The sequence below is a fragment of the Ailuropoda melanoleuca genome, chromosome 1, assembly GCF_002007445.2.
Source record: "Ailuropoda melanoleuca isolate Jingjing chromosome 1, ASM200744v2, whole genome shotgun sequence".
Taxonomy (NCBI): domain Eukaryota; kingdom Metazoa; phylum Chordata; class Mammalia; order Carnivora; family Ursidae; genus Ailuropoda; species Ailuropoda melanoleuca.
In genome coordinates, this window is record NC_048218.1 from 180,755,460 (window position 1) to 181,001,017 (window position 245,558).

Here is a 245,558-nt window from a genome sequence, read left to right on the forward strand (position 1 = left end):
TATCACCTCTCTTATTTTCTTAGCCTGGCTAAAAGCTTATTAATTTTATTGATCTTTTCTAAGAACCAGCTTTTGTTGATTTCCTCTACTGATTTCTTATTTTCAGTTAGGTGATTCTACTCTAATTTTTATTATTTCTCTTCTGCTTTCTTTCAATTTAATTTACTCTTCTCTTTCTAATTTCCTATGGTAGAAACTTAGACTATTGATTTTAGATCTGTCTTCTTTTCTAATATGTGCATTTAATGCTATAAATTTCCCTCTGTACCACTTTCACTGCATGCCATAGGATGGTTAGTGTGAGCTGGAGTTGGGTATTTTCATTCCCTAGATCAATTGGATTCTAATAAAAACCCTAGTAGGTTACAGTCTCATAACATAGTTTCTCTTGTGGGAGGACTTGTGAAGAGCAGATTTCTTTAATGCTCAGGAATATTGCAAAAATTGTTGCTTTCTCCTCCTCCTGCTGGACGCACCAAGAAATTTTTCTATGTTCTTCACTGTGAGAAGGTAAACCTAGTTGGGCTCCTGGAGGTAATGCTCACAGAGTGTGGGGCCCTTCTACAAATGGCCTCCACTGGACTCTTTTACTCTCAGACTTGTCCACACTGAGCCTCCAGTAATTTGTCAGTTACAGTTTAGGGTTTTTTACCCTGATTCTCGTTTCTGCAGAGGTTTTTGATCATGGTTTCTTCTCTAGTAAATTGTGATTCTCTATATCTGTCTGTCTGTCTCTTCATTTATGGTGGCTGTGGTTTGTTCTTTATCTTCACTCTCTAACAGATGTTAGAAGACTTTTGATTTTTCGGTTTACTCAGCTTTTTACTTGTTCGGACAGAGTGCTAACATTCAAGTTCCTTATATTTTGGACCAGAAACCAGAAGTCCTGTTTTTCATCTTTTCATCCCTTTGCCTAACACATTGCCTAGCTTACTATATGTTAAATATGAATGAATGAATAACTTATACCTACTTCTAGGTCATATAATTGATTAAGATAGGAATTATGTGTTAAAATGTTATTCCGAGCAGCTCTCTTAAGATTGCTATTTCTACTGCCTTGCCCTTAGAACAGCATCTTGCAATCTATAACAAAATGCCCCAAACATACTTCTTGCATGCTGAATTAAGAAGAAGACTCAAATTTGGGGCACCTGGGTAGCTCAGTCATTAGAGTCTGTCTTTGGCCCAGAGTGTGATCCCAGGGTCCTGAGATCGAGCCCCACATCGGGCTCCCTGTTCCTCTGGGAAGCCTGCTTCTTCCTCTCCCACTCCTCCTGCTTGTGTTCCCTCTCTCACTGGCTGTCTCTCTCTGTCAAATAAATAAAAAATCTTAAAAAAAAAAAGAAGAAGAAGAAGACTTAAATTCAGTATATTATTTTGATTATCCAAAATCCTGCAAGATCAGCTATGGTCTAATTCATCTTCTTGGAAAAAAAGAAAACATTTGGAAAGGACTTAAGTGGGCATTTCTTGTTTAATTTTTAATGGATTTCAGCATTCTTGGTGAGATGGCGTGCTTGAGTTCATTTGGGCTGCTGTAACATGATATCATAGGCTGGGTGGCTTATAAACGACAGAAATTTATTTCTCACAATTCTGGAGTCTGGGAAGTCCAGGATCATGGTGCCAGCAGATTCATTGTGTAGTAAGTACCCACTTCCTCATAGATGTTTGTCTTGTCACTGTAACCTCACACGGTGAAAGAGGTGAGGGAGCTTTCTGGGGTTTCTGTATGAGGCCATTAATCTCATTCATGATGGTTCCACCCTCGTGACCTAATCACCTCCCAAAGGCCAACATACGAACATGGGGGGGACACAAATATTCAGCTCATAGCATGGTGAAAGATTTTAAAAATTAGTATTTTGTGCAAGAAAGTTATTCAGTCTTCATATTAAAACACTTTGTCCATAACAATTATTTTCGGGAAGAGATGTCTCATTATCTTCTTTGCTCTTAATTTAGGCCTTTAATTCATAGAATCTGTATTTTAAATTTTATTTTCAGTTCATGAGAAATAGAGCAATATTTTTACAACGAACTTTAAAAAAAACTATTTTTTCTTTTTAATCTCAAATAGTTGTTTCCTTAAAAGCTTTTGATTTCTTTTTTTGCCTGAATTTTAACATCCAGATTACCTTCCCACAATAGAATATCTCTTCCTTTTTCCCTTTTCTTTTCCTCTCAAAATGCAGACTGGGATTCTAATTTGGAGCCAGGTCCTTCGTGATAAATGTAGACTTATCAAAATGCCTTAAGTGGTAAATTGTGTCTATCACAGTACTGGACAGTCCTCTGATTAAATAGATATTTAGTAGTACTTCAAAGTCTATTCTTTTGGGTGAGCTTACCTGCGTTCTTTATTTGTAGTCTCTTCAAAATCCTGAGATGCCAGAAGCAATTCCAACAGTATCAAGGGTTCAGATCACAGCAGCATAAGCACTTATAGGTCTATTTGATTTGTGAAACATATGGCATCCTGTCTTGATAAAAATTGGTGTTTAGTAGCTGAATCATTCAGCAATTTATCTTGGAGTTATAAGGAGCATATTCTCAATAACTTATTATGTTAAGAATTATGTTTCATTAATGATAAGTATATAAAAGTTACCATTATTATCACCTTGGTGATCTAAATTTCATTTTATTTGTGAGACCACAGAAGTTGAAAAATAATTATAGCAGGTTTCAGTCTGTTGCAATACTAAAATAGTGAATCAGGCACTCTGAAAAGAATGTACTGAGACTGTTCTATTCATGGTACAATGCAATTACAGCTAGCACCAAATTCAACACTGCTTAGCTGTCCACATAATATTTTGATTTATCTTGATCCAAAATTCTCAGAAAGGAAGTTCACTGAAGTTACTAGAAATCACTGACTTGGAATTAGGATATACCTTAAAAGCTCATTTGCGGGAAGTACTCTGGCCTTATTCAACAGATCACTGAGAAGCCTGGAAAAACAAATCCCGGAAAAGAATTATTATGTGCCAATTACATAAACAAGAAGACTTTGTTAGGTATGAACCAATAAGATTCCTTGCTGTTAAAAACATGTCAGACACAAGGCAATATCAGCAGTTCAATAATATAAAAGAACGAGAGAATAGCTACAAAACTTTAAAGCTAAGCAAAAGATCTACCAATTGCCTCTCAATTTAGTCTTAAACCAACATAAAAACTGAGTTCTCTAAAACTGTCAGTATTTGCTTCTTGAAAGGGAACATGGTCATTTATCCTAGTTATTAGGACCCCGGCTAAAAATGTAGAGGTCTGGACCTCAAGGTACTTTTTATAAAAAATTTGTGACATGACTTTATTATTATTTAATCTATGTATTTTTAAGTTTTTATTTAAATTCCAGTTAGTTAACATAGTGTGATATTAGTTTCAGGTGCACATATAGTGATTCAGTACTTCCATACAATACCCAGTGCTCATCACAATAAGCGCCTTCCTTAATCCCCATCACCTTAATTTTACCCATCCCTCCACCCACCTCCCCTCTGGTAACCATCAGTCTGTTCTTTACAGTTAAGAGTCTGTTTCTTGGTTTGCCCCTCTCTCTCTTTCTTTCCCCTTTACTCATTTGTTTTGTTTCTTAAATACCACATATGAGTGAAATCATATGGTATTTGCCCTTCTCTGACTGATTTATTTCACTAAGCATATTACTCTTTAGCTCCAAGGGCACCTGAGTGGCTTGGTCAGTTAAGTGTCCAACTCTTGATTTTGGTTCAGGTCTTGATCTCAGGGTTGTGAGATAAAGCCCTGAGTTGGGCTCCACACTCAGTGAGATTCTCTCTCTTAAGATTCTCTTTCTTTCCCTTTCCCTCTGTTCTTCCTTTGATCATGCTCTCTCTTTCTCTCTCTAAAAAAAAAAAAAAAAAGTGAGAGAGAATTCAATACTCTCTAGCTCCATTCATATTGATGAAAATAACAAGATTTCATTCTTTTTTATGACTGAGTAATAGTCCATTGTATATATACCACATCTTTATCCATTCATCAGTCAATGGACATTTGGGCTGTTTCTATAATTTGGCTATTGTAGATATGCTGCTATAACATCAGGGTGCATATATCCCTTTGCTTTAGTATTTTTGTATTCTTTGGGTAAATACCTAGTAGTGCAATTGCTGGATCATAGGGTAGTTCTATTTTTAACTTTCTGAGGAACTTCCATACTGTTTTCCACAGTGGCTGCACCAGTTTGCATTCCCACCAATAGTGCAGGAGGGTTCCTTTTTCTCCACATTCTTGCCAATACCTTTTGGTTCTTGTGTTGTTGATTTTAACCATTCTCACAGGTGTGAGGTGACATCTCATTGTAGTTTTGATTTGTATTTCCCTGATGACCAGTGATATGGAGCATCTTTTCATGTGTCTATTGGCCATCTGGATGTTTTCTTTGGAGAAATGTCTATTCTTCTCTTCTGCCAATTTTTAAATTGGATTATTCATTTTGGGGTATTGAGTTTTGTAAGTTCTTTATAGATTTTGGATATTAACCCTTTATCAGATACATCCTTTACAAATATCTTCTCCCATTCTGTAGGTTGCCTTTTAGTTTTATTGATTTTTATTGATTTTTATTTTGATGTAGTCCCAATAGTTTATTTTTGCTTTTGTTTCCCTTGCCTCAGGAGACATATCTAGAAAGAAGTTGCTATGGCTGATGTCAAAGAGTTTACTGCCTATGCTCTCTTCTAGGATTGTTATGGTTTCACGTCTCACATTTAGGTCTTTAATCCATTTTGAATTTATTTTTGTGTATGGTGTAAAAAAGTGGTCCAGTTTCATTCTTCTGCATGTCCAGTTGCTGTCCAGTTTTCCCAGCACCATTTGTTGAAGAGACTGTTTTTTTTTCCATTGGATATTCTTTCCTTCTTTGTTGAAGATTAACTGACCACATAGTTGTGGGTTCATTTTTGAGTTTTCTGTTCTGTTGCATTGATCTCTGTGTCTGTTTCTGTGCCGGGAGTGTACTGTCTTGATTACTACAGCTTTGTAATATAACTGGAAGTCTGGAATTGTGATGCCTCCAGCTTCGCTTTTCTTTTTCAAGGTTGCTTTGGCTATTCAAGGTTTTTGTGGTTCCATACAAATTTTAGGATTGTTTGTTTTAGCTCTGTTAAAAAAATGCTGTTGGTATTTTGATAGGGATTGCATTAAAAGTGTAGATTTCTCTGAGTAGTATGGACATTTTAACAGTATTTGTTCTTCTAATCCATGAGCAGGGAGTCTTTCGATTTCTTTGTGTCATCTTCCATTTCTTTCATCATTGTTTTATAGTTTTCAGAGTAGAGGTCTTTCACCTCTTTGGTTAGGTTTATTCCTAAGTATCTTATTATTTTGGGGACAGTTGTAAATGGGATTGATTCCTTAATCTCTCTTTCTGCTATTTCATTATTGGTGTACAGAAATACAACAGATTTCTTTACACTGGCTTTGTATCCTGTAACTGAACTGAATTCATGTATCAGTTCTAGCAATTTAGCAAATAGTCTTTTAGGTTTTCTATATAGAGTATTATGTCATCTGCAAATAGTGAAAGTTTTACTGCTTCCTTACCAATCTGGATGCCTTTTATTTCTTTTTGTTGTCTGATTAAATTTGTGATATGACTTTAAAGCAAATGACTTCCTCTTATTGAACTTTCCTTCCCCATACCTCATCTACACGAGGCATATTCAGATTGCTTATAAAAGCTTTACTGTTGTGGTTGAAAAATCAAGGCATATGATGAATATATTTGTACAGCATGGGCTGACTCAGAAGTGGAAGTGTGCATATTAAATTTCACAAGATTTTTAAATAAAACTTGACTTGGTATTTGACCAAAATTAACTAAATTCATTTGTTTGTTAGATCAGCTAAATATATTTGTTCTTTCATCTGCCTTCTCTCTCTCTCCCTCCCTCTCCCTTTTACTCTCCCCTTCCTTCCTTCCTTCTATCCATCCATCCATCCATCCATCCATCCATCCATCCATATAATCCATATGTCCATTTGTCCATTCATTCATCCTTCTGTCTACCTGACCCTCAGTCAATCCAAAAAAATCATTTATTGAGCATTTTATGCGCACCCACCACTATGGCAGGTGCTGAGAATTCAGTGGAAAACAACAGAGATCACCCTGTCCTTGTTGAACTTAAATTCTTGGGGTTAACACAAGGAATAATCAAGAAAAAATAAATACAGTAATTACTGCTTCTGAATAGTAGTATGAAGAATGTCAAAGGGTATTGTGTATAACTTTTGGCTTGATTTTCTCAGTTGTCTCAGAGAACAAGCATTCATGAAAGTCTCATTACAGAGCTCTTACAAACAAAAGACGTGGTGTCATTATTGTTTACCAACTTATCCCAAAGGCCTGGTTTATTACCAGTTTCCTAATAAGTATTTAATAAGTTATTATCATCACCGGTTGTTAGAAGCTCTAAAGCATGCATTGTGGTCCATGCACTGGTTCTGGTTTATAAGCTGTTAGTGGTTTCTGATAAGTATAAGAACTGAGAGGAAGCATATAGAAACTCATTTTTATTATCTTTTATTTTAAAGTACCGATATGCAGTGGATTGGAAACTAAAAACAACAACAACAACAACAAAGCAAAACAAAACTGTTCTTTGCCACAGATAATACAAAAACCATTACTCTAAAAGACCACTGGCTCAGCTCTCCTGTAAAAAACAAACAAATAAACAAACAAGCAAGCAAACAAAAACTAAGTGATAAAAGAGAAACAGGAGTCATGTAAGGGGAAGGAAGTAAACATTTATTCAGTGCTACTAAATGTTGAGCTGTATTTCAGTGTTCAGTTAATGACTGCAGGAATGTTCTACCCACTCAAAGCATCTTCCTCCAAGTGTTGGATGTAAGCCCACATGGAACACAGAGGTGGGGCCCCTGTGGGCTACCTGTAGCACCTGATCTCCCCTTGCAATGCATGGCATTGTCCCTTCCATCCTATGCTCTTAACAGTCTTTTGGTAACAAGAATAGTTTTTTTTTAAATTTATTTTCCTTAATATCCTTTTTGCTTCTCCAAGTTCTCTTCCTGCCAGTCAGGGTAGATGTAAGAATTTGATTTGACAACTGTCCAAGTGCTTATCCACCAAGTGGCAAGGCTTGGCCTGCCTTCTCTGGGAACACAGAGCTCACTGAACTTTTTCTTGTTTATTGTCAGGCCCAAACTGGTGCTTAATTTATTATGGACAGTGTCTGAACGTTAGAACTGTTTCAGATCCATTAATTTTCAGGTTCATATTTATGTTAGGAACTAGATCAAGCTATATAGGTCCCTGCTTTTGGCTTAAGGCCCTCCTTAGAAATGGTATGCATTAAGACACTGTTATCTTTGTTTTCCTTGATGTGAAATGGGCATTTTTAACCTATATGCCATTAGTAAAGGTCAGTGATAAATGAAGTGTCCAGAATTAAAAGTCCAGCTCCTTATGGTCAGTTTCTATATTCTTTTCCAGGGTTGCTCTGCCTCAGATCACTACTGGTCAGAATTGGGAGTGTTATAGAAAGGTTTGAATGAATAAGATGAAATCTTCCCCTGGTGATATTAAAAAAAAAAAACAAACCCAGTTCCAATGTTTTTTAGTGAAGTATAATACCAGATTACATTACTTGTATGGTGTCTGTTTGTCACAGGAGTAATTCTGTCACTCTCGTTTTCTAGGTGGGCCTCTTGGGAAGAACTGGATCAGGGAAGAGTACTTTGTTATCAGCTTTTTTGAGACTGCTGAACACAGAGGGAGAAATCCAAATAGATGGTGTGTCTTGGGATTCAATAACTTTGCAAGAGTGGAGGAAAGCCTTTGGAGTGATCCCACAGGTAAGTCAGAAAGACTTCCTAAAAAAAAAAAGTGACTAACTATATATATATTTTTTTACCATTATTTGACACTTAAACACAAGCAAATCACATTTCCCTGTAAAATGTATTTGTTATTTATTGCTGTCTTTTTTTCTGCAATGCAGTGTTTTCACAGGGAAAAAGAACTATCTCTAAAAGTTTGGAACTCTCTGCCATACAGTGATTGAACTATTAATAGTTTTGACAGCATTTCCCAGAAGATCCAATACACCTGGGAACATGGGACTTTCATTTTTAATCAGCGTTTTCTCCCCTCCTTCAGTGGCCTGAGCTCCAGTTAGCAATCCCAGCAGGTTGAGAAATGCTTTGCAAGATGTAAATGATGCTGCTGAAATAAGAAATGCTTGGAAGCATGAAGTTGTGGAATTGAAAATAGAAAGTATAATGATTGTTTTTTGTTCTTTGGATAAAATGAACCATGTCAGATTAATCGGTAGCTTTTTTTTTTTTTTTAATGTCAGTCTTTGATTTGGGGTCGCAAAGGATCTCTAGCTTCCCTGGCTTAGTAGTTTTTTCTCTGTGTCATTGTAGAGGAGGATTTCTTCTATATGAGACAAATAGCAGGAGTTCTAGTTCAAAATGCTCTTACTGGAAGCCAGGGAATGTCTTTACCAGAGCCAAATCTGGAAGGCACGTGCTGCATTTCTACTGGCATTTACTTTCTTCTCTGTGGGCATATTCACTGCTTTAGTTACCACATTGCTCCCTTTGTGCCAGTGGGCTGAGTCCATTCCACCAGCACATTCTAAACAATTCTCTGCATTTAACACAAAATTAAAATGCCAGGAGCGTCTCCAGATAGATGGACTATAAATCTAGCCTGAGAAAATAGCTTCTGTTTCTTGATAGATTACCTTTAGTGGAACATTTGCTTTTTTTCCCACCTAATGAAGCACTAAATATTGTAGCTGCTGGATTGATGCTTTTAATTTTTTTGTCTAGACTTTGCCATATTGCCAGAAGTTTAATCCTGGTCGAGCTTTTGAAAAACAGTATTGTTTTTCAGAAAGAGAAAAAAGATTGTCAGATGGTCTAAAGATAAAGAAACACTGGGAATACGAGTATCCCGAGGTGATAGCCTTAGGCAAGATAACAATGTTGAAGAAGACGGAATAGAATCGGGTTGTCTGGTTTTCCAAGACGCATTGCTGTTCATTTGACTCTAAGTCTCCCGGTCCCATTTTTAACTGCAGTAGTGAAGGTTTTTGTTTGTTTGTTTTGGGTTTTTTTGTCGTTCTTATTCACACAAATCTATGCATTAACATAAGTACAGCTCTAAAAAATAATTTCAGTTTCACTGAGGATCCTTTAGTTTATCTGTCTTGTGATAGATTTTTTAAAAATTATGTGTTCTATTTAATGGACCTAAATATGCAAGACCTGGAGGAAAACTGAATGAACCACTTATGAAAATACTTTATCTTCTCTTTCTGCTGAAGTAAATCTTCCAAACTTGCCTTTATTTCATTTTCCCTCTTCGGTGGCTTCAAGCTTTATAAAATTATGTCAACTAAACAAGAAATACTTTGAGATATGCCTTCAAAAATGTATGATCATGCTAATACAAATGCATCTCATTCTGCATTTTTATGACCCCGTTTCCGGGACTGTCTCCTAGTATCACAGGGATATCTGTAGACAGAATGTACAACTTCTTCTACAGTGACGTCTTGAGAACATTAAGTGAATGACCGAGAAAGAGAGGGCAAACTCCTCATACATTTGTAATATCCTAACTAGGAGATGCTTTTATTTTCCTAACTTTCCTTTAGGAGTTCAAATTTAGTGATTTTCTCTTCTTTGCCTGGAGTTTGATCTTTAAAAAAAAAAAAAAAAACAAGGAAGAAACGGTAAAAAATCCAAACAGAACTGTTTTTATTTGTGTTTCCATCTTTCTTCCTTCCATCTTTCTGACCTTGCAAGGGAATCTCTGACAGGGAAACATCAAATATTTCTGGGTAAATTAGTCACTTGTTTTGAGACACATGAAACGGGGACAAATATTGAACAAAAACCTTTTTCTCTCCCTCATAGTGATCCTGAGACATCAGCTGTGGAATCACAAGGTGTCATTAGTTTTGGCAAATTCTTGCTCTGTGTGTGTGTGCGTACGTTCTCTCATGTAGCTAGAAAGCAATCTTGGAGAATGCACCAGCCTAGAAGAAAGGGTACTGTGTACATTTCAAGGTGAAGCCTTCTTTAATTTGTCCCACTTTACCTGTGAGGTCATGTCTGAGGGCATGGGGAGGGGGCAGTGTGTCCGCCAGTCAGAGCCCCATTGCCTTAGGCAATTCGAACATCAAGACTTGAAATTGCTTAGTAGTCTTGAACTTTATTCTTGAAAGACAGAAAACAATTTTTAAACGTATTTGTAAAACTTCAGTTATGACTTTGAAGGGCTGCAAGCTGTTTCAAGTAAATAATCAGGTCTATACTTGCAGTGAGACCTTATGCCCTGAAAATAATGCGTGCCCACATGTGACTGTCCACCACAGAGTTGGAATGTCTTTTGCTATGAAGGGTATCCGATAGGGCCAAATCATGTATCTCTAGAGTCGAGCAATGGAATTGGGAGTGCAGCAGTTCTCATTCAGTGTAATAATAATTAATTAAATAATTAGTTGTGAAACTCTTATATGTTTAAAATTATAACATACTATAATTCTATATGCTATAGATTCTATAGTTATGTGAAAGGTATTGAGGTCCCAGTCCCGCCTATGAGCTTCCAATGAGAAGTTCAAAATTGAAGTCAGAGATCAAAAGAAGAAACCAAAAAGATAAACCAAAGATAATTAATTAGATACAGTTATGAGTCAAGGCACGGGCCTGTTCAGGGGGTGCTGTGGGTACTTATGGGGGTGAGTACAGCCGGAAGCCCTGTTGCTGCTTCCACCAGATCACCGTAGCTGTATCCTTCCTTCTCTTCTCCTCCCACTGCTATGAACAAATGAGTATGGGCAGTTTCACAGAGAAGGTGGTAATTAAGGTGGGTCATAATGGGCCATAATGTTTGTAGATTTTAGAAAGGTTGGGGGCAGGGTGTGGTGGATTACAGACAGATAGGGATATTATAAACACGTACAGAGAAGGGGATTAGAAAGAGTTGGGGCGCAAAGGGCAGGGGAGGCCGCATGTTAGGGAGTATTAGGAGAAAGAGGGAAAGACTTGGTAAGTACTGTCATGGCTCAGGGAAGAAGGAGTTTACTCTTCCTGGGCCAGGAAGAGCAGGGTGAAGGTTGCTGAAGAGCCTGCTGCCAACAGCAGCATGTGAAGGATGGACTTCTGGGAGGGAGTGTGAGAGGCAGGAAGATGGGATGAGAAACTCTCCAGCTGTGATGTGGTAAGATCCTGGACTATAGCAAAGACCACAGGGGGGGCGGGGTGCCAAATTCAAGGGAAAAGGGAAAGGGTGCCTGGCTGGCTCAGTGGGTAGAGCGTGGGTAGAACGTGGGTGATCTCAGGGTCATGAATTTGAGCCCCACGTAGAAGGGTAGAGTTTGCTTAGGAAAAATTAAAAAAGGGAGAAGAGAAAATTAACTAGTATGGATATTAGTATGACACAACTTTACTATTTCTGAGCCAAAAAATTAGAAAATTTTAACAATTTTGTCAGATCTGGAAATCATTTTTAAAAATGCTATCTCTATGGGGTGCCTGGGTGGCTCAATCGTTAAGCATCTGCCTTCTGCTCAGGGCATGATCCCAGGGTCCTGGGATCGAGCCCTGCATTGGGCTCCCTGCTCCGCTGGGAGCCTGGTTCTTCCTTTCCCACTCCCCCTGCTTGTGTTGCCTCTCTTGCTGGCTGTCTCTCTCTCTGTCAAATAAATAAATAAAATCTTTAAAAAAATAAAATAAAAAATAATAATAAAAATAAAAATGCTATCTCTAGAAAGTATATACTGGAAAGTGTAGTGTAAAAGGTTGTGAAACATTAAATGACTTTACAGAAACCAAATATTTGAATGTCTTACGTGCAGTCATTTACATGTAAATAAATAATATATACATTAACATTATAAAATTATTCTCTATTCTAAATCTTAAACATTTTTGACTAATACTTTATTCACCTTGTTCTTATTAATGGATATTCTTAAAGCCAAACAACACTTAGACATTCTATAATGCAACCTTAGAATCTTGATTTGTTTGAATTGGATGGATTTTTATTGTACAGATTCAAGTTATAATAAAATTTTGCAGACATTGCCAGAAGGTGAGATCATGGCCACTGTGATGCTTATAAGCACTGGGGCCACATTTTAATAGAACTTTACATGATATATGTGTATATATATATATTCCCCTTCTGGCCAAAACAAAACAGCACTATAAACATAAGGATAAGGAGTCATTCCTCCTGCTTATTTAATTTATGCTGCATTCAATCACCATGGAAGCCAGATTGCTTTTTTGTTTCATTTGACATCCAAGGTTAAAGCTACTGCCTGCTGTTCTGGGATGTGAGCAGCTCTGAGCACCCCACGTAGGCTCAGCAGTCTCCACTGAGGAGGAGTTAAGGAATCAGCTTCAGGAAAGAGATTAGTCAGCTGGTGAACAATGGTGCTCTCTTTATTCTTCCTGGAGTCCCAAGAATTGCTCTTTGTGCCATACATCCATGACATTAAATAAATATCAAATATTTGCACATCCTCATTTTCCTATTGACGAATAGTTTCTTAAAAGAGAGGATCATTGTGATTTTTAGTTTCAGCTGTATTTTTTGCTGTATAACCCATCTGACTGTGTCACCTTGGCCAAGCCACATATCTTCTTGGGGCCTTGGCTGTTTCATTTGTAAACCTGGGGAAAGGACATAGGTGACCTGCAAGGACCTCTCGGCTTTAGAGATACCTTTGTGGAAACTTCAAACAGTTCAGAAAACAGAACTAAGACACTGGCTGGCACCTCCAAAAGGAAGAGATGCTATTTATGATGAATGAAATGCGTAGTTAATTGTATGAAATTTAATTCTAACTCAACCGGTCCATTCAGTTAATTTTTTAAAAATTAAAATGAAAGCATTACTTTAATACTAGACAACAAACTCTAAACAAAAGACCTACAGAATTTCTGAGTGGTCTCAAATCCACTACATCTAAGGCTTTTGGATGTCAAATTTCCACAGCTTTCTTCCTTCACAATTTTTAACATGTATCTATTTTAAATAAAATGAACATATAACATATTGCCAAACACTTGATAAGTACTGTGTATAAATGATGAAGCTATTATGAGATAAAGTTAGGCATACCATTCCTCAACAATGACATAGAAGATCAAAGTTTAATGGATAGTTAGTATTATTCTTTTAACGACCGGCCATGGCAAGAATGGACAGGCTGAGATTCTTAGGCGGGAAGAAAGAATGTATAAAGAAACTGAGGAAGTGAAATCAAACCATGTGGTTGGGGTGAAAAACCGAGGGCGTAGAGCAGGGCGCTAAATGAGCCAGAAGAAGTAGAAGGGAGTAAACCCTGTAGGGTCTGCAGGCCGTCTTAAGGATTTTACATGTTGCCTTGAGTGCAGTGGAAAGTGAAAGGTTTCTTAAAAGGTTAATGATAATCCAATTTAGAGGTGTAGCAATTGCTTTGGTTGCTAAATAAAAATAGACTGGAAGGGAGGCAAGAGTGAGAAGAAAGAAGTCAATTAGAAGGTTCTTGCAGTATTCCAGAGAGCGATATTGGTGTTTTGAACTATTTAGTGGCCGTAGGGATGGAGAAATAACTGGATTTGAGATATATTTGAGGGGAAAATCCACAGGACTGATGATTGATTCTATTTGGGAGGATCAGGGAGAAAGAAGTCATGGATGACTCTAAAGTTTCTGGATTGAGGAAGTGAAGTGGCCATACACTTATCAAACTGGGGAAGCCTATAGGTAGAGTAGGTTTGAGAGGAAAGATGGCATTTCCCCATTTGACAGTGAGAACACTGAGGCTCAAAGAGCATGGGTTCCTGTTTATGGGTATACCTACTGGGCCAGAGCTGCATTGTTACAGCATCTTTGCAAGCCACGTTACCTTTAATCACTTCCATGGTTGCTTTGTTGTCATGATACCTTTGGCCTCTACCCATGGTCCTCCCGAATAACGATATTATTCCGTTTGGCCAAATAAAAATTTCCTATTGTTCTGTTCACTAAATACCCTTGAAGGTTACAAAGACAGTGTAACCTGTATAAAAACGCTTCAACTCGGGTTCTGCCTAGGAAGAGGAAGCAAGCCTCTCCCTTCATGGTGTAGGAACTGAGTCTATAGCCAGGGGATGGCCAGTGATGCTGACACAAAGGCTATGCTGCTGAGCACTGACTGGCTCTTTATAGACCCATTGGGCTGCTTCAGCCCAACCTTTAATCATTCCTAAGCCCCAGATCAGGAATAAAAACTGAACTGTGTAGGACTTGAGACATTTCGCTCTGGTGATAAGGAACACATATTTGGAAATAAACACCCTTGGGTTTGAATTCTAGTCCACGATCTACTAGCTAAGTGATGTTGGAATAGTCACTTAAGTTCTCCCAGCTGCGATTTCTTCCTGTGCCATAATAGGATTTATTTCGTTAGGCTGATTGGAAGATAAAAAGAGATAATGCATGTAAAGAGTCTTACCTGGAATATGGTGAACCTGTCATAAAATGAAGCTCTGTGTTCCCGCTGCTTGGTTCCTGGCAGAGATAACTTCTCCAAAGCATGTCATGATTGTCTGATATGTGGTAAACCTCACAGTGGTTATTTCCCGTCTTTCTCAGTAATGCGAGGAACCTTTTATATAAAGAACCACAATATTTTTTAAAAATGTAAAAAACAGTAAAGAGCAAAATTCCCTTAGTAAGCCTTTGGACTTTAGGTACGAAATAAACCCAATTGCTTAAATAATGAATTGACTCAAGTTTTCAGAGCTACTTCTTATTTGATTCTTCGTTTATCAGAATTCCCCGGTTATGCTGTTTGGTCTGCCTGCTCTCTTTAGCTTATTGGGACATTACTTTGATTTCCTGGGAAGCTTGGAGGAAGATGCACAAATATATCCATTGTCTTTTCAGTTACGTATTCATCCCTTATATCCACCTCCGTAAAGCAACATAAGTGCCCCTAAGGAAGATGATTTTTTTTTTTTTTTTTTTTAATGAGAGAGAGGAAGTACGGGAGCACAAGCAAGTGGGGGGGAGGGGCAGAGGGAGTTGGAGAGAGAGAATCTTACGCAGGCTCCATGCTCATGACCCTGAGATCATGACCTGAGCCAAAACCAAGAGTCAGACACTTAACCAACTGAGCCACCCACGTGCCCCAGGAAGATGATTTTGATGCAGGTTAAGAAATACCAGCATAAGTCTTCTTGTTCCCTCTCTGGATGGTTCCTGAGTTATTTGGTACAGTGTTGTTCTTTAAGCCATCAACTGTTCCCTGGGGAATGAGGTCTTTAATGTGACCCTCTTTGAACCTGACTGCATGGTGAGGACGCTCTTGTTCTGCCCAAGAGCCGCAGATACTGTTCATCCGGGGCCGGCCTGTGTTGTGCGGTTCTTTACAGAACAGATGGACACTGAGCTTTCTCTCTCAGTGTAAGCCAATTGGTGAAAACTAAGACTTCAAAAAGTGTAGTTCTTAATTCTCTTTACTGGATATTAATCAAAGGCAAAAGAAAAAAGGCAAAGAAAATATTATTCTGAGTGTTAACATCAAAAGTATTTTTCAGTTTACCCGTAGGCACAAAGAGAGGACTAAATATTAGTATTGTGACATCAGCACTTCTCAGCAAGACAGTGATTTTCTTTAAAGCATTTTTTTTTAGCACCCCAGGCAGACCTGAGTAGATAGTGATGCGGCAAGGAGAGCGTCTCAGGGTGATCATCGTGCCCTTCTCCGCAGGGCATTAGTTGGTCATTTTGTCAGCTCAGCGGGACCCACCTCATCCGGCATTCACTTAGACAAATATTTGATTTCCATTTTTTCACTGATTTCTAAGTTGTGGCTTTCTCCTGCTTGTACAAGTCGAGGTGTGCCTTGGTTTATAGACCAGATGAACCTGTGTATTTAAATAAAGTGTCTGTACTTTCAAACAATCTCAAAATCCTTTAGGAAGCTAGACTTATCAAAGGAATCCAAGGAAAGTACATGAACAAAATAGGAATTTGTTCCAACAAGTTAATTATAACTCACAAACATAATTTTTTTAACTGTTCGATTTTCTGTTGTAGTTGCTCTTAATAAGGAAAAGTGCTAGGAATAAAACCAAATTTTAATTTTTCACAACTTACAATGATCTGTTTCCTTATCCTAAGGACATTGGGATTAGATAAGTGTTCGTTAGGTGCTTCTAACGTAGCTGTAATGTTTTATTTCTTTAAAAAAGACACAAATCAACTATGATAAAATTTTAAAATTTAAGAAAACCAGGGGTGCCTAGGTGGCGCAGTTGGTTAAGCATCAACCGCAGTTGGTTAACCACCGACTCTTGGTTTTGGCTCAGGTCATGATCTCAGGGTCCCGAGACCAAGCACCACGTTGGACTTTGTGCTCAGTGTGGAGTCTGCTTAAGACTCTGTCCCTCTCCCTCTGCCCCTCCTCCCTGTGCTCTCTCTCTCTCTCAGGCAAATAAATAAATCTTAAAAATAAAATAAAATTTAAGAAAACTAGTTGGTAAGTACATGGACATTTGTTGTTATTTTAACGTATTTATTTCTGCTTCAAGTATTTTGCAATAAAATAATGGAAACATACAAAGATGTTTAGGTTATTCATACTTTCCTCTTTTTTTTCTTTATTGCTCTAGAAAGTATTTATATTCTCTGGAACATTTAGAAAAAACTTGGATCCCTATGGGCAGTGGAATGATCAAGAACTATGGAAAGTTGCAGATGAGGTAAGAATGCCAACTGAAATAATTTTGAAAGAGGTAGTTCATACACACACAGGAGTGGTTGTCATAGCCGAGATGGTTTTACACACTTACCTTTATTCCTGTATAAATATGTGCAACTTTAGAGTAGAGAATGCTAACATACCTGGAGCCCCCAGTACTTTGGACTAGGCCTCCGCCTTCCCCTGTGATGAGTCTCCAACTCTCAGAGACAGCACTGTGCTAGCCTTCTTCCCTACCAGTGTGCATCAATGAGACACAGGCTGGGAGAGACCCAGGCACCTTACAGGGCACCAGGATTATTTGTGATTCTATGGATCATCTCTCCACACCTTCTCATCTGCCCTCTGCCTGGGTTCTGAAGCATTCCCAGCACTAGGAGAGGCCTTGGCGTAGCATGATATACTTCTCTAGGAAGCATGGGTTTAGCACAGAGAAATGATGATCCTCCTGGAGCCCCTGCGAATGGCCGCAGTCTTCTCTGGAAGTCACCAGGAGTCAGTTGCTTTCAGGGTATGTGGCTGTGAGCCTTTCTAGGCAAAAAGTCACATGACCTAGTTGTGGCGTGCACCATCCCTTGAGGTCAGTAGGGCCATATTAGAAATATATGGATTATGGGGCGCCTGGGTGGCACAGCGGTTAGGCGTCTGCCTTCGGCTCAGGGCGTGATCCCGGCGTCATGGGATCGAGTCCCACATCGGGCTCCTCTGCTGTGAGCCTGCTTCTTCCTCTCCCACTCCCCCTGCTTGTGTTCCCTCTCTCACTGGCTGTCTCTATCTCTGTCGAATAAATAAATAAAATCTTTAAAAAAAAAAAAAGAAATATATGGATTAAAATGGAATCAAAATTCCTAAATCATACCCTGTATTTACCCAATAGGTGGTTATAGTTGAAGGCATCATATGGAAGAATTTAGAGTGCGGAGAGCAAAATTCTTGGTTTCCTTAACAGAATACCCCAGCTGTAAACTGATCATTCTTAGGCATAGAGGCATTATATGAAAGAAAAAAGGGAACATCAACTGTTCTATTTCATTAAATTTGAGGTTTACATCCAAAGCCCTGGTTGGTGGCAGACTGTAATTATGGAACCTAAAAACATTGAGATTCAAAGGTCTTCTTAGAGAACAACTTTATTTCACTGTCTCCTATAGTTTTGGTCTTTATTGTAGCCTGGTTCTGTTTATCCTGAATGTTCTTCCCTTTTGTGCCTCCCTCTGGACTGGATCTTGCCAGGAGTTTTGACAGCCTTGTGAGTGTTAAACACTTACTTACCCACTGAGTGCCCCACCTTAATATGCCCCTCATAAAATACACTTAGATTAACTATTTTTATTATCAAAGTTTCCTTATTACCCAACAAACAGGGGTTTTAAAGAAAACATTAACTAAGTTGCAAGTGGCATATTTGAAGATCTTTGATGTGACTTAGAGAATGAGCTATAGGAACACGTGGTGGTGGGATAGAAACTGGGGAAGAAGACATTAGACTTTATAAAACCTGCAGCTGTTGCCAAGTCACAATAAAATATACAGAAATCAGGATCATACTAATCTAAAATTTTAGAAGACATGGTTAAAATTTTGAACGTTGACATAATACATAAATTTTACCTGTCTAGATTTTCATTTGATCAACTCATATTTAGCTCTTTTTTACTGATTTTAAAAAATACGTTGCTATTCATAAACCAGATGATGCTGTTCTTACATTTATGTCATGTGCTTTTGAGTAGTCATGATAACTTTCTGTTGAGGAGGCCCAAAGATAGCGTACAAATAAGCAACAACCCAGAGGAGCAGCGAAGCAGAAAATCATTGGTTTAAAAGTTACAAGTCCTGGGCTTTTGTCCACATGGTTGATCATATAATTTATCCAAACAGGAACATTTTGGGGTGTGTCAGTTTCTAAACTGGACAGGATACTGGGACAAAAGGCATAAACCAGTACTGTCTGGGGCAAACCCAGACACATGGCGTCTCATCTAGTCCTTGCTGTGACCTTGGTGTGACTTGTGTCAATACAGGGAAATGAACTGAGTAACAATGGCTTAGCCAAACACCTGAATCTTATCTCAACAGCACCTCCTTCATAATTCCGCTTTCCACCAACTGAAAATCAGAAGTACACACGATGACGACACCAGGCCAAGAAACACTTTATTCCTACCTTACATTTAGCCCCATACTCCCTCATGAAGTGTGAAACTTTATTCTTGCTGATCTGAACTAGACTTTGTGAAGCCATGAGAATGGTGCCTAGTTACTAGTTCTAAGGCTTAGAAGCAAAGTTAGCATAAATAGCTTCCTTTCCCTTTGTGCCAGAGGCCCATACCGGCATCTTGGCACACTGAGCCTCATCATTCCATGGATGAATTTAAAGCAAGTCAAAAGGAGGGAAAGAGGGATTCTATCTAAGACCTTGGACCAAGATGGTCCAATTTTCCCATCCCTAAATGACTCAGAGCCAGATGGTTTCTCCCCAGGAGCACTGACTTTATCAGCTGTGTAGAATAAAGAGAATTTCAAGAGACTGAATCCCAAGAGAGAAAAAAAAAATAGGCCCCTAACATTGTGGCTCAATGAATTGGTAGATTGTTGTAAGTTTTCAGGCTTACACATATATAATGGGCAAGCACAGTGCCTGGCAAATAATAGGTGTTAAGTGACTGTTAGCTATTCTGATCCTATTTCCATCTGATCTTCGCCTGGCCCTCTCTTAAATGTTGGTGTTTGCCCTTACAATAAGTCCTATTTTACTACTACTTCCTGGGAAATTTCATGCAACCTCTTGGCTCTAACTAACACCACGATGCTGTGACTTCCAAATCTGCCTGTCAGCTCCCTGCCTGACATCTCAGCATGGATGAGCACCTTTTTCCATAGTCACTTTCTCTGCCCCAATGCACACAGCTGTCCTGTGTTCCTAATTCCAGCAAATGCCATCAGCACCTTCTAGGTGCCCAGTGCCAAGACCTGGGACTTATCCTTCACTCCTGATTTCTTCACCTCTCTCCACCTACCAAGTCCCGTTAATGCCATCTCCTGCAAGTATCTAGAATGCTTCCATCCCCATCTGCTACTAACTGATACTAACTCTCATGTGGATGTTTGAAACAGGCTTCTACCTGGTTTCCTTCTCATTGGCCTCCTATAATTCAGTCTGCTCTTTGTAGCTCTGGTGATCGTTCTTAACCCTCTCTGATCACTTGTTTCTTCCCTTCCCAGAGTTCTTTGTCATCCTTAAAACTAAGTCCACCCTGCTCAAGGTGGCTTCCAAGGTCCTTCATGGTTTGATTTTTGCTTGCCTCTCTAAACTCATGTCCCAGCCTCCCCCTGCTTACCATGATCCAATTCCTCTAAAGCACCATGTGCTCTCTGACCTCCAGAGGCTTCTTCTCATGCTGCTCTCTGTACCTTCACTTCCTGCTCCTCCTCATCATTCACGTCTCTTCTTACATATCCCTTCTTCTGGCAACCTCCCCTGATGCTCCAGCCCTGAGGAGGAGCCCCTCCTCGCTGTGCCCTGTACCCTCAGCCCTTCCGTAGCTTTCTTCACATGGGGTAGACTCACCTCGTAACTCGCCCACGTTCCCCATCCCCTCAAGGCAGGGTTGCTGTCCCATTCGCTGCGGTATTTCCAGTGCTTACAGTACTGTTGGGATGTGGATGGTGGTCAGTAAATACTGGTTGATTGAACGAATACGTAAATGGCTTAATTCATTTGTTTAAATGAATAAATCAGTGATTCACGTGTGATATATCATGAAGATAACCTTGTGATTGGTACACAACAGGTGTTGCCATTAGTAGTGAGCACGCTGAGCCTTGAGAAGTCTCAGGGGCTTGGTGGAGGCTGGAACAGCTGCTCCTTGGACTTCTGGTTCACAGGCTTTTACTGCAGTGAGCTTTCTTAGTTGTCCCTGGTCTAAGCAGTGCATCTGTTGGTTTTAGAATGAAGGCTTTTTTGGTAATTGTTTGCTTTTTCGATAACTTATAACATAGTTCTCTTCCTAACACATTGATAGTCAGGTAAGTTGTTTTAAAGAGCAAGCTAAATAGGAGACACTGTGGCCTTTTAAGTTGAAAATCTGCCCTGGAAAACCTGCAGAGCAACAAAAGGAGTGCCTAGAGGGGTTGAGAGTGTCTATTTTTATAACTGCCTGCTAATGGACTGTTCGGTCCAACCACAATTCACTTTTCTGGTTTCCACCCCCCCCCCATGTTTTTATGTCACAAGAGCAAACTCTTGCTTCATAATGACATTCCAGAGTGTGGCAATAGCAGAGTCAACATTTTGAAGAAAATGTCTGGTTCCTTACAGACTGTAGTACATTTTTTTTTAGTTTGATGTGTCACGAAACAAAATTTTTTCCTTGTAAATATAGGACTTATCAGCTCCACTGCATAAAAATGGCAAATTCTTTTGTTGTAAAGTTTTTTATATCCGCAAACTGTTGATGCTTTTATTTATTTTTCAGGCCAAGTTGGAATAAAACTAATTTGAAATGTTTGGATTCTAGTAAATTTTAATTTACTTCGCTTGGACAGAGATAAGCTAAAATTTGTATTTATTTTAAATCTACTGAAAAATAATTTGTGATATATATCAATCCTATGTATATATATTAATATATAAAGAATTCTGCTACTAAATTACTAAATTAGATTATCTCTGTGGTAATTACCTTTTAAATCTTTTTTTTTTTCCTCACAGCACTTTGAACAGTAATTTGTCACTTATTATTTTTCTCCCCACCTGGTCCATGAATTTCTGCAAGGCAGGGCCTAGTGTTATTCATCTTTGAATCCCTGGTCTGCCATAGTACCTAGAATTTAATAAACCCTCATTAAGAGCCTATTAAAGAATGCCTGACTGAGCTGTCATTTACATTCAAATAATCTTTAAGCTAATGTAAACCATTCTTTCAACACATAAAGTTGGTTACACCTGGAGTTATGGTAATAACTTTGTATCTTTTCGAAAACAATTATTAGTCTGTCTTGCTTCCTATTTTCTCTCCAAAACCTACCACAGTATCTGATGGAAAATAGGTAATTGATAAACTTGTCAAATGTTCACTTACTTCAAAACTTACAGTTTTACTAACTCCTGTTGATCTCTCTCTAGTGAGTGTGATTTTATTTTATTTTTTTACTATACTTGATAGTGAGTAAAACAGTGAGATAGGAATGTTGCTGAATAGACTCTAGATTGGTCTAGTCTCACTGTCATTTATTTTTAGTAATTTTGTTCTCCAAATATTGACAGTGATAAATATTTAAGTACTTAATTATTTACTTAAGATGTAGCTTCGTTTGGGAAAGCACACAAACAAAATATAATATAGTAAGATGGCTTGGGAAAGGAATGTATGATTGGTGTGGAGATTGAGGAAGACTACTGTATATGCCACTACATTTTCACCAATTTCTCAACCTCGTTTTTAAAGGTGTGATGTAAATTAATAATGTTGCAGTACTTCTTGCTAATGTATTCCCAAGGCAACTTGTGAACGCAAAATCTTACAAATCTTGTCATACCAGGGTAGTGTCAGGACCCGGCCCCTGCCCTTGGGATTTCCCAAGTTCTACTAGTAGTTAGGATGGATTAGGTACTTACCTTGCCTCGCTGTGTGGCAACCTCTTTCCAGAAATTATCTCACTTAATCTGTGGTACAGTCCTTTGAAGTACATACTATTAATTTTCCCCATTTTTTTCAAGTGTGGTAAATGAGACTTACAGTAACACACCTGATACCATCAGCAAATGAGTGGAGAAGTGCAGATGCGAAGCCACTTCTGTTTGACTTCAGAACTCCAATCTTTAACCAGTACTTTTATTTTTTTAACTGATGTATAACTGACGTATAACACTGTATTAGTTTCAAGCGTACAACGTAATGATTCGATAATTGTATACAATGTGAAACGATCACCGTGATAAGCCTTGTTAACATCCATCTAATCTGTACTTTTCCTGATGGTTACTTTGACTTTAAATTTTTTTAAAAAAAACCTTACCAGTGTTAAGGAACTTCTAATTTTATACTTCTATTTTTAAGGGATTTTATAAAGTCTTAAAGATGAGAAAAAGAAAGCACATGGACAGGGGAAGTGGATTGTCTTAGATTGCACTCTATATTGGCAGAACAAAATCAGCACTTGTTCACTTATCATTTGTCATTCTTTTTTTTTTTAAAGATTTATTTATTTATTTATTTATTTGAAAGAGAGAGAGACAGAGATAGTGAGAGAGGGCACAGGTAGGGAGAAGAGGGAGAAGCAGGCTCCCCGCTGAGCAGGGAGCCTGATGCGGGACTCCATCCCAGGACCCCGGGATCATGACCCGAACTGAAGGTGGATGCTTAACCACCTGAGCCATCCAGGTGCCGTGTCATTCTTAAGTTTAGATTCATTTTTGTGTTCATCAAAACCATGTTTGATTTTTTTTGTTTTTTTTTTCTTTTGGCCAGTATTCTAGGGACTCAGTACATACTTGAACAAATGAAGGAATGTGGAGGCTGATAGCACACGGTATTGTCACTAGGGGCATAGAGCTAAAGAGCATATGTTTTTACCCTCAAGAAGTAGTCTAACAGGGGAAACTTACACAAATACTACCATGGCTAGGTGCCTGACTAGGATGATCCGGAATATTCAGAAGGGTACGTCACGGTGTATAAGGAACTGTAATCTGTTTGGTGCTGCTGGAATGAAGGGTGGAGAAGACTCGATTCTGGATGCCTTTTATGTCACGTGAGAGAGCTCAGTTTTATTCTGTCAGGAAGAGATTTCAAACAGAGAAATGAGGTGGTGAAACCTGTATTTTAGAAGGATCCCTGGGGTGTTTGTGTGGTCAATTGACAAATCGACCACTTGGGATTTACAGTGTGAAGCTTAAGGGATAATGATGGCCGCCTCAATGGGGCTAGCTCGGAGAAGAATTTAAGAAGTATTTGGAATATGGCCAGGGCTAGACATAAAGATTTGAAAAATCATTAGCTTATTAATGGTCATCGATACCCTAAGAATGAATGAGTTCTCAGAAGGAGAATTTGGAGAGTTAAGGGTGAGGAGGACTAATATTCAAGGGACAGGAAAAGGGAGAGCTGCCCATGCATGATAATACATGGTCATAGAGTATGCAGCTTCTCATAAGTCAAGGAATAGACGTTCAGAGAAGGAAAAAATGTTCCCTGTTGTGAGGCAATGGAGGCAACAGACACACACTAATTTTTCTGAGATTTCTACAAAGGGGGTAGATACAGATTAATAGCTAAAGGACAGCCCAGAGGTAAGTGATGGGAGAGACTGTAGCAGGTTCACAGGCTGAAACCAAGAAAAAACAAAAAGATGAAGATGGAAAGAAAGAACATAGGTCCTCTGACTCCTACACAGCGTCTTTATTCATATTCTCAGATCCTTGGGTATGAAAGTAGTTTTACAGTTGAGTTTTCCAGGATACACCAGAGTAATCCCCCTTGTCTAATTAATATGTTTGCATTCCCTACCATCTCAGAAACTCTTTTCAAAAGTAATGAATTTTTACAAAGTGAGATTATTTTAATGAGAGCCCAGTCAAGGAAAGAAGTATCACCTGCTATACTGTCACGGGCACACAGTTAGAATTTGCTGATCAAACATGGTGATATGGGCCATCTGTAAATTCATCACTGAAGTCAGGAGTCTTTCCTAAAGCCAGTATCCCATTCTGCCTGTGTTACAATTAGTATTATATCTTCCTTCCTAATACTAAATCCCAGATTCTCCAGGAGCAGGGACAGCAGTTATCCATGTATCTCTTTGGCCCTCAAACACTCAGGAATATTTGGCAAAAAATAATTTATGCACACTTATCTGAATAAGTGATAAGAGCCAAGCTTTCATCATTTTTGTCTTATTTTGAAACAATTTGTTTCTATATCTTGTTCACATTTTCACCTTACCATTTCCTATCTAGCTTAAAAAAATAAGCCTTAACATAACTCTCATATTCCACCTCAAGATCTAAGCACCTTTAAATCTCCTAATTATATACCACTATTTTAACTCTTTCTTTTTACCTCATAGTTTCATCAATTTCTTTTAAAAAAAGTTTTTATGAATTGAAGCAGCTCCCCCATTGATTCTATTCTGCTACCTTTCATGTTCTATTATGACAGAGTAGGGAATGGAAGGTAGAATATAGGAATCTGTTGTGATATAGCAAATAACTGCATTTTATATATATTATCTTTTCTAGCATGTGTTCAATTGTGTTGTGATTATTAGTGTATGTCTTTATAAGTCCTGAGAATTGCAGGGGTCATGTACCATTTATCATTTTTTCGATCCCTGTGAGGAAAACCTGGCACAGAAAAGCACTCACTGAAAACTTCCTGAGTGAAGGACAGAGCTGAAACAAGGCTTAGGCATATTCTTTAGAGTTGCCGAGATTATACGTAGACTTTTGTTAAATCAAACCCAAATGGCAAGAGTGGTGGGTTGTTGATGTGAAATCTAAACTTTCAGCCTCTCGAGTGTCTTTAACCTTGTGGTATCTAAATTGCCCTTCTAAGCACCATGTTTCCCCCTCTTTCTTTTCTGCAGGTTGGACTCAAATCTGTGATAGAGCAGTTTCCTGGGAAGCTCGATTTTGTCCTGGTGGATGGGGGTTACGTCCTAAGCCACGGCCACAAGCAGTTGATGTGCTTGGCCAGATCTGTTCTCAGTAAAGCAAAGATCTTGCTGCTTGATGAACCCAGTGCTCATTTGGACCCAATGTGAGTTTCAGAATTCCTACTATTATTAACACAATGGGAGCAGAACTTTGACGCCTACTTCATATTGACACAAATTCCCATTAGGCATGTCTGCAAGTGGAGGAGTGCCCCCCCGCCCCCAGATATGAAATGATTGCCCAGTGGAAAAGTTACTATTTGACATGAGCACAAGTGCTTATTTCTAGTATAAGAGCCCTGCATGCTCTTCTGAGTGTAATTTTGGAATTTCATACAAACTCTTCCCCTTGTCAACACATGATGAAATATTTAGTTACATAGGCATAACCTGATTCTTATGATTTTCCTTTCTATGCCATTTATACGATAAGAAATTTTTATAGCACAAAAGAACCATTCGTGACTCCACGTGAGAATAAAATGTACTCGTGAAATTTTCTTCAACATATCTGTCCTGTTCATTTATGGAAACTTAGAATCTACCCCATGGTTGGAAAGCTGATTGTGGCCAACTCTGTATCAACACTATGGTAATAAAAGTATTTAAAAAAAGATAAGTAATTTAAAGAACTAAATTGATAGGACAGTAGGTATGTCATCAAGGTTAAAGGCAGATTATTGACATTCTGTGATGTTACATGTGGTATTTTCTTTCTTTTCTAGAACATACCAAATCATTCGAAGAACCCTAAAACAAGCATTTGCAGATTGCACAGTTATCCTCTCTGAACACAGGATAGAAGCTATGTTGGAATGTCAGCGATTTTTGGTGAGCTTATAATTTGCCTAAGATCTCATTTCTCCTTTAAATCTTGTTAACCATATCTTATACAGGAGTTCCTGCAAGTCACAACACAACAATGTGCAAGTTCTTCCTTAAAATAAGTGTCACACAGCCATCCAGCTGTGCTCAAAATAGCTGCACAAATTTGAGCTCTTAGGTGAGGTCGGAATCCAGTAAATCTCAAATAGCAGCATATTATTAAGTTACATTAATAAATTGAAACATCTATACATTTGAATCCTTTATTTGGGGATCAAGTCATAATAAAGTCTAAGTCCTGATGCTTTTAATAACTAAATCTCCCTTGGATGGGGTCCAGCACAGGCCTGCATTGTCTTGCAATCCAATGTGTGGTTTTAATGCAATAGTTTGAAAGACTCATTTCATTCTTCTAGTTATTATTTGGAGCTCAGGTAAGTGCCTTTCCCATCCACCTTCTTATTGTGCTTTCAAAACTGTCACAGATTCTTTCAAGTGATGTTTACAAATTCCCTGGGGTTTAGTCACAAGGAAGTCCTGGGGATGATGTAGTGCGTCATTTCTGTCAAGGCCTTTGAGGCTCCTGGAAGTAAATGCCCTTCTTACTGATGGATTGTTATTACCAATAAGCTTCAAGTGACAAATTAGGGGGCCAGCCCAGAGCCCCTTGCCCTGCTGTGGCCAGGTTCAGGAGATTGGGGAAAGCCCTTCTATCGTCTGGCCTCGGGTTTGCTCCACTCGAACAAGTGAGGGAGGCATATTCAACTCAGGCACGTCCTGACCCGTGTGGAGTTGTTGAGCTTCAAGCCTCCTTTTGAAGAGGCTCAAGTCTTTGTCATGCTGTGAATTTACGTTCATTTTTAAGGTCGTACGTGAGGATCTATCAAAGATCTTTCTGGCTTACCAAGCAATGTTAGTTCCTTTAAAGTTCTCTGAAGAAGCATATTGCTCAGTACTATACCAATTAAAACAAACAAACAAACAAACAAACAAAACTCTTCCAGCTGCTAAGTAGAAAATTATAGCTAATTTCCCAAATGGCGAAGCTCCGTAAACAAGAGGACTCCGCAGTGAAATGAGATATCTGACTGTTCAGACCACCAGCCTCTGGACACCTTGTTTTCTTTTTGGCTTTTCTCTTCCTCTGAGCCTCTGCCAGTTTCTGTCCTTGCTCTGGTCCACCCTTCTGTCCGAGACCTCACTAACGGCCACTTCCCTAGGTCATAGAGGAGAGCAAGGTGCGGCAGTACGATTCCATCCAGAAGCTGCTGAGCGAGAAGAGCCTCTTCCGGCAGGCCATCAGCCCCTCGGACCGGCTGCGGTTCCTCCCACACCGGAGCTCCAGCAAGCACAAGTCTCTATCCAAGATCGCTGCTCTGAAGGAGGAGACGGAGGAAGAGGTGCAAGAAACAAGGCTCTAGAGGGCGCTACAAATACTGGCGCCGGATGGTCGCTTATGAAATTGGAGGAGAACACAGTTTCTGCTTCAGAAAACAAGGATGAGTAATGTTTATTTTTAAAAGGGAAAATTTTGATAAGAGGAAAGAAGGACGCTCGGATGGGTCTGGATACATGGCTTCCTGGCAGTGGTCAAATTGTGTGAAAGGTACTTCACATCCTTGAAGATTTACCACTTGTGTTTGCAAGCCAGATCTTCCTGAAAACTTTTTCCTTTTGGTAGTAATTGGAAAGGTGGCTGTCCACGTCAGCCAGCGTAATCATTCAACTTACTGTGTAGTGAGGCTTGCTAATGTGTATTGTTGGAGGAGAACTGTAATCCTACTAGTTAGAGATATGATTAAGTAAAGATAGTTGGAAACTTTAGTGGTTTATGTAAGTTTATATCCCTTTGCCTCTACTCTCCCCAAGATATTTAAAAACACAACTCTTTCGTCTATTACGCAGACTGTTCTGATTCGAAGCAAGTATTAGCATGCTGCAAAAGTCACAAGTCAGCTCATCTAAATACATACCATATAACATCTAGGTATCAAGAGAGAGAACTTCCTGATCTGGGAAATCCGTGTTAATACCACTCACTGCTTTACCAAAAATCCAAACAATTCAGACAATTAGGATACATCCCATACCCAGGAAGAGGGCTGTTACAGTCCCACGTGGGGGAAAGGATAATTCCCTTGATGCAGAAGTTGCCATGACTTTCCCCAGCTTCCAGAAAGTAACAGGCTTATAAGACCTTTGAACAGAAGGATGGCTAGAAAAAAAATGCTTAATGCAAATTGGCGCAAGAAATCCTTCTTACCCCCAGAAACTCTGGGAAAAGAGTATGTAAGCAGATAGGCTGTGGGCGCTGCAGGTAGATGTACATGAAATCCAAAGATATAGGTATACATAGGGTAATGTGCAGTTTCAGGCTCGCTCTAGGCATTTCCTACTGTGTAGACTGAGCAGGGACAGATAATCAGTTAATGGGAGACACAGGAAAGAATCAATTCATTTTATATGCTTCTATTTAAAAGTTTGTGATGCAAATAAAATTTTCTCTAGGAAATATTTATTTTAATAATATTTCAAACACATATAAATGGCTGTATTTTAAGATGATTATATTACGAATTATATTTGTATTAAAAGAATTTTATATTTGAAATGTTGGCTTTTTATGGCACTAGCTATTTTTATGGTATGTTAAAACTGAAGGAAAAAGGACTGGGGGGCTGTTGACCAGGGGTTATGAATTACCTTGATGGTGTAGAGAGAAGCATTGGGGCTCACAAAGATTTGCACGTCTGTATGATTCCCTGCCAGCGCACAGGCTCCCTCTTAGAAAATCGTACCACAAAATCTGACCGCTCCTGTCAAAGACACATGCCTTCCCAACTCCAAACTAACTGTTGAGATTGCATTCTATTTATTACTGTAAGAAAATATCATGTGCCAATAAAATCCATATATTTGTGTGAAACTTCGCTGTCTTCAGATGTGTTCATTAATCATGTCTCTTTGATCTCTTACTTCAGTCTTTAAGGGTCATGGAACACAAAACACGAATCATTTCTTTAAATACAGCTTCTTGAGAATTCCACATAAATTAAGATGCTCTTAGGGGCACCTGGGTGGCTCAGTTGGTTAAGTGTCTGCCTTCAGCTCAAGTCATGATCCCAGGGTCCTGGGATCAAGCCCCGCATCGGGCTCCCTGCTCAGCGGGAAGTCTGCCTCTCCCTCTGCCCCTCACTCATGCTCTCTCTCTCTCAAATAAATAAATTAAAAAGTCTTTAAAAAATTAAGATGCTCTTAAAAAATAATTTCTTTTTAAAAATTGTGGTAAAAGATACATTACCTAAAATTTAGCATTTTTGAGTGTACCATTCTGTGGCTTTCCGTACATTCCCATTGTGGTACAGTCATCCTCACCATCCCTCCACAGAATTTTTTTCATCTTGCAAAACTGAAACGGAAGCCATTCAACAAAAACTTTCCCTTTTTCCCTCCTCCCAATCCTAGGCAACCTTGCTCCATTCCACCTTTTGTCTCTATGAATGTGACGACAATGTGACGACTGTAAGTATCTCATGTGAGTGAAATCATAGAATGTTTGTTCTTTTGCAACTGGCTTTCCTCACTTATCATGTCTTCACAGTTCATCATCTTGCAGCATATGTCAGTTTCCTTACTTTCTAAAGCTGAGTATTCCACTGCATGTATGGACCACATTGTGTTTATTCACTTGTCAACTTCGGTTGCTTTCACCTTTTGACTATGTTGAATAACGCTTTTATGAACAGGGGTGTACAAATACCTTTTTGTGTTCCCCGCTTTCATGCCTTCGGACACGCTTGAGGTTATTTTGTTTTAAAGTTGAGACTAACAGAATACAAAAGATGTATATTCTGCAAGGGTCCATTTATGTATTTGAAAGCCTTTTCAAATAGTGGTAGCTATCTGATAGCTCTTCGATGAGCAAATCTCATCAAGGGAAGTAGTATTCCTAGAAGCTGAGTGGTTTCTCTTTGTTTAAATCCGTGTGTTTAGCTGATGAGTCTTCCTTGGTCCCCCTTTCTTCCTTGCAGAGTTTCTTCATGTGAGATGCAGGGGCCAGGGTGTGGTAGATAGAAAATAGACCCCTACCAAGTCCTCCAACCCTGTCTTTCCTTATTTGGAGAGGTTTGTTTTCACACATGACCCCAAGAGGGCAGTCTCAGAGCATGCTCTATTCTAATCATTCTAATTTTTTTTTTTTTTAATTAGTATACCTTATATTTTAGGGCAGTTTTTAGCTCACAGCAAAATAGAGCAAAAGGTACAGAGTCCGAATAAACTCCTTGCACCCCCATACATACAACCTCCCCCCATCAACATTCCACACTAGAGGGGTACATTTTTTACAGTCAATATATCGTTATCACCCAAACTCCTTGGTTTACATTAATGTTCACTTTTGGCAAACCCCTATTCATCGGCTCCTTCTCCCTACCCCCAGGTAACAACTGACCTTTTTACTGTTTCTGTAGTTTTGCCTTTTCTAGAATGCCATATAGTTGGAATCATACAGTATCTTCAGATGGGCTTCTCTTAGTAATATGCATTTAAATTTCCTCTTTAAGACATGGAGCTGTGTCTTTTCATGGCTTGATATCTCATTTCATTTTAGTGCAGAATAATATTCCATTACCTGGATGTGCCTACTGAAGGATGTCTTGGTTGCTTCCAAGTTTTGGCAATTATGAATAAAGCTGCTGTAAACATCCTTGTGCAGGTTTTTGTGTGGACGTAAGTTTTCGACTCCTTTGGGTAAATACCAGGAGTCTTATGGTAAGAGTATGTTTAGTTTTGTTAAGAAACCATTAAACTGTCTTCCAGAGTGGCTGTCCTATTTTGCATTTTCACCAGCAGTGAAGGAGAGTTCCTATTTCATGCAACCTCCCAGGCACTTGGCATTGTCAGTGTTTGGGAATTTGACCATGCTAGTGTAGATGTGTAGTGGTATCTCATTGTTGCTTTAGTCTGCATTTCCCCTATGACACATGCTGTCAAATGTCTTTTCATATGCTAATTTCCCACTTATATAGCTTCTGTGGTGGGGTTTCTGTTCTGGTCTTCTGTGCATCTTTCAGTTGGGTTGTTTGTTTTGTTATTGGTGAGTTTGAAGAGTTCTTTGTGTATTTTGGATAATAGTCCCTCCTTGGATGTGTCTTTTGCAAATGTTTTCTCCTAGTCTGTGGCTTGTCTTTTTATTCTCTTGACATTGTCTTTTGCAGAACAGGAGTTTTAAATTTAAATGAAGTCCAGCTTATCAATTTTTCTTTCACTGATTGTACCTTAGGTGTTGTATCTAAAAAGTCATCATCATACCCAAGGTCATCTAGGTTTTTTACTGTGTTGTCTTCTACAAGTTTTATAGTTCTGCATTTTAATTTAGGTCTGCGATCCATTTTGAATTAATTTTTGTGAAGAGTGTAAGTTCTGTGTCTAGATTTATTTCTTAGCATGAAGATGTCTAGGTGTTCCAGCACCATTGGTGAAAACACTTTTCTCTATTGTATTGCCTTCCCTCATAGTCACAGGTAAGTTGATCATATTTATCTGGGTCTAGTTCTGGGCTCACTGCTCTGTTCCACAGAACTACTTGTGTGTTCTTTTGCCAGTACTATATTCTTGATTATTGTAGCTTTGATAGAATATCTTGAAATTGGGTAGTGTCAGTTCTTGGACTTCATTCTTCTTCATTATTGGTTAGGTATTCTAGGTCTTTATTTTTTCTCTATAAACTTTAGAATCAGTTTGTTGATATCCACAAAATAACTTGCTGGGATTTTGATTGGGATTGTGTTGAAACTATAAATCAATTTGGGAATAACAACATCTTGACAATATGACAATATGGAGTCTTCCTACCTATGAACATGGATCCCTCCTTATTTAGTTCTTTTTAGATATTATTCATCAAAATTTTCATCAAAGTTTATTATAGTTTTTCTCATATATAGATTTTATGTATATTTTGGTAGATTTGTAACTATTTCATTTTTGGAGGGCTGCTAATATAACTGGCAATGTGATTTTAATTTCTAATTCCACTTGTTTATTGCTAGAAATAGGAAAGTGATTGAATTTTGTATACTAACCTTGTGTCCTGCATCTTTGCTATATAATCACTTAATAGTTTCAAGAGGGTTTTTTCAATTCTTTTGAATTTTCTACATATATGATCATGTCTTCTGTGAGGAAAGACAGTTTTATTTCTTCCTTTCCAATCTGTATATATTTTTTAATTTTTATTTTTTTAGATTTATGTATTTGAAGAGAATGTGAGCCAGCATGGAGTGGGGAGAGGCAAAAGGAGAGAGGGAATCCCAAGCAGACTTCCCCCTGAGTGTGGAGCCCAACGTGGAGCTCTGATCTCAAGAACCTGAGATCATGACCTGAGCTGAAATCAAGAGTCAGACACTTAACCAACTGAGCCACTCAGGGGCCCCAATCTGTGTACCTTGTATTTCCTTTTTTTGTCTTGTTCCATAGCTAGGACTTCCAGTAGGATGCTGAAAGCAATGGTGAGAGGGGACATCTTTGACTTGTTCTTGATCTTACTGGGAAAGCTGTTTCTTACCATTAAGTATGTTGGCTGTAGGGTTTTTGTGGATGTTCTTTATCAAGTTGAGGACATTCCCCTCTATTCTTACATTGCTGAGGGTTTTTATCAGGAATTGGTGTTGGATTTTGTCAAATGCTTCTTCTGTGTCTATGGATATAATCACGTGGTTTTTTTCTTATTTAGCCTGTAATTTTGATAGATTACATTAATTTATTTTCTTAAAAAGAAGATTATTTATATTAGAGAAAGAGTGCAGGGGGTGGGGAGTACAGAGGGAAAGGGCGAGACAGTCTCAAGCAGACTCCACACTGAGCATGGAGCCTAATGGGGGGCTCAATCTCATAACCCCAAGATCACAACCTGAGCTGAAACCAAAAGTTGGATGCTTAACTAACTATGCCACTCAGGCGCCCTGATTACATTAATTGATTGTCAAATGCTGAACCAGCCTTGAATACCTAGGATAAGTCCCACTTGGTCATGGATTAGACTTGCTAATATTTTGTTGAACATTTTGCATCTATGTTTATGAGAGATAATGATGTATAGTTTTCTTTGTTCATTTAAGGATTAGGGCAATGATGGTTTCAAAGAATGACTTAGAAATTATCCCCTCTGCTTCTATCTCCTGAAAGAAATTGTAGAGAACTGAAAGAATTTCATCCTTAAATTATTTGGTAGAATTCACCAGTGAACTCATCTGGGCCTGGTGCTTTTTGTTTCAGAAAGTAATTAATTATTGGGGCACCTGGGTGGCTCAGTCGGCTGAGCGTCCGACTCTTGATTTCAGCTCAGGTCATGATCTCAAGGTCCTGGGATCAAGCCCTATGTCAGGCTCTGCAATCAGTGGAGAGTCTGCTTGAGGATTCTTTCTCTGTCCCTCTGCTCCTCCCCCCATTCACAACTCTCCTCTCTCTCTCTCTCAAACAAATAAACGTTAATAAAAGAAAGTTATTAATTATTTTAATATCTTTAATAGACTTATTCAGATTGATTATTCTTTTTTTAAGGTTTTATTTATTTATTTGACAGAGAGAGACAGCCAGTGAGAGAGGGAACACAAGCAGGGGGAGTGGGAGAGGAAGAAGCAGGCTCCTAGTGGAGAAGCCTGATGTGGGGCTTGATCCCAGAACGCCGGGATCACGCCCTGAGCCACAGGCAGACGCCTAACGACTGCGCCACCCAGGTGCCCCCCAGATCCCCAGATTGATTATTATTTTCATGTTTTAGCAGATTATATCTTTCAAGGAATTGGTCCATTTCATCTAGGTTATCAAATGTATGGGCATAGAGTTTTCCATAATATTCTTTCATTATCCTTTTAATGTCCATGGGATCAGTAGTGATTCCCCTCTTTCATTTCTGATATTAGTGATTTATGTCCTTTCTGTTATTTTTGTAGTTAGCCTGGCTAGAGGCTTATCTACTTAATTGATCTTTACAAAGAATCAGTTTTTTGTTTTGTTGATTTACTTTATTGATCTCCTATTTTCAATTTCATTAATCTGTTTTAATTTTAATTATTTTCTTCTTCCACCTAATTTATATTTAATATGCTCTCTTTTTTTAGTTTTCTAAGGTGGAAGCTTAGATAATTTAAGTTTAGATCTTTCTTCTTCTCTAATATATTCATTCAATGCTGTAAATTTCCACCTAAGCACTACTTTTGCTTCATGCCACAAATTTTGATAAGTTTTATGTTATGTTTATACAGTTCAAGATATTATTCATCTATGAGGGCGCCTGGGTGGCGCGGTCGTTAAGCGTCTGCCTTTGGCACGGCGTGATCCTGGCGTTATGGGATCGAGCCCCACATCAGGCACCTCTGCTATGAGCCTGCTTCTTCCTCTCCCATTCCCCCTGTTTGTGTTCTCTCTCTTGCTGGCTGTCTATCTCTGTCAAATAAATAAAATCTTTAAAAAAAAAGTTTAAAAAAAAAGATATTATTCATCTATGTTGAGGTTTCTTCTTTGACTCATATGTTATTTAGAAATGTAATGTTTAATCTCAAAGTATTCTGGGATTTTCCAGCTTTTTTCGTTGTTGTTGATTTCCAGTTTAATTCCATTGTGGTCTGACAACATGTAATTTCTTTTCTTTCAAATTTGTTAAGGTGTTTTATGGTTCACAATGGGATCTAAGTGAATTTTCCATGTGAGGTTGAGAAGAGTTTGTATTTTGTTGTTGTTGGATGAAGTATTCTATAGATGTCAATTGTATCCAGTTGATTAATGGTACTATTAAGTTCTACCATGCCATACTGATTTTCTGTCTGTGGAGGGGTAGTAAAGTCTCCATCTGTAATAGTAGATTCATCTATTTCAGTTTCTCTTTAAGTTCCATCAGTTTTTGCTTTGTGTATTTTTATGTGCTGCCATTGTTGGGCACACGTGCATTAATGAGTATGTTACCCTGCTATAACTTTCTTCATGCTTTTATTTTTAATCCATGTTTCTTTATATTAAAAGTAGGTTTCTTGTAGATAACATACAATTGGGTCTTATTTTTTTATTCCCTCTGACAACCTCTATCTTTTAGTCAGTGTTTCTAGAACATTAAAATGTGTAATGATTATTGATATAGTTCAGTTAATAGCTACTGTATTTTTTACTATTTTCTATTGGCTATTTTTGACATTCTCACTTTTTCTTCCCTTTGTGGCTTTGAGGATTTTGTATGATTCCATTTTTTCTTTCTTAGCATATCAATCGTACTTTTTTTTTAAAGTGGTCATCTTGAAATTTGTAATATATGTTTACAACTAATCCGAGTCCCCTTTAATAACACTATACTACTGCATTGGTAATACAAACACCTCAGGATAACAAAATATTACTAATTCCTCTTTCTTGTTCTGTGTATCATTGCTATCATTAATTTCATCTCATTTATACATAAGCATGTTTATATACGTAGTATATGTAATCAAATACATTGTTGTTACTACTTGTTGAACACCCTATAATTTTTTTGAGAGAGAGAGACCACGAGCAGGGTGGAGGGGCAGAGGGAGAGGAAGAGAAAGAATCCTAAGCAGGCTCCAATGGCCAGCATGGGGCCCAAAGTGAGCTCAATCTCAGGACCCTGAGATCATGACCTGAGCTAAAATCAAGTCAGATGCTTAACTGACTGAGCCACCCAGGCACTCCCAGGCTGTAATTTTTTGATCAATTAAGAACAAAAAAAATAAGCTGTCCTTTTCTCCACCATTGTGACGTGCAGTTGACTGTTCCTCACCGTGCCTTCTCCCAAGATTTTCAGGATCAAGTGATTCCTGTCCAAGAAACAAAAGCAGAATTGTCCCATTCCCCCAGTGGATTTGGATGAAAACTGGTAATAAAATCAGGTACAACTCCAACAAGAGACATTGGAGAAGAACCAAAGCCTTGGTCTATGAGGAATCACACATGAGACGGTATAAGTATTTATGCTGCATGAAGGTCACTTGCTTGTATCATATCACTCTGTAAATATCACTGTACTTGAACAATAGACATGTTTTATCAGGAAAATGATTTTTCTGTTACTTTGTTTCTGCACCAGGTAGGTCAATTCAGTAATAAATATGTGAGATCTTTCATTTGGAAAATAAAGAATAAGAAAAGTAAAAGTTTTTATTTTACCTTTACTTATTCATTCTCTGATGTTCTTCATTTTTTAATGTAGATCTGAGTTTCTGGCCTAAATAATTTTCCTTCTCTCTGAAGAACTTCTTTTAACATTTCTTTCAAGGTAGGTGTACTGGCTACAAATTCTCCCAATTTTTGTTTGTGTGACTGTCTTTATTTCTGCTTTACTTGTGTAGGATAGTTTTACAGAATTCTAGGTTGATGGTTTTGTTTTTTTTTTCTCTCAATAAGTATTTCACTCCACTCTTCTTGCCTGCATGGTTTCTGAGGAGTAATTCTTATTTTTTTCTCCTCACAGGTTAAGTGTTTTCTCCTCTGGCATTTTTCAAGTTGTTTTTTTTTTTAATTGATTTTCTGCACTTTGAATATGCCTAGGTGTGGGGTAGGGTTTTTTGGCATTTATCCTGTTTGGTGTTCACTGAGCTTCCTGGACCTGCGGTTTAGGTTTTGACATTAATTTAGGGAAGTTCTCAGTCATTATTGCCTCAAATATTTCTTTTGTTTCTTTCTTTCTTTCTTCTTCTGTATTGCAGTTCCAGGGGTATTACACTTGTAATTATCCACAGTTCTTGGATATTCCCGCTTATATTTTTCCAGTCTATTTTTTCTATGCTTTTCAGTTTGGAGGTTTCTATTATCATGTCCTCAAACTCAGGGATTCAGCCGTGTTCCGCCTACTAATGAGCTCATCAAAGACGTTCTTCGTTTCTGTTACAGTGTTTTTGATCTTCAGCAATTCTTTTTGATTCTTTATTAGAATTTCCACTTACCTGCTTACATTATCTACCTTTTCTTCTATCTTGTGTTCTTTTTTTTATTAGCGCCTTTAGGATATTTATCACAGTTTTTATGCATTCCTGGTCTGATAATTTCAACGTTTCTGTCATATCTGCCTGTAGTCCTGATGCTTATTTAATCTCTTCAAAGTATGTTGTTTTGCCTTTTAGTATGCTTTGTAATATTTACTCAAAGTCATACATGATGTAGTAGGAAAAAGGAGCTTTGGTAAGTAGATCTTTAGTTATGTAGTAATAATGTCTGGGAGGAGGAGAACATTCTGTAGTCCTCTAATTAGGTCTCAGTCTTCTGGTAAGCCTGTGTTTCTAGACTGCGAACTTCACTAGTGCTTCTAAGCTTTTTCTCCTCTTTTAAGTGGAGTAGGACAGCTAGAATAGACCGGTATTGGATATTTCTTTTCCTCACGTAGGTTGGGCTCTGATAAAATAGTTTCTCCATAGGTAGGCCTTGGTAAGAAGAACAATGCTCTGGGGTGTGTGTGTGTGTGTGTGTGTGTGTGTGTGTGTGTGTGTGTGTTTTCCAGATGGTTAGTTTAAACCTCATTCTGCTAGGAGCAAGAGGGAACTTTTACCCATTTTTACTGTGAGTACCTGTTTGAGCTCCTGAAGGTAAAACTCATGGAAGTGTATGTCTCTCTCCTCTGAAGACTGAGTCTCCTTACAATTTTCATCTCTCAGGCTTATCCACACTGAGCCTCTAACAATTCATTAGTTATAGTTTAGGTTTTCCTAACCCAGTATTGGTTTCTACTCAGGTAAGTTGTGATTCTCTGTATCCACCTGTCTGTTTCTCCAACTATGGGGTCAGCAGTTTGCCCAGTGATCGCACTTCTCTGACATATCTAAGAAGAGCTATTGTTTTTTCAGTTTCCTCAACTTTTTACTTGTTGTTAGGTTGTTTGGAGTCATGACTACTAAGCTTTGTACATATGCCAAAGCAGGAGTCTTTGAAGCTCATTTTGAGTTAAAGAAGAATACAGCTTTGCAGATAGTAGGAGTCAAATGCAAACGATATGTGACAAAAGAATCCCTAGTTCTGAAAGACCACTTTAAGAAGAAAAGTACTGAAACAAGATGGAAAGTCAATGTTGGTCACCCAAGCTCCATTGCTCAGCCTAACGGTTGGCTATTCTTTACATCAGAATTTTTTCCCCTTCTCTTTAACATTTAAAAAAATAAGCTATTTTGGCCACAGAATTCCTACTTTTACATAATTGTTCCTATATTCAGGTTGTGAGTTGGGTTTTCCCTGTCTCAGTCTTTGCCCACTCCCATCTGACACACCCTTTTTTCATTTATTTCTTAGCCCTTTTACTTTGTTCTTCCTCTTTATGAGAAAAAAAAAACCTAAATTAAAATAAATACATTTCCTTCCAGTAACCAGGGATCTTCTAGGGCCAGGAAATTATTATGTATTAGAGTGAAAGGCTAATAAAAGCCCCAATGTAAATATTTTAGTAGTTTGCTAAATAAAGAACCTCAAATACTATGTGGAAGACAATTTAGAATGAGGTTTAAAGAGCTCAATATAAAAACCTGTTTGGCCTGTTAAAACAGGTGTGGACAATCAATTCCTTATTATAAAAACTCCTTTCAGCCCTTATAAATTCAAGACAAATACATTAGGGCATGAGAACTCCAAATCAATAGGTTGGAAATTATAAGCTGTCTCCAGTGTGTAGACCCGAAGAGGCCCAAGTCATTATTTGTCAGTTGAAAGGGAATTGGGGGAATTAGTATCTGTGTATTTTCTCAGAGAAGGGAGAATTCTTGGCAGAACTTTAAGGTTTATCCTTAATTCATTATGGTAAGAACACTCGTTTTTTAATAACTCAGTTTCTCTAGTTGTAAAATGATATAGTGCATTGGAAAAGGTGGTCAAAATTTTTGTTTAAGTGAATATGCTAATGCTGGCCTTTAATTTCATGTAGCAAAATGAATTAATGCAACAATAATGCTGAATAGTAACTTGGATAAAAAGTTAAGACACAATTTACATCTTCCATTCATCTAAGTATAGAATCTTCCAAAAATTTGGAATCTTCCAAACTTCCAAAATCAAAGTACAGAATGACTTTTAAGAACTGCCCCCTTGTGGATATTTGGTTCTATTTTTAGGATAACTGATTTCCCCAAAAAACACATATGCCGACTACTAAATTGAGCACAGAGAGTCACACACCAACTTAAATGAACCTCCGAGACGTTTTCTCCTTAAACCATTATGAATATTGGAAATTAGAAGTTTTGGTGTATAAACAACTCTTTAGCTATAGTCTCTCCCATTCACCTGGACTTTGATGGAATAATAGCAATTTTCTTTAATTATCAGGAATGACAGATATGCTGGTAAATGGAACTCAAACTGAATTGTATTTTGATTGGCAAGTATTGGCACAAATGCTTAAAAAAATACAGAACGGTATCTTGCAATTAACTCCTATGAAATGAAAGTTGTAATTTACCAAAAACTTTAATATAAAAGAAATAAGCTTTTCCTGTTTTCTTTAAAAAAGAAAGGTTAATACACAGAGTAGAATGGTGGTTACCAGGGGCTGGTATATAATCCCAGACATTATATAATTTTAACTGTATATATCTTTAAAAGACAAGGACTTTCTCTCTTATACAACCCCCCCTTTTTTGTGACATACCCACAGTGCCATTGCCACAACTAAAAAAAGTCCTTAATATCCTTAAATACCCACTCAACATATAAATATCAGTATCTCATTTTTTTTTTCAAATATAGTCGGTCTTTGTTTTGCACCGTAGGGTGGAACTATACAAGTGACCATGCCAAGATAACATAAATAATTTAGGGGGAAAATTATAACTGTTCCATGACCTTTAAAAATATGAAACAATCAAACATTAAAAACTCCCTTACTGTTGGATGCACATATGTAAGAAAATAAAATATCTAGTAAAACTAATATTTATTTAGTACACTGTAATTTAAAACATTAGGAACATTGAGAATTAAAGTGTTTTATTTCTTGGTAAAATACTTACCAAGAAGAGCTTCAGCAGCACTTGTCTTCTTCTGGTCGAGAGACTTACAATATGAAGACGGCATCTCTTCTATGTCTTGGCAACTCCTTCCTAAGTTTGGATCAGCCTCCAACGTTAAGAAGTATCTCCAAGATGTCACTTTCTTTGGGACATCTTTGTCTTTTTGTCACAACCCCTTTCCTCATTTATGTTCCTAAGTTTGCCTTCACTAAGTTCTTCTGGCTGCGTATCTGCAGCCTCTTGAATGGCTGCAGTGTCAACATGTCCTCTGTCGGCTCTTTCGTCTATAACTCAATTGAATCTCATTTCCGGCATTATAGCTTTTTGCTTCTGCTGCATTTTCATCTTTGTTGGCCAATTGTCTCTTTTGATTCTCCAGTTTTGTAAAGTATCATGTAGGTTTATCACTGAGAGACAAGGAGGCAACAGAAGCACACCGTCCGCACTTTGTTGTTTGTGAGTGTACTGAGTAACAGTTGGACAGTGACCAATCACCCACAGACTGTGAAAAAAAATGATATAATTGGTTGCTGAGCATGGTGCAAATCTGTTATTTATGTAGTGATTTGTGGACTGAAAAGCTAGTGGTGACGTTTGCACTTTATGCAGTAATTCACTGTTGATAATACTGTGGTAACTGAAATTTGAACCAACAGTACAAAACATAGACTGCCTATAGTTTGTTTGAATCAAGATCCAATTAAGATTTACATATTGTGATTGGTTCATATCTCTCTTAAGTCCCTTATAGAGTATCCCTCCCTACATTTTCTTTTTTTCTTTTTTCCATGCAACTTACTGGTTGAAGAACGAGATTGTTTATCCTTTGCCATTTTCCACAGTCTGGAGTTCGCTATTTTCATCTCTTTAGTCTTATTTAACAATTTACTATCCTCCATATTTCCTATAAACTGGCAGTTAGATCCAAAGGCTTCTTCTTGGGTTCTGAATCTTTTTTGACACACCCTAATAGGTTTTGATAGTTGCCTTGCATTTTGGTATGAGAAGATATTCTAAGCTGATGTATATAATCTAAGTTTACTTGCAAACATGGAATTAACCATTCCTTCAAGGAGCCCTTGCTCCTTTCAGTGGGAAATGGTGTTCGAAGACCAAAATTTGGTCATAGAGTTGCTAAGTTAGATGGGTCCTTGGATTAGTCTTTCCAATGGATTGACCTAAGAAATAAATAAAAAAATATTACAGATTCGAAGTGAGCCAAGAAATACATCTCTAGATATGTCATTTTCACATTTATATCTTTACCTCTTTTTGTATTTACTATTCTGAAAATATGTCATAAGTCTATACTATTACTTCCAATTCAAATTCTGTACTTCAGGGTTTTTGCTTACCCTCTTCTATCTTATGTCTGTATTTTCTTTCTTCCATGCCAAGAATCTCAGGTCTCAACAATACCCACAATAATGAGAATTAGGATATTATATAATTTTTCATTTGTCCTATCCCATTCCAGTTTCAAAATAACAGTACAACACCAACACTATGATTACTGAAGAATATTTAATTTCCTTTTTCTTACTCTCCCTCAAGTTCTTTTCATCTTTAAGGTATATTCCGCCAGAGAGATGCAGGCATATTACTATGCTTTAAAATCATTTGGAAGAATCCCTCTCTGTGTGATTATGCTACCAACTGGAGACATATTTAGGTTTATTTGTTTTGTTTGTTTTTCTTAGCTCTTTCTCCCTGATTCTTTCTGATAAATTTACTGACCCAATGGTTTAGCTTATTGTGTTTCTTGTTCTGATGTTGTTACCAGCCTACTCTCAATTGCTTTCCATCTAAATCTCCATTGTTTCTGAGAGTGTCTTCAGGCTTGAGCTTCCCCCACTCTGTCCCAAATAAGGTCAGTTTTGGCAGGGGAGCGTTCTCCATCCTTATGGTGTGGCTTTCCACCTGGACAGAATCTGGGACCCACTGCTCCAGAGCTGGGGGAAAATATAGTTTCTATTTCTCTTGGAGCTACACCCTAGCTTTATACAAAGTGTTGGGTAGGGGTGGTAGACTCTGGTCTTCTAAGCTTGCATCTCCTGGCATAGAACTTCCATGCTATGAATGAGCTGGAGTGAGGACAGTATTCTTGGCCTGCTGTACCTGGGATGATCCTCTGCCCTACATTGGGGACTCGGTGGAGGAAGGGAGCCCCTGACCTCCGCGTTGCACTCATCTGGAGGTAGCCTTTGCAACACAGGGCTGTGGGATGGGGGAATGAGAAATGTTGTTGGCCTGTACCCCTAGGAAGACACTATGGTCTGTGACCTTTGGGGAGAGGGAACCCCACCTTCTTGGCCACAACAGCTGGAGTAGAGCTTCTGTCACAGCTAGAGGAGGGAAGAGGGAGTAGATTATGGCTAACGTGCCATAGACTATGTTGTTCTACCAAGAGTTAAGTATTTTCTTGAATAAATGCTTCTTCATTTGCCGTGTGCCATTAGGACAACTTCCAGAGAGTTTAAATGGCTGTTTGATAATTTTTACCAGTAATGGTTTTTTTTTCACTGGGGAGCAGGTCCACAGAGCTCCTCACTTTTGTATGCTGGAAGTTGTCCTCCAGCTTAATACTGATCCCTGTGGTTTTCAATTTTTTCTGATCTTTCACCTCCTGGGTAACTCTTTGAATCAGCTTTTTTTTTTTTTTTTTTAAACTATGTGCTAGTTACATTTCATATATAGTTCTCCTTTTGTTTCCCATAAAATCTAAGAAGGTTCTTTTATTGTGAGGCTCAGAGAGGTTGTAGGTCTTTCCAGAAATCACATCTCACTCCTGAATTTTGAGCCACTGGAAAATTTAGATTCATTTCTAATCAGAGGAAAGTCATCTGAGTTTGCCACACAGAGAGTCAGAGAATCATTTCCTAGTTATAGTTATGCTTTCATCTTTAGAGAGCTTACTAGCTCTTCTCTGCCCTCCCCCAGTCTTAAACTGCAGAAAATCTCAGAAAAACAGAATCTCACAGCACACTCAAGCTCATGTTTTCCAGCACTACCAAGATTCAGGATTGTGGCTCTGTCACCGATTTTTGAAAGTCTTTGCTAATGTCTGAGTGCTTCCTTTTAACATATTCCAAAGTCTATAAAGATGTAATAACAAGGGATTAACCTGTATCAGTAGTTTCTCAGTCTGTTTAGTGGGCTGTTATAGGTTACTACTTGTAGTAACCTCAGAACCTATATGCAAAGGTGCATGTTTGACTTTGTAAGAGTGACATATCATATGCAATGTTTCCTGGTATATTTGGGCTTATTTCCATGTGCTACTTACGCTCTGTGTTTTGGGGAAGGTTGGCCTAGAACATTTATTCAGCAAGGAAAGGAGATGAGGAATCCTTACCACCAGCTGGAAAATATTTTCATATCAACAGTGTTTCCATCTGCTATCTTTTAGGATCTGTTTAGGGAAGATAGTTCCTATTTTTTGTCTCTTAAAGATAGAGTTCTTGGACAAACTGTTACTAGCTGCTAGGGTCTGTGAGGGCACACCCAGCTTCCCACAGAAGCCTCATCTGCATTCCCACCAGGAGAACTCTGGAATAACCCCATAGGCTAACTGCCAATCTTTGGAAGGAATTCAGAAAAACACCTTGGGACAGGCAGTTAACTTTGCTATGGCAACACACTTGAATTCCCCAGTGCCCAGCAGGGTGCCTTGTGCATCATAGGCGTTTAATAAATACTTGTATAAATACTTTAAATACTAAATCAACACAATGCAGAGTCAGGCTTTCCAAAAAAGGAAAATCAGCTGTGTCCTCACTGCTGGGGAGGAGACTTATTTTGAGGAAAGGGAGAGTGAAAGAGCCTCAGCTGCGGGAGCTCTAGGAGGAGGTTCAGGAAATGCTGTCCCACTAAGAACTCCTCAACTCAGTCCTTGGAAAGGTAGTGAAGATACTCCACAGAAATATTAAGCAATCTGAAAGAACTAGACAAGTGGTTCCGGGGCTTGCAGCATCTTAACATTCCCTACGAGCTTCGAAATAGAAACTCATGCCTCCCTCCCCCAACCTACTGAGTTAGAATCATTCGGATTTGCCCAGGAAACTCTTTAAACAAACCCTCCAGGTGATTACTATTCACATTCAAGTTTTAAAAAGCCACTGACCTAGACTATCCTTTTGAAGTCAAAGTGATTCCTATGCACTGAACATTTGTGTTTCCCCCACCCCAAATTCATATGTTAAAGCCCTAATACCAATGCGAGGCTATCAGGAGGTGGAGCCTGTAGGAGGAAATTAGGTCATGAGGGTGGAGCCTTCTCAATGAAATTAGCGCCCTTATAAGAGATCCCAGAATGCTCCCTGGTCCCTTTTCCGTGAAGATGCTCTGGGTCGAAGGTTGGCGTGAACCAGCAAGCAAGCTCTCTCCAGACACCGGAACCGCTGGCACCTTGACCTTAGATTTGACCTTAGATTTCCACCCTCCAGAAATGTGAGAAGTAATTCTGTTGTTTCGGCCGCCCAGTGGTGGTATTTTGTTATGCAACCTGAACTAAGGTAGTGATAATCAAAAGAGCAGTCCTTGTGAAAACCGCGAGAGCTTGAGAAAGCATGGAGACGAGGCCCCAGGTCAAATCAATTAAAGTGAATCTTAGGAGATGACGTTAGGTTATTGATAGCTTAAAATGCTCTCCAGGTAATTCTAATGTGCAGGCAGCTAAGAATCATTGACCATGTAGGTTGGGCTTTCCAAGTGGCCCAGAGTTGTGATGTTCAGGAAACCAGTGGAGCACAGCAGCAGTTTGGCCAGAGAGACTGAGGCTTATCAACCAAGGGTAAGAACAGTAGAGTGGTGCCTGGCACCTGCGGGTAATTTTTTAAAAAATTTATTTATTTATTTATTTATTGAGAGAGAAAGGTGGGGGTGGGGAGGGGAGAGGGAGAGAGAGAATCTTAAGCAGGCTCCATGTCCAGCAATTACATTGGGAAGAGAGAAAGGGTGAGGGAGTTGAGAATACAAAGGGGAAAAATTACATTTTGGAATCAGGTAATTAGGTGAAGGAGAGAAATTAGGACACAGAGTGGGTGAGGTATATTGAAAAGGTAGGTGGTTCAAAGGATTGTGAATTTTGTGGTGTCTCAATGTTTTTGTAGTTCGGATACCACGTGTGGCTCAATCTCGTGACCCTGAGATCATGACCTGAGCCAAAATCAAGAGTCAGACAAGTAAGTGACTGAACCGCCCACCTACCCCACCTGAGGGTATGTTAGAGGCATTTATTAAAAAATTGTTGGTGACATCAGTTGAAAATTCTTAACCAGATACTGAACAGATTGAGCACTGTCTTATGTGTTCTAGGTAATAACGATACAGCAGCAAACAAAAAGGCAAAGTTTTCAGTCTCATGGGGCTTACATTCTAGTGGGCAGACACAGAAAATACATGATTGAACTTTGTAATATAGCAGATGGTAATTAAGGAGAAAAATAAAGCAGAAATTTAGAGGGATAATTTTACATTCCGTAGTCAGAAAAGCCCTCATCAGTAAGGTGACAATTTTTTTTTTTTTTAAGATTTATTTACTTGACAGAGAGAAGGAAAGCACAAGCGGAAAGAGCAGCAGAGGCAGAGGGAGAAGCAGGTTCCCTGCTAAGCGGGGAGCCCAATGGACCCTGGGATCGTGACCTGAGCTGAAGGCAGACGCTTAATGACTGAACCAGCCAGGCCTCCCCAGTAAGGTGACAATTAAGCAGAGACCTGAATGAAGTGAAGAAGTAAGTTATGTGGGTAGCTGAAGGAGAATATTTGCTGTAGTTGGAAGAACAAAAGCAAAGGGAGAATCACGGTCAGTACATTGGAGGTACAGGCAGAGGCACGGTGTCCAGATTAGAGAGGAAAACAGAATCCTAGGGATAAAGAGAAGTGGAGGGTTGGGGGCAGGTGATATGGGTGGCTTCTATAGGAACACTGGCTTTTACTCCAAGTGATAAGGGAAATCATTGGAATGTTTTGAAGTGATTGGAGTTATATTCTACGGGGTCACTCTGCCGCTATGGTGAGACTAAGCTGAAAGACATAGAAGGTAAATGCAGAGACCAGTTAGGAATATCTTGCAATAGTCCTAGTGAGAGACCAGCTTCTCAGACCAAAGTGGAAACCATGGCGTAGCTGAGAAGTGGTTGGATTCTGCACATGTGTATCTTGAGATAGAAGCAACAGAATTGGATGATAAACAAGATACAGGATGAGAAGACTCAAGGATGGTGCTAAGGTTTTTGGTCTGAGAAGCTTTAAGGATGAAATTGTTATTTACTGAGATTAAGACTGAAGGAGAAGCTGGTTGAGAGAGCTTGTGTTCCCTCTCTCGCTGTCTCTCTCTGTCAAATAAAATCTTCAAAACAAAACAGGACAAGAGCCTGAGACACATTTTTTTAAAAAAGATAAAATATTTGGGTGGCACACTTGGGGAATTGGAAGGGCATTTGGAGGCCTGGGCAAGTTTATTGGGTCAGGGGGCCACTGGCTTAGAGGTTCTGGTTGCCACAGGTCCTGCCCAGAAGAAAGTAGTACCTTCTAATATCTTGGTTCTGTTTGGTACATGGCTTTGGAGTAAGATGTGGGAATGGATGGACTAGAGAAAAGAATAAAGATAGCCAGTTATCATAAAGGATCCATTTACAGTGGCGTTCATGAATTTTAAGGGAGACTGGTAAAGATGATTCTGTGTTTTTTAACCATCTTCAGCTACACATATGTAGTCATGCAATAGGTGGAGAACTAGATTTAACTAGTTATATGGGAAGCAGTTATATTGGGAAGAGAGAAAGCATGAGGGAGTTGAGGAGAATACAAAGTGAAAAATTACATTTTGGAATCAGGTAATGCAAATTAAGTGAGGAAGAGAAATTAGGACACAGAGGGGCAAGGTATATTGAAAAGGTAGGCAGATCAAAGGACTGTGAACTTTGTGGGGTCTCAATGTTGTTGTAGTTGGGATACCACAGAGAAGGAGTTGGTTGGAGAACAGAATGCTTGAAATATGGGTGAGATGCAGAGATTGGTAATGGTAAAGCCGAGGCACTGCATGGGAGTATGTAGCAGAGGTAAGGTGGAGGAAGAGGTTGCTAGACAGAGATATCAGGGTATCAGGAATAATTTACCTTGATATTAAAGTCACCAAAAATGATACCAGATGAGGGTAATGGTAAACCTGGAGATAAAATTTTCAACAAATGAGGGAGAGTAACCCAAAAGAAATATATACCATAGAATGATGTGGTGGTAAGTCTGATGTTGGAACTCCAGTGAAGGGCATATGCGGAGGAGGGAGGTACAATGTGTGGATGGGACGATGAGTGTCAAAGAGGACCTCATCCTCTACCTCCAGGTCTGGTGGTACAAGATGTGTGGAAAAGAAAACATTCCACTTGGATGGGCCCCAGAAAAAAAAGTATGCTCAGAAGGAGCAAGGTTTTCGTTAAAACAATGTGATGAAAGAAACAGTTGGCCAAGATGTGAGGGATGTGACTCCAAAGGGTAACAATAGGAGGATTTGAGGGAGTTTGGGAGATCTGAGAGATGGGATCAGATTGGCGGGGGGTGGTTTGTGGAGTCCCAGGGAATGAGAGCTCGGGGGATGAAGTGGTGGGCTTGTTACTGTTACCGCTGCTTTTGTGGGTATTGGTGAACAAAAACTCCAGATAATTCCGTTTTCTACCTGTGTAGCTATACATTATCCAACATCGCTTTTCAGAGAACCTATTTAAAAAAATAGAAAATATTTTTCATAATCTAGCTAATAAAACTGCTTTGCCTTTCCTTAACCCTTTCTTGAAATTTTCTTCAAGATTATCAATTCCAGAAATGAAAAATGAGCGAATCTTGTCTAATCCCCAGCCTTCAAATAATTCATTCTAGAGAAGTTATTATCCATTTTCTTCAAGACTTTCTCTTTAAAGACTCTTTGAGTCTCCTTTTTGGTTTGAACATCGATCTAAATCTTAAGTAAAACTGGTTCCATCTTAATCTTACATATCCGGTTATGAGCCTGTGCAATGGAAGTGAGGGTGTGTATGAATACACGTGTGTGTTGTTGGAATGGAAGTGGTGGTGTCCTGAGTGCTCTTTAGACCTGATCTTTATGAATCTCTGTGGTGCTTCTATTTCCTGTGACCTGTGAAACTTTGGTTGTGACTCATCTTGGCTAATTCTCTTCTCAAAAACACTGTGTACTGAAGGACAGTTAGAAAATTCTAGGAATCTGTCCAAGTTCTAATTCAGATTCAATTCCCCACCCTCACAGCCTTTTATTAGGCAACCTTTATGAGCACTTGTTTTCCAAGTTACCAGATTACTCATTTCAGAGTTCAAGTACCCAGAAACTACCTACTTCCATGCCCACAATAAGAGGCAAACAACAGATGTCTGCAATAAAGTCAATCAGTAGCTAGGATAAGGGCTGGCATGTGGGGTGGTCCCTTCTTTGTTGTGAACTTACAGGGAAGAGGGGAGGAGAGAAGCCAGCTTTCTAGCAGGCTTTTGAGTAACCCCAGTGGGACATCCCATCTCATAACTTGGCAGTTATATTAGTTTGGCTCTTGAAGGTCACAAGAAGTTCTATACACATCACCTTAGTGATGGGATTTTATTGTCAAGATATGTGAGAACGTGGGGTAGGATAGGAAATGTCTCAACAGCTTTACAGTCCCTCTTGGTCTTAGGGTGTCAGAGCTGAGACGACAACGATGCACAGCTTACTTTCACCTACAATCAAAGGGCAGGGAAGTAATGTGTTTTCTCTTTGCTTCACACAACAGAGTGATGGAGTCAGCTTTCAGCTTCTGACTGTGGGGCTACCCAACTAGAAATGGGTCCCAACAATTCACTGCTTTGATGGTCAGCTTCTCTAGCATAAGGGATTTTTAATCTGTGTGGCCTTGGGGATCCATGAACCTCCCCACCCCCTGGAATTATATGCCTGAATGTGGGTCTGTCCATATGTGCATTTTCTTAGGAGTGGATACGATCCCATTTCCAAAGGGGCCTTAATCCTTCAATTAACTGGGACTAGTATAAGAGATTTGGATGTTTCTCATGGCCCATGACAGTAGGCAGAAATGAGTTTGCTCGAATCACTACCCTTCAAGGGGTTCCTGTCCTGGCAGCAGCTGGAGGCTTCAGAGACTCTTCTATAGCTGGTCACATGTTAGTGTATTATGTGAGGCAGTGTTCTCAGTTCCTCAAACTGATTTCTGATGCCTCCTTCTGGTCCGTCCATGAGTCCCAGATTTTCCCATCTGCCTACGAGTGCTCACATACAGCCCCCTGACTTAATGACAGAATGCAGAAAGTTTTTCCTGTATGGTTCTAAGGCTAAATAAATTCCGTTACAGCTGTTCAAATAGACTCTGCTTTATAACTTTACCCCTGGGTTCCAGAGTTCCACTTGGTTCTGTTTATATCTCCTAAGTGATTGAAGTTGACTAAGTGAAAGGTATTCCAGGATTTTCACTTCTTAGAATTGTAGACAGTTTAAATATCAGTTGCCCACACTCTAGTCATGAAGATTCTACAACTGCACATACAAAAGAATTCCAGGCAACCCCAAAGGTTTTTCTGGCTCGTGCCTTTGTGCAGAGGTAAATTTTTAACTCCCTCCAACAGGGTCTTCAGTATTTTGAGTGTTGACTCAGACCCAATCAATTTTTTAAATTCTATCAAAAAAAAACCCCACAAAAAACACAAAGTCTAAGAAGGAAGTCTAAATGGTGTTCTTCAATCACAAAGGTGAATGAATGGGTGACATGAACTTGTGTTTTTTTAGTCATTCTAAGTCAAATCCACCTCCCTTTTAATGTAATCAATCACTTTCATGATTGTAGGTCTGCCCGGGTTTTTGACTGAAGAATTAGAGAAAATGGAAAGGACCTTTGAATGCTCTTTGGCTTTGGATCAATGCAACATGTGGTTGAAATTCAACCTGATACCATTAACTCTGTAAGTCAATTAACCAGTAGCACCTACCAAAGCTAACCAAAGCTAGGAAAGAAAATTCATTTCAAAGAGTTTTCAGTTCACTGACAGTGAAATGGTTTAGAGACTTGATAATATAAATATGTCATAAGCATCTTATAATTTTTAGAGACAAATCTGTTGAGAACAGACTTGATTGCTATTCTATTAAATTCCATTGGCATCAAGGGTTATTTCTGAACCTTTCTCATGTTAAGATCAATGTAATTTATAAGAAATACATTTATCCTTTGGGAAAGCTAAACTCTTTAAAAAGGGAATGAGAACTCATTTCAATCAAAAGGACATTTAGGGCTTTCATTTGTATTTTCATTTGTTTTTGGAGAATTGTTTATAAATACCAAGACTTTTATTACAGTATTCTATCCTTTAGGGTGAAAAAGGCCAGTATGTCATTAACATGCTCTATACAAATCTTGAATACAGTTCCCATATGAATATGTAGTAGCCTCCGGGAAAGGCATATAAAGCGTGCTGGTTACATTTTACTTTGCTCTTTAGAATTGGAAAGGGCTGGAACAATATTTTAATTGGAACAAATAGAGACACCGCCCTTATGAAAGAAGACAGATCAACACAACTGTCTGGTGTTATGTTTATCTTCTCAGCGTTTTTTGGGGTTTTTTTTTTTTTTTTATGTTTTTGGCTATCTTCTAACCTTGCCTTTAACACTATTGTTCATTTGGTCTTCAGAGGGCTTGGTTCTTTTCATTTCATTTGAACAGACATCCTGTTTGTTGGAAGAAGTTCCATTAAATTATCTTGTCAGCTCCCACCAAACTTTCTTTTCATGGCTCTTGCTGTCTAGGTTATAAAAACCCATGGCAAACACAAGAGGCCCCAAAGGAATGTGTGTTGGATCTTCTGGAAACATTCTTACTCCGGATCCTGTGAGATCTTTGCCTCTGGAACAGTAGCAGAGAGAAGGTAGGTCGGCCTGCGTAAAATCTCTCCTAATGGGAGGGATTTTGTTGAGAGTAGTCCTGTAAAGTAGTGGTGCCTCAGGCACTGACTGATACCACGCTGAGGGGTTGGTCGAATGTTATTAATAAATGTGAAATAAATCTCCTGTAGGTATTTCTTGGATGATTTCCATCTAGTGCTGTTGAGAGTATATTCTTCCAGAGTCCAGAAAGTTGCCTCCTTTCTCCCTCAAAGACAAATGAGTTATTGATTTCAAGATTTTTGCTATGAAGACAAAAATAATAAAAACAGCTATGCCAACTATATCTTACTTCAGTGACCAGTTTTATCTCCCCTGATGAACAGTTGTGATCAGTGTGACTGCATTAGGTTAGCATGGCTAACAGCATGCCTGAGAGGATCAGTTCTCCCTAGGCAGGCTGCTATCTTTGGAATGCAGCCCCTGCTGGGCAGAGACCTCTTCAGGCTTGCCTTAGGCTGGAAAAGACATGAAAGAAAATAATCTCTTTTCTTGTGCTTTTAAAACCAAAGGGTCATTTTAATTAATACAGTAGCAGACAATTTATATTTAAAACAAAGTGATATGGAAGTTAGATTTTAAAAATATAAAGAAATACCATCTAGGTTTGAGTGATTTATTTTTTGGTTTATTTTTAATTGAAGTATAGTTGACACACTATAAAGTAACATAATTATTACATTGTTACATTAGATTCAGGGGTACAACATAGTGGTTCAACAACTCCATACATAATGCTTTGCTTACTTCCAGTGTAGCTACCCTCTGTCACTCTGCAATGCTAGTACAATACCATTGACTTCCCTACACCTTTTATACCCATGACTTATTCGTTCCACAATTGAAAGCCTGCATCTGCCACTCCCTTCACCCATTGTGCCGGGTCCCTCCCCTCTAGCAAACATCAGTTCTCTGTATTTACGTGTCTCTTTCTCTTCAGTTTGTTCGTTGGTTTTGTTTCTTAGATTCCACGTAGAAGTGAAATCATATGGTATTTGTTTTTCTCTGATGTATTTCACTCAGCTTAATAACCTGTAGGCACATCCATGTTCTCTCGAATGACAAGATGGCATTCTTTTTAATGGTTGAAAAATAGTCCTATTCAGGTGTCCCAAATTCACTGATTTTTTGAATACAGGCTTTAGGCCAGAGCCAAGATTAGTGTTCGTGTTAGGGCCCAGGAGCTTGAGGGTCTTATCTGCCCCCAGTGTGGGACCTCCCTTCAGGGCTGAGTTGAAGGTGAGGGTCAGGGTGAGGTTCAGGCTTAGGGTTTGTGTTCAGGGAGGCACTGAATGTGTGAGTCAGTTTAGGTTTTCATTTAGATTGCTTCCGACATAACCCAATTCCAGTCTTCCAAATGGCATGATTTCCTTCTGTGTTGCTGGTTGAGTTTTCTGATGTTGGTAAGGCGTCCCAAATCCCTTGTTTTTCAGAACTAGGTTTTAGGCCTGGATGGTGCTAGAGCCATGACTAGGGTTAGGATTACCGCCCTGGATCTTGGAGGCACTGTGGAAACTCCCTGGCGGTCTCAGTTGAGGGCCAGGGATAGGGTGAGCTTCAGGCTTAGGGTTTGTGTTCAAAGCGGTGCTGATTGTGTGAGCTGCCTGAAGTTCTCATTCTGGCACCTCCATACTAGCCCCATTCTGGTCTTCTAAAGGGCACAATTTCCTTCTGTTATGTTGGTTGACTCCTGGTGTTGGCTAGGTGTGCAAAATCTCTTGGTTTTCAGACCAGTGCTTAGAGCTTTGGTAGTGCCAGAAACCAATCTAGGCTTAGTGTTAGGGTCTAGGAGCTTGGTGGGTCTTATCTGCTACCACAGTGGAGACCTCTCTGGAGGGTTGAGTTGTGGTCGTAAATCAGGGTTAGGTTTTGGAGAAACCTAACCTATATACATGTATAATGTATATATATTTATATTTAAGTGATTATTCATACACACACACACACACACACACACATTCACACACATACCACATTGTTTTTTATCCATTCATCTTATCAATAGACACTTGGTTGCCTCTTTACTCAATATCTTGACTACTGTAAACAATGCAATAAACACAGGGGTGCAACTATCTTGAAATTAGTGTTTTTGTTTTCTTTGGGTAAATACCCAGTGGTGGAATTACTAGATCATATGGTATTTCTGTTTTTAATTTTTTGTGGAAACTCCGTACTGTTTTCCACATTGGCGTACCAGTTTATGTTCCCATCAACGGTGCAATGAAGATTCCTTTTTCTCCGCATCTTTACCAACACTTGTTATTTTTTTGTCAGATTCTAGCCAATCTGACAGGTGTGAGGTACTATCTCATTGTAGTTTTGATTTGCATTTCCTTGATCATTAGTGATGTTGAACATCATTTCAAATGTCCCTTGGTCATCTCTATGTCTTATTTAGAGAAATGTCTATTTGGGTGCTCTGCCTATTTTAAATTGGGTTGTTTTGTTGGTGTCATGTTGTATGAATTTTTTATATACTTTGGATATTAACCCCTTATCAGATATATCATTTTCAAATATTTTTCCCCATTTAATGGATTGCCTCTTTGTTTTTTTGATGGTTTCCTTCACTGAATAAAAGTTTTTCATTTTGGTGTAGTCCCAGTAGTTTAATTTTGCTTTTGTTTCCCTTGACTGAGGAGACATATCTAGAAAGAAATATGTTGCTAAGGCTGATGTCAAAGAAATTACTGTCTATGTCTTCTAGGAGTTTTATGGTTTCAGGTCTCACATTTAGGTCTTTAATCCATTTTGAGTTTATTTTTTGTGTATGTGGTAACAAAGTGGTCCAGTTTTATTCTTTTGCATGTAGCTGTCCAGTTTTTCCAGCACTATTTATGAAGAGACTGTCTTTTTCTCATTGTAGATTCTTGCTTCCTTTGTTATAGATTAATTGACCAAATTAATCTAATTCACCAAATAAGCATGGGTTCATTTCTGGGCTCTCACTTCCATCAATCAGTGTGTCTGTTTTTGTGGCAATACTGTACTGTTTTGATTACTTCAGCTTTATAGTATGTCTTGGAATCTGGGATTGTGATACCTCAAACTTTGTTCTTTTTTCTCAAGATTATTTTGGCTATTCAGGGTCTTTTGTGGTTCCATAGAGATTTTTAGTATTATTTGTTCTAGTTCTGTGAAAAATGCTATTGGTATTTTGATAGGGATTGCATTGAATGTGTTGATTGCTTTGGGTAGTATGGGAATTTTAATCATATTAATTCTTCCAATCCATGTGAATGGAATAACTTTCCATTTACCTGTGTCATCTTCAGTTTCTTTCATCAGTGTTTTACAGTTTTCAGAGTATGGGTCTTTCACCTCCTTGGTTAAGTTTATTAGTAGGTATTTTATTCTTTTTGGTGCAGTTTTAAGTTAGATTTGATTTAAACGTTTTCATTTCTAAAATTAAGGATCATTGAACTTTGCTAATTTGGCGTGGAATGGTAAAAAGATTACCCCCCCCCCACACACACACACACTCTACACCAGGGGACTTATTTAATAGTGGTATAGACACTGGAAAATCCTCGCTTTGGACTCAATGTGAATGTTATTCCTCTCACCGAAAGGAGCAGAAAAGAATGTCCTCTCTCTAAAAAGTCTAGGCAGAATGCATGAAGTTGAACCTTATGAAATTGTTGATCTTGACCATTTTGCCTAATAAAAAGAGTAATTTCATATCATGAAACACAATAGAATCATCAGCTCCTTCCACAAGGTAGACTGCATGTGGCCTTTTCCATTTTTTCCTCCTTCCCATGCTTGAGTAGAAATTCCCAGTAAGGCCACTTGCTTTGCCCCTAGAATGCACAAGGAGTTGTTTTCTCTCATCCTTCTGCAGTATCACAAAATATCGTGGAGTATCCCATGAGACCTCAACATTATGCCAGCTCTTTCCTGAGACTCAGCCTTCTCCATCCCAAGTTATTAAGCCTCACATGTTTACTGGGGCAGAGGGAGGATGTGGGCAGAGGTGGGAGGGAGTGTTTTTCTCTACATGTATAAAATTATTTTTCCATGGGGTAGGTTTAGTTACTCTCAATTCTTGTTATTTCTGAATTTCTTGGGTTAAGGAACTGCTTGAGGTATTGTTAGTAATATATATGTATACAACCTCAACTGATCATTTCAGTTAGCCTTGTGTTACCCAAGAAGTGTAGGCCACATAAGCATCATACCTTACCTATGCTGTGGTTTAAAGAGTGTTTTACCTGTCTGGGTGTGTGACATGTTATGCATACGTAAATTCTGGCTTTCCTAGAGGCTGTCTCAGGATATATTCATATGAATCAGCTAATTCTATGTTCTCGGCTTCCTGTCAGTAAAGGTAATAGCAGTGTATCTTTGTTCACCTTACCTGTTGTTGAACTGAGCCCTTATTCTCTGGCATGGGAATCAGACTTCTAATGTCTTTAAACAAATGTCTAATAGGCCAGGCCAGATCATGGTTAGTTCCTCACCTTAAACAACCTTGCTGCTTATAGAATCTCTGGTATTTAAAATGGAAGAACGTTCAGAGATCACCATTGAACTCTTTTCATCATATTTTCAATATTGACACCATCGTATCTTTTGACTGACAGCATTTTAAAAAAAAATAGAGAAGTGGTATGTTATGTTTCCTCGGGATGCTGTAACAACATACCACAAACTGAGTAAATTAAATCAACAGAGAGTTCCTCTCTCACAGTTCTGAAAGTTCTAGAAATCTAAAAGCATGCTCTTGATAAGGCAGTGCTCTCTGAAGGCTCTAGGGGGGGATCCTCCTTACTTCTTCCTAGTTTTTGGTCGGTGCCAGCAATCCATGGCATTCCCTGGCTCATATATGCATCGCTCCAATCTCTGCCTCTGTTATCACATGGCATTCTCCTTTGGGTTTCTCTGTGTTGGTATTTCCTCTTATAAGGACACCAGTCACTGGCTTAGGGCCCATTTTTATTTTCAACATAATGTGATTACATCTGCAAAAACCCTATTTCCAAATAGGGTAGGATGGGATTTTGCAGCTTGGCCAGTGGTAGATAGTAAGAAGTGCTGTAAGGCAAAGAGCCTAATGGAAAGGAGGGGTGTGAAGGAAGGTAATTACATTGGGTAGCCAGTAGCCAGAGAAGGAAAGCATGCCTGAGAAAGTGACATTATAGCTCAAACACAAATGATCCGAAATGGTCAGCCTTGTTAGATCTGGGGGAAGATAGAGGGAACAGAAATTGGAAAACCCTGAATTTGATGTGTTGGAGGAAAGAAAGAAGGATAGCTGGAACCCAGAAGATTCCAGCCTAGACAGTCAGCAGGTGGCCGTAGGGAACGAGGGAAAAGAGGCAGGCGGGGCAGTTTCAGGTGAGCCTCTGTGGACCCTGTCCTGGTTTTCTGCCCTTCCTCAGAACACCAGAAGGAACAGAAGCTCCGTGGCTGCCTAAAAAGAGCAGAAAACTCCACCTGTGCCTCCAGTGTCACTGTTTGTGGTGTGGGCTTCCGCTGCATTGTAAGGTGCAGCATTCTTCAGTTAAGAGGGACTGACCGCTTTCTAAGATACCTTCCTTTCATTCAAGGATGTCCCTCCTCAAAATGTTAGAACTCATAATTTATTTTTTTTTAAGTAGGCTCCGTGTCCAATGTGGGGCTTGAATGCATGACCCTGAGATCAAGAGTTGCATGCTTTACCGAAAAAGCCACCCAGATACCCCATAGAACTCATAATTTCAAAATGTCTTTTCACACAGCAAAATAATTTCTAGGAATCTGTCACACAGAAACAAAATTACCAATACTTAAGTAAAGAGTATTAAGATTTTACTGTGGCATTGATTATAGTGGCAAAAATAACATAAAAACAAACATTCTGAATAAAACCCATTAATAGGGACATGGATGAATAGATTATGATACATATATAAGAGGGACTTTGTAGCTATTAAAAAGAATGTTGAATCTATATTTGTTCACTTAGGAAAATATCCACAATACATTTTTGAGTAGTAGATTGGCCTACAGAAATCATATGTAAATAGAAGGTGTAATAATTTTTAAAATACAAAATGATCTTTAAATACTCATTGTATGGTGATGGAAATGTTTTGTATCTTAATTGTAGTGGTAGTTTCGTGGATGTATATAACTGTCAAAACTTGTGGAATTTTACATTAAATGAATGCAGTTCATTTTACATAAATTATTTCTCAAAGCTGAAAAAAAGGTTGCATCCCTAAAAAATCAATTTATTTATCTGTCTATATTTGAATAGGTTTGTATAAGCAAAGGAAGATTCTAGGAAGAGATAACAGTGGTTATAGAGGGATGAATTTGGAGAGGATGGTAACTAATTCTACAGTGCTATAGTGTCCTCAGCCCCAAGCCCCATCTAGCCAAAATGTCTTAATGTGAACATACACGTTTGTCTACACAGCAGAGCAAGGTAAATGTTTGGGCTGGTTAAGTAAGGAAAGTAGTTTCCATGTCAGTTGCACTTTGTATGCTTATGTGAGTAGGCGAGAGGTGAAGCATTCTATCACAGTGTGGTGGTATCTAGCTAAAATTAAATCATCATCAACAAAAGGATTATTATCTTTTTACAGCCCATCTTGGAACACAGTGAAAGAGCAGAACTTTGAGGTTAGAAATACTTCGGTTATGGGGCGCCTGCGTGGCTCAGTCTCTGAGTGTCTGCCTTTGGCTCAGGGCGTGATCCCGGCAATCTGGGATCGAGCCCCGCATCAGGCTTCTCTGCTAGGAGCCTGCTTCTTCCTCTCCCACTCCCCCTGCTTGTGTTCCCTCTCTTGCTGGCTGTCTCTCTCTGTCAAATAAATAAATAAAATCTTAAAAAAAAAAAAAAGAAATCGATTATAATTCCAGCCTCGCCTGTTCCTGGTATATTAAGTTCTGTGTGGGTTTGGAAAACAAATATAAGCTACATGATCTTCATTTTCCTCAAATGCAAAAAAGTAGTACCCCCTAAGATTATGGTGTTAAGTCAGATGCAGTGTTCACAGGGCCTTTGTTGTAGAAGGTCAGAACATGATATTATCCACTGTGTAAAGAAAAGGTTGGGGGGGGCACTTGGGTGGCTCAGTCAGTTAAACGGCTGCTTCCGCTCAGGTCATGATCACAGGGTCCTGGGATCGAGCCTCCCCCTGCTAGTGCTCCCTTGTTCTCTCACTCTCTCTCAAAAATGAAATTGAAAGAAGGAAAGGAAAGGAAAAAGGAAAGAAAAAAGGTTGGAAAGTTCTTTTGCTAAGGATCAGTGAATTTAGTGTGCTTTTCTGCCTGGCTGACCAAAATGTTGTTTTTTAAAAAGTCCTAATTCTAGATTCTGCTAAGAGCCCACTCTGCAAGTGATTTGGTAGACTTTTAAAAACTGAATGTGTAATAACTTCAGCATGCTTTCCAATGCCTCAGTGAAATCATTATCATGTTTGGTCAGATAGTGTGTAATTCTCTGAGGTTTGTTGTGTCAGATTTAGGGTACCCAGATCTCCTTCCCAGTATCAGGATTTCTTTGCAGCCAATGATATTGCTTTGATGAAATGATGTCTACAGATGTTCATAGATTTTAGGAGAATGACTGCCCCAAATGGCTTCTCAGACTTGGGTTGTCATTCAGGAAGGATTTATTCCTTTCAGGTGACAAGCAGAGGAGAGTAAATTGCCCTTTGATCTCTTTTTACTGATGTCGCACTGTCTGCCAGACAGTATATGAGATTAGCCCTGTGCTCAAGAGACGCATGGAGTGAGGAGAGGGAGCTTTCTCTGAAAGATGTCTCTGTCCCATGATGGTGGGGCAGCCTTTGCTGAAAGACCTGGCCTCCCTTACATTTACTCTGTCACCGTTGAGCCATCGTCATGTAGCGTGAGGTGCTCTGCACTAATAAACCAGAATCCTGGGTCTTAGTTTCCCTTTTGTAGCAGACTTGTTAGCTGACCTTTAGTTCATCAATCTGGGTCGAAGCTATCCATCTGTAAATTGGGGATAATAATACTATTTCCGTATCTGTCTAAAGGCAGAGAAGTAAATAGGTAGTCTTTCTTAAGTCTTATTATGCCCTACTTTATTTTTCTGCTTGTCTTTTGTCCTCCTCTTTCTGGTTTTCCTATCAGAGACACTTTAGACTATCACCCAAAATTGAGATGCAGAGACGTAAGCTCAGCATTTTATGGTAGAAACCACCATCCATGCAGTTTCTACTTGGAGAGAAGAAATAAGGGTGACTGGCAGGTTTTGTCTTTACGCTTCTGACGACTGAGATAAGGAACTAAGGATACGAGCTCATGAAGGGAGAGGAGAAGGAATAGGTTGCAATGTGGACATGTCAAATTGGAGACAATTATCTGACATCCATTTCACAGTCAGCTAGGTCTAGGTATATCCAGCGCACCATACAGATACATATTTTTGGTAAACATCAGCATATATGTTGTTAAAATCATAGAAATGAATGAGATTCTCTGAGGAAAATGCATTGAGCAGAAGAGCAAGTGCGAAGAGAGGAGCATTGTGCTGGGACTTTGGAGGTGAACAGATAGAGGGGCCGGCGAAGGAGATGGAGAGGCTTCCAGCAGAGAGTAGAAAGAAAACTAAACTTGATGTCGTGGGGGCCATGGAAGGAGAAAGTCTTCATGAAGAAGGAGGGGTGAGGGAAGCATAATCAATGGTGCCACATACAGCATAGAAATGTATTCATTTCAACCTTAAAAACTGTCTGTTGGTTCTGGGAATTAGAAAATCACTGGTGATTTAGGAATAGCAGTTTCGTTAATGTGAGCACATTTTAGTTGGTTAAAGAATAAAGGAGGGAAGGAAAAGGCTGGATGAGAAGACATGGAAAGAGCTGTCATTTGCTAGAAGGTGATCCTTTTTATTTTTTAAATGGGGGTTTTTGAGCTCACATGCAGGCTTCAGGGAAAGAACTACAGTGAGGGAAGGTGCAGGGTGCCCAGTAGGTCTCTGAAGCAGGTAGGTCCTGGGATAATCACACAGGTGACGGAAAACCTCATCTGTGGTAGAAGCATCTTAGTTTGGGTTCTGCGGGAAGCAGACACCAAGATGCGTTTAGATGTGTAAGAGGTTTATTGTGGAAAGATGAGGAAGAGGGAGCAAGAGAAAGTGGGGAGACCCTTCAGACCTTAGTGGGGGTCGACAGCTATGAAGGAAAGGGACACAGGGAGGATTAGGTAGGAAGCATCTCAGCTATAAGTCAGAACTGAGTTCCAAGGAAGTTCTGATGGGGCCCATGGAATGCCAAGGTCTACAGCTGAAGAAGTCCCATGTCTCGAGGACAGGGCCTGTCAGCATCCCTTCCATGCTCAGTCACTGGCTGGGGGTAGCACAAGGGAAATCTGGCCTCAAAACAAATGCAGGGGTGGACCCAGAGGGCAGCAGCGGGAGTCATCAGCACTTATGCTCGCACATCAGGAAACCTGGGTGGTGCATTTTCATGGGAAAGCATTGCTACAATGCTTTGGATATTTGGATGTCAAGAAATAAGAATAGGAGCATAAGGGAATTCCCAGCTGGTGGCCTCATTTATCCTTGGAGTAAGAAGCATAATATTTTAGTCTGGCTAGAATGAGAAAAGAGGAAAGAATAGCATTTGGGAAGGTACTTGCACGATGAAGTTTTTGAAGTACAGAAAATGGAAGGAAATAAAAAGATTCTGTGCCTCTCGAGGTCTCGTTGAGTCTAGACACTGGACCGGACTGTGATGTGTAGTGGCGCTACCGAGGCAGGGTTTTATGTTTTTCTCCAGAGGGATATAGTAAGAATAAAGACCGTAGATTGTACAACTGATCCCTTTCCTCTTACGGGCACCCCGGCTTCCAAGGCTGCTCAGTTTTGTAATTCTTAAGTTATTAGTTAGTCCTCATTTAACTAAATGCAAAATATATATGGATTTATTGAGCACTTACTATGTATAAAGCACAGAGAGAGAGATAAATATGGGTTTCTGCCCTCAAGGAATGTGTAACTTAATAACAGCAATACCTGGGACACAAGGCAGATGATGATAGGCAGTATATGAGAGGCACAAATAAAGTCTATGGGACTTCTGAAGACGTACAGAGCACCTGCGTGGGTGATGGGGTAGGAGGGTGGAGGGGGCTTTGTAGAAGTACCTTTAGGTTGGGACTCGTGGAGTGGCTATAACTGTGACAAGTTTGTCGTCTTCAGTGTCTAATATGGTACTGGGTACCAACCCTTTTTCTCCCCTGTTCTTGGTCTTCCTATTCAGGGCCTTGATCTGGGCTGGATGGTGACCACATCTTGCCTAGATTGCTAAAAGCTGCAGAGTCCCTCTTTAAATCTACTGTTTCATATGCTCAGTTTCAAGCACAACTGGATAAATTATGTTGTTCATATACTCCAGAAGTTTTTGGGGACCTCTCCCCTATTTCTCAAGTATAACTGATGCTACTGCATTTTGCACTTTTTGTACATTTGCAAGTTTTGCACATTTGCACAAAGTCTTACTGCACTAGAGTGTGTCCCTCTACAAGACTGTGATAACCTCTGGGAGGAAATGACAGATGCTTGGTACCTAGTAGTGTTGGTATAGGGTCTTAGCTTTCTCACCTGCCAATGAGTCTGTAAATCATAGTCAAGGTCTGGCTTTGGAGAGGGAGGGAGGTAGTCCTGCTTTGTTATCTAATCTACCTTAACCAGTAAACAAGCTAATCCTCAATGTTGATTCTTGTCTTAGTTTGTTCACCAACAGGATCAGTGTCTGGTGAATGCCTGCTTCCTGGTTCATCAGCAACTTTCTTTTCCTGTGTCCTCCCATGGCAGAAGGGGCAAAGGAGTACTCTGGGGTCTCTTATAAGGGCACTAAGCCCATTCATGAGCTAAGCCCATTCATCAGCCCACTCCTGACCTAATCATTTCCCTCATTTCCTAAAGGCCCTACCTCCTAATATCATCACAGTGGGGATTAGGTTTCAACATAAAAATTTCAGGGAGAGACAAACATTCATTCTATGGCATTTCTTCACTTGGATCCTTTTAAAGGTTTCCATTAGGTTGAGACTCCCACTGTTCATAATATATGGAATTTTCTGAATGAAGTTTTCACCTCTTTGTGATAAACCTATTATGAGTTTCTCTTTTGCCTTTAAACAACTTGGGGTAAGAACTACTAGAAAATAAAAGAAGTGTGACATTGTGTACTAGGGCCTCCATCTTATGAAGAAAAAATGGCCACTCTTTCTGGGAAATGTACTTACTCTACAGTATGGAAGTTATTCAGTACTACTGCTAAGTTCTTTGGATGAAGCTTAATACAGTCCATCAACTAGACATCCCTAGACTCATTATCTTCATTGTTAATGGTACACAGTGGACTCTAGTCAAGAGAACTTTAAGATCCTTCACACTTGACTGCTTCACTCCAGACTCCAGAGTCATTCAGAGGTAGCAAGAAATAGTCATGAATGAAATAAAAATTACAGAAGCTTTGTCTAATATGGTAAGCCCCTCCAAGAGATTCTTCAGATGTTTACTCACATAACCAATGCTTTGATGTTTCATAATTAGCCGTTTTACATACTTTCTGAAGGTCAACATTTTGTTCTCCATTTAGAGGTAAATACTGAGAACAAAGATTTCAGCTCCAATTTCTGCCTGTTATATTGCTACCGTTGATTTGTCAAGACTCCTTTTCTTCAGAGGAAAAGGCCTCCTTTAGGAAACTTTGTCAAGGTCAACAGAACACAGAGTGGATTTTATTTAATAATCCCTTTGTATCAACAGTATTTACTTTTAGGATTATTGAATTATATTTTTCCTCCCAGACAGCAAGTTGGGTTGTTTCCCCTTGGGAAAAAAAAGGGGGGGTGTTGTGGGGTGGTGTTGTGTTAGTGTCCAACAAGAGGCTGGAAACTTAATATCATAAAGAAAAGGAAGATGTAAATGGGTAGTGCCTCAGGGCAGATAATGAATGGGCTCTGAGGGAGGTTTAGTCTTCTCTCTCAGGTATGGTGGAAACCTCCATGTGAGATCATTCTATAACCCATATGAAAATCTTTTTTTAATTCTCCATGTATCTAACTTGAAGCTTTTCCTTTGCACTTTATTGTATTCTCTGACAGTTGGGGAGGTGAGATGCCTTTCCTTTGATTTAAGGTTCTCACATTTTTCATGTATAACTCACTGTGTGGGTCTGCACACAGAGGCCATTCAGAGCTCCATTTCAAGAAGCGATTGCATCTTTGATCCAATAATCATTTAGAACCAGAATTTGGCAACCCTTCTCAAAATCTGTTTTCCACACAGTGTTTACAACCATCATTCTCATTAGGTAAGTGCCAGGTGGATAAACATGGCCATGTACTTTCCATGCTGCCTTGGCAAGGAAACCTCTAAGACATGGAGAATTCATTGACCCATGGTTGTTGTAAGTTTGCATAATATTCAACCACCTCTCAAGTCTGCTTGTGACTGCTAGGTCACCTGTGACTTTGGGCTGACAGCCTACCTTTAGGTTTCCTTGTTCTCACCTATAAAATGTGATGGTATTACTTGTTCAGTGTCTCAAAATGACTTGTCTATAGACCACTGAAATACATTGGCTGCCTCATGTCCATGTTCAGCCCTTAACTTCCTTACAGTGCAAGCCTTGATAGCTGGATCTTCTTCCTCTCCCCTTCCTCTCTGACCTCCCCGTAGAGACTCTGAAATTTAGATAAATGGCCAGTTCTCGGGCCTCGGCTTAGGAATCTGCCAAAAGAAATCACATACAGCTAACTAATGAAGCTTTAGCTCATGGACCTTCATTCGTACTGACCCTTTCCGAGCCTCCAGATATTCTCAGAGGTTGCAGGATAATATAGTAGCCAAGCATGTTAGAAATACAGGGCACTTCACTTGAAACCTTGATGGTCCCAGGCCAGTCCTACCTCTATGCCTCTAAAATTTGACTCTGGTAGACCTCAGTCAGCATCAAATCCTATCTTTTGCCCCAAGGAGAAGAACCTGAATGAGTCACTGTTTTGCTCTCCAATCCAGACCATTGTGACTTTCCCTACATGGCCATCTGGTCCATCCTGCCCACAGCCAGAAGTAGCACCATAGCATTACCAATAGAGCTAAAAAATTCTCGTCTATATTGTCAATAATTAGAATGAATTTTGAGTGGATCTGCTAGAATCAAGACTGAATTATCTATTTTCTTCTAAAAAAATTTCATAATATCATTGCCATATTAAAAAAACAATTGGTGTGCAGTCTATGAAAGACCATACAATCCTTAGATTGCACCTTTTTTGTTAGCTTTCTTAGAAACTAGAATGTTCTGTGGGAGGATTTGTGAAGGTTTCTTAAAATATTCTCTGGCTCAGATTTCCAACTGTTTCAATTCCTTGGTGTGGATGAACAGATGCTGGGTCCTGTTCTCTGCACTCCAATTGGCCTAGCACCTGTAACTAATCATACTGTTTCCTTCAGAATTAAGGCAGAACAAAGTACAATTTTCTAAGACTTCATATCAGTATATCAAATCATACCACGGAAAAGAAAAGATAACTGCATTATATTAGAGCATGTCTTTGACAGGTTGTAGATAGGCTTTCTTGTTAAAATATTTGATCATATACGGCACGGTGTAGAAGTTGTATGAGTTGGGATTTCTAATCACAAGAGACAGAAATTTGACTTACCCCAGTTAAAGCCAAAAGGGGAATTTATTTACTCATGTGAGCTCAGGGTTCCTTAGGTAGTGCCAAATCTAAGTGCTCAACCCTATCATTAAGGCTTACTCTTGTTCTCTCTATATGCTTTTTTTTTGGTTTGACTCCATTCTGAGGCAGGCTTGCTCCTTGAGGTAGTAAGCTAGCTGCAGCAGCTCCAGGCTTACAATCTGTTCTCTCAGCAACCGTGGTTGTGGGGTGCATTACTATTTGAACCTGAAACATAGCCCTAGAATTGAGTGTGTTTGGCCCTGATTGGCCTGAGCTAAATCACAGGCCAGCTCTTGAAGCTGGGGAGGGAGTCAGCTCTGCCAGTCCACTGGTCTGAGAAGAAAGGGAATTGTTTCCCAAGAAAAATCAGGGTGCATTACCAGAAGAAGTGGTTATGGTGATGGATTTGGAGCAGGTAAAAACAAAGGATCTTGATTAAAGAGTGCTGCAGCATGTGTCATAAAATCTGGGCTATAGTCTAATGGGCTACTAAGTAGCCTTTTTTTTTTTTCCTTAATCATTTATCTCTGTAGGCCTTGGTTCTCATTTCTGTAAAATTACAGAAAAGTCCTCAAATTTCTCTGTTAATCTCAAGTTCTAACTCAGTGATGAATTTGCTAGATATTTTGGTATTAAAAACATGACTAAACCTGATTTTCTTTGATAAATTCAATATAATGACTTTCATGGGATAGCACTATATATGTATTTTAATTTAAATTCAATTAGCCAACATAGTACATCGTTACTTTCAGATGTAGAGTTCAGCAATTCATCAGTTGTATATAACACCCAGTGCTCATCACATCACATGCCCTCCTTAATGCCCATCACCCAGTTACCTCACCCCCCCAGCCACCTTCCCTCCAGCAACCCTCAGTTTGTTTCCTACAGTTGAGAATCTCATGGTTTGTCTCCTGATTTCTTCCCATTCAGTTTCCCTCCCTTCCCCTATGATCCTCTGCCCTGTTTCTTATATTCCACATGTAAGTAAAACCATATGATAATTGTTTTTCTCTTATTGACTTATTTTGCTCAGCATAATACCCTCCAGTTCCACCCACATTGATGTAAATGGTAGGTGTTCATCCTTTCTGATGGCTGAGTGCTATTCCATTGTATATATGAACCACGTCTTCTTTATGCATTCATCTGTTGGTGGACATCTTGGCCCTTAACACAGTTTGGCTGTTGTGAACATTGCTGTTATAAACATTGGGGTGCATATGCCCCTTTGGATCATTACATTTGTATCTTTGGGGTAAATACCTAGTAGTGCAACTGCTGGGTCATAGAGTAGCTCTATTTTCAACTTCTTGAGGAACCTCCATATTGTTTTCCAGAGTGGCTGCACCAGCTTGCATTCCCACCAACAGTATAAGAGGGTTCCCCTTTCTCCACATCCTCACCAACATTTGCTATTTCCTGATTTGTTATTTTAGCCATTCTGACCGGTGTGAGGTGGTATAGCAATATATCTTACAGCAAATGTAGTTCTGTCTGGAGTCATGAGGTGGTGTGCTGTCTTTGAAACTGAGTGTTGACAAGAAATGTGCAAGGTTTCTAACTCATTTTTCAACTCTCCAGTCTGTTTAGAGAAGTACAAACCTTTATTTTTGAGAAGCAGCCATGCTGGATATTAAGTTGCTCCCAGCACTTCTTAATTTTCATATCTGCTCTTGTGGTGTTAGAGAACCAATGAAGTCTTTTTTTTTTTTTTTAATTTGACAGAGAGAGACAGCCAGCAAGAGAGGGAACACAAGCAGGGGGAGTGGGAGAGGAAGAAGCAGGCTCCTAGCAGAGGAGCCTGATGGTGGGGCTCAATCCCAGAACCCCAGATCATGTCCTGAGCCGAAGGCAGACGCCTAACGACTGCGCCACCCAGGCGCCCCAGAGAACCAATGAAATCTTGAAGGAGCAGGGATCAGTTAGAAAAAAATGAGATATAATCCAGTTGTGAGCATAATTGACCCTTCTAATAGGCTGCTTAAAAAAAGTTAGGAATTATAGAATTGAGCTGGAGAAAAGAGTGAACCCAAAAGAAAAGTCTTAAGATATTTGATTGGTGCCATGACTAGTCCTCTGTGTAGGCAGCTGGCCTAGCTCATGGCGTGATTAAGAGAAGCTGGGGAAGACCTCGATGGGGAAGGGAAAAGTTATGTATGTTTGGGTATGGCACATGAATTTTCTCAACTAGAGATCCTTGCTTTGGGTGTTGAAAGCCTTTTATTTTTACAAGCTTCCGATCTAAATACAAATATGTGAGTACCCCACAGATTGTTGAGACTTAAATATAAATTAAAGACTGAAAAAAATATGACTGTTTTAGAAGTTCCATCAAAACTTGTATTCTTCATCTGTCCGTGATATTGGCAATGCATGTACTGGCTTCTGACTTTGGTATAGATGTATTGCTTTGAAACCCCAGATGAGTGATTCCTTTTCAATTTATGGTAGGTTCTTTATCAGCTTAGACAAGAATGGAAGGCAATATGGCAGGTGGGCATTTTTCAGACTCCAAAGGTACCATTCACATGAAATTCAATATAAACAGTGTCCTCTGAAGCACAAGTCCACCTCTTTAAAGACACTGTAGTGGTTAGACTCTACAATATAGAGGTTGCCTACTCATAAGGGAGAACGTGGTTTGATTTGAAATAAAAAAGCAGGCAGTTTCAGGTCTACCCCAAAGTTAATGTATGCTTCCATGAATCTGGACCTCATCTTTGAAAAGTCTGCAGTGGTTATGAAATAGATCTGTCAAGGAAAGCATGAGAAAGAACAAAATAATAATCCATCTTGGTAATGCAGATGCTCTAATGAGTAAGAATAAGGAAGATGTGAGCCTAACAGGGTACAGGCTTAAACTGAAATACATGCACATACATATTTACATACATACATACACACATACACAAGACTTCCATGATTGACGTAACTGCCCAGTTGTGGACACTGTATAAAGCATTAGTTGGTATGGTGATCCTCTTAAAGTACATTGGGGGTGAATATTAGGTTTAAAGGTAAAGGTACTTAATGTATAAGTATTTACAGAATTAAGTGAGGTGTAAGTTCATATTCAGCATCTCAAAAGAACCGAAAGATGATGATGTTGTTATCGCTCCACAGAAGAGTTCTTATTGTAACCCTTCACCCAAAATTTAGTTCAGATATCAAAACTGATGATCTTGCATGGACGCACACACACCCCCAAGAAGGTATGAAAAAGTTTATTACTCAGATAATAAGGTTTTCTGGGAAAGCAAGCCAGGCACCCAAGCAAGTCCCAAAGTGGATTGGAAGTAGGGAGGATTTGGGATTTCATGGTGGTGAGGTAGTAGGGCTGGGGTGAGGGTTCCTTTGTGGGGCTTGCGTGACTGGAACTTATCACCAGTGAAAAAAGAGCAGCCAAGGTTTCTTAATAGCTTGTCCAGATGGGAGTAAGGGGAAAGGGAAGTTATGCAGGTCAAAAGCTGTCAGTAGTCAATTTCCATGATTAGGACTTCTTATATCCTAAGAGAACTATGCCTAATCTGAGGTGAATTCCACCCCCCATGATTTCCTTAAGAAATTATGTACTTTTAACTTTAGCTCTTACATTTAGGTCTTTAATTTATTTGAGTTGATTTTTATATATAATGTAAAGGTTGAAGTTTTTCTTTTTTATTCTTTCACATCTGAGTATATGATTGTTTCCATGCCATTTGTTGTAAAGATTAACCTTCCCCCATTTCCCCATTGTGGGTAGGTCTATTTTGGACTCGCTGTTTCCGGGGTCTGTGTATCTAACCTTATACCAGTACCACTTATTCTCAATTACTGTAGCTTTGTAGTAAGTCTTAAATTCTGTTAGTGCAAATCCTACAACTTTATTATTCTTTTCAACATTAATTTGGCTATTTCATATCCTTTATATTTCCATGTAAGTTTAAATTCAGTTTGTCAACTTCTTAAAAAAAACTACAGATATTTTGATGACTATTGCTCGGAATCTATGGGTCCTTTTGGGGAGAAAAATACTAATTCTTTATTCCCTTGTATGTATATACCACATTTTCTTCATCCATTCATCCATTAATGAACTCTTAGGTTGTTTCAGTATCTTGGTAAATAATGCTGCGGTGAACACAGAAGTGCAGATATCTTTTTGAGATGATGATTTCTTTTCCTTTGAATAAATACCTTAAAGTGGGATAACTGGATCATATAATTCTATTTTGAATTTTTTGAGGAAGCTCCATACATTTTTCCACAGTCCTGCACCAATTTATATTCTCACCGAAAGTACTCAAGGGTTCCCTTTTTCCACATCCGTGTCAATACTCATTATTTCTTACCTTTTTGATAATAGCCATTCTATTGGTTATTTATTTGCATTCCCCTGATTAGTGGTGTTGAGCATACTTTTCATGAACCTGTACATCTTCTTTGGGAAAAGCTGTGTTTGCATCCTCTACTCATTTTTAAAATCAGGTTGTTTTTTGCATGAGTTCTTTGTATATTTTAGATATTAACCCATTATTAAATACATGATTTGCAAATATTTTCTCCATTCCATAGGTTGCCTTTTCATTTTGTTGCTGGTTACCTTTGCTGTACAGAAGCTTTTTAGTTTGATATAGTCCCACTTGTTTGTTTTTACTTTTGTTGCCTTTGGTGTCAAATCAAAAAAAGTCACTGCCAAGTCCTAGATCTAGGAGCTATATTTTCTCCTAGGAGTTTTGTGGTTTCAGGTCTTACCTTTAAGTCTTTAATACAATTGAGTTAATTTTTGTGAGTGGTATGGATAGTGGTCCAGTTTCATTCTTTTGCATGTGGCTGTTCAGTTTTCCCAGCATCATCTAATGAAGAGACTACCCTTTCCCCATTGTATATTCTTGACTCTTTGTCATAAATTGACCATCTATGTACAGGTTTATTTCTGGGCACTGTTCTGTTCTATTGATATATGGGTCTGTTTTTATGCCAATACCATACTTTTTTGATTAGTATGGCTTTGTAATATAGTTTGAAATCAGGGAAAATGATGCCTCCGGTTCTGTGGGGTTTTGTTTGTTCTTTTTTTTTTTGTTTTATGGTCCTCAAGATTGCTTTGGCTATTTGGGGTCCTTTGTGGTTTCATACAAACATTAGAGTTGTTTGTTCTATTTCTGTTTATAAAAAAAAAAAAAGGCCACTAGAAATTTGATAAGGATTGCATTGAATCTGTATTGCTTTGAGTAATAGGGACATTTTAACAATAAAAGTTCTTACAACCCATGAACACAATGAGCACAGAACATCTTTTTATTTTTTGTTGTCTTTAATTTCTTTCATCAGTGTCTTACAGTTTTCAGTGTGCCAAGTGTACCAGGTCTTTCACCTCCTTGATTAAATTTATTCCTAGGTATTTTATTCTTTTTGATGAAATTATAAATGAGATTGGTTTCTTAATTGCTCTTTTTGATAGTTACTTGTGTGTAGAAACACAACTGATTTTTGTATATTTATTTTGTATCCTTCAACTTTACTGAATTTGTTGTTTAGTTCTAGCAGTTTTTTGGTGGAGTCCTTAAGGTTTTTTATATAGTATCATGTTATCTAAATGGTGACAATTTTACTTCTTCCTTTCCAATTTGAAAGCTTTTTATTTCTTTTTCTTCCCTAATTGCTCTGCCTAGAACTTCTGATACTGTGTTGAATAGAGTGGAGAAAATGGGCATCCTTGCCTTGTTTCTGATCTTAGATGAAAAGCTTTCAGCTTTTCACTTTGAGATCTTGGCTGTGGACTTGTCACTTCTGGCTTTTATTAATGTTGAGGTATGTTCCCTCTATATACAGATTGGTGTGAGGTTTTTCTCATGAATGAATGTTAAGTTTTATCAAATGCTTTTTCTGATGTACTGAGATCATCATATGGTTTTTTCCAGTTTTATTGAGAAATAATGGATGTACATCACCGTACAGGTTTGGCTTGATTCACATGTATTGTGAAATGATTACAATAGGTTCAGCTCATCTCTTATGTAGATACAGAAAATAGAAAAGAAAGAAGAAAGGGTAGAATTTTTCTTTTTGTGATGAGAACTCTTCAGACTTATTCTTGTGTATCATAGAGTAAGGCCTGCTATACTCAAAACGTTCTACGTTACATCCCTACTAGTTATTTATCTCATAACTAAAAGAGTACACCTTTTTCCCTTTACTTTGTTAATGTGGTGTATTACATTGATTTACCACATTTTGAGCCATCCTGGCATCCCTGGAATAAATCCCACTTGATCATGGTATGTGATCCTTTTAATGTAGTGTTGAATTTGATTTGCTAATATTTTGTTGAGGATTTTTGCATCTGTGTTTATGAGGAATATTGGCCTATACTTTTCTTTTCTTGTAGTGTCCTTGTCTGTTTTTGGTATTAGAGTCATACTGGCCTTGTAAAATGAGTTTGGAAATATTCCTTCCTTTTCTGTTTTTTAGGAGAGTTTGGGAAGGATTGGTATTCCTTAAAAATGTGACAGAGTTCACCAGTGAAGCTGTCTGGTCATGGACTTTGTGTTGGGAGATTTTTAGTTACTGATTCAATCTCCTTACTAGTAATTGATATGTTTAAATTTTCTTCTTCAATGATTCAATCTCGGTAGGTTTATGTTTCTAAACACTTATTTCTTCTAGATTTTCTTATTCATTAGTGCATAATTATTCATAGTAGTATCATGATTTCTTGTATTTTTGTGGTATCAGTTGTAATGTCTCCTTTTTCATTTATGATTGTATTTATTAGAGTCCTCTTTTTGGTTAGTCTAGCTAAAATTTTGTCTGTTTTGTTTATCTTTTCAAAAAACCAGCTCTTGGTTTTATTGATCTTTTCTATTGTCTTTTTAGTCTCTATTTCATTAATTTCCTCTCTGATCTTTGCTCTTTTCCTTCTATCTTTGACCTTTGCTCTTTTTCTAGTTCCTTGAGGTATAAAAGTAGATGCTTTATTTGCAATCTTTCACGTTTCTTAATGTAGGCATTTGTTGCTATGAACTTCCCTCTTAGAACTGCTTTTGCTATATCCCATATGTTTTGGTATGTTGTATTTCCATTTTCATTAGTCTCCAGATCTTTTTAGCTTCTCTTTTGTCATTGTTTTTCAGTACTGTGTTGTTTAATCTAAACATATTTGTGGATTTTCCAGTTTTCTTGTATTTGCTTTCTAGTTTCATACCATTTTGGTCAGAAAAGACGCTTGATATGATTTTAGTCTTTTCAAATTTATTCAGACTTGTTTTTTAAGTCTTAAATTTATTAAGACTGCTTAAATTTAGTAAGACTTTGTAGATCATAGATATATGATCAATCCTAGAGAATGTTCTTTGTGCACTTGAGAAGAATGTGTAGTCTCCTATATTTGGATAAAATGTCCTATAAATGTTTAAGTCCATCTGGTCTAATATGTCACTTAAGTCCAATGTTTCCTTATTGATTTTCTGTCTGGATAATCTATCCATTGATGATAGTGGTATATTAAAATCTACTATTTTTGTTTTGCTTTTTCTCCTTCTAGGTCTGTTAGTATTTGCTTTGTATCTTTAGATGCTCCTGTCTTGGGGACATAATTATTTACAAATGGTATATCCTCTTGTTGGATTGACCACTTTATCATTATACAATGACCTTCTTTGTTTCTTATTACAGTCTTTGCCTTAAAGTCTATTTTGTTTGATATAAGTATAGCCACCACTGTCTCTTAATTCCATTTGCATGGAATATCTTTTTCCATTGCTTCACTTTCAGTCTGTGTGTGTCCTTAAAGCTGAAGTGAGTCTTATATAGCCATAATGTAGTTGAGTCTTATTTTTTTTATTCATCCACTGTATGTCTTTTGATTGGAGAATTTATTTACTTTTAAAGTAATTATTGATAGGTATGGAATTACTGCCATTTGCTTTGTGTAAATCCTTTGTTCTTTTCTTATGCTCCCTTCCTTTGTGACCTGATAATTTTCTGTAGTGGTATATTTGTAGTCCTTTCTCTTTAGTCTTGAGAGAGTGGTCTTATGGGAGATAAACCTTGTCAACCATCCTGGCCTGTGCTCCTGGTTGTTTCTCAAACTTTTGTGATTGTTCAAGTTGACTTCTTTGTTGGGTAGTGGCTTCTCATAGTTGAGGGTGTGTCAAGACCCATCAGAGTCCCAAAGGGAAAAATTGTAAACAGTACCTAAATGCAGGCTAGTTGGAAGCCAGACCCTCAGGCAGTGTTTTGGAAAGTATGTAATTAGGCTGCTTCCAGGGAGAAACTGGGAGGTGACTGTTTTTGCCTGCTTCCTCTGTGGTGGGCCCAGATGTATAGCCAGGAGTGGGGATGGGCTGCTCCTGAGCAAGTCAGAACTTATAGTTTGTTTCCTATAATCCTGTGGGACTCCTGAATGAAGGCCCCGTTGGCTTTTGGAGTCAGGAGATCTGTCTTTTGGACAGCATCCATGCCCGGTTGGCTGTCGGAGTCAGGAGATCTGTCTTTTGGACAGCATCCATAGAAGCTGAGATGTAGACATATATACAAGCTCTTTCCAGGGAGATACTGGTCATTTAGAGCAGGCAGGAGGGAGATGGTGAAGAAGTGTCCACATTGAAGTCAGCCCTTACATGTGTGCTAATTTAGAAGCTTGGCCCTCAGACAACAGCTTTTTAAATATGCCAATAGATTCCTTTTAGGGAAAGGCTGAGAGATGGGCATTTTTTGCCTGCTTCCTCTGAGCTGAGACATGGGATGATAGCTGCAGTGAGTGTTCATGCTCAGGCCCATTTATAACTGCACCTTTGTTTGCTATACTCTTGGAGGTCTCATGGACACAAGTTCTGTTGGGCTTCAGAGGGAGGTGTTTTGGTAGCCTATCCCTCAGGGAGAGTCTTAAAACTTGAGGGTGCTAGATGTGGGGTCCAAACCCTTTTCTGCTCAGGGAGAAGCTGGGAGTTAGGGGTTCCCTTCTGATTGTATGGCACTGTGTTGGAGTAGGGCTTATGGCAAGAGTGTTTCAACCTTTCCTGCCCATTTCAGTGTGGGTTTTTTGTTTTTGTTTTTTTTTGTCTTAGTCACTGGATGTGTAGGAGTCACTCAGATAGTTTCTGGTTTTCTTCCAAAAGAACTTGCTCCTCGTGTAGCTGTTCATTCCATGTGTCATGGGAGGAGGGAAGTTCAGCAGTCTCTTCTGGCACCATCTTTGAAGACCTCCTCTGTGTTTTTGTGGTTTTTTGTTTTGTTTTTGTATATGTCCTTTCTTGAGTTCAATCTCTTCTTTTCCTGATCAACCGAGTTTTTATCATGAATGGATGTTGAATTTTGCCTAATATTTTTGTTTGTGTTGAATGATTTTATGGTTGTTTCTTCTGTTTTTTGCTATTTTTAGAATGTATTTTTCACCAGATATAGAAATTTAGGTTGACAGTGTTTTTTCTTTCAGCACTTTAGAGATCTACTTTGATTTTTTTTTCTGGCTTGTATCCTTTCTTAAGTTATATAAAGTCCTTATCTTTGCAATGTGTCTTTTTCTCTGACTGCTTTTAAGATTTTCTTTTTATCACTTAGTACTCCCTAGTTCAGGTTGTTAACCTAATCTGACATCCATGCCCTAGGGATGGTCAACTTGAATTCTAAAGGAGGTCAGGCAATAAAGGCAGGTACTATAAGCACTTGTCTAATTTTATCATTGATCATCATTAGAGCCTTGGTTAATTAGTGTAATAAATGTCAGAAATGAATTTTCTTGGGTGAAGTTAGTGACTTGTTAGTTGGCTTAATGAATTTTAGAAATATCTTTTTGGTTAAATAAATTGTGTCATCTGGCTAAAATATTTTGGAGACTTTTTAAAAAAGATTTATTTATTTGAGAGAGAGAACATGAGTAGGGGGAGAGGCAGAGGGAGAGGGAGAGAAAGAGAGAATCCTCAAGCATGTCCCCCGCTGAGCATGGAGCCTGATGTGGGGCTTAATCCTGGGACCCTAAGGTCATGATCTGGACCAAAATCAAAAGTTGGATATTTAACTGACTGAGCCACCCAGGTGCCTCTTGGAGACATTTTTGATGAATAATAAAGTATAAACATCTTGAGAAACCAAGCACCTCAAGGATGGTGCTTGATTTCTTAAGTGGCTTCTAATCCAGTCTTGGTTGAAAAGATTTCCAGTTGACTAAATCTGATGATAAATGATCTACCTTCAGAATATCATTATGTCTGCCTCAGGCGAACTTTCCATGAAAGTTGTTACATCATCTAATAGGTTAGAAAGCTGAGACTTCATCAAATTTGTAACACAGTTATATGAACTACTTAGTGTCTGCTTTCTAATGAATGCTTTTTAAGATAAATATGAATGTGAGACAAAATTTGACCTAAGATTCTTGCTTTTATAATAACCCAATAGTGAGTTTGAAGAAAAGTAGTTACCCTCACCCACCTCTAATCATTGATGGCTATCATTATTTATCAGTAAGAACCTAAGAGTTGTGCATGGCCAATTTATAACAGGCCCTAAATTAGTTTAAGTGTTCTCTTAAAAATGTTTATTAAAATGTACTAGATGTGTAAATAGAAAAATAGGATTAAAAAATCTAAAATCACCACAGCAGCTTTTTTTCTGTCCTCCATGTCCACCCTCAAGGACACCAAAAACCTTAAATCACAACCTTGAGTCACAGAGTCGGGTGGACCCACATTGGGAAAAACCTTCAAAATCATCTAGTTCAGCTTTTTAATTTTTCAGTACCTGCCCTAGAGACTTGATTAATTGTTCAAAGGATTAATCAAGGTCCTCCATGAAAACTCTCTCAGGTTCTCATGAATCCCTTGTTCTCTCTTGAGCTTTAAAGTTTAATAACTTAAAATTTTATTCATTTAACTAAAATTGTATCTGTTTGACCACAGGCTTTTGTTGGCTGATCTGCATTTGCTTAGAATTTAGAGACTGCGCTTTCTCATGTGTTGACCATATAAGAGGTTCTCAGTGGTACTTATATTTCATTAATTTCTTTGATCTTTGTAACAACTCTATGGAATGTAGATACTAATATTATCACCATTATTCAGGTAAGGGACTTGGAGTCAGAGACTTAAGTAATTTCCCCCAAGGTCATTCTCAGCTAGTAAATGGAGTAGCCATTACTCAAACCCAAGTCTGTTCATGAGGCCAAACTCATAACACTATATGATACTATTTATCAATATATTAAATGGGATAATTCATGAGATAACACTTAACACAGGATCTCACATAAAAATATTTTGATAAACATTATCAAATTTAGGAGATAACTAATCTTTTCTTTTTTTTCCCTCTGGTTTGATGGACACTTTAAGCTTTTGAAGTTATAATGGGCCAAGAAGTTTCTGTGAAATAAACTAAAACTTCTCTTCTACAAGGGAAAAGGACTTCGGTGGGCAGGAAATGATGCAAGTAGGAAAGGAATACCAAAGAAGGGTTTGAGGAACCCCAAAGGTCAAAAAACTAGGGGATCATTAGGGAACATAGTTCAAGAAAGAAAACATTATGTGGGTGCTGGTCAGTAGCCAGCGAGAAAGGCCATTGCAAGAGGATTTATCTGGGTGATCAGGAACCTGGATGGACAGTGTGTGTGCAAGCTCATTGTGTTCACTTTCCACAGTGCCAGTTCTTTTTCTTTGGTTTTTGTACTGATATTATCAATTCATTCCTTTCAGTGACTCCAGGAATTCTAAAATCCTAAATGAAAAAAAAAATGTAGATACCTATTATGGAGGTGGTGGTGTGGTGGTGAACGTGGGAACTTTCTACAGCTCTACTTGAGAGGAACTTGAACTGGGGTTTCTGGTTAAGCAAGGACATCATCATCATATTTTTATCAGGTTCTTGCCAAACATCTATATATCTATTATAATGCTATGTCAAAGGTTCAAAATAACCAAAGTAAAACCAATGAACCCATGAAGTAATGATTAGTAGAAATTTACCATGCATACACCAAAAAGACAATTTGCAAGCCAGGAGTATTTCAATAGAATGAGGCTTAGTGGTATACTGTTATAAATCAGCTTATATAGGGAGAAAGCAGTGACTGTTTATTCTTCACTGTGATTGGTTACAATTTTAAAATGTTCAGTGGTTACTTCATATCAGCCTTGGGAAACAGTTCAAGTTTTGCTTAGCATTTCCAGAGGCACAAGCAAGAAATTATCAAGGTCAAGCTAGTCTTACAAAAGAAGCTAAATTAAGCTTTGCCTACATGACTAAACCAGTTTTTTCTGCTCAAGGAACCTTCAAGACTGGTCTCTGTCCTTGATTTTAACAACTACTACAAGGCCATTGTAGTTGTTATTTATTTTTTTTTAAAGATTTTATTTGTCAGAGCACATGCATGCACAAGCAGGGGGAGCAGCAGGCAGAGGGAGAAGCAAGCTCCTGGCTAAGCAAGGAGCCCAGTGCGAGACCCTGAGATCATGACCTGAGCCAAAGGCAGACGCTTAACCAACTAAGCCACCCAGGCGTCGCTGTAGTAGTTGTTATCGACTAGTAGATATTGGAGGTAAGAAGAAATTAGTGAGGTATGAATGGCCTTTGCCTTCAAGTAGCTAACAGTACTGTTTGTTTGATGTTAAATATTTGGAGCAACGTGGTTTTTTCTCCTCAAAGTTCTGGACTCAGCTAGGATTATCTGGATGAAATGTCTCTTCAGCCTGTGTTTCTAAGTTGTCTTACCCAGTTTTCTAGCCTTTGGTCCCTTTTCCTCAGCTTTGTTGCTCCTTATTCGCTTCCTGTTCCAGTGTGTTGTCACTGCTCCCTACCTCACCCCGCGCACCCGGGGCATCACTTGACGCTAAGGACCCCATTTCCTTTATCCTATCTGATGACTTCTTTCTAGTTAAATGTAGGGATTCCGAATCCATCCCTCAGTGAGCAGCTGAAAATTTTAAAAAAGCTCTTCTGAGACAATTTGAGGTACTTGATGATCATAGAAGAAAAGATTTTGAAGTTAGGAGGTACTTTAATTTCAAATAAAAAACCTAGGCCTAGAAAAGTTAAGTGTCACAAGGCCAGTGACACAGGTCACTCAAGGGCAGAACAGGGAGTTTTATTTCGGTTTCTGTGCTCTATTTATTGTAGTACAAAATACCACAATATATCACATTTAATAAGACGATTCAGAAACAAGGAAGAAAAGGGCAGGAACATCCTGTCTCACCTCTCAAATTACCCCACACAGATGCAATATATTTCACTAGTTCCTATTTCATTACTAACAAGGACATTCTTGAAAATTCCAGGGTAAATTGTCGGAAATGTGTGAACAGCAAACTGGTTTGACCAAACCGACTCGTGCTGCTTTTGCTTTAAAAAAATATTTTAGTGAAAATATTATTATATTTGGACTTAAATAGCCCTTGAAGGATTTGTCAGGAAGAAAATAGAATGCTGGTTGTTTAGGCCCCTTGACGACAGAGAGGCCCAGAAATTCAATGAATTTGATCAGTCTCTTTTCTCCTCCTCAAGAGAAAAAAATGTCCCAAATCACTGGGTCGTCATCATAGAATTCAGCTGTAAGTGAGAGTTACTTGAATATCTATGGACTGTTTCCAGTTCAGAGCCAAGCAGATACACCAAAACTTTCTGGATTAAAAGGGAAGCCATGTGGTTAAGAGAGTATTTAATTTCTTTAAAAAAAAAAATAATCCTGCTGGGATTTTTGTTAGGGTTGCTTTAAATCTGTAGATTTGGCAAAAATTGACTCAGTAGTCAGTATTAAATCTTCCTGCCACTAATATGCTGTATCTCTACATTTATTTAGGTCTTGTTTAATTTGTCAGCAATATCTCGTATTATTCAGGTATTGCACTTGTTATATATATTCCTAAATAGTTCATGTATTTGATGCTATGGCAAACGACATTGTTTTCTAATTGTTTAGTGGTAGAATATAAAAATGCAATTCGTTTTGTATACCGATCTTATATCCTGGACCTTACTAAATTCACTTATTAGATGCAGTAACACATTTGTGTATTCCTTGGGATTTTTTGTGTATATCATCTGTCATCTGCAAGTAATAACAGTTTAACGTTTTCTATCCCAGTATGTAGACCTTTATTTTTTTGTGTAGGCCTATTTTTAATAAAAATGGTGAGAGTGTGTGTCCTTGCCTTCTCCTGATTTTAGGGGAATGCATAACTCTTTCCCCATTAGATATGATGCTGCTTATAGGTTTTTCCTAGCTGTCCTTTATCAGGTTGATAGTTCCCCTCTATTTGTAGTTTGCTGAGAGGATTTGTCATATATGAATATTGCGTTTTATCACTACTTTTCTGCATCTATTGAGATGATCCTGTGATTTCTTTCTATATGTGGTAAATATGCTGAATTTTATTGATTTTCTCCAGTTTTATTGAGATGTAATTGACATATAATATTGTATAAGTTTAAGGTATGCAACACAATGATTTAGGATACATGTATCACAAAATGATTACCACAGTAAGTTTAATTAACACATCCATCACCTCATATCGTAAAAAATTTTGTGTGTGTGACAAGAACTTTTAATATCTACTCTCAGCAACTTTGAAGTGTGCAATATAGTATTCTTAACTATAGTCACCATGCTATGCATTACATATCCAGAACTTACATATCTTACTGGAAGTTTGTACCCAGCCCCCAACTCCTGCTTCTGGCAACCAAAAACTTGTTCTGTGTGTATAAGCTTGATTTTTTTAGATTTCACATATTCATGAGATCACACAGTATTTCTTTCCCTGTCTGCCTTACTTCACTTAGCATAATGCCCTCAAGTTTCATCCATCTTATCTCAGATAGCAGTATTTCCTTCTTTTTATAACTTAATAAGTCCACTGTACATATACACATTTTCTTTATCCATTCATCCACTGATGAACACTTAAGTTGTTTCCATATCTTAGTTGTTGGTCTTTTTTGTTGTTGTTGTTGTTATTGTTATTGGAGCCCTGTTGCATGTGAAAGCTCCAGGCCTGGGTAGAGTGGCAAGTGTCCCACAGTTGGGCAGGCAGACAGGTCCACACCTGACCCCAGGAAGGGATGCTAGGTGGTTGGAGCTGGCCCGGCCATGCCCAGGAAGATCCAAAGGGTGGCCTAGGCAGGCAGACACCCCAGGCAACCTGTAGGCCAGCCCTGGAGAAGGTATCTAAGCTGGGTGGTGAGTACCCAGGCTGGAGCCTCGCCCAGGGAGGCAGGGTTGAGGCTGGTTGGCAGCTTTCAGAGTCTGGGGATTGGCATCACTAGGGGCCTCCCCGAACTGCTGCTAGAACACAAGGTGTGTTTACTGGTGTACTCAAGCAGCAACTAGAGGTGGGTGTGGACGTGGTTGTCCTCCTCCAGCTGGTCTAGACAGGAGCTGATCTGGTCCAATATGGAGTTGAGGGCACAGATTCTGCTTCTCTGAAGCCGACGTCCTCACTGTCATTGCCTGCCTCCACTGGCATGCCCAAGTCCCCACTGGGGCCTGACATTGCAGCCTCCCGCACCACAAGGGCCTCCCAGTGATGGAACATGGGACCCTGGTGCCCACAACCAGTGTGGGACAGAAGGTGGAGGCGATGGATCCAGATCTTAATTCTTGTAAATAATCCTGCAGTGAGCATGGAGGTACAGATAACTTTTTGAGTTAGTGTTTTTATTTTCTTTGGGTAAATCACCAGAAGCGGGATTGCTGGATTGTATGGTTATTCTATTTTGAATTTTTTCAAGGAACCTCCATACTGTTTTCTGTAGTGGCTGGACCAGTTTGCATTTTCACCAATAGTACACAAGGGTTCTCTTTTCTTTACATCTTTGCCAGTGCTTGTTATTTCTTGTCTTTTTGATACTAGCCTTTCTAACTGGTCTAAGATGATGCCTCACTGTGGTTTTAATTTGCATTTCCTTGGTGATTAGTGATGTTGAGTACCTTTTCATGTACCTGTTGGCCATCTACATGTCGTCTTTAGAAAAATGTCTATTCAGATTTTCTGCCTATTTTTTAATCAGATTGTTTTAATAAGTCCTATGAATCCTTTATATATTTTTTATCTTAATTCCCTTATCAGATATATATTTTGTAAATATTTTTCCCATTCAATAGGTTACCTTTTCATTTTGATGATGGTTACCTTTGTGCAGAAGCTTTTTAGTTGGATGCAGTCCCACCTGTTTATTTTATTTAAAGATTTATTTATTTTAGAAAGAGCCTGCACATTCATGTGCAAGCAGGGGGAGGGGCAGAGGGAGAGGGAGAGAGAGAAGCAAACTCCCCACTGAGCACAGAGACTGATGCAGGTCTTGACCTCAGGACCCTGAGATCATGACCTCAGCCAAAATCAAGAGTTGGCCCCCAGCTGATTGAGCCGCTCAGGCGCCCCCACCTGTTTATTTTTGCCTTTGTTGGTTTTGGTGTCAGATCCAAAAAATCACGAGACCAATGCCAAGGAGCTTACCACCTGTTTTCTTCTAGGAGTTTTATGGTTTCATGTCTTACATTTAAGTGCTTAATCCATCTGAGGTAAATTTTGTATATGGTATGAGATAGTGGTCCAGTTTCATTCTTTTGCTTGTGGCTGTCCAGTTTTCCCCACCATTTATTGAAGTCTATCCTTTTCCCATTGTATGTTCTTAGCTCCTTTGTCATGAAGTAATTGTTTATGTATGGGTTCATTTCTGGGCTCTGTTCTTTCTGTTGTTCTATGTTGTTTTGATTACTATAGCTTTATAATATAGTTTGAAATCAGCGAACATGATGCCTCCAGCTTTGTTGTTCTTTGTCAAGATCGCTTTGGCTATTCAGTATCTTCTGTGGCTCCGTACAAACTTTAGGGTCGTTTGTTCTATTTCTGCACAAAATGCCACAGGACTTTTGAAAGGAATTACGTTGAATCTGGATTGCTTTGGGTTGTATGGACATTTTAACAATAGCAGTTCCTCCAATCCATGAGCGTAGAATGTCTTTCCATTCATTTGTGTCGGCTTTCATTTCTTTCATCAATGTCTTATAACTACAGACAACTATATATAGCTGTAACTCCATGTACAGGTTTTTCAGGTTAAATTTATCCTTAGGTGTGTCGTTATCTTTGATGCAATTATAAATTAGATTGGTTTCATAATTGATTTCAGATAGTTTGTTATTTATGTATAGAAACAAAACAATTTATATATATATTTTGTACTCTAACTTTATTGAAATTGGTGATTAGTTCTAACAAGTTTTTGGTGGAGCCTTCAGGGTTTTTTATATAGTACCATGTCGTCTAAATAGTGACAGTTTTATTTCCTTTCCAATTTGGATACTTTTTATTTCTTTTTCTTGCCTGAGTGCTCTGGCTAGGACTTCTGATACTGTGTTGAATAAACATGGAGAAAGTGGGCATCTTTATTTTGTTTCTGATCTTAGAGGAAAAGCTTTTTACCATTGAGGATGATATTGGCGTCTGGACTTGTCATTGATGGCCCTTATTATGTGAGGTATGCTCCTTCTATACCCAAATTATTGAAAGTTTTTATCATAAATGAATGTTGAATTTTGTCAAATGCTTTTCTGTATCTATTGAGATGATTATATGATTTTTGTCCTGGATTTTATCTATGTGGTCTGTCACATTTATTGATTTGTAGATGTTGAACCATCCTTGCATCTCTGAAATAAACTCCACATGATCATGGTATATGACATTTTTAATGTATTGTTAAATTTGGTTTGCTGATATTTTGTTGAGGATTTTTGCATCTATGTCCATCAGAAATAGTGGCCTGTACTTTCTTTCCTTGTGGTGTCCTTGTCTGGTTTTGGTATCAGGGTAATGCTGACTATGTAAAATGAGTTTGGAAGTGTTCGCTGCTTGTCTATTTTTTGGAAAAATTTAAGTATTGGTATTAATTATTTATTGTTTGGTAGAATTCACCAGTGGGGCTGTCTTGTTCTAAACTTTTGTAAGTAGGGAGTTTTAAAATTATTCATTCAATCTCCTTAGCAGTAATCAGTCTGTTCAGATTTTCTGTTTTCTTTATGATTCAGTCTTGAACGGTGTGGTTCTACAAATTTAATCATTTCTTCTTTGTTGTTCAATTTGTTGGCATATAATTGTTCATAGTAATCTCTTATGATCCTTTGTATTTCTGTGGCATTAGCTGTAATGTCTGCTCTTTCATTTCTAATTTTATATGAGCCTCCCCCCTCTTTTTTAGTGTGCATCTAGCTGAAGTTTTGTCAGTTTTATCTTTTCAAAGAAGCAGCTCTTGGTTTAATGTTTTCAATTGTCTTTTTAGTCTCTCTTGCATTTATTTCTGCTCTTTATTTCCTTCCTCGTACTAATTTTGGGCTTCGTTCTTTTTTCTATAGTTTCTTGAGGTAGGCATTTATTCCTTTTTTTTTTTAAGATTTTATTTATTAATTTGACAGACAGCGAGAGAGGGAACACAAGCAGGGGGAGTGGGAGAGGAAGAAGCAGGCTTCCTGCTGAGCAGGGAGCCTGATACGGGGCTCGATCCCAGAACCCTGGAATCATGACCTGAGCCGAAGGCAGACGCTTAACGACTGAGCCACCCAGGTGCCACGGCATTTATTCTTATGAACTTCCCTCTTAGAACTGCTTTTGTTGGGACACCTGGGTGGCTCAGTCAGTTAAGCATCTGCCTTTGGCTCAGGTCATGATCCCAGGGTCCTGGGATTGAGTCCTGCATTGGGCTCCTTGCTCAGCAGGGAGCCTGCTTCTCCCTCTGCCTGCTGCTCCCCCTGCTTGTGTGTGTGCATCTCTGTCTCTCTGACAAATAAATAAATAAAATCTTAAAAAAACAAAAACTGCTTTTGCTGCACCCCACGCATTTTGGTGTGCTGTATTTCTCTTCTCATTTGCCTCAAGGTATTTTTTTATTTTGCTTTTGATTTCTTCATTGACCCATGGGTTGTTCAGACTAAACTACCCATGTTGTTTACTCTCCACATATTTGTGAATTTTTTTCAGTTTTCTCCTAGTAATTGATTTCTCGTTTCCTATCCTTGTGGTCAGAAAAGTTGCTTGATATGATCTCAATCTTCAATTTGTTAAGACTTGCTTTGTGGCCTAATACATGATCTACCCTGGAGACTGTCCAGGTGCACTTTAGAAGAATATGTGTTCTGGTACTTTTGGGTAGAATGTTCTTTATGTATTTGTTAGGTTCATCTGGTTGAAAGTGTTGTTTAAAGCCAGTGTTTCTTTATTGTCTGCCTGGATGATCTATCTAGGAATGTAAGTAGTACATTCAAGTCCCCTACTATTAATGCATTGCTCTTCTATTTTTCCCTTTAGGTCTGTTAATATTTGCTTTGTGTATTTAGGTATTCCTATCATGGGTGCATAATTATTTACAAATGTTGTATCCTCTTGTTGGATTGACCCCTTTATCAATATGTGATGCCCTTCTTTATTATTGGTCTCTGTTTTAAAGTATTTTGCCTGATACAAATATAGCTACTTTCGTTTGGCTTCATTTTCATGGGATATCTTTTTCCATTCTGTCACTTTCAGTGTGTGGCCTTATGTCTAAATCGAGTTTCTTGTGGGCAGCATATAGCTGGGTCTTTTTTTTTTTTTTTTAATCCATTCATTGTCTTTTGAGTGGGGAATGTAGTCCATTTATATTTAAAGAAATTATTGATAGGTATGTACCTATTGCCATCTTGTTAATTGTTTTCCAGCTGTTTTATAGTCCCTGTTTCTTTTTTCTTCTGTTCTTTTCCTCTCTGAATTAATGACTTTCTTTAGTGATATGTTTAGATTCATTTCTTACCATCTTTTGCACATCAACTATAGGTGTTTGCTTGGTGATTACCATGAAACTTACACAACTTATTTTAGTGACAGTCTATTTTAAGTTGATAAAAACTTCAAGTTTGAACACATTCTAATGCTCTATATTTTCAGTCTTTCACTCACATTTTGTTTCTGATGCCACACTTCATACCTTTTTATCTTGTGTATCCCAAACTAATATTATATTTAGTTATTTTTATTACTTTTATCTCTTAACCTCATATTTGTTTTATAAGTGATTAATGCACTACCTTTACTGTATAGTTTCCTTTACCAGTGAGATTTATATTTTTATGTATTTCCCTGTTGTTAATTAGCATCCTTTTGTTTCAGCTTATGGAAGACCCTTTCACATTTCTTGTAAGGCTGGTGTAATGGTGCTGGTCTCCTTCACTTTCTGAGGTGTTGTCTTATTCTTTTGAAACATATTCCTCTGTTTCTTTATCTTTACTGTGGTTTCTACGAGTTAAATGAAACAGCCACATCTCCCACTCTTGAAGAGTTGGTCTTATGTAGAAGATAAACCTTATGGTTCAACTCTCTGCCGTAGCTCTTGGTTGACTCTCACACCTTTGTGATTGTGCAAGCAGCCTGTATAATTTTTAATAGCTCCCAGTAGTTGAAAAGTGTTCGAAGACCAGTGAGTGTCCCAGAGGGGGATTTCAGTCAGCACCTGTATTTAGGCTGACTGGAGGCCAGACCTTCAGGCAACAGCTGTTAAAGTATGCAAGTCTTGGGGGATTCGTGGGATCCTGGGGGATCCTCCCCCTGTATAAAGGTCCTGTGAGACCACAAACGTAAGCCCTGCTGGTTCCCAGGGCCAGGTGATCAGGAGTCGTCCCTGGGAAGCAGTTGCTGAAAGTGGGACTTCAGAGAAGTGTACAGGTTTCTTTCTGCGAGGAACTGATGAGGTGGAGAGACAGAAGAACACAAAGGTGGTGTCCCCTGATCTGCACTCCCTGAGAGCAGCTATGTAGTCCCTAGGTATGTGCCACTCTTGAGACCTTCCCCTGAGGCTAGAGCTCTAGGACTGGTAAGTAGACTTCTCAGAAAGGCTGGGGATATGTTCTACTCTGCTCTCCATGCTGTGCCTTGGGAGTAGTAGCCTGCCAAGAACTGTCTCTTCAATTGTTACAGTCCCGGGGAACCGAGAATACCAGACTCCTGGATTCCAGAGCCTGGTGATCAAGCAGTGTCTTCTGGACTGCAGCCACAGACACCAGAGCACCAGATGCAAAATGTGTGGTGTTGGTGTTCCGGGGTGCAGTGGAGTGAGAGCGTGAAGCATGAGACCCTCCAAGGTCTCAGGAAGGGTTTACAGTCAGCCCTTGGGTGTGTTTTCAGATAGAAGCCTGCCCATAAGACTGAAGCTCTGATAAATTAAAAATCTCCTGGGTCTGTTTCCTCTTGCTGTGTCCTGGAGTGTTTTTACTTTGATTGATGGACACTATGAGGTACTGATACTTTCCATTCTACTTTTACGTATTTTTTAAATTTTTTAACTATTATATGTTAGTCACCATACAGCACATCATTAATTTTTGATGTAGTGTTCCATGATTCATTGTTTGTGTATAACACCCAGCGCTCCATGCAATACATGCCCTCCATCACCAGGCTAGCCCATCCCCCCACCCCCTCCCCTCTAAAACCCCCAGTTTGTTTCCCAGAGTCCATAGTTTTTCATGGTTCGTCTCCCCCTCTGTTCCCCCCCCCTCCTTTTTCTCTTCCTTCTCCTAACGACCTCTTTGCTGTTCCTTATGTTCCACAAATAAATGAAACCATATGATAATTGTCTTTCTCTGCTTGACTTATTTCACTTAGCATAATCTCCTCCAGTTCCATCCATGTTGATGCAAATGGTGGGTATTCATCGTTTCTGATGGCTGAGTAATAGTCTATTGTACATATGGACCACATCTTTATCCATTCGTCTGTTGAAGGGCATCTCGGCTCCTTCCACGTTTTGGCTAATGTGGACATTGCTGCTATAAACATTGGGGTGGATATGGCCCTTCTTTTCACTACATCTGTATCTTTGGGGTAAATACCCAGTACTGCAATTGCTGGGTCATAGGGTAGCTCTATTTTTAGCTTTTTGAGGAGCCTCCATACTGTTTTCCAAAGTGGCAGTACCAACTTTTCATTCCCATCAACGGTGTAAGAGGGTTCCCCTTTCTCCACATCCTCTCCAACACTTGTTTCTTGCCTTCTCAATTTTTGCCATTCTAACAGGCGTAAGGTGGTATCTCAATGTGGTTTTGATTTGAATTTCCCTGATGGTTAATGATGTTGAACATTTTTTCATGTGTCTGTTAGCCATTTGCATGTCTTCATTGGAAAAGTGTCTGTTCATATCTTCTGCTCATTTTTTGATTTGATTGTTTTTTTGGGTGCTGCATTTGAGAAGTTCTTTATGGTTCTTGGATACCAGCCCTTTATCTGTAGTGTCATTTGCAAATATCTTCTCCCATTCCATGGGTTGACTGTTTTGTTGACTGTTTCCTTTGCTGTGCAGAAGATTTTTGTCTTGATGAAGTTCCAAAAGTTCACTTTTGCTTTTGTTTCCCTTGCCTTTGGAGACATGTCATGAAAGAAGTTGCTGTGGCCAGTGTCGAAGAGGTTACTGCCTATGTTCTCCTCTACGATTTTGATGGATTCCTGTCCTGCATCGAGGTCTTTCTAGAGTTTATCTTTGTGTATGGCGTGAGAGAATGGTCAAGTTTCTTCTGTATATAGCTTTCCAATTTTCCCAGCACCATTTATTGAAGAGACTTTTTTCCATTGGATGTTTATTACTGCTTTGTCGAAGATTAGTTGACCATAGCATTGAGGGTCCCTTTCTGGAGTCTCTGTTCTGTTCCATTGATCTGTGTGTCTGTTTTTGTGCCAGTGCCATGCTGTCTTGGTGATCACAGCTTTGTAGTATAGCTTGAACTCAGGCAACGTGATGCCCCCAACCTTGTTTTTCTTTTTCAACATTTCCTTGGTGATTCGAGGACTTTTCTGGTTCCACATGAATTTTAAGATTGTTTGTTCCAGCACTTCGAAAAACGGCATTGGTATTTTGATCAGGATGGCATTGAAAGTGTAGGTTGCTCTGGGTAGCATAGACATTTTAACTATGTTTATTCTTCCGATTCATGAGCATGGAATATTTTTCCCTCTTTTTGTGTCTTCTTCAATGTTTTTCATCAGTGTTCTGTAGTTTTTAGAGTATAGATCCTTTACCTGTTTGGTTAGGTTTATTCCAAGACATCTTACAGTTTTTGGTGCTATTGTAAATGGAATGGATTCCCTGATTTCTCTTTCTTTAGTCTCATTGTTCATGTATAGAAATGCAACTGATTTCTGTGCATTGATTTTTGTATCCTGCCACATTACTGAACTGCTGTATGACTTCTAGTAATTTGGGGGTGGAGTCTTTTGGGTTTTCCACATAAAGTATCATGTGATCTGTGAAGAGAGAGAGTTTGACTTCTTTGCCAATTTGAATATCCATTCTACTTTTTAAAAATTGCTGGTGTGACTCACTAAATTGATAGAATGATCCATTGGATCTCTACTTGTATTTTGAAAGACCCCAATCTAAATGCCTTCTTTAGACATCTGGCAGTCTGCCGTCCAATTAGAAAAAGTGTACATGCTGAATGTTACAGACAAATCAAAGCTGTATGGATCAGTCACTGTAATCCATCTTAATCTGTTTCAAATTTGGTTGTTTTCTCTGGTGCTTGAGTACTCTAATGGGATCTTTAGCTTCAGAAAAGCAGCTAAAACACAATGCTTAGTAATTCAAAATGAGTATAATCTAAGCAGGTGTACGTAAACTGGAGGAAACACATCAGAGCCACCTCAATCTAGGTATATTGGCCTCTGATTTTGAGAGAACTCTTCAGTGTCTTTGTGAAAGCACTTGAGAGTAGTTATCAAATGTCACCAGGGCAGTAAGAATTTGAGTCCAGTTCAAAGGAGTTACTGTGTTGGAGCCTAAGACTAGTTCCCCTGGCCTCTTTCTTCCACCCACCCTCTCTCTGTCCCTTCCTCTAGCTCCCCATCCTCCCACCCGCTTCCCTGTGCAGAGGTCAGAGCTGAGCACCCCCAGGATTCACCTTGTCCAGATGAAGCCCAGGCAGAAGGCCGACCCGTGTTGGAATCGAGTTCTTCCCTGCTAGAAAGATCTCTGATTCATCCCTTGTGGCATAATCTTAATCACCCACTAAGATACTTGCTGATATTTTTATCAAGTTTAATATAGTTATCAGTGTACATGTGTGTACTTCAATGTAAATAACCATTCTGGCCAAGAGAGGGCTTATAATACTCTTAGACAAGTAAATAATTCTTTGTGTAAAATCATACCTTTTGGGGGGTATTTATGACAGAAAAAAGATGTTCTGTTCACTGAACACCTAATTCTTAGACCTCCACTTAAATGTTTTAAATGTTTTATTTAACACCTTCTAACAGGGATGGGCCTTTCTGTGAACAGCTAGTGAAATACCAATAGGGAGAACACATTTTATAATTGGACACAAATCTCTGTTGCATAGATGAACTACTAAGAGCGATAGATAGAAACTCCAGCAAAATTATGTCACAAATTCAATATTTTATTGATGTCAAAGCATTTTAACTTTGAGTTGTATATGTAATTTCATTAGTTTTTGAAGAAACACTTCCAGAAAATATTATCACCTTTTATCAGTTGTGCTACTAGAAGAGGGAGTTAACTCTAAATTAATTTATTGAAGCATTTGCAGTTTTATATTCACTTAGGTACAAAACTTTTGTAAGAAAGATAACACTTTTATTGCGTTATATAATTTCATATTTTGTAGGAGTTATAATGCAAACTCATAAGCATAAATATACAGAATGCAACCAATCAGCAATGTAACCATTAAAAGATTTAAATGTAAAACTAGAATTTAACAGGCAAAATACTTAATATGGCTTTTAATGGAAAGTAACTGTTTAGAAATGATTTGTTATTGCCCCATTCTAGTCATTCAAGTGAACATCAAGTTATGATCTCTATTTAAAAGCCAATGTTGTACACTTTACGCAATATGGTTCATGGACTTTCTGAAATATACATATATACATATATACAGATGTACAGTACACTGACAGTTCTAATACCCCTGAACATGTTGATTAAAACTATTACAATATTTCTATTATAAAACTACTTGAAAAGTTGGCATCACCTCCTGGTATTGAAGTTCAATCCTATAGAATTGGGGGGGAAAAAAAAAGCAACAAAATGTTGGTTATAAATACATTCTTTACAAAAAAAAAAATTGAATAGTGGTCCCGCACTCATACTTTATATTACAGTAAAAACATTGCCTTCATTTAAAGGTATTTACATCTTGTCCTTGGTTTCTGTGTTAAATATACAGAAGTTAAGAGTGAGACTGTTGTAGGCAGGCCTATTTGTTTGGTTTTTCTACTTGTTCGTTTTTTGTGGAAGTTTCAAATCTCTTCTTTTGAGTTGTTGTTTATTTCTATTTGCCTTGTATTACTGCTGCTGCTGCTTCTTTTGGTGTTCTGGGAACACTGGGTGACCTTACTTCTAGGAACAGGAAGGAAAGATTTAACTCTTGAAACACCCAACTCAATCTTTGATTGACTGTTGCTGCATTCGGTCGGTTGATGGCTGCTGAGAGGACTGACCTGTAACAGAGCAGAACAGAAGGAGCGGGTCACTTCGGACCTGGCTGCCAATAGCTCATAACAGCCCTGACTTTTCTGCTCTCTGCGCCAGCATGAAGGAGCTGCTCCCTCCACACGGTTCTCCTGCAACACCAAACAGCGGACAACAGAGAGGAGAGGCTGAATGATTAACTTCCTCCAGACCCAACGCCTGATTTTCATTTCGACCCTTCGTGGCCTCACAAGACTCCGTCCATCGAATGCCAGAGTCTGCGAGCTTCTCGACATCCTGGCCCCGAAGACAGCACCCAGCTGGGTTCGTCAGGACTGCAATGTGTGTGCGGAGCCACACCAGAAGTAGCTCCATCACCCGGGGTGAGTCACCTCACTTTTCTGCTTTCCTGGAAACTAAACATTAAATGCTCAGCCATGGTTCTAGGTGTCGACCCCAGAGCAGAGAACATCCGTGCCCTAACATCTCTAGTGAGTTAAGGCTCCCGTGCAGCCGCAGAGCTGGACAGGCGACGAGATTTGTTCCCAGTCTCAGAGTGAGGACGCAGGGCCAGACCTTGGGCTCCCAACTTGCACTCAAGGTGTTTGCCCTTAGAGTGTCTAAAATTCCACCAGTGAAAATGAAGGAAGGTCTCCTCTGTGAGCCCCCTGCCTCTCAAGCAGTAGATACTTAGTCTCTCTTTTAATGCAGCTGAACAGTAATGCAACAGATTTAAAATGTAAAACTAGAATTTAATTGGCAAATAAATAGTTAATGCAGGTTTTAAAGGAAAGTAACTGTGTGGACTCCACTGGAAGTTGAATTCTCCTTGGTATCTTCTTATATTTGTAAAATGGGACTTAGCCCTGGGCCTAGTAAAACGAATCCCAACTTGTAATTCAGTCTAAAACACCAGGAAATTCAACACATGCATCATAATGAGAAGAAATGGCATATTGTGATAAAGATAACAGCTAGATGGTAGAGAAAAGGTGATACGTGGTGTTCTTTGCTGGTCCACACCATCGTCTGCATCGGGGAGGGGGGTGTGGGTTGTATCTTTATGGGCTGAGACAGGAAATGGAGTAACAAGAAGCTTCCCCTGGAGCTAAACCTATGCTTGGGGTGTTGAGGTGTGAGGCTGGAACAGGAGGGGTGCTCTGCCTTACCGAGGACCCCAGACCGTTAAGGCTGGGAGGGTAAGAACAGGGCCAGTGACTGATGCACAGGTTTTGAGGTGTTTTCCGTAAGGCTAAGAAGTACAAGAGCCTGGGGCTAGGAGAGTTCAGGGTGTTTAATGCGTTCAGGGCTACAACCCAAAAGTTCTATTAAGTAAGATTATCAGTGTGGTACATATTAAGCTCAAAGAAAACCACGAGGTTGTATAGAAAGGTGCTGGGCCTAAAGTAATATTGTTAAACTAGAGCAATTCGTTCCTTTGACTCTACTGACTCACTGCTGGAAGCTAGGAGGCCCCTACCATCCCCGCTCTCTAGATGGGGAGTCGGGGGAGGAGGTAGAGGCTGTGGCCAGGGGAGAAAGCGTGAAGACAGGAAGGTGTGGAAACAGTGCATCACATGTACACGTAAGTTACGGAAAGGTGTATGACCCCCTCTACAGATAGATACAGTTAGAAACAAAGGGGCTGGACAGCAGGGAGGACCCCAGATCAAGCGTCTTAGAGCACCAGCTGCACATCAGCATGGCCGGGGAGTTTTTTTTTAAAAACCTCCAAGTCCAGATTGCACCTCAGACCAGCTCCATCAGAACCTCTGGGGTGGGGGCGGGGGAGCAAGATCTGGGCAGTGGGGTTTAAAAACACAATCCTCACGGGGATTTCATTATGCAAAGATAAAATCGTTTGCTTTCAGAGGAGTCATTTGGTTTTCATGAGAAAACATATCAGTGTCTGTTGTATTAGTGATTTAAATGTGTGCATTTGTTTCTAATTTATGAGGCTAACCAGCCACCCGATGAATACACCCCACTACATCCCCTTACCGTCAGAGCAGTAGAGTTCTGCTGTGACAAATGGTGATTGTTGAAAGTGATTTCAACTAAGCCAGGAGCTCTTACTTTAAAAAGAATTACTGCCTGATAACAGAAGAACCCGGGCATCTAACCAAGAAATGCTAGCTGAGCGTATATGAAGGATAGAAAAGCAATGAGCCTGCCAGGCTTTCAGCAGCCTGTCAAATGTGTTACTTCGCCCTCTGCTGGCAGTTCTGAGAAAAACACCTCCTCGCCCTTGCGGGGCAGCCCCTCCACCTGTGTTCAGTGGGCGAAGAGTGAGCGCAGGCAGCTGTCCCCATAATTCTTTTGTAAGAGCCCCGAGGGTATAAAAGGACACACGTTTTTAAACGTCTCTTTTAAAACAAAGCTGTCCTGAGCATGTCCCACTCTCAGTACTGCTACTCCCTTTGTGGACAGTACCTTATTGTGGCAACCAGTAAGATCCTGAGCCAGAGAAACAGGAGTACAAAACATTTAAACAATGGCAGCTGGTCACTAGCCGTCAACATCTTTATATAGGAAAGTGACTGGGCCCTGGAGAAATAGTGGTTCATGGTGGTTCTTCCTAGACCTTCGTGGCCTGACTGTTCTATCTACAAGGAACCCTAAAGAGTGATCCTGGAGACCCAAGGAATGTGTTCAGGAGGGATAACTCCTGACCAAATTCTCAAGAGGGACTCCACGTCCCCTCCTTAGGTCATTGTCCCTTACATGCTCTCTAAATTATGTTTTTGCTGTGCTTTCTAAGCAGTTCCCAGTTGGGGAGGGGATGGGTGAGGCAGCCTTGACGATGGCGTGAGCCAGAAAGGTCATGCTCTTCTTCACAGATCATCATGTTACGTATTTTATTTGGGACCTCAGCCTTGCCAATGCTTCCCACCTTCTTCCCCCAGAACCTACAGCTCCCGTGGAACGAATTGGGACTAGAAGCTCATGAAGCAGTGGGAGAGCAGGGGCAGTGGTGAGCAGATGATGAATAATTTATAATCCTCCCCTCTGCACCCACCTCCCCCTGCCAGGTCTTCGTAAGCCACTGAGGGAGGGGAGGAGAACAGGATGTGAACCACACTCCACGTGACTTGGTGAACAACCCCCCTCTCACTAAATGCCTCTGGGAAATCTGCACTCTCACAGAACAACTACTGGGTAAGAAGTAGTTTTATTGTTTTTGTTCACCCAGGAGTACCATTTATTAACCAATAATAGAAGTTATTTTGAGAAGTTAATGAAGTCTATTGAAATCCTGGCTCTGCCACTTGCCATTCTGACTTGTTTTTGAAGGAAAGTATCTCACTGAAACCAATGCTGTTATGGCAAGTTAAAAAAAAATCCTTTTTAGTTCAGTTTCTTTTTCTTTTTAAAGATTTTCATTTATTTGACAGAGCACAAACAGGGGGAGCAGCAGGGAGAAGCAGGCTCCCTGCTGAGCCCAATGTGGGGCTCAATCCCAGGACCCTGGAATTACGACCTGAGTTGAAGGCAGCCATTTAAACGACTGAGCTACCTAGGTGTCCCTAAAAAGGACCTTTTTTTTTTTTTTTCAGGTGTGATAGAGCTTTACATTATTTAGCCTGCTGAAATTCTAAAATGCAGGAAATCGTAAAGGTTCTCAAATGAATACATTCTAAACTAGAAGAACCGAGACAGAAGTTACACTCTATCTACTTCTGACACATAATAGCTTGAAAGAATGACATAGAAAAGCATTATCTAAACAGTGATCTCTCTAACGTTAAATTAACTACTGAACACACTTACCATTATTCCCTTTTCACAACTGTGGTTGAAAAAGAATTCTGTGATTCACACTGAAAGAAGATTCAGGAAGTCCATTCCACAGCAATCCTTTTTCGTCTCCTTTTGCAGGGAAAGGGGCACTTACCTTCGGTGACACTGGCATTCTCGGATTAACAGTTGCTGAAAAGGCAGGGTTGTTTCCTGAACTATCAAACCTCCTTAAATCATCCCTGGAATCAGCAATCTGAAAAACAGAGCACTGATCGAGTCACAGGTACACACCTTAAAGTCACTATCGAAATTGGCCGCAATGTTACCTTTTCCTCTGACCCTCAGAGCTCTGTGGACACACCCTCAAGGCTTGTACTGTGCACGACAAAGACTCAAAGCCTTTAAGTGAAACTGCCAGAAAATGCATGAGAAGTAGACCCTCTTCCCTTAAAAAAAAAAATCTGTCTTGGCAAAATTGTAAGTATTTCAGCTCATTTCCAGCAAGGTTAAATCAGACTGTCAGTCCGACTTTGGCCCAAAGACTGGGTTGTTCAGATGTAGGAGTTAGGAGCCTTTTGGTGGAACTTGCACTTATAACTACCTTCTTATCCTCCCTTTCAAGTGAAAGGCATTTAGCAAGGAAGTCTGGTTCAATTAGCGGCAGCTGACAGAGTGCCAGAACAAGTTGGACTTGATGCTGTTGACACCGCCTTTGAGATTTTGGGTCACTGATTCCTATATTTGGATCTCAATTTTCACAGCTTAAAGGCTATGACTATATGCATCACACAGGCCAAATTTTCTTGCTGTTAAGGGAGGCTGTGGCTGTTCCTCTGCCTGTAACATGAGTCTGCTGTGACGTATTGACAAGTGACTTGTATACCAACATTAGAAAAACGAAAAGGAAGAAAGCCTGGGGAAGCAGTGCTGCCTGAATGCGTTGCTATGATTTGTGCTGTGATGGAATCAACTTGCAATTTTAACCTCAGGCCTTTCAGAGGAGTTATGAAAAGCAGGCTGCCTTAATAGAACTCCTTTATTATATAAAAGATACTTCGGAAGAAAGGGCTTTTCTAAGCAAGGTAAGGAGTGTTTGGTTTGGAGCATTCACCATATATTCAATCAGGAATGTCTTTCAGGGAATGTGTGTTAGGATGTGGCTCTAAGGAAATCTCTTTCCTGGTGGGGGGAGCCCATCAATGTCCTCCCCCCTTTGTCCTGCTTACCTTGCTTATGTCAGACTCAGATTTGCTGGAGCACATACTCTGAAGTTCCCTGACAAGGTCTGCTTCGTCATCTGAACTCAGAGATAGTCTTTGTTCCAAATTCAATGTCAATGATAGATCATTCTCTAAAGACCTAAAACGAAGTTCAGAAAAGTTTTTCAACGTGGGAACTGTAATCCAGTTTTGAGGATTTGGTGTGGGGTAAGAAAAGAGTTTTTCAACATCCTTTAAAAAGAGTCTGAAATGTCATTTGATGGCACAATTCACGCATAGGATCTTGGCAACTCCCACTCAAAATTTTACTCACAGAGAAATCTACTTGGTTTAGAACATACCAGTCCCCTTTTCTTCCCTTTCTCCAAGCCTAGATGAAACTAAGACACAGAACACTGGGAAAGCAGGGGGCAGTGTGATTGATTCTCTGCAACAAATATAAATTTCAACCTTGGTTCTACTTCTTAACAACATGGCGGCCATGGGTCATATATTTTTTTTCTTTTTTTTTTTTTTTTTTTTTTTTCCTTAACACTTCAGTTTCTGGGTTATCTATATTCTAGTTACTGGGGGAATTACATAGGCTGCTGTATATAATGGATTCAGCCATGCGCATGGCAGAAAGAAGCATGTGTTGTGGTTTCCTTTATCCATCTTCTCTCTCTTTACAAACATTCCTATTCTGTGATTAACCAAATCATCCTTTGTACCTCGAAATTTGTAAGCTGAAATAATTCCCTAGGTGCAACATAAGAAAATAAAACGATCACGTTAAACATATAGCACCTAAAAGCAAGTTTCATTTTAAAACATCAGTCCTGTAAAGCCTGTTTATGATAAAATCCTGCATTTGTGAACTTTTATATCTTTGTCGGATGCATTAATGATTAAGTTTGATAAAAAATGAAGCTATTAGTATTTCTAACCTTTTCAACAAACTACAAGCAAAAAACGCTTAATGTTGTCATATTAAGCTTAAAGAACATTTTTTTTTAGATTTCATGTGAAGGGGAGAGTATGCTATCCCAAAATATGTCACTTTGGCATGTGGTTTATTTTGATCTGAAGTCAATCAAGGCCCAGCTGACTCAAGGAAAACTTACCTCACCCTTAAGTACCTAGAAGAATTTAGAAAGAGCTACCAGCAGTGCTAAGTTTTTTATCTGAAATACAGGGGTCTGGGGCTTCAAGGCCTGACAGATTGGTATCATTCCTTAGTTCGGGATGGCAGCGTAACTCTCAACTGCCTGACTTGGCCTTGAGTCTCCTATCTTTGGGGCTCCCAGACATAGGCAATTAAATTCATTTTTCTCCTGGTCATCTGTCTTATGTCCATTTGATTATTAGACCAAAGAACCTACAAGGGAAAATCTTCCTACCATTACACATTCATTCATTAGATTTCAGTTTAATACTAGCATTTGAATGACCGCTTTTTAAAATATATTAATAGCATTATAGATGTACAAACTTACTTTTGTTTTGACAGAGAAGCATTCCTGTTATAATTCAGCTGAGATATAGCTTTAATTTTGATACCTGTTTAAAGAAAAATGTAATCAATCATTGTCCCTGTGCATCTTGAACTCTGTATTTAAAAGAAACAGACTTTGGACTCTGATTTTTGATACTGTTTTTGGATTGAATCCATCTCTTGAGAAGTTTCTCCTCAGGGCAGTGGCTCTGGATGGAGCTTCCTGCATGGCCACTGCTTTTATAAACGGCCCCTCTTCTAAAATAGTGTGAATGTTGCTAGCACAAATTATCTCTAAAGAATGATTTTGAAAAGTTGAATTTAATACATCCTCATGAAGAGATCATCAGAGACAATCTCTACACTAGTTTCTTTGCCCATACTCTTGTTGTCATGGTCAGAAAGGGTGACTAGCAGATTTTCCTAATTAACATGTATGCTTGGGCTTGATCCCTGAAGCCTGTGACCTGACATCTTAGCTTTTCTATTTTAGGTCAGGAGAAAAAGAGGCTGTGTCTTTACCAAATTCATGATCGCCCATAGTTACATGTGTAGAATGCAAAGGGGTTTCTATTTTGATAAACAATGGCATCAAAAGAACCAATATCAACCCAAACATTGTAATATCCAATGGAATTGAGAAAAAAAAATTACCATTATAAAAAATGAAATATCCTGGTTATATACAATTTTATTGATCTTGAGTATGGTTTCATGTTTCTAAGAGTATAATATTTGATATATCAAATAGTTCTAAAACTAAAATTATAAATGATTTTATATTTATATTCAATAATTTAACTTTTTCATATTTTACATAATAGTTTTCTGAGTTTGAGACCAGGGGCTGGTCTTAAACCCTACAGAAATTGTAAAGAACTTGGAAATGACAGTGAAGAGCCTGGGTGGGTGTCCCATTATATGAGTGCCTATGGATTATTCCACATACCATGGGCTTAGAGTGGCACAGATGGAGGTAAACAGCATTGGACTCTCAAGAAACAAAAACATGGATTGTAGCTCCCCGTGTTTCCAGGAGAGGTGATAGGGACAGACAGCCGAAGGTTCTAAACCTCAGTTTTGTTACTTGGAAATGGAGAAGATAATCCTCATCTTAGAGCTCTTTTGCCCTACATATAGGGATAAACAAGTGGAAGGTCCAGTCCCTGCTGCAGAGGTCACTCCAGTAGTCTCTACGTCATAGAAGGGGGCTGACGTCTAATGACTTTACTCCCTGAATCAAACACTCTAACTCTGGGAAGTAATGGCAGGCTGTTAGAATATATCATAGTATACATAGCAATCACCTTAAAGTATAAGTAAACTCTGTGACTTTACATTCAATCGTTAAAAAAGTCAGTTTACAGACCCACTTGGTGGGGTAATTACAAAACTCTAGCATGTATTAATATTAAGCCTGTATTTAGTTGATTTTTAAGTATGAAAACACATTAATGAACAAAAGCAATCTTTCATGTTTCAAGATTTTAGGCATATTCTTTTTTAGCAACTCGATTGCTGTAAAGTTGGCATGAAATCATACATAACAGAATATGTTGGGGGTGGGAGGGGCTCCTAAAAATCCAAATTTATATCTATGAGAAATGCACAATGCATATGAGGTTGGAACATCGTATTTGAGTTAAGACTGAAAAGGATTTCCTTTAGGGAGACAATTCGTATAATTACTGATTACCCTATCAAACCCAAAACGAATAGGTCTAACACCAGAGATAAATGTGTTTATCTTGCTCAAATGAAAACTTATGTAACATATTCCTTTTTTTATAGAGGATGTTCCATTATATTGAATTTGTTTTATAATTTATGAGAACGTGAACCCTAAGAGGGCAGGGATTTTTCTGTTTGTTCTCTTTCAAGGGTGTAGAATAGAACCTGACACAATAAAGGAAAAAGAAATGTGTAAAACTGATTCACTCATGAAGGCTTTAAACTGGTATCACATGTATCTCTATACATACTTTAAAAAATTTAAGGTTGGCTCAGAGATGACACAGAAAAGGAGAAAACTATGCCAAAGTACAATTGTTATATTACATAGATTTAAGATGGATGCCACAAGCGATTATTTCCTAGGTACGGGGCTGGCAAATATTTTCGGAAATAGAGCTACTACCCCCTGTTCATTCTGTGAAAATACGCATTGAAAAACTCAACTTTGTTGAATGCACAGTGAAAAAAGTAAAAGTACATTTGCACTCGGAAAGCAGAGCATGAGTGCCCACAGTCCTACAGGCAGCACGGCCGCCTCACTTACCTTCCTCGCTCAGGCCGGGCTTACTCCAGGAGGGTGGAGAGAAGCGGCCGGACTTCTTGCGAGGACTGGTGCTCACTTTTCTCCAGGCACCACTCTCTCCCTTTTTTTTGTTGTAACTGGAGACTATAGATAAAGGGAAACCTCCTCCTTTGAAATCAGCTGTGTGCTGGTCCAGCTCTGAAAGAACACAAATCATGTTTTGCCAAAAAGAAGGCAGTGATCATACAGTTTCACAGTCAAGTAAAATATTAACAATTGCAATTCTCCAAGAAATACTCTTCAGAATCATGGCTGTGCTTAATACCCAAGCAGGGATGTTGTGACCCAGCAAATTTTACTTGGAGATCTGGAATTACTGAGCCAATAATTTAAAAAGAGAGTTCTCATAAGATCTAACTCCTGTGCGGAATTTAAGAAAGGAAACGGGATCATAGGAGAAGAGAGGAAAAAATGTGAAATCAGAGGAGACAAACCATCAGAGACTCTTAATCACAGGAAACTAACTGAGGGTTGCTGGAGGGCAGGGAGGAAGGGGGATGGGATGGGGTAACTGGGGGGTGGACATTAAGAAGGGCACTTGATGTACTGAGCACTGGGTGTTATATAAGACTGATGAATCACTGAGCTCTACCTCAAACTAATAATACGTTATATGTCAATTGAATTCAAATTAAAAAAATTTTAGGAAAGAAAAATTTTTTAAAAAAGAGTCCTGGGACAATGGTGTGAAATGTACATTAAGGTCGAGATAATTTCTTTACTTACGAAGAGGGAAAAAAAGAGCTCCCTTATAATGAAGTCAAACAAGTATTATGTAAGAGTGAATCTCCTCCCCTCCCTCCCCGCAACCACCCGCATTACCTGCTCTCTGGAGGGGGCAGCCATGCAGCACGGCTTTATTGAGCAAGATGCTGAGAGCAGCTTTAACCACGGCCTGCTGTCCTTGGCTGGGGTGGTTTCTAGCATTCGGCAGCCCCAGGCCCGGCTGTCTTCTCACAGATGCTCTTGACAATATTGCTTCTTGAACTCTGGGTGCAATGACAGCATTCCACAGCTTAGCCATCCACCTTGCAAGAAAAGGGCGGTTGGCAATGAGGCCCAGTCACAAATCACGCACCGCACCACAAAGGATGGGTTTGAAGAACATGGAAAAAACATTTAAGTGTTTCTGCAGATATGCTAACTTTCCTAGGTAGTTTTGAAACAAGTGAAACTGGGGTGCCTTTGGCTCGGGTCATGAGCCCAGGGTCTGGGGATCAAGCCCCGCATCGGGCTCCCTGCTCAGGGGAGGAATCTGCTTCTTCCTTTCCCTCTCCCTCTGCTGCTCCCCTTGCTTGTGACCTTTCAAATAAATAAAATCTTAAAAAAAATTACCCAATATAAAAGATGTTTGACTTCACCTCAAAAACACCATGTTTTGCAAATGAAAGTGTTTACATGTCTCTTTCCTTTTACCTTCTAAGATCATTGAGAGCAGGAATCAGTGCTTAAGGGTGTGTTGAATGAATGCATAAATAAAATACATGAAAAGAAAAGCAAATTTACAGGTGGACGTGTAGAAAAAAGATTTCCTGGAAATCGATGTCTAAATAGCTTAAACTTATTTGCCTTATGTCCTTAATAAGATACATTTTAATATTTCTGAAATTGGGGTAGATCTTGTGCTCAGTGGCAAATTAAATCTGTCCACCCCAAGGCAAAGGCTCAGTGTCTGCACGTGGGTGGGCTTAGCTCTGCAGAGCAGGGATGGGGTCACCAGCTGTCTCCCCAGATGGACTCTCTGTAGTAACAGCTGTAGCAGTGGGACCTTACCCAAGTTCGGGGCATCCAATAGCAATTAAAATTCCTTTGTTGCAACATTTAAAAAAACAACAACGCTTGTTTCAAGGTTGTAGAAGCTAAACCACATCTCCCAGTATAATGAAGTTTTCAAAGTTGTTAGATATTGGTGTAAGCCCTTCAAGACTGTTAAAACTTTTATGCAGATAGCAAGTATCTGTATTTTAAGCTTCTGTATTAATGTCTGATATGTAATTCAAGAGAAAAAAAAAGTATAATAGGGGAAGATAGACAACATCTGGTGTTCTGTACCATGAGTCAGACCTACACAGGCACTCCTAAAGGTGCTAAAGGGGTAAAGATGATAATCGTTGGTTTAAAAAAAAAAAAAGTGCTTCCTGAACATGGCTGTTGGGAGACAATCCTCCATGGCATTTCTGCACATTGAGTGTCTACTTTGGTTCTAGACTCTCTTTTCAAGGATGTTAGTATGGCAAACAGCCTCGGAAGAGAGAGACCGTGTCTCCTCCTAGAGCAGAAGGTGGATCTGTTCCCTTACTAGGGTAATAAGTGATGTTTTCCCCCAGGGCAAAGGGTGGGCAGCTTTGCTAGCATCTCCCTGTCAGAGCTGGGGGGTTCTCCAGCTCCGAGTTCGGTAGCTGGGAGGCAAAGCCAGCATCCACTGGCCACTGTCCATCCTCCCCCCCTACCCCCGCTGGGCTTGAGACGCTAGGAGAACCTCTGCGCACATGGAGCACAGGCTGGGGCTGTGTGCTCTGGGTGATGACCCAGCATCACGCACATGCGGCAGCCTAACTTGTTAGCTTGCACGTAGGGTGCACATCTCAGAGCAGAGTGTCTGTAGTTGTTGGCGTGACTGTGCTCCGGACAGGAAAGGCCCAAAGTAGCTCCTAAGAATCTTGAGACTCTGGATGTGAAAAAGGCTTAAATTTAATTGTAGTACTAATGAAAAAAAGAAGTGATTACATGAATAAATGTATTTCTGCTCTTTAGTAAGAAAATGCTGTATATGTATTTTAATATGGTAATTCTTCCTTTCCCCCTATTAGCTGTTATGAAATCGACAGTTTGTTACAATAGAGAAGATAGATTATTTGTCTGCCCTGCTTTCCAGAGTGGATTTCTGCCCAGGATGCCAGAAAGTACAGAATCGATGCTCACAGTTAATCACAGATCCTTACTAAGCTGGATTGTGACACATTTTTTCCTCTTGCTTTTCTATTTCATTAACTTTATTGTTAATATGTCAATTCCCATAAGCTGTTATGGAAACTATGTTAAGGAAAACATAGTGAGTATTTAAGTCTCATTTATAAAGGAGGAAGTTGTTTTGTTTTTTTGATAGAGGGAGGGCAGGGGGGAGAAGCAGAGGGAGAGAGAGACTTTTAAGCAGGCTCCACGCCCAGCACATGGGGCTCGATCTCATGAACCTGCGATCCTGACCTGAGCTGAAATCAAGAGTCAGATGCTTAACAACTGAGCCACCCAGGAGCCCCAAGGAGGAAGCTTTTTAATCATCAATAGAATGTAAGCTTGTGTTTTTGGTTATAGGAGCCTCGATGAATTTCTCATGTAGGCCTTTCCCATGAGACTGCACTGCACGTGGAACAGGACTTTGAGGAGAGTCTTGGAACAGATGGAAAAGGCTACTTACCAGTTCTCAGTAAAAAGTTTCCCCAGAAGCTACCCAGCAGGTGAGTCATGGTCGTCCTCTGATAGGAAGCGCGGAGCTCCTCGCTCTCACACATCCCCAGTTGGCCACGGCTAGATTTTAAATAGGTAGATAAGGAGAAATGACCCTTACCTCACTGTCGCTTGGGCATGTCCTGGGACTACAGGACAAGACAGGAAGTGCTTTGGCCCGAGAAGAGCTTCAGGTGTGCCCAAGCGGGCCAGGCAGGAGTTGAGCTGACGCCACACAGCCAGGGCCCAGTCGACGGTCTTGCACACGGGATCGCAGGGCGAGGGCAGCTGACCTCTGAACTACAGAGACAGAGAGGCCGGACGTGGGGCTTGGCTTAGAACAGTGCTGGTTTTCCTTTTAACAGTTCAAAAATGAAAACTATCAACATTTAAGGTGTAAAACAAAAACGCAGCTGAATCTGTCTGCGGCCCCTGAGGTGGCTGAAGGAGGCGTAGCCAGTACACCTGTCACGTGTCTTTATGAGACATAGATCTGCAGCTTATTACGGGAAATGAAAGCGTTCAGACACGAAAGAGCAGTAAGACTAAGAAACCTTACACAAATTCTTAAACATCAGTTCTGGTAGAAATTATTATCCACATGCATACAGAGTACTTCACATAGGTGTTAAAGGATTTTGATTTCATGAAACAAAAAATGACATTAAATACTCCAATATGTGGTTAAGTGACAAGATGGCCCATTTGGATCTGTGGTGTGTTCACCTCGTATTAATTTTAATTTCCCTAGAAGGAATATCCCAGCTAAAATGCTAGCTTCATCAAAATGTATAGAATGTTGCTGGCATAAAGAAATTTGTTTTCAAATTTTTAAACATGCAAATTCTAAATAACAGTATGTAATAAACATGGTTTGATGTTAGCATATTTTTTTGGATTATATTTTACAAAATCAAGTCCCTTTTTTGTAGTACAGAGGGTTCACAAAAGGACAAAGATTTCTTTAGTATTAGGAGAAATATCCTTCCATTATTTAGAAGTCAGATACAGCAGTTAACTCAGTATTTTACAAGAAAGGGATTCATATAACTCTCGGTTTTACCAAGTAATTATGATATTAAGACTGGGGTAGCTTATCAATATGGGTATGTCCTACTTGAAGGGGTATAATTTGGCCAAGTCAAAAATGAAAGATTGGTTCGGCAATCCTAGCAGCTCTGTTGAAATGATATTATGTTACATGAGGTTTGGGGAGCTCTTACAATTCTTCCTCTTTTGAAGAGAAGGGAAATTATATTTCTCCTTCTGATATTCTTCCAGCAAGAATGAGATCATGTACTACAATTAATAATAGTTTATAATTTTATTAATAAGAAGTAAATATTAGTTATTATTTATTAAATACTAGTAGGATGCCTGGTATTGTCCTGAAAGGCTCTTGACTTATATTCCTTTCAGGAACTGGATGAAGAAATTGTAATCAAGGGCCAGCATGTATCTAAGTGCTCCCAAAGATTTGGTTCTGTTCTGCAGTTACAAGATTTCTGAGGTTTTGCAGGAGTCATTCATCCCCGTTGTACATGTACCCAAGGAATCAGTTTTTTTTTTAAATTTTTTTTTAATGATTTTTTTATTATATTATGTTAATCACCATACAGTACATCCCCGGATTCCGATGTAAAGTTCGATGCTTCATTAGTTGCGTATAACACCCAGTGCACCATGCAATACGTGCCCTCCTTACTACCCATCACCAGTCTATCCCATTCCCCCACCCCCTCCCCTCTGAAGTCTTCAGTTTGTTTCTCATAGTCCATAGTCTCTCATGTTTCATTCCCCCTTCTGATTACCCCCCTTTTCTTTATCCCTTTCTTCCCCTACCGATCATCCTAGTTCTTATGTTCCATAGATGAGAGAAATCATATAATTGTCTTTCTCTGCTTGACTTATTTCACTTAGCATTATCTCCTCCAGTGCCGTCCATGTTGCAGCAAATGTTGAGAATTCGTTCTTTCTGACAGCTGAGTAATATTCCAAGGAATCAGTTTTATTAACCTCCTTGAAGTGACTCTTGGTAAGTGAAAGGCATTATCCCTCCCCCCTTCCTATTCTTCACAGCACATCCCACATTCCCATTCTCAAACACAGTGGAGAAGAGAGCACAGCTTAAAGCTTGCAACTTTCTTTTCAAAGTAAGTAAAACAAAGCCTTTACAAACTGTGTGTACAGTGAGGTGGGTGTGGGGGAGGTCCATTTTACCTGAAATAGTGCCACATCCAGAGAATAAAACTAGGACTTTTCAGAGATCAGCATGGCATGTGTGCAAGGATAATATGCAGACTCATGAGGACTTCCATATTTTTCCCTTAGGTAAACTGTGGACTTCGGGTGATTATGATTTATCAGTGTGGGTTCATCCTTGCACACAGGCCATGCTGGTGAGTGCTGCTGATAACACGGAAACTACGCATGTCTGGAAGCAGGGGGTACATGGGAAATCTGCATGCGTTCCTCTAATTTTTAATGTAACCTAAAATTGCTCTTTAAAAAAAATAAAGTTTTTAAGAAACTAGTATCATTTGTGATTATTTATATGAAATTAAATATTAATAACATTAATGGAAGCATCAGTAATTTGCAAAGCTACACACCTATGACTGTCATTACCTCACCTTTCTTCCTATTGGTGGACCTGATTTGATGGCCTAGCTTTGGTCAAAAGCATGTATTTATGACCAGCCATGGACTTTAACAGAGCTTGGGGTAGACGATTTCTCTGATTAGGAATTTCAGATACTAATTCACATCAGTAGTGGCAAGCATAGTTTGCTGAATTACCAAAACCATTCCCACTCTCCTCCCCGATCCTCCACCCACAAATGCACACACATTCACATACTCTAACATAACAGACACAGAATTTTGTTTAAGTACTTGGTGGAGAGCTTCCATCTTGGGAAGGTAAGTCTAGGCACAGTCTGGGACAATGGGATGGGCACAAAACCAGTTCTGATTAATGAAACACGTAGGAAAAGTTGTCTGTTTCTGGGCGTTTCAGAAAAAGATGCTTCCTCCCCGATAAGGAAATTGAGAAGGCCAAAACTCTCTTCCCCCCGTGGTAGCATTGAGGTTCCCACCTTTGAACACACTTGGGTGCAAGTTTGGTGCTTGAAGCCCCTGCTGACATCCTACAATCTTGAGGGGAACTCAAGAGACTCCCCCAGACCCAGGACCTGACATCATGGCAGTGAACAGATGTCAGCAATACCTACCACAAGGCACTGGTTATGTGAGGAAAAACAGTAGGTGGTGTGTTATTTACAGCTTAAAATATTGTGATAGAAGATACCACCCTCCAAATGTGGCCTGGGGTGCTGGATGAAGGGACAAAGTCTTACTAACTCAAGCTCTGATGTTTCCAGTCAATCTTGACACTCAGATCCTAGCTCGACTTAAGAATATTAATTAAATAACAACGTACTAAATTTGGTCAGCGCTAATTTTGTTATTTGGGAGGATACAGAATATTTTATTCCAAAATAATCACCAGGAGTTATAATGACTCTTGAAAATGTCTCAAAGCTAGAGAATTTTAATCTTGACTTTTAAATATTTACTCTAGCACAGTGTAACAGTCACACATCAAAACTAGCTTGAGTGGATGGATCATGTTTTGAAGGCTCCAAGGAAGCCGCGGCTACTCTTAAAACGAGTGGTTTTCTAAGACAGCCTTCTAGAGCGTTTAGAACTTGGAGACACTCCTTGAGAACAGTTAACAACAGGAGTAAAACCTATTTGCTTTTTTCTTTTCTTTTCTTTTTTTTTTTAATAGTTAACATCATTCAGAAACTGTTCCAGGTTTTATATACGTTATCTTATTTGACTCTTGCGTATCTAAACACTAACTGTGCCCGAGGCTGCGTGGTCGGTAAGGGGTAGGACGCCAGCGCAGGCCCCCTGACGCTACGGCCGCGTCTCGGGCAAGAGGCTGTGGCGGCAGTTGGTTACCTTATTCACGACTTTCCTTCGTAGGAACCTCTGCAGCAGGCCCTGCATGGGCTCGCCATCCCACCGCAGCTGGACCCAGCGGAAGTGCTGCTGCACCAGCAAGTCCGAGCCCTGGAGACAGGCCTTGGCAATGGTTCCCAGCAGAAAGCAGTTCTCATGAAAGTAGTAACATTCAGACGTTCCATTTCCTAAAACAAACCAAAAGCAATGGCCCAACCTCAGGAAGCCATACGATGAGACAAACACAAAATCAAACGAGTCTAAGAAAGAAGAACCGGAAGTTCAACTCCTACTCTGGGCCACAGAGGATGAGAATAAGCCCATAGAGCCTCGCTTCTGGGCATGCTCCTGCCACTCTCTTTACCTTTCTGCAGAGTCCAGGGGCTTTCGGGACTGCGATTCTCCAAAGGTGCCAGAAAGTCCCCCAGCAACTCAGACAGGGAGGATTTTTCCAAGTTCTCTAAGATGATGATGACTTTCTTGTTCATAGGAGACTGTTTCACGGGGATCAGACAAGCTGGGGTGAAAAACACAATTTAGGGATTAAAGCTTTTACAAAAACCTCTAAGAGCTGGTTAAAAATCGAAGTCTGAAGGTGGAAAGTGTTCATGAAGATGTGACATAATGAGAATGTTCTTAAATTGCTGGCGGAGTAGGAGGAGGACTCTGGAAAAGAGGTTAGCATTACTTCATACTGGCGGAAGCATACACATACAATGATCCACTACTGGTTTCACACAGATCCCGATAAGGATCAACCCCCATTCCCACTGATAGCAGAATGGATACACAGGAATATTTCAGAGACTGGAGAGGACGGTGAACCGACAACAAGCATCAACATGCAGGACTGTCACAAACAATACAGTAAGAAGCAAATCACAAAAGGATACATATAATATGGTTTCACCACGTAAAGTTCAAACATGGGCAGTACTAAATATATAATTTAGGGATTCACAAGGGAGTAAAGGTAGTAAAGGGATTTAAAGGTAGTAAAATGATAAAGAAAAGCAAAGAAATGGTTATCACAAAAGATGGACTAATGGTTACCTCTAGAAGGGTTTATGGACAGGGATGGGGCCCACGGCCACATTCTGGAAGCTGGGATAATCTGTTTCTTGGCCTGGTTGGTGCCTAAATGATTATTTTATTTAGAATTATTTCCTGATCTATAAATATCTATAAATCTATAAATATAGGTATTATGTATTTTATTGATGTATATTTCATAATACAAAAGGTCAGAAACCCTTAAATGACCTTTAAATTACACATGTGAACTATTCACAAAATTATGGAAATAGGACCTCAGGAAAGCAGATCCATCCTTTCATTTTACAGACCTCAGAGAGGTTAAAGTGGTTTGACTAGGGTTTCATGACAGTTATAAGGAAGGACTAGGACTTCCGATTTTTTTTTTTTTTAAGATTATTTGAGAGAGTGTGTGTGCAGGTTTGCGCATGCCCATGCGAGCAGTGAGGAGGGAGGGAGAGAGAATCCTCAGGCAGACTCCGTGCTGAATGCAGAGCCCCACGCAGGCCTCTACCCCAGGACCCTGAGACCCTGAGATCATGACTTGAACTGAAATCAAGAGTCAGATGCTTAATTGACTGAGCCAGCCAGGTGCCCCAGGACTTCTGAATCATCCTTAGTGGACCTCCTACTGAAGGGGGGACTAAACTGCATATCAACCCAAAATGAAAAATGGAAAGTAAATGGAAGATTATATGTAGGAAACGAACAAGTCTGTAGACAGAATGTACTTGAAACAGTGCCCAGCACCCACTAAGCACTCAAATGTTAATAATGTAGTTAACTTCTACATACCAGTGAATTAGTCAAAAATTAAAATCACTTTTTAATCTTTAAGATTCTAAGATGCCTCAGTCTTAGCCAAATTAACCTTGAGAAAAAGAGATCAATTTAAAATACTTGAGAGTAATTTTATCAAGTATTCCACTTTTCACCAATATTCATAATAATAAATTATACTCTAGTCCCCCTTGTCACTCTAGACAAATGCATTTTCACTTTCAAAAGAACTCTTTGAACACTGTAAATGAATCTCTTCTGAGACTGAAATAGCTTTTCTGCAGGCTATGAAGCTTTAAAACGAGAAAACTGGAAACACTAGCTGCCACCTCTCAATTTAGTTGTTTTGTGGGGGCTGTTACCACTAGTGTCTGCTGTGTGCCTGAGTCCTTTCAACACGGCTATTCAGTAAAAAGTGCTAAAAAGTCTGTGCTTCTCAGCATTCAAATGTTCTTTCAGAAACACATTCAGTGTGGAAGTATGCTAGATTTATAGTTCATTAAAACAACAGTGATAAACTGACCTGTTCTACCCAGTGATAAAAACCAGAGCAGGTTGAATGGTACATGCACCAGCTTTGCTATAACCAAGGACTAAAGGTCTGCAGTGTTCCCTTGATCTGTGTTGAGGGTATGGCCAGCTCCAGCGGCCTTGAAGCTGCTGCGTCCAGCCAGAATCTCTCCATAGGAACATGGATCTGCATTTCAACAAATGTTCATCCCTTGCCCCCTCGCTGTATGTCCTATGCTAAGTGCTATGGCATACCAGAGGGGACTGACTCTAACTTGGGGATGTGGCATTTTAAAATGCACCTATCTTAAGGAATAGCATCTTCAAAGGTAGACAGGTTAGGAGAAGGCTTTCTAGTTGTGAGAGATGGCATTGGCAGAGAATGGAGACTGGGCAGGGCTCAGTCCTAGAAGGGACTAAGGATCAAGTCAAGGTCAGAATAGCCGCAAGAGTGAAGGATGGTGAGCTCATAGCTGATAGAAAGCTCTGGTTGGGACTGGCTGGAAGCCTGGGGTGGAGTCACATCAACAGAACGGGATCAAGTAGCCACGGGGTGGAGGTGGGGGGGCAGCAGTCAAGCAGTGACCATGTCCTCCCCCTGGGCTACAAGGAACCATCTCCTGGGATCCACTTCCAGATGTTCTGATTTCATTGGGCTGGGCTGGGCCATTGGAATTTTGTGTGCAGCCTGGGGTGAGACTTAATGATATGCAGCCTCAGAACTCGGCCACAGATGACAAGTGGAAGACCGAGAATGTCGTGTTGGTAGGGAGAAACCACCAGATCTGGGAAGCCATGGCAGTCTCTACAGAAGGGGATAAACAGGATTGGATTCCTGCTTTGAAATCTCACTCTGGTGCAAAGAACGCCTGGAGAGAAAAGAAAAAGGAAAACACACTTACAGGCTCTGATAGCTGAGGCGAGTGCAGGAGATAACGGGAGCCTCGTCCAGGGCCAAGGTACAGAACAAAGGTGTTGAGAGCAGCAGCTGCGCGGCTGGGGAGCGGAAGGCCGAGCGCAGGTGAGCAAGAGCGGCTCAAGCACACCAGGGGCGTGGCTGGGGCTGCGGTGCCCGGTCCCCAGCTGAGGAGTGAGCATCCCATCAGAGATGTCCCGCAGGCGCTGGGCCCGGAGCAGGGGGCCGGCCACGGAGCATTCAGGCCGGAGATAAAATGAATGGGTTCACAGGGGCCCTGGAGAGCTTTTAGAAAGTGCTTAACGTTCTCTGAGGTCCACCAGCCAGGGCTGTATGGTTAATCAATGAATCGCCCATTAAATGGATAACCTGTGCCCTAGACAGAAAGGGGGCAGGGCTACCGTCTAACAGCTGGGTTGGGGTTCCACCTCGTCTTTATCTTGGTGCCCCAGGAGATACCAACCCAGGGTCAAATAGACTGGGCTTCTCTGCTGAAAAGCTTCGTCTTCACCGCCAGTCTCATGACCTCATTTTTTCCGTCACCCACTTCTCTAACTACTTAAGTTCAACATTCTTAAATAAGTTGGTCCAAAGGTAAATTCAATTGGTGAAATAGCATGTGTCTACTTCACCTTATTTAGCAGAGTTTCAGGTCTAACCAACCCCAGGAGCAGGAAGTCTCCAGTTTGAAGGATTAACCAGCCTCGATCGGGTTCTAAGACATGAGACAAGGCCACGCACCCCATGCTACAGCTGATGCCAGCAAGTCAGCCATGTAGGTCTCCTTGCCGTAGGCTACCTCAAGCTCTATTTCTGAAACAAATCTCCTCTTCTGGTCCTTCTTCTTCAGCTGTATAGGCTGTGTCAGCCCCGCTCCTCTCCTGCACATTGGTGATCTTAATCAGACAGGTACACCCTTGTATTAAAAGTTCTGGAGATTCAGTCAACACTTGTTGGTTTAAAAATAATTAGCCTATTATAGTTAAATCCAAACTCCTTTGTGTCTAAAGTGACCACGAGTCCATAATCTGCCCCTTGGGATGGAAAGCAGCCTGTCTTCTATGGTCCACTGAGAACAAGGCTCTGAGTCCAGCTGAGAAGCATGGGGCAAACCTTCCAAGAGCCTCAGGTAATGCAGGGCCAAGGAGGTGAACTCAGCTGTGTGGACTCCAATGACCATATTCTCCTACTATTAGTATGGTAATTCTATCTTTATTACTTCCAAAAAGGAAAAGTTCTCTCCAGAATTCCAAGTGTTACTTAAAAATACCAATCTAGTATTCAAAAAAATTTTTTTTTACTCCTTACTGTCACACGTAATTTTAAAAAGTATCTGTCTTGCTGACTAACTACATACTTTACACTAAGGGAAAATTTGACCTAATTCTAATACACGCTCACACCTCCTTTACCAAAGAACAGAGCCATGTGCTGTGACTATCTCTCACAAAACACAATATGAAAAGATGTTATTTTTCTTAATTTTATTTTAGGAAGATGTTATTTTAAAATAAACACAAAATAACCCTTGGTAACATTAGTGCTAGGTCTTTTTTTTTAATGTGTTCTTTTGTTCTACAGTCTTTTCTTCATGGGAACCATTTTATTTTAATCTCCATAGAAGTCTTGGCTTTTTTTTTTTTTTTTTTTTTTTGGANGAGAGAGAGAGAGTGAGCGAGCAATAGAGAGCGAGCAGGGGGCAGAGGGAGAGGGAGAGAGAATCCTAAGCAGGCTCCACGCCAGCGCACAGCCTGAGGCAGGGCTTCATTTCACAACCTTGTGATCATGACCTATGCCAAAATCACGATCCCGGGGCCCTAGGATCGAGCCCCGTGTCGGGCTCCCTGCTCAGTGGGAGAATCTGCTTCTTTCTCCCCCTCTACCCCTCCGCCTTGCTCATGCTCTCTCTCTCTCAAAATAAATAGAATCTTAAAAAAAGAAAGGTCTTAGCAGATGAACCTACCTTTGTGTCTTGTGTTATTAAAAAGAGAAGAAAGATATTTGATAATTACAAATTATTTAGGTGAATAGAGAATCAAGTCCTGTCCCATTTATGCCCTTTCCTACATAAAAGGGTAGTTAAAATGGAGATTTTTTTTGGGCTTCAGTCTGTTCAAAAACTTCATTTTTAAACTCCAAATCACTCTATATTTATGTGCTATCATCACCTACTCCCCTATCAACTCTTGCACTCTCTCATCTTACCTCTTTCTACATCCAGTCTAAGCAGGCTTTTCCACTTACAGACACCTGAAGATGACATTCCCTTTGTCCTTGCTCATGCTACTTCCTCTATCAGAGTCACCCACTCATCACCAATAATTATTAGCTATCAGTGTACAAGACAAAATAGAATAAGGTACAGTGCTAGCCTTCAAGGAGCTCACCATGTGTGCAAGGCCAAAGGTCAAATAATATCCTCACTGTCTTGACCTATAGTGATGTGGGACATGGTTATAAACAAAATCTACTGATGTTCATTAGAGGGAGAAGTCACATCTGGGGGGAATCAGAGAAGCTTTCATTTGAGGTGTCCTTAGACCATTTTAACAGGGGCTTTTTCTGTAGTTTCCAGAAAGGCAAAAACCATGTCTGTTTTAACCAGTACTGTACAACATACTATTTTGCACAGTACCTGCCATGTTGGTAGTCAGTGTGTGTGTGTGGCGGGGCGGGGGGGTTGTGTGTTTACTCTATCATTCTAGATGAGAGCTGCAGCATGAACTAAGACTCAGAGAGTAGAAAAGCAAAGGACACAGAGAAGAAACAGCATCTTCTGTTGGAGCACAGACATCCATTTGAAAGGGTCAAATATTCTAAAGATGACATACAAACGGCCAACAAGTCCATGAAAAGATACTTGACATCACTAATGATCAGGGAAATGCAAAACAAAACCACAGTGAGATCTCACCTCATACCAGGCAGAATGGCTATCATCAGAAAGGCAACAGATAACAAGTTCTGGCAAGAATGTGGAGGAAAGGGAACCCTTGAGCACTGACGGTAGGAACGTAAATTGGTACATTTCCATACTCTGGAAAACAGTATGGAAGTTCTCAAAAAATTCAAAATACCACATTGTCCAGCAATCCCACTTCTGGGTATATATCCAAAGGAAATGAAATCAGGATCTCAGGGAGTAATCTGCACTCCCATGTTCACTGCATCATTATTCCCAATAGCCAAGAAACAGAAAGAACCCAAGTGTCTGTCAACAGATGAATGGATAAAGAAAATGTGGTATATACACAGAATGGACTATTCTTCACTCACTGAGAAAGAAGAAAATCTTGCCATTTTCAACCACAGGGTGCACTTACACTAAGGGAATCAAGTCAGACGGAGAAAGACAAATACTGTATGACATCACTTACATATGGAATCTGAAAAGCCAAACCTATGCTAACAGAGTAAAATGGCGGTTGGCAGGGGTTTGGGGCCAGGGTGAGGGAAATGGGGAGATATCAAAGGATACTCAATTTCAGTTATAAGATGAGTAAGTTCTGGGGATCTAAAGTACTGCGTGGTGACTACAGTTAGCAATATTGTTTTACATACTTGAAAGTTACTAAGAAAGTCCATCTAAATGTTCCCACCACAAAAAAACACTGTAATTGTGTGAGGTAACAGAGGGACTAGCTAATGTTACAGTCATTATTTTGCAATACAGAAGTGTATCGAATCAACATGCTGTACACCTTAAATTCATATGATGGTTTATCTCAATAATATCTCAACTAAAAAAAAAATAAAGGGTCAGATAAGCAAATCACTGTCCTTGAAAGGAAGGCCTCGAATGGCACTGACTTAGTTCAGTGGGTGACAGAAGGATGTGTGGGGCAGGAATCACAGACAGCTTTTAATTAAGGGTCCGACTGCCCGTGAAGAATGTGTGAGGGGGAGAAGCAGTCGGCAGAGCAGCCATTCATAGGAAAGGAGTTGAGATACGAGAAAAGGGGGCATAAGGTAGAATGGTACCAATAGAACGGATGAAAAAGGCATGCTGGGACCCATCTGGCAGGACGTGACTATGGACTACGTGGGATGAAGACAAGGGGTCCATGAAAGAGGATCTGGAAGTTCTATCTGGTCCTCCTATGGCTTTAAAAAGTGAAATAACTGACAACACTGAAAGAAGAAAATCCTGCATTTTACATAAAACAGGATTTCTGACTTCTTAAAAGTCCCAGGAGCACTGGACACTGGACCTACACCACCTCCAGCAACTGGCTGCTGAGAGTGGCTGTCCTCCTGCAGATGGAGACGCCTCCCTGCGCCCCGCAGCCCCAGCGAGCCCACTTCACCCTTTAACATGGGCTGTTGGCACTGTGGACGTTCAGGTGGTCACGCCTGCTGATAAGACCAGAGTTTCAAATGGGAGAGGCTGAGAGATGTGCCACTCACCAAACTGCGAAATAGGAAGAGAAACTCTTAAGATGCTCACCCACCAACAGGTTTAGAGATGCTGTGCGGGCACCTCTACACCCTTTTATGACCTGACTCACTGCTAAGTTTCTTAGCTCTCTCAGCTTAGAGCAGAGAGCAGAATCCAGTCTATGATTGCTATCTGCTCTGACTGGGTGAGAACAAAGTATTTCAGCTTCTTACTCTAAGATGAAACAAGACTGAAAGTTGGAAAAAATGTAGTGGGCTTTTGTTATAAGACCAAGGGGGGAAATAGGAATGTCAGCACGGGTGGGTTTCTACCGAGCCATGGCTGGCTGTGAGGAAGGGCAGGCTCGGTAGCAGTCTGAGGCCTGCTTGGCTGTGTTCTTGCTGGGGGATCTTTGGTCAGGATCCTCCAACCTCCTGTTTCAAATGTCCTCATGTTTATAAATCAGAGTGTTTAGAATAGGGCCTACCAGAGTCAGAGCTTAATAAATGGTAGTGATTATTAGTAACAGCAGCAGAAAAAACAGCTTTCTGTAGCTAACTTTCACTAGTTTCTGAACAAAGACTAACCCACGCGCCATAGTAACATTCTGATTCCGGTAGGATTTTTCTGTCCTTAAAATGTATGTCTAGGTCTGTGGAACCCTCAATCCCTCCCCAAGCCTGCCTCTTAAACTTTAGTTCTTGACGTAAAAGCTGCTGGCACTTCCTTCTTCCAAGGCTGACCTAGCTACGTGGTCTCTCCCTTGATCACGGCTCCAAAGATGAGAAACACCTCCACACAGATTTGAATTTGTGTTTCAGCTCATCTACCACTGATCTTGCAACTGCACCCCTCCCCCAGGGCTCTCTGTGGCTCTGTGGCTCTGGGCCCTTGGGGACTGGAGTCTGGTCCATTTTGGTTCTGTGTTGGAGCTGGTGGTCATGCTGTGCTGTGCAGGGTATGCTAACACGCCCTGTGGTGAAGCTTGGAATGGTAACCTCGGGAGCCTGAGATAGAAAATTCATGAAAAAGCTATATTAATAAACATATTTAATCCTGGTTCTGCCACTCTGGAGTTGTGGCAAGATACCGAGCCTCCCCTCCCCATGCCAGCTTCCTCACATTGGAAACAGACATGACACCTACCGCATAGAGCTACAGTGGAGATTAAATGAGTTCATTAACGTGTGCAATGGGTTTAGTGGAGCGCCAGTCGGTGTGCCAAGGGTTAGGTGGAGGAAGTTTAACTCAGGTGCTTCAAGAAGGGCTGCTTTGGTTGTAGAGAATCTATGAATTATTTACTACACACCTCTCTGCTCTTTATTCTCACCAGGCAACTCTGAACAGCATCAGTGGTAGAGTACTTAGCTCTGCCAGGGTGGGCGGCACCCAACACCCCCCCGATACACCTCTGATGCCAGTTATATAGCACGCTCACTACAGATGATTCACAGACAAAAGATGGGGGGAGAAAAGAAAAACATAGGATGAGCAATAAATGCAATGACAGATACATGAAAATATTTTTTTTGCACATGTTCATCTAGGTTCCCCTTTCCATTTCAAGGCTGTTGAATAATTGAAAAGTCCCCTTAAATTCACCCCCAGAAAGAAACCTTATTTCCTTTCAATGGCATCACTGAAGATCATGCCCTTCATGACAATTCAGTTGGCTGGAACGGCCTTACCACTACTAATGAACAGGTCTACTAGCTGTTCCTTGGAGAAACCGGCATCCACTTCAGCTCTCACTATTTCACAGGTGAATCCTGCAGCCATTTGTCTGTGCTGTGATAAGACATCAGTGATTAGTTCTACACACTTTCAAATTTTCAGACAAAAAGAGAGGGTACACAAGTAATGGATACCTGCATGCAGAGTGCAAGCTGATGTGCTATGTAGTCTTGCAAGCTTCCTTCCGGGCCATGGAAAATGACATTGTGGTATTGCTCGACCTATTAATAAACCAAGAGGAAATCTTAGGTGAAAATGTGGAGGGAAAAAAAAAAAAAAGTGGTACCCAAGTAGGAAATTCCCTGATTGTCCTCAGCCTTTGAAAACATTACAAATAGTATTTTCAGGATTAACTTTATTCAGTGGGCACTTGAAGTCTTTCATTTTTATATGAAATATAGTACTTGCATACTTATATAGTATTTTATGTAGTGTTTCTGTATAGGAAGAGCTGACATTGGATTACTCTTTGGGGCACCTGGTGGCTCAGTCGGTTAAGCATCTGCCTTCGGCCTAGGTCATGATCTCAAGGTCCCGGGATTGAGTCCCGCATTGGGCTCCCTGCTCAGTGGGGAGTCTCCTTCTCCCTCTGCCCCTCACCCTGTTTGTGCTTGCTCTCTCTCTCTCAAATAAATAAATAAAAACCTTAAAAAAAAAAAAAAAGAAGCAGCAGCATACTCTTTCTTCCCTTTCTCTTCCACAGTGAGGTTCAGTACGCAGGCTGGGAACATGGTTCCTACTGTATTTTGTCCCTTGCACATGTTTTTCTTTATTATCTCTTGCAGATGCTCTCTAGTTTGAATTTTCCCAATGTTTATTTTGCTTTTGAGTGATTATTTAAAATAGCAATGAATTACATTCATTTCAATGTATCCTGGAAAATACAACAAAACATAAAGAAGTACACCACTGACAGTGTCATCGCCCACTGTAAATACTTTTATGCTTCCCTTCCCAGCCTCAGCAATCAGACAACAAAAAGAAATAAAAGGTATCCAAATCAGCAAGGAAGAAATCACACTTTCACTCTTCACAGATGACATGATACTCTATATAGAAAACCTGAAAGACTCCACCAAAAAATTGCTAAAATTGATACATGAATTCAGCAAAGTTGCAAGATATAAAACCAACGTACAAAATCTGTGGCATTTCTATACACCAATAACAAAGCAGCAGAAAGAGATATCAAGGAATCAATCCCATGTACGATTGCATCAAAAACCATAAGATACCTAAACCTAACCAAAGAGGCAAAAGATCTGTACTTTGAAAACTAGAGAACACTTATGAAAGAAATTGAAGATGACCCAAAGAAATGGAAAAACATTCCATACTCATGGATTGGAAGAACAAATACTGTTAAAATGTCTACACCACCCAAAGCAATCCACACATTCAATGTAATCTGTATCAAAATAATACGAGCATTTTCCACAGAGCTGGAACAAACAATCCTAAAATTTGTATGGAACCACAAAAGACCCTGAAGAGCCAAAGTAATGTCAAAAAACAAAAAGCTGGAGGGGCGCCTGGGTGGCACAGCGGTTAAGTGTCTGCCTTCGGCTCAGGGCGTGATCCCAGCGTTACGGGATCGAGCCCCACATCAGGCTCCTCTGCTGTGAGCCTGCTTCTTCCTCTCCCACTCCCCCTGCTTGTGTTCCCTCTCTCGCTGGCTGTCTCTATCTCTGTCAAATAAATAAATAAAATCTTTAAAAAAAAAAAAAAAACAAAAAAAAAAACAAAAAGCTGGAGACATCACAATTCCAGACTTCAAGCTCTATTACAAAACTGTAGTCATCAAGACAGTATGGTACTGGCACAACAACAGACACAGACAGATGGAACAGAATAGCGAGCCCAGAAACAGATCCTCAACTACATGGTCAACTAATCTTCAATGAAGCAGGAAAGACTATCCAAAGGAAAAAAAGGCAGTCTCTTCAACAAACTGGACAGCCACATGAAGAAGAATGAAACTAGACCACCTTCTTACACCGTACACAAAAATAGTTTCAAAATGAATGAAAGACCTAAATGTGAGACAGGAATCCATCAAAATCCTAGAGGAGAACACAGGCGGCAACCTTTTTGAATTGGGCCATAGCAACCTCTTACCAAACATGTCTCTGGAGGCAAGGGAAAAAAAAAGCAAAAATGAACTACAGCAAAGGAAACAATCAATAAAACTAAAAGGCAGCCTACGAATTGGGAGAAGATATTTGCAAATGACATATCCAATAATGGGCTAGTACCCAAAATCTATTAAAAAAAGCTTACCAAATCAACACCCAAAAAATAAATAATCCAGTTAAGAAATGCGCAGAAGACATGAACAGACATTTCTCCAAAGACGACATACAAATGGTTAACAGACACATGAAAAAACGCTCAACATCACTCATCACCAGGGAAATACAAATCAAAAGCATGATGAAATACCACCTCACACCAGTTAGAATGGGTAAAATTAACAACTCGGGAAGCAACAGATGTTGGCAAGGATGTGAAGAAAGGGGAACCCTCTTACACTGTTGGTGAGAATAGAAACTGGTGCAGCCACTCTGGAAAACAGTATGGAGGTTCCTCAAAAAGTTAAAAATAAAACTACCCTGGGGCGCCTGGGTGGCACAGCGGTTAAGCGTCTGCCTTCAGCTCAGGGCGTGATCCCAGGGTCCTGGCATCGATCCCCGCATCGGACTCCCTGCTCTGCTGGAAGCCTGCTTCTTCCTCTCCCACTCCCCCTGCTTGTGTTCCCTCTCTCACTGGCTGTCTCTCTCTGTGTCAAATAAATAAATAAATCTTAAAAAAAAAAATACTGATTGGAAGCGGCACATGCACTGATTCAAAGGGCACATGGTAAGAGCCCAAATGTCCATCGACTGATGAATGGATAAAGAAGATGTGGAATGCAGATATATATAGATAGATCGATCGATCTCTATATAGTGGACTATTACTCAGCCATCAAAAAGAATGAAATCTTGCCATTTGCAACGGTGTGGATGGGACTACAGTGTATTCTGCTAAGTGAAATAAATCAGAGAAAGACAGATACCACATGATTTCACTCATATGTGGAATTTAAGAAACAGATGAACATAGGGGAAAGGAAAGAAAAATAAGATAAAAAAAAGGGAGACAAACTATAAGAGACTCTTAACTACAGAGAACAAACTGGAGGTTGCTGGAGGGGAGGTGGATGGAGGGATGGGTCAAATGGGCGATGGGCATTAAGGAGGGCATGTGATGTAAGGAGCACTGGGTGTTCTATGTAAGTGATGAATCACTAAATTCTACCCCTGACACAAATACTACACTCTATGTTAAGTACCTTGAATATAAATAAAATCTTGGAGAAAAAAAATATTTTATGTTTCCTTCAGCTTTTTTCTTTGTATAGTTAAAATGTGTATGTATATTTATGTATTTTTTAAGAGGGCTATAGGAGTGTAATCTTTTTACAGCTGTTGCATATCAGAATATCTTTGACTTCTTACATAAAAGACATCTTCACGCCTGTAAGATTACTGGGTCAACTACCTATATTGTTCCATTCTGGAATTCAGTGTTTCAAAGAAACCTGGGTAGAGATTGATCACTTTTATTCTGTAAAAAAGAAAATCTGCCTGGATGCCTATAGGATTTTTTTTTTTTTTTTACACCTTTTCCCCTCACTTGTGAGGGTACCTTGCCTGAGACCAGGAAGAGATGCAGCCCGCCCTGGGACAGAAAGCCAGTGACCATCTCCATGGGACAAAGATAGTGATGTGTGTAGAGTGAGATGTAGAAAGGAGTCATCCCCTCCATCTGTCATCCCAGGGCTGAGCTCCCACTCCCAGCCTACATGCCTGGGAGCAGCTTTCTTCTTGGAAAGATCTTACAGAAGAGATCTGTATAGGTGAAGTGGCACCCTAACCAGTACAGGTGACATGGCTCACGTGTCAAGCCTGAGTCACCCAGACTTAGAGAAACGCTAAATGTGAAAAGGTCTGTTCATGTTTAAAGACATGTATGTTGCTCTCCTGTATTCTGATGAGCTTGTCCCTTTGAGATCCAGGGGGAAGGACACATTCTTGAGGGTGGCTGGGGTAGACCTGGTGGAAAACAGGCCACTGATCCATCGTTACAGGAAAGAAGCCAATTCTGGGATGTAAAAGGCAGACCTGAGGGAAAGCAGTTAGCATGGAAGGAAGAGGGAACTCCTACCTTGCCTGAGGCTTTTAGGGCTTGAGCTTTGGCCTCCAAAGAGACCAAGACATGCTTAGAATAGCTCCTGGAAAGTATAGGAAAACCAGGCTTGACAACTGGGTGTCAGACTATGAGCTAAAAAGGCAAGTGGTCCTTGAAGGGGACCAGTAATGTGGGACTTGGGACTGGGTTTTAGGTTCTGAAAGACAACATGCCTGCTAGCCACCACTGATTTTCTCTGAATACAAGTATTATTCCACTATTGCTAAGCCTTCACTACAAAAGGAAGCGGCTGGATTCCCCTTGGGGCTAGGGCAGCATCAGGGAGAATGATATACCTGAAAGAAACAGGACGGTGGCTACAGCTGCCCAAGGAAGACCAGCACCCCGAAGTCACAGGATGAACTCAGCAGTAGCTGGCCTGGGCTGTCGTCTATGGTTTTGGGGGCCTGTGAGACAAGCAATGGTAGAAGTGCCAGCAAGGACCAAGACTGGTACAGGGACTGTACTTACAATTTTAAAAAAGTTCCCCAGATCTGTCTGGTTGTGACCTCTTTCTCCCAATCTTAAATGGAACACAGTAAATTCTTTCAGTCCACAGTCAGACCTTTTTTTTGGCTTAGAAAATTTTTCTTCCATTATGGTTTTGGTAATTTCTCCTCTTCTAATTTTCTTTATTTTGAAGGAAGACCACTAATGCTTCAGTTCCCTCTATGTCCTCGGAGAGGGTATCCATTTCCTCATCATTATCGTAACGCTTGGCCTTTGCTTCTACTTTGGGCAGAGCTCCTTAAGCTAGTCTTTCACAGCGCGGAACAGAATAATCACCATCTCCCTTCCACTCTTTACTGTCTCAAGTACAAGTTTAAAGACGTCATTGCATTTTCAGTTCCTCTTAGAGTTCCTTACCTCACCCACCTCCTTGCCAACACTTTTGCTTTAATCTTAGCCTCTCTCTACCGTGGCTTTCTTGCCCTCCTTTCACAGTTGATCTTGCATTCTCTAGAGAAAGAACATAATTTTCTAAATTCTTTTCCATTTTATCTCACAATTTTAAGGTGCTGTCATTCTGAGTTTTCAGAACGATAACTTCATTCTGTTCTGCAATGTTCTTCCATAGGTATAATGTCCTTAACTTGTTATTAGTACTTATGTTCTGTGAAACCGCAGTCTCTGCAGCAAAACAGGATGTGTTGATGGTCATTGGCTTCATTCGCTTTCCGCTCATTATTCGGCTGAATCCTGCCTTAGGTCACAGCTGGATGGTGGGCTGCTGGAGTTACACTCTAGGACGTGGTATGGCTGCCGTGGGCTGACCCTGAGCTGTCCACCACGGCACACAAATGCGTGAGCTACACTGCAGTCCAGGGAGCAGGGCACTCCAGCATCCATCCTGCTGAAGGTGCTTACATAATACACCCCCCACAGAGCAGCCTCACTGGCGCCCACCCACCAACTTCCTGCTCAGGTATTTCTAGATTTAATCTCTGAATGAACCTGTAGAAGGACCTATCTTGACAGGAGATGGAGGAGGTCATGGTGCTGCCAAAAGCAGAGACTATGCAGTAAGGATATACCCCCAGTTTCTACCTGGTATCAACCTTGCTTTTTTGAATCATGAGTGAGACGATAAAAGAAAAATAATAAAAGCATTTTCCTACCTAATTTCAGGTAGGCCTCAAATAAGTGGGTTTAACACTCTCTTACACCTAAAGGTACTGGAAAATTTTTCCAGATTCTTGCCAAAGGGAGACCTCAGTTCTATTTTCCTCTGTTATTGTGCAGTTTTATCACTGTTCAAAAGCACTTTAGTGGGAAATTGTGTTGGGTACCGCAAGCTAAGTGCAATTTTAAACCAGAAGTCTTGTACTCTCCAAATTAATCCCAAACTGCCATGACTTACTGGGTAGAAATTCTCTCACAAGGAATGAATTGTTTCATACCAGTGAAACAGGATACAGATTTTCAAGATTTACTGAATATTCTACCCCTGAGATTTTCAACTAGGATTGCTATTTAATCTTGTCTCACTTCTGAAAACAAGAGCGCTCTATTCATTACAGCCCTCCTGTCAAACTGCCTACACTGTCTTAAGATTGATTTTGAAATCACATAACGGCAAGAGACCCGATTTCATGGATAAGCTGTCTTCAATTTCAACACCTCATTTGTTCTCAGATTGTAGGTTCTTACAAAATACAGACAGGAAACATTCTATTTGAAATTTCCCTGTAAAGGTCATTCACTATTAGTAAGCTTTTTGTCTTCACATAGTCTAATATCCTTTCTGCAATAAGGTAAAATATAAATAAGGAAAGAAATGGAGAAACAAATGTACAGACTTCCAGATCATTCATACATTCTAATACATGCATTCCATTAGGTTTTTCCTCATTTCAAATATTATCAATTTTTTGTTAATGGTATTTTGTTCTATCTCACAAATGGTGTAATTGTGTTGGTTACCATTTCAGATCTGAACAACAAAATAATTACCAGGAGCCCGTTGCTCTACTGAGACTGGTGCAAACATGCAAAGCTATGCAAAGACAACACATTTATCTGCTCTAGCTAAAAATTAACATTTCTCGGAACAGCAAAGATCTTAGGTATTATAAATACACACGCTTCATGCTGCCAGCAGAGGGCTCTAAAGATAGATAGGAAGGTAGGCAGGCAGACAAGACTTGGGGCACGGAAGGTAAAGATTTTAATTGTTTTGAAAGGAGATCTGCTCTTTAAGAAAATCAAACTCAACTTCCGAAAGGTGAATTAGAGTCACCACAATTACTCCGAAGTATGCATTCACAGTGGCACATTTCTGCTTATTACGAAAGGGACACTGGCCTTATTATCACAATCCCTACCAATCCCTTTTACTCTTGTGTCTCCACAGCCTATTCAGGAAGTTCTTATCACATGTCAATTAGTGCTTTTGTGACACAAATGAATTCTGGATTAAAGGGCAACAATGACCTCGACAAAGGCCCATCCAGCCCTAGGTTGTGCTCCCCTCCACCGTGTTCTCTGCAGGCTGGAGTGCACCAGGGGAGCTGCCAGCTTCACGGTGGCAGGGCATACATGGGGCACCTGGGATGTGTTCTCAGACTTGCCACATTATTTTAAAGCAATAAACCTCAATTTCTGTTCCGAGTTTCACTCATCAGAGTCTGAGGGAAAGCTTCTACTGTCGAGAGATGGTTTTAGGCCTGATCGGGCTAAGATGCTGAACTCAAAAAAGAATAAAAAATAAAATGTTTTTACTGAGCCAGTAAAGCTGAGATGGCTGTAGCTTAAAGTGTCATGGCTTTATAGCGAAGACTTTCATTCTGACCTCTTCTGACACCGATTTTAAAGAGGCTTCAGAGCCACAAACAACACAGTTACTGTCAACTGATTTGCATAAAATCCCTCCAAACAATCCTGGCACATCCAGCATCCGGGCTACAAAAAAGCTAGAGTCCTTCATAGTAGCAAGACGGTTTTAGCCATATGCTGAGGTCCCTCTTTATAGAATCGGTATAAAAGAATAATGGGAATGTAAGAGAAATTACGGTTCATAGAGAGACACACCACAGGTTTTTAAAAATTAGTTTACTAAAACTTGAAAAGTCAAGATTGGACTTGGTTACTAATTTCAAATAAAGACAGGCCCTCATTTAGTAACACAGGCATAATAATTTGGTATTGTAGTTATTCCCCAAAAAAACCCAAAAAACAAAAAACTCCAAAACCAAAAAACCAAACAACCATAAGATATAACTTTGGATCTAACCGTTCCCTTGTCACCCAGCCTCTAACACTCACGAGCTCTTGGTCCTCCAGACCTCCTCTGGGCTGACACTTGCTGGGCCGCCCAGGATCTTCTTCCATAATTCCTATGGAAGCCAAAAGATTCACTGGTGTTCGAGCCACCCTTTGTCATACCAGGGAACTGGCTTCTTCCTTCCACTAGAGCCTTACCCACATTTATCCTCCTGCTAAAAAGAGATTAGGGGCGCCTGGGTGGCACAGCGGTTAAGCGTCTGCCTTCGGCTCAGGGCGTGATCCCGGCGTTATGGGATCGAGCCCCACATCAGGCTCCTCCGCTATGAGCCTGCTTCTTCCTCTCCCACTCCCCCTGCTTGTGTTCCCTCTCTCGCTGGCTGTCTCTATCTCTGTCAAATAAATAAATAAAATCTTAAAAAAAAAAAAAAGAAACATTAAAAAGAGATTAGGCTAGAACTGGCCAGATACCTGCTAGATCGAGATCTGTGGCCTTAGATACATAACCGTCATCATTTACAACATTATTTTAATGGGAACATAGCAAATTCATTATGGGACTCTATGAAGAGCAGGTGGAATTTCCTAGTCCTGATTCTTTTTTTTTTTTTAAAGATTTATTTATTTATTTATTAGACAGAGAGATACAGCCAGTGAGAGAGGGAACACAAGCAGGGGCAGTGGGAGAGGAAGAAGCAGGCTCCTAGCAGAGAAGCCTGATGTGGGGCTCGATCCCCAGAACACCGGGATCATGCTCTGAGCTGAAGGCAGACGCTTAACGACTGTGCCACCCAGGCGCCCCTCTAGTCCTGATTCTTGATGGTTAGTGTGGCACAAATGGGGGTGGAGGGCTACCAGGCAGTGGAATCCCAAGAATTACGTCCTGGCAGATTCAGATCCAGCCTTTTAAAGTAGTGCTCAGATAAGGATGATCTATGCAAGTAGTTTTCTAATATAATAATTACTCATAGTCACTGTATTAAAAAAGAAGGTTGCAAATAACGTAATAAAAACTGCAACCGGCTAGGAAAAGTCTGAGTTAATACACAAAGTTCAACTATTATGATAAATTATTAGCAACTTAAAACTCAATCAAGTTAAATGTTTCCTCATTAACTGTCAGAATGGACATTTAAGATGTGTATTACTCTAACTATATAATGAAAGTATTGAAAAATAACACCATTAAAAAAACAAATCTGATTTAAAGTCTTCAATCCATGTGGCTTTCTCCATAAAGGCTTTAATATATGCATTTTATGTACTACATTTACACACACAGTTACAACTGGTTACTGTGATTCCTTCTAAACCAACAGGTTAATAAGTACACTATTATTACAAGCATGAGAAAGGAAGACAGACTAGGGGCAACTCCTTAGGCTCTAGCACCTGCTTGCTCACCTTGGACAAGTTACTTTACATCTTGGTTTAGTCACCTGTAAAATGGGAGTAACTGATATAAATGCCTACCCTCATGGAGTGATTAAATGAAACGATCTCTATATCTTACAACAGAGCCTGGCACATAATACCCAGTAAAGTCAGATATTACTAGATTTGCATGTCGCACAGATTTTCCACAATTCAAAGACCTATCGATGTGCCTATAGTTACTGTGGCACTGGGTGGATATGTCACTCTCTGGCTCAAACCCTACTGGTGGCTTTCTTGCACACCTGGAATAAAATTCAAAGTCCTTGCCATGATCCCAAGCAATCTAGCTTCCATCTGCTTCGAACACCCTTCACAAGGCTACCACCTTCACCTCATTTAGTTTTCCGTCTATACATCACTACAGAAAGGTCGTTGCTATCAACTCCATCCAGAAGTTCTTTCTGCCACCCTTCCCACTAGCTCTTTATCTCCTTATCTGCTTTATTTTCCTTTATACTTACATACTTTTCTATATACTTGCATACTTGACTGGCCATGTCATTACAGATGTATTTATTCATTTGTTTCTTACTTGTCTTCCCCCACTAGAATGTAAGCTCCATGAGGTCAGGGAACACATCTCACACATAGGTATATCCTAAGTTTCTAAAATACTGTCTGCATTTGGAAGGCTCTCAATAAATACCTGTCAAACAACTGAATTAGATAACTAAACAGGATACAAAAACGTGTTAACATATTATCTATCTCATTAGGGCGTTATAATCTCATGTGGAAGATGAAACATTCACAACCATGGTATTATCTTATTGCCTGAAGCACTTTAAATTTTGAAGTGCATGATAAATATTTACTATCTTCATCCAGGGGATAATTGTTGAATTTTAAAAAGCCTTTTGTGTACACTCATTAAACTGAGACTAGAACTAACAACTAGTTAGTGTCTGGTTTGTTGGTCATTGGTAGTTACCATGTCTTATGCATTAGGAGACACACATATAAATATACTTGGAATATTCTGGATATAATGTACTAATAGACATTTCATTTGACCTGCTGTCAAGCCTAATGTGCACTTGTAATCTGTTTCATCACCTTTCTGTTTATCATCTGAGTGAATGAAAAGCTCTGAGCCAGAACCTTGCCTGGTACAGAGAAGCTGAGAAGGGAGAAGGGAGAAAAGAAAGTGGTTCTATATGTTCATTCTACTGGGAGCCTAGACTCACATTCCTGAAAACCAACTGGTCAACTTCAACTTTCACTGAAGCACAGGAAGGAGACAGCCTTCCCTCCCACCTGTATGTAACCCTCAGGCTTACTTTGAAGCTGTAGGGAGAGAGGAACACATGACAAAGAAAACAAACGAATGCCTCAGATTTACAAGACACCATCTCTTCTAAATTGTAAAGCCTCTAAATGTTTCTATGCTACTGTGGCTACTTTTACAAAGGTCAACCCCAACTCTAGAGTTTAGCTAGAACATCAACAGAATGGTTTTGAATACTTCTTTTCATGAGGAACAAAGATATCAATTGATAGTTAATGGAAACAATTTTTGTAAAGGGCCACAGGCAAACCCATTTTTTTTTTTAAAAGCTTTCCAAATTAAGGCAGCAAACGAAATGAATATTTGCCTCAAGTTTTATACCTTCAATATCAGTTTCTTAGATTAGATGGATCTCACACAGAGACCGCTGCGTGTCGCAGGGACTGCACAGTCCTGGCTGAATCACTCACTAGCCTCGTGGCCTCCGCTTCAATTTCCTCATCCATAAGATGGATGATGTTATCTACCTCACAGGGATGTTTTGAGGAATAAATAAGACATGTATGAGCATTTGGCACACTGTCTGGCATATACTAACTACCAGACAAATGCAAAGCATTATAGTTATTCACTGTCTAGAATTTGCTTTCTCTTGATAATCATATTCTTCTTCCCTTTAATAACAGAACTAGTTTTAGCTGGGTGCACGGCTGCCCAGCAGAAGACCACATATCCTAACTAGGTGTGAACTGTGTCTCAATTCTGGTCAGTGGGTTGTGGGTAGAACTGATGTGTGCAACTCCCCAGAAAGCAAGGGGCTTGCCCTCCAGGCTCTCCTCCTGCAGGCTAGAACCTGGTGACTCTCTTTGACCAAACCCACATATGCAATACCCCAGGTCAGAGTGGCCCGGTGAGAGAGAAGGTGCTGCCACCCTGCGGGGGTCACCCTGCCCCACATCCTCTGGCTGGCTCTCTCCCTGCTGGGATTTCTCTGTTTGAGAAAAATAAACTTCTACACTGCTTAAGCTATAACTATTTGGTTTCCGTTGAAGTGGCCAAATCAATATTTTAACTAATACTAGCATTTTTAACTTAGCTTTCAATTATAAAAGTTTACAGCGAAGCATCTTGCTATTTATAGCCATTGTCTTTCATACTGATGATCGGTTTCTTGATGTCAAGTCCATGTTGGGGGAAGACAATCTCCTGCTCCGATTATAACACTTGACAGGTAACAGTCCCTGGGTCCAGGCAGTGAACACACGCACGACTGTGACAGAAACCCAGAACTAAGTGACCAGCAGCCTTCTAGGGAAAGGGCTGCTGGGGAAGGTCACAGGGTTAGGGCACAGGGTGAGTAGGGGCTCATACTCTTTCAAACATGAAAATGGGCCAACCAATATATTCCAGCGTCAGAGATGGGAGCTTAAGACTCCACTTGGCAGCAGCCACCTACCAGCCTGAGGTAGTTCTGGAGCATCTGAAGAGGGATCATTGACGTGTAAGTCACACTACTGAGGCAGCCTTCTTGAGGACCTATAAGAAAGCAATACACAGAAGGAAAATTGGTCCCCCCCCCCGCCTTTTTTTTTGGAGAGGTAGAGAGAGAGAGAGGAGGGGCAGAGGGAGAGAGAGAGAGAAATCTCAAACAGGCTCCACGACCAGCATGAGCCCACCACAGGGCTTGATCCCAAAACCCTGAGATCATGACCAGAGCCAATGGGGGAAGTTATCCTTTACATTCTTCCCCAAACTCTATCTCCCTCACTTCGCTCCCAAGTTCTGCTACTCTCTCAATTTAGTGCTTGAGCCTAAAGGAATTTTCTGGGATAGTCTCACATTTTTTTTTTTTAACTTCAGTAAGTAGTTCAAACAATAGAATACAACTTTATTAGTTGAAACTTTATTAGCTGAACTTTTAAAGACTCCATTCCCAACTATGAGAAATACATGATGAAATCCCTTTTAGAGTTAAGGGCTGAGAAACTGAGGATTCTTGTAATCCTTACTAGCTATATAACTTTAGACCAGAAAATTAATCTTTCTGAGCTTTAATTTCTTTGTACATAAAATGAGGGTAAACAGAAATACATATCTCCTTGGGTTGTTATAAGGATGAAATGAATTTATACTTGCAATGCACTGTAAACAACAGGGCCTAGCACATAATAGGAGCTCACCAAACATTACCTGGTACGATCACAATAATCATATTAATCATACACCGGACTTGACAGTAACAGAAGTCATTTCTTTTTAACATGGTCTCTTGTCACTCTCTCAGAACCTTAGGTTTAACCTCTGGTTTGTTCCTAATGAGAGAGGCGAGCAGTATCTCAGCGGGGCGCCTGGGTGGCTCAGCTGATTAAGCTTGGGCTGAGGTCTTGATCTCAGGGTCAGGGACATGAAATTCAGCCCCAGGGCAGGTTCCCCTGCTCAGTGGGGATTATGCTTGTCCCCCCCCCCCACTCCTCTCCCTCTGCTCCTCCCACCCTTCTTCCCCCCACTCGCTCTCTCTCTCAAATAAATAAATAAATGAATGAATAAAATCTTGAAAAAAAAAGAAAAAAAATCGCAGCAATCAATGATCAGGATGGATATCACCAGGGGTGTCAAAAACAGGGCTTCTTTTCTTCTCCTTAATCAAATGTTTCAAAAAACATCTAATGACTTAGCAGAGGGAGCCATACATGCATTGCTAGAGAATGCGGGACAGAAATGCTCAGATTTAAGAACCAGCCCCAGGAAACAATCATGAAGCCAAACACCGTGTCAGCATTCCCTCCGTCTGGACTATCCTTACCTGATAAAAGAACAGTGACTTGTTCTGCTTTATTTTTCTTCATAAAGTCCCACGGGGACTGGGAGAAGCTCTGACCTGCTGACCATGGCACATTTCCTAGTTCAAAAAGAATGAAATAAAATGTCAAAGAAGCTTAAAAGTAACTTTTCCTGTAGGAGGCAATCTCCTATGTGAGAACCCTAAGGAACCCAGATCTTCAACTGTCAAAGCCACGCACAGAATATGTCAAGGGCCACGGGGGTGAACTCCCAAACACAACGTCTATGGAAGGTCAAAAGGAAGGCCTTCCAACAACAGGCTTCTCCAGAGCTATTTTCCAGAGTAAGAGAGAAATCTGGGGAGCAAAAATTATTTCTAGGGTTAAGTTTTCAGGAACAAAGCTGATGACAACTTTTCACGGCTCTTGCAGTACCTGCTTTACAAAGTAAGTCCAAGCACTCTGGATGAGGTCACGGGTCCTTTATGATCTGCTCCCTTTCCAACAAAGTTTTAGATTCCAGAAAAAAACCAGTAACTTCAGGAGCTGAGAATAAAGCAAGCCTCCCACAGTCTGGGCCCTCTGCTCACTCTTGCTCAGAAAGGATCCCACGTCATAGGTTGTCTACTCTAGGGAGGGATGCATGGTAGATACTTGTCCCATTCCTTCCCTCCCACAGATCTTAAATTCTTAAATGTTCCTACCACATATGCAGGGCCTCCCTATAACTCACTGGTTATCTGTTGGCCTGGGTCCCTTTACTCTAGTTAGGATATCAATATAGTAAAGTTACTTATATACATAAATAACTTGTCATAGTTGCTAATTTTCAAGCAGCTACAGGCAGACAGTAACCTAAGCCCTCTACCCACAGAACTCAATGATCTTTCAATCTGAAACAATCAGGGTGCCCCACACGTCACTGACAAGCATGAACACTGGAACCATCAGGTCTTAGCATCCACTACTCACAGAGGTAAGTCTCTCTGATGGTGGTAAATATCCATTTGCTTATGCTCGTTTCCAGATTAGCTAGATGAGGGCTAATGATGAAAGGCCATTTTCTGCAAAACAAGTCTGTGCTGACTTATTAGACTTCTGGGCACAACCACACCTTGAATAACAGTTCATTGTGTGGGCAAAATGTGTTACTGAGAATCATGTATGACATATCGTCTTAATGCAATTACTTAACTATATAATAATTCTTCTATAACAATTATTTTAATGATCTTGCCAAAGATACATAAAATTGTCAGGAATAATCTGCCTTAAAAACTAGTAAAATATATACATATATTTTTAAAATGATTTAGCATATATAAGTTAACAGAATAAAACACTTTCTGACCTAATAAGCTGATGTATTAAAAGCATGGTGAAACTCACCCTTTTCCTCAACCTTGACCTTTCTTTTGCAACAGAGTGCTGCTGAAAATATGCAGGCTTTCCTACCAGACAGACTGGGATTTGAATCCTGTTTTACTCCTTTGCTCTGTGATCTCAGGCAAGTCATCTTGTATAGTTATTTGCAGAATGAGCCTGTTTTAAGGACTCATTGAGGTGCTGTGTATAAAGCTCCCAACACAGGTCTGAAATAAGAGCAGGTTCCGCACAGATGCTAGCTGTCCTGGCTCAAGAGGAATCAAACTAACCAGGGACATTTAGAGAGCTCTTATGCTCACCAGAAAGCAAATCTTATCTTTTTTTTTTTTTTAAGATTTTATTTATTTATTTTAGAGAGAGAGTGCAAGCGAGCAGGGGGAGGACCAGAGGGGGAGGTAGAGGGAGGGGGAAAGAATCCCAAGCAGACTCCATGCTGAGAGCAGAACCCAACATGGGGCTCGGTCTCACAACTTTGAGATCATGACCTGAGCGGAAACCAAGAGTCAGTCGCTGAACGGACTGAGCCACCCAGATGCCCCAACAAATTTTATCTTTATAAGTTCTCCGGAGTCTGTTTCATAGTGTCTATCAAACATAAATAACCAGTTATCACCCTGACTCATCCCATGTGGGAGCTTTGAGTACATCTTCAATGGAGAGTGCTTCCTCCAGCTCTAGACTACATTAGCACTCCTGTCCTGGAGGTAAGGTGTTTATATACTACAAGCATCCCTGGCACAGCCCAAGTGCAAATCTGGAGCTGTGTTCAGAACTCGTGCACCAGTAAGCAGCTGCAATGTGGTTAGTTTCTTGCATTTATCAGATAGCAAGTGCAATCACAAAGCCTCATCAAGGACTTTCTTGTTCTTTACTCGCTAAGTATTATCTGAGGCATAAAAGCATCTTTCATATTAACAGGCAACATTATGTAATGGCTGCATTGTGAATACTCAAGGTTTTCAGCACCAGCAGCTGTCACAAGTGAGCTCCGAATATATTTAATCAATGAACTAAGTATCAGGTTATGGAGCCCATAAACATAAATAAACCCAGAAATTTAACTTTCTCTTCATCACAGGACTGCCGATACCTAGCATGACGGATCGCACACTGCTGGTACTGAGGCCAATGCTGGAGTCAGTGGTGTTATTAAATGTCACATCTTCCAGACTCCGCCATCCATCAGATGAGATTGCTTGGAAATGATTTGTCAGAGCTTGACTCACTGCTTTTGAAAAATCATCCCATGATGTCTGTTTGCGGATATTTAAAGTGCATATTGTGTTTTCGCATTCAAAGTCATCTGAACCATAGTTGCCTGGTGGAATCTCACCCACTGAAATCCTTAAAGGTATTTTAAGAGCGTCTGTTGAAAGAAAAAAAGAATTAGGAAAAAAAACAAAACAAAACAAAACCTTGATAGGAAAAACCAAACATTTTAAATACAAAGCAAAGGGCAGCTATCGTATTTCTTTAGATATTATTAACTGAATGCCCTTCTACAGCAAACTTTGGTCTCCCAAACTCTTCACAGTTTCTTTGGAATCATGTTGCTTGAATTGTTTATCTTTCCTTGTATCTTCGGGCTTCTGTAGTTCATTGGCCCTTCCCTTCATCTTCCCTTCAGCAAGACTCTCAAATTCTTTAAAAACAAACAAACAAACAACAAAAAAAAAAAACCTGGGAAAACCAGAGTGCTCTCTTGACCCTGAATTCTCTATGTTGCCCTTTCTCCTCACCAACATCGATAACAGCATGAATAAGGCAGGTTACAGTTGTAGAGGTCAGTGATGGTGGCTTCAGACTCCTACAGACCTCGGTCTGAGCCTCAGGGCCAGCCTCCTACTAGCCACGTGTACTTGGTGAATTGCCGTGATCTCTCTATACCCCAGTTCCTTCCACAGAATGTTAGGAATGTGCTGTTAAATTGTTATAAAGACTAAAGGAACTCATGTTTGAAATGAATTTTACATACTGTCAGTTACATGGTAAATAATAGTGAGTATTTAATAAATAGTGAACAGTGCAGTTCAAGCTTTTTAAATGATCTTTCCAATCTGTCTGTGACACCAATTGACTGAGGCCCCACTGAAGTGGGCAGTGTCCGATGTACTTCTATTCTCATGAACTGAATTATGAGCTCACCAAGAATCATTTGTGCTTATTCACTAATCTTTTATATCTACTGAACTCATTATTATAATTAGTAAATTAAATATTCCATAAACTGATGAAATGACTTACTAATCCTATAAAAATGAAGTTGAACACTTTAGAGACACTGAACAGAGGAGGTATTAAAAAAAGGTCACCTAATGAGGTATAGATGAGACTACACAAAATTAGAAAAAAATTTAGTTTGCTTTATAAATGTGTTTAAGTCCTCATGCTTTATAAATATGTTTAAGTCCTCAAACACTAGAAATCATAGATGAAGCATTAGAGGTATGGTTTTCAAATAAGAATATGTGGAACTTCAGTCCGCAAAACCATACTAAGGTAAAGACCTTCACCTGGCAGTTGATGAAAGAAGTATTTGTATGATTAAAATGAAAATAAAATGTTAAAAAAAGCCTATGTTTATGATTCCCTTCTTAAACTGGCTTTTTCTATTAACCAACTACTAGATTATTTTTTCCATTATCATTAATTCTCAGTTCTCACCTTGTCAACAGCTTCCGACACAACTGCTCTCTCTCTGTTCTCTGATCCACTCCCACAGGATTCCCTCATGCCTCACTGGTCACTCTGTAATGATTCTTTGCTGGCCCCTCCACATCTTCCAGAGTTCTTAACCATAGAGTGTTGCAGGGCTCCTTTCTTGTACTTTTTCTGTGTTCACTTCCTTAGTGATCTCATCAAGTCCCATGACTTTAAATATCGTCTCTAAACTGCTGACTCTTAGATTTATGTATCCAGCTCATACTCATCTCCGGGATTCCTGCTGACTTGGCATCTCCACACAGACACCCTAACAGACATCTCACATTCATACCCCTAAAACGGAACTCCTGATATTCACTAGCAAAATCTGCTTCACCCACAGCCTTCCCCTTGACAGGTGATGGCCACTCCATCCTGCCAATCGCTGAGGCTGAATTCCTGGGGGTGATACACGAATCCCACCCCACCCCCATGCTTCAGATTCAGTCCATCAGGAAGTTCTGCTGGCTCTTCCTTCAGCTGTCTCCAGAATCCCACCCCTTCTCACCACCTCATCTGTGACAATCCTAGAGTGAGCTGTCAATATTTTCTCTCACGGGAAGACATCAAGGGCCTAACAAGCCTCTCTGACTTCTCCTGGGACTTCCTACAATTATTCTCAACACAGAAGCCACAGAAATTATGAAAATGTACAGTGGATCCTGTCACTGTGAAGCTCAAACATTGAAAGGGTTACCTTACAACGGCTTACAAATTCTAACCAGATCAGGCCGCCACCTCATCCCATCTCATAACTTCTCTCCCCTCGCTCATTCCAACCCAGCACTCTGCCCTCTTTACAGCTCCTCAGACACCCTCAGACACAACAGATATGCTCGTAGTTGAGGGCCTCTGTCCACTTGATGTTCTGCCTGGAAAACTCTTACCTGAGAGTCTACATAGCTGCCCTGCTCGCCTCCGTCAAGTGGTTGCTTCAACGTCTTACGAGTGAGGCTACCTTGACCATCACTTTAAAAACTGAAACCCATCCTCACACACTCCCAGTCCTCCCGAGTCTTTTCCATAGCATAAATTACTGTCTCACATACCATGTGATAATTTATTTCTTATGTTTATTTTCATTTTCTGTCTCAGTGTTAGAATATATGTTAAAGTCGAAATACTGATATAGCTGGCTGATTGGATGGATTGAGTGATAATCTTGATATAAGAAATTGTAATATTTTGTATGATCTGAAACTCCATACTCCATAAACCCACAAGTGAACCTTTTAGAACATGTGCTGAGGAGCATATACTCTTAGAATTGGAAGAGACCCAAAAGATCATCAATTATCTTCATAGGCAGGTCGGCAACCAGGCATTGAAAGATAACTTTCCTACATTTGTATGATCAGCTAATGGTAGTACCCAGCCCCAGCCATGATTCTTCATACCCTATTCATCTCCTGTCTTAGAGAGACAATCTAAGTCCAAAAGAAAAGAGGAGTAATTATTTAAATACTGTCTGAGGTCATTAAAATACAAAGAAGAGCCAGCATTATTTGAATAGCAACTAATTCTCTAAAAAGCCATTCTGCATGGAAAACACAATTACCACATTTATAATAAAATGTTTTTTGTAGTTGCTACGGTTCAAAGAAGGCTAAGAAGTGAATGAGAAAACCCTAGCTGCATGAATATCTTCCATTGTGCCAGAGGCCCTGGCAGTGTGAGGAAGGACGAACAAAGCTGCGAATGGTACTCACTCAGATTCTCCAGCAGATGCTTGCAGTCATCAGTGGCGACGTCGTGCGCGGTCCGGTTGCACTTATCTCTCCTTTCTGGCTCAAGCCCTCCATGCTTACACAAGATTTCCAGGCAGTTCTGTAAAGGCAGAGGCTCTATTACCTCACGTCCAAATGAATAAACTCAAATGAAAAATTCAAGGGAAAAGTCATTCGCCTGTAACAAGCAAATCAGAAATTCTCAGCTAGAAATCGTATTTCAATTCCAGCAACCCAAATACACACATTAATCTAAACACTGGCTCAAGATGGAAAGCAAAGAGTGCTTCATTCAAATGTGAATCACAGACCACAACATCGCTCCACAGAACAGCCTCTTAGGTTTCAAGAGAAAAAAAGCTTACTAATCACTCATGTTGCAGAGTGAAATTAAGAAAGAAATTGACTTCGGCAGACAGTCTCCTTTTATGGTAATTTGGCAATATGAAGCAAAAAGACTTTTGCTACAACCGGTGCTCCATGCTATCTTCTAGATGATGAACTATTTTCCTGGTCATGTAAGTGCAGGGCTCCAATTTTAACAATTCTGCCTCAGAGTCCCCACAAGCACTTTTGTATTTAAGATCTTACACTTCCCTATTTTTATTTGAAAAATATGAGCACCATGTTGATTGAGTTTTTAGAAAAATTTTCCCAGTAGATATTGAAGATACGCGTCCTCTCTTTTGCAGCTCTTTCTTCTTTTATGTTGCTTCAGGAGATCCCCACCAAAAAAGTATCAGTAACCTATGAACTGGAAACTCTGAGTTCTCCAAAATTTTTCATAACAACGTAGAAGTAAGACAATATACGTGTAAACATTTTCAAGTAAGTAATTGCATGGTGGATGGAACATCAGGATACTGGCCAACAACCCCTGAAATACCAACTTTAACTACTTCATGATTTGTTTACGGATATCCCACCAGAATAAGCACAAAACTGAACAGATCAGAACCATAAAAAGGAACTAGCAACAAAACAAGCAACACTCCATCTCTCCCTTACACACACACACACACACACAGGCTTTGGGTGGATTTCATTTTTTCACTTCTAACATTAGTAAACCAGGTAGTCTGAAAATCTTGCTGTAAAACATCTTTTTCTGTTTTGTAAAACACAGAAACATAATTTTTCCTCTTTTTATGTAAATATTTTTATTGACATATACTATACTCATAGGAAAGTACACAGATAAGCTTGAAGTATCACACAGTGAACATAACTATGTAAGGTGCACTCTGGAAGCCTCCTGTATGTTCCATCTCAATCACTAGCCCCTCCCCTTTATCCCACAAATAACTGCTGTGATGATTTCTAATACCAGTGATTGGTTTAACCTGTTTATCAACTTAATATAAGTGGAATCACACTGCAATTTCACTTTTATATTTGGCTTCTTTTTGTTCAACATAACGTCTATAAAATTCCATATGTTGGGAGTAATCATAGTTTATCCTTTTTTTAAAAAAAAGTACTGTGTGGTATTCCATGTGTGGTATATGTGAATACGTCATAATTATCTATTCTCTTGTTAATGGACACCAGGTTCTTCTATGGACATTCTTTTTTTTTTTGTTTTTAAAGATTTTATTTATTTAAGAGAGAGAGACAGTGAGAGAGGGAACACAAGCAAGGGGAGTGGGAGAGGGAGAAGCAGGCTTCCCGCCAAGCAGGGAGCCTGATGTGGGGCTCGATCCCAGGACCCTGGGATCATGACCTAAGCCGAAGGCAGACACTTAACGGCTGAGCCACCCAGGCGCCCCTACTATGGACATTCTAGTACGAGTCCTTTGATGGACACATGTACACATTCCTGTTGGGTGTTATGTTCAGAGCTGGCCTGCTGGGTCACAGGTTATGCGTATGTTGTTCTAGGTCAGTATACACTGCAAAGAGCTTTCAGAAGTGGCTATACCAATTTCCGCTCCCACCAGGAGTATATGTGAGTTCCAGTTGCTTCATATTGTCCCCAAAACAGACTTTAATACATGAGTTCTTAAGGAAGTACAGGAAATCCCTTAGGGTCAAAAAGAAAGCAAGCAAGATAAAACCACCAATTAAGTGAAATCTGAACAGGAAGCCAATGCTGGTGTGAGGGCCAAGTGGATGTAGGGAATCTTTTCAGATGCTGGGGGGATGGGAGACTAGGTCTTTAGAGCCCCAAAATGGAGAAGCTGAACCAGGGGTTTGCCTGCAAAGGGAAATGACTAGAGCATTGGTTTCTCACTGCCCCTGCTCAGGTTGGAGGGATCTCCTCCAACAACTGTAATCAAAGTCTGTTTTTTTTGTAGATAAGTCTGGGGTTCAAATTCAAAAACTCCCTAAGCCAAGAAATGAACTGAAAACAAAGTCAAATATATAAATAACAGTTATCAAACTGTTATGACTAATTTGTATAATATCAGTAAATGCATTAGATAGTAAATGAAAAATTCAGAAATGCTGACTTAGAAATAAACTTTAATGGGAAATTAACTAGAATGCAATCGGAGCACTAAACTTTGTGAATTCCCAGAGAGGAGATAAAAATAATATCCTTATTATGCAAGTTAATACTTGCAGCAAAAGCAAAAACAGACCTGGATCCTAATTTTGCAAATGTAAATGATTTTATCTATGACTGTTGGTAAATCATTTAACTTTTCTGTTTCAGTTTCCTTATCTTTGTTTAAATATCTGTATTTATAGGGTTGTTACGTGATTTAAATGAAAAGATGCATAAAAAGTTTACATTCTCAGCAGGTACTAAGCTCTCAATATTTATTAGGTGTTATTATTATAATCGACATAATCACTAATTAGAAAATAGCCCAAATATTCAATTAAGTGGTGAGGAATTATAACACATCAACGAATATCACTGATCTCAATATAATTCTTCTAGGTGACGTTATTCAAATCACAAACAGAAATGATAAAAGATGCAACCAAAATTTGCAAGATTCTTTTACTTCTGACCTTTGAAGTGGATTGCATATAATTTTTATTATTCTCAGGTAGGTCAGTGGGCAATAATACAAGCAATGACTTTCTCTATAAGGAAGCAAGCAATGTCGGTCCCCAGGAGGACAGCAGGGTGATGCATCTCCAAACCCTCTGCAAGTGTGAGCTCCACACCATGCTGGGCTCCATGGGGAACAGGAAGAAGTTGAAAACCTCCACCCAACTGACACTTAACAAGCACAGCTACAGTTTTTGAGTGCATACTAAGTGCCAGGCACAGTTTTAACACTTTGCAAATACTTAGTGCTCATTACCCCCGGCCACTTTAAGGAAGAGGTACCAAGCACTCTGCCAGGTCCTCTGTTAGAACTAAGGGTTGTGACGATGAGTAAGGTAATAATTCTGCTTCTCGGGGTAGAATGCAAAGTGTCGTAGAGACGTGGGCAAAATGGCACTGAAGTGATGTCCAAAGTTGTACTAGGTGGAAAAGAAAGGAAAGGTGGAGAAAAGAATCTAAGCTCTCTCCTCGATGGGTGGGATTTGTGAACAGGATAAATGCTGTGATGCCAATCACTGCCTCTGGAAATGGATTCCCAGGAGGCCTAAACCGGGCAGTGTCCTACCCAAGTGACATAGAGCAAGAGATCTGGACAAGTGGGTTTAAACCAAAGTCCTATTCATCACGATAGAGATACATCTGCTACAACAGAGACTTAAAAAGCAGAGGTTTAAGCTTAAATTTTCACTTTCACTCACATCCCACTCTCCAAAACGTAGGTAGGTGACCTTATTACCTGCAAAGGAGTCTGGAGAATGTAGTCTTTATTTTGGGTGGTCACGGGCCCCAAACTCTGCAGAATCCATTATTAGTGGAAGGGGGGAAGAGCTGTTGAAGGTCAGTGGCCCACCTCTGCCACGGTCCTTTAAGGAGAGCTGAGAAGCAAGGAAGAAGTGCCAGGGAGACTAAGAAGGAACCCCAAGTCCAAAGAGCTAGATAGAAGATCAAAGTCAGGGTAAGGAGCTGAGAGTCTGACATTGGGCAGAGGGAGGGAGAGTGAAAACAGCCTGCAAATGCACAGGGGGGATCCACTGGGGGTGTGGGTATGCCCACTGTCTGGCAGGGCAGGGTGATGGGGGCTGTTAAAATGAGAAATAATGGCATAAGCAACAAGGTAGATTTCGGGGTGAGTGGACAAAGACAGCTGGAGTTAGCTGTGAAGGGCTGAGTTCTAAGGTTGGCATGAAGTTAGGTTTTCTGTAGGCATGAGGATATATTCAGGTAGCAGAGTGCCATGAGAAGCTTGATTCTGAAAACCAACTGGTACATTTGGAAGGTATACTGGAAAGGAGGGTGAAAAGTAGGAGCTCAGTAAGAAAGAACTGCAGTAACAGTCCATTCACTTATCGGTTCAGCCAACAGTACTCATGGGCCAGAGACTCTGCTGGACACAGTACATACAAAAATGGAAAACTGATTTCTTTTTTTGGAGGAGATGGAAAGAGAGACAGGCATGCCAACAATTAAAGTAGAAGCGCTCTAAGCGAAGTGTGGAGAGGTGCCCTGGGAACACCTCACTTCTGGAAGCCAAGACTTAAGCTGAGATGTTTTCCAGACAGGGAAGGGTCAGGACAGGAGAAGAGGCCATTTGAGGTCATGAGAAGAACAGACGAGACAAAGGGAGGGAAGAGAGAGCACAGGGTGTTTGCACCGCAGCCACCAGTGCCTGCTGAGAGCACAGAATGCATTAGGAGAGGAGACAGGAAGTGTGCCTATAGAGGTAAACTGAGTCTAGATCAGGAAGGGACTTGTCTGTCACCATATAGGTCTGGCACGATCCTGGAAGTGACGCTAAGCAGGGAAATTACATGACCAAGTTCCCCTGTCTGAAAGGTCCCTCTCATGGCGGGCTAAGGGGGTGGAGAGGCCGCAGATGAAGAGTCTGGTGGAACCTGCAGGAAGCAGACGAGGAGGGCTCCCCAGGGGCAGCGCCCACGAGACATGGAGGAGGCAACATAGTCAACATTCATATGTGAAGGAATAAAATAAAATAAAATCTAGTTGTACCAATCATTGAATTCGTTAAGTCAGGAAGAGGAACAAGCGAACACAAAAGCGAGGTGATGGTACTGGATTCAGAAGGAACAAGAGATGCAGCAGCTGGGCCAAGGAGCACAAACATGGGAGCACGGGGATGCAGCCACATGGAGCTGTCTGATGAAGCAAAAGTGAATATAATCATCAATGGGGTTACCATATAATTCCCCAAATGGTGTACTTTCAAGAGTAAAAAGTGGGGTACTGTTAATAGTTACACTGGGATGACAGGCATAAAGAATGACTGCACTGGGCAAAGGAATTTTGCTGCTCTAGTTTCCAAGGAGATGCCCTGTAAACCGTGGCCCTCCTGAATAGGACCTGCTTGGATAGATTCAGGAAATGGTTAAGTAAGGCTGGAGACAGTATTTTGGAATTTCTATAGGTTATAAACTGGGGATAAGTAAGATCATGCAAGGGAAAAAGTACAGAGCACAAGGAGGAAAAGGGTCAAAACCCAGGTCCATGAAATGTGTTCGCGGAAAACAAGGAGAGTCCACGTCCTGGGTAAGGGGTGGAACAGGACTCTGGCTGGCTAAGTTTAGATTAGAATCCTGTAGGATCCTGTCGGTTAATCACTGCTGCTCCAATTAAGCAAGGATGCAATACTCTGCACTGAATATTCTGGAATAAGTGTTAAAAAATATAGCCTTCCCTTTGTTTACTAACAGCTGAGTCAGTCTGGCCTTTTCAAAAATAATTTTATAAAAGTTAAGGGAAAAAGGAAAATAATTGTTGAGAATCTAAAGCATAAAAACAGATTCCAAAGCATAGATTTCTGTTTACCACGATCCACATCTGGTTCCAACTTCATAAGAGTTGGTCCAACTTCATAAGTATCTTATCTTTCTCCTCTCCCAGCCAGTGACCGAATTCCGCATGACGAGGAAGAAACGGAGTGACTCCCACAACCTTATTCCCTGCAGCCATGACCCAGGGAGAGGAGATCTAAATCTCGGAGCCCCCTGAGGGCCTATACTTGAAATACACACCCTCATCCAGACCACCCACTCGGATGGATGCTACTGCCTCAGAGGAAGTGCCTGACACTCCCTGGCTAGAAGAGAATCCTGTATCAGGCAGACCACAACCCTAACACAATGCAAGAATGGCCTAAAGATGGTGCCCTCTTGTCACCATCTTTAGGCCATTCTTGCATTGTGTTAGGGTTGTGGTCTGCCTGATACAGAGGGCAGTAGGCCTGATCAGAGGGCCTGATCAGAGGGCAGTAGGCCTGCCCAGAGATGACCGCTAGGATGCTAGAAAGGTATGTCTGGAAGACAGGTAAAAAGCTAGGTTTGAAGATCGGGGTTTGGGGCCAGTTACTGCAGAAGCCACAGTTAAAGCTGAAAGACTGGATAAGCTCCTAAAAAACAGGACCAGCCAATCGCAAATGGAGCGTGGGAGTTGCTTATGGTTAAACAAAAGAGAAAACCAGAAAAACAAAGAGAAAGATGGTCCTGGAAACAGGAGGGGAAATGAGGATGGGGCAGGGTCTGAAAGCGGAGGAAGGAATGTGCATGAGATCATCAGCACGTTAACCCAGACAGACTGAGCGAGACCCTGAGAACTGAAGCCACCAGCTCCAGTCATATACATAAACTAGAATTAGAATCTAGTCCTGCAGCCGAAAACACACACAGTCCTCCGAAATAAAGAATCTCTTTGTACGAGAGCTTCAACAACAGAGATATCAAATTCAGAAAATCTCCCTCATGTTTCTGCTGCACAAAGTTGACATGTCAAAGGTCTCATGACACAGCCGAGTTTCATTAAGAAACTCTTCTTTCTATTCACTCTGTGATGAAAACAAAGGTTTATGCTCAATGATTCATCACAGGCCGGCTTTAGAGAGAGGCACTCCTATTACCAAACACTCAACGGTGACTTGCGTAAATTGCTTAACCACTGGGAGAAAGAACAAGGACTAACACGGGGGAAGAGTGATTTGGGAATCTGACCTTCCGTGAACTGACCTTACACTATTTTCTGAGACTTGGTTTTTTTTTTTTTTTTTTTTTCCATCTACAAAATGAGGAGGTCGGTCTCATGAGCTATATTCCTTCAAGCTCGAAATTCCACCATTTTTTACTGAAAAACACGTGGAAACAAGTAACGATGTACTGCTACCTTACGTAGGTCAGACACATATGCTGCTGGACAGAGAAGAAACATCCATTTTCTAAGCTCTGCTTGTGGTGAAGGTAGAATTTTTCACCCACACAATGATTAATTCAGAATTGTAATTATTTTTTTTTCCCAGAAAATCAGGCTTAGGAACTTAGCTGTAAATGGATTACCTCTCTGGAGAACTATCTCAGCCAGGACATGAGCTCTGTATTAGGCAAATGGCGCAGAAGAACTTTCCAATACCTCTGACTAGGAAGGAAGGCAGCATGGTACAGTGTGAAGATAATGAAACCAGGCAATCTGGCCTTCATTCCCAACTTCTCCCTATTACTCCCTCCAGGGCTTAAATGTCCTAATCATAAAATGAAGAGGCTAGACTGGAAGATGAAGTATCCATTCTGGGGCTTTAAAAAAAAAATCTATTATTTTAATCTATGATTCTACTCAGCAGTGTGCCAGAGTTGTCAGTCATGATCACTTTTAAAAATCTCTCTTTTCTCGTTCAAAATTTATCTTCTGCCTCTTAAAGAAAATACAGGGAGAGTCATTTTCCATGAGAGAAAGCGGTCATATTCCCCTTTACTCAACAATGACAGACAGAGCATCTAGTGTGCGAAGGGCCTGAGGATCCAGGAAGATACCATCCTTGATTACAAAAAGCACCAGGACTAATAAGGAGTTCATAATTAAAGAGCTGAACAGCAACATAAATGCCCTACACATCAGGGTAACTCACCCTGGGAGCGCTTTCTCTCTCTGCTTAGCATGAGAGGTTCAGCAGCTGAACATTCTGGATCAGTGATGCTCTGGGTTTCTTTTTTTTTTTTTTTTCCCTCCAGGTTGAGCATGTATATAACCCACTCCTATCAGTAACATCTTGCCTTATACTCAGAGATTTTCTTGAGGGGGTGGAAGTAGGTTGAAAACAACCCCTTCAATGTGCCTTTCTACCACCAAATGAGATTCATGGTCTTAGATGAACTGTGCATTTTCAAATGTAAACTTTTCACAGTTCTCATCTTTGCCTCCTAAAAACTTTTATATCATATATATGCATTGCATCTCATTCAAATCAAGACATGTATATCAAGCTCACAAAGTTTTTGTACTTTTTTGTTAAAGGGTAAAATAGGAGCAAACTACTAACAAGCAATACCTCCACATTTAACTAAATCATGCCTTTTTCTCACTAAAAAAAAAAAAAAAAAAGTCCAAAATGAACAGCTTCTGTTCTAGGTCATAATAACAGGAAGTTACCCTACCAAGAGCTCCAAATGCAATTTCTAGCTATTCCCAGATATCTCCATCTGGATGAACATCTCAGCACTTAAATCCAGTATGTCTAAACCCACGTTCTATCTTCTGATAACAATGACGCCTCTTCTTTTCTCTTTCTGGTAAGGTCACTGCTTCCCTTTTCGTCCGCTCCCTCTTTTTCTGCATCTAATCTCTCTGCACTATGGACACTTCTGGTCTGTAATGTCTCTCATTTCTGCCACTCTCTTCATCTTTCACCAGTCTCTCCTTCCAGCCACCAATTTTTTCATAACCCCCAATCTTCTATATGTTATTGCTGAATTAATCATTCAAACTATAGAGCTGATTATTTTGCTCCCTTGTACAAAACATTTCGGTGGCTTTACTCTGACCAGTAAATAAAGCCCCAATTCCTTAAAATGTCACTGAAGTCCACACCAAACTATGAAACCCCCCAGTCTCATCTTATTTCTCACTACCCCTCATCAGCCCAACCAGTGCTGTTGCCCACTTCCCTACTTGCAGTCTCTGTTCCTGCTGCTGCCCAATCTGAATGACTCTCCAATCCCAGTGATGAGTGGCAAATTTAACCCACCCTGCAAGGCCAAAATCACTTCCATTGCCTCCCGAAAGAGCCATTTCTGAGCCTAAGATCCCTGTGACTCTGCTCTCTATGTGCATTCTTTTTTCAGAAAATAAAATAAAATTTGCATTTTTATACTGTGCCAACTGCATGTCCATTACCCTTATTTTAATTTGTTATGTTCCCTTATCTACACTTGTCTTGTATCCTGTTCTCTTGCCACTGAACCAGGAGTTAGCTGATGGTATAAATGATCCCTGCAGATGTCAGCTTACAGAGTGCCTTGCACTCAGGAGCTCCCTAATAGCTTTTTATCACTAAAGTACATTATTGCTAAACTGATCAAAACAGAAAAAAGCATGAGTGAATGGCCTACTATTTCCTTAATAATCAATCATTTTCTACTCTGATGAGTGACATCTTGAGCCCCCTCTTACCTACCAGTAAATCAGCACAGGAAGAGTATAAGTGAGGAAGGTCAGGGTCAAGAGCCTGCATTTGAATTCTGGCCCTCCCTCTAACCAGTAGCATGGCCTTGGTCCTTGAATCAAACAATCTAGTCAACTAAATTAACATCAAACTCTTTCTCCTAATTTTACTTGGGATTAAAAAAAATGTCTGAAATTACTCCCACATTTGTTAACAAACTCCAAGTATTATTTTTTTAGAAGCGTCGGGGTGCCTGGGTGGCTCAGTCAGTTAAGCATCTGACTTTAGCTGGGGTCATGATCTTGGGGCCTGGGATTGAGTCCCACATGACAGGCAGGAAGTCTGTTTTTCCTTCTCCCTCTGCCCCCCCCCACTTGTACACGCTCTCTCTCTCTCGCTCTCAAATAAATAAACTCTTATTTAAAAAAAAAGAAGTCTCATTTATGGTTGACTGTAAATACTACTGGACAGAAGTCAGTTCATATTGGTAGCTGATTGTCTCCGGCAAGGATATCAGTCAGTCTCCAATCATTCCATTGAAATACACTCAGTCAGTAGCAGACATCTGTCTCACTCATCAAATTACAACTGTGTAATGATGCCAGCTGCTACCAGACACACCTTAAAACCTTTTGAAGCAGCAATATGGGCAGCGGTCCAGCCTTCTCTGTCAGCGTGGTTAATGAGGTCTGCAGGAACAACAGGCTTGGATGTGCCTTCAGGACTCTCTTCTCCTTGATCCAAGTCAAAGACACCTGACTCGGGTTCCTCCTCATGCAAAGAGTTTCTGCAAGCTGGTCCTCTATGGTACATAAGAAGCTTGAGGCTGTCCACATTACCAGTGTCCACAGCTGCGTGTACTGGTGTCCAGCCATCCTGAAAATAAAATGACCAGGAAGAAAGGGTTGATTACAACAGTAATGTTGAGAACAGTATTATTTAAAATTCACCTCTAAATGTTCTTGGGCATGAACCAGTGAGCTGGGAAAAGCAGGCATTCCAATCCTGAATATCACTGATGAGCTGAGTCAAGTTCTCTGACCTCTGTCAATTACTGTATTTCCCATTGCTGTGACTCATGTTTGCTGTTTTGTAAGAATTTCCACTCAACAGTTAACCATCTGGAGTTTAATAATACAAAAGAGAATGAACTTTAGCATAAAGATTTTTCAAAATTTAAAACGAAGTGCAGTATTACTAGGAATGTACTAAACGAATGCTGCTATAAGCCAGTTTTACTTATAGGGCAGTCCTAACTGGTGATCTTAGAATTTTATGCCAATGACTCTTGAAGGAAAAAAATCTAGATGATGGGGAAAAGGTAGACGTATGGGAAAAGCAAGGCCAAATAAGTTCATGAAATGTCTATGGGCCTCTATTGAGAGTTCTGTGATTGCAGTTGGAAACTGATAAATGCACGCTTAGAAAATGTTCCAACTACAATTATTGGGACCATTCTCTAGAAGATAATTCTGCGAGGCCTTCATCATCCACTTAGCTGGTTGCTAGAGTAAATTCAGAACTCTTTTCTAGGGCAGTGGTTCTCAAGTGTGGTCACCAGACCAGCAGTAGCAGCATCCCTGGGGAGCTTGTTGGAAATGAGAGTTGAACCTCCACCCAGAGCCACTGGATGAGAAAGTCTGGAGGTGAGGCCCAGCCCTCTGGGTGGTTCCGATGCACCAAAGTTTGACAAGTACTTTTACAGGGAAAATCTTGGTCCCCTTTCCATCTCTCAAGGGTCTTCCCTCCACTCAGGTACCAGTCTTCATGACATTTTTAAGACTTTCATTAAAGAAAGAATTATTTTGGTGATTTGTATTTTTTTATTTTATTTTCCTATCTTTGTTTTCTTTTTGGCCAATTTTTCACATGGGGTATTTCATATTGCTATATTAAATATCTTTCAGTGAGCTAAAGCACCTTTATTTTAAAAAATTTATGGAGTAGAAGGAAGGAAAGACAGTACGTGGTAACAATGTACATTTAGAGTGAGTCATCTGATCATCTGCTAAAGCCATCTCTTGATGAAGTGGACTTTACTCTGGTTCTGTACTTCATACCAGTGAAGTCGACTTGGCTAAGGCAAGACCAGGGCTGGGCAGTAAATGGAATACCTTAGAGTCCTTGGGCATACTCCAGCTAGGTAAAGCATTTCATGGCTTATTCTTTGTTGGGCTATGGACACCTTTACTTGGGTAACCCTTAATTAGGCCCCAGAGTTTAAGTGCTCCTGACCTTCCCTAGTCAAATCTCTTGACTTTTTCCTGATTTTTACATTACAAGGGCTATGTAATCATTTCTTTTTTTTTTTTTTTAAGATTTTATTTATTTATTTGACAGAGATAGAGACAGACAGCGAAAGAGGGAACACAAGCAGGTGGAGTGGGAGAGGAAGAAGCAGGCTCATATCGGAGGAGCCTGATGTGGGGCTCGATCCCATAACGCCGGGATCACGCCCTGAGCCGAAGGCAGACGCTTAACCGCCGTGCCACCCAGGCGCCCCTATGTAATCATTTCTGAAAAACTTTCAATTTTCCATTCCCCCTTTGATTTCTTATTAAAAGTCATAAGAAATAATTATTTTCTTCAGTTCCTCTATCAAATATACTGTTTATCTCTGTACTTTGGAAACCCTGTACTTCCAATGATTTTGTTCAGATATTTGCCCAAAGAATACAAGAACACTAACTCAAAGTGATACATGCACCCCTATGTTTATAGCAGCATTGTTTACAATAGCCAAGATATGGAAGCAGCCCAAGTGTCTATCAATTGATGAACGGATAAAGAAGATGTGAGATATATATTATACAATGGAATATTATTCGGCCACAAGAAAGAATGAAATCTTGCCATTTGCAACAACATGGATGGAGCCTAAGAGTATAATGCTTAGTGAAATAAGTCAGAGAAAGACAAATACCATATGATTTCACTCATATGTGGAATTTAAGAAACAAAACAAACAAGCAAAGGGGAAAAAATTAGAGAAAAAAAATCAAGAAACAGAGTCTTAATTATAGAGAACAAATTGATAGTTACCAGAGGGGAGGGTGAGGAAGGGGGTGGAGGGAAATGGGTTAAACTGTCAATGGGGATTAAGGAGTACACTTGTCACAAACAAACAAAAAAAGAAAACATAAAACCAACAACAATCCAGGATCTAAGGGTGACCTATAAAACAGATAAGGCACCCTTTTATCCTGGGAAATTTTAAGGATGTTTCCTATGAAAGGAATGCACAGCATAGGCAATACTTCACTAACAGAAGAAATCCAAGGTTCAGATAACCTTTGGAAATTAAGTATCTACCCTCATCTTTCATTAGGAATATATGGTCGGTGGTGGATATTACACCTTTAATATTCTGGGAAGCTGCAAAAACAAAGCAATTTCTGAGCACAATGAAAAGTGGATCACGATGAAGCTCCTTGACTCTTCCAGCCCAGAGAGGGTGTCATCAGAGAGACGCATGTCAGTGTGCACAGCGCTGATGCCTTGGTCTTCAAGTGTTACACAACAGGTTGATGAAGACAAATTTGGGAGGGCTAATTGAGAAGTTTTGTTTCAAACACATTTCTGTGTGGCTGAGCCAGAAGTGAGATGCAAAGACTCTTCCATGCATCAGACTCTCCTTGTCTTCAGTTTCTAAATCCCTGACTTTATCTGTGCACCCTATACAGGGGATATCAGAACGGTGTGGGACACAGCCAAGAGTGACTTCGGGTCCATAGTGGATTTCTGCATATAGTGCTTCCAGTTCTGAGGCAAATTAGACAATGACCCTGAACTCTGTGGGGTGCTGCACAATCTTAGCAATAACAAACATCAGTCGGAGGAAGAAAAGAGAGCACAGATAACCCTCCTCTAAGTGTCAGCAGTGGGCACTATCTTGCCACAAAACTTCCTTTTGTTTACACACGTTGCAACGGAGTCCCATGTTATAATTGATGATGGTGGTGACCATGGTGACAGCTAACATCTGTTTATTGCTTACAGTTCCCAGGTACTCTACCAACTACTTTATATAGACAGCCTCATTTCACTTAATACCCCTAACAGTGACTACCGTTATTAGACTCATTTGGTAGAGGGGTCAACCAAGACACAGAGAAGTAACATAACTTGCCTAAGCTCACACAGCTTTGTGAAGGCTTGGTTTGAGCCTCAGAGGTTTGATTCCAGAGCCTGATCTCTCTCAGCCGCTATGCGATAATTTTCTATCATTGTTACTGTCACCACCTCAACAGGTGATACTTCTGCAGCTCTTTTATAAAATATACATTTTGAAAATATATTCAGAATTGGACCATTTCCCACCATTTCTACACCTCAACCTTGATCCAAACCACTACTGCCTCTTCCTTGGATTACAATAGATTCCTATGGGTCTCCCTTACAGCTGCCCTGCCCCACCTACAGTTTATTCTCAAATCTGCAGCCAAAGTGACTCTTATAAAAATGAGTCAGTTCATGTCCTTCCTCTCTTCAAACCCATCCATCCAAAGGCCTTATTCCAGTGCTCACCATGGCCCACGAGGCCTTTTGTGGCTGGCCTCTGGCCACACTGGCCTGCCTGAGGTGCACTGAGGGTACCACTGCTCTCCCATCCCTGGCCTGGCACGCTTCTCCCCGGGTCTCTTCTTGGCCCACACCCTTGCATCTTTCAGATCTTGGCCCAACTGTCACATTTTCAATGAAGACTTTTCCCCACCAACTGAAGGAATTCCCCCACCCCAGGCACTCCCATCTTCAAAACATCCAGCTACTATCTGTTTACTTACTTGCCTATGGTCGCCCCTCCCGTCCTGTGAGGATATAAGATCCATGAGGACAGAACTATTTGATTTGCTGCTGTCTCTCCCGTCCTGAGGACAGCTGGTGCTCAGGTACTATTTGTCCAATGATTAAAAACTTACACTTCCATTATCTCCCCTGATTCGGAAAATAGCCAGGACACAGGTACTCATGTTTCTGTTCTACAGATGAATAATTTGAGGTTCAGAGGATAAAGGACTGGTTAGGCTAACAGACAAGGCTTTTCATTAGCAGACACTCGAACAGAAGTCAGAGGTCAGAAACTGTTCATATCTGATAGCCTAAAAGCAAAGGAAAACAAAGCAACATCTCTTTTAGTATATTTTGGTTTTCTGCCTACAGAGTTAGCAGATAGGGTAAATTACAGGATAAACCCCCCCCCCAAAAAAAACTGGTACTCACTCTGGTTTCTACACTTCGGTCAGTTCCGGCTTCCAATAAGAGTTTGATACACTCTTTATTTCCATTTTTACAGGCCAGGTATAGAGGTGTCTGTCCTTCATCAGCAGCATGATTAATGTTGGCATCGTATGCAATTAATAATTCTACACACCTAAATACAAGATTATGATTAATCACACTAAAACTGGTTTGATTTCTGAAGCACCTGACCCAGATATTAAATATAGGAAATATGCCTAAAGCAATTTTGTATCTTTCTACATCCACTGTTTTTACTTACATATTTATCAATTACTACGGGTCTTATTATATGGGTACTGTTTTGTAGCAAGGCTAGAAGATATATTTTAATCACAAATTTAATTACTCCCATGAAAATTTAAAATAGCTGTGTTGATCAAGTGCTAAAACTTGGTTTTGACACTTTTCTGTAACCAACTTGTAAACGTGGAGTCCTTGCAATATATTTAACTAATTGGGATGAATGGTTGAACTGTGGTTGACATATATATTATTTCTGGTTCAGAATAGCTTAAACCTTGAAAAAAGTCAGACTGCTGAGTCATTTTGAAATTTTCACTTGAGAAAATAATTATAAATAGCTCAGACACCAGGGCACCATGCGCCTCCACTATAAAAGGCAGCAGGGAGGCAGAGCAAAGGGCTGCCTTGGGCACAACAGACAGCAGAGGCTACCCTGTCTCCTGAAGGGGGGCTACTTACAAGGAAAAAGACGGGCTAAGCAGAAACTCATTGCTCTGAGAAACGAGGAGGAAAGAAATGAGGTATATCCAAGACATTGTGGCATTTGTGCAAAGTGTAAAATCAGATTCAAATAAATGGAGAAAAGTGGGCTAAATCATAATCAAGAGCAATGCACATCAATCTTCATTTTTTTTTACTGCAGATGTATGCTTTTTTTTCTGGGCTTTTTGGGAAAACATTTGGTTTATATATATTTTAAAAATAAGTTACATATTGATATGTGTTTGTATCTCGTGTATGTTTAAACTAATCAACCCCTGGGGTTCTTCCTTTTGGCAAACCTATCTAAGCCTGCATTCCTGGCACTCCTAGGCTTTCCAATTAAGTGGCAGTACAGAAACCTGGGTGACAATAAGTATAAATGCATAGGCCTGAAGAAGAAATACCTTCTGGAGGACTCAGGACACATGCACAAAGTAACAGCAAAACCAGCATCTATGGTCCTCAACAATAAACTCACTGAGGTGTGTATCGGACACGCAGAAAAAATAACATATACTTTAAAGATGCATTTTGAATATTTAAAACTTACATTTATAATTAATAACATTAGTGTGAATTTTCAAACCCATATTACAGGAATTATGAAATATGTTAAAGAACATTTCTATCAGATAGCTAATATTAACAAGTCAGGAAATGACTGAAGTTGGCAAGGATGCGGAGAAAGGGGAACCCTCTTACACTGCTGATGGGAATGCAAGCTGGTGCAGTCACTCTGGAGAACAGTATGGAGGTTCCTCAAAGAGTTGAAAATAGAGCTACCCTATGACCCAGCAACTGCACTAGGGATTTACCCCAAAGATACAAATGTAGTGATCCAAAGGGGCACCTGTACCCCAATGTTTATAGCAGCAATGCCCACAATAGCAAACCATGGAAAGAGCCTAGATGTCCACCGACAGATGAATGGATAAAGAAAATGTGGTATATATACAATGGAATACTACTCAGTCATAAAAAAAATGAAATCTTGCCATTTGCAATGATGTGGATGCTAAGCAAAATAAGTCAACCAGAGAAAGACAATTATCATGTGATCTCATTCATATGTGGAATTTAAGAAACAAAACAGAGGATCATAGGGGAAGAGAGAGAAAAATAAAACAAGATGAGATCAGGGAGGGAGACAAACCATAAGAGACTTTTAATCATAGGAAACAAACTGAGGGTTGCTGGAGGGGTTGGGGGTGGAGGGATAGGATAACTGGGTGATGGACATTAGGAGGGCATGTGATGTAATGAGCACTGGGTATTATATAATAAGATCGAGGAATCACTGAACTCTACATCTGAAACTAATAATACATTATATGTTAATCAACTGAATTAACATTTTAAAAAACTTAAAAAAAAAACCCCACACATTTCTATCAGGATAGTTAGATAAAAAGTTGAAAACAGCTTGCATTCCCACAGGACATTTCAGCACAGGCAGAGAAAGCAGCTTAGTGACATTCTATTTTATTAAACCATGACTCTTAATTTTCAAAAGCCATGGCTATATTCAACAGACTTGGTAGGCTACTGAAGAAATCACTGCTGAACTTACACATATTTCAGTCGGTACGTTCTTCTGGGTTTGGGCTCTAATTACTTTTAGTATGAAAAGTTTCTGTTTCAACTTTTTTAAATGATAAAACAAGGTGAGTATATTGGGACTTAATAGTGAATAAATTGCCACTCGAAAGTTAAGATTATTGTAATTAATATAATTCTAGGATTTATTTTTAATGCCATCACAAGTAAAAAAGCTTTTTTGTGTTGGGGTGGTGGTAAACAGGGAATGACAGTCTTTAACAGTGTATGTATCGCCGCATGTATGTTGATAGACTATAAATCGAGTTTCTTCTTCAGAAGCAAGTTCATTCACGTGAGGCTGGACACCCAACACATTTCTCTTCTTTACTTCCCTCCTATATAACTATTTACCTTTAAAGAAGAAGAGCAAATTTAGGGTCCTGCTTTGCATTTAAATCTTCAAATATATTTAGTGAATTTATTTGCCAGTGGATTTTAAGCGTTAGTTTACACATTCAGCCAGACCTGAAATATGTGTGCAAATTATAGAGAGACTTTTCATTGGAGGGAAAAAGAAGAATTCAGAGCATCACTTACTTGAAATGTCCCTGAGCAGCTGCAGCACACAAGGGTGTGAAGCCATTTTTATCAGCAGCATTGACTTGGGCTTCTGCATTCAGCAGCAATCTCACACAGTCTATGGATTTTAATAGAAAGCCATTTAAATTCCCCATATAGAGTTATGGTGAGCCAAATTCTAAACGAGCTCTATATAGATGTTAAACCCAAAGGACCTCTCCCATGCATGGTCCACCTGACAATTCTAGCATGGTGGACATGAGACTCCACAGGCTATTTTACAGAGAAAGTAGTCTCTTTTCCAGAAGATACTAATGCCCCAGACTCACCAACTAAGTAAGACGAGATGTGTGTGTGTGTGTGTGTTGCTTTGGGAGGAGTTGCTGATGAGAGAAAGGATTGTTATGTGTCAGAAAATGTTTTACCAGATTTTTCCACCAGTCTATCCCAGGAAATAACGTTATTGGATAGAGAACGAAAACTACTCACCAAATTGAAATACCATTCTTTGTATTTACATAGTTAAATTCTTACTTTGTGATAATTAACCTCTAAAACACTGTTGTGTGATGGTCATCCTACACGTAATTCCATGGTGAGGTAAACCCACATAAAGTCACCTGACTCTGGAATAAATATCATCTAGGATGCGTGTTCCCCATGGTATTTACTAGATTTAATTTCTCTACATTAAAGAAAATTCCCACAGGGCTTTTGAAGTAAAGAAAAATCCGAAGGTACTTTTAAAATCATGAGCTATCTTCTTAGCTCACTAGATTCTGCCAATTAGTCCACTTGAATGCAATGAAGCTCTGAAAACTTCTCTGAATTACTCAACAATCATGCAGCTTATGTGAGCAATGCTATTTGATTTTGGATTTGCAGTCAAATTATCTTTTTCTGCACTACCATATGTTTTAGTAAATTTGACCACAAGACTTGCATTTTAAGAAACAAGAATAATTCCCAGACTTCCATCAATATGTCCTTTCTGGCTGTACAACTCCTCAGTTCTCTTAAAAAATCCAAATAACTATAAATTGTTCCAACGACAGAACAGTTTCAGACCCATGACCTTTTCTAATTACTAAAACTTGCCCTCACTGTAGCATGTGTTAAGCCCTGTCACTTTAACTTTCACACACAGGTATTCTAGCAGAAAAATGAGAGCTATTTTTCCTGACTAAAGTGATCACAGATGGAAGGCTCAATTCTAAAATGTGGTTCATAGTACTAGACCCCAAATGTTGACATACACAATACATTCCATTGTGCATAAAACAAAGATCACTTTTTGCTAGCTGCAATACAATCTTACTTTAAAAAAAAAGATTTTTATTTATTTGAGAGAGAAAGAGCGAGCATGGGGGGAGGGACAAAGGGAGAGGGGATAGAGAGAATCTTGAGCAGACTCTGTGCTGAGCATGGAACCCAATGGGGGGTCAATCTCATGACCCTGAGATCATGACCTGAGCTGAAATCAAGTTGCTCAACTGACTGAGCCACCTAGGTGATCCTAAAATCTTATATTTTTACAAAACCACAATTTGGATTTTTTTTTTCGGTATTTACACACTTTAAATCATGTAAAAAAAAAAATGTATCCACTACCACCTGCAAGAGAAAAATCAAAACCAAAAGACCCTGTGGTCATAGCAATGGTTTTGATTCTCCATCTTTTTTAAGAGTAAGATCTCGCCATCTTTACCTGTATGTCCATTCTTAGCAGCAGAATACAAGGCAGAATGGCCATCTTCACAGGAGTAATTAATGTCCAGTCCTTCTTCATTAAGCAGCATTGATAATAAAGTGACATTTCCCTGGGCAGCAGCTTGCTGAAGAAGGGTGGGCCTGCCAGCCAGGGGGGCAGGACCACCACTCATTAGCAAAGGGGTTAGGGAGGGTGACCAGCCTGTGGGTTAAAGTGACCCTAGTTAGAGAGTAGGAGCAAGGACAAGAGACAGATATTACCCGCTTGTTTCTGAATTACACACACACACACACAGACATATGAATATGTATCCTTAGAGGATTATGTAGTTTCTAACATTATCAATCTGTTAATATTTACTTAGCACAAATCTGTACTGTTATTTCAATCTTGTACCTGCTAATTAAATTAACATACATGGTGACATACTCTTTTTAGTTGTCAGTCTTACACAGATAAATGTTAAAGTGGTGATTGGTTTTAGGAAACTAAGATGGCTGTCTCATTCTTAAAAGTTCAAATTCCGCTTCAGGGTTTCAAAACAATTTGAATTTTAAAATTATGTATAGATTTCCTCAATTTCAATATCAATCTGAAAAGTGAACTGACATCTTTAGGTCCAGAAATAATGTAAGAAATAGAGATTTTCTTTTTTCAACCACGTTTCCAAGGTACTTAACTAAAAATTTTACACAGACTAAGATGGACCAAATATTGCCAAGAAATCTATTTACATTCCTTGAAGTCCCTTATTTTGGGGAAAAAAAAATAATAATGGAGGGAGCCAAGTGCTATTCAGTATCAAGAGCTAATAGAAGCACAACATATATATTTGAATCTAGAATATTCTATAGCAGCACAAATATGCACAACATGATTCTGAAGACTTTATCGTCTGGCCATCTTTACAACTTGTGTACCAGAAACTTTTAACCAGCCAACAAAACAGGACACTCTACCATATAGTTTTAACAAGAATCATAAGAGTTATCATAGTTAGGTATTTCTCATCAGTATTTAGCAGCTTTAGAAGAGAATCTGTTAAGTGTGTGAAGTCGGCTGCATATAGCATGGAAAATTTTCTGAATTCTTCCTTGGTCAAAAGGCTGTAAAAACAGTAAAGTAAAAATGTTTATTTAATGTGATATATAAGTATTTTATGTGTTTTAGATACAATTAACTTTCAAAATAAGTCATTGTACTTTCTTCCTTTTGAAGCCCCAAATACCTCAGAGTAATGGTGGTGTATATGGAGGGGGCTTTGCACACATATTCACTCCTCAGGGTACGCTTTCTACATAAACCTAGTAACGTTCCCTGTAGTAGGACACTAGATGGACCTCATATGTTTCCTCCACCTTGGTATCAGGATAATAGCCTACCGTATATGGGTATTACATTAGTAAGTAATAAATTCGTATAATTAAAACTTGATTTTGGATTTCTTGGTATTTTAAAAATTCTTGGTGAAAAAAGCAGTTTATACAAATAAAACTAGACTGTTTATTAAAAGCTGGATATTACATCTTCATAATTAATTATTTGGGTCCATGAATAATGTATTGTTTTTACCCTGTTAGACTGCAATGGCATACAAAATTCAAATGCTCATAAAATTAAACATTTATCTAAACTTTATGATATTTTCCCATTGATATTCATTAGCTCTTCTTACAAAAGAAGTATTTTTACTTCATACTTACAAGAAGGCTCCTCTCTGGTACATTTTACCTTTTGTATTTTCTTAAAAACAAACAAAAAACAAGCCCACAAAAATTAAATCAGTACTTATTAGAAATGGATGATAAACAGAGAAATTATAAACACCAAGGTATGACACCTTGACTGCAAAGCAAACACAAAGGTAACATGAAGGCATTGCAAGGTGGTCCTCTGTGGAACAGAAGGGAGTGTGGCTCACAACACAGTGAGTTTCTCTCCTTGAGCTCCTGGTGGGCTCTCTCCCAGCCTTCTCCCCCCTCCCTCTCTCTCCTCTCACTGTCCTCCCCCCTGCCCCCACCTCCTCTAGCTCACCCAAGCAGTCTTGGTTATTGATATCCTCTAAAGAATATCAACACTTACATATCAAATGGTTTGCTCTTCTTTTGGATTTTGTTTTCATTTTTTTTTTCAATGCAATTCCAGGCTTTGGGGGACAATTTAAATACAGATATATTTTTAACTGCCTTCTATGGAAACTTGGGATATAGTATTCCTGAGAAACTATTTCTAATGTTAAGCTATCTGAAAGAGAAAATATTCATTCAAAAATTTTCTCAATCTTTAGACCACTCAAGAGTCAGTTTCCCGTCATACAAAACAAAAGAGGAATATACATGAATTTTTTTTAAATTTTCTAAGAGGTGTGCAATATAGTTTTGACATCTTTTACATAAGAACAATGCTTTATAAATACCAAGTATTCTTACAGTTTAAATAAATTTTTTATCCCCACTATCATTTCCAATTGCTTAAGTTATTCTAATGAATCCTATCAATACGAGAAAAATAAAATAAAACTTTACCATGACACCTTATTGTTCATTTGAAATTCCCAACAATGATAAAAAATGGTAATATTTATTGACGGGTTAGGTAATGATAGAACAGACCTGCGTCACACAGCTACTTTAATGATGTTAGAAAAACGTCATTCAGCTTTGCAGTGTCATAGGCAAACATTAGTAAAGGTGAGCATCTTGCAGAACATGCGGTGGGCGAGGAAGGGAAGAGACAGAACATGCAATGCAAGAGGGAAGAGAAGTTGAGAACAGCTTCTGGCATCAGCTTCAGAGTGTGGAGAAGGTTAATGTCATAGCTCAGGATAATCTCATTTTCAGATTTAGACTTTAAGCCAATCATACATGGAAGATCATTTTTTAAAAATATATGTTTAAGGAAAAATGTCTGAACCAAATAAATAAAATGTACCAAACCACAACACCCCCCCAAACAAAAACCCCCCAAAACCAAAACAAACCAGAAATAAATTTCCAAGGGTATGAAAACACAGCTGCCTGGGGTGATTTCTGGTTTAGGCTTCTGTTCATCTAACAGTTCAAAATGCGTTCACTGGACATGTTCAGGAGGAACAAGAAATTCTAATTCATAAGAATTTAAAATGCTATTTTAAAATTTAACATTTGGCCATAAAAACGGCTAATCAAGTAATTTACAACATAATTCATTAAAATGGTATCTTCTGTCATTGCAATTCTCCTCAGGAGTCCTTTAGCTTAATCATAATTGTTTGTTACAGATAAAAGCTGATGTAGAAACTCAGAATTTTAGAGTTTTAAAGGTACAGGATCTAGTGGTTCTCCAAGAAGGGAGAGGTAATATAATGCTGTTTGAAAAATTCAACAGGCAAGTTTAATAAATCTTTCTGGTCTGGAACTTTTTTTTTTTTTTTTGGCTCAATGATTTCATTTTTAGATGAAAAAGCTAATGGCTCAGAGTTAATGGGCTCTTTACGGTGATACTAGAAAGAGGCGGAAGTGGACTAACCCTGCCTTCTTAGACTCAGTCCAGAGCTCTTTTCCTCATTGAATTTGGAACAGACATTTATCTACCAAGGATTTGGCAGATATGCTCTGTCCTCAGGCCCTGCTCCTACCAACCACAATGGCATTAGTGGCTATTTAGAAGATTAATAACCTTCAATGAGCTTATGATCTGGAGAGGCACAAGTCCACCCAGGCACAGATAGGTTAAGAAGCAAGATGGAGGGAGCTCTGGCACTTGTGGCTGCAACGGGCATGGAGGGCATGGAGGGCATGGCGGCAGACATAGGGGCAATCCAAATGAAAAGGAGGTCAAATCCTATATCTCATTTGGAAAAGTTAGGCTGACCCACAACCACAGTTGATTTAATCACCGCTCCTATTAACTGTAATACTAATCCCCAGACTAGATGCTCAGGAAAAGCTTGCTGAATGACTACTCCTCCCTATAACCAAGAAACTTATCCCACCAAGGGTAATCCTGGAATTCTGAGATGGTTTTGGCCAAATTGCAAAATCAGAGAAGAGAAAATGAGGAACAAGTTTCACCTATCTTCAGTGGCTGCTACTTCTTTGGTCCCACTGTTTATCCTCTTTTGCTCTCTAGACATAAGCAAAGGGCATTTTTCGGAGGGATTATAGCTCCTTTATCCAAAATTACACGCTATCCTCACTAGGTCGTTCTGGCGAATATATAATAGATTAGGAATTCTCTTGTCTTCCAAGTTTAAGATCCCACTGACAAATTATTCCTCAGTTATGGATGCTGATTTTAAAGCTTTCCCACTGAAACCAGGACACTGAAGCTAAACCACAGTAACGACCGGGGCAATCACTGGCAAAGCGTCAAGGTCCAAAGCAAAGATGGTTTTGCAGTTTTTAAAAACTGACAAAATTTGTATGTCCCAGGAAGTGTTCTCCATTTTACAGTTCATGCTTTATGTCAACAGCACTGCCACGGCTCCCAACCATTTTGGAACCTGTGCTTTGAGACTGCCTTCAGACCTTATAGTACATCCTCTGGTTCTCCTAAATGGCAGCAAAAATTCCTCCTTTGAGCGTGGGTCTAGCTCTGGAACATAGCTACCATCATTGTAGGCCATGAGAAGGGCTGTCCAGCTCAGTAATACCATTTTGAATTAAAAATATGGAATGCTGAATGCCTGTAAAGACCCCAAGGTAATAACAGTGAGGTCAATTCTAAAGTAAATTTTCAAAAAATATTTTAAGCAGCAATATCAATGAAGCCAGAATATCACCTCTATTTATTCACCACTCATGCTACTCTAAGTGCAATACCAAGCTCTGTGCATGTTAGGATAGTTAATCTTAATAGCCACCCTACCCCATATAAGTAGCATAAGCTCCACATTAAAATGAGAAAACTTGCTCAGTCCAAGAAAATCACCAAAACACACAGCCATAAATTGCCAAGCCTGGATTCCAGCGCAGACCTGACATCAAAGTCCATGCTGTTTCCAATTCCCAGTTACGTGCCAAACTATGAATAACAGCCTCTCAATGAGCATAATTTCAAGGAGACAGCTTATAATTAGATAAGTAAGTCCTGGCATTTTGCTCTCATTACCTGACAATTAGCAAGAACAGTGCTACCTATTTTTCTCATTCCCACTCCCTACACCCTGAGTTTTAAATATAACATGACTCAAACCTTCATTTAATTCTTAAAGTTCCCTCTCATTAGAACGAATGGTCTCTGGTAGCCACTAAGATCCCATGGTAAGACAGACTTCTGTCAAGTTTCAATAGAACTTTGACACTCTAACATTATTTTAGAGCCACATTTACTCAGCGAAGAACTAATCCAGTCATGTCAATAAAAAGCAATGCTTTCTTCAACAGTGTATAACAAAAGGGAAAAATCCAGTTCTTTATCAACTCCTTTAAGAGTCCCCTACTTCCTAAACCACATCTGCAAGGAAAACCTTCTCCACTACAGCCTACACTATCCATCTGTGCTCCGGTGTTGGAAGAAAACAGCTCAGAACAGAATAAATAGCTTTTGAAAGAAACTAAACTTAGAACAGAGACTTGAAATATACGTACTCTATTTTTGAGGTTAAAAAGAATACCAAACCACTATTAACTTAGAACATACCAATTACAGAGTGAATCTAATCAATTTGATAATCTGAGGTAGACTGTAGTGTTAATAAACACTTGAAGGGACTTTTTAACATTATCTCTGAAGGGATGGAATCGAAGACAGCTTGTCTGGTGACGACCCCCTAATATATGAAGCCTTGTGAGATAAATATTTAAAAAGAAGGAACAGTCTTTCTTCCCATGGAAATGCTTCAGTGTCTCTATATTAATGGTCTCTATGTGCTCCAAACCACAACCTTCAGGTTATTTAAAAGAAGGCGGCACTTAGCATCAAGAAACCACAATTCGTATAGCAAGATGAATCACCATACCCTGGAGCTTTTAAAGAAAAATACGGAAAAAAAAAAAAAGAGAGAGAAGAAAGAAATAGGAAAACAAAAACAAAAACAAAACCGTATCAAATCTAAAAAAAAGTTTCAAGGCAATGTGAAGGAAATTAAGGCAAGTGAGAAGACAGGCCACATTCTTAAAAAAGGGTATAATATTTCAATCCCTTTACCTGATGCTGTTACCAGGAGGCTGTCTGAGGCACCTGTTCTACAGGATGAGGCACTAACAGGGTTTATGGAAGAGCAAAAGGCAATGGTGGTGGGAATGACAAGGGAACTTTCTGAACATGCAGGTTGGTTCAGTCCAGGGGTTTCAGCAGGCCAGGCACCCACCTGAGACGTGGCCAGGGCTGAAACGGCACAGCCTGCCGGTGCCACAGTTAAATCTATGGATGGTTTTGGTGGCAGCTGAGGGGAAGATGATTTAGGGAGAGTCTCCTCACTTATTACCCTGTTCCCTTGTGGCAAACTGGAAGGAGGCGAAGCCATAGTTTTGTTATCAACTTTGGCCCCTGCATTGGAGGCCCTGCTGCTATCCATAATAACCTTGAGTTGGGGGTGTGGTGGAGAAGGAGTTTGGGAGAGCCCTGGCTTTTTTGGAGGGATAGGAGGAGGGTTTCCTCTGTCAACTCGTGCTACACCAGGAGTCTTTAAACTGGTCCGACCGACCGGAGGGCAGGTGCCAACGTCCCCCGTAGGGGGCACTCCAGGCCTTGGGGGCGCTCCTGCTTGAGGGCTCGTAAATCTTGACAGTGCTTGGGTCACAGTATTCCGAGCTAGTTGTTTGGCCACTAGGTTGTCACGACTTGTCGGAGAGACATCTCTGGATGGAGGACTTTGGGTAGTATTTCCATTTTGGTCTGGGTCATTAGCATTGCCCTGAAATCGAAATCTAGCTGCTTGGATTCGTGGGTTGAGACCTGGATGCAAAGCTGCATTGGCACACGGTGAGTGTAAACTGTGCGTAGGTGGTGCTTGCGAGTAGCCCTGGGGAGCTATGCCTGGCGTCTGCACGGTGGGAGGGGCAGTGCTATTGGGAAGTGGGGGGGTGCTACTTGGGGAGCCAGTGCTTGGTCCGTTCTCCTCAACTCTGTTTGCACTCGGAGGTGGGACAGTAGGCAGAGAGGAGCCAATCAAGTCACCGTGGGAAGCCTGCCTGTCGATACCTGGTCTGCCCATCGCGGCACTGGTGCACGCGCTGCCTTTTGTGCTTGCAGAAACAAGGGGGCTCCCTGTGGGAGGCTTCACAGGCACGGTCAAAGGCAACTTCTTCACGTGGTCAGTGCTTTCTATCACTAGGTCTGTCTGGCAAGCAACAGACCTTGTCACAGGTCCTTCTGTTCCCACAGATATGGAGACCAAACGCCTATCTTTTGTCTTTCGGGGGAGAGAGAGGCTTGGTTTGCTGTCATTTCCCCTTTTCAGTTGCTCAATCATTTTCTTCATCTTGTCTATCTCCTCTTTGAGATCAGTGGTGTGCGCTTCTTCTCGGTGCAGTTTAGCACGAAGCTGCTCCCGTTCGGTGTCAAACTCAGAGAGCTGTTTTTCCATCTGAGCTTCCATTTCGGTGCTTCTTCGTTTCTCGGCAGAGAGCTCCTCTTCTAACGCGCTTGTCTTTTTCTTTTCCTCTTCCAGTTTGGCCATCACGTCTTCTAGCTTCTGGGCCTCCTCCAGGACCTTGCCCGAGAGCTGTTTGCACTCCTTGACCAGCATGAGGACCACGTGCTTGTTCTTGCCGCGCTCCTCCTCCAGCCGGGCCGCCAGCTTCTTGTGCTCTTGCTCGAGGGCTTGCAGCTGAAGCTTCTCCATCTCTAGCTGAAAGAAATTCACAGGACAGCCCTGATTAACATGCGGAGAACCCTCGCAGCCAAAGAAGGGCTTCTTGCGAGATTTTTATTAATGGTGTAACAGCTATGTGATTTGGGTTAGCCAAAGTGCCACATTTCTAAAATGTGTTGTGATATGAAAGCTAATATTTTAGATACTCATTAAATGAGAAAATCGATGGAAATGGTTTAATGAAAGCATCTAAATCACAGCAATAGAGAATTTTTAAAAATCTATTAAACAATAGAAAAAGAACAGTAATCTGATACTTCAGATCACAACACAGAGTTCAGAAAGTTCTGTTTTTGTGAAAATAGAACTCTGTAAGGGAACTGGTGTTCTTCTTCTTTTTTTAAAGGTTTAGTGCCTTAAGGTTATTAACGAATCTTTGAGGTACAGCATAAAGAGAAGTGCTGAAAACAGGACTTCAGTTAAATTCTAAGTTTCTGTATTTGCAAATTGTATTGCTTATTTTTTTAACTTCAAGCTTCTTGTGATGGGTTGCTGTAGAAATCATACAAAATCACATCTGAGCATTCTTTGAAAACTGTAAGAACTAAAGAAATATTATTAGAACTATGATCAGTAGCAGCAAACCCAAAGTCCAACCTCATCTCCTCCAATCCTACTTGCTCCCTGAGCTCCCACGACATTGGCCTCCCTGGTTCCTGCACATTTGCCTGCCTCAGGGTCTTTGGCTCTCTCCTCTCTCTGCCCAGAATTCCACCACACACCTTCATGCAGGGCTCCTGGGCTAAGCAGTTCGTGCACCGCACACGGAAGACCAGCTGGAGAGGTGAGTGGGAGCCCAAATCCAGCCCTGTCTACTCACCCAGTGTCTGCCCAGGCCTGGGGCTGCATCTGCCTGGAAAGGGCACCTTTCCCTTCACAAAAAGAAGAGTCTCTCTGCTCACCAAGCCACAGGCCACTAGAATTTATGCTTTCCAAAGAAACACTTTTCTAGTTGATCAATGTAGAGGAGCTTTTAAAACATCTCTGTATCTCCAGGTGGGGTTTTCAAATATGCACAAAAGCACCCAAAGGACAGAAGTCTGACTTCTTCAGCTCCTCCAGGCCTCTGCTCAACTGCCACCTTTACTGCGAGGCTTCCTTCTCACTGCCCTGTTGAAAACAGTGGTCCCTCCCACCCCTGTACCTGTCACCCTTTGCTTAGCACCTACCTGCCCCCACCGGAATGTGACTCCATGAGGGCAGGGACTAGATCTTCTTTGCTGCTGTTCCCAAGACGTAAAATAGTACCCGGCACACAGTGGTATTTAAGTGTTGACTGGATGAATAAAATTAACATATTTAATGAAGTATGTTCTATGAACAAACTTCTGCACACTGATGGCCAGAGTACACAGGCCTTACAGCCTCCGAGACACGTTACTGTAACATGTTTATACGGGTTTCTCACTTCTTTCTAGAGGAGCACCTGCTGCCATGAGGTGCTCAGGAAGGGCAAATCCCCGTGCTGGGCTGTAGCAGTCAGGTAGGGCCACCTGCCTGACCTGCCCAACTAGAGAAGCATTCCACTGGTAGTCCATAAAAGGGCCTTATGATTCATAAAGGTTAAAGCAGATCTACCTGAAAAAGACCCAGAAAGGACCCCCCACCGACTACCACCCCAGATGTTAGATATAAATATACTCTCATGAGATCCAGTAATCACAGTCAGAAGGAGATGCTCACATGATCCATCAGTTGTGGGAATGTGCTCCCGCCCCTCACCCTGTTGAGAAATCCATTACTTTCACAGTCGGTCACCATCAAAAGGAGAGAATGGCTCATTAGAGCCAGACATATTATTCATTTACTCTAGGATGCTTCCTCCTTTGAAAAAGTTGAATGGCTTTGCATGGGTCCTATAAATAAGTGATTAGGAATACAGATAATTCCCCAAGAATAATTAGTGACAACTGTTTTTACACATACGCTCTACTCTACTCTATGAATTTCAGGGGTGACTTCGTAACTAGGTAAGATGTGGGGAACAACAGTGCTGTCATATACTATATTAATATGCATATTTTATTCATCTAGATGCCTCACAGAAAATTTGACTTCTAAATAGTCAAAACACATTTAACTCTTCTAAATGCATCAAATAGTAACTTTCTGTAGAAGGCTTACACAAAGTTAGAACTATAAAGAGAATTTTAAATTTTGTGTTCACCACTGTCCCAAATTCTTACAGCGATGTTGGAAAAACCCAAACTAGGTCAATTTTCAGCTTATTTTAAAAATATAAGTTCCATAATTTACCTTGGAAGCTGGGGGAAAAAAAAGATTTTTTGTAGAACTTTGAGGGCTATCTTCATTTTACACAACAATGAACTAAAGGCCAAATGAGTGATCTCTCTGACGTCATCAAGTGAATCAGAGTCCACATCATGGGACTCCAGGTCGCACTTGTCTCAAGCTTTTCTCACCACATCATACATCTTGCCCACACTATTTCTTCACTAGGGGTCATCACATTTTATTTTTTTGAAATGATAACTTACATCTCACACTTGAGAATCAAACTGAAGAAAGACTTCTAACAGGAGATCCACTCAACAAAGCTCACATATTTATACAGAAAACTATACTACTATCAAAGCACCTGTAATTCTTTTGCATCTTTGTTCTTCCATCACTCAGACCTTATAAGTCCTAGCTCAGATGAACACAAGTTTTTTTTAACTCTTACCACAGAGAGTGGAGCACAAAGGAAGCCACATAACCGATACACCTACAAACACAAGGCTCCGGACTCCACTGAGTTCTGAGCCCCAGTCATTAATCATTCTACCTTTGTTTAGCCTTCTCTACCATTTACACTTCAGGGAATAAACTTCTGCCAGTCTCCCCAAAACATCACCCAATGACCACTCAACTAACTCTCAGTCTACCCTAATACTCTTCTATCAAGTAAATTCACTCCCTCTACATCCTGTCTCCTCCCTTAAGCATATATATATATTGTTAAATAACCACATCAATCTCTATTTCCCTCCCTTCACTCTAAGGGAGAAAGATTTCCATCTGTTCAAGGTCAGACTTCCTTCAACAATTAACTTCACTCTATCCTGTCACCTGAGACTTGCTCCATCAGTTATCACACTGCTCTTTGTAAATAATAAACATCCCCCTCTATACCGGCTCCTTCCAATTGGTTTATAAATGTATTCCACACTTAAAAATACATTTTTATATTAAAAAAAAAAATCCCAAGGCCATTGTGGCCCAGAGACAAAGTCTTTGTGCTTGCAAGAGTAAGAGATGGAGTACCAAGGTCTGATCCCAAACTTCTCAGCTGTGTGACCTTGGTTAATTCTCCCTAAAGTTCAGTTCTATTTGGTTTCCTTATCTGCACAATAGAGCAATAATACTTATTACTTTATAAGATTAAATGAGGCAATGAATGTAAAGCATGTATCATTGTGCCTGGCATTAAAATATGTTATGTTTTCAATTCATAATACAATAACTATTTGTGCTATTTAAAAGTATGTCACTTCCGCACAGTGTTTTTCCTCTTTAAACACATTTATAGGCAAACAATGATCTATAGAATTGACCATATTAAATATACAGATGGATTTTTTAATAAGTTAGATAGCAGTTATAATTCAATTACAAAGTACATCAGAGAAAGTTTCATTATCAATAATGGTGAAATAACTTTTATTAGACTAGCTCTTCTGCAGATAATAATTACAAACTCTTAGAAAAAAATATTTAAAAAAAATAACTATTTAGGGGCGCCTGGGTGGCACAGCGGTTAAGCGTCTGCCTTCGGCTCAGGGCGTGATCCCGGCGTTATGGGATCGAGCCCCACATCAGGCTCTTCTGCTGTGAGCCTGCTTCTTCCTCTCCCACTCCCCCTGCTTGTGTTCCCTCTCTCGCTGGCTGTCTCTATCTCTGTCGAATAAATAAATAAAATCTTAAAAAAAAAAAAAAATAAAAAATAAAAAAAATAAAAAAAATAACTATTTAAAGGCTTTGAAGAAGAGTAAGTGGTAAAACAGGAGAGGAGTATACCCTCCATTTAGAGGAGCCAAAAGAATTGGATGAGATTTGCCCTTGTATAGCTTTTCAAGTGAGGGCAATTCCCTGTCCTGGCAGCACGGGCAGCAGGAGCTCAAGCACAGAGTGCTCCCTATACTGGCTCGAGGAGTCAAAAATGGAATTAGGGCTGCCACAATTAAACCCATCAGAATCCGTGGCTGACTCCTAAATTACACATTCATGGGGGAGACACCACCTTGAATGACAGAGGTGGTTGCTGAATGGCTGAGAGAATCAAGCAAATATTTCAGCTATTGCCAGCTGCAAGGAGACATTCTGGAGTCTGAATATAAGCAGGTTAAGTGCTTACTAGAACAAAATATACTCTTGAGAAGATAACAGAATCCTGAATGTCTGCACCATATCATTCATGATATCTGATATATAAAAGGAATTAGTAGACATGCAAAGTAATTTTTTTTTAAAGTGATTCACTGTCAAGAGAAAGAGACTCAAGAAACTGGGCCCAAGATGATCCATATTGTAATTAGCAGGCTGGGGACTGAAAGCAGCCATTTTTCAAAGAAAATATCATCACAATGGCTGAAAAAAGGAGGATCTTGGCATAGAAATATAGAAAAAAAAAAAAAGAACCAAATGGAAACTCTAGAACTAAAATGTATTAATCTAAAATGAAAAAACAAAACAAAAAAACCCCTCACTGAATAGGCTTTGAGAGAGTAGAATAGAAAGGGCAATGAATTTGAAGAGAGAACAAAAGAAAGTATCTAATTTAAAGAATATTAAAAAAATGATTGAAGAAATTGAATAGCACCTCAGGGACATGTCGGACAATATTAAGTGGTCTAAATTTTACATAACTGGAATCCAAAATGGAGAGAGAATGGGGAAGAAAAATATATTAAAAGAAAAAATGGCCAAAAAATTCACAAATTTGGTAAAACAAAACAAAAAACAAATCTAGGGAGCTCAGCAATCCTAAAGCAGAATAAATATGTATATTACCAAAAAAAAAATCATACCTAAGTACATCATCCTAAAACTGCTGAAAACAAATAATCTTGAAAGCAGCCAAAGGAAAAAAAAGAGACATTATATACACAGAAAGTAATATAAATGATGGCTGAATTACTATCTCTATTTGGAACAGAATACTCCAAGACTACAGAAGATACAGTCTTTCAGATGTACTTGCTGAGCTATTAAAAACCACCAACAATTTACAGAAGACTAAAATCTTATGGAATATCTTCTCTGACAACAGAATTATATATAAATCATAGTAAGATATTAAGAACAGCCCAAAATTCAAAAATAAAACAACATATTTCTAAGAAGAAATCACAAAGGAATTTAGAATATATTTTGTGCTGAATGAACATAAAAACACAACATATGAAAATCTGTGGGATGCAGACGAAGAAGAGAATTTAAAACATCTAAAGCAGAGGACAGAGAGAAATTTCTATCTTTAACTGCATATATTAGAAGAGTTAGCTCAAATCAGTCATCTAAGTTCCACCTTAAGAAGCTCAAAAAAGTTAGGCAAATTAAATACAAAGTAAAAGGAAAGAAATAACAAAGGTAATAAATCAATGAAATAGGAGACAAATATTAGAGAAATTAACAAAGCCAAACTTTTTTTTTTTAAAAGATTTTATTTATTTATTTGACAGAGATAGAGACAGCCAGCGAGAGAGGGAACACAAGCAGGGGGAGTGGGAGAGGAAGAAGCAGGCTCATAGCGGAGGAGCCTGATGTGGGGCTCGATCCCATAACGCCGGGATCACGCCCTGAGCGGAAGGCAGATGCTTAACCGCTGTGCCACCCAGGCGCCCCAAAGCCAAACGTTTTTCATCTAAAAGATCGGTAATACTGTTAAACATTTAGAAAATGTTTAGAAACATTTAGGAAAAAACAGACTGAGAAACATAGAAAACACAAATCTCATAAATAATAGGACTAAAAAAGGGAATATTACTACAGAAGGAATATTAAAGAATTTATAACTTTGTGTCAATAAATTCAACAAATCAAATTCCTCTGAAACACACAACTTTCAGGATTGATATAAACTGGTACAGAAAACTGGAATAGGGGCACCTGGTTGGCTCAGTCACTGAAGTGTCTGCCTTTGGCTCAGGTCATAATCCCAAGGTCCTGGGATCACCCTGGCAGGCATGGGTTGGGGGGGGGAGGTGAGGTAGGGAGTCCCTGCTCAACAGGGAGCCTGCTTTTCCCTCTCCCTCTTCCACTCCCCCTGCTTGTGCTCTCCCTCCCTGTCTCTGTCAAATAAATAAAATCTTAAAAAAAAGAAAAGAAAAAGAATATTGGAATGGCCTTCTATATTTCAAGGAACTTGAATCCACAAATAAAAACTTTATCTCAAAGAAAACTTCTAGTTCATATGGCTTTACCTGTGATGTCTACCAAACATTAAAGAAAGAAATAATGCCAAACTTATACATACCCTTTCAGAAAAGAGAGAAGAAAATGTTCCAATTCACTTTATGATACCAGAATTACCTTGAAGTCCAAACCAGTCAAGGATTTTTCTTAATTTACAGAAAAATGATCACTCATGAATAAAGATGCAAACTTCCTATCAAAATATAGGCTAACTAAATTCATCAATATACTAAACAGATTAATAAAAGGTGACCCTCTGAAGTTTACCTCAGGAATGCAAGTTGTTTCAGTATTCGAAAATAAGTGTAATTCATCACCTTAAAAGACTTAAGAGAAAAACCATGACCACACTACACCAATAGATGTAGATAAACCATTTTACAAAATGCAAAACCCATTCATGATAAAAACCTCTCAACATAGAATAAAACCTCAGTGACATAAAGGGCATCTATAAAGAAGCACAGCTAACATCATACTTAATGTTGAAACTCACTCTTTCCTCCCTGAGAAAAGGAGAAAGCACTGAAGTCGTCTCTCACCACTTCTATTCAACAATATACCACTGGAGTTCCAGTCAGTATGATGATAGGAGGGTGTGGGAAGAACAAGGCAGGCAGACAGGCAACTTAGAAAGCAAGTAGTAAGATGGGTTCTATTCACAGATGATGTGTTTGTTTACCCACAAAACCATATATAATACACAAAACAACTGCTAAAACTAATAAGCAAGCTTAGCAAGATCACAGGATACAATGTCAACATACAAAAATAATTTCAATACCTGTATACTAGCCATAAATATCTGGAAAAAAGTTTTTAAAAACACAGTGTGATTTATAACAGTATCAAAAACATAAAATACTTAGGAGTAGACCCAGCAAAAGGTATTTAAGACCACTACACTGAAAACAACAAAGCATTGTTAAAAGAAATCATCAAAAACTGAAAAATGGACAAATATGCTATGATAATGAGTTAGGAGACTCAATCTTGTTCATGTCCACTCTCAACAAATTAGTCTACAGATTCGATAAAATTTCAATCCCTGCAAACTTTTGGGAAAACCAACAAACTGATTTCAAATTTGTAGGAAAATAGGCAAAACAATTTTGATAAAGGAAAAGCAAAGTTGATCTTTCTCCACCTGACTTATTTCACTTAGCATAATACCCTCTAGATCCACATGATTTCATTACATGTGGGATTTAAAAAAAAAAACAAAAAACCACAAATGAAGAAACAAAAAACAGAAACAAATGCATAAATACAAAGAACAAATTGATGGTTACCTAAGGTGGGAGTGGTGAAAAGATGGGTGAAATAGGTGAAGGGGATTAAGAGGTACAAACTTCCAGTTAAACAGGTCACAGAAATGAAAAGTACAGTAGAGGGAACACAGTCAATAATACTGTAATAACACTGTTTGGTGACATACAGTAGCAATACTTACCATGGTGAGCACTGCATAATGTACAGAACTGTCCGACCACTATGTTATACACTTGAAACTAGTATAACATTGTATGTCAACTATACTTCAATATTAAAAAATTTTTTTAAAAAGAAAAAAACGAAATCGAGAGACTTAGTTTCTGCATTTAAGGCTTAATATTTAACTATAGTCATCATTTTACCTGAAGTTCTACTATACAGGTAAGACTAATTCATGATGAAAAAACTCAGAAGACTGTTCAGTGGTTGCTTGGATTGGGGAAGGAATTTATGGGGAAAGTATTCCAGGAAATTTTCTCTGGTGAAGGAAATATTTTCTATCTTATAAGAGGTACAGATTCCACAAGTATATGCATTTCTTAAGCTCATCAATTTGTATACTTGAGATGTATAAGTTTCACTTCATGTAAATATATCCTTAAAGAGCTGTTAAAATGGTGAATTCCAGGTTTGTATATTTGCTTTTTATCGTGCTATGGATTACTGAAACTACCCTGTGTGTTCTAGGCTCAAGTAATGAGTAAATCAATTTAAGTATAATGGGAGCCAGGTTTCTCACTATTGGAGAAATTAGTTTTAAATAGAGAAAGGACAAGAACATACTCTATGGCTTTGGTTTAGAATCAGAGGTGTCAATATCAGTATGAATTCACAGTTTGATAATAGACATATAAATAAAATATAAATATATGTGTGTTTATAAAAATATATATGATTATGGTAAATATACAAAATTTCCTAGCTTTAGATTTGTTCCTAAACACCATTTTCCATTAAAAAAGAAATTAATGGTCCCGGGAGTAATTGCTAATTCCAGAGGCTGGGATAGGAAAAATGTAAAATGAACCTGGAATAGTTTGCTGCAAGAAAATAAAGTACTCAAAGAATGATGGAAACATATCAAAAGGAGTCAGCTTAAAAGGGCTCTCACTGGCTCAATCTGGGTTTTGTGCAGTGATCGAGGGGCTGTGGACTTAAGGAGTCAGGTAGAGACAGCCCCCCCCAACTCAACCACACATTACTACAATTATAAAGGAATCATCACTTCCTATATACGTAGATCATGGAGTTCCAGTTGACTTTGTTATATTATTGTTCACTCTGTATCTACTCACAACCATTTTCAAGTAGTGGCCGAATTCCCTGAAGGGGAATTCTGCATGAGCAGTATCACCAAACCCTTTTGCAAAAAGCAGTGGATTGTGTGGAAGAGCTTAGGAGAACTTAGACAGCTTCACTGGTAGTGAGAAAGTGGGTGGTTGCTCCAAGAATAGCACCCAGACTGGAAGCCATGAATGAAGAAGCACCAAACAACTGTTTTTACAGAATGAAAGGGAAAACTATGTAGGTGGGAGCAGAGCAGCAATGTAAAGGCAATTAGTTCTAATTCAAAGTGGAAAACAGAGAGGAAAGCAATTAGGGTCAACTGTAAAATGAGAAAGCAGAATGCATGTTTGTCACAACCACAAAATACTTCTATGACATTTAACTGTATTCCTCATTGCTGCCCTAAATCATTCAATACTCACTCAGTGCATTCTGTTCCCTTCACCTGGTCACCTCTACCCATCTGCCCAATCCTGGTCAACAAACAGCTAACAATGAGATACATTAAAATATTTTGTCCTTATAGGGGCTACAGCTATCAGTCATGCTCTGCAGTTCTCATCCGACCCCTCCTCTTCATCTAATTTCAAGAGAGGGAGGGCAAGACATGGATCAAGTGAACTACCCTCTCTTCCAAATCTCTGCTCACAGACACAGACCTCAGTCTCCAGTTCCCCCCTTAATAATCACTCTGCAATGCTCCTGGGGAGTCAAAATGAATTATATAAGATTCATGAATGAGCTAAAAAAACAACCATTCTTGTACAAGATGTCCTAAATAGGCTTTCTAAAAAATAGTACTTTAGATGATTATCACGTTATTCTTGAAAGTCTAGAGAACAACTTTAAATTGTATTTCTGTGTTATAAAGCATATATAATGATATACGTTGATATAGCGGTATTATATAATGAAGTAGAGAGTGCTGAATACAAATGGCAGATCCAAGTACAATTCATCACAGGAAGAAAAAGGCATGTGAAATAAATTAAAACAAATGATTTGATTGCTCTTTTCTGACCCATTTGTCATTTCTTTGGTTGTCTAGCACCTGAAACTCCTTCCTATGTTAGGAGCATTCTCCACCTTATTATTCTCCCCGGTAGAAGCTAAATATGCCCCATAGCTGCTTTCCTGGTCCTCCTTACAGCCAGAGAGAGAGTGTAGGGCCTATGCTTGGCCAACCGAATGCTCCTGCTCTTAGGCTTCAACTTGGAAATGAGCGTTGCAGAAAGCAGGGCCAGGGGAGGCACCATTCAAGACCTAGAGCATGATGGTAACGACCCACTGCAGACTAGATCGACAGTGATCATTCGTCAGGAACGCTGACTGATTAAGGCCTGGTCCCCCAGCTTTCCCAGCCATGCTCTACCATGCTGTAAGCCAACCAAAACACTTTCCTGCTTAACTCAGGAATACTGGCTTCACTAGCTCACACTAAGAATCCTGCCTGGCACATCTCGTGCTTTTCAACTTACCTCATTATACTAAGTTGCCAGCTAGAAGAAGCTATAGTTAATATAGAACGACTGTTAGTTTTTTCACTGGTTAAAAAAAAAAAAAATTGCTCCCCTCCGAATTTCCTAGGTTTTGTTTTGGCTTCTGACTTGTAAAGGCTCTGTTCAAATCAAAAAGTCTTTCCTATTTCAGGGCTAGAAATTATACTTTATAAGTATAAATAAATGATTGAAAATAAATTAGAATAGAAATTCCATTAACATATGATGCACATGATAAATAATGAAAACCCAAATATCATTCCACCCTGGGTTACTGGCTCAAAACAGAAAGTAGATTACTGGAGGCAAAGTTCCCCATGATGATTACTCATTAGTTTATTCAAAGTGGCTTTACAGGCTTAGTCCATTTGCCAAATTGACTCTTGCCCAAATTTTCCTGGCACACAAATTACCAAACAGTTAACCCTCCTATTAGTAGTCTCAGCAGGAATCAATGCATGAATGAGCATGGAGCCTCTTCTCCCGCCTTGAAAGGCCAACCGGGGCAGTGCTCAGGCCAAATGTCTTAGAATTACCAAAGAGCTATGTCCAGTGTCAGATAATAAATACTTGAATTGTAGATAATGGGACCTTTGCTTTCCCCAACTTCTGTTCTGGCAGTAATTTAAAGAACTGGACTCATTTAAAATAATGGATTTTTTTTTTTTTTTAAAAGATCTTATTTATTTATTAGAGATAGAGACAGCCAGCGAGAGAGGGAACACAAGCAGGGGGAGTGGGAGAGGAAGAAGCAGGCTCGTAGCGGAGGAGCCTGATGTGGGGCTCGATCCCACAATGCCGGGATCACGCCCTGAGCTGAAGGCAGACACTCAACCGCTGTGCCACCCAGGCGCCCCTAAAATAATGGATTTTTTGATTTTAGATTTCTAGAGCTTCAATTTATTCTATACGCAAGAGATGTGAATTTACTTTCAGGATGAAAGGTTACAGGTAATTTTATTGCTAAAAAGATGACTTTGGTGTTTCTGCTCTTATCAACTGATGTGATATTTTCTTTAAAAGTAAAGATTCAGGATGAGAGTACAAAATCTAACTTCTCACATGCTACAATCTACCAGAAGAGAATATTCTTTATGGACAAAGAGCAGCATGGCCTATCAGAGCAACCTTTCACTGAGACTACACAGGCCAATGAATTTGACCATAAAGGACTCCTGTATCCCCGTTACACGTGGGAGACAGATCACTGGCTCATTTCCTATTAGCCTCTCAGGACCCATAGGACAGAAACAATTTCCTTTCACTTCCAGCCAGGTTGGAAATGACCCAGTCATTCAGAAACAAACAGGATGTAAGTTGATTAAAAAAAAAAAAATCAGCTAGATAATAAAATCTTTGATTCAACTTGAAATGAGTTCCTTCCTTTTTCTCCTACAAGAGAAATGATAGATAAAATACAAAACTGAAGTAAAATTTAGGAAAGAATGCATTTTTATACATTAAATGCAAATTACAATGAAAACAAAATATTTTCTTATTTTTGATAGCACAGCATAAAACCCAGCAGAAATACTTTATTATGAAATAGCTCATTTGACACGTTAAGAACATAATTGAAATGTGTCTCATCCAAGAAATACAAATGAGCTTCAGTGACATCAGCTGAAATATACTGGCTCTTGCTTATGCAGTTCCTGGGGATTTCTGAAAATCTCCAGAGACCTCAGTGGTTGCTCTGCAGGGCTTTGTAAAGGGTTTGTAAAGTCCAGAGTAAAACTGTTTGATTTTGCCTCACACACATGGAAAGCCTTCTAGTCTTCCATGCTATTTTACCCAGTGCTTTTAGTTTTCTACCACGTGACATATCGAAGAAGAGGTTTGCTTTCACTCAACACCTATACTGGAACATGGGCACATATATGTCAATGCAAGGATATAACTGCCGGGACACTAAATGACAGTATCATAAATATTTACAGTATACTGCATTCAGATTCATCGTCAACCAGGTGTTACATGTGAACCATAACAAGTTCTCTGAAAAGGACGAATAGAAGACACATTGAATGCTTTAATAATGGTTGGAAGAACAGATTACTTTTAATTCTAATCATACTAGACATTATTAGCTTCTCTGACTTCTTCACTCTCTTCTAATGAATGGAATTAGTAGTCTGGGAAGCCTATCAGAAGGACAAAATTTGAACTTATATTTCCTTATGGCTGATGGCAGTAAGTCAGGAAAGTTTTTATCACGTAGGACTCTTGGAAGCATGTACTCAAGTACAATAATAAATACGTGTATGTGTGTTGGTGGAGAGGTGAGAAGGGGCGAGGAGGTTGGTTTAAATGAAACACATGTGAGCAGGAGCCTGGAGGTCTGCCCCAGACATGGCCATCAGACCCCAGAGGCGAGTTTGAGATGAACCAGGCCTTCAAGATGACACGTTGTGAGATTGCATATACCACACAAATTTCATTCTATTCTCCTCATGCTGATTTCATTTTCCAAAGACATAATTTAAAGAAGTAATTTCTAGTTCCAAAGAAATATCTGAGACAGTTGGGGACACCACCATCTGATCAGCGCCCTGGTTGCAATACTGGATCACCCCCCCCCCCCCCCCCCCCCCATAATTTCTTTGTTATTCTTATTTTATAGCTTAGTGTTATTTTTGAATTATATTTGAAAAGGGTCACCAAAATCTGTCAGCATTTTGCCTTTTGAGGCAATTATCCCCACCCTTCTTGAAAATATGACAAGATTTAAGAACAAACGAGCCTGGAGAAGGCTTCTTCATCCTACAGTGTTATAGGAAAAATGACTGTTTGAAATTCTCAATACCTTCTTTTGTCTGCTTTCAGCAGCAGCCAGCTGTGTGGACATCCTTTCTTGCATCTTTCTGCAGTGGGCCATGACTGCTTCAAGGATGGAGAGGGGGTTGGTACAAACTGGCTTCTTCTCTTTATCGCCGGCACCTGCCTCATAGTCTCTCTGCAGTGCCAAGAATGGGTCATTCAAATTAAATCTCCCATACCGTTCCTGGATAAATACCTCCTTCCTGCGAGCCTAGAACAAAATCAGAAGAATGTATTGAAGAAAGAAATAAAAATATACAGAAAGATATTTATAAGAAGGTTTTGTGATTACTTTTCCAAATGGTATTCACAACTGTTTTGAGTAATGGCTTACGTATGATGTCAGGCGCTGAGCGAGAAGTGAGGGGAATGTGACCCCAATCCCTGTCTAGCCTGGCATGCCATTCAGCCTACTTTTAAATTTTCTTCCGTCAAGAATGTCTTTTAAATTACAAATGAAGCAAATACAGATTTTTCCCAAGATGCTCACTCCTTCAAGAATCTGTGTTTTAAGTACAGTCTTTTCTAGTTTAAAGTAAAATCAGAAGTACCAACGATTAAAATAGCTTCTAGCAAAAGTTCAAAAATAAAATTATCTCTACCTTGATAGAACTTCTATTTCACATAATACTTATCAAGCTCAGTCACAAAATATAAATCTCCTACAAGTTTTGTAGAGCCAGAAAGAATTTATAAGGATATCTGCTAAAGAAGAAAATACTTGATGAAATTTTTATGTCAAAAAGTCACAACATTCATATTTTGTGAAGTTTGACTAAACTACAAAAAAACCCCAAAACCTAGAAGATTTAAGAAGAAGCAAATATATCCTCATTGTTGAAGGGCATGAAAATAGAGTTCAAAGAGTCCCAGAAAAGAACGTAACCTCATTTCACTCTCAGTGTCAGTCCGTTAATTTCACATCCACATGGCACTAAATGAAATTTTCTATAATTAGCCTACAACAGTCTTTGCATAAATGGAAAACAGTAGAAATATATTGAAACTAGCAACATTTTCCGAACTTAGGTCATGTGGAATAGCCACTTGAAAAAAATTATTCTGTCACTGCCAGTGGAAAAACTAAATTACTTTAGAATAAATCAAGCTAATTGTCCAAAACATTAAATGTGTTTTCTACAGAAATATTACATAAATTTCCTCACTTTAAAAGTGCATTGAACAACAAGACTTTTCCATTTTTAGACCACTGTGAGCAAGCCAACAACTAGATAAACACAAGTGTAAATGACAAATGGGCAAATCTAACATTTCTTTTCCTATTACCAAATTAGATTAAGAAATACAGTTGACAGAAAGCCCAATTTCACCATTAAATTTAAGCTAGGATCATTTCAGAGGATCATTTTAAACATAAAAGTCAACATGATTTATGAGTGAAAAAGCATTTGATATTTCTAGATTCTTCAAATTCAGTTAAGTCATCAATACACTGAGCATCACTTCCAAGATGCAATTTCAAAAGCGAGTTCATTTTGCTTTCTTTCACTTTTAATTTTTATTCAACGTAGTAACTCATCCCCCACCCCTGGATGAAAACCCCTATGGATTTTCTCTTACTTTTTTTCCCTCTTACTTTTCTCTAAATACAAATCTTATAGTCATTTTAAGACATAAACCTGTCTCAATGTGATTAGAATCTCCAACTCGAGTGTAGGACACCTTCCTTTTCCCAGCAAAGATCCGTGGCAGGGTAATCTGTACTGCCTGGGAAAGGAGGGTTTATGAAAACATCTCTCCCTTTACATAAATCGTCTCCCCCTCTTTCTAAATGGTTTCCATTCTCTCTGTGCTAGAAGGGCCTGGAGGGGAGGGGAGCAGGATGGTTCCACCTGACTGGTTCAGTTGGAAGACTAGCCTTATCAACTGAGTGTCATGAATATTTAAAGCCTGCTGTGTCCCTATGAAGTGTCTGGTGACTTTAGAGGGCCACCACCCCTCGTCCCACTGCTGGGGTCTCTTCAACTATAGTTTCCTTCAATGTAGGTCATCAATTTAGGACAGACTACATAATCTGCAAGGCCCAGTACAAAATGAAAACAAAGCTCCCTTTGTTCAAAAATTAAGAATTTCAAGATGGTGACGGCATGCCATTTAACCAAACAGGGGGCTTTCCTAAGTGCATGGCCCTCTGCACTGCACGGGTTGCACACCCATGAAGCTAGCCTTGCATACACTCCTTATGCAGCACCTAGAGCACAGTTTTTGTCAGAAGAGGTTCCACGTTCTCCTGACTTTTCTATTGAACAGGACCTGAATCAATCTCATTCCCACACTCTGGTGCTTGTGGCCCAAGCTAGTCTATAGGAAGCACTCATGAAACTTCACCTAAACACAATCTGGGAATGCAAGATGGCAGGACACCCAGTTTGTAATCTCTATTATGGGAAGAGTCCAGTCACTCTGGGCCGAGTGGGGCTGTCTTCTCCTAAACATTTGCTCTGAGCTCCTTTCAAGTAGGGGCAATTTTATTCAGCTGACATTCTGCCAACCCACCAAAGAACACACAATGGGTGTGTAATGTATTCTTGTTGCACAGATAAATGTAGCATCCAATGGCCTTAGGAAAATATCATTGGTAACCCAGAGCCCCCTAAGGAAAGAGCTCAGGTCATTTTCCCTGTTAAAGGAAGTCAAATTTCCTCACAAAGGGACCAATCTTACCAGGAACATGGGGAGGAAGTTAGACCAATGTCGGACTCCTCTATGCAGGACTAATTCCTAAGAAAATGATGACCAAGTATTAGTTTACACACTACCTGAGGCAGAACTAGGGGATCCCAGAAAGGACTCAATTAACTCTCTGAAATAAAACCAGGCGAGAGCACTTTCAGGAAAACTACAGGGGGGTAACTGTTGATGTTCCGTGGTTTATGATTCTTTGTACTACTTACACCCGAAACCTAAGATTGTATATAATAGAGGCACTCTGAGTTGTCACAGAGTTGTCAGAATACCTTTCCAAGGAAAGGTCAGTCACTTTTCTGCTTGAAGCCCTTCAACATTCTCATATTCATTGTTAAGCACTCTGTTCCCCCATAGCTTTGTCTATGTGATGCTGGCAGGTTGGGATACCCTCCCATCCTTCTCCTAAGTTACTTCCCATTGACCACTAACCCTCACTGCCATCTCCTCCTCTTCTGCTCATCCCAAAAGATACAGAGTTTAGCTTAATTTGGATTTAGGCAAGCATTTATAACTGAACACATGCCCAAGCCAATTGACATTCCTTAATTTTACTCACTTTTCAACTAACTGTTAATGCTTATTCCTTTTAACACTCTTGAAAAAATGTTTACCTTAGGACATCTTACTTTATAACAGAGTATCTGATTCTTAATGTGCTACATTACTTTTGGTAAGGATAGACCAACAATACATACAACGTTCAATATTTAAGGAGATCATGTAACAAAAAAATGACTTGGTATTTATCATATTGGGTTTGAAGAGGCCTTTCCCTAAAAAAAGGAAGAGCTGAATGTGCAGATAATTTCTTGGTTTATGCATCAGAATTACTTGAGAATGAAACACATTTCAGAGAAATGAGTCATTATAAAGACACAGACTATAATTATGAAAACAGACTTTTAGAGGAACCCTTAAAGCTAGCTACATTGATAGAAATATAATTTCAATCAGAATCTGAAGTTTTATAAGATCTTGTAGAGAAAGAAATAAAACATGGCCATTATTAGGAGAGGATTTGACAAATACAGAGTCCCTACTTTAGGCTTTAATTTTTCAACCAGATCAACTGAAGTAGGTTGGACCTAATTAGTAACAATAAAAGGAAAAATACTTAAATATTCAACTTTTCCTAAAGTGTGTAATTTTCTTAGGGAAAAAATCTAAAACTTGCATTGTGGGTCACAATTAAAACATACCACCAATTAATTTTAAAACATGTTTTTAAACTTATAGCTAAAATTATTTTATCTTATGAAAAGACAAAACAATCTTGTAATATTTTAAAAAATGATACTAATAAAAGACAACTTTTATTGAGACCTTACTATTTATTGCTAGGTGTTTTATACTCATTTTCTCCTAAAAATAAGTCCAAGAGATAGTCATTATTTTAATTCACATTTTAGAGACAAGCAGACTGAGACTTTTAAAAAGATTAACTTACTCTTGAGGTCACTTCAACTGGAGTTGGTATTCAACCCAGGCAGTCTTACTCCAAAGTCCACACTTTTGAGCACTAAAAGATCATTATGGGGGGTGCGTGGGTGGCTCAGTCTGTTGGGTGTCTGCCTTCAGCTGGCGTCACGATCCCAGAGTCCTGGGATTGAGTCCTACATCGGGCTCCCTGATCAGCAGGGAGTCTAGTACTCCTTCTCCCTCTGCCCATCCCCAACTTGTGCTCTCTCTCTCTGGCTCCGCTCTCTCAAAAAAATAAATAAAATCTTAAAAAAAAAAATAAAGATCATTACGACTAGAGTATTTTGGAACACTGAAAAAGGTTCAAAAATAAGTAATGTTTATAACACTATCCAACCAGTACAAAGAAATGAAGTTTAAAAGACACAAATATGACTTCATATTTCAAGAAGAGTATTCTCAATGCTCTATATTTACTTTCATTGTTACTGACCATATGCTAATAAAATTTAATCAAACTTAAGGGTTTTTTTCTTTTCCTAAGATTCTTCAGAGAATGTCACTTAAATGTAAAAAACAATTCAACAGGAAAAAATGGTTTCTAAATACGCTTTTTCAAAAAGTACTGATTTTTTTTAATCGAAAAGTACTGATTAACTAAAAATATGTTTAAAGCATTAATACAGATCTAACTGCAAGACTAAGAAATTCTGTCCTCAGCTTTAGCCTACTCTGCCACTGTCTCAGGTGCCAATGACATAAAACCACAAGGGATGGTTGAAACGATGAGCCCAATCTGACAAGATGGAGTTTCTCAGGAATAAATATGAGTCAGTTCTTGAGTAAAAAAACACAGAAGCAAGTATGAAAAGCCTAGGGGTTGCAATCAACACTATATTCAAGGAGTGAATAATGAAATGGAAACTGTCCCTCCCCCACACCTCAAACCAGCAATTCAATTCCAAGGTTCATTAATTAATAGAAGAAAGATATCAGAACTAGACAATTCCTGGACTACTGGGCTCAGTTCTGGGTGAAATATTTAAATAATAATCAATAGAAAAAGAACCTGAGGACAGAACTGAAATTTAAGAGAAGGAAACAGGAATGCTTTAAAAGACCCACAGGGGTGCCTGGGTGGCTCAGTCACTAAGCCTCTGCCTTCAGCTCAGGTCATGATCTCAGGGTCCTGGAATCGAGCCCCACATCAGCTCCCTGCTCAGCAGGAAGCCTGCTTCTCCCTCTCCTGCTCCCCCTGCTGGTGTTCCCTCTCTCACTGTGTCTCTCTCTGTCCAATAAATAAATTAATTTATAAATAAATTAAATTAAAATAAATAAATAACCAACCCACAGAGGCATGACTGCATTCTTTCAGTATCTGAAGGTGTCTCAGGTTTACGGAGGTATTGCACTATTTACATGACTCCCAAACAATCAAATTATAGCCATGATAATAATAAATTTCCAAGGACCAAAGCTGTTCTAGAGATACAATAAGCTGCACTGGACTGGCATGAAATCTCTGTCTATGCTGCAAACATAGGCTGAAAAAACATGTAGTAGAAATAGGGTGCAGGGGTCTAAAAAAATCAGTAAGGTCACTGGTTTCTAGACTGTTACACTCCCCTCAAATCCTGAAATACTATTATTCGAAATCAAGAGGGATGAAAAATACATAGAGATTTTTCCAAACAACCAGTCAACATAAAAATTTACCTCTCTCCAAATTTCTCTCTTAATGGAAGAGTTCAAATAGACCAAGATTAAACAACCCCCCCTCCAAAAAAAATTAAGAGCTATTCTAAGAAGAAAGGAGGAAAAAATCATACTTGTAAATAAAAGGGAATAGGAAACCAGAGATAAGCCATGGTCCTCAGAACTCATTCTTACTCTAAGAGGAGTAGAATAATGTAGGAGTCTGTTTACACATACATACACAACACCACACACACACACACACACACACACACGGAGCGGGTAAATGGACAACAGAGGGTAAAACAGCAATGTAAAAATTACATACTCCTTTGGAGCACCATCACTGCCCTTCACTGATTGCAAAGTCTTAGAAATTCACTAGCCAGGAACAAAAGAGAACTTCTGGGAATATGAAGTACATGCCAAAAAGTCTGAAAAGTTCATTTCCGTGGATACATTTCAGACATTGTTTGCATATGGCAAGACACACACAGCACAAGGAAATGAAGGGGTGTCACGCCATCCCATGATCTGCCATGCCACACTGGAATAGTAAGTCAGAGAAGGGGCACATTTTCCCTGCTCTCTCTCCTCCCTCCTTTCCCAACTCCTCTGACACCTACAATGTCATAGCTGCTCACGCAAAAAATCACCCGGATGTATGGAAACTGTCATGCCAAGGATATACATAATGCGTGTTATGAATCATAAATCAAGATAGGCTTAGATTTATTTGGTTCCTAAGGCTAAAATCTAGAAGTTTTCCTTCAATAAATCACTAATTTTCTCTCAAAAATGTAGACCATTATAATGAAATCCATGAAATGGCTTTGTTTCACAGAAATTAGAGCCAGAAGTAATCTCCCAACCCTTTCTTTTGATCTCATATGCCACTTAGCTCCTTGCACACATCCATCTCAGCCAGATACGTGGTCCATGCACATCTGTAAAAATAAGATTACCTTTATTCCCTAACTAGGTCAAGCATGGCACACAGGGCTGCACCATTCTGTTCTCTTACTCAGAGTACATATGATTAAGTTATCAGCACACTTGAAGCTGAATCCAGGAAAAGCCTCACAATTTGTCCTAATTCTTCTCTCCAGGCAGCCATCAATCGGAATTGGAACACAGATGAACCCAGCTGCCAATGTGGCCCTAGGCATTTAATTGCTACGATCAGCTACATCTTTACTGACACGAGACAGTTAAAACAGGGCCTTTTACACCTCTGTAACTTAAAGAACAACTAGCAGTGTACCCCACAAATACTAGTTAGTTATCTAAGGTTAACAGAAGGAATGGTTTCTGTTACTGGAATTAGTCACTCCTATGACTGTTAATTATAAATGAACTTTTCATATAAAAAATAATTCTAAATTTCATGAGTGAGGCACTATTATTTCAACATTAATAAAAAACTAAGTGTATTCATCCAAATCTATAAGCATATTTGAACTATTTTATATTTTTATTTAAAATAATGCATGTTCACTAAACAATGTGCGAAAATACTGTTAAAAGGGGGAAAAAACTACCATCCATAATTCAATCATTGAAAGGCAGTCACCATTAAATTTGCCTTGTACTCTATATTTTTTCCAAGCATGTATTAAAAAAATACTTGTCAAGGACTTCGGGGATTATGTTTAAGTAGCCTTTCCCACTTTGTTTCCCATTTCACTAATCTATATCAATATTTTTTAAGGTTTTATCTATTTATTTATTTTAAAGCACACTCAAGTGCACGAGCAGGGGGAGAGGGGAGAGGGAGAGAGAATCTCAAGGAGACTCTGTGTTAAATGCAGAGACCAATGCAGGGCTCGATCCCATGACCCTGAGACCAGGACGTGAGCCAAAACCAAGCACTGGAGCTTAACTGAATGAGCCACACAGGCACCCCATATCAATATTTTTAATATTTAATTGCATAAACAAATCTATTTTAAAAATCTCATTGTTTCTCACTGAGTTTGCATTTGATCATTCTAACATACCTGGAGGTAAACTTGTGAGAACATGTATTAGAGTAAATCCATAGCAGTATTACTGGATTAAAGAATAAAAATATTCTAAAGACTTTTGAAATTACCAAATTCCTCTTCAAAGAGAGCTTGCCAATTCCCACCACCAGTAATTCATTTGGGTTTTGTGGGTTTTTTTGTTTTTTGGTTTTTTTTTTTTTGCATCTGTAGTTATGGGAGATATCGGTATACAGTCTCCTTCTTTACTTTTTAAATATCTTTGTCAGTTTAGGGATGAGAGTACTGCTAACTCCATAACATGAAATGGGCCATGATGCCCCCCGTGTACTTTTTAAAAAGGTTTGTGTATATTAGCAATATTTATTTTTTGAATGTTTGATATAGCATTTACCATATCATCCAGGCCTGGAGTTTTTCTCTGGGGAAGGTTTTCCCTAATGAATTTTTAAAATAGATATGAGGCTGTTTGGACTTTTTCTTTCATAGCAATTTTGTAAGTTGTATTTTTCAAGATATTTGCCTACTCCATCTACGATGTTCAAGTTGTTCACGGTATTCACTTAGTATCTTTGTGATGTCTATAGGATCTGTAGTGATAATCTCTTTTGTTTTCATTCCCAATATGGTGAATTGTCTTTTGTGTTCTTGCTCATTTTAGCTAGGAATTTTCTCTCTTCCCCTCCCCCCCCTTTTTTTGAAGTAACCTCTATACCCTATGTGCAGCTTGAACTCACAACCTTACTATCAAGAGTCCCAAGCTCTACCGACTGAGCCAGCCGGGCACCTCAGAAATATGTCAATTTTGATGACTTTTTTAATGAGCCAGATTTTGGCTTCATTAATGTTCTATATTGTCTATTTTATATTTCACTGATAGCTGCTCTTTATTTTTTTTTAAGATTTTATTTATTTATTTGACAGAGAGAGAGAGAGAGAGAGAGAGAGAGAGAGAGACAGCCAGCGAGAGAGGGAACACAAGCAGGGGGAGTGGGAGAGGAAGAAGCAGGCTCCCAGAGGAGAAGCCTGACACGGGGCTCGATCCCAGAATGCCGGGATCACGCCCTGAGCCGAAGGCAGACGCTTAACGACTGAGCCACCCAGGCAGATAGCTGCTCTTGATTAAAAATATTTTTTCCTTCTACTTAGTGTTTACTTTGCTGTCCCCTCTTTATAGTTTCTCAAAGTAGAGCCTTAGGTCATTTTTAGATCTTTCACCTCTTAAATACAAGCATTTAAAGCTTGTATTTTTCCTCTAAGCTGTAACTCAAATATTTTGATGTATTTTTGCTGTCATTCAGTTCAAATTATTGTCTAATTTCATTATGATTTTGTCTTTGACAGATGAATTACAGATTTTTCAAGTTTCCAGATATTTAGAGTTTTCCTAAATAGCTTATTCTTATTGGTTTCTCATTTAACTCTGTTGAGGTTACTGAACACAATCTACAAATGTCAAGTAATTAAGGTGGTTGATAGCGTTATTCATATTTTCTATATTTTTATTGTTTTTTCTCCCCTAACAACTACTAATAGTTCTATCAACTACTGAAAGAAGTATTAAAATCTGTAATTATGAAAATGTCTTTTTTTCCCTTTAAACCTGTTGATTTTCACTTCGCATATTTTGAGACTGTTACTAGTCACATTAACATTTATGTTTTTGTGAGGAATTGTCCCCTTTATCATTATGAATTGTATTATCCCTACAATATTGAGTCTGTTTTTGAACCTTCTATTGTTTATCTTTCCATTCAGAATTTTCCAGTACAAATGTTTTAATTTGTATTATTAAATCCTACCAATCAGTAGGACAAGCTTCCTTCCCAACATCAGTTTCTAAAACTTTGTTATGCTATCAGCTTATTCTCTTCTGGATGAAATTCAGAAATCAATAAAATAAATCTCAAAAAAAATTATAATTTTGATTGGTATCATGTATAAATTAGATATATATTTGAAGAAAGAGGACTTTTTCATAAAATCAAGTCTTGCTGCTGGAAAGTAATCTCGTCTCTTCATTTATTAAAATTTGCTGTTGTATTTTACCAAAGTTGTCTATTTTTAAATCAATTAGCATACATTTGAGAATAAGGAAATGCTTTTCCATATTTTTGGCAATATCCCCACTTCCCTAACTATCTCTGTACATATTTTATCTTGATTAAAATGCTAGAGCAGGAGTTCTCAATCCAGGCTGCTCATCAGAACTGTGTGTAACTCAGCAAACACTCAGCTTTGGCCCAATGTTCAATGATGAGTCTATCAAGATTCCCCTAAGTCCTTCAATGCCCCAACCAAGGATAAGAAGAACCAATTTTTTGTTTCTCTTTACACTTTCCTACCATTATTTCCATGCTTAATATCTTGATGCTTATTTCCAACTAGGTAAGTCTTTAGGGCATTTATTTTTCAAAGCAGCTTTTGGATGAGAATATTTTATTGCTCTGCCAAGCTAGGATTTCCATTTCCTTCTTATGTGAACACCACCTCGTCTGGGTGAGAACGTGCTTAGGTGGCATCCCTCAACACTGGATATTGTTCCATCACCTCTTGCATTCAATAGTGCACAGGAGCAAGTCCAAGGCTGGGTCAATTTTTCTCCCTTCAAGGGAAAACTTCCACTTTTCTGCCTAATTAAATCAATTCATTTTCTAACATCTAAGATTACTCCTGGCGCAGGCTGGCATTTTTCCTCCCCTACAGCCCTTTTAACCTAAAGATTCTGCTCCATCTCATTTGCAGCATCCATTCTATTCTGATTTTTTTCAGGACATCATTTTTTTTTTTTTTTTTTACTAGTGGGTGTCCACTCCCTGTCTTCCACACATATGTGTCTTTGTTTCTACCTTATCACTGTAATCTTTTCCTCTAGGTTCTAGGAGAACCTCTTCAATTTGTTACGGATTCAATGTTTTATAATGTTGATTTTTCACCATTGCTTCTAATAAATGCTTCAATTCTCCTAATGCATTTTAAATTCTAACAAGCATATCAAGTTGGTATCATTAACCTCACTTTACAGACTGGAAACCCAAAAGGGTTTGACCCAGGTTGTAGGGCTAGAAGCAGGGGAGCCAGGACTCAGGCCAGCAATCTGCCACCCACATCTGTGCTTTCTGTTCCCCAGCTCTGCACCCAGTTCACTCTTCCTCATAGTCTGGCTCATCCACCATTCAGTCTCACTTCAAAGTCTATGTTTCCTTGAATTTTAAGACACAAAGCAGATGGTGTCTAAAAATTACTTTCTAAAATTTACTTGTTTCTCATAATAATTTTGTCAGATGTAGGTCGTTCCTTTGCATTTTAAGTGTTAGGCTATCTTCCCTTTTCTTTGCTACAAAATCTTTCATAAGCCTTGTGTTTTTTCTCTTTCTTTTTTCTATTTACTCCATCTTTGAACCAGTAGGAGTTAACCCAGTTCTGGTGTTCATCCATAAGCAGGCCAGGTAGACTGAGCACCTTTAGTCTCCAGCTGGTTGCCTTTAAAATGCTTCTCTAATATGGGAAGCCAGTGAGCAGACTGATGCTAATTTACATGGCAGAGCTCCTTTCAGCTCAGAGGGGAGAAGAAGCAGTCAGAGCCACAGTCCCTATGAGAGAAACAGGCTCCTCTGTTGGGTTTTCCCCTGCTGCCTTGCCTGACAAGGACAAGGAGTCTCTCCAGCTGCACCTGCCCACTGGGGATGGGAGCATGTCTGTGCCATCCCCTGAGCTGGCAGAGGATCAGGGAGTGGCACTGCTGCCCAGGTACCTTTCTGGTGGTTGCAGCAATGCTGCTTTCTAGTGCTTCTCCTTCACACTCACGAAACATGTTTCCAGCAGCAAGTCCCTACCGATCCCACAGTCTGCCCTTGCCTCTCCAAATCCAGGAAGGTATGTGTTGGCTGGCTTTTTCCAAGTTACAGTTCTGCCTCCTGAGAGAGCATCACAGGGTTCCAGGAAGTGAGTCAATGCTCTTTTATGCTTAGTCTGGTCATACGGACATTGCATCGAGCAGGTGTTCCTTCATTTTTTGGGACACAGGTAATACAATAGTGAAGAGGATGGGCTCAGAGATCACAAAAGATGGGTTTGATGTACTCTGTTACTTCTACATTATGTACACTTGGGCTGGTTACTTTACTCCCCTGGGGCTTTACCAGTAATGAGAGGATAATAGAGGACCCAATCCAGGGTTCTGTTGTTGTTTGGAAGGATTAATGAAATAATGCATGTAAGGCACTTAGCTGGGTACCTGAACAACAGTAAACATGTAATAATTAATAGCTATCATTTTAATAATGATGACATTATTTCTTTCTTGTTTTTGCCTGCTTTTACATCATTTTTAGGCTATCTCATTAGAGAACTGGGAAGTTGTAGGTCAGATGCCAAAGTGCCAAAGTTTCCATTTTAGAGCTCTTGGCAGCTGGTGACTGTTTTCACATGTGCGTCCACACATTTCCAACTATTCCATCTCTTCTATTGCCTCACACTCCTTAAGGAAAAAGCCCTGACTCCTAACTGTCCATGATTCTACAGCCTCCTTCATGCACGTGGAAGCCCGAGCAGCGAGGGCATACTCATGAGACACAGCACTTGAAGTAAAACAGAATAACATGCTCCTGGATAGAAATGAACTCATCATCATCCAACACGTACAGAAACACACATAAATACGACACTCGGCCAGCAGAGAAAATATTAATACTAAATTCTTTTAAGAGATTTGTTTTAAAGGATTACAGAGCAAAAAGCAAAGACTCAGAACATAATACAGTGGAATCCTATGTCAATGTCACTCTTTAACATATAAAATCAGTTCTAGCGTAAGTCAGATGATGTGGCTCGGAAGCAACGCATTTAGGGAATGGAGATACGGCTATGCCATTAACTTTATAAGCTTTGCCCTTATTAACGGATGTGTTTTTCAGCTTTCAGGGTAAATTTAGATACCAACAAGCAGCCCTAAAGTAATAAATCTACACAAGCCATTCATTTGTGAAGTTCTAAATCATATTCTTTATGTTAAGTTTTCTAAAGCTTCTAGATACTGAGTAAATTGGCAGAATATTCCAACAAAATAAGCAATCTCATCAAAAAACTTATCAAGGCTTTTGACATTATAATGAACTGACAGAACAGTCATCTGGTAAAGAGACGACTTAGAACACCTGTAAGAAAATACGCTTCCAATGATTAAAAAGAGTAAAATTTCATTTGACCATTGATTTTAAACTAAGTGTTTGAAAAATAAGGCTTTTGTAGAGTAGTCTGATATTGTCCAGAGAAGCAACCAACCACTTGTGGAGACTCAATATTCCTGTGCCAAGGACACTGGCAGGAATTCTGCAGGTACTCCCCACCCCACTTCATGCTTGCTGGATCAAATTCCCATTTCAGAAAATTCCCAAACAGGTTATTCCCCCACTTTCATATTATCCACATTATCATGACTGCACAGAAGCATTTTCTCATTAGGCTTTAGTCATCTAGGGGTTCTGACTCCTAACAAGGGGAAAAAAAATAAAACCAGCATTAAACACCTTGCCTAAAATGAACATAGAAACAATTATCCAAACAAACCAACCAATCTCAAGAGGATCCAAAGTAGCTTCCTTGAAATGTTCCAATATTTCGGGAATAATGCAGTTCGCCACTATGATAATTCCGGAAATGCCTATTTATTTGCGACTAGAGAAAAGAAATTTGGAAGCAGCAGTGGGTGGGTGTGGGAATGCTAACAAACCATCCTCATCCATAAAATTTTTAAGTGAAAAACAAAGAAAATAAAGGCAGTGTCTTGTGTACTGGGGATAATATAACAGATAATGTCTGTGGGCAGAGGTTGTGATTAAAAATTTTAAACACGGTCCTTTTCATAACTTAAGGAAACATAAGTTGGCTTGGTTAAAAATAAAATTCCCCAGGACATAGAGAGAATGGTGGAAACAGCTTTGCTGCGCCCCTTTCCCAACTCCCGAAGGAACCAGCATTGGACACTGAGGAATAACTCACCAAACGCAAGAACCTGCTGAGCATCTGGAAAACTTAAACAGAGAGCTCTTAATAGTCTCACCTTCTACCAGCTGAAGATGACTCATGCCGTACCAACAACAATCAAGGGAAAAGGAATGTCAAGGGTTTGAAAGCAGTCTTTGTTCAAACCCTGTCAGTAATTTTAACACCATGAGATGTTCCCCAGTACTTGCAAGAATGTGTGCCTACTGCTGCTCCCCACAGCAAACCAGAAGACCACTGTAGCTGCCAGAAAGGGTCAGCACGTAGATCTTGGGGCAAAACTGGGAATCAGCAGAATCCCTGGGGGGTAACTTCATCATATGCCTGCAATAAAGATGCGTGCCCATCAGACAGGTGGCGGATGTGCAAACTGCAGGTCCGACACTTCTAGCTACTCTTAAGTCAGAGGCACAGGGACCTATCCAACGGTGAGGGGAAGGCCTGATGTTGTTCAAAGAATAGACGGTCTCAACAAGTCAAGTGTCATTTGCAGGAACAGGGTGAAAATCTATTTCAGATCCTGTAATTTTGTCTTCACTGTATTTGATGCAAGAACAGCTGTGAAAATGCTTTATAAGCCATTAACTGTGGTGCATACGTTGGTTGGTATTAACATAAAATCAAATAGGTCATTCATCACAGGCCTATCCATCTTGGTTCACATTGGTGAAGATGCTCAACTATTTATGCTTCTGCTAGACTTTTCTGCTTACATTACATCATTTATTCAGTGAGAGCTCAAGCTATGTCTATGTATGGGCCATTTTTCTCCAGCAACCAGCTTCCGTTGTCTTATTCCATTGGGCATTTGTGAGTAGAATGGGAAGGGGGTAGTGTATCTTAAATAGTCTACAATAGAGAATAAATTAGAGAAAACTGCAGGTATATGTTACACATTATGAAACAGAGAACTGCAGCATCGCCTCCAAAAACTGCAGCATCACCTCCAAAAAGTTCAGACCAAGACGAGTGGCAAACATATCCTGAGTCTCCAACACAATTTGAGACTGGCTGTGATCAATTTCTGAAACGAGTAGACATGAACTATAGGTTTAAAGTCTATTCTTATAAGAATCCATTTTCTCTTCTCCAAGCTAAGCCACCCACTTTCTCACTGAAAGTGGAGCATGAGTCCGAAAGCCTCTGTGGCCTCAGAGCAGATGACAGCACTCGTCTATGTAGGTGGCACATGACAGCGCTCACTGGAATTTGCTACAGGAAGGAGAATGGGACCTTGCCATTCCCACCCCCTCTATCCTGGGCCAGCTACTGAAGGCATCTGTTTCTGTCCATTCATATCCTCAGTCTCCCATTGATATTCCCGGAGAACACAAGGATAGTAAAAATAATGGTTAGGATGGGACTGAAGTCATCACCCTCTGCCAAAACATGCCGGTTCTTAAAACACTGGTCGGTTACAGAGAAATGTTGATTAGATAGAACTAAGGCCTGTGGTCACAGTCCCTCGGCCAGAGTCGACAACAGTACCATTCATATTAAGCGTGATCATGTTCTTCTCATCTGAATGTCTTTGCTTTATACACAAGATGATGATGCTATGAAACTTCCCAGGAGATACGCATGCATAGGAGCAGCTGGACTAGGAATGGGGCATCCACACACACTCATCCACTCATTCCTGTGAGTGCCTGTCTCCCCATCTGGCTGGCCAGCAGGAAAGGACTCCAGCATAATTTAACTGCCCCTGTGCTATAATAAATGCCCCAAACTGGAATCACAACCACAGCCCTGGTCGCGATGGCTTCATGCTCAAACCAACAGACCTTACTACATACCAGAATTTATAAAAGAGGAGCTGTCAGATAAATACAAGGCATCATGATAATTGTCTGAGTGGACTCGGTACAGCCATGCATTTAGAAGATCTCTCTAAAATCATCTTGTGCTTGCAAGTGAATGTACAGACTGTTTTGCCTGTGAAGTCTATTTTTAAATATCGGTTCAAGGCACATGGATACTTGCAGCTGTGTTTGAAAAGTAAAGGATAACATGTACTTGAGATTAAGTCTGGCATTCACAGAAACAATTCCTACTCTATTTCATATAAATAACAGTATCAACAAGGAGTCCACCAAAATGACAAAAACAAAATCAGCCTTTGTAAGGAAAAATCTTAATAGCTCACTTCCAACATAATTCTTTTTGGAGCTGATTTAGTACTAGTAACACTCCTAATTTTATTACTATTTCTCAATATTAAAATGATTTTAACAGATTTAACACACACACACACACACACACACACACCATATATGGAGTACACAACATGCAACCAAATTCTCCTTGTTTCAAGGGAGATAAATAAATGCACTTCTAAAGGTGATCAATATTATATTATTTTTGCTATGATTATATTGAGCCACAAAATCATGCTAGGAGGCCAACAGCCAGTGCTCCATGGATACCTTCCAAGGTCAAGAAATTAATCAGCACCATGATAGACTAAGACTCTGCCCTAGATTTCATTAAGCCATTGGCCCCTATCTGAGTGAAAGGCCCAGAGACACACTGGAACACATTATGCATCTTGTATGCCTAGTGCTTTCCTCTCTTTCTTCATCAAGAACTAGATTTGGAAATGAGAGCAAAGAATTAGAAATCCAAACAGACAGCCACTGACAGGAATGTTGTCCTTAGAACGGATCCATTATTTGTAGGAGGAAGGGATGCAGAAAAGCATTAGAGCCACCAAACAACTGATGGTTTTGCCAGCATCAGATTGTTCTTCCTTCATCACAAAGGCTCGTCATAGAATGAACACCACTCTCTATGGCTACACGGCCCTGGAAGCTGCCTACTCCTCACGGGAAATAAACACCTCCCAGTCTGAATTAATTGAAAAAAAAAAAAATGACTGTTTTTGTTTCACAACGAATTTACATTTGAACTACCCTTTGGGGATGAAGAGTCTAGATTACCAAATGATCAAAGAATCCTACCGGGTAGAAAAAAGCTAATGATGTTTCCACATAAGCCATTATATGTATGAAGCATAAGGTAAGGTATAATTTCAACTGTGAATGGAATATTTATTGGTTATTACATTTTCATGTTAAATTCAAACACTTAGAAAAAGAGAAAACATAAAAGTGGCTTAAGACTTTAGTCCCCTGTATTCACTCAGGACTTTGCCAGTATCCCAGAGTACATGAATCATATGGATAAGCAAAGGGATCAGAACTCACAATTTCTTAATATCCTTGGCTCCAACAGCCTTCATCAGAACTTCCCCTCAACATCCTCATATCCTTGGCCTTCATCACAACTACACAAAGACCTCCTTTTCTCCCACTTCCCAAACACTGTTTTTCTCCATCCAGTGTAGAGCTCACATTTCTCCAGACACTTCTATTTCTTCAGTTATTTCTCAATGCAGTAAGCTTGGGTCCATCCGGCATCTGCCATCTGTGCTCTCTCAGGATGCTAAGCAGTGCTCAAGCACATTAACAGCTTACTTTCAAGTCAGTACACATTTCTAGTCTCCAAGTTCACCTAGACCCAAGGAGCCAAGACCATTACAGGTTCAGTGAATCATACTAGTGAGAAGGAGGCCTATCCTCCTATGTGTCCCTGGTTATGGTGGAATTTCCAAACCTTCTCTAGGCTCCTAACTCATCCTTCTTCTTGTGACTTTCACCCTGGCTTTCCTCTTCATGCTGGTGATCTTCTTTCCCAATACTCTCAAAATTATGATTACCTTTCTCAAAGGAAACGGTTTCTTTGCCCCTCTAAGATTGTTAATCCCATCTACTCCTTGTCTTTCCTCTCTACTTCCTTTTATCTCTAAGCTGATACAAACGGTCCTCTATGACCAAATCTACTTCTTCTAGAACCTTAAATTCAACTGTCTGGCAAATAACCTACCCTGGGTGTTCCAATAAGGCCAGGAAACTCATGAAGTACCAAACTGAACTCTTCTTCTCCACTGGACACCTTTACCTCACATATTCCCTGTCTGGACTGTGGTACCATCATCCTACAACTCACCTGAGTGTCAAAAGAGAGCCAATTTCACCCTTCTCATACCCACAGCCAATCAGGCAAGGCTCATCATTGCTACCTTGTAAGTATTACTCATATTTACCCCCTCCTCTCTATTCCAGCCACCACCGTCTTTCTGAAGTCCCTTGTCCTCCTCACATAACATTTGCAACAATCTCCTGCTCACTCTCCACACCTCCACCTTTCCAATCAATCTTACTCTTCACTGCTAAGGATTACCCTGAAATGCAGGTCTAAGGTATCATGGCATTGCTCAAACTCTGTCAAGAACTCTTTATTACTTAAAAATAAAGCCCAAAACTTCATCAAGGTCTTCCTTGATCTAACCCCTTATTCTGTCTCTACTCTCATTTTTTACATACCAGCACCCACCCTCCTCCTCTTTACCTAAGCTTTGAATTAACTGCATTTTCTTATTTGCTACGTTCTTCACATTCTGGCATGTGAGTATCACTGACTAGGGAGAAATCCCTCCCAAGGCTAGCCAGTTCTTAAAGACAGCCTCTCCTGTGAATGTGACCTTGATATGCAAACCAACCAATACAGAGCCTATGGTCCCTCTGTCTACCTCCTTCATCAGACTCTAGCAGCCACTATCCTGGGCCCTAATCTCCCCCAGGGTCAGGTATCCAACAACTAGAAGCAGTCTCTCGATCCTGGGGCATCCTGAAATTATTCAAACTACCAATACTGAGTCTGTTTACCTTGCCTTACCCATTCCTTACCATGCAAACCACAATAAAGGCTTTTGCCCCTGCTTTCCCCCACTCTTTCTGCCTCCAAACTGACCCTGGTGCTTCCCCATGTAGTCTTGTGTGGCAATGCTGTGCCTACTTCCAGGGATCTGACTATAAAAACTTCCCCAAAACAAAACAAAGCTTCTTCCTGACAGTTATTTCCACGTTTGTGTGTCTTACCATATGTGATTAAAACAAATCCTGGGTTAATTTTAAAACAAGGTTCAACTACAAAATGATGTACAAGGCCCTGAATTCATGCTGTTTTAGGTGTCTGGACATATAGCTGGTAAGCTGTATTCTTCCTGTGAGAGCCAGTTTCTAGTTCGTCTTTCTATGCAAAGCCACCCCAGTGCTTTCTGACCACCCCAGTGCTGATCCTCTTCTCTGTGTGCCTCCACTGTATACACTGTATGTGGCTCTTACCTGAACATTTCCATTCCACCACAACTGAGCTAATTGCTTCAGTCTCTCTCTCTCCTCCAAAGCCAGGATGTGAACTATAAGGAGACTGAGCCATACTCATGTTTATCATGAGCACTGAGCTTAGTATCCAATAATCAATTCTTTAAGAATTTAAATGTACATCAATAGTGTTAGTATTGAACAGTGCTAATGACCAGCTTTGCTGCTTTGAAATAGAGCTTTCCAATTAACAATTTCCAGCTAGAAGGAAAAAAAGTTAATCAGTAATAACTCTAGATGTAATTTATTCTGTCATTTAAACTACAGCCTCTCCAAAATAAATACAGATAACATCTTAATGATGGCCCAACCAAAGGTACTGGCTTTGGAATGTATTTTCATAAATGTATTTGGCTGAGGTGATAAAACCTTAGAATCAACAATACAGTACCTTCAAAAAAACAAACACAAGACAGCCGATCTGATTCTGAACTGGGAACCTATGCTAATTTCCTTTTTATCTCCCTACTTAAGATTCTTTTATAATTCACTCCAGTTAGGAAATGATATAAAGCACAGATCTAAACAAACTGATCGTTCTTAAAATTCAATGCTACCTTGGTTAGAATTCAAGGTAAGTAGTAGCTGAGGAAAAGAGTATTTACCTATGTCAATTTTTAAAAACTATAATAAAATTAACATTTAAAAGTGAACAAACACTACTTTTTCAAGTGTTGATCATAAATTTCTCCATCTTAACATTTGGAAAAATCTCATTTAGACCATTCAAGTCTATTGCTTTCAAGAAGTGATGAGTTTCCATAACTTGTTCTAATGTGTTTTGAGCACAGGAACAGGAATACACAGACTAATTCAGTGGCCCGCGGGGAAGGTGCTAGGTTGGGTTTACTTATGTTCTCAAAACAAAATAATTCTGGCCCTTCAAAAGCTACACAAGCAAAAAAGGTTCAGGCTTTATTTAGAGGTGCCCCTTGGAAATGCCTCAAAGTTATGCAACAGTGTTCCAATTTTCCTACTCTCTTCAGATAATTGCCAGCATCAATAAAGGGAAAAACAAGGCTCACTTCCTTAGGTAGAAGAGTGAACCTGAGCAGGCCAGCTGCCACGTGGATGGATGCTCTAACCAACGAACCCCCCCCCACAGAAGGGCAGCTGAAAGTTGCTCTGAAAAGTGTTTGGACGGCACAAGGAGTTATCAATGCGTTTTGTCCACAAGAAAGACAGGCACACCAACTCACATGGCTCATCTTGCTTAAAGCTTAAGAGTCTGGTTGAGCATCTGGAAAGAGATTAGACATTCTAGAGACGTAAAGCCACATAATTCAGTCCAGAATGATTTCCAGCTGCCTGGATCTACATTTTGGCTCTAAAATTCCCTACTTCTGTGGCCTCTGTGAAGTTGTTAACCACCCTAAGCCCGAGTTTCTCTCGTGTGTAAACTAGAGATTATAATACCTAGGTCACAGATTTGTTGAAAGGTTTAAGGAGATAATTAATGTACTGTGCATAGCACGTTGCCTGGCACAATGACCAGCATTCAGTTCTGTCACTCCCAGTAAGAGAGGAGAAGATAAATTGCACACCACTTATAAACTACCCAGGCTAAGTCTAGGCTGGAACATTGGGTAGAGGCTTCATTACCAAGACTGATGTTCCTACTTCTGTTACTTCAAGTTTTATGCACGAGTCATATCCTTGGATTAGCAAGCTAAGAAACAACTGCTAAATAGTTTTAAAGCATTTTTAGATTCACAGCAAAATTGAGAGGACAGTACCGAGATTTCCCATCCACCCCCGCCCCTGCACATGCACAGCCTCCCGCATTACCAACGCCCCCACCAGAGCGGTACATTGGTTACAACTGATAAACCTGCACTGACACATCATCACCCAAAGTCCACAGTCTTACCTCAGGGTTCTCTTGTACATTCTCTGCGTTTGGACAAACGTATAATATACATCCAACATTACAGTATCATCCAGAGTAGTTCCACTGCTCCAAAAATCCTCTGTGCTCCACCTAGGCATCCCTCTCCCCCTCCTCACTCCTGCCACACCACAGATCTCTTGACCTTTGCCTTTTTCATAACGTCATATAATTAGTATCACGCAGTATGCAGCCTTTTCAGATTGGCTTTGTTCACTTAGTAATACGTGTGTAAGGTTTCTCCACGTCTTGTCATGGCTTGGTAGCTCATTTCTTTTTAACACTAAATAAGAATGCCATGGTCTGCATGTGCCATACTTTATCCATTCACCTACTGGAAGACATCGTGGTTGCCAAATTTTGGCAGTTACGAATAAAGCTGCTATAAAACCCTGTGCAAGTTTTTGGGTGGATGTAAGTTTTCAACTCCGTTGGCTAACTACCAAGAAATGTGATTGCTAGATTGTACAGTAAGAGTATCTTTAGTTTAATAAGAAACCTCCAAACTGTCTTCTTAAGTGGCTGCACCATTTTACATTCCCATCAGCAATGAAAGAGAGCTCCCACTGCTTCACATCTTCACCAGGATTTTGTGTTGTCATTGTTTGGACTTTGGTCTTTCTAATAGGTATGCAGTGTTGCTAAATTTTTATCATTTCATGGTTTTTTTTCTTCACATATTTCTCTTTATAAAATTCAAGAAAGTGATCTTTAAGAATCCTGGGAGGGCTAATAAATGTAAGTCTTACAGAAGATACCTCAATCTTCCAGTTCTACCAGCATTGTACTTTTCAGAGAAACCAGGACCAGTCTTTTGTCTGAGAAGAGTTAACCTGAAGAAATCAGAGACGAGAAAGAGAGAGAGTAAGACCTGAGCTATGATCGACATCGTCTGAGTCCTTGGGTCCAGCTGGCCATTCCTAAAAGCTAGACTTTCTCCTGTAATTTTGTGTTTACATGAGCCAATATATTTCTTGGGAGATATTCGGTTTTTGTCACTTGCAGCCAAAACAATTCTCAATAACAAGGCTCTAAATTCCACACTTTTGTAAAGACAACAATACCACCAATTACAACAAAATATTTACTTTAACATCTGTGAGCCTAATAAACTTTAACTGCTTTTGTCACCACCAGTAACCCTCATAGACAGTATCCTTTGCAGATGCTTTCTGATTCCTGCTTCTCCTCTCCTGGTACACCCTGGCTACCTTCTTTGCTCCCTACTCCTCCTGTCACAGGCCCTAAACAATCTATCCCAGTTAAAGAAGTACCAAACACCTCTATACAAAGGCTAGAGCCCCAGAAAAGTGGCATCCACCACCTAAGGCCAGCAAGGTCTTCTTTGATCTGACCTTTGTCCTCTCAGCCTCACGCTACCAGCTCATCCCCCACACTAGCCAGTTGAAGCCAACCTACCTACAAAGACCATGACAGGAACAAGTCATTATTTAAAAACAGAAAATGTGGGTGTAGTGTGTGATGTGGCAGTAGATAACTGGAATATTGGCCTAAGGGATACACTCTCCTGATGGGAGGTACATAGTTTCCACCTGGAGGTAAGTATGATGTTAACAAGATTCTCAGTCGCATTGCAGTTTATTGCTTCCTACAAATCCTCCAAGCATAAGAGCCCACCCTTAGTGTTAGCAACAATCATGGTGAAATGGGGAGAAAAACTAGACTCTGAACCCAAAGATCAGAGTTCTGCCACTAAGACCACTGGAGAGTTACCACACTGAGCTCCAGTCTCCCATTTAGTAAAATGGAGCACGTTATAAAGAATGCATTTATTAAAGAGCCTTATGGATACCTGATGCCTTGTTTGAGGGCATAACTTAGACTACAGGCAATTCTTCTCTCTATACACTATTCAATCATCACAGAGGGAACAGAAAGAAGAATTTTAAAAATTCATTAACATATATTAACTCTGTATTAATCACAGGCCCAATCTTTGAAAACTCTCCTAGCTATTAAAAGGATTTATAGATCTGAATTCAGTCTTCTCCCCTCCCCCAAACAAATGATAAGCTGTCTAACAAGTGATCTAGCTTGAAAGATCTGAGGCAGAAATTCTCCAAAAGTGTACTTTTGCATTTTAGGGGTTCAACAATTATATATCGCCTTTGATTTTGTCGTTACAAAAATGTTAAAGAAAACAGTGGCATATAAAATACTGAAAGAAATCTGCACTCAGATAAAGATTTCAGGACTTACTATAGTTTCTCTAGGTTTTTTTCCTTATAAGTCTTTTTAATAACAAGCATTTATGTAGCAGTTGGGAGGTACTGTACCATTTTATTACTTAGAATTTCTTCACTTCTTTGAAGAGTTTTGCACATTCTTGTTTAATAATTATATGAATGTTCCAAATGGAAGCTTTAAAAAAAAAATCCTCTAAAATGCAATTTCCATAGGTTCATGGTCATGTCCCAGAGAAACATGAAAATTCATTTTAAGGCATTCTCTAACCACCTTATCTCAAGTAGGAACCTACCTATTATTCTTCTAGTACAAAATCTTGTCAAATTAGTAATTTTTTCACATAGTTTGTTCCCCTACCCCCTTCCCTATCCACATCACGAGGGCAAGGTTACTGTTAGATATTACTATAAGAATTTACATATGTAGCCTCATTAAAACCAGACAGCCACATTAAGATAGCTATTTATACTCTATTGTCAAAGTGGTAAATGAGATTTAAGCTATGGGAATACATTTAAAGTCTCATAGCTAATAAAGGCAAAGTCTGGACTTAGTCCCAAAGCCCTGTATTAATATCACAGATCTGCCTTAATAGTGCATCTAGGAGGTTAGTAAAAATCCTCTAGAAACAGCTAAAGGGATCACAATAAATGAAAAACTTCAACACACTTATAATGTGACAAACCATTACTTTTACTATGCTAGTACATTATTCATTTTAATGGGATCCAAACACCTCACTCTTGTTAATGTGCTCTGATGAGCATTTTAGCCACACAGTTAATTTAATAAAAATGCTACTTCTATCTAAAGAAGAAATAAGGTCAACCTCTGATTTCATGAGTCACACAGCAGAGCGGCAGGAACCTGGAGCCCAGTCCCGGTCCTATCTTCCACTCCAGCCCTGCTAGCTACTGCACTCGAGCCCCGCAGCCCCACCCTGCTGCACCTCAGCTTATCACCGACGGCACACCACCTCAGGTCCCACGGCGTAACACTTCTTTACTTCTATGAAATCACCCTAAGATGGTTTTAAAAACAGGCTTTACCCATCACATATTTTTTATGACCATTAACTACTCTAATAATAACAAATTATAATAACCAAATAATCAAATCTGATTAATCTGAACTTCCAAAGTTACACCTCAAATTATTTTCCTGACTCTGAAATGTCACTCCCAACTTACGTGGAGTGTAAAAATGAACACATAACACGTTCACATATGGATATGTGTAGCTACACACACAAATATACACACATACACACAAACGCCTGCTCATATATTCCATAAACAGGGCCTATTTTAAAGGTTCTGAAGACTGAAAGGTACTAAACCATAACTAAGCACCACAAGTTGATTGAATCCATAGGCTTTTGAAACATTTCTAGTTCTGGAAATAGCCTGGATGGGAAAAAACTATCTCTTGTGAAGAGTAGGAAACTCAGCCACCACCAACTCTTTTGTCAAAGAATCAGGGGAGAAGGGATATTTCTAATTCCCATCAGCATCCCCAGCATTAAGTTGGGACCAAGCGTATCACAAGGTCAAAAATGAATAAATCAATCCTTTGCCTCCCCCCAGTAATGGCCTCCCCACACATGTAAACCATCATCACGCAGGTGCATAACCTATAAGCACGCACCTGGGACCCTGCAGTTATCTTTATGGTTACAGCTTGTTTCGGCAGCAGAGTACCATTCTTGCTCTTTGGAATACAGTCTGGGTTTGTCCTGTGGGCGATTATGCCCATTGTTATTGGGGAAAGCTATGTTTTCCAACAGGAAATATAAACGATGAGGGCAAAGCCCAAGTAACCAAGAGAGACTGCTCAGCGTGGGGTCCAAAGGAACAATGGGTGTAGGCAAGGCACACATGAACACAAGCAAGTTATATTTCAACAGCCAAATTATTTTACCAGCGGTTCTCTAATTTTTGGTCTCAGGATCACTCTTAAAAATTATTTAAGACCCAAATAACTTGTTCATGTGGGCTATAGCTGTTGTCATTCATCCTATTAGAAATTAAAACTGAGAAAATTTAAATCCATTTATTTTAAAGCAACAAACCCATCGCATGTTAACATAAACATGTTTTATGGGGGAAAAAATCACTACAGTTTCCAAACCAAAGTGAAAAAAATGGCGTTACTTGATATTTCTGCAAATTACTCTAATGTCTGGCGTAATAGAAAATAGCCAGATTATCTTATCTGCTTCTTCATTTGATCTGTTGCCTAATCGTATGTCACATAACCTCTGGAATACTCCCATCTATACTCTTGACAGGATTAGAGTGAAAAAAGAAAATACTGTCTCCATACTTATAACAAAAATTGTTTTGATCTCCGGACTTAGAAGGGCCTTGGGGATTCTGAGGACACTGGACCACACCTTGGGAGGTGCTGGTCTAGATTCTACCACTGTTTTCATTTTACTTTCATCTCCATCCTTTTGTTACATCTTCTGGAATATTTCTGCCTTGTATCAGTTTTGCTACAGAGAATGAAGAGCCCTCTATACCCACTCGTCCCAGGAAGTTAATGAGAGAATAGCAACCCTCACATATCAAAATGGTGGTAGGTTCAGGACCCTAAAGGGGTCTACACCTCTCCAAGGATAAAGTAAATGTCAAATACAAAGCTAGGGCCTTTTGGTAGAATTTCTTCTTTCCACCAAAAATCACATGCATAGAATGCAAAAGAAGGCAGGGGAGGATGATGAAAACATGGTTGCATGCCACATGCAGAAAGTTAGAGACACCAACTGGTGTGGTCAGATAAAAGGCCACTTTCTTTCCCCATGATGGTTAAAAAATGATGAGGTACTAAAGAGAACAGAAAGTCAAAGCATAAAAGAGAAAAAAACAGAACAATAACAACTAGGAGTAGTTGCCATTAGAATCCACGACCAGAATAGCAAATAGCAGAGAAGAAACAAAAGAAACCACAGTTCCCCTGGCTTTAGGGAGAACATGGGGAAAAGGAACACCTGTTTGGGCCACAATTCTCTAAGAGCTCTTCCAGGCTTCATGGCACCACTCTAACCACTAAATAATCTCTATATGTCATAGGGTGAACAAACAAAAAGACATGATAGAGCACAGAAAAGTATTCCAGGCTCCCTAGAAATGTAGACTCAAGTAACACCACAAAGTAGTACTGTCCTCTATGGAAAAAGGAGAGAGAGGCAGGGGAAAAAAGGTATTAACTGAAAATCAGAAAATGTGTATTTCTGTGTAATGTGAAAAAGATACAAACAGGCTACAATACCATATGTCTATGGCTATGCCACATTCATCAATCTAACCTCCTGGATATAAAGACGCACCTGTATTTCACAGGGGAAATTTGGAGTCAATCTAAATCTGTCCATTCAATGAATATTTATTGAGCTAGATGCAACAGAGTGGTAAAAAAAATAAAATCCCTACCCTCACAGAGCTTACATTCTAGTGGGAAAATAAAAAACAAACATATTATGTTAAACATATAAAAAATATATAGCATATTAAATGGCCATAAATGCAATGCAACTAAAGAAAGCAAGAAAGAAGGATGGGGAATGCATGTGATATGGACAGGGATGAGATTTTAAAAGCGGACAGTCAGAGAAAGCCTTATTAAGATGACATTTGAGCAAAGACCTACAAAGGTAAGGGAAAGAGCCACAGGTCTGTTCAGAAGAGCTTCTTCACAGGCAGAGAAAACAGATGCAGGAGCTCCAAGATGGGAACAGGCAAGGGAGCCAGCAGGGCTGCAGAGGAATGAGGAGAGGGACTAGGAGGGGATACTAGAGACAGAAGTCAGGAAGACCATGTTGCCCCAGAGATGGTGACCACTAAAAGGTTGTGAGCTAAAGGATGCCATGTTCTGCCTCCTGTCGTAAGAGGACCATTCTGGATGCTCTGGAGTATATGGACTATATTGGGGCAGCTGCAGAAGTGGAGAACCACTTAGGAGGCCTGTGAAATAATTCAGGCAAGAGGGTTTCAGTAGGCAAAATAATTACCCCCAAAGATGTCCTAATCTCTGGAACCTGTGAATATATTACCTTACCTGGCAAAAGGGACTTTGCAGATGTGATTAAGTTAAAGATATTGAGATGAGAAGCTTATCCAAGATTATGTAGGTGAGCTAAATATAGTCACATGGGCCCTTGAAAGAGAAACAGAAGTGTCAGAAGGAGATGTGACAATGGAAGGAGAGGAAGGAGGAGAAACTACTTAATACACAGCTGGCTTTGAAGATGGAGGAAGGGACCCGAAGCTGAGGAATGTAGGCAGCCACTAGAAGCTGAAAAGGACAAGGAAATATTCAACAGACCCTCCAGAAGGAACCAACCTCTGACTGCACATTTTATACTTCTAACCTCCAGAAATGTAAGTTAATAGTCTACGTTGGTTTTTTTTAAAGATTTTTTTATTTTATTTATTTGACAGAGAGAGATACAGCCAGCGAGAGAGGGAACACAAGCAGGGGGAGTGGGAGAGGAAGAAGCAGGCTCATAGCAGAAGAGCCTGATGTGGGGCTCGATCCCACAACGCCGGGATCACACCGAGCCGAAGGCAGACGCTTAACCGCTGTGCCACCCAGGCGCCCCTAGTCTATGTTGTTTTTAAGCCACTAACTGTGTGATAATTTTGTTGTAGCAGTGCCATACTAAATATTTGTGTTCCCTTAAAATTCATTATGTTAAAACCTAATCCCCAAGGTGAGGGAATTTGGAGGTGGAGCCTTTAGGAAATGACTGGGTCAAGAGGGGAAACTCCTCATGAATCAAGGGTTCCCTTGCACCTTCCAACATGTGAGGACATGAACCAGGACGTGGGCTCTCACCAAACACTGAATCTTGATCTTGGACTTCCCAGCCTCCACAACTGTGAGAAATGTCTGTTGTTAGAGTCACCCAATCTATGGCATTTTTGTTATAGCAGCCCAAACGGACCTAGACAAACAATAACAGCAACTAATACAGAGATGTGTCAGTGGAGATGGGAGCAGTAGTCAGACTGTATCCTACAGTTAAAGCCAGCAAGATTTGCAGAGAGGCTGGACGTGAGTGTGGGAAGAAAAAGAGGAACCAAGTCTTACTCCAAGTCTTTTTGTTTTGTTTTGTTTTCTTCTCCTGGCAACTACAAGAATGGATTGACTTTTGGTTGGGATAGTGTTGGAAAAAGCCTGATTAGAATAGGACCAAGAAAGAATGGAAGACAAGGAATGGCATCAACTAGTAGACAACTATTTCAAGGAGCTTTGCTATGGGGGCGGGGGGGAAGCAGCAGCAGAGGGGAGGCAGGCAGAGTCAAATGAAAGATAAAATTTGATGACACACAAGGGTGGGATAATTGCTGAAGGTGTAACTGGATAGTTGAGAAGGCACAGAATCAGGTGCACAATGGCCAGCTGAACCAGAGCCCAGAACATGGAGTCTGCCCTCAGTGAGAGGAGATGTATGTGGTACAGATGCCAATGAACTGAATGAGGTGACAGTGACAGAATATGAAGTTCTGATTGCTCCTGGCCCTCAGTGAAACAGAGCAGCTGAGAATGAACCAAAGGGAGGAGGTGCTAAAGGAAGGTCTCAGAACACAGAAGAAAGTGTGAAAGAATCTAGGGAAAAGAATCAAGTGCTAAAAAATGTGATACACTTGCCAACCAGCATAAAGTGCCCAGAAGAGGATATAGTTGTAAATTAAAGTGAGACCAGTCAGCAAGGTTAGGTGGTTTTTCTCTAGCCTGTATAATCCTACTTGTGTGGGCATGAACTAGGCAAAGAGTTGAATTTAACAAGCGTCAGGTTTTTGCCAGGTGAACTGGGCAAAGTGAAAGGACCAAGGGAAAGGGTATCTTTGAAGGAGGAACTACAGCAGTAACTCATGGGATCTAAGATGGTGAGCAGATTTTGGACCACTGAGGTTTCATATTAAATCCATGCTTTGCAGTGATTAAAAATCACAATGTTGAAGAGTATCTAGCAATATGTTCACAATATTTTACGAAAACAGGTTGCCGAGGGGTGCCTGGGTGGCTTAATTAAGTGTCTGCCTCTTGATTTCAGCTCAGGTCATGATCTTGGGTCGTAAGATCAAGCCCCACATGGGGCTTCATATTTGGTGAGGAGTCTGCTTGAGATTCTCTCTCTCCCTCTCCCCCTTCGGCTGCTCACACTCTAAAATAAATAAGTAAAATCTTTAAAGAAAGAAGGAAAACAGGTCCCCAAATGACTATATAAAGAATGATCCTATTTTGAAAGATATGTATTATGTATATTCACTAATGCAGAGAAAAATGGCTACTTCTGAATGATGGGAATATCATTTTGTGCCTTTTTAAGATATTCTACAAAAAAACCCCATTTATTGCTTTAATAATTAGGGGAAATTATACATGTTAAGTAGTAAAACTGTTAAAATTTCTTGTAAATTATGTCATTTAAAACCATTCCCACTTAAATTACAGGTTTCTTTCTATATGAATAGGTCATCGTAAAATCATTAGGTGTTACTAACATGCATTAAGATGACACTGATTTTTACAAGCCAGTGCATTTGAATGGGCTATGCATCTCCTCAGAAGGCTTTCTAAGCTAAAACATTTCTAAAAGACACCCATGGCAAAGGCTATTGTTTGGCTAGTACGCATCAAGATGGTATAACGGTTGTCATCTGTCCTGGTTAGTTAGGCATCCTTTTTGATTCACTGGTGCCTGTGTGGTTTCTGTTAAATATCTTGAAAATCATCCCTTTACAAAACGAATGGAAAAACAACAGATGAGAGAATATAGAAAAATAATTAGGCTATAGTTCTTCAACCACATGAAATACAGTAAGTCAACAAGGCTACAATTTATGAACACCAGAAACACTGAAAATACTTAAAATGCTTGATTAAAAAACAGTGTTGAAATAGCCTAGTTACAACTATGTTACGGTGGTAAAATTATGGGTGAATTTTCAAGTCAGAATTTAACAATTCAGTGATACATGTTTCCATTAAGAAAAAGTAGTGTAACTTTCTGGTCCATGAAGGATTTAAACTCAACTATTACTGAGGAAAACAGAGCCACAGAAAAATAGTAATCCCCCATGGATCCTATAAATCATGTACAAAATTTAAAAAAAAAAACCTGTGACTTTAAGGCATCACACAATGCTATCTGCACAGTTAAGACAAAGACTAATGAAGAGACATTTGAATAGCCTATAGAGAAAATTATTACATTTTACAAAGCTTAAATTTTCAATTCTCATAAGCAATTATTTTTACTAATAAAACTGTTAAAAGCCTGCTCTATTATTGCTATCTGGTCATCGTCATTCCTCTGTTACATGTATCGAGATATAAAAGCTAGTTTCTTGTACAGTGCCTTTTTCTTAGACATTTATATAATTTAATATTGCTTCATAACTAAAAATACTCTCATTGTAAAGGGGTAGGCTAAAAAATGGTAGTGAATGTTTATCATAAGTGATACTTGGTTAGTTACAATTTAAAAACAAAGTATCCATTCAGTGACACCACAGAAAGCAGCAACGGGACGGATGAAAATCAATACACAATTCACCAGCAGGAAGAAACAAATGAGTAACAACATTGTGTATTACAAGACGATCAAAGTGGGTATCACATTTGAAACCATTAGAGCTATTCCAGGTGTGGCAGAAACTGGTTTTCAAAGCATGACAAGAACAATAAAGAGAGCTGGAAAGTCCAAAACCAAGCATGTGGAAGACTGATAAGCTTTCAAACTGATGATCTCTCAAGTTGAAGTATGTTGATTAAAGGCAATGTTTTGCAAAATTATTACAGTGCTGTAGGAAAATGTTTAATGTCAACTAACGTACTTAAACTACAAAATATATTCATAAAATCCTAACATAAACAATGTTTGTCACAGGCAGCCATCATACATTTGTAGAAAAAGTGTTATAAGCCAAAATTATTTAACATTGACTCTGATTTTCTTTTGGAAACACAGATACAAGTGTTTGCTTTGATCCCATGTTCAAATTTTAACAGCTACTGCTTAGCCTAACCGTATCTGAATATAAGTGATAGGCTTGTTCAGTCTGAAAAGCGTGTACATAAACTGATTGAACAAGGAACACTAGCAAATGATATGAGATCATCCTGGCAAACGGTTTGAAGGTCACACAGCCCATCTGTTTATTTAGAGGATCTAATGAATGCCTCATCCACAGCAGAGCATCAGAATGCTGCGCATTTAAACCCCCGCTGTCCGGGCCAGCCCTCACCACCATCCTACCCCCTTCACCTTCACCCCGGCTCCTTCATCTTGTCTCTCACTTAGGTCCTTGGATAATACACACCCAGCTACCACGATTTATGTGGATATTGTTGAAAACAACGCACATGCCCCAACACCTCCAATTTGAAGAGGCACAACAGAAATTTCAGACCTCAGGACCAGGAGTTGTCTTCCCTGAGGAGGTAACTGCCCTGCCGTTTTCCTCATGAACAATGCAAATCCTGCCAGCCACCCCTTTCCTGTTTTATTTTCCCCTTCAGGAAGCTTAGGGCTCCAAACTCTGCCTCCACCCAGAGGCTCGGCTCATTTTACCTCCTGGCCTCAAGTAATACCTCATTAGAAGAAAGCGTCTTATGACTCCAAGGTTTGTAAACCACTGTTCTGGTTCCTAAATCTTAATTTTCACAAACTCCTGTTTTTCCATTTTGCTGTTTTATATTCTTGTCAGCCACCTCATATCCTCTGTGGAACAAATAGGGGTATAAGAAGTAAATAAATGCTACAACAACTGTACTAGAATACAGTTACTGCACACAGTTCTGAGTGTCTTAATAACTGATGTTTTACTTTAATCCAACATTTCAAGAAGGCTCCTTTAGCACTATTTCCACAGATGCCTTTGAGAACATGTCTGGACTGAGTCACTTCGAGGCACTTAATGATGGCTTTTGGAGAAGCTGTCCTGAGACTAGCCATTGGCTGCCTTTTCCACATCAAAATCTCTTTACAACTAGAACCAGCATCAGCCACCAATTTGGCTGCCCATTCTGCTTACTGAGCAGAAAGTCTTTCCAGCTTTCAGGGACTTTAGTCAGCACCAGGGATTTCAAGTGCACCCTGATGTTAAGTTACATAAACACACCTGCTTTACAACAAACGACCACCCATCAGTGGCTCTCACACTGAAGCAGACATCAGAATCACCAGAAGGGTGTGTGAAACCACAGAATACTTTGCTCTGTCCCCGGAGTTTCTGAGTCAGTTTGTCTAGGGTGGGGGTCTAAGAATTTCCATTTCTAGCAAGTTCTTATGGGATGCTGATGCAGCTGGTCTGAAAACCACTTTAAGAGCCAATGCCTCAGGTTAGTCCATTCTCCTGATTAAAAATCTTGTGGGACTCTGCCCTGCCTATCATATCAGGTACATAAAGGTATCAGCTTGCATTCAAAACCTTCTTGATGAACCCTATCTCCTGCTCCATCAGTCCATAAGCCTGTGCTCCAGGCCAACTTACCTCCTGTGCCCATGCTGCCCTTCTGACACATATCCACTTCTCCTTGTCTAGTTATTAATGTACTCATTCTTCAAAAGACTCCTGGAATGCCACCTCTTCCCAGAAGGCATCTGTAATTTATCTTCATTAGAACTCTTTCATCTGTGATTTACTCTTACACATAAGCCTGTCTTACATTTGACTTGGTAGCAATTACATAGCTCTCTTCCACTAGATTATATAGGAGGATGGTTAAGAAGATGAACTTGGAGTCAGCAAGGCCTGGGTCCAAGTTCTGGCTCCCCACTTGTCAGCCGTGTGACAGAGAACACGTTACCTAACCATGAGTCTGAAAGCGATATAGCAAGAGTATCTCCTTCAAGGGAGGCGGGCGGGGATTAAATGAGTTCATCCACGTCTAGTGCTAAATAGCAGTCCTAGCAGATAAGGCTCAGTAAATGACAAGTAGCAGTTTTCTGGACTTTTAAGAACATTATCACATTCTTCGACACTCCTTCCACGTGGTCAGGTCTATGTCTCTTCCCCTTGAATCTTAGCCCTGTGACTGCTTAATAGATCGAATACAATGCGAAGTAACTTTGTGGCCCAGATGTTAAGGAACTGGCAGATTTTATTTCCTGCCTCTTACACTGCTCACTGATGGAGCCCAGCCACTTTGTGACAAGGAAGCCCAAGTGGAAGGAGTGGCGAGGAACCCAAGTCCCCAGGCCACAGTCCCCGCCGACCTCCTAGCAGACAGCCAGCACGAGGGAGCCATCTTGGAAGCAGATGCCCTATCACCCTCACTCCCCTGCTGCTACAAGAGGTGCAGACTGTGAGCTGTCCATCCCACACCCCGCCTAAACTGCAGATCTGTGAGCAAAATAAATGGCCGGTGTCCTTTAAAGCCATTAAGCCTTGGAGTGGGTTTGTGGCACAGCAACAGATGACAAAGGGGGAGCACGTCATTACCTTTGCATCCTTTCTCCTCGCTAGCAGAGAGGATCACAGGTGAGAACCTTAAAGAGTGTTCATCACAAGACTCAAACTTTTCTAGAGGGAAAATACTCCCAGGGGATCTCTTGTGAATAAACACAGAACTCCCTGGGAAATAATTCATTTTAAAGCAAAATACCTTAGTCTTCATCTTGCCTAACCCCCACCAGAGTTTTGGCAGAATCCTACAGAATTGATAATGAAATATATAAAATAAATGGGGCTTTTAAAAAAAAATCTCTTTAAAGTCAGTACAAACAGCAGTACTGCTTTGTAATCTCAAATAACCAATAATGCTAAACTAGGGAGATTAGCACCCACTTCGAAAGCAAGAAATGCAGGAGGCCACCATGTGCATCTAAGAAAGGAGCAGGGGACAAAGCACAGCAGGAGACACCCAAAAAGAAACAAGTTTTGGGAGGAGATCCACACAATCTAGGGACACGCAGTAGGTAAGGAGCAAACTGAAGAAGCATGGTTATTTTCCTTTTATTAAATAGATTGAAAATGTTAATATTTTGCTTGGTGATTAGTTCTCTTACTTTGACCCTGTTTTTACATGGTCTTCCATGGCGAGTCTGAGAAAAATATCAGTTATGGGGCATGATCTTAGTGCCCAGTACTTGTCCTTTGCTGCATTTGTCACAAATGGGACTGGTTAGTCATGGTTAGTCTCCTTTCCTAGACAACAAGTTCCATGGGTGCAGGGACTGCCTAGCTTCTACTCTCTTCCCAGTGCCCGGCACCTGGCATGACAGAATATATTCAATAAATATTTGTTGGGTGAATGTTGAAGGACTAGCACTAAAAAAGCGATTGGGAGAACTGCAGCTGATGCTGAATTACTTAAGTATGAATTCACATGGGGCATAAACACAATATCCTTTAACAATAAAAAGGGTTTATTCCCTGACACTGAAATTGCTTTAGAAATTACTGGTTGCTATCACGAGTTAGAAAATAATGTGCTCTTACCCTGGAGGAGTTATTTTTATTCACAATCTCCTCTCCATCTATTCAAGTCCTTATAATACTCCCCAATAGCATAGCACCTACATTTAGAGCCATCACGCAGAATTCAGAGTTTTATAGAAACTGTACTTTAATAAATGTCAACTGTAATTGCCTCCTCAGATCCCTTCTCTCCCTTTTTCTGTCAATCTGCTTTCAGAAGTGGTTAACATAATCTCCCTTAAACACTGTTTTTGTCATATCCTTTCCTACCTCAGAGCCTACAGTGAATTTCAATCCTCAACTGTTTGAAATTTAAACTCATTAAGAATTTAACATATTAACAATTCCCATGAAGGGTCTCTAAAGTTTTTCCTTTAATTGTGCCACCTATCGTCCCTCCAAACCAAACTCACATCTTATTACTATCCCCCAAACAGGTATAAAAAAGCGTGGAACCTCTGAGCCAACCAAGCAGAGATGATGGAAGGTTTCTCTTCAATACACGAGTGAAGTCTTATTATTCTGTCAAGACACTACAGAAGTCCAATGCACTTTACAGAGCGTCTGTGAAAGATATTCTCTCCAGTCGCTCGTGGGAGGAGACCCATCAACAGAAAATCACTGTCAATTCAAATTAATTTTTAGGGATTATTAAGAGGTATATCTAAAATAATCTTTTTAAAAACGATTTGATTCTGTTGAGTTAGCCTTTGTGAAAGGAAACCTGAACTTTCTAACAAGGTCAATGATATATCTGCATTTTAACATGCTCATTATTAGGAATATTGAACTCTTTATTGGTAGTGAATCTATTATTACCCTGCCTACATAATCTACCCTCACGAATTCCCAGCAACTTCTACTGACTGGGGGAAAAAAAAAGAATCAAAGGATTATATAACTTAAAATCAGTACAACAGCTTTTCACGAAAACCAAACTAAATTTCTATTAAATGACTCAATTTACCACCTGTCATTTTTTAGATGCAAATGAAAACAGAAAAACAAGGTGATCAAGTATCAAAAAAAGTAAAATAAATAAATAAAGTGCAACTACAAGAGACGGATTTAATAATGACTAAAAAGTGGGCAGATAAGGACGGAAATAGGAGTTCCTTAACTATCGCATCCTTGTCCATTTTATAAATCTTCATTTTCCTAGCATAAATTTGGATCATTCTGCGTTCAAATGATCCAACGTGAGAATCCAACATGAGAATATCCTAATTACAGAAAAGTACAAACTTTTTTGCACTTGGGATGATAATTAGAGGAAAACATTTAAAAAATCAATGATCCTTTTCTACATTATTCTAATTGCCATTCAATAAGATCTTAGAAATCTTGCAGGATTTACTTCTGTTTGTAATTACCTGCAGTCAATCGGGAGGGAACAGCAAATGAATGATTACACACTGAAGACTGCCTAACAATTTCTGTGCAGCTTTTGATGTTTACAATTGATTACAGGTGCGTGGGAAATGTTCTGGGAATTCATAGCGTTTAAAGTAAAGAACCCACGAATGTCAACCAGCTCTACTTTCATTAATGCTGCCTTTGAAGCAGAGGGATGGTGAGTCAAGGTTAGGAGTCACAGAAAATGGCTTATTCTCTTGGTCTGTTTCTCCATTCCTAAAGTGGGGTACGGTCACTGATTTCAAGGGATTTCATAGAGATGAGAGGAGATAATACATGGGAAGTGCCTGGAACATAGTAAAAACATCACAATGTTAAGTCCCATTTCATCTCCCTGTCCTGCTCCGACTTCAACCTACTGGACACGGCGGCAAACCTCACCACTCCTGAGCAACAAAGGCCAAACAGACCTGCCACTTCTTTGGATTTGTCTACTGCTTAACCCACAATCACGGGGTGGAGGAGGCGGCTGTGGAAAAGAAATTGTTTTAGTTTAAAATTGAACCACCTCCCTCCTTTTATTACAAACAGAGGTGGCGGCAAACAAAATTTTCATGCAAAGAGTTAAACACCACGAAAAAACGAAGGTTTAACATTATAAAGAATACAATGTCTCAGTAAGGAGATGGGGGAATAGACTGGCCAGCCAAAGAATAAGTGTTTATAATTCGTAGGGCTAGTATTTTTATCATGCCATTCCTACATACTTACAAAGTCACTTTTAAAAATAATACATATTATCTGATTCCCAATACATTTTAGAAGCCCCCCAAATTCCTAAGCCCTCCCGGGGGGTGGGGAGTAGTTCTGTTTTAGAAAACGTTGTTGTCTGGACAACACCTGACAAATCACTTCTCTCTCTCCAAGTTGCTCTCACAACCAAGCACTCAGGACTCACAGCAGCCACTTACTTTCCCACTTGCCTTAGGCTTGCTGGCAGGAGAAATTAATAGAGAGATTTGCCTTCGTTCCCACCTGGCACCCTCCAACTTGAGAAGAGTTCTACCCTGGGAATAAGAGGCACTGCCTATTTTATGAGATATGAAGATGACCAAGACTCTCAAAGTATAAAGAAAAGGAGAAAGTTTAAGGGGAAGTTTTTTTAATATTTTATTTATTAGAGAGAGATTGAAAGCAAGAGAGACCACTAGCAGGGAGGAAAGGGAGAAACAGGCTCCCTGCCGAGCAGGGAGCCCAGACCATGCGGGGCTCCATCCCAGAACCCTGGGATCATGACCTCAGCCGAAGGCAGATGCTTAACAGACTGAGTCACCCAGGATCCCTAAGGGGAAGTCTTTCTATTAAGATTGAGGTTCAACTGGAAATAGTTTTTCAAGAACCCTCTATGTGCCAGCCCCTGGCAAGGTGCTGTACTGTATTCTCTCATTTAATTCTTACAATTTAAAAACAAATCCATGACTGTGCATGGAGACCAGAGAGCGGTCATATTAAGCATCCACCCAGCCCCGTTTCCCTACGAATTTAAAAGCCAACTTAAGGCAGAATGGCTTTAATGCCCAGACAGCAGCAGAACAGATGGTCCTTTCCCCCTAACTCGGGGAGTCTCAATCTCTCCTGTGCATAAAAATTACTGTTCAGGCTTGAATATACAAAATGTCTTATGAATAAATTCAGAGCTTCGCTAGGGTTTACTCTCTGCAGTATTTTAACCACTAAAACCTAACCCCTATAGGGGTTGCACCTCCATTTGGATACAGGTGAGGTGCCTCATACAGTGCTTGAACTAGGTCCATGGCTTGCTTTCCACAGGAGGAGTTCATGAGAAGTGTTAAAGGCTTGTCAGAATTACCATTTTATTTTAGCAGGGGGTAATCATGTGAACACGTGCCCTGCAATGGCCCACTGAAGACAGGCCAAAACGGACGCATTTGAGAAAAATTCAGACACTGTTGAAACATTTTTTTATTGTTGCTAGATCACTGTTAGCACCATGTGAAGCAATCTTCTGCTACTCTACCCTACGGGAAAAAATTAAAAAGGACTCTTATTTTAGAACAGATATGCCTTTAGAAATATATAATCTTGAAAGAAGAGGGCTTGTAACCATAAAATTCACTTAACGTAAAAATCTAAACTGAATCGGGATGAACTGGATTGGAAACAGTAAAACTGAAGATAGAATTTTGCCTTTCAAAAAAATTTCATGAGGAGAGGTAACTTTATCAATCTTATTTTAGGTGCACAACACCTTAACTAAAAACCATAATCAGCTTGTCTTCACAGTCTGAAGAAAGACACTGTTCACCGCTAAGTGACAAAAGTGGTGAGCAAACACATTTTCCATGCCTTCTTAAAGGGCAATAATTATAAGCATCTGAGACATTCACATTTCTTAGACAACCCCTATGACATTCTGCCTTCACTCTGGCTCTCTTGCAAACTTTCGTCTGCCTTGCAGCCAGGGTGACCTTTGCAATTTTTTCCCTTTACGATGGTGATAAATTTAAATATTTACATTAAATATTTACATTTAATAAATTAAAATTTTAATGCAAAAAAATTAAATGCAATATAATTGTGCTGTTAGAATCTTTTAGAAAATCACATAGAGGGGCGCCTGGGTAGCACAGTCGTTAAGCGTCTGCCTTTGGCTCAGGGCGTGATCCTGGCATTCCGGGATCGAGTCCCACATTGGGCTCCTCCACTGGGAGCCTGCTTCTTCCTCTCCCACTCCCCCTGCTTGTGTTCCCTCTCTCGCTGGCTGTCTCTCTGTCAAAATAAATAAATAAAATCTTAAAAAAAAAAATCACATAGAATCACTGGCATTCTCAAGCTTAAACACTTCAATGGCTACCCTGATATAAAATGAAATCCAACCTTATCATGCCCTTCACCTTCCAGGATGGTCTGGCCTCAGCCTAGCTCTTCATCTGATCTTGTGCTATTCTCTCTCTTGTTCTCTGACTTCTTGCAGTTCCTATACATTGCCAAGCTCCTTCCTCTCTTAGGACCTTTGTATGTGCTGCTCCCTTTGAAAGAACACTCTTCTTCCAACTAGATTCGGGATACCCCTTCAAGTCTCAGGAGGGTGTCACTTCCTCAGAGAGAACTTTCTGACCCAGTCTAGAGTAATCTCTCTTCTCATGGCATTCTTTTCTTTGGTGATCATATGAACTTAGAAAGTTTGGTTTATTGTTTTAATGTCAGTCTCTCCCACTGGAATCTAAGAGAAAGCTCATGCTCCTTGTTCACCACCATTGAACACCACCCAGGACATGCCTAAAGATACAAACATCTGTTGAATGAATGGATAAACGGATCCCCACCATGCTCAAATATCATTTCAAGTATACAATACAGACTCTACTATTTGTTCAATGCCTATTTACATTTTGACTCCAAAAATCAAAAGGGAGAAGCTGAAACCTCTTCTGTTTCTTTACAAAATAATCACAACCAAAGAGAAGGCAGAATTTTGAGTACCATGTTAGATCCTTGTTTCCTCTTCCAATCAAGGCAGAGTTAATCATCAACAAAGCAAATGAAATTCCCATAAAAACACATGACCTGTAGCTTGGCCACTGAGTATAAGATGAGGTGGTTAAAATGTTATCAGAATGCCTCAAAAGGAACACCCTCTATTCTCAGATCACAAGGAAGTAATTCTTAAAAGGAACTGTTAAGTGAACAGTCCCCAAGATTACGATAATCTTCAAAGTGTACAAAATGTATTCCTGTTTTCATGCCATTTGTAACTCTGAATCTATCCTGAACCCAGTGTAAAACAAACGGTACATCACTGAGCTGAACAATGAGCTTTAGTTTGTTGCACTGATGTCATGATTTAATAATCATCAGCAGGAAAATGCTGCTTGAAATCAGTTGCTTATTAAATAGTGACAAACATTTTGCTTTCATAGCATCATCGACCTTCATTTCTTAATACATAAAAAAAGCACTATTTTGCCTGGTATTCCATTTTTTCCTTCACTAATAATTAAACGTTCATCAGGGAAAATAAAATTTCTCAGAAGAATCAAAAGTGATGTTTCCTATGTCTGTCCTACTGGACAAAATACAATGCTACTTAAGAATCATCACTATTTGTATTTTATGAAAAGTGATTTGCATGCAAAAACAACACCACGTCTGGTCAACTCCTCTTCTCTCTAGACATGGAACAAAGGCGTTATCTCAGCAGACAGAAAAGGAAACAATTTATGTTTTCATGAATTCAGCTCTGCTCAGCAAATTCATTCATTCATTCATTAAAATGAACAAAAAAGGGTATGTTTTGGTCAATCAATTGCCTGAAATCATAGGAGAATTTTGAAATACAAAAGGCTGCATGTTTTACTTAGCTGAAACCAGAATGCTCCTCTTTTATCATGATTTAGCAGATATGTCATATGAGGAAAACCTCACAATACTCTGTAGTATTGCAGTAGCTGCTTTCGAAACCAGAGTGAAAGCATTCTTCTGTTTAATGGTTTTATTTTATTTGAAGAGATTGCCTTTGTTCTATGTGAAGACTCCAACACTAAGCCATACAACTAGAAAGGTTTTTTAATAGAAAAAGTAAAGCATTTAATTTCTGCATATAAGACTGCAATTTTAAATAAAATGTGATGTGTTTTGAAAGAGTCATGAAATTTCTTAAATGGGCATTTTCAAATATTTAGTTTTGAGGGAAAATAGTTCAAAGAAAAATCACTGTACCTAAATAAAATGTATTTTTAATTTTCCAGTATAGTTAACATACAGTGTTTATTAGATTCAAGTGTACAATAGAGTGATTCAACAATTCTATACTTTACTCAGTGCTCATTATGATAAATGCACTCTTAATCCCCTTCACCTATTTCACCCATCCTTCCACCAACCTCTCCTCTCGCAACCATCAGTTTGCTCTCCACAGTTAAAAGTCTGTTTTTTGTCTTTTTTCCCTGTTCATTTTGTTTTTGTTTTTTAATTCCACATATGAGTAAAATCATGTGGTATTGGTCTTTCTCTGACTTATTTCACTTAGCATTATACCTTCTAGATTAATTCATGTTGCAAATGGCAAGATTTCTTTTTTATGACTAATATTCCATATGACACACACGTACATGTATATATATGCACACACATTTTTTTTTAAAAAATATTTTCTGTATATTGATTTCATATCCTGTGACCTTACTGAATTCATTCATTAGTTCTAGTAGTTTTTCGGTAGAGTCTTTGGGGTTTTCTACATGTAGTAACATGTCATCTGCAAATAGTGGAAGTTTTACTTCCTCCTTACCAATTTAGATACTTTTATTTTTCTTCTCTGATTGCTATGGCTAGGACTTCTATGCTGTACAAAAGTGATGAGAGTAGACATCCTTGTCTCATTCCTGATCTTAGGAGAAAAGCTCTTAATTTTTTCACCACTGCGTATGATGTTAGCTGTCGGTTTTTCATATCAAGTGTGTTGAGGTATGTTCCCTCTAAACCAACTTTGTTGAGAGTTTTTATCAATAATGGATGTTGTACTTATTATGAATGTATTTGAGCAGCATTTTCTTGACAAGTATTACTTTACAACAGTATTTCCCAAGGGGGGGCGATCGTGTACCCCAAGGGAAGACCTTTTTGGCTGTCACACCTATAGAGGTGCTACTGGCATCTAGTGAGAAGAGAGACCAGGGCTGCTGCAAAGCATACTACAGTGTACAAGATAGCCCTTCTTCTCACAATAACCACAACAAATAGCCAGTCCCAAACATCAACAGTGCTGAGGGGAGATAACCTGCTTCAAAGCAAAACCACTCAAAACATTTTTTTAATTGAGTTTTGAACCCAATGAGCAGTTAAGGTTTTAAAAAAGGAAGATCATTCTAGACAAAATCTGAACATATAGAGTCGTAGTCTGAGAAAACTAAAACACGGCCCCAAATGACACTACTCAGATTAATTTTAAACATATATACAATGGAATATTACTCAGCCATCAAAAAGAACGATTTCTCAACATTTGCTGCAACATGGACGGGACTGGAGGAGATAATGCTAAGTGAAATAAGTCAAGCAGAGAAAGACAATTATCATATGGTTTCACTCATTTATGGAACATAAGAAATAGGAAGATCGGTAGGAGAAGAAAGGGAAGAAGAAAGGGGGGGCTAAACAGAAGGGGGAATGAACCATGACAGACTATGGACTCTGGGAAACAAAATGAGGGCTTCAGAGGGGAGGTGGATGGGGGAATGGGATAGGCTGGTGATGGGTATTAAGGAGGGCACGTATTGCATGGTGCACTGGGTGTTATACTCAAGTAATGAATCATGGAACTTTACATCAAAAACTAGGAATGTACTGTATGGTGACTAACATAATAAAAAAAATTAGGAAAGGATAAAAATAAAAAATAAACATATAAAAGGTATATACAATGTTCTAAATGGACACAATTTTAGCATAATAAGTCTCCACTTATATTCACTTCAAACTTTCATTTTTGTACCTGGTACACAGTAGGTACTCAACAGATATTTGAGGGAAGGAGGAAAGGAAGGATCTATCTTCTTATACCATGCCCCAGGATATTTAATAACATTAAACCAAGGTAACGGACTACATTAGGTTATTAGATGTCCTCCGAAGTTCTCCCTTCCCAGTGAGCCAGCCAGCCAGAACCATTCCCCAGAACTCTGCTAGATGTGTCCACAAAAGTTCTCCCCTATGCACATGATGCTGCTTCTCCCTCATTTCCTCTCTTGCCCCCTTTACCATAGGTTTGGGATGTGCACATGGCACTGACAATTTCAACCATACCGATGAGGCTAATTCCCTAAAGAGAACAGTAACATAGATATAATCTGGGCTGTTGAATGACTACTTGGCTTAGTAACGGTCCTCCAGTACAGAGGGCTCACCTCCAGAATGGTAGGAGAAATAAACTTCATATTTAATCTATCATACTTTCGGTCTCTTTGTTGCAGCCACTTATACAAAGTAATTCTCTAATTTAATATCCCTTATAAGTACTATCAATGCATTCTATCCAAAGAAATGTTAAACTGGTAATTTTTAAAACTTTCAGTGCAAATAACACAAATCTGTATTATACAGTTACTTTATAGTAACTATAGGTTATGAGGAAGAAATGCCATGTCAATAATACTATTAATTCTCATTTATCAATCTAAAAGGAAAATGATGGCACACAAGAAATCTGGAATTGACTGCCCAAGGAATTCATTGTTTCAGTGATGTAATATTTATATAAACTCACACTAATGACAGCCAGCTGGACCCTATAAAATGTAAGCTAAAACACAATTCTGACTCCTAAAATTTTATAATTATAGCATTTTCATCTTTTTGCCTTTGTTTCCCTTTGACTAAGGTACTGATAAAAATTCTAGAAAAGGGAAAGGAAGTGAAAGCCAGAAGATGCCACAAACTAAATAATTAGCATCAAATAGATGATCTCTTAACAGAGTGTATATTCAAACTTAGAATATACAATTAAATTTAATTCAAAAGGCTCTGTATCTATCGTAGTTTTCAAAAAATGTGGCTGCTTCTCCTTGAGCACATTCTCAATTAAATTTCACAGTATTTTCCTCTAAACTTCCTTTGGCATATCTATTTAGTCAAAGACTTATTCCTACTTTTTGAGGATGAGGGGGAATCATTGATAGAATTTTTTTTAAAGATTTTATTTATTTATTTGACAGAGAGAGAGACAGCCAGCGATGGAGGGAACACAAGCAGGGGGAGTGGGAGAGGAAGAAGCAGGCTCCCAGTGGAGGAGCCCGATGCGGGGCCGATCCCAGGACTCTGGGATCACGCCCTGAGCCGAAGGCAGACGCTTAACGACTGAGCCAGCCAGGCGCCCCCATTGATAGAATATTTCTTATGCAATTAAAACATATTTCATTTAAGCAGTTCATATTTTCCAAAAATGCTGCACTTTTTAAAATATAATGCCCCCCCCAAAAATTAATCTCCTGAATATTATATCTGTTACAAAGCCAAGTTTTACCGGGAAATATTTTTACCTTAAACATGAAAATAGTAAACATACCAAGATATGTATTATAATTTCATAACACCCTCCCCTCAATTCATATTTATGAATTGTTCTGAAAGTTTCTTACCATTAATCCAAAGATCTATGCATTTTTTAAATGATAACTTGAAAGTCAAAAACACCAGGGTAGAGGGTGCCTGGGTGGCTTTGGTAACCATCTGATTCTTGATTTTGGCTCAGGTCATGATCTCAGGGTCATGAGATCAATTCCCACATTGGGAGCCACACTGAGCATGGAGCCTGCTTTGGATTCTCTCTCTCCCTTCTGCCCAGTCCAGGCCTCCCCCACCAACCACACTGCCACTGGCACTCTCTCCCTCTCTCTCTCTCAAAAAAGTCAATCAAGGTAGCATAATTAAAAAAGTTAAAAAGCTTGGTCCGAAATTTTTTTTTTTTAAGATTTATTTATGTGACACCAAGAGAGAGATTGAACAAGCAGGGGGAGCAGCAGGCAGAGGAAGAAGGAGAAGCAGACTCCCTGCTGAGCAGGAAGCCTGATGCTGGGCTTGACCCCAGAACCCTGGGATCATGACCTGAGCCAAAGGCAGACGCTTAACCACCCGAGCCATCCAGGCGCCCCTGAAATATCTTTTTATAAAGATTCTAAAATTCTAAAGGATTTAAATGCCTAACACAACCATTTCTAAATTTTAATATAGTTCATGGTATAAATTTGCTATCTTTATTTTTGAAAATAAAATCACTTTTTACATATGAAGTTAAAAAATATTTCCTACCTTCAGAGAAATACCACTTTTAACACTTTTTAAAACAAGGGGTATTTCTCTCAAATTGAATAGCAACATACTGATTACCGATTAGACAGATTCTGAATTTTAATTCAGGAATATGTTTATCTCATAATATGAAATAAAAATAAAGGTTTCACATTCTCTCCCCTTCCCAATTTTTTTAGCCAGTCACTAACTAATATTCTACTAGTAAAGGAGAAGACAACTAAATGACACCTTTCACTAGTTGCAGTAAATGCCCTCGAGGGAGTCGATCAGGAAATGACCACACTGAGTCTATGACAGCTATATGAAAATGGTATTGTCTACTCTTAAAACACAATCACCTAAATAAATCAATCACAATTCTCAAGTTTAAAAAATGACAAAAGCTTTAAGAATCTCCAAACATACTAAGTTCATGGATGCTCCATGTCTACCTGAGATTAAGTCACAGTCTCTCTGGGCTTCCTTTGTGTTTGTTATGTGGATTTTAATGTATGAACAAAGTAGTCTGGTGTCAGCCAGTGCTCCTCCACAGGGGCAGTACCCTAGACAGTGATGTTACCACAGCGACTGGCACTTAGGGGGCAGAGCGAGAGGTGTGTCCCCCATCCAGGAACTGTCTCAAGTCCCCCTGAACTGTCAAATGTCCCGTTTTCATTCGCTTCAGTGGAACCTTCACTTCAGTAGGACGACCTGAGCTAAAGACAAACTCCACTGGACACACAGACAAGTTGTTTTAATTTAGTTTTAACAAACACTGAATTTTCCAGGGACTCAATTCCCATATTAAGTGTGCACTTTTGCTTGGAACTATACCAAGAGTCATTCACCATCTCAGGGAAAAAAGTCACCTCATGCACAGCAAATCCGCTCACCATGTCTGAGTCTCAATACAGCATGCCTGGATCAGGATTCCTTCGCAATGACGGCGTTCATGGCACTGCGACAGACAGGTGCAAACTGCCACTGATTTTATCCTGTCTTCCACTAGACGTGCCTGAGCATTTATGTCCTGAAATGTGTTTTTTGTCATAAATGACTTTCCTGTTACTTTATATCATAATTAGGGCAGTGTACTGGTTATTTTTAACATAACCTACTTACATAAGCACTTATCCATAAATTTCACTACAGGACAGTAAAAGAGTAATACAAAACATATTTAAAAAAAAAAAAAGGCAAAACAAAACCAAAAACACACCACTAGACTCAGAGGGATGCAAACTATTGACCTAGAATACGTTGCAAGGCTCCTTGCAACTCCAACATTCCTTGATTCTATGAAAAACTTTCAGTTTCGCAAGCTCTCAGCATTAGCAAGCCTTTAATTTTACTTATATTTGAAAGTATTGCAATTAAGCTAAAAAGAGAAATAAATATGCTTGCTCAGGTGATACATAAAAACACAGACTCTGCTCAAGTCTCAAACATTTGTGCAAGTAGTGGGAAATGCCACAGAAGCTGATGCCTTTTACAGGTTTAGCAGAGAGGGACAGAAAAATACCTAAGGTAGAACTGGAGCCTTCATATCCATTTGGTCTCAAGAGTCTATGCTACTGGCCTCACAGGTGACCCTCTTCTCTCCTTGGGCTGAGTGTAATACATATTAGTGATACACTGGCTTAGCATTTCTCCCACAAAGTTCATTTGTTAAGAAAATATACATTGGCAAGCAATGCAAACGTTTCCAGTGTGGAACAAGATAAATCCCTCTCACAACCAAACTGCGCACAAGTCTACTTAGCAAAGCTTGTCATTCAAAAAGCACCACCTTCAACTTGTTATTGGCTTGCAGATGGTACAACCCTACTGCCATTCTTCTGAGGCAAACGTTCTCTGTCATCAGACTGAGTGATCATTATCCCCACTGCAATTTCCAGTTTGTGAAAATGAACTATAGCCACCCCTTCCTCACACAACTGGATTCTCAGCACGCCCACCATCTTCATTATGTCTGACCATCCACCATTGTTATTACCTCTTTCTCCCACTCTATTAGCGCCCATAGGGGGCAACAATTTGACATCCATATATTTTCTTATGTTAAAATAACCTCTTAAGGCAAAGTTTGAGGACATACTCCATGGTGGGGGGAAAAAGAAAACAATCAAGTCCATACTTCATATATAATAAATACAGCCATCCTGGCCAAATGACCAAAAGCCAGGAAACACTTGATTATATACAAAGTATTTAATATCAAAGAAAAAAGGGGGGAAAAAAAAACAACACTTGGCTTGGCTAATATACAAAAACAAGCACAAGATTAAGAACCACCAATTATAAAATTGTGCATTAAGAAAACTTAACATTTTTAAAGCAACAGAACTTTGAGGTACTTAAGTAATACATTAGAAGATCATACTTCACAAGTTATGAAAATTTCAAAATTCCTAGAAGATCAGATGAAAAAGTAATAAAAGTGTGAGATATATGTAGCTTTTAAGAGAGCTACAGGTTAGTTTTTAACTCCTACAAGTTTTGGAAAATAAGTCATTTATAATTTACATAGGAAGGAAAAGCTCTATTACCAGCAATATCTCAATTTTTCCTCCCTGACCTCACATACATGTATGATACCAAATTTCCAATTTTCTAAAAACTTATAACCAAATAACCACATGAAACAATGCACCTCAAGACTCTAGTTTCCCATGCCAAACGATTTAGTCTCCATCCCCATCATTAGACTGACCATCTGACTTCAGTGCTTGGGTTTATAAAGATTATGGGTTGGCATTTGGGGTGAGGGGCACATTTTAACCAGATGTAACGTTTTAAATCTACATGGTTCAAAATTAAGAAAAGCCGCTTTGCCATTGGCCCTTCGAAAAAAAGGAAACGATACAGCAATGGGACTGGGCCCTAGAAGCTTCTTACCCGCAGGGCCTCGATGACCAGGTCTCTGGCCTCCAGCTCCCCTTCCATCACGCTGAGGAGCATTCGAAGCTCTGATTTACTGAGGGTGTCCACATCAAACTCTTTCTTCTGTAACACAAATATTTAAAAAGCAATGAAAAATCTATTCATAGGACAATACACGTCTTAAAGGTATGCAATGGATCATTTTTTATCTCAGTGGCTCAGCAAATCCCAGAAGCCCAGAGGCCCTGTTCAGCAGCAGATAATCTATGCCTAGACCTTCTAGGAGGGGTAAAAACTGTAGGCCAAAGTCCCAAATCTCTTCATTAAGGAAATCTTATTTTCCCAGCTTGCCTGCGCACCTGGATTCAGAATCTCTTCAAATTGTGGCAGAAATTTAAAGTCTCTGGAGTTTCTATCCAAACAGGCCTAGTATATGTTCAGGAAAAGTTGAAGGGGGCTAGCAAAGAAAGCACGAGAATGTATTCCTAGAAGGGCCCCAACGTAGAGGCTCCTGGGAGGTTATTATAAATTCCGGGACATCCAATAATAACAGGTCATGTTTATAGAACACTCTGCAGCAGAGGTAACCAGCTGGCAGCCTACAGTCAAATCTGGCCTACAGATGTGTGTAACTTGGGCCACAAAGTGTTTTGTTTTTTTACTCAGCCAGCATTTAAAAAAAAAAAAAAAAAGATGTCCCAAAAAAATCCAGATCTCTGGTTTCTGAGAGATGCCCGGTTAACCCCAGGTTCACATTCTCACAGAGCAGTAATCTGCAGAACCAAGTAGAAGCAGTCCTTCAGAAGGAGCATGCTCTTCCCTTTGCTGCCCTGCTCTCCCACCACACACACACACACACACACACACACACACGCACACACACACACACGGCAGGGCAGGCATATGTACTCAAGAGGCCTGGCCCACCACCCACGTTTACTCAACTGGGCCTATGGTCAGGTGAGTCTGGAACCTGCTATGTGGTTATCAAATGCTTTCTTAAGCAATGCCTCTGTAGCTTCTTGCCATTCCGAAGGGAGGCTGAGGCTAGAAAAAGTGAGATTTCCAGAGACTCAGTTATACCATAAGGTACCAGCCATAAGGACCATGGTCCTCACCCACCACTCTTCCAGTTCTGTTGCCTTCTCTACATTCCTTCTCTGGTAACGGCATCCAATCTCTCCTCTTTAAATCCCATTGAGGTACCACTGATGCCCAATACTTTGTCTCCAACTCTGACCCCTCCTTTCCTGACAACAAGCTTTAGGAGCAGGTCTTCTGGCAGCCATCGTAGAGAAGATCAACTAGAGTGCTCACAGCCCAAGCTTGGGTGAATCCACAGACTGAGCTCCCTCTACACACACTGTCCACAGCACCCTTCTGTGCAGAGATTAATTTGATAAACCCATTACCCTCAGAGGACGGGGAACACATGTTCATCCCCAAATGCCTCAGAACACCCAACCTCAGAAGCCATTCTTCAGGCCATCCCAGAACATTATTTCACATTTGCATAGCACCCAATGGTTTCCAAAGTATTCGTGAAGAACCAGATCTAATATGTAAGATATAATCTCTATTTTCAGTTAAGAAAACCACAATTCAGAGAAGTTGATAATATACCCACATCATTCAGCCAGGAAGTGACAAAACTACAACTAAGTGTTATGAGTTGTCTCCGCACTTTACCAACACAGTGACAACATTCTAGAGATGAATAATAGTGCCATCCTATCAATCAGCTAATAAGAACTAGTTTAGCACCTAGATACCTGACCCTATATTATCCTCGTGATGACACAGAAGTAAATATGGCAAGCCCATAAATGATTCCAGGGGCTTTCAAATAGGCATAACCAGATCGGGCTATCTCTTGGTTTCAAAGAAACCTTCTAGAAGGAGATAACAGCACAAAGGGGAAAAAAACCAGAGCTAGCTGGTTCTCCAAAGAAAGATTTTTTAAAAGGATCTTCCTCTTAAAATTCTTTCTTTTTGCACATACATTAGAGCAGTTATTTGGAAAGGCAGGGGCTCAGGATGGAAAAAGAGAAAAAGAAAAACCTACAGCAAAACCTAAAGGATGTATTTCCAGGATGTCCTTGCTTAGAAAGTTAATTTAAGAGAGATTCTCTGTTGGGGCGCCTGAGTGGCTTGGTCGGTTGAGCTTGCAACTCTTGGTTTTGGCTCAGGTCTTGATCTCAGGGTCCTGAGATCGAGCCCCACATTGGGCTCTGCACTCCGCATGGGGTCTGCTTGAGGATTCTCTCCCTCTGCCTCCCTCCTTATTCACAAGTTCTTGCGCTCTTGTTCCCTCTCTCTGTCTCTCTGGAATAAATAAATCTTTCAGGAAAAAAAAAAAAAACTCGAGATTCCCTGTGATCAGTAAAATCTAATACACCAGTGTCACACGGGTCTTATAATCCAATTGTTCTCAAAGGCCAGCGTGCCTAAGAATCATGTAGAGACCTTGTTAACACGTGACTGCAGGGCCCCACCTCTGGAGTTTCTGATCCAAGTGTGAGGTGGAGCCTTGAGTCTGCCTTTCTAACAAGCTCCTGTTGGCTTCTCCTGGTCCAACAACTACACATGGAGAGGCATTTCTGTATCTTATCTGATCTGTTTTCTCATCTATGTAATATACATCCTAACATTTACCCCACAAAGTTCTTCTGAGCATTAAACAAGAACACATAAATGAAGTAAGTGCTAAATAAAAGCAGTGATTGTTGTTAATCAAGCTGAGAGCACCCAGATGTTTTATGTAGGGAGAAGTGGGCTATTGGCTATAAGCCTATTTCTTTGAAAAATCTACCAGCCTAAGTCCAATAAAAACTCAGTTTATTGACAATGATGAAAGACAGACTCTTTTATCCTGCTTTTCCCTACTAAGATGGGAGAGTAAGCTGCAATTCTTCTGTGCTTTAGAAGGTAATGTTTTATTAATGCTGCTGCTGGTTGTTCTAAAGATTTTAATTAATTGTATATTTTATTGTCCTTGTTTCCCTGAAGCTTCATAAGCAAAACACTCCATTTTAAATACTAATAAATTATGAAAGACATTGCCAAGATTCTGATTCATATTAGAGTCAGGAGTGCTTGCTCTGGTTCCATCATCATCAACATTACATGTGACCTGCAACCAACACTTTTGTTTTTTTTTTAATATATCACCATCAATAAAAAGGGAAATTCATTAAAATAAAAACCACCATTATAAGGCTCCTTGCTAAACCACTGATTAGGTTACACAGAATGTTAAAAATAATAATCTTATTTCCCATCACAGTGTATTAAGTGATGCACTATTTTAAATATAGAGTTTGTCTGCCTGCGTGCCTCTCTCTCTCTCTCTCTCCCTCTCTCCCTTTCCCCTATGCTTCTCACCCCTGGGTCCTCACTAAAAACACTACTTCCTGGCCTTCAAGAATATTATAATAATATTTTCAAATTGTCATTCTCCAATGCTTGATGTTTCCATCCACTATTCTGACAAAACAGAGTAATAGAAAGTATATGAAATCATGTTAGAGATCATTTATTTTACAAATAAATTCAAAGCACTTAAGTATTGTTAGAAATATAAAAAAAAAGCCCAAAAGCAAAAATCCCAACAAAAAAGTATGTTAGGTTCATATGAAGTGGCATTTATCTGACTTGACACATGGACACGAGTACTCAGATATAGAAAAATTATTAATGTTTTTGGTTTAAGAACAAAATAATTGTTCTGAATCTTTTTAAAACTATGTTGAGATGTGATTAACATACAAAATGCTGTATATATTTAATATGTACAACTTGATGAGTTTGGAGAGACAGGAAACTATCACCATAATCTAGGCCATAAACAAATCCATTGCCTCCAAGTTTCCTCCTGTGGGTTTTTTTTTTTTTTGATAAATTGTGTATTTTAAAAGGCAAACTAACTTGATAACCTAATTTTCAAAAAAAGACAGGATAGATCCAAATGCTACTACTCACATAAAAAATTAGGATCTCTATCCACCCCCACATCCCCAACAACAACAAAATCACAGCAGACATGATCACACAGTGAGCTTTATTATTACCATACTTGTTTTCCTAAATAAAGAAAAATCCAGATCTCATTTTTAACTGATAGCAAGGGAAAAAAAAAAAAAAAAAAAAAAAAAAAAAAAAAACCCAGAAAAAAAACAGCTAGATTTCAACTCCACAGGCCACCCCTCTGCCTGTCATGTTTGATGGTTGCCAGGAAAAGTACTCCAGGAACAGTGCTTAACACCTAGTTTTAAAAATCTGGCACAGGCAGCTTAAACTAATCCAGAGTCTGGTCATCAGAGAGAGAGCCTTCTTTGGGACATAAACATATATACAAAAGAGGGGACATAACCCTAAACGCTTACTGTTCAACACAGCAGTCTTCAACAAGCTCTAAATCGCTTGGGGTGGGTGTGGGGAGGGCATTCTTCCAGATTTTCTTATACAGGCTCAGAGAGAGAGAGGGAGGGAGAAGACAAAATAGAACCTGGCTGAGTTACGTCGTCTTCAGTTGCCAGAACTAAACATAGGCCAATACCAGTTTCCTCCACACCCTCACCTTCAGGCGGAAAAAAATATATATATAAAATACTGGGTTTTATTTAGGGAATTTCAACAGTCACAGCCACATAGGGTCAGAAGATCCTTACCCATACCCCTTTAAGAATTAAAGGGGTCAGAACACTGATGGTTGCCAAAGAGCATTTAAGAGAGATTATGCACCACAGTGGCAGAAGTACCCCTCAGACCTTTGCCCAAACTTTCTAGTTACGGTAAAAATCTAGTGACCAAGCACAGAGCCAGACATGTTCTCTGGCACTTCCCACAGACACCAAGAGCATCTCCTCTGGGTTTCAAATCTAGTGGGCTACCCTCTATTTGATCAATGAGTTTACCACATGGGAAGGCGGTGTGGTACCTGAGAAAGCCAATGGGCTAGAAGGACATTATTTCATCTGTTTGAAACTCAGGTTTCTCAGTGGTAAAACAAGAATGTTGCACTAAGTGATCTCTAAAATCTCCCCCAGCTCCCAAATGTCCTGATTTCACAGACTATGAGGGTAACCGGATTACTGGACTGAGGAAATTTAGGTCATTCCATGAAGCCTTTGAGAAATCGCTGAGGTAAACTGATTTTGCCTCTTTGCTCTGAAGTTACAGATATGTATTTTCTTCCCAGTCTAATAGTGCATGCTAATAATTAATAAGGCACACTAGAACTTCCTATGTAAGCAAGATTTATGGCTTGGGGATGAATAAGAGGCTGTAAAGACGGGAAACCAATGAAATTCATCTTAAAATTTCAAGGAGAAAATAAAAAGCTGACGACTATCATTAACATGAAAAAAAATTCAACTTTCCAGGTACGCAGAACATTTACAAATATGAATTCAGACAATTACATGGATTTTCATGAAGAAAAGTACATTTTCATGCTCTAAAACTATTTCAAATCTCTGACGTTACATCCTGCTTTGAGATTATTCCCCCCGATTTCCTCTAGAAAGAGGGTTACTGACAGGGTTTGCCTACCTTTGATTTTGTTCTTCCTAATCCTTTCTCCTCTAATTCGTGAGAATCCTACCTTTCTTCAGAACATAGCTCATATCCCACTTTCATAGGTCTTTATGGACTCCAGAAATCTTTCCTTCTCTACATTCAGTCTTACAGTCTGCTCTATTACTTCATTTGGCAATTAATCACGTCCTGCCTTGTGTATTTCCTCATATTTTCTATCTTAATGCTCTATTTTTTCACCCCTACTAGAAATGTGAGGACAGTCAGAGTATTAAATACTCACATGATTCTACCTAACATGCATGCCCACCCACGTTTGGTATAAAATGCCTACTTCATGCAGTATGAACACACAAAACATGTAAATCATGTGTAAAGGATACACCTGTCTTACTAAGATACAAAGTTATGGCCCAATCTAAGGCCAACTAACTGGCCAATTATCTTCATTATTTCAAAAATCATTTAGAGTAATCTAAACTAGGGCTCTTTGGTGTGGAGCTTTAAAGTAACATACTGGGAACTTGGGGTCAGCTCTCCATGGCCTTGCACCTCAAATCAACCCTACTGCCTGAGGTATTTCATGAAAGACAAGCAACTGAGTATACTGGAAGGAGGCAGAACTGACAAGTAAATAGAATGTCAGGAAGGAAACCTGGTAATGGATATAACTAATTTTAAGTACAAGAAAACTGGAATGAAAAGCAGAAAAGTGGCTCGGGCAGGGGAGACAAGCTCTGATAATTGCGGCTACGTCCCTTTTCCTTCTTTCAGATCTCCTGTCTCCATTTCCTCTTTGGAAAAAGAAAAAGAAAAAGACCACATCTCAGATAAAACAGATGCCTATTTCCATTCTAACTCAGCTTTTCCATGTTCCATCGGCCCTACATGGGACATCTCCACATGTGAACTAGCATCCAGATCCAATAACTGTCCTTTAAGATGCTTATCATGCATTTAATATCAGCTTGATTATCTGTAGGTGGCAAATGACAGCATGCTGATTTTCAAATGAAGAGGCTGAGGCGTAGACTGCTAGTTGATATTCTTACGGTTACAAAGCCCTTCTGTGGAAGAACTTGGGCCTTTGGAATCATCTTTTTGCCTTTTCAGTGAATTAAAAAGTGTCAGAAGCAAATCATTTACGAAGCATTCATTCTGCATAGCGATGTTAACTTAGTTATACTGCATTTACTGTAATAACCTTTCAATTCCATCCTTAATCTACTTGGTTATTTACTAACAATTTCAAGAGCAATTTTTTTCCCTAAAAAATCAGGATTTCTACATGCGTGGCATCATATTGTGCAAAGCATTAATAATACGATTTCATTATATTTGTACAAGTTACTTATAAAAGATGAACGCATTTTTAAAAATCCTTTGATTTCAATATCATCATCATCATCTTTCTCATACCTGTTCTCCATTTTTTTTTAACCTAAGAGAAAAGCCAAGTTTCCTTTTCTATGTTATACAAGTCGTACAAAGGAGTCCCAATAGAGAAGAATACAATTGAGGGCATTCAAATAGTCTTTTCTAAAACAACACTCAGATGTGCTTAGGTGGAAAGTATATGGGGGCAGAAGGGAGAGAAACTGCTCCATCTTTCCTAGGTACATTTAAAGTTGAATTCTAGTCCCAGATCTCTGGGCATTTGCAGACTATTCCAAAGCCTTGCCTGTCTTCCTGTCTAATCTTTCCTTTTATTTCCTTTTCCTGTTTCCAAACTTCCTTCCATTTCTGCCTTGACCCCCCTCAATCATCCCCTCCCCCCACACCCTAGTGGGTGATTTGACCTTGACTCTATTATAGGAAGAATTCAGGATGGGAGGGATGCAGTTACCATTCCCAGCCTCAGCCATTATTCTGAAGAAAGATAATCTAAAGGGAAAACTAATAGCGTTGGAAATTAACTTTTTTAAAAACCTGTGAATCTGAAATGTCACTTAGAAAAGCAGCTTGGGAAGAGATAATACAAATACAAAAAAAGACCGGGAAAAAAAAAAATCAGAAAACCAGGGTCATCTTTCAGAAACAATAAAAGCTCTGTAGCATCTATAATGTTAATTACTGCAAATCATAGCCCAATAATTTCATTACAATCTAGTAACACACAAAGTAAATTTCCCAATCAGCTAAACAACAATAAGTATTAGGACACAACTTCTTGGTGAGTGTTCATTTTCTTCATTCCGTATTGGTGAAACACCTACCATGTATTTGCCTGGCACAGTGCTTAACCTCTGCTTTCTCTCAGAAACAAAACCCACACAGTTTTTCTTGAAGGAGGCTGCTGTCTTCCACCTCCAGCCTTGCTGTCCATAAGATCAACAACAGATATTTGTAAATGGCTGAATAAGTACTCAGTTTGAAACATTTTCTCACCTCATAAAGTTACATGAAACACAAGAGGATAGAACCAACTGGCAATCTAGCCTAGGCATGGATTCAATCACAGAGAAGACAAATGTTTTTCTCTAAACAAAATTGCTCCTATGAGAAATTTAACAGCAACAATACCAACAACAATAACAAAGTAAAAAAACAGGCACAGAAATATAATTATTTAAGAAAAAAGAGTGAAAAGTGTCATGTTGAAAAGCATCAGTTATACTCTAATCGTGGGGGAATATTTCAGTCTATTTCCTCAACTTCTAATCTATTTTTCTAAAGTACACTGTTGAGACTGAAGTCGAAACTTCTATGCTTATCTTGGAAAGCCCCTCACGTGTGCCCCAGGCCACCTTTAAGGAATCTTAAGAACCAGCCACACACAAAGCATACAGCTTCCTGCAGTCTCCACTTCCAAGTCCTCCTTCCATCTCAAGGCCCAACTCAAATGCCATCCTTCTGTGCAATGTTTCCAGGTCCTTCCACTAGGGATCCTTTCCATGACTCTTCTTCCCCAGACTCCTAATATAAATTATTTGCACCTTTCATGACATCATCACGTCTGATTTGATTCCGTGGTATTTATCAGTTTCCACCACTGGAATGGGATGTGTTACTTTTTATGGAAGCAAAGATGTTACTCGTGATGCCACCATCTTGGTAAGTGGGTGGTAAGGTGTTAAATCTAAATTATTCCCTACATAAAAATTATGCTGTGAAACTTTGAATATTCTATAGCTGCCATATAACTATGGTTGTTTTAAGAGAGCTTAGCAAAACTGGCTAAGAAAGTGCTTTTCTTTGCATTTACATTCAATATTGCCACCTGGAAACAAAAATTTCCAAGGTACCAGCTGCTAATTTGTTTAATATTCCTGTTGTGCATTTAATAAAAGAACTGTCCAAGTTTTTTTGTCATTATCACCATGACAACAAAAATTTATATGTACTTTTTGCATATTAGTTGCTCCAGAAAAGTCCAGAATGACAAGAATGTTGGTCAGCTTCCCAAACACAGCTCTAAAGAGATCTCCATTTTCCTTTCACTCTTAAATTCTTTGGTGACAATAAAAAGCAGGAAGATTTCTGTTTTCCATACTGCCTTATCCATTAGGAGTTATTTTCAGAGTAGAAATAGCAATATGGCCTATAAAAGTCATCACATTTGGCTAAGGCTCTGAAAATAACCCAGGTCTCTCAGCATGGTTCACAGCAAAGACTATTAATATGATCCTATTGAATAATGTAGCTCTTACCCAGCTTTACACTTGGGATGCCTTCAGGATTTAAACAGCTAAGGACAAGGATCACAAACTAAATTTAAAACACTCCACTGAAAAGCACATTAAGCTGAAAACTATAAATTAAACTTGTCTCTAAGCAACAATCTAAATAGTCAAAACTTAGTGAAAACACTCACTTTCAAAAATAGCCTACTGCTTTGGAGTCTCCATTGGCTCATGACTGCCAAATGTACATATAAAAATGCATAATATGTAAACTAATTTGATATGAAATAAATCTCTAAAATGCAAAAATTATTCCCTAAAAATTAAAAAAAAATTTAAGTCCTCAGTTGCCATGAACCCAAAATGCATAAAAATGTCTTAGATTTTTAATCATTAGATAAGAAGCAGTTATAATGACAAATATTCTTCAACCTAGCTTTAATTTAAAAATCAGGCTATAAGTCAAGTGGCTGATACAGGAGGACCATATGTTACAAAGTGAAAAGTAAAATGCCCAGTTTACTGCATAATAAGCCATCATCAGCATTTTACTAAAAAGTTATTTAAAAAATGATTAGATTAAGCATCCTTATTGCATCCTCCAAGAATTCTACAGAAGTAACGAGGAGTTTTACTTTCACAGATTTTTCCATGGCTATCATTAACCAGGGTGAAATTATAAAATCCCCACCTATCTGCAATGAAAAATCAGACTCCTGAAAATTTTCAACAGCAGAAAGGGAACAAGGACCTTGTTAACACAAAAATCTGTCTGGCATCCAAGATTCTGTTTGCAATCTAACCAAATAAAACTACAGATCAGCTACAGACCATTAATCAGATGTTTGTGTTTGGTTTAATTGTCAGGTGATTAAAGACTGAGGGTAATAGAAAGAAGGCCGTTCCAAGTCAATTAAACAAATTCAACCTTCCTGGGAAATAAACACACACACCCCTACCTCTTTTTCCTGACTTCCCTCCCTTTAGCACCTCCTGGGGATGAAGGTACCCGATCGCTTTTTCCCAGAGAGGTTTGTGTTGTCTTAGTAGCGAGCTTCTTTACTGCATTTCACAAAAGGGAACTGATTCACTGCATCACAAGTGAGCAGGTTTCATTTGAAATCTTAAGTTCACGTTTTCCATGCAAAGAATGAAAAATCAATTTTCCTAAAAGTTTCAAATTAAAACTTGTAAGCTTCACAAGTGGAAATCAGTAGCCCTCCTCCTCCGTTTTTCTTTTCCGGCCCAGGTTCAGCTCAGCTCAAGTAGCTTCCTCCCCCTCCACATCTCTTCTCTCCCTCTCCAGAAAGCCCTGCGTCCAGACAGGGAAGAAGTTCAAACAGCCCAGATTATTGACACCTGGCCCTGCCCTCTGCTGCTCGTGCACCGACGCTGTTTAGGAAAGAACTGAGGGGCGTCCATGCTCTTCTCAGTCCACACCACCCGGAATCTCCCGCTAGAGCAGCGGGATCGCGCCAAGGGTGGGAGGCGCTCCCAGGGCTGCCTTTCTTTGCAGATCCTTGCAGCTCCTGTAAAGCTGCTTCTCAACTCCGAAAACGTTTCCACCCAGGAAATGTGGGTCCAGCCCTCCCCCCGACGTAGGGGCTGGAAACCACCATTCGGTCTCTGTGCACAGGGATAATTGTGGGGCCGAAAGTGGGGTCAGCGTTGGATGGAAGCTCATTAGGCTTCTAGATCCCAGCGAAGAACAATGTGTGGACACCAAGTGCTGAATCTCCACCTCGCCCGGGCACTTTCTACGGAAGAACGAGGACACCCTCCCACCCCGGCCCCCCATCACCAAGTGATGGGGCAGCAGGCAGCTAGGAGGCAAAGCTCCGACGCTCAGCGGGGGGGCAGCAGCGCCCAAAGCCGGACGCCGCGCCTCTCTCAAGGGGCCTCAGGCACACAAACACACACACAATGGGCATCCCCACACCTGCCTGGCGATGACCCGTCTCCCGCTGGCTGCTTTCCTGGGTCCGCTGAGAGATGCCAGGCAACCCCGAGACACGCGCCCACCACCACGCGCGCAGCTAGAGGCGAACAATGGGGGGTCAAGTTCGCCTCGAAACACACGCCAGCCCCCGCCCCTGACCAAACCCCACAGCAGCTGAAGGAGTGGGCATAGGGTCACATAGGACACACGCAGGGAGCCCCGAGAACCGGGGGGACCGGGACTGCTTCCCGCGGGGCTGGGAAAGGACTGGAGGCATTCCGAGCCCAGGCGGCCGCCTCACCCGCCTCGACCCGGGCTCCGCCGTGAGGCACCGCAAAGGGGGGGACACGGGGAGAGGTTCCCAGGGGAGGGGGCACCCCGGGGAGCCCGGGCTTGCGGAGCGCACCGGGGCGCAAGCCGGGTCCAGCCCGAACCCCAGCCCGCGTCTACACTCTCCCCGCGCCCACCCCGGGACCTCGGTTACCGCCGCCTCCGCCGTGGCCCCCGCCGCGTCCTCTGGGGCGCGGGAGAAGTCGGGCTCGCAGCTCGCGCCGTCCGTCGCCATCTTCCTGCTCTAGCGGATCCGAATGCGAGCTCGGAGCGGCGGCTCGGGGTTCAGCCCTCTCGGTGCGGGCGGCGCTTAACCCGCTGCGGTCCGGGGACGCGGGCGCTCGCAGCCCGGCGGCCGTCGCCGCCGCTGCCGCCGCTCTCCCTCCTCCCTTCGCCGCCGCCCCCGCCGCCTTAACCCGCTGCGCGCCGGANAGGTACGGGAAATGGGCACGCGCCCAGGCCCGGCTAGCAAGCTGCGCGAAGAAGGGAGAACCAAAGCCCCGGACGAGGTGAAGAAAAGAAAGACCCCAGTAGGTGATTCTCCCGGCACGGTCTCCACCAAGCCGGCGGGGAACAGAACAACCGGATTAAATGTCAGGCCTCCCGATTCTGAATTCTCTGTACGATCAAGGAAAAGCCTTCACTTCAGCTCTCTCTGTCCCACTGCTAGGAATCACATAAGGCATCCTTTTCTTCTTTCTTGGACTTGTTTTTTGTTGTTGTTGTTTTGGGTTTTTTTGCAAGACTGCCACCAGGGCGTTTTTCCCCTTCTGATGTATATATCGGGCTTTGTTTTATTCTACCATTGCCTTGAGTCCTCTGAAAACCATCAACTCCCAGATGAAAATGTGTCTTGCTACCTTTTATTTCGTGGCACCCAGCCCATTGGCCTATTCGTTTTTATACCACCTCTTCTTCAGGAAAGGTGGAGCAGGGCCTTTTTGTTTTTTGTTTTTTGACCCCAAGTCTGGGGTATTTTTTGAAGGGCTAACCAAGAAATGTTAAGTGCCATTCTTGTAAAAGGAAGCTCTCTACTTTTAAGAGAATTTAAGTGACCCCCATGAGGTGGGGACAACACACATAATTTTTTCCTAAAAATTGATTTTATGGGAATTGTAGGTCTCAGAAGATATACCATGAGATGAATTAGGCCCAAACTCTTAATTTTCTCTTCCCACATCTGATTCAGTTCCTACCCTTTCCTGCCAATTCCCAGGATGTGAAAATCTATCACCTTATCAAGACCATATGGTACAGGCCTTCCCAATTCACCAGATCCCAAAAATGTGTTGAAAGCACAAAATCAAATGGAGGCATTCAAGCTGTGTCTCAAAAAAGTAAATTCAAACCACAACCAAATCCAGGACTTAAAATTCTGGAAGATGAATGACTGGAATGTTCAGTGCAAGGGTTAACAGATCAAAGCTCATTTTTTTTTTTTTTTTAATGGCACACTCCTAATGAAAGGTTTTGGCACTTTAATTGCTTCACTTTCCAAAGTAGATCCAAATATGATACAAACCAGGACAGAGAAAATCTTTTCAAGGACCTGAAAAGGGTGGATCAATAAATTGCTGGAAGTTCCTTCCCAGAAGGGGTCTACATCAAGAAAGAACTTTCACCTGGAACCCTGGGGTTAAGGGTCACGGGCTTAGAAATCACCTCCAGGTTATCCTGTAAGCAGAGATAATCATTTATTTATTGTCTTTGACTCCCTCTCTGAACCCTCTGATTTCCATCTCTGTTCATTATATCATTTCTTTTATCAAACATTCTCTCTAAAATTGCTCAATATTAGAATAACTAGACTCTTTCTCCAATGAAAGAAAAGAATTTGACAGTAAAACTTCAATGCTGAACTGACAGTAAAAACTTGAAGTTTGAACCCAAAACATTCCTTCTTCTTTTCAAAATTAATTTTCACACATCAAAAGGCAATGAATTTTCTTAACACTGATATTACTACCAGAGAAATTAACTGGTTCACTTCTAGGGAAAAAAAATAAAATAATAAACTTTACTTAGGTGGTAAGAACTAGGGATATGACATGACAATATCCCTGAGAAGCAACTCCCATTTATTTTATACATGCAGTTCAATTTTTTAAAAAAAGCATCATTGGGAAGAAACAGCTTCTATGAGTCTAAATACAATTAAAGCAGAACCTTCACAAAAGATTCAAACCTTGAGTGATTTCTTACCTCTCACTCCTCTCCCCCGCTTTTTTGGTGAAATAAAAAATAAACAGTTAAAAAATCACAGAATAGCACATTTTCTAAAGGCCAAATCGAAGACCTAGTAAGGAAAATAAACAGCATTTTGTCCCTACCTTAAAGCTGCCACTGCCTCCTAAAGACTGAGGAATATCCTACCCTATTGCACAGAAGTGGCACTCAAAGAGTTAACTCCCTACCAGTGGCCTGGCCTGGGCTGCTTCTCTACTGGGAGGGCACTTGCAGGTTTAAATTCTCTCCTGAGAATTAACCTCTATTGAGACTGCAAATTAACTCTTTCTGAAAGACTTTCTTGTCACAAAGACAGGCTCTACTGGAGTCAGACCAAATAGATCCGCCTAGTGACTTGATGGCTCTAGAAATTAAATCTTTTGAAGCTTCATTAAATAGCTTAAAAAAAAAAAAAAAGACATCCCAGGGCTAGAGTGAAAATTTCTGAGAAGCAGGGGAAAGGAAACGATACGGAAATAGACGCAGGAAGAAAAGAAATCCCTATAACAAAAATGAATCATGATTTTTTAATCAGTACATTTCTTTCAGCATTAATATGGAAGGAGAGATACTGAATACATTGCAAACAGAGAAAACTATTAGTTACATTGTATTCTTCTCTGAAAGTAATGGTGCGGCTGACCCACTGACAAACGACTTTATTTTGTCAGATTAAGACAATTTATGTTTTGAACCCTGGAATAGAGGTGCTTGTGCTGAGCTATACTCCAAGATTCTCTTTTAAGACCTATGAAATGGGTTGCTGCAGCTAGGAATGCAGACTGTGGTTGGGGAGCCAAGTGGTTTTCTGATTAAACCATGGCCTTGGCCTCACCAGCCACATCCTCCAACCCACTAAACCCAAAGCCCATAGCGTTGTATATAATAATGCAAAGGGATTCTTCCTTCCATGTGAGAAGATAAAGGAACATACACATATTCCAAAACAGTTTCCCTGGTACAGTAAGAGAATTCTTTATTTCAGTTAAATGACAACATTTATGTGAACTCCAAAGAGCAAACCATATGTTATCATGTCTTAGTATTGCCAAATGACAAAATTACTGAGGAGCAAATCACTTCTGACTGCATCCACAAGGCTATAGTTATACAATTTAAATATTCCAGACCACGTTTATCCCTGTCTACACCATGGTGACCCACCTAGAAAGCCCCAGATCTTGACACTGGGAACGCTAACAAAAGAGAGCAGATGAGCTTGAGTGCCCTGTATCTGTCACATGTGTTTGAAACCAAGACATTGCCAGAAATGAATTTTCGTATGACCTAACTACATTCCCTCATAGTCAACTTGTCATTATCTACATGTGCTTAGGCTCTTTGTGGATTTTGCTCAGTAAATTTAATCCTAATCTAGTTAGCCACTCTTGTCAACAACCTATGGTTTTGGGAGGCCTCCTCCACCAACTGCAGTCGGTGCGTGCCGAGGGAATGCAAGCTAATTTTACCTAAGCTAAAGCAAAACATAATTAGGAAATTAAATCTGCTAGGTAGGATGCAAGCCAAAGCCAAACATAAATATATCATTATAATCACTCCCAGCCCCTTTTAACACCACCTTTAGTTGGAAACTGCATTTGGTCATTCAATGCTAAAGTGAGGCCCAAAAAGAAGGTTTTATAAAGAGTTAAAGGCACAAGTAAGAACGTTATTCCCCAATCCAGTCACTCAGAACAGAAACTGGGGCTGATGAGAACAATGAAGCAACGTTGATTCAGTTCTGTTGAATGTTTTTAAAATCTTAAGCCATTACTTGCTGGTTTCAACTCTTATCTGCAGAAGTCATTTACTAAAGTAAGTTCTAGTGCAAAAGATGTTTTAGTGCAAAACCATTATGGAAAAACAATTTTAACAAAGAACTCCGGCCCACTGCTGCCCCTCATCCACCTGAATTGGAAATGGATCTGAATATTTCCGTTTATTCAGCCTCATTAGCAGCCCCACAAGCCTGCAGTATGTAGTTACTAGGCAACCACTAAAGCAGGGGTGTTTATACCATTAGACATCAATTATAACAAGCTTCATTTTTCTTAGAAAGTTTAAAAACTATATAAATAGGTTGTGAGATCAGACCCTTTTCTCAACCGATTAGGAGTGTAGAGCTAGCTATAACACCAAAGCTGACGTTTTCTTTTCACTATGGGGTATGTAATGTTCAATTCAAAAGGAAATGTAGTGTTTGAAGAATTAATAAGTACAAAATATTGATGCCTTTCAATTTTAATAAATATGCAGATGGTATTTATGATCAACTTGGCAGAGATTTACTCATGATGCAAAATACAGGAGAAAAGCCATGCCTGTATAGGTTTCCCATGTAAAAATGTGAAATAAGCCACATGCATCAACATTTTCCAGGCTATCATAATCAACTAGCTGTACACTAAATTAACAGAGTTTCAAATGGCTTTGAAATTTTTTTTTAAAGATGGATTTGTTTATTTGAGAGAGAGTGAGAGCATAAGTGCTAGGGGCAGAGGGAGCGAGAATCCCAGGCGGACTCGGCACTGAGAGTGGAGCCTGACTCAGGGCTCCATTGCAGGACCCCTAGATCACAACCTGAGTGGAAACCTAGCCGGACTCTTAACTGACTGAGCCCCCCTTTGGAATTTTTGAGACATAAATTCCATCTTATATCACCCCAAATCTGACTTGATGACACAGTTTTTTTTGTCCACCACGAGTTTTTTAATTCAAATCAGTTTAGCTCACTTAAAATTGCCTGAAAATATGATGCCATTATTTGAAAAGAAATAAAATAAATATATATAGCAGAGGTTATTCAATTAACCAACAAATATAAAATAAAATTTAATTCACAATATTTATAAAACAATGTCATGGCTAGACTTGAAGGCTTAATTATATTTATGATTCAAGAACTGAAAGAAAAAAAAAAGCATTAGTGTTACTATTTCATTCCAGGGAAGGGGAAGTCACTTATAGAATAAAAAAAAAAAAATACTGACAAATCAACATTTAAGTAGCCTGGAATGTTTTATTCTGGCAATTAAAGAAATTTAACCATTGAAGTAGTTTTATGCTAGCAATACAATACTTTTTCCTTATGGAAAAACAGAAATAACCATATACTGACCATTACTATCAGAGTCAACATCCCTTTGTCATTACATCACCTTTTAATGTTCATGATTTATCACTTTCAGTGTTAACGTCTTCATTGTTAAGAATCAATTCAGTTGGGGGACACCTGAGTGGCTCAGTCGGTTAAGTGTCTGCCTTTGGCTCAGATCATGATCCCAGGGTCTTGGGATCGAGTCCCAGATGGGGCTCCTTGCTCAGCAGGGAGCCAGCTTTTCCCTCTGCCTGCCACTCACCCTGCTTGTGTTCTCGCTCTCTCTCTGACAAATAAATAAATAAAATCCTTAAAAAAAAAAAGAATCAATTCAGTTGGAAAGTGTTTTACTGCTACTTTTCCCTTCCTTCAGATCCGCTAACGACCCCACTTGGTCAGCTTTCAGCTTCTACTTCCTGACTACTGACCATCCAAAAGGGATGAGGCCATTTGGGTCAAGAGACACCTTTACTTGACATATTCTGCTTGGATCAGCCCTCAACCCCCACCCCATGTGGCCATAGATACCAACCGGAATGGTGATACAGAACTTCCTTTCCAGAATTTAAAATCTGAGGAAGGGGCAAGGGAGAAGTCGGACGGAAGCTTCTCCAGACCCCGGAGCTTGAGCAGTAGATAAAGGCACCCTGCTTAGAAAAACCACATTGTATAGCTCTATTTCCTGTAAAAGAAGCATTTTTAGAGCGAGAGAAACACACAAAAATGAAATCATAGATTCAAATGTGAAAGGCAAAGCAATAAAACTTCTAACAGGAAAATATTTTCATGAACTTGTAAATCAGAACATAAGTTCTGACTTTTAATGCAATCCAATTTATCAATCTTTCTCTTGTGTGGTTAGTGTTTTGAGTCCTGTTTATGAAATCTTTGCTCAGCTCCTTGGCCTCCCAGATGCTGTTTTATGTTGGCTTTCTTGGAGTCTCATTCTGCACACACTCAGCTTAGAATTTAGCCTAAAATTTGAGAGGAAATCACGTACAGATTTTTCGGATTTTTAAGTTTCTTCTCTGGGACTTTGTCCTTCAAGTCCCACATGCTTTGGCAACCCCCAAATCCTGACCTCTATATCTTTGGCCCAGTAAAACTCATTTTTCCCCAACTGCTCCCCACCCCCATTCTCACCCTTCTCTCAAAAATCATAGCCCCTCAAGTCCTGCCCACATTTATGACTTGCCAACACCTCTACCAGTTGTTTCATATGTATGTTGTTTTCTTTTTGTTGTTTTTAATAGGAGGATTGGCCCTATACTAAGCACCCTGTCATGACTGGAACTGAAAACCACATGTGCTTACTTTTAGAAGGAGTGTTTATAACTAACAAAACTTCCTAATGTTCCCTTGCCTAACTGGATTGTATCCAGGACCGTATTATTTATTTTCTCATCCTGGGGCTGAGGGGAACCCAGCTGAGACGATCCAGTTGCCACTGACAGACAGAATCCAGGCACTGATCTGCTACCTCATCCAGAGTCAGACATGAAAAACCATGTTGGGAATACGGGATGACATTGCAGCAGTAGACGTATGAATTCTATTACCAGTCTTAAAAATGCAGTGATGTGCCTCCTATTTCTAGGGACTAGCGTGCCTGACAGCTTTCAGAAAATAAAAGAAAAATGAGAGACTGAAAAGAGAAGGAGAGGAAGAATAGAAGGAGGATGGCCTTGGGTTTCCCTTAGTTAAGAGACTGATGGTCAAAGGGATGTCTTTCAAAGAACAAACACATCTCAAATGTGAAGATTCTGGTACATTCTGGAAAACTTTGGCAGATTTTCTGGACTTCAAGGTCAAGTGAATATTGGTGGGTATGGAAGAACATTAACTCCAAGCATGCAATACCTAACACTGAGCCAGCACATGACAAGCAGTCAATAAATATTTAGTCAAATTAATTTAATGGAACCAATGAATAAATGGATGGAGTGAATATTACTACCTACTTACTTTTTTGTGTCATTGGCCCCTTAGGCATTGTGGTGAAACCTAGGGATTCCTTCTCAGAAAAAAAATTGTAAATGCATAAAACAAAACAGAGCATCATAAAGAAAATTACTTATGTTCAAATCCAGTGATCAAAATTCTGCATATAAAAAAGAAAATTTTGTAACATAGGAATAGATGTGCTTCTCTCTTCCATAAGGAAATAAGACAGTATAGTGGTAGGCCCATAAATAATGTAATTTTGAAGTCTCTGTGAATGTAAATGATATTTTCAGATCTCTGTAACAATTGTATTGAGATTTAAAAATATCAGTGACTAACTGAACATAATAAAAAAAATTTAAAAATCAATCAATCGATCGATCTGTGATTTCTATTGAGACAAAGTCATAGGTACTCCCAGGTCTATTATGGTCTGTTGCCTAAATTCATAATTGAAGTAAATGTTAACTATCAGTGAAGGTGAGTGAACATGAAAATACAATTTTTAAAAAAAAAATTTCATGAACTTCCCATGGAAATTCTACCCATGAATCCTATCATTTAAGAAGCTCACTCAAATAGATATTAAGGAGAGTTCATACTTGTTAAAATAAAAATTTCTACCCAATTTGAGACATTTAGTGAGTTACATATGTAAATATATAAGATATATTTATATAAAATGGTGCCTATATATAATATATATTTTGGAGGTGGAGAAGGATAGAAATTTAGATGTATTAGGCCAACTAGGGTATGCTCAGAAGCTTAAAGATTCCCAAATGCTACCCCGGGTCATCCCCCAAACAAAACAAAACAGCTCAGGACACAGAGTGTAGAGCAGCTGTTAAGTGCAGGGTTCCATGATTAAGAGCCTCTTTCTTTCTTTTTTTTTTTTTAAAGTTTTATTTATTTATGTGACAGAGAGACAGCCAGCGAGAGAGGGAACACAAGCAGGGGGAGTGGGAGAGGAAGAAGCAGGCTCCCAGCAAAGGAGCCCGATGTGGGACTCGATCCCGGAACACCGGGATCATGCCCTGAGCCAAAGGCAGACGCTTAACGACTGCGCCACCCAGGTGCCCCAAGAGCCTCTTTCTAGCTGTGGGACCTTGGGCAAGTGCTCTTCTCAGTTATCTCATCAGTTAAGTGGCATCATCATGTCTCTTGCCTCTACAGGATTCTTGGGAGAATTAAATTGAGTGATTCATTTAAAGCACTTAGGACAGTGTTTGGTCCCCAATAAATTCCTAGTAAGTTTTGGAGCATTACTATTTTCATGCCCTGCATGTACCTATTGAAGAATAAAATCACCCTTATGCACATGACATTTCAGAAATAATTTATTGAATTTATTAAAATGATTCTACAACTACACAACAGTTCTAACAAGCTCTTTTGTATACATTTTAAATTTTTAAATCAAGTATTCTAAGACTTTAGATTAAATAGTAAAAACTCTCCATAAGTGCTTATAAAAGTCGTAATAGAGAAATTTGGGGTGGATCCTATAAGTCAGTTCCGGCCAAATTGATGATTGCTACATTTAAAGCATACCTCTTTTTATTCAATAAGGAAATGTTTTCATTAAATAATACATAGTATTAATCCAAAAATATCACTAGGGATTAGTTAGAACTGGTCCAGGCCATTAGATCTAAATTCAGCCTAATCTAAACCAATGGGCTAATTCCAATAAGCAGACATGTTTTAACTCACACAATGTTACTTTTTTAAAGGGAATAATTGCCCGCATTTTAAAATTGGGGAATTTCATATAAAAATTCAGCCCTTCAACCTCTCAGAAATTCAGAGTATCTGAAACCACTGTGCTCACACTGAGTCCCTTCGAGACTGAGGCTTGTGCTCTCCAGCTGTCTAGAATCTTCACTGCCCTATTTTAGTCTACGTTAATTCCTTGTTTCCTATAACTACATTACTTTCTTGTTTTTCCATAGAGTTTTAACTTCATTATCCCTAAGTCAAAACGTTGTAGTTTATGTGATTCCAGTAAGATTGTATGTATTTTTTAATTTAATCAAAACGGTGGAGGAAACTTAGACTAAAAACATGTCTAAGACCTAGTAATGCAGGTGTCTTGCCATCCACCATCAAAATGCATGCTAACAATTCAGAAATCCTTTGAAAAAGGTCAATGTAAGAATCTTTTATGAGCTACATTATGTCCCCCTCAAAATGCATTTGTTGAAGTCCTAACCCCTAGTACCTCAGAATGTGACTTATTTGGAAGATAGAGTCTTTACAGAGGTAATTAAGGTAAAATGAGGATATGGGAGGGAGGGCTCTAATCCAATATGTTTGGTGTCCTTTTAAAAAGAGATTGGGACACAGACACACACACAGAGGAAAACCAAGTGGAAGAGGTGGAGATGGCCATCTGCAAACCAAGGAGAGAGGCCGCAGAAGAAACCAACCCCGGTGCCATCTTGATCTTGGACTTCTAGCCTCCAAAACAGTAAGAAGGTAAATTTCCATTGTTAAAGTCACCTAGTCCATGGTACTTTGCTATGGTAGCCCTAGCAAACTAATACAGCATCTGTTCCGAATGAACTCATTCTTCCTCTGCTCTCCCACAAGTGACTTTATATCAGCCAGGTCATCTCTGGAGTAAGTTCACATCTCTAGGGGAAGAAGTTATGGACAGAGTTGAGGCAGTGAGGGGTCCCTTGGTGCTTCCCAGTACAAATGTTCCAATATATGGGCTTGTTACCTGTAATCTCAGGCAATTTGTCCCTAATGATAGGCATAGTTCTGAAGTTTGCTTCTTTGTTTTCTTTCTTTTTTGGGGGGGGGGGTTACTGAAAAACGAGATCAGATGCAAGGTCATTTCTGTATCACCTCATTCACTTCATTTTGAATACACTTTATTGAGTTTGACAAAAAGAGCCCTTATAGCCAGCATACCACGAATTGCACAAAGCTTGTTTCATGACTCATTTATGCCCGCATTGTATCCCGTATGCAACACTGCACAACTCCAGGGGGCTCCACTCCTCCAGTGGTCTAGGCTGAATAAGAGTTAAAAACAGTGGCCGTCTTTTAAACTGTAGGGCCTTGGTATTAGAAGACCCATTTGATTTTGAACATTTTTTTCATCTGTCTGTTAGCCATTTGTATGTCTTCATTGGAAAAGTGTCTGCTCATATCTTCTGCCCATTTTTTGATTTGATTATTTGTTTCCTGTGTATTGAGTTTGAGAAGTCCTTTGTAGATATTGAATACCAGCCTTTTATCTGTAGTGTCATTTGCAAATATCTTCTCCCATTCCATGGGCTGCCTCTTAGATTTTTTTGACCGTTTCCTTGGCTGTGCAGAAGATTTTTAGCTTGATGAAGTCCCACAAGTTCATTTTTTCTTTTGTTTCTCTTGCCTTTGGAGATGTGTCATGAAAGAAGTTGCTGTGGCCGATGTCAAAGAGGTTACTGCCTATGTTCTCCTCTAGGATTTTGATGGATTCCTGTCTCACATCGAGGTCTTTCATCCATTTGGAGTTTATCTTTGTGTATGGTATGAGAGAGTGGTCAAGTTTCATTCTTTTGCATATAGCTGTCCAATTTTCCCAGTGCCATTTATTGAAGAGACTGTCTTTTTTCTGCTGGATGTTTTTTCCTGCTTGTCAAAGATTAGTTGCCCAAAGAGCCGAGGGTCCATTTCCGGGTTCTCTATTCTGTTCCATTGGTCTATGTGTCTGTTTTTGTGCCAGTACCATGCTGTCTTGGTGATCACAGCTTTGTAGTATAGCTTGAAAACCCCCTTACGCCAGTTAGAATGGCAAAAATTGACAAGGCAAGAAACAACAAATGTTGGAGAGGATGTGGAGAAAGGGGAACCCTCTTACATTGTTGGTGGGAATGCAAGTTGGTACAGCCACT

The 245,558-nt window shown here is 39.7% G+C and overlaps 2 protein-coding genes and 1 pseudogene across 2 annotated transcripts in view; 1 reads left to right on the plus strand and 2 right to left on the minus strand.

Moving 5' to 3' along the window:
- CFTR (CF transmembrane conductance regulator) overlaps positions 1-29,164 on the plus strand; it is a 168,940-nt gene extending 139,776 nt beyond the window's left edge. Inside the window, exons 23-27 of the mRNA XM_034671039.1 lie at positions 7,702-7,857; positions 16,678-16,767; positions 25,356-25,528; positions 26,150-26,255; positions 27,470-29,164. Of these exons, the coding sequence (XP_034526930.1) occupies positions 7,702-7,857; positions 16,678-16,767; positions 25,356-25,528; positions 26,150-26,255; positions 27,470-27,670 (726 nt within the window). The 3' untranslated portion in view covers positions 27,671-29,164. The remainder of the gene's footprint in view (positions 1-7,701; positions 7,858-16,677; positions 16,768-25,355; positions 25,529-26,149; positions 26,256-27,469) is intronic.
- A 50,831-nt stretch (positions 29,165-79,995) lies between these two features.
- Positions 79,996-80,320, minus strand: LOC100478472 (annotated as a pseudogene).
- Positions 80,321-89,422: 9,102 nt separating this feature from the next.
- On the minus strand, positions 89,423-234,791 carry CTTNBP2 (cortactin binding protein 2). Its single transcript, XM_019797705.2, has 23 exons — positions 234,556-234,791; positions 222,987-223,094; positions 175,344-175,568; positions 160,391-162,035; positions 154,259-154,462; positions 152,569-152,668; positions 149,686-149,836; positions 145,087-145,341; positions 135,005-135,122; positions 131,683-131,958; positions 129,230-129,325; positions 127,883-127,962; positions 115,940-116,026; positions 115,760-115,859; positions 106,817-106,969; positions 106,453-106,640; positions 102,605-102,783; positions 99,862-100,067; positions 99,001-99,177; positions 96,724-96,787; positions 95,255-95,387; positions 94,183-94,281; positions 89,423-90,316 (listed from the first exon to the last, which is right to left on the minus strand). The coding sequence occupies exons 1-23, from the start codon at positions 234,634-234,636 to the stop codon at positions 90,116-90,118; spliced, it is 4,926 nt and encodes a 1,641-aa protein (XP_019653264.1). The 5' UTR covers positions 234,637-234,791; the 3' UTR covers positions 89,423-90,115.
- Between the last annotated feature and the right edge of the window lie 10,767 nt (positions 234,792-245,558).

What these genes read in the sequence shown, in the direction of transcription:
- CTTNBP2 (XM_019797705.2), bottom strand. Translation starts at nt 234,636, where the DNA reads ATGGCGACGGACGGCGCGAGCTGCGAGCCCGACTTCTCCCGCGCCCCA. An exon ending in CCCCTGGACTCTGCAGAAAG is followed by an intron (nt 106,641 to 106,816) that starts GTAAAGAGAGTG and finishes GGTTTGTTTTAG; the next exon opens with GAAATGGAACGTCTGAATGT. An exon ending in GAAGGAAAGTCGTGAATAAG is followed by an intron (nt 102,784 to 106,452) that starts GTAACCAACTGC and finishes CTGTCTCTGTAG; the next exon opens with TTCAGAGGTCAGCTGCCCTC.